Source organism: Passer domesticus, chromosome 1 (genome assembly GCF_036417665.1).
Source record: "Passer domesticus isolate bPasDom1 chromosome 1, bPasDom1.hap1, whole genome shotgun sequence".
Lineage (NCBI taxonomy): Eukaryota > Metazoa > Chordata > Aves > Passeriformes > Passeridae > Passer > Passer domesticus.
Window position 1 is genome coordinate 1,298,475 of NC_087474.1, and position 287,109 is coordinate 1,585,583.

Here is a 287,109-nt window from a genome sequence, read left to right on the forward strand (position 1 = left end):
GTGGTCATATGGAAGGCAGCAGGTGTTTCCTTTCCTAAAAAAGGTCCAAAACTTGGGAACATCTCCAGTGAGCAATGGAATCTTACACTGATACTTAGTTTTGTCCAATTTCCTCATATTATCCATTCTGGCACGACATAGGATATCAGTTTAATCCTTTAAACAACATAGCTGGGATTAAATGTATCTAAATTGAAAACTTCTGCTTTCCAGGAAGATTAGATGTGGAAAGAAGAGGAGAAAGCCACTCATGCAGCAAAGAAGAGATTTAGAGCACAAGCAAAGACCAAAAACTGGGATATCAGATATTACCCACCTTGCTGGTGGAGTTCCCAAATTCTTTATCAACCTCCCAGTCCCTCAAGAGGCAAATCCATTCCACCAGCACCATTCCCACTGGTGGAAGTGACCTCCAGCAGCCTGGGTGGGCTGGAGAGGGGACAGAGACCACAGCAGACCTTGGGATGGATCAGCAGAGCTCGGTGGATGTGGAGAAAATGAACGCAGGAGCTCGTTTTTTAGGGCTTCATGGGAAAAACCACCACTCCACATCCTTGCATGGCAAACGGGAGCCTCAGATGGAATATCTTGGGTGAAATCTCCATCTGGACTAAGAAGGGATAGCTTTGGACATTGTCAGAGCTCTGCTGGTTGACATCAGCCCAGAGCTGGCCCAGGATCCTCTTTGATGTTTATTGTGTTGCTGTGGGGTTTTCTTTCCCTGTACATGTCTTGCTTTGAAAAGACAGATGTCTGCTAAGGAAGGCAGGAGCCTCCTTTGAAATGGAAAATGTAAAACTCCTTCCCTCTAAATTATATTTTTGACATTAATTTTTTTATAATGATAATTTCATTTAATGTAATAATAACTTGGTAATTCATTAAATATTTACAATTTATTATCATTTAATAAATAAATATAATTATAATTTTGAAATTAAGGGTCTCTCAGTCAAAGATAAGGGAGCAGGAATAACAGCTCTTTACTAGGAAAAAAAAAAAAGCAGTATTACAAAACATCACAGCCAGAGTCAGAGGAGGAGCTGACCCCTGTGTGTCAGGGTGGTGGCACAGCCCCATCCCATGGGGGCTCAGCCCTCCTGCAGTGCCAGCTGTGCTGCTGCTGGAGCAGGGATCCTGCACAAGGCTGCAGTTTTCCTCTGCAGCTCCAGGGCTGCTGGAGATGGGCCTGCTCTTCCTCTGGCAATGCAGGGCAGGAGAAAGCTGCTCCTCTGGGAATGCAGTGGGCAAAGGCTGCTGTGCTGTTCCAGGCTCAGATTGTATCCAGGTAGGAATGCTTGGCTCCTGCCCTGGGCGGAGCATCTCCCCATGGAATGCTGGAATTTGATCAGCCCTGCAGGGACACTCAGTGGCCATGGACAGCAGAGATCTCCTGGAGGGAGGATTGGCTGTGGGAGAGATAAAGAAAACTGCCCCATGAACAGAGGAGAACTGCCTCACCTCTGACATGATAAATAGAACATACACACCTCCAGACATATCTTGCATTTCCAACCTAAAAGAGTACAATTTTCCTGGAATCTTTAATTCCAGCTTTTCCCCTTAATGAATCCTCCTCCTGCAGCAGCACAGCACTGGAGAAGGAATCCTGCTTGGGCATTTCTAGGCAGCCAGGTCTTCTTTGAGGCCTGTGGAGAGCTGCGGGTGTTTGGCTGGGGATGAAAGCAGGAACGAACAATGCTGGTTTATTCCTGATATTTTGCTGCAATATTTCAGTGATATCAGAGCCAAACCTTCAGAAAAAAAAAAAAGTAGTACACAGGGTTGGGTCCAGTGGCTGGATTAAAAGAACAGGATTATTTTGATTACCTTGATTTAGAGCACCAGCAGTGCTGAATCATGTTCAGCCAAAGAAACATCACGGAGGCAGAATTTACTCCTCTGTACGGAGAAAAGCAGGAGAGGAGGAAGGCAGGGAGGAAAGAAAAATGACTCTGAATCAAAAGATGAAAATATACACCAGTTCAACATTTTCTTCTTGTAATGATTTTCTTTCTTAAGCAGGCAACCACAAAAGACAGAGATGTTTAATCCATTAAAAGTGCAGCTTTCTGGGCAGAATAATCTGAGTTTTGTCAAGCCACCAGCCTGCTTCTCCCTGGGTGGGCCCAGGCTGGGGCGGGAATGGGCTTTTGTTTGATTCCCTCAGAACAGGTCAGTGTGCACAGGCTTTAGGGATGGTATCAATAACCTTTCCTGGCAGGTTGTCAACAGGAGCACGGGGGAAATGGATTTTCATCCGGGAGTAGCTCAAATCTGAATTTTATCTGGCACCACAGTAGCAACAGGGACTTTGGGGAGAGGGATGAAGTTCTGCTTATCTTTCAGTGGTTTCCTTCACCAGTCATTCCCATTTACTTCAAAGGCTGGAAAGGCAGAAGATTCCCCCACTTTTTGCAACACGTGGATTCATGGAGAGAGGTTTTGACAGCCTGGCTTGAGTCAGAGCAGTGCAAATCATCTCTGGTGAAAGAGGGACTTTCCTTGAAAGTTAGCAGAGGCAGGGACAAGGAATGGGTGGAAATCTCTCCCGTCCCTTGATCCTCTCCTCTGGAATAGGGAGGACAAGACTAGGATCACTGCGTGGCAAAATTTATGTACAGACACTGAGGGCCTGAGTGGAAAATAACAGTTATTGGAAAATAACACTTGTTAGAAAATAACAGTTATTGGAAGACAAAAGTTATTGGAAGATATAAGATGATAAGATAAGATAAGATAAGATAAGATAAGATAAGACGATAATCCAGGTTTTGCTGTCATGGCATGGGCACCACCAACCCAAAACCCTCTCTCCAGCACCAGCCCTGTGTGAGGCTGCAAATCATCTTGGACATTGGAGGTCTAAATTCCAATTTCAGCATATCCTTGGTCACTCTTGGTACCAGTTCTTGGGCTGTTTTCCCATGGGCCTCATGCCTCTGATATTTTTTAACAAGTGCTCAGGGAGCTCAGTTTTGTCTTGAGGTAAGAAAAGTGTGTGAAAGCTCTTTAAAAAGTAGCATATTTACAGCACTTGGGAAAAAATTGTGTTTTCCTACTCACAGTATTTATACTTTCTGCTTTCATTTGCACGCAGGCTCGCACAAATGTAGAATCACAGGATCATTTGGGTTGGAAAAGGCCTTTGAGATCATAAAGTCCAACTGTTAACCTTGACAAAAGCAAAGAGGTTTTGCTGCTCTCTCCTTTGGGAGAAAAAAAACCCCAACAAAACAAAACCTCAAGCAAACATAGAAAACCCAAACCAAATCAAAAAGAAAGCACCAAAAAACCTGAAAACAAAACCCCAATAATGACAAGTTTCATCTCTTCAGTTAAAGAAAATTTCCATATTAAAAATTACTTTTGTTCTCATCCAAATGATAATTTCTATTGCAACAAGCAGAAAAAGCAACCTTGATGTCCCCCAAGCCCCCAACACAGCAGAGGGCTGAAGAAATGTGAGACAAAATAGAAATGCTCCATCTACAGAGGTGAACTCTGGTGATCCTTGTGGTTCCCTTCCAGCTTAGGGTATTCCACAATTCCCAAGTTCCCAAGAGGTCTCCACACTGAATCCAGTGCTGCTGTTTATCCCAGCCTCTGGAGAGAGCAAACAGCAAAGCCCCTGTGATGCTGCACCCCATTCTGGCAAGGGATAAGGGGCCAAGGGGGGAAGCAGGAAGGACTGACAGGCAGAGGTTGAAGGTTGGGATTCCCTGGAAGGAATCTCAAGGAAAATCCCTTCTGGAATCTCACCCTGGTCCCACGAATCTGCCTGTGGGTCCTTCCTCACCAAGGTCATCCTAAGCCTCTCCCTGCATTTCTACCTGATTTTGAGAGGAGCCAGGTTTTTCCTGCCATGGGATTCACACAGAAGAACAACCAACTCCTTATTCCCAAGGATTTGAGGGTCAGCCTTGGCTGCAGAGATTCTCTGAATGAATGGACATATTCCTGGGCTTAGCATTCCTGATGGATACAACACATGGGGGGTTAGGACTGCCATGTACAGGGACAAACCTTGTGATGTGGTCCCAAAACAACACCTGAACACGGGGCTTTGGGGGATGGAGCAGATCTTACAATGTTCACCTGGTCCCATGAGAAAGGCATCCTCATTGCTGAGGATTTTCCCAGAAAGGCTCCAAGTGCCCCCAAAACCTTGTGCATTACCCAGGCATTAAACCACACACAAACTGAGCCCCCGAGGACATGGAATTAATTGCTCATTTCCCAGAAACCTCAGGCAGTTTGTCACAGGCTAATAAAGAGAATAATGGATCATGGGGGAAAATCATAATTAGGTTCACCAAACGTAGCCTAGGCTTCTGTTTTTGTTTCAAATATCAGTTCCACCAAAGTAGGAGTATTTTGTGTTTCTATGATTTCCTGAGTAAAATTGGGAGGAAATCGTAAAATGCTAAAAAACGCCCACAAATTAAAAGTTCTTATCTTGACATGAAAATATTATTCAGAATCTCTGTGGATTGTTTTACTAATTTCCAAAATGGATGATCAAATACTGAGTGATCCCTCCATGGTTGCCAATATTTTTAATAGGCATCTTAGTCAATGTTAGTACAGCTGTCCTTTCAAATCAGCTCTTCTGGTGACTCACACTTGGATTCGGAGATTTCCCGAGGTTTTATCTGCTCTTGGTGGGCCCGTCCTTGGATCCCGTCACATGAGAGAGCAGGAGGTTCCTCCTCATCCAAAACACACAACCCACGGCACAGTGAAAAGGACACACACAATTGAAAGAGGCAGGAAAAGAAGGGAAAAGGGGAAAAAAAAAGACCAGCAGGGTCATTTAATGCTCCAGCAGATCGGCATTTTTATGTAAAACTCTTGGAATGTCATATTTCTGCAGCCACCCTCCAGCCTTACTCATGGCGAGTTCACATCACCTGTTTCCCCTTGGAGTTGACATTTCCAAGGGCTTTGGCTCCCTGACGTGCAGTTGGAAAACTGAAAGACAAGAAAGTCTCCACGTTCTGGAGAAAACACGGTTCCTTGCAAAGCCTCACGGAAAAGTCAACAGCCAATGGAAATGGAGACGAGGAGGCCATGAGACACTCACCCTCCTGCAGAAAACAACTGTTAATGGTCATTTGAGGAATTAGTATTCACTTCAGGGATTTTATTTCTCAGATTGAACATTTCCCAAGTCCATTTGACTGAAGGCTCTGGGAAAAAAATATGCATTGACAGAGGGAGAAAACTTTGTCCTCTAAAATCTCATTTTTCAGGTGGAAAAGTGCTTTTTGACCCCAACTGTGATATGAGAGAGGCTTTGTGTCAATAGCTGGAGTTTTGTTACTGCCCAGATTGCTCTTAGTACTGAAAAAAAAAAAAAAAAAAAAAGAGAAAACTAAGGAGAAGTCTCTGGGCTGAATAATTTTGAAGCCTCCAGTAGCTTGAAATATCTCCAAACCTATTAAACCCTGAAACCAAAATAAACATTTTGTCCTCCCTTCATGGAAGCATAAAGAATGTCTCAAGGCAACCCGTCCACTTGCCTGCCAATCCCAAATTGCCCTCAAGAACATATTCTCCAGGGCTTTGTCAAATCAGCTTCAACATTCCTCAAGCAACAGGGGGTTCTACCACGTTTCTGGAAAGGCTTTTCCACAATCTGGTCCTGTGTCCTTTTCAAAAGGCACCGTGAAGTGCCCGTTACCTGCGAGCGCCGGAGCTGGAGAAGAATCCAACTTTCCATTCTGTGGTAAATCCCATACTTTCAAATATCTTTCCAGTCTGGATGCAAGGGAAAGCAAAATATTTTCAAGATTTCCTACTAAACAGGGCTCAGAGGGAAAAGGACACTTGCAGTTGATATAAATGTCAATAAAGACAAAATTCGGGACTGAGTTGAGGGTTATTGTTTTTATATAAACGATATGCTGCAGCATCTAAAAACATGTAGGAATAAAAACACTTCTGGAAACGGAAAACCAAAACTTATCTTTTTAAAGAAGGCTTGTCAGAATTGCTGTTTACAAACCATATCAATTTTATCAAATTGGCTTTTTCCAACGGGAAAACATTCCTACAGAAAATTTCCCATTGGCTCACAAGTAGGGCTTTGCAATATCAAGGTCACAAAGAGTGGGTTTTGTTTCTGCTCTCCAAGAATTTCAACTGCCCAACTACTGCTTTCCCAGAAGATGCATTTCACAGAAAATTATTGTATTGGAATTGAATCCTTTTAAATTGAAGGAATTTAAATATTTTAATCAGTGCATTCAGGAGCAGTGCAGGACCAATGACTAAATTCAAACAGTGTTTACATTGAGCCAATTCTTTATTTTCTCAGAATTTAAATTCTTATACCCTTGGTTTTCAAAATATGTTGATTCAATTAAGAACCTAAATGTTCCTTAAATTAAAGAAATGTCAATATACAACTTGAGCTACTCCAGAATTTCAAATTAAGTCTGGGCTTGAGGTGGATTCTTGAATCACAGAATGGTTTGGGTTGGAAGGGACCTTTAAAGGTCATTTACTCCAACCTCCCTGACATGAGCAGGGACATCTTCAACTAAATCGAGCTCTGTTCAACTTGTCCTTAAATTTTTCCAGGGATGGGGCTTCCACCACTTCTCTGTGCCAGCATTTTACCACCCTCATTGTAAAAAATGTCCTTTTTTCTATCTAATCTAAACAGCAATACCTGACATAAACACTCACCCCCTCAGCCAAAACCCAATTCAGGCACCCTCCCATCCCAAAGGCTTCTTGAACTCCCTTCCCCACCAAAGCCCTGCACCATTGATTAATAATTATTTGCAGAGGGAAGCTGCCTGCACTCTCAGCCCTTTAATATTGATTAAGAAGCTCTCGGCAAGGAAAGGCTGGGTGGCTCCAGCTCTGGGAAGTGCCAAGGAAAATAAAGCTGGTATTAGTGATCCTCAGCGTCTTTGCTGAGAAAAAGGCAGCATTGTGGGCTGGGAGACTGCTCACCAAAGGCAGATCTTTTCCAGTCATCCAACAACAATAACAGCATTGGATAAATAGGTGGGATACTCACAAGGGGAACCGATGGAGGGAATTGAAAATGAGCAAAAGAAGAAAAAAAAAATAGGGGAAAAAAAGGAAGGTGTTAAGACTTTCCAGCATTCTGAGAGAACAAGGTTTTATCCTCAGTCGGGGGAAAAACAGATTTACTAAACAGGGTGACCTCACTTGTTTGCACAGCATTCAGTAACATGAATTTTATTACCTAGGGTACCTCCATGGGAGCTTGCAAAGCCTTTCCAGCAGCCCTGTGAAAGATGCCGAGTGTATGGAAAAGACATAAACCAGCTTGAGGAAGGAATGGCACAGCTGGGGGAAACAAAAAAAGAGAGCCTAGAAACACCCTGGTTGGGTGCAAGTAAAATTGAGAGGGAAAAACCCTTTACTGTGAAGGTGGTGGTTGCCCAGGGAAGTCATGTATGGCCCTGGAAGTGATCAAGGCCAGGCTGGGTGGGCTTGGAGCAGGGGAAGGTGTCCCTGCCCGTGGCAGGGGTGGAATGAGATGAGTTTTAAGGTCCCTTTAACCAGACAATTACGGGTTTCTATGATGTGGTGAGCATTCTGGCAAAACATTGCTCTGCTCTGCCCAGTGAGAGACTTTTACTTGATGGTGGGGAGGTTTGTCCTTGTTGCCTGGGAGAAAAGACCAACCCCACCTGTCTACAGAAGGGCTCGCATGAGCTGTTGGGTGGGAGAAGTTGTCTCAGTGTCTCCTGGGGTTGAGAGCCTCACATGGATGGGAGAAGAGCAAGGGCAGAGCATTTCCACACCCACTGGCCCAGGGCTGAACTAACCAAGATGCTCAGGAACCCTGCTCCCATCCCCTGAGCAGTCACCAAGGGGTGAGGACAGAAGTTCCACAGGAATAGTTTGAAGCCAGCCTTGTTCCTAGCAAGCTTGGACAGTCCTGAGCCATGAGGTGATCATGGGCAGGAGTGAATGCTGACCAAGCAGCATGAGGTAAACGATGACAGCGCTGTACCCTCTGCTCCTCTGAAGACAGAGAATCACAGAATCCCACAGAGGTTTGGGTTTAGAGTTCCTAAATGTCATCAAGTTCCAACCAGCCATGCAGGACTTCACAGAATTTACAGAATTCACAGAATTCCCAGAATGACCAGGTTGGAAGAGACCTTCAAAACCACCGAGTCCAACCCAGCCCCAACAGCTCAACTCAACCCTGGCACCCAGTGCCACATCCAGGCTTTGTTAAACACACCCAGCGATGGGGACTGCACCACCTCCCCGGGCAGCCATTCCAGAACTTTAGCACTCTTTCTGTGAAAAACTTTTTCCTGATCTCCAGCCTGTATTTCCCTGGGTGCAGCTGGACGCTGTGTGCTTTGGTTGTGTCAGTGCTGCTGGAGACAGAGCCCAGCCCCAGCTGAGCACAGGCACCTTTCAGGAGCTGTGCACAGTGATGAGGGCAGCCCTGAGTCTCCTTTTCTCCAGGCTGAGCACCCCCAGCTCCCTCAGGGCTTCCTCTCAGGGTTTGTGTTCCCAGCCCCTCTCCAGCCTCGTTGTCCCCTCTGGACGTGCTCAGTGTCCCAAGGTCCTTCCCAAACTGAGGGGCCAGTTTATTCATTGCAAATTAAACAGTCTGTGATTTCCCCTTTTTTGCTTTTCATGAGGAAATTTCCCTGTGAGAAAGACAAGAATTTTCTGGGAGAAGCCCTGGAAGCTACCAGAGGAGCAAACAAAAATTCCTCTTTTTGTTTGTGCCTTCATCTTGGGGTGCTGTCAGGCCCCTTCCAAGGAATTCTCTCCCAGCTCCACCTTGTGGCAAAAAGGACATTTGGGCCATTGCTGTGGTCACTGGATTGGGCTCCAAGGGGACAGGGATTGTTTCTCCTGAGTCCCTTGTTCTGGGTGGCACTGATGTGACTCCTCCTGTGGGGTGGGAACAGCCCTTCACTGCACAGGGAAGCAAATTCAATCTCTGTCCCCTGCCCATGGTGAGTGCCACAGGGAAGTCACAGCTAGGAGGAAGGAACTTGGGAAGAAAGCAGAGGGAGCCTGGGGCTGGCAGCTGTTCCCAGTATTTTCCTTGGGGTTGAATTTTTCTTGACTTGAAAGACCATCAAGAAGAGTTTGGACAACACCCTTGGCACAGGGTGTGGTTCTTGGGGATGGTCTGTGCAGGGCCAGGAGCTGGACTTGATCCTGATGGGTTCCTTCCACCTTGGGATAATCTGTGATTCCATGAAGGCTTCTCCAAATGGGACCAGAGCAATGAAATCTCCCAGACTGGCCTTTGGGATGTCCAACACTGAACTCAGCCGATCAGAACTGGGCATCTCATGCCCTCTGGGATAACCTGAAGGGTCTCACCTGTCCTGCTTTGCTTCCCAGCTGAAGGAGTGGAGCTTGCACCTCTGCATCAGGCTGCTGCAGATAACTTCAGCTTTATCAGTGTACTTGACAGGACCGTAGTGATAAGGGGTTGTAAAAAGATAAGATACAGATATAGACACTGTGAGATAACACTGGATCAGTGCAGGACCCTTTAAAGCTCTTTGGATGACTAAAAATATAAATCCTGATTAAAATATCTGCAGGATCAGGTCAGTTCCTGGTCCAAAATACAACTCCCAAATACCAGGCCTTAACACAAATTTCTCCAGACACAGTTAGAACAGTAGCAGCAACATCATTGACTGGTTTTTGCTGTTAGCAACTAAGAGAAGGAAAGAGAGAAAGAATAAAAAAAAAAAGAAGGGGAGAGAAAGAAACCAGAAAGAAAAGGAGAAGATTGCAAAGAAAATCCAGGTAGGTGCAGAAATGCAAAACATTCCCTAAAAGCAGGAATTAATAATGGTGCTTTTTAAAAATGCATATTAGGAATTTGATATTTTAAAATGCATAACAGAATATATTCCTAAAAAACAAACAAGGAGGAGAAAAATGGAATGATAAAAAAGTCCCAACTTTTACTTAAATATCTGACTTTTAAACATCTTAAATTATCAAAAATCGTGAGCTGGCAAAAATTCCTGGGCCTGGCTCAAGGCTAATTGAGATGTCAGAGCCCGAAACATGCAATGCTTTCACTTCTATCATCAAGCTGATTCCAAACACTGTTATTTATGGTTGCTGGAAATGGCGTGGGAATGCTGGGTGCTTCCATTTGGGATCTTCCCTTGGCTTCCACATGCCAGGAGCTGAGGTCACTGGTGTGAAAAACATCAGGGTGTGGGAAGTGGAGCCTTTGTAGGGAGTTATGGGAGCTATAGGGGCTAATTCCAGGTTTGGAAGCAGTGATGAAGCTGTGGAGAGACAATATGGAATCAGGAAGTGTGGGGAAGGGAGGAAAAGCCAGGGCAACACTTCCAACAACCCTGCATCCCATTGAATCCCATTTATTCTGTAAACCACCCCAGTGTGAACTAAGGCCACGTGGGGACCAGCAGAGCAGATGTCCCAATCCAATCCCCACCCATCAGAATCTCCAGGGGTGTTTCCTGCTGTTCCATGTCCTCCACCCGCTCGGGCACATCCCTGTGGGAAGGGAGAGGTGCCCATGCCAGGAAGGAACTTGGAATGCTGTCCTGGGGTGTAAGATATGTGTATGTTCTATTTGCCATCTGTCAGAGTTGGGGCAGTTCTCTGCTGTTCATGGGGCAGTTTTCTTTATCTCTGCCACAGCCAATCCTCCCTCCAGGAGATCTCTGCTGTCCATGGCCACTGAGTGTCCCTGCAGGGCTGATCAAATTCCAGCATCCCATGGGGAGATGCTCCGCCCAGGGCAGGAGCCAAGCATTCCTACCTGGATACAATCTGAGCCTGGAACAGCACAGCAGCCTTTGGCCACTTTGCATTCCCAGAGGAGCAGCTTTCTCCTGCCCTGCATTCCCAGAGGAAGAGCAGGCCCATCTCCAGCAGCCCTGGAGCTGCAGAGGAAAACTGCAGCCTTGTGCAGGATCCCTGCTCCAGCAGAAGCACAGCTGGCACTGCAGGAGGGCTGAGCCCCCATGGGATGGGACTGTGCCACCACCCTGACCCACAGGGCTCAGCTCCTGCTCTGACTCTGGCAGGTTTTTTCTGGTTGTTTGTTGGGTTTTTTGTGGGTTTTTTTGTTTGTTTGTATTATTACATTTGTATTTTTAATCTTCCTATTAAAGAACTGTTCTTCTTATTTCCATATCTTTGCCTGAGAGCCTTTTAATTTCAAAAATTATAATAATTCTGAGGGAGTAAGTTTACATTTTCCATTTCAGGGGAAGCTCCTGCTTTCCTTAGCAGACACCTGTCTGTTCAAACCAAGACAAAAGTGCAGTTGGCTCTTCCCTGGAGCAGGGGAAAGCATGGAGAGAATTTGCACCCTAAAAAAAGGAAGTGTTGGAGCCAAACTTTGTCCCCCAGCTCCAGAATATAAAAAAATGCCTGGGAACAACCACAGGGAAGTCAGGAATCGCTGATTGATTCCCAAGGATATTTGGCAGTTGTCATAATAATTCCCATTCCAGTTGAGGTGGGCATCCAATGGGAGCCAGGCTGGACAGAGAACTGGGGAGGGCATCCAGTAAAAAGGTTTTGAAAAAATAAATAATTTAGATCTTTAGATCCTGCTCCCATTTTATGCTTTTCTTTCCTCAAAATAATCAGGAATAACTCTATCACATTCCTTCTGCTGGTGATGCCTACAGCAAATGTTCCACACAGATACTTTAAATAGGGAATTAAAGCCCTGTGTAAAGCAAGAATATTCCAGAATGATCATTTGTACAAAAAAAATAACAGGAATTTTAAAAATAATTCATTTTAAATGAATAATAATTAAATTTGAATCATATTTTCAGTTCTATGGCTCCTGAATACTTAAATTATCAGGCCTCCCACACAGCTGCTTCTTTTGCATTTTCAGTGTGTTTAACCTGCTAGAACTGGCTCTGGATTTCTCAGAAATTCACAATACAGAATCCAAAAATAAAAATGAAATATGTGTTTACGTAAACAACCTTCCCCCTCTGAGAGTGCTGCAGCACATCTCAGATGTGATTTTGGGTGAGTGACAGGTAAAATTGAGGTGGTTTGGCTGAGTTGGGATGATCTTGGCATCAGGAGACAAAAAATTGGATCAGGAAACTTCAGAATTATCCTGATGATCTCTGAGAATCCTGTTATCTGCAGAAAACCTAAAAATTCCCATAAATTCTTGCAGTGTAGCCATCTTTTATTTTATGAAATATATTCTGATTTTCATGAAAAATACTGCATTTTTTTCATCAGATTTCCTCCCTGCTGTCTTTTCCTTTGTACTTCCATGCACTGAAAGTATTATTTTAATTTTTTTAATGAGAATTAAAACTCAAATATCTCTCCTGTCACTGCTCTGAGACACAGCCCAAACTTCCTGGCCAATTAATGTCTCATGGAGGGGACATTTCATGCATCAGGATAATCTGGTGTGCCCAGGAGACCAATCCACTGGGGAAAGTAGGAATGGAAATAACTGAATTCTGATTTTTGAGGCATCAGAGCCGAATTTTCTGTTTTTTTCAGTTTTTCAACCAAAAAAAATTGCTTTTTGCACAGATAAAAAGGAAACAACCCAAAACCTTATCCAATCCACAGCAGTCACTGTCACCAGGGTTCTGTTTATGCTGAAATATGTTCTGTTTATGCTGAAATATGTTGAAATAACCTGTTCCAGCTCATTTTCAGTCACCAAACCTTGCCAAAACTTCAGAAAAACTCACCTGTGCCTGCTTCTCCCACCTTTGCAGCCTCAAACTGTGACTGAAAGTGGAAACCTTCAGCTCAGCTTCTCCCCAGCAAAGCCCTCCCACTACAGATCCCACTTTCAACTCAAAATCCAATTTATTGCCACAATAAACCAAAGAAGACTCAACCAAATATAGTTTGGGTAAGACCACCACCAGCCCACAGCATCCAAAAAAAGTTAGGAATGGCTTCTTTGTGGTTTTTTTTCCCCAAATAGCAGCTGATAGAAGTAGATTTTTAAGAGGGAAAATTCAAAGTTAATTTGAATTCAAAATTCAAAATTCAAAGTTAATGGTGAATGCAATCCAGAAATAAAACTCAGTTACAAACAAACTCCCCTCCTCACTGTGGCCTTGTAGTTTTGGAGCTGGTTTGGTGTCCCATTGACTGTCACAAGGAATTACAAAGGAAAACAGGCACAAGTGAGGTCATTCCCACCTGAGGAGGGGAAAACTTTGGTTTTATTGAAGTTTCCTTGCCTCAGGAGACAACAAATACAGGAACAAGAGAGAGGTGGCTCATGGAAAACATGATTCCACACCAGCCTTGATGTTTGGGACATTTGGCCAATCATAACCAAGACACCAAATCAGACAAAGTGTCTCAAATGTCTTTTTTATGCCTTTTTTAAAGCTCTGTCCATGATAATTTTAGTGCTACCTTGTTGGAAGTAACAAACTCCATTTTTCCTCCTTAATTCTTACAAAAATAAGTGAAATTTCAGACAGAGGCTTCACCAAGTAGGGTTAAATGATAGAATTTCCCAGCAGGTTTTGGAGGATTTCTTTAGGCTGGAGATCCCTTTAGTCAACACCTCAGTGCCCAACAACTTTATTTTCATTTTATTCCCTCAGCCCTCCCAAAAGGCTGCCCATTTCTCCTGGGACATCACTCAGGGAGAGCCTGAAAAACTTTAAAGTAGAATTTATTTTTAAAAAGTAGAATTCCAGATTGGTTTGGGATGGAAAAGACCTTAAAGATTGTCCCTGTCCCATAGGCAGGGGCACTTCCCACTGGACCAAGTTGCTCCAAGCCCCATCCAACCTGTCCTAATCCTTTGAGAGATTCTTCCCTGCAAGTGAGAGGGAGAAATGAGTGTTAATTTAGTCTGAGTGCCCTTGTAATTAGCACCTTGCAAATTAACACTGCCCTGGGAAGCTGAGAAGGCCAGGAATGAAAGAGAAGCCAGGACAGGAATGCCATTCTGGGGAGTTCATCATCGAAGGAGAGGTGGGAAATTGATTAAAAAGCAGGGTCTGGACTTGAATTCTAATATTTATAATTTATATTCTAGTCTTTATAATTGATATTCTGATATTTATAATTGGTATTCTGGTATTTATAATTGCTATTCTGATATTTATACTTGGTATTCTGATATTTATAATTGATATTCTGGTATTGGTTGTGTGGATCTGGGGTTCTGGTCTGGTCAGGGGCCATCAAAGTCTGTCTACTGACTCAAGAAGATTTTGTACCAGTCCCTGAGTTTGGAATTCTGCAGAAATGCTGCCAGGCTTTAACTTCACAGGATATGGGAATGTAAATCATTAATGGGAATCATTAAGGATGAAAAAACCTTTAAGATCCCGAAGTCCAGCTGACCCCAGCACCCCATATTCGCCATTTAACCACGCCCCAAGTGCCACAGCCACGTATTTTTGACCAATTTCAGGGAATTCAAACAAAAAAGGAAAAAATGAATGCAAGGCCAGATACGCCAACAACCCAAGGCACGAAGAGTGGAGGAAGAGGAGGATGAAAGTCACCACTTTCCTCTAAATCCCACTGGTTCTCCCCCATTAACCCCAGGTGGAGGTTGCACCCCCTGCATTCCTTAGATAGGAGCTCATTTAAATAATTAAGGGAAGCTGTGGCTGTTCAGTCCTTGAGAATGTGGAATAAAGCCATGGAAGGGTTTTAAGGGCCTACAAACACTGGTAATCCCCAGTGATCCCCAAAATGGATCACCCCCACTTTGTCATTTGATATGAGGTTTTTTTCAAGGTCTGGCCATGCTTTGTACAAAAATTTATGAGTTTTGTGAGGTCCAATTATATCTACTCACCATTACTTCAGGGGTAGCTAGAAGCTGATGTGCTGGAGCAGCTCCATGGACTTGTTCCTTGCTTTAATTCCTTAATTTAATTCTTTAAGTCCAGCCAGGAAGGCCAGCCTTCCAGAAATGTGGTTTCTCTGCCAGCAGAATCAAAGAACCAACCCAAAACACTTCAGCCTTGGCTTGTGAGGGTTATTTGCGGAGCACTTGAATTTCTGCACTGATTTTAGCCCATTTAAAGAGTGGCAAGGAGCATTCCTGGGCAGTGGAACTCACTCAAATATATTGCTAAAATATTAGAAAATCCCTGGCGTGCTTCTGGCTCAGGTAAAAGCACGCTCCCAAGTAATTCCTTGGCATGGCTCAGGAGCTGGCACGGGCCAAATTCCCAGGAGACATTTTAGATGGAGCCACCTTGTTGTGGAAGGCCAGGACATTTCATAGGTTGGGTGTGGGCTGGTTTAGGCCAGGTGGCATCAGCAGGAGAGCTGTGTTTAATTAATTAATGGAGCTGTAGCCAAAAAGTCCGATCCACTCCCTGTACCAACAATAACTCCTGGAAGCAGGAGCAGAGATGGCGTGGGAGAGGAGGAGGAAGGTTGGATGGCTCCTCCTCTTTTCCAAGCAGCTTCCCACCACCTGGATATCCCAGATTCTGAGGGAAATTCCCTATTTTGCATTTGGCAGCAGTTACACTCTGGAGCCACCAGCACACGAGTCACACCTTCCCCATCACCTCCAGCTTTGGTTCCCACACAGGACTGGCCACTGGCAGAAGCGGAGGAGACAGCTTGAAGCAAATCCCTTGGGAAGCAAGAAAACCCTGCTGCTCTTCCATCCACATCCCACAGCACAGAGCAGGATGTGAACTGTGAAATGTGGCACGAGTTGGGGCTCTGCCCTGCTCGCCTGTGGTGCCCCCACATCTCAAACAGCTTTGAGGGCACTACCCACTACCTGGCCTCAGCTCTCAGAGGGATTAAGGGATGAGTTTGGCCAAGTCATGTCTCATTTCTTGCCCTCTTTCACCTCTCTGGCTCTGTGTTTGTTATTCTGTTTAGACTAAAAAAGTTCAGGCATTGCTTAAGCAGCTCAGTTAGAACCTCTTAAAGGAGATGTTCAAAACCACTACACAACTTGGAAGTAACAAACTCTATGCTATGTTAATGATGCAGGCTAATGATGATGATGATGAAGAATCAATATCAAGTGTTTAAAGCCAGGCTGGAGCAACCTGATGTAGTGGAAAGTGTCCATGCCCCTGGCAGTGGGTGAAATGAGAGCAACTTTAAGGTCCCTTCCAATACAAACCTTTCTGTGATTTTGAGATCTGACTCTTTCATCTCATCTCTTGGTGATTAATTTTATTTTTGTTAAAATAATAGTCTGATTTTAGTCTTTCATGGCTATTTAAGAGGAAGCTCAGTATAAAATTTGTCCTCTCATTGTTTTTATTCTTTTTCCTCATTCTGTGCTTTTACTCGCATGCTCTTTTCCACTCCTCTCTGCTCCATCACTTGTTCCCCAGCTGGGTTACACACAGTTCCACGCAAAACACATCCCTCAGCATACCTGGAAGCTTGTAAGAGATTCAGGCAAGTCATTATTTCTTTCTAAGCTAAAGGCAACTCAGTTTTTACTGGATTTTACTTCTCATGCTCCCCTTCTGCTCAGCACATCCACAGCTGCAGCCTGAAACCACCTTCAGGACATCTCAGTGACGCTGAGGGAACCAATGGGAGAGAAGGGGGGAAGAAACCTATTTTATTTTTCTGGAGGTGAAATCTCTCATCTGATCCTTGTTTTAATCCCAAATTCTTACAATGCATTCTCGCGTCACCCACTTCCTCTGCGGGAACAGCTGTCCAAACGCCGCCACATCCTCGGCTCCTGCGGCTTTACGACTCCCATTAGCAGCTCTTTAAGGGACTGCCTGTGAGGCTCCAAACCTTCGAGTTCCCATTACCCAACTGCCAGGAAGTGTAAATAGGGGGTCAGCTGGGAAGCTGAAGAAGGCAGGGGGTTGCCCTGCAGGATTTGGTGGGAAGCAAACCCAAAGTAGATCCATCTCCCATCCCATAATCTCCTTTTTGTCTGCTCTTCTGGCATAAAAAACTGGTTTAGTGGAAGGTGCACATGGCAGGGGGATGGGAATTAGGTAATCCTTGAGCTCTCTTCCAACCCAACCCATTCCATGATTGTATGAAAAATACCTGGATCAAAGTGTTTGCCTGGTTCCTCAGAGCTTTGAGCTGATGTTTCTCACCACAAGAACAGACCAAGCAAAGCAAGAGCAGGAGGAGCATTGGCTGAACAGAGTTTTCACTGATTTAGTGAACAATTCCCTGTGCGAATAATAATCTGTGAGGAGAACAGCAGTGGGATACCATCCCAACTCCAGCATTTCTGTCTGAGGATGGCAGCGCTGACTCTGTGTAAAGGAACCAGCTCTGAAGGGGTGGATTAAAAGCCTGGGTGCTTTTCCCACAGCAGGAAATGAAATTGGAAGGTAAAACAAATGAATAAATCTAAGAATTTGTGTGCATGGGAAGGAGAGAATTGGAAAGCTGAAGGGACTTTGAAGACTCTTTGGAGACACAAGTGAGAGTTTTCAAAGTAACAGAATCATACAATGGTCTGGGTTGGAGGGGACCTTAAAGATGGTCTTGTTCCAAGGTTTCGGTTGGATCTAAGGGAAAGTTTCTTCCCCCAGAGGGAGGTGGAGCACTGCCCAGGCTCCCCAGGGAATGGGGATTCCCAAGGCTGACAGAGCTCCGGGAGGGTTTGGACAAGGCTCTCAGGGATGCACATGGTGGGATTGTTGGACTGGATGGTCCTTGTGGGTCCCTCACAACTCTGGGTATTTAAAGCTCAGCTGCAACGAGGAACTGAAGAGCTCCAGAGGTGCATTGTGAAGAAAAGGACATTTGATCGAGCAAGACAATGTGCCAGGCAAGGACACATTGACATCAACGCACCAAGCAAGTCAAAGCCTGGGATAACAACAGGTTTTTTTTTAATTGTTGTCATTCCCCCAGACTAAATTTGGCCACCTCCAACCTATTCTGAGCTCCAGCCAGTTATTTTGGAATCACATCCTCACAGTGACACACTGCCAAGGTATCCTGACTTCTCCAGCAAAGTATGATGACCATGGAATCCCATAGGAAGCCGATGGAGTCCCTCAGCCTCCTGAGCTTGTTTGATGATGTCATTTGCAATGGATGGAGAGGCATTTCTCCAGCTCAGGGTACCACTTTTGGGGCTTAAATTAGCCCCAAGGCCAGGCTTAGGTTCATTAATAAGGCTGAAGGAAGGCTCTCCCACAACCACTGTACAAAGACTTTTCCAACAATTGTGAAGAAAGAGGAGCACACTTCAAGTATAATTTAAAATACATTTATTGTTTCATTTGCTCTTGCTTTTTTTTCTTTTTTTTGTTATACAAAGATGTTAAATAACTTAAATACATTCTCAACAGTCACTCAGAATCAGATTTATACCTACAAGCTGTACATATGAGGTAGAGAAAAATAACTTAGGCTCCCATAAGACATTGGAAAAATAAACAAAACAAAACAAAAGAAAAACAAGAAAAATACTAATCCTTCATGTTAGTATTCCCACCTCCCTTTAAAAGGAAATGCCATCCCAGGTGTGCAAAACAAATCCTAGACTTTACATTCTTGCTTTAAATTATTAAAGGTGGGGTGGTCCAAGGGAAATTCCTGGGCTGGTTTGGTGATTGGTGTTTCAGATGGATCCATGCTCAGGGGGAGCTGCAAGGATTATCACACATCTCCTGATTTTCCTGAATTCAGTCTCACCTCTGCTAACCTGGATGTCTTTATCCCCTTCTACTGTCAGCAGGGAAAACTGGCACCTCCACATGGGCCAAACACCTTCCATTGGTGTTCCTGCTGACTGCAGACCAGGGGCGCTTTCCCAAGGGGAATTATTCCAGATCCATTGCACATCAGTGCCAAACACCGCTCCCAACACTCCTCTGGGAAGTCATCTCCTGGCCTTTTGGGTCATCTTGCCCAGTGCTAAGAAGGGTTTTTCCCATTTCTGAAAACACTCAGCAACAACTGAGAGAAAGGCAAAATTCCGATGTTTTCCCTGACAGGTGAATTCGATGTGTCTGCATAATTTCTGGCCTCACTCCCCACCCCCTCCCTGCACCTGAGGAATTGTAGTTACAGGAAGCCAAAGTAAAACTGTGCTGCCAAATCCATTTTCTTTTCCTCCCCACCCAAAAATCCTCAAGATTCCCTTTTTATTTTATTTGCTCTCTTCAGAAATATTCTGTTTGTGAATAATTTGGTCTAATCCAATGTTAGTTCGTGAAAAATAGACCTAAAAGCTATTCTGTGGTAACACCCATGACCAGGTTTCAAGGGGTTGAGCAGATTCAACCAGGAGGTTGGAATGAGATGGACCTTAAAGACCCCTTCCAACCCCAAACATTCCATGATTCCTATGATTCCTCTGGACCTGATCCTGTGTTATACTGAGCCATGTGGTCCAGAAAGGCCACATCTTGTATTTCTTGTGGGAAAACGTCACTTTCTAAAAGTCATCACCTAATTAGCACCCTAAAAAACTGAAATCCAGGATGAGCTGGCCACGGAAGCCAGACTCAACCCAACAGATGTGTCTGCAGAGCTGGATAAACCGGGAATGAGGAGCTTTACTGCACCTGTTCCACAGGGTACAGAACAGACTGGATTTTACTGCAGCATCAACTGAGGAATTTTTCACAGGCACCATAATCCACCAGAAAATCACCTTAAGCAGCATCTACTCCATGAAAGTACCCTTGAGAAATCTGTCCCTTCATCTGGGGTCTCATCCAAGCCTACCCCAGCCAAAACACCCGACTGTATGTTCCCTAAAACAGGGCAGCTGAAAAACGACGGACAAAGGAATTCCAGACCTGGCCTGAAGGAAGGCAGATGTCAATGAGCTGCCTGACAACAAAATCTCCTCAGAAATTACTTTAGCCACTGCTCAGGTCTTCAAACCAGCAATCCCAAAAGCTCTTAAGAAAACAGGGGGTCCATAAATCACTCCCTGCTTCTCAAGGTGATGGACAAACTTCCTGAATCGCAGCAGAGCGAATCCCCAGCTCCCCAGTTTCATACTGCCCCATTCAAATAGATAAAAGTTGCTTGTGTTGGATCAAGCCTGGAATTTGGTCCTCTTCATTTAACCTTCCAATGTACTCAGATTATGATTTTATTTTCCCCAACTACCTTTTTAAGAGCTGTTCTTCCCCAGCCAACTGAGCTCAATGGCAAATCCCTGATAATTGCAAATAGATTTGGGATTTCCTCCATCCAGACCCATCTCAAAACCAGGATGTTCAGTTAAAAAAGGGTAAACTTGAAAATTTAGGGTAGATTTTTTTTTTCTTTCCATTACAAGCTACTCATTTTTCATAACTCATTTTTAGCATTAATAATGATAATAATTAAAAATCCCCTTTGATTAAACACTGCTTGTTTCACCAACTGGAGTTTTTGATAACTGGAAGATAAAGAGAACATAATGTTTAGGACTTGTTTTGCATTTCTCCACATCCGGCATAAATGAGTCAGTCACACAGAATAGAAGCTTGTTAAAAAACAGATGACGGGTGCAACAATTATTTCTGTGGGTTTTTATTTCTTTTAATAGAAAATTCTAATATAAAACAGCAAACGTTTTCAGTTTGCCTTGTTTACAAAAATATTATATATTTTTTTTATATTTCTGACATAACTAAAATGCACTATTCAATAAAAATATTCTTCCATCAGCTAACTTCTCTTTTTTAAAAAATTAATAAAAAAGTTATATAAATAATGGTTGCACCCCCCCACCCCAAAACTGATCGGGTTGGATCAGCTTAGGAGAACCAACACTTTGACACTTTTGGGGGGACAGGGGATGAAAGGGGGTCAGGAACCAGAGATCTCCCCTCCACCCATCTGTCCTTCTCCAGTTACATCTGAGCAAAATCCTGTTTCTCTGGGGATAAGAAAAAGGGGGAAAGTTGCTTTGCACTTTTTTTTTAATATATATATATATATATATATATATATGAAATGACACCATGAAAAAGTTCAGGGACCCAAATCCACCGTTGAAGTAGTTTTACAAAACTGAGCAATTTCACTGAATTGCACTGGAGATCCAATGGTGTGGTGGCAGAATCAGCCTCTCTGGAAAAATCCAGTTTAATCCAGCTGGGACAAAAAGGTTTTGCAGGACACTCCCCAGTGTTTTATACAGGAGCTCCCAGTCTCTTGTTTAGGGTTTTCCAGACTTGTGGATGGAGTAGCACTCGTACTCCGTGAGTAAATTCAACTCCAACACATCTCTCACCATCAGAAAGCCCAGGCCTAGCACTCCAAAGGGTTTTGAGATGGTTTGACAGATTCTCTCCCAGCTACTTTTTAAGCTCCACTGGATTTTTCCAAAAGGAGGCTTTTGCCCCAGTTCCTTCTTCAACGATAAGGCAAACATTGGAAAACGCTGGAACTAAAGACCCCCTAACCAAAACACACCCACAGCGTGGGGCAGGGGGGAGAAGAAAAATAACCCACGTTTGTTTTACCACCCTAGGTCAAAAGGCCAAGAAGATAAGTTCTCCTGATTTCAGAGTGTTAGTATATTTTATACACTGCCTATACATTTAACACATGTGCCTCGCTACTATTTAGTTATTTATAATTTTTTTTTAACCACAGGAGAATAAACCTTGCTATTTACAATATATAACAGGCAAGTACTATATCCACATGAACATAAATACAATTTGTGGTGGTTTTTTCTTATTATTCTTTTTTTTTGGTTTTTTTTCTTTTGTCTTTTTTTTTTTTCTTTTTTGTCTTTTCTTTTTTTTTAAATACTTACAGAAAGCATCCAGGCTTCAGTGCGTGAGTTACAATACACAGAAGAGCTCTTTCACTCAGTAGTTCATTCACTCTTTGCTGCTTTCTTCTAGACAAGCTTGGACAATCTGCTTTATTTCCTACCCATGTCTCTCTCCCCCACACTGCTGAACACACCAAGATTCCCTATCACATCCCATCCTATCCCAGCATTTTTTTGGCCAGGATATCCATACCAACACTCCCCTCTCTTCTGCTTCTAGGGACTCATTCTCCTCTCACACCAGTGCAATGTGGAGTTACTCCAGCGAGGTCAACGGAGACAGAGACACCAGTGAAAAGGAGGAAAATGAGGCCCATGGTTTAAATATAACAATAATAATAATAATAATTAATAATAATAATAATAATAATAATGCACATAAATTGCGGCCCATCCTTTAATTAAGAACAGATTAAAAAAAAAAAAAAAAAGAAAGAATGGAGCCAGAAATAGTAATTCAGACCCCAAAATTCCTGTTTTGAGCAGGTTTGGATCTGGCTTTACTTTGAAGGGGAAGAGCTATTCTAGAACACACAAAAATGTAACAGTGAGTTTGCACATATGTGTGAGAGAGAGAGACAGAGGGAGAAAGAGAATTTAACATAATACCACATTGAAACCATAAGAAGGTCCTTCTGAAGGGCTTTACAATAAATAAATGTTCAATATTTATATATATATATATATTTATGTGTCAAGGTGTGCATATATATCTATATATACACACTGAATAATAGGCTTCTAGGCGATTTATTTTTTAAACCATTAGATAAACTGCTCGGGGGTGACTTTCCCAAAAGCTGCAAGACCTTCCCGGTGCTTTGCTGGTTTGGAAGGTGGGAATTCCACATGTGGATTCCACCTTCGCTCCTCCAGCATTATCCCAACCTCCAGAATGGTACAGCTAATAAGGAAACACCAAAAAAGAGACATTTTGCTTCACTCTGCAGAACCATGGTGCTATTAAACAGTAACTGTCCCTCCCGCTGCCCCCTCCTCAAGATTTGATGCCAACGAGCCAGGTTAAATTGCAGGTATTTGTTACTAAGAAAACCCCAAATCTATCTTTTCTCTTCCCAGTAGATGCATATGAACAGCTTAAATATTAGTGGCTATAATTAGGGGGGGAAAAATTAAATAAAGAATAAGGGAAAAAAGACTTTGAAAAATAACGGTTCATCTTGGCAAATTGCTCTCATTTTGTTTTACTAATTTCTACTAATGCTTGAGAATCTCCTCTTTTGAACACCAGATCAATGGCTTATAGAAACTTGGTGGAAATTGCTACTACTGGACAGTCAAAAATTGCTACCAAAAATCAAACAAAACACCCTCTGCTCCCCATTTTTTTTCCTTAGAAAGCTTCATTAAAGCCTTCACTAGCTGCCTCCAATCCACTTTTATATGAAGAATATTGGCACGCCAAGTCCTGGACTGTAAATCTCCTCTTCCAAGCAAAAACGAAATGCTGGAGGTTGTCATGTGTTTCACAGCGTTGGAGTGATGAACCCCTGCAGTCAAATTTCTGGCTTCTCTCAGGTTGTCTCTGTGTCGATTGGTTTTTCCAAATCCATGAGTTTGTTAGGATTTAGCACGTGTGTTTTTAAAGTACAGTTCTCGATCTAGTGGTTAAAAAAAAAAAATCATCTTAAGGTCATAGGGTTTACATACAGCTTGTGTCATGTACCACTGCCATGGTTTAGAGTAAATGGAATGATGACCTAGGAAAGAAAAGTCAACTCCTCCAGAGGTCTGATCCAGGCCAAAACGGCTGCTCCACAAGGCAAGACAGCCCCGGGTTCCAAGAGGCACTCGGATTCCTCTTGTCCTACTCAAGAGAAACACGTCCAAATTCAGCTGGCATAAGACTCAACAAGTTCCAGTTGGGATTTCTGAAGCAGTTACCACAGGTTGACCTCCATCAGCAAGAGGTGGGAAGAGGAGAGAAAAATAAATCATGCGCGAAGTGAAAATGAAACAAAAGTATCTAGTGGTTTAAAAAAAAAAATTAAATTTAAGACAGCGATAGTGCTAAAGAGCCTGCATTTGAGTGAATTGTTTTAAATAAAGAATAGGATTGGACTGAAGGGGACAGGCACGTCTGGTGTTCTGCTGTCTTCCCAACCTCTTTCTTGGATCTATTTCTGTCTGCAGCGTGGTGGACCCAACGTTTTCCGAGCTGTGCGTGGTGACGATGCACATGGGTACAGAGCTGTCATTAAAGAGCTGATGCTCCCAGTGGGTCTCTTTGTCAGAGCCTGGTTTGCTCCATGTGCAGAAACTCCACTGGAAGAACCTATCATTCCCTACAAATCCCTCTCCAGTTTTAGGCAAAATAAATGTCCGCTTCCGGCACCACCGCACTCAGAGTGGAAAGATCTTTTTTATCAGCTCTCTAAGCAGATGGGTGAGCTCCAGGAATAAAGAAGTACAGGATATTCATGCCAAAGGGAATCTCTTAGCCCAGGAGTTCATGGAGGATGGCTGAAACAATGTTCCAAGGAGAAATGATCCGTCAAACTATGTAGACAACGAAGGTGAAGGTCAACTGGTGTCTAACCCCAGTGTGACAGGCACTTATTTCCACATGGTTGGACCTCATGAAAATTCAGTCTATAGGATAAACAAAACAAAACAAAAAAACAAAACAAAACAAAAAACCCCAAAACAAAACAGCAACACAGCTGGGTCACCTGTACCCTACAAAGTGCTTATGTCTCAACATAGCTTCCAGATGCCAGAAGGTCAATCAAACCCTGTTTGTCTCCATAGGCAGTTCTCCAAGCTGGCCCATCCCCGGGGGCGGCCGTGCAGCAGAAGCCGCAGGTTGCGTCAGTCCTTGCAGGTGTAAACCTCCTCTCTCTGGGTGCACTGCTTGCACTCCACGTAGCAGCACCAACGCACCTGGCACTGGCACGGGCGCGTCACCACCCGGCTCTGCGTGTTGTGGCCCCGGCCGCAGCAGATGCTGTCGCAGTTCTTGTCCTTGTAACACTTCCGTCCCGAGGTCCCGGGGGAATACCGACTCATCAGGCAGAAACTCGGGGAGTCGTCAATGTAGACGAGATCCGTAGTCCTTGGGATTTGATCGCTGTGGCCGGGGATGGATTTTTTAGGGGGGGAAATGTCGCCTTCCCCCGTGGCCTCGTTGGTGGTACTGCCCACCTTGAGCGAGGTCTCGTACTTCTGCTTCAGCTGCTTCCCGATCTCGTGGAAGGGGGAGAGCTGCCTCCAGCACGTTCGGACGGTGCAGGATCCAGACACGCCGTGGCATTTGCAGGTGGTCTCCACGCCGGCTTTGATGACCTGCAGACACACACACGGCCCCAAAGAGAATCAGTCATGGCGGAGGAAATCAAAACATCAAGTAAAACACGACATTTTCTAGAAGACGCTTCAGGGACACCAAGTTGATGACAATACAAAAAAGTATCTGTTGGCAGCAGACAGAAAACACATCCTACAGGAAATACTTCAAAAGGCTCTTAGTTCCCAGAGTATGATGTTCACTTGCAGAAACTTTGCTTAATTGGCTAATTAAAGATACTGGAAAGGTGCACAGAGATTGTCCAGTGCTGCCACTCATTGTGTAGACAGAGATCTGAAACTGTGACACAACTAAGAGATTAATACATATTTTAATACCTATTTGTCTTTGTCAATAATAAGTAGGTAAGATATAAAAGTGGAAGAAGTGGAAAGAGGTGGGGTGACACATACTCCAGAACAGGAGCGTGGACAATAGGAACCTTCTCCATATGACAGGTCCTCAAAGCCAAGTACAAGAAGAAGCAATCTTAGTTTAGCACCATCAATTGGCTGATGATAAACAAAAGATCCCATCCTTTTCAAATCAAGTGCAATAAAGAAATTTCACGGCACAAAACCACATCCATCTACTTAGAAACAGCATTGGAATGTTCCAGCTCCCTTTCTCCAGAGAGAGATTTACACTTGGTGACCTCCATGAGCAACACAAGAGCAGAGATGTTATCTGGACAGCCACAGATACCCCACATTTTGCCCACAGATTATAAACACAAATTTGTATTTCTAATTCTCCTACCCTGTCCCTTCCCCAAAATTAGGTTCTGTTGGCTTTAAATGGGTAAGGTACAACCACCCCTTAAAACAGCAGGTAAGGACAGAGTTTGTTTGACAGAGCTGGGTCCTGACAAGGCACCAAAGTAGTGTTGGAAGTGCCCTTCATTTGGGCATCTACGGTACCTAAAACAGAAGAAAACAACCTCCCCCCGTGCCCATGATGGCATCTGGCTATGCTGTGGCCTCCTGACAGCAGAGGACTGGCTGCAGTCCATTTCCTGACCATCCGGTTCTTAATTATTTGGCTGCACAAATCCTGCTGAGCCCCATGTGCAACCGTGCAATAGGTCATGGACTCGGAATTGGGGCCTGGCCCAATTGTGATATTCCAGAAACATTTTTAGAAAGACAATATGCATAATGCAGCCTTCAGCAGAGCCTGTCCAATGGTCACACTTCATTCCTGTGACAGCCAAAGACCTTTGCAAGTGCAATCCAATAATACACAGTAGCATTCAAAGCGGTGACGGGTTACAGGGGGAGATGTGTTGCTGGTTATAGCGCTCAGCTGGGATGGCTTGGGTAAGGGCTGTCACGCTTTGTGTGCCAAAGTGTCTCGCCAAGTCCACAAGAAATCCCACAATGTCAGACAAGAGCGTGCAGAACACATTTCAACACCGAGGAGGAGGGGGGAAAACCCCAACCCTCACCCGTCCCCTCCCTCGTGTAAAGTCCCGTTTCACTGCTTGTCCAGAAGTGAGAGCTGAGTTCGTGTGAAACAAAGCTCCTCCACCTGATTTCACGCCCACACCATCAGCAAACCGGGCAGAAATTGCTGGGATACTTGGGAAAGGGCTGCACACTGCAGTCATTCATCAGTTCAGGCTTTCCTCAACCTTTCCTCCTCCCCCAGCGCATTTGCATCTGCTCCACCTGGAAAAGGAGACAACCCCCATTGCACAGGAGTTGGGAACACAAGAAACCAACGGGAACTGGCTCAGCTTGTAGTCGTGCTCCTGGGCTTGGAGCTGATTGAACAAGACAGGGTCATGAAACTCAGGAAGGGAACCTGGAGTCGGGGCTGTTCTTGTCAGGAGCCACCTCTCTGGAGCTCTGTGGGAGTGCTGACGTTGCAGGAGCACTACAGCCAAGGCGTCCACGTGGGGCTGGTGGATACAGCCCAACACGTGTTGGAAAACCTGATCCTGATGGATTGGCAGCTGGCTGATGGCACAGGACCTTCGGTCAGGTGTAAGCATGTAGGTTTAGGCACTTGAATCACATCAGCCAGCCAGGGTTGACCTCACCGAGGCAAGCGCTTGAGTTTAAACACCTCAGTCTGAGAAACACCTCAGAACTCTCATCGCAGTCAGGGCAGCCAAAGCAGGGGAGGACCCTGCAGTGAGGCAAACACCTGCTCCACTGAACAGCTCTCCAGGCTCCCACTGACAGCCGAGCACATCTCTATCACCAACAGGAGCCGGGGGACCCAGCCCACACAGAGGCACCTCAGTTCAGGGGATTCTGCGAGCAGCATCCCACCCTCTGGGCCAAACTCAGGTGTTTAAATATTTCCACCTAGCACTAACTGAGGTGCTTTAAAACATTCTCCTTGCACCAGCTGTCCTGGCAGCAGCATAAAGGTCTCTCAAGGGGTACTAATAAGTGTATTTAGGTAATTTAATTCTGTTCTCCTCATCTGGGCTCCAACAAAGTTCCACATGAACCCCAGTCTGGATTTTCCCGACTCGCTTCTAGCTCCTTGTTAAGCAGTGGCTGGGACAGCCCTGGTGCACCAAAGCATAAAAGGTTTCCATTGTCCCTATCCCCATGAATGCACCAGTTCATGAAACCCAGCGTGTGGATTTTCCTACGGCTGCCGTGCGAGCGCGGTGCATCCCAACCGCCCCGTAAAGCTTCTCCTGGAAGGACCGGGACGGGCTCAAGAATGTTACGAGGCAGCAAGAGTGAAAATCCTAGAAAAATTCCCGGCCCAGGCAGCCTCCCCTGCTGCTGTCAGTCACGCTGCAGCTCCTCGAGGCGCTGCGTGATGGGGAACTGCTGCCTCCGGGCCCCAGCCACCCACGAGCCAAAATGAATCTTGGCAAAGCCCTTCTGGTTCCCGTCCCGCTCCCCAGCTTCCACAACGACCTTTCCTCCTCTTGCTGCAAGCTCCTGTCAGAGACACTTAAATCCACCTCATTTCTTCAGGAAGCAGAGCAAGACTGATCCAAGTCAGCAGGTTGCTTGGAGAAAGCTTTGCTGGCTGGATCCTGGGACAAATGTCTGGATCATGCTTTCAAACCTGAAGGGCTTCTATCCTTCGTCCAGGATAAAAAACACTGGTTTTATTTCCAAAAAACTCTTGATTACATGAGGAAGAATAAGGTTTTAGCATATAAAATCATATTTCAGGAGCTGTAGTAGCTCCTGCTTTCTTTTCAAGGCTCATCACAGTTCAGAGCCTGATTTACCTCCATCCTACACAGACCTGACTGAACTCACCACTGAATAATCACTTCATCCACACCAAGGATGTGGCCACCTCCACCTTTGTCACAGATGTGAAGCAGAATGGCTCAGCTTCCATCCAAGGCACAAAATATTTCATGCTCCCCGTGGCCCCAACTCCACAGCTACCACACAGCAGCGGAGTTGTAGCAACTCAGGAGTAACAACAATAAGGAGCATCCTTTTTGTACTGTGTGCTGTAGAGAGCTCCTACCATGAAAACAAAGCCAAACAAAGACAAGTGGTGGGTCAGGAATGGCATCACACATGGGAATTCTGTCCTCCCACTCTCCTCTGAACAACCACCTGGTCTGGCAGTATTAAACAGAACAGTTTGGGAGGAAAATAAGGATTTTTAGCCTGACTTAGGAACGCAAATTCCCACTGACCTTGCCATGAGAACACCCAATACTGACAAATGCAGAATGAGGAAACACAAAGCAAGACAGAACCATTTTTCCTGGGGTTTTCCTGCTCGGAGGAAATCAGATAGCGCTGCTGGACTGCCTTCCCAACTGGCTTGACGTGGGGAAAAGGGATCACAGCAGAGCATTGCTATGCAACATGTAATCCTTCCTCCCAACAATGGTGCGCCGCGAAGCTCAGACTAAGTGCCCCCGTCATGATCAGTCTCAGACATGCTGCAACACACAATTTCTCAGTGTTTTAGCTGAAACGCCGAGGACAGGATTCCCATTCATTCCCAGCTGGGTCACGAGGCTCTGGCAGTGTTTTTTCATTTTTTTTTTCAGACAACTCTTGTCTGGGCAGCAGCAGCCCAGGGCGGACACCCGGCCGTGGGAATTCCTCGCTCATTGCTCCGCTGTCGTCATGGCTGGGCTGTGGCTCCAAGGCTTCAAACCATTCGCTATGGTTTGGGGGAAGAGGAGGCAGTAAAAACCCTCCTCGCAGGCAGCCCATCCAGGGAAAAGCCTTGCCTGGCTTTGGGAAGGGCTTTGGGATGCTTCCCCACAAACCCAATCCCCTCCATCCCCCTCTTCAATTTAAATAGGCTTAGTCATCCTCTCAGCTCAAGTATTAATGTTTGTTTGGACAGCAGCCACAGTCCCCACACACAACCAGTGGCCAGACTTGTCCCTTCACACTGGCCAATGCCACTGGCTGAACTATAAAAGTTTCACAGATTGTTAGAAGTTGTCCTTTCTTTTTTTCTTCTACCTTGTTAAAAAAACTTTTTTCAGCCTGTTCTCAACCTGCTTTTTCAGAACAGTTTTCCCCTCCCACCACCCTTCCCTCTTTAAAAAATAGGAACATTCATATTTTAGTGACATAGGTATTAAAACACAAACATTTAAGCATAGAACAACATAACCCTACTTAAAACTGAGAACTTCAGAAGTATTTTCCCCATGCTCAGTATTCCTAGCATGCTTCCCATGCTAAAAAAGATCCACATAAACAACCAACTGCAATCACTTATGGGACACAGCAAGCAATTTTTTTTCCAGAGTATTGATTTCCAGGCCTAAGAAAGGCTTTGGCTGAGCCATTCTCAGCCTGAAAGTAGAGGAAAATCCAGAGAGCACGCCTGGGCATTCCTACCTGTCATAACCTGCAGCAATTAATACCAGTGGTGGCCCTGAAAACTGATCTGTACATTAAGAGCTCTTCTCAGGCTGTTATTTGCTGGGTTTGATTTGTACCTTGGTAAACATGTGATGCCCCATTTCTCACTGCAAACACATCCCTAAAAACCTGCCAAAAAGGATGCTTTATGCCTGTTGTTTTTTTGCATGCACCAACTCCAAAATAGCAATTATTACACATCATGAGGGCACAGCAAAACCTGGAGTTGGACTGGAACCGTGTTAATGAGCAGGAACTGTGTGAGACTGGATGGTCAGTGCTTGTAAACACTGTCTCTGCAACAGGAGAGTTGTGCCTCCCTCCGCCTGTGTGTGACCTTTAGTGAGTCACTTAATCTTTCTGGGTCTCAATTTCCCCCCTCTGCCCAACGGAGCTCCAGAAATGAAGAGGGTGGCATGCTCTGATAACGTGTTATGTGATAGCTCATGAAGTTCCTCAGACAGATGATAGCTGGGCAAACATCTCCCTGATATGGAGAGTGCATCTCCAGCCCTGCAGAGAGATCCCTGCCAGCACTGCCTTGGGGGGAAAAGCCATTCCTCAGATGGAATTCCAAAATAAGCAAGTCAACAGCAAGGGAAGGTCCAGGCACCTCCCACTATCCTCTCGAGAGCATCCCAGATGGTTTCAGGTGTAGCTGTCTCAGGATAGGTCTGGACTTGAAGCCTACAAGGGTGACAAGGACCATGACAGGGGTCAGGACAAGGCGACCTTTAAGGTCCCTTCCAACCCAAGCCATTCCAGGAGTCTGTGATCCTTCAGAAACCCTTGCTTTGCACAGACCAAAGCATCTTGTGCAAAAAAACAATGAAGCCTCATGAAAGGAACCAATTTCAAATCAGGAAACTGCTTGAAGAGAGATCTTTTCTTCTTCTCCATCTCTACCGCCCCATAATTTTGTATTAAACACTCTCAGCTCTCAAGACAACTGAGGTTATACACGAACTTCAGGCAAAGATTTGTGTTCCTCCTTCTGGAAGGATGAAGGAAAAAGGCAGTGAGAACATGATAATTTTTTTTCTAGGGTAACAGCAGCCCCTTTTAATTGTGCCCCTTGGATCTGTAAGACATGCTTGACCAGACATACCTCTGGAAGAGGTCAGCACTCCTGGGATTAAGAAACTTAGCAACGCTCCAGAGAGGGAGTTGGAAAGTCATGTTTAATGATACTTGGCTGAGAAACTGGGCAAATTTAATTAAAACATCACTTACTCAAGCCCAGTGGAACTAATTGAGTGCTCTAATATTCCTCCTTTTCATTAATGGGTTACAAAAGAGGGCTGCACTTGTGTGTACAAGGGGGAAAAGGGGGGAGGATGGAGAGAAGATGAGAGCTTTAGCAAGGCTGCCTGGGCTTCATTTAATATAACTCAGAAACTTCATTGCTGGCAACAGAGCTCTAATACAGTTGACTTCTCCCCCATCCCCTCCACACACACATCTCCCCCCAAAACACCCTCTCCACCCAAGACCCCTCGGAAAGAATGGCTGAATGAGGGAGAGTAGATCTGGCATAGGAAGGGAAATTGCTTTTTTAATAAGTGGTCTATTCAGAGCTCCTGCTTTTCAATAAAGAGAAGGCTGGAGAAGTCCTGGTCTAATTACCTCATCCTCACACTAGACAAGCTCACCCTTTCATTAACCACTGAGGTCATATCATATAACTTGGTGAGCCACCACGGGCACAACATGTTCAGTGATTATTTCACTGGTGGCAGCAAAATTACAGGCAGCCCATCAAGGTTGTAAAAAGCAGAAGTAAAAATCATAATTAAATGAGAACGTCTACCAAGAGACACTAAAACTAGGCGGGATAGGATCATGTCACCCTCGCAGAAATACACAGATTGTTTGCTGGTGTGACACCATGGAGAAACTGGTGTGGTGACCAGGAGGGGAGAGGGTTGCTTGCCAAATTAGTCAGTCCAGCACAGGTCCTTTTTTTGCTGGGTCTCAAGGGACTATTTGTATGTTTTGCCATGGTCGGGAGTAATTAGATGGGGAAAATGACACGTAAAGAATTAGTGAGGGACCACCAAGCTTGTGCTGTGTCATTCGTAGAGACTTCTCCACTCCCTCAGTGAACACACACATCCACCACATGCTGCAAGAACTCCAGCTCCAAAATGGCACAAACCAAGGCTGTCTGCACCCCTATACTGCCTTTGATCCACCCCAAATCAAATCCAGATGAGTTATTGTTCCAATAACCACGCTAGGTTAGTCCAAAGTGGTTTCACACTGCTGCAGTCAATGGGTGAGCAAACCCTACTTGATAGTGGCAAAGTCTTTATGGCAGGAGTTGGTTGGTGAGGAGCTTCTTTGAAGACACAGAAAACGTGCTGAGAGTCATCTTTAACTCACTACCTTCCTCAAGGAAAATATCCACAAACTCAGCAAGGAATGCAGTAGTGCTCTCAGCCTCCATCCTCCCAACCCTGCACTTGCAGTGGGAACAGGAGGATGAACGGAGATCAAACCTGATATTAACCCACCCCTGAGAGCAAGCAGTGCCAAAGACAATCCATCCACCACATCAAGAGGGTCAAACTGGTTTCAATATTCTGGAACCTGAAGCAAGTATTGCAAGTTTTGACTTTGTTGTCACAAAGCCAGCATGGGTCCTCACTCTGACCATCATCTTAGTGACACCAAGTTGTGCCAGGGGTTTAGGGCCACATATCCCGACCATACAGATGTGTGTTCTCCTGATCTTCTACCACCACCCTCCTGAAAGCTTCCTCCTCAACATTCCCTCCTTCTCTGCCTGGCTCCATGGTGGTGCTGTGAGCCTGGTGGGGTGCTTGGCTTGGCTTTCAACCACGGCACAGTGAATTATTATATCCAGCAGCACAAACAGAGAAATCATTTCAACTGCCGCTGCAAACAGGCAAAGGAAAGCTGTCACACAGCAATCCCAACTCGACAGACATGTTGTGGGTGGACGAAAATAGGAACACTGGATCACTGACCTGCAGCAGAGGTCTGTGACTTGGACTGCCAGGAGGGCTCTCGGTGTCTGGACAACCGTCACAACTGTTACTCAGCTGTTTAGCTGCAGATATCACACTGTGAAACCACTGCCAGTGGCCAGAGTCCCACTGTGCCAAGGCAGAGGGTTGCTGGAGAGTCCTGCATCTTCCCCTGGGAGCTAACTCGCAAGGATCAGGACACAGAAGGGAAGGTTCAACCTCTCCCGCTCATCCTTGGAGTTTGTTTAGCTCAAATTCATGCAGTGTAGAGCACAGATGATAATTAAGGACACAAATCCTAAATCCAAGAGTGGCCTCAGCCATATGGACATCCTGACTTCAGCTCCTGGGACTGGGAATACTGGGAGTTTGGCCAAACCCATCTGGGTGGTTTTTAGCCCTGCCACTGTTGGTGGATATTCCTGGAGCTGTAAGGACTTGCCAGTGGCAGCCAAAGTCACATCCTTGGAGGTTTTGATGAGACTGTATTGTGTGACTCTGGAATGAAAGGACAGCCAGAACATCTCACAGAAATGTCCTGGAGCTACAAGGACTTGCCAGTGGCAGCCCAAGTCACAGCCTTGGAGGTTTTGATGAGACTGTACTGTGTGACTCTGGAATGAGAGGACAGCCAGGACATCTCACAGAAACATCCAACATGGAATCACAGCCTCCGTGGGCCACCTTCTCCACTGCCATCCCATCTGCTACACACTCAACTCCAAAAGATGGCACAGAGCAACCAACACAAGGGTTGAGACAAGTTCCATCATCCTGCAAAGCCTGTTTCACACGTCAAAGAGCTGCCACGGGAGTTCAGAGACACTGAGCCCTTTAATCCAGAGCAGGAAAGCTGTCAGCCAAAACCAGACACCAGCTAAATCCAGGATATTTCTAATCCTGATCTCAGCACTGTCTAGGAGCATCTGGTAGTGGGGAGAGGGGGAGACACTCTGCTGGCCAGCCCTGGCTGGTGGCATTCCCCGATGCCCCAATTCCGTCGCGAGGAATGACATTTTATACATAGACACAGCAACAACTGAGCTGGGGTGGCCATTCCTAGAATGCACAACTGGCTGGGCTGCATTTGCCTGGGAAACTGGAGACCCAGGTCCCCCATCCCAGCCCCAAGCCTGCATCCAATCACACAGACAATAACAAGGCTCGAGGGCTATTTCTGGCCTTGCAGTATGTCCCCCTTGGAGGTTGGTGCAATGAAACACTGATCCTAAGCACCTGTGCTGGCCAATCTGAGGGATTTTCGTGTTGGAGCAACTCTAGGCTAGGTGCAGCCAAGCATATTATGGGAGAAGGTGGAAAGCCTCTTCCTTTTCCCCTTGCTGGGATGACCCAGCACTTGCAGACACTTTGTCCTTTACATCTGTCATGGAAAATGCTGAGCTGGAAGGGACCCACAGGGATCATCGAGTCCAAATCCTGGCCCTGCACGGGACAAACCCAAAAATCACACCATGTGCCCTAGAGCATTGTCCAAATGCTTCCTGAATTCTGGCAGTCCTGCAGGGAGGCCCCTAGGCAGCCTCAGAGGAGGTGCAAAGAGCAGGAAGAGAGGATAAAGATGGGAAAAGAAAAAAGGGACTCTACAACCAAGCACCATCTCCTGCTCTAGGTGACACAGAAGGTTTCTGTGCTCTAGGTGACACAGATTTCTGCCAGAAGACAAAACTAAAGGGACTGTTAGGTCTGAGGTCAGCCAGAAGTTAGTCTCTCCACCCTGGTTCCCTGCCAGCTGTTTCTGCAGCCAGTTTTAAAGAAACCTGGCCAAGGAGATGCTACACTGTCCATGCTCTACTGAACTGCTGCAAGAGAAGCGTCCCTCAATTATGTTGTGGCAGCATAAAACACTTCCTCTGTGTCCTCCTAAGCCTGAGGAACCTGTATTTATATCCCTTTGTGGTGTGAAACCTTCTCCTCCCTCTGGGAAACCAGCATCTTTGTCTCCACCTCATATTTCCTAAACCTGGCCAGTCCCATTTCTTTCCCTCTGGTCTCTCTCTAATGGTTTTGCACAGTGAAAACCAGGGCACAATCCCACAGCTCAGACTCCTCCCCTCCGGAAGGAGCACCGCTCCATCCATTTCACATCCAACACTCCTATTCCACACCCAAAACCAGCATTATTTCCCCCAAAACAACGTGAACCCCCCACCACCCTGCGGCGCCTTCGACGCACCTTCATGCCCACCAGGTTGTTGTGGAAGTCCACCCTGGCTCGCAGGTCCTTGTTGGGCTTCCTCCCCAGGAACTCCTTGACGAACTTGTTGCTGTACTTGAGGTTGTCCCCACAGCCTCCCCACTGCCAGGCCTCCCTGTTCTCCAGGTCGGGCGCCTCGTCGCAGGTGCAGCGCTCCATGCGCCCCGCGCTGCACGCCTTGGCCATGGCGTGGGTCAGCCCCGCCGAGGAGATGGCGTACAGGAAGGCTGTCTCCTTAAAACCTGCAGGGACAGGAGGGAGAGGCTCTAATTGAAGCTTAAACAAAGGGAAAAAAAACCACAGGAAATGGAGATAAAACCTACAGGGAGAAGAGCGTGAGTTGCGTCACGGAGTAATAGAGTGGTAGGGTTGGAAGGGATCACAGAGGGAATCTGGTGGCACCTCCCTGCTCCAGCAAGGCCATCCCAGAGCACGGGGCTCAGGATTACATCCAGACCACTCTGGAATATCCCCAGTGAGGGAGACTCCACACCAGTGCTCAGTCACTGCCCAGGAAAGAAGTTCTTCCTCAAGTTCAGGTAGAATTTCCTGGGCACCAGCTCCTGCCTGTTCCTCCTGTGGCACTGCTGGGCACCTCTGGGAAAAGCCTGGGCTGTGCTCCTGACACCCTCAAAGCACGGCAAGCTCTGTTTGCATCACTGATGGTGAAGAGGGCACGGGGGAGGGCAAGGAATGATGGACAGAGGTGGCACAAGCCAGGATTCAGGAATGCAAATGGAATCTGGCCAGCTCGGTGGCTGTCACTCTGTGTCACTCACAGTCTCTGCCTGAAAATGGAAAGAGTTGAGCAAGAGTTGCCCCATCCCTGGAAGCATCCAAGGCCAGGCTGGGCAGGGCTTGGAGCACCTGGTCTGCTGGAATGTGTCCCTCCCCATGGCAGGAGGTGGAAAGGGATGAGCTTTAAGGTCCCCTCAAAGCCAAAGCATTGTTTGACTCCATGAAGAGTTGGACAGGACATGGAGGTACCACTGCTGCTACCAAGGGGACACCAAACTGCAGGAACCCAGCACAGACTCCCAATCCACCTCATTCTTCCCTCTCCTCCTGAATCAAATCACTGGGTCCCACTCCAGACTGGCAGAATTGTTGACAGATGACACCTGAGGGCTGGGAAGCAGGAGATGTGTCACCCAACACAGCACCTCACTCAAAAAAAAACCAATTTACACCTCAAACCTCCCATGCACAGCCTTTCTTTACACCCCCACACTCACCTGCAGGGATGTGACAGCACCCACGCCCCCGACAGGCAAATGACACCCAGAGGGACCCACGGTTTCCATCCAAATTATAAAAGCCAGAAATAAAAAGCAAACATGGCAGTATTTATAGCTGCCCATTCTCCAGCTATGGAAGCTGTAAACGACTGCATATTTGAGATGCAATTCCAGAACAGCTTTGGATGGGACTCAAGAAATCCCCCACTCAAAAATAACACAAGTGGATGGTGACAGTAGTGGATATATCTGTGAGCTGGTGTGTCAACCAAGGACATGCAGAGACACTGCCAGGTCATTTTTGGAACTGTTCCTTGGGAGGTTCATGACAGTCCAAGCAAACTCATGTGGTCGTTCCCAGAGTCTGCCTTCCCAAAACACTCCCAGAAGCAGGAAGACTGATGAAAATCCACCCCAGGAGACTGAGGTTTGGTCCTTCCAAGGGTTCTGAAGTTCTGCTTCCTCCCATACTGTGGCAGGAATTACCCAATCATTCTACTGCTCACCTGGAAAAGGAGAACAGGAACCTTTTCCTCACCAGAAACAGCACTAAAATAAAAAGGTTCACTTCTACACTCACTGAGGACTCCACAAAGATTGGTGAGAGTTAAAATAACAAATTTTATTTTCTCCCCAAAGCCAGACCATGTCCTCTGACAGCCCAGAAACACCTTCAGCACTGCAAATACTCCATTGGAAGCGGTGAGAGAACTCTTAATTCACACAACAAAAACTCATGGGTACCCAGATGGCTCCTCTGGGTAGAAAATACCTTCTAAGCATCTCTCATCCTTTGTAAACTGTGTTTTTTTACTAAAATCCTGGGTTTGTTTCTAGGTTACACCCCAGGTCAGACTACCCACAGGCCTGTCCGAGGGATGCCACTACCAAAGACAGATGTTCCCAAACCTCTGTGCTCCTGGGTTGGAGAATTCCTGCCACAGCTACACAGAATGAAGAGGCACCAGTGTAAAACAAGAATCCTCAGTGGGACGGGGCGTGCAAACCCTGCCCTGGAGGTCTGAGCCTGCAATCATGGCATGGTTTGCGCTGGAAGGGACACTGAGATCCATCCTGTCCTGGGCAGGGACGCTCCAAGCCCTACCCAAGCTGGCCTTGCACACTTAGCTCCCAGCCATCAGCCTTAATTGATTAATTAGGCAGCCCAGCTCTGCACCCAGCGCTGAATTCGGAGCGGTTGTGGAATCCCAGCAGAAAGTCAGCGCCGTGCGACCACAACGCATTCCAGAGCTGACAGAAAGCCAGGAGGAACAGCTCATCTGCCAGCTTCTCCCTTTCCACCAGCTTTGTCTCGACTCCTCCCGTTCTCCACCACTGAGAGCTTCCCAAATTCCCCGTGCCCATCAGCACGGGGATCATCTCACAGCTCCCAACGAGCTCCATGTGACATTTGGCTCTGGCCAGATTTTAAAGCCATCTCCACCACGCACTATTTGATTGCACCAAGATATTTTGTAACAAGATAATGAGCTTTAAATCAATGCAGGCATTCTAAGCCCCAGTGCATTGACAGTCTGCCGGGCCTGGCTATCCAGTTTCAGCCATTTCCAAAATTGTGCACGAGTATCCAAAGAGGATAACGAGTCCCTTAAACAATCCCCTGTTATTTTAAGAAACGGGGCTGCATCAGCCCAAGCTGCAAACCAGCAGCCGGGGCTGGTCTGGTGACCAAAGTGTAAAAAAGATTCTCCCGCACCGAGGGAGAAACTTTTAAGTGAAAAAAGTGGGTTTTTTTTTTCCCCTTTTTCCTTTCTCCCTGCAAAGAACTGGAGGAGGAGAAACAAGCTCTCAGCGATGAATTTGGAAAGCTCTGTCCTAGTGGGTGACACATGCCAGCCTTCGCCCTGGGGTACCACTTGCTGCAAGGCTCAACCAGGAACCAGCAGCTCCTGGAGGAGGAGGAGGAGGAGGAGGAGGAAGATTTACAGAGCGCTGTGTTACTGCTCAGGAACACCCCCTGAAGGATTTACAGCCCCGGGGCAGGGCAGAGATGCTGCAGGGATATAAAGCACGGCAGAATGAGACAGCAGCAGAGCCCCGCAGCCCTCAGAGCTCTCATTTATCACCCAGCTCCCTGACAAGGGCTGCCATGGGGGGGTCTCTGTGGGGTTTTAACTCCAGGCTGCCCCGCAGTGCCCCTCGGCCGGGCTGCCCAGGGGACAGGCAGGTCTGAAGGAACGAGCTGTGGCCTCCAGGTGTCAGCATGAGAAAGTGCTTGGCTTCCCCAAGGCACCACTAATCCAGGGACTCCTCTGGCATGCGGGGATATTTTTAAATGTCTTGCAGCTCTGGCCGGACCTCTTGGGTTTCATAAGGACTTTCCTTGTTTCCACCAGTCAGTGACAGTGCATTAGTTAAGCCCCGGTGCTTCTGAATTACTCCTCCTCACTAATTAGCCCTGCAAACCCCTGCTCTTATCTTTAAAGGCTTCACACCCTGGCTTTTCCAGGTCCAGGCCCACTGCTGAGTGTGGGACTTTCTGGGAGTCACTGAAGCCCTGGAGACCCTGCAATGCTGTCTGTAAAATGGTGCTGCAGCCTGGAAATGAGAACGGGATTTTACTGGGAGGGTGGAAGAAACTGGACTATATATGGAGGCACAAAGAAAAGAATTAAAAATATCACCTTCTCCTCCAACACTCCTAACTTCTGGCCATCTCCACCTGAGCTGCTGGGAAGAGGTGTGGGAATTACCCACTGCCCACATCCATGGCAGTAACAGCACACAGCCATTTGCAGATTTTGCCCTATACTATGACAGGGTTCCCCTCTAACAGGACAGCACAGAACAGTCTGGTCTTCCTTATTTCCTTATGTCGTGGCATTTTCTCAACTTCTTTCCTGAGAGACTGGCATAATAAACAGGGTAAATAAATAGGAGAAATAAACAGGAGAAATAATAAAGAGGGGACAGCTTTGGGAGCTTCCCAACCCTCTCCTCCAGCAGCAGCTCAACTTCCAGCAGAAATGGGCAGAAAATGTAGCTCCTGGCTGCAGAGACCTGCACAAACACCTCCAGCCTCCAAGGAGAGCAGCCAGGGCCAGCAGTGGGAAGCAGGCAGGGCAAGCCCATAAATTACCCCCATTAGCACATTCTTTGCCTGCCCTGCACTTCCAGGGATGAGCTCCAGCCTAGCACAGAGCTCTTGTGGAAGCACCACCAGCACAGGATGGCCCAGACTGGCCATCAGGGCAGGAGGAGATGAGCGCAGGGACCCCTGAGACCCCTCAGACTCACCTCCCTTGAGGAGAGCCCTGAGACTCCCCCAGACTCACGGGTCTTGACCCCCAGACTCACCTCTCTTGAGGAGGGCTCTGACACCCCCAGACACACCTCCCTTGAGGAGATACCCAGACCTCCCAGACTTACCTCTCTTGACAAGCCCCCCAGACTCATTTCTCTTGAGGAGACCCCTGAGACCCCCTAGACCCACCTCCCTTGAGGAGCCCCCAGAATCATTTCTCTTGAGGAGACCCCTGTGACCCCCCCAAACCTCTCTTGAGGAGCCCCCTGAGATGCCCCCAGACTCACCTCTCTTAAGAAGCCCCCCAGACCCCCCCAGAATTCACCTCTCTTGAGGAACCCCTGTGACTCCCCCAGACTCCCCTTTTACTCAGGAGACACCAGACTCCTTTCTCTTGAGGAGCCCCCTGTGACCCCCCAAACTAACCTCTCTTGAGGAGCCCCCCAGACTGATTTCTCTTGAGGAAACCCCTGAGACCCCCCAGACTCACCTCCCTTGAGGTGCCCCCCAGACTCATCTCCCTTCAGGAGACCCCTGTGACCCCCCAGGCTCACCTCCCTTGAGGAGCCCCCAGACTCACCTCCCTTGAGGAGCCCCCAGACCCCAGACTCACCTCCCTTGAGGAGCCCCCCAGACTCACCTCCCTTGAGGAGCCCCCAGACTCACCTCTCTTGAGGAGGCTGGCGCGGTAGCGGCCCTCGAGGGTGCAGTTCCAGCGCTCGAAGCGGAATTGGTACTGGCACTCCAGGGCGCTCATGCTGATGGCCTCCATCAGGGTCTCGGCCACGCCGGGGTCGCGCCGGCACATCCGCCGCTGCTTCTTCTCCAGCTTCAGGCGGTCACACACCTTGTAGTGGGCCTTGACGGCCGCCTCCTCCATTTCCGAGGTCAGAGGGAGGATGGTCAGGGGTTCGTTCCCCGTCAGCCTGCCGAGAAACACAGGAGCACCACGGTGAGGGCAGCAAAACAAAAAAATTACTGCAAGAATTCCCAGAATGGTCAGGTTGGAAGAGACCTTCAGGATCATCGAGTCCAACCCAGCCCCAACAGCTCAACTCAGCCCTGGCACCCAGTGCCACATCCAGGCTTTGTTAAACACACCCAGGGATGGGGACTGCACCACCTCCCCGGGCAGCCATTCCAGAGCTTTATCACTCTTTCTGGAAAAAACCTTTTCCTGATATCCAGCCTGTATTTCCCTGCTGGGTGCTCTCGTTGTGTCAGTGGTGGCTGGAGAAAGAGCCCAGCCCCAGCTGAGCACAGGCACCTTTCAGGAGCTGTGCAGACTGATGAGGACAGCCCTGAGTCTCCTTTTCTCCAGGCTGAGCACCCCCAGCTCATAAATTCTCCCCCGAGAGGGTGGTGAGGCCTTGGCACAGGCTGCTTAGAGAGGCTGTGGTTGCACCATCCCTGGCAGTGTCCAAGGCCAGGCTGGACACTGAGCAAACTCATCTAGTGAGAGGCATCCCCACCCAGGGCAGGGGCTTGGATCTAGATGGTCTTTAAGGTCCTTCCAACCCAAACCATTCTGGGATTCTATGAAATACAACCTGTGACAGAAATGGGGTCACTGGTGGGATCAGGATCTCCTGGCTGAGCATCTTGATTTTACAGTCAGGCTCCTCACAGTGTGTGTGCAAGGTGGCAGCAGGAAAAGGTAAGAGGAAATATTTGGATTTATGCCCCCTACCAGCTCTCACAGAGCTTGTTTGGGCATAAACCCTTGGCCACCTCCACCACAGGACTGTGTTTAAAACTGAAAGTGGAAAGAAATAATTTCAGGTGCCTCACTGCAAGAACCTGGGGAAAAATACACGAGCACCACTGTCACTGTCCTGGGCATAAACAAAAAAATCATTATAGCACACCAAGCAGAACCAGAACCCAGCTGGGGAAGGGACAGAGAATGATTTGTCCCAACAAAGCCCAAGAGACACCCTGAGAAGGCACAGAAAGCCACCCTGCCCTCAGCAGAAGAGATCCTGACAAAAAACCCAGCGAGCCACAGCCCGAGGCTGGAGAGCAGGATACACTTTCCAGGAGATGCTGCCAACAGCTTTTACAAGACAGAACAAGCTCAAAACCTAAAAAAAAACCCCATAACCCAAAGAAATTTGTGTCCCTTTGCCTCGTCCCCTCCCTCCCCTGCCTCTCCCAGCAGGTCCTTGACTCCACAGTGGGCAACAAAAGATGCCAGCGGACTGTTCCAGGTGTCAAGTGACGAGCTGCTGGAAAAGGACCAGGCTGGCATGGTCCCCAGGAGCAGAGAGGCTGCAGGAACATCTGCTGGGCTCAGCAGAGCTTTGCTGGCCAGGCTGCTGTGCCCCTGTAGTGTCCTGGCTGTGCCCAGCTCCGGCCAGGTGCCAGGCCCCACAGTCAATGGGAATCGCTGTCCGGGCTCGCACAGCACCTGCAGCCACATTCCCCAGCCAGAAAGGAAGAATGGCTGAGATCCAGAGCTGGGAACACGCTGGAATGGTGCAGTCCTGCACTGGGGAAACTTGGGGGTTTGGACATCTCCAGTGCTGCAGGAGCACTGGGAAAAATGGGGTGATGGGAATGGGAGCTCCCTCACCCCCTTTGCTGAGATGCTGGAAACCCTTTAAAGCCCCTCCTGCCCTGCAGGAGCAGTGATTTGCTGGTTTTAATGAGTGTTTGTCTCTAATTAATGGGATGCACCCTGCCAGCAGCACAGGCACTCAGAGTGCTTTAACTCCCAGACCTTGGTGCACAATGGGCATAAAATCCTGACCTGAGTCCCGGCCAGGGACATCCAGTACAGATCCAGTCATTACTGAGGCACTGATGAGGTGATTTAATATCAGATATCTCAGGGAGGGGGCAAAAAAATGGCTGAGGTGGGACTTTTAGAACAAAGATGGGCAGGAAAATGTTCTCCTCCAGTTACATTCAAAGGTATTGATATCTCCAGAAAAACCCTGCGGTGATAAGAGGGATTTGTGGGAAACATGGAAAAATATCTTCCCTCAAGTTTTCCCCAAAAATAATAATTTTAAAAAATCTGAAAGGCCAAACAACAAGGTCTGTTTGAAGCATATTTTAACCCTTTCATTTCTGGTCTGTCCCAGCTGCTTCCCAAGGAGAGGGGGACATCACCCAGCCCTGGTGCCTCCCAAAACTCCCAAAACTTAGCCAAAGCTCCCAGGAGGCTCATTCAGGAGAGAGCTCAGTCTGAGCAAAGATCTGTAACAAAATACCCAGGACATTCATTCCTGGCTTTCCTGGTACTCTAAAGATTCATTCCTGCAAAGTTTCATGGCTGGCACAAGAGTCCCTCAGCTGGCAAAGGAGAGGGAGGGAGGCATCCAAGAATTTCCTAAGCTCCCTCTCCCCATTTTTTCTTTCCAGCTGAGCAGGGATTGTTGACCTAAATGGTCTCGAAAAAGCTCCAAGGATCCTGTAGCAGATGGCTCTTGGAGTGAGGAGGAAGATGGGAATTGATTCTGCAGCCAAGATTTCTGCAGAGCAATTGGTGATTTCCACCCTCTTCTCACCTTCCCCCTAAGGTGCTTGGCTTTGGGATACTCCAAATTCCATTTTCCCACAGATCAGCCTTCCAAAGCTGGCTGATAGCAATGGTCTGTATCTCCAACAAAAGTCACCTAAACACACAAAAAATAAAGGGACCAGCAGATGGTAGGAAATGGGATTCATGGTGCTTCACAGTGCCACAACTCTCCCACAGCTGGCGGAAGAACAACCCATGTAACACCACCGTGAAAAGAGATCTGCCCATCACTGCCTGAATTATTGCTCAGAAGCACCCCTGGCACAAGCCAAGGAGTAAATTGAGGGGGAAAAGGGGTTTTCCCTCGCCAGCACACAGAAACTCTGCCAGGTGAAGAGCAGAAGCCACACACACAGACCCACACACGCATTTTCCCTGCGGGGGCCCTCGGCTCCGCGCGCACATTCCAGAGGCCCTGGGAGCGGGGCTGAGGTGGCACTTTCCAGAGCGTGGCATCAATAACAAAGCACAGGCAGAGCCAGGGAGAGCTGCCCCACCTGACACGCTGCTGCATGGAACCCTTCTAATCCCATAAAGCCCTTTTATGCAACCTCGGCTGAGCGAGGTCCTGTAAGGCAACGGTGTCAGTCGGACGCTTTCTCAGCTCCTCACAAAGGCCAAGCTGTTCTTTCCAAGGAAATGTTTCAGGGGCTGTGTGTGTGTATGTGTGTGTTTTTGTTTTTTACACTCTCAAGCCACGGCTGTTACGATTGAACTGCCAGCCAGAACCCTGTGCTTGTGTTATTTTGCTCCAAGAAGGGGCCGAGTGGGAGAAGGAGTGGACACCTCTAAGTGGAAAAAGGGTGAAACTGGATCATCCTTAAAGTTCCTTCTAAGCCAAGCTGTTTTAAGGTAGATTCCAAAGGATTGTGTGTGTGTCCACCAGGAACCTAGAGAGAGAGCAAACAGCTCATTGCACACAACCCAGGAAGCTTTACCTCTCTGGAAGTTCACTCTGAGAGCAACATCAACCTCCAGAGTCAAGAGACTGTTCATAGAATTCAGAATTTTTAATTTCTGCTTCAGAATTTTGCACTGTGTAGGCCCCTTCCAACTCAGGATATTCTGTGGGTTTTGACCTAATCTTGCCCAATTTCTGCTCCTAGTGCAACATCCAAACCTCAGGAGGACCTGGCTGCCCTGTGCCACACCTACCACGCTGAGAGGAACCTTTGCAGCATCATTTTTGCTATTCCCGTTCCAGTCCCATCAGTCTGAAGCCAGGAAATCAGAAGGTTTATCATTAATTGACGTAAAAAGCAAGACCCATCTGGTTTGCACACACTCTCTTGGTGTCACTCAGCTTCCTTGGTCATGAACTTCATCTCAAACATTGCTAATTACATTTTTTTCCTGGAGTTCAATCACCCAAGGATTTGGGAGAGATCCCAAGCAGAGCCCTGGCCACTACAGAGGCCAAGTTTTATCTGTGACATCATGGAATTATTGTCCTTCCAAGAGGCAATTCAAGACAGACCCTGCTTCCCACTCATCTCAGGGGTCAAGAGTTTTTACGGCCTCATCAGCTCACACTTCCATCAGTGCCCCTGGATTTTCCCTTGTTGAAGTGGGGACTTTCCTGGTGGGGATTTGAGCAGGATGAGGCAGATTTAAGGCACCTACACAGACCTGTGAGGGCACCCTCCGTTTTGAGGTGCTCCAGAGTTTCCTTTGCAAGTGCCACTGGAGCTGGGATCCAAAGTGAGCTGTCTCCTCTACTGCTCCCATCTGGAATGACAGGGCTGCTGAAATACTGCATTCCTGTCCCACTTCCTCCTGGATTAGGAAATTTCTCTTTGGTCCATCTGTACAATGACTGAATTAATTCTAGATCCACTTTCCACATTAATTTTTTCCTGTGGAGTTGCCACACTTCCAGCCCTTTTTCTTCTCTTTCCACCACTTTTCCTTTAATAATTAAAAAAGCTTCTGGAAAATTGACAACTTGACCACGAGTCTTCACTGCAACACCTAAATTAATGACTGCACAGGTCAAGGAGTCTGAGTTATGCTGGACACCAGGCCTATATTATTTTATTTTGCACCCAATAACCTCCAGTTGCTCTCTCTCTCCCCTATCATCACATTCCCACTCTGTGAATCTTTCCTAAATTGATTTATCACATTCCTCCTCCCACAAAGGCTATTGAATATTTGGAGTATAAAAACCCAAAAGTCCAAGAAAAAAACTCTGATTTTCAGGGCGAATGATGAGGATTTGATATTTGGAAGAAGAGCTGGACATGGAAGGCTCAACCACCTCATTCTGTATTGTCTTGTTTGGGTTTTTAAATGTTTACAGTTCAAAGTGTCCACATGAACTCTAAAATATCCCAGATCTGCTTAGATTACAGAAAAATAAGGTTATGGATTCTCCAAACCTCAGGCTTCCAAAATAAAATCTCAGCAAGCGTTCACAAAGATTGTTCTGTCGGAATTCTCCACTGCTACCTCACCCCTTTCCCGATGCAATTTTCCCAGCGATCTCCTGACAGGATGCTGTGACATTGTGAGGGTCAGGGAAGGTGACAGGAGGAAAAGTGTTTTTCCCAGCCTGAGGGAATCCAACCCACCAGGCCTTTACAAGACAGAGCTGAACCCCAGCTAGAAATCAAACCCAGCTTTGCTCAAACTCATCTTTGCTAGTTCCACCGACCCTCATGGCCGTGCCAGTTCTCTTCCCTCAGGACCATTCCCAGCCAGCTCTGCCCTGGGCTCACCTCTCCCTGTCATTGTCCCTGAACAATGGGGCCTTGCTGTGGGAGACCACAAAACAAAGCAATTGGAAACTCCAGCAAAGAGTCCAGCAATTCCCACCACAATTATATAAGGTTTTGATCCTTATCTTCCTCTCAATAGTGTGGCCAGAGCTTTCTTTAGGTGACAACCTCTCAAATGTCACTTCCTCCTCAGTCAGCAGTGCCCAAATCTCAGCTGCAGCTTCTAGAGGAGTCACAGCACCCAACAGAGGCTACTAGCCACACAGAATTCACAGAATTCACAGAATTCCCAGAATGACCAGGTTGGAAGAGACTTCAAGACCATCGAGTCCAACCCAGCCCCAACAGCTCAACTCAACCCTGGCACCCAGTGCCACATCCAGGCTTTGTTAAACACACCCAGGGATGGGGACTGCACCACCTCCCCGGGCAGCCATTCCAGAACTTTATCACCCTTTCTGTGAAAAACTTTTTCCTGATCTCCAGCCTGTATTTCCCTTGGTGCAGCTGCAGGCTGTGTGCTCTGGTTGTGTCAGTGCTGCTGGAGACAGAGCCCAGCCCCAGCTGAGCACAGGCACCTTTCAGGAGCTGTGCAGAGTGAGGAGGGCAGCCCTGAGTCTCCTTTTCTCCAGGCTGAGCACCCCCAGCTCCCTCAGGGGTTCCTCTCAGGGTTTACTACAACGTTACACACTCCCAAAAACACCAGGTAGGGGTGAGAGGGCCTTCCAAGCTCACAGCATGCAGGTGGGAAGCAGCCAAACCCCACAACCCTGCTCCAAAGGAGACCATGTTCTTGTTGTTTTTTTTCTAGTGGAAGATTCTGGGATTTTAGGATAGAGGGAAATCCTCTAAGGTCCTTGGATCAGCTTCTGAGCAATGGGAAGGAGGAGGAGAGAGGACAAAAGCGACAGCACAAGGGAACATCCAACCCAGCAGGTCCCACTGACCAGGGAAGGAAGCACCAGTCTCCTTATGGAATCTGCTCAGATTTTTGGGGGTTTTTTTTAGGGAAAAAAGGTGCAGATTCTTGTAGGTTTCAATCATTCAAGCTCTCTTCAACCATGCCTGGATAGATCCATACAGTGGCTTCCTGAGCCTCCTCTCTGAGCATCTCAGGATGGACACATGGACGTGGAAGGATCCACAACATCGGGTCCTACCCAGAGTTATTCCAGCATCCAGCAACAAAGGAAAACAACGGCTGCTTCTGGACAAAACAAACCAATGGTGCAAACCTCCAGCTTGCCCCTTTCCAACACAGCCTTCCTGAGTGCCTGCAGCACTCAGCAACCTCTCTGATCCCAAAGTTCTTTTTGGATGCCACCACAGACTTTCCTATTTTAGATGTAGATGAAGCTCACATTGAAGTTGGGAGATTTCTCCAGGCTGCTGAAAACAGAGGAATTTCCTCAGGCCTGCACTGGGGAGAACACTGGACTACAACCACCAGCAGGTTTTTTAGTCAGTTCAGAAGGGATTTCTCTGGGAATGGGACAAAACATGGATGGTTCTCTCCCAGATATGGGATGGTTGCTGCATGTATAAAAAAACTTCCATCCAATTTCCTGCCAAAATGGGCCCTCACCTTCCCCTGGACAAATGACCAAAAAGTTTGGCATGTGACATGTAAAGGAAAAAACCTCTCAGTGGATGAGCAGGGAAGATGTGACTCAGTTCAGCTGTGGAGGGCTGGAGATGCTCCCATTGCTGCAGAGGACTTTATGGGATGGAGGTGCCACGAGGAACAGCTCTTCTGGCACCAGGGCCATCAGGAGCACCACCAGGAACTCCTCCAAGCTGCTCTCTCCAGCAAAGCAGGAGGCCTGCACAGGTTATGAATTACAACTCACTGAAGGAAGGATCTGCCTTCCCTTCCCCGGGGAGGGGGAACAAACTCAGAGAGATCCCACAGCAGAGCAAAGAATCAGATTGGGGTCTTTGGTGGTGCACCTGAACCACAGGGATGAAGAATTTCTCCTCTTTCCCCCCCTCCTCTCCTCACACCAAACCTTATTCAGGAAGTTTCCAGCCCATCAGAGCAAAAGACATTTTGGTTTTAGGTAAATACCTCAGCCCCAAGACCCCATTCCCCTGGAACGACCCACTCTGTCCACAAACAAGCAGAAGCAGAGAAAGAGGGCGGGGAGGGAAAGGTTGTTTCCTCTCCCCTTCATCCTCTCAAGAATGAAACAGCAATCAGGGAGATTTACAAAGGATTTTCAACCCAACGGTGCCAGTGGAATGCACGGGCCAGGCGGCAACAGGGGCTTTCACTGCCGATTTAAGAGGCATTAGCTCTGCCCCTGGCAGCCTGTGCCAGGAATTATCCCCCCACACCTTCCCCTCCTTGGCTGGACAGCTCCTGGACCCCCAGGCCAAACCCCTGCTCCTTGTCCAGCCACTGCTTATTTTTATTTAATTTATTTTTTAGCCGAATATAATTTCTTTTGGCCTGGAGCCTGCTGCAGCACAGGCAGTAAGGAGTTGGGAGTTTTGATGCAGGGAAGCAAGAAAAGGGGGAGCAGTGAGATGGAAGATGAAGAATTAACCCAGAGAAGAAAATAAAAGGTTTGTTTTAACCCATTAACTCCACGTGGTCTAGAGGGCAGAAAAAAAATTCAAAAGCCCAAAAAGAGAGAGATTTTTAAAATATTGGGGCATTTGTTTGGGTTTTTTTTGGGGGGGAGGGGGGAATAATTTGTGGGTTTTGATCATTTTTTTACACTACTGAATAACCTTTCATCCCAGGATCTCAGCTCCATCCCTGACATAGGGTTAGAGAAATTCATGTTCTCAGGCACAGGTGAGATTGTTGAGGTGTCCTGTGCAGGGCCAGGAGCTGGACTCAATCCTTGCAGGTCCCTTCCAGCTCAAGATATTCCATGATTTTTAATCTAAAATTGGGCCTAAAATGACATAGAAAACAAAGGACATTTCTAGATGCCACTTATACAAGATATGCATCATCACCCTGCCTTGTTTTGAGCTGTTTTTGGTGGGATTCAGGACCAGGAAAGGACCACAAATGTCATGGATCACATGACAGAACACAGAAAAATAATTTATACAAGATTTTAAAGACAGGAGACCAAAGGAAGTGGCTCAGGTGCTCAGTGGTCTGAGTTTCTCGTGCCAAACTTGAGCCCCATGGAAACCCATCTGCTCCTACCACAAATCCCAGATTCCTAGAAGCCAAAATGTCATCTATAAACCTGCAAGAAATAGCTTTGATTTTCTGTTCCAAGCAAAGAAAATCCAAGTTCATGATCTTTCTCACCAGCTTCCCTTATCTGGGAAGAGTTGTACAGAATAAACAATATTTGGCATTTGAAATCTAAACAAAGAGGCCCAAAAGCCCCATAAATGCTTGTTCCCTGAGCTTCCTGTACTGATGCTGCTTTTTATTTATTCCAGCAGGTTTACCAAGAAGGAATCAGAAAGCACCACACAGGGGGTAAAGGACATTCCTTCAAAAGGATAATTCCAGCTCCCAGAACACCTCCTGCCCATCCTTCTGGCTCTCTCCAGCTCAAGCTCCTGACACAAGGCCTGAGCAAATCCTGCAGATCCAGCCAGGGCTGGAAGCTCCACAGGGCAGTGAAGGGATCAGACCTTTTGACTCAGACCAGGCACAGCATTAAAAAAAATTTGAAAAAAAAAAATTAATAATAATAATAAATGGCAGACATTGAGAACGGAGCCATTTTTCCAAAGTGCACATCATTAAACGTCAAGGCTCGCTGCCACCGGATGTTGTGAAGCCCAGAATGATGAACAGACTCCAAAAGGGATTAAACAAACTCAGGAAAGGGAGGTTCAGCCAGTTGGGTGATGAAACACGAGGGCTCAGGAAGCCTTTAAACCACAGGCTGCCAGCAGGACACGTCAGGAGCCACATCACTGCTCCCAGCTCTCCCTGGATCCCCCAGAGATCCATGGCTGTCTGGAGAAACCTTGGATTTGACCCCAAACGGCAGCTGTTGTGTTCCCAACCACCTGCAAGATGCTTCTTGCTCCAGCCACAGCATTTGGACATTTAACACTGAACCCATCTGCACTCTGGAACCCTTTGGATGGCAGCAGGAACGGCCCCAGAGGTGTCAAGCACACACCACACCAGTATTTGTGCAACTTGGGCCTTCCAGGGCTTAAAGGAGTCTTATAAAAGAGAGAGAGAGAGACTTTTTACAGATAATAATAAAGGAATAAGTTGAATTTGTCTTCTTTTTTGCCAGGGTCAGGATTAAATGTGTGAGATGGTGTTTCTTGTTGGGATCAGATGTTTATCAGTTCTTATCTCTGTCACACTCTCACAAACCCTGAGTTCTGCAGCACTGCACTCTGACAAACTAAAAATGGAGCCCCATCTCTCTCTCCACAAGGCCTTTGAAGGATCAACTGTCCAATTAAGAAATGACACCTCAATTATTTTCACTTTTAACCCAATAACCAACCACACGTGGCCATAATGTGGACTTTTTTATTCAATTACACAAAACCACTCAAACCCGTGGAGAAAAAGGGGAAGGAGAAGAAGAAGAAGGTGAAGAAGGAGGAGAAGAAGAAGGACCTGCCCCTATGCCAAAACCTCCATCTTGCTTTATATATATTTCTATATTCTAAACCCTTAAACTCTGAGTTTCCCACCCTGTGATATCACACACTTCCATTCAAACTGCACACCCACAATCCCAGTTCTGTCATTCCATTTTGGAAGCTTCTCCACGGCCTCAGGTCAATGCAGTGTTCTCCTGGGGGTCAGTGCCTGGCAGCACAGAAAGTCTGGAATTCTCAGCAGCCAGGGTTCCAACAGGAACAGGACAAGGGGGAATGGTTTTAAACAAAGAGATTTACATGAGGTGCTACAAAAAAGTTCTTGGCTGGTGAAAAACAGGTTTGTCCAGAGCAGCTGTGGCTGCCCCATCCCTGGAAGTGTCCGAGCCCAGGTTGGATGGGGCTGGGAGCCATCCCAGCAGGGCTCCCACCCACGGCAGCCCCGGGCACGCCGGGCTGTGGGCACGGCTCGCACGGCTCCCGGCCATGTGTCAGTGTCAGTCTCCCCCTGCCAGGGAATGCATCTGACTTCCCACTGAATTCCTGCTGGTCTCCCTCACACCTCAGCCAGCCCTTTTGTCCACTCCGGGGGGTGAGGGCTGCCCGGCTCTGCAGCAGCAGGATCTGGCTGGGCCTTTCCCTGCCTTATCCCATCTGTGGGATAAATGGTGCCGTCCATCCCGAACACTGCCCGGTCTGTTCCCAGCCCGTGCTGCAGCCACAGAGCTGCCCTTGCCCAGACCACAGAGCCTGGCAGGCAGGGAAGAAACTCCTCGGAGCCAAGGCAGCAGCTTCCCTGGCTGCCTGGAGATATCCCTGTGCACACACACACGCTCCAGCAGCACAGCAGCTAAAGAGAAAATCAAGTTTACTCTCCAGACAACACAAATGAAATTAAACCTTTGAGGGAAGCACAGCGAGTGCAAAGAGCTCATCGAGTTCATTTGGACAGAAAAACAACTGGAGAATGAGCTTCCTCCTCCTTCCCCAGCCCTGGTTTTACATCCAGGACCTGGAGGTCCCAGCTGGAAGCAGGGACTGGCTCTTGGTCAACTTCTGGATAAATGACAACTTCTAGAAACAAGCATGTGGATTCAGGGAGGAGGGGTGTCAGCTCCCCCTCCCCTCCCAACGTTACCAGCCCCTATTAGATATCCCTGGGAGGTCAGCTCATGGAGGATTGGGATGGTTGGGCGGTTTGACACATCATCTCAGCTATTTTGGGAGCAGTTTACGGGTCTGCAATTCCTCCCCTGCACAGCCCCGATAGCTTTTCCACTCTAATGTCACATTATCCTCGTGGCAGGTTTCAAAACTAAACAGGTGAAAAAACAAACATTCAGGGCACTGCACAGAGCAGGATGCACCAGAGGCATTGGGGTGATGGGGTGGTGGAAGTTTATCCTCCTCCTGAGCCCCAACACAGGTTGTGGGAATCCCTTGTGAGCACAGAGGTTGATTCCTTAAAAAACTGAACAGGAAGGCTCTTGCAGGAAACTCATCCCATGACCAAAGGTGTCTTGTGAATGACTTCCTGGAGGAGCCTTGCAGTCCTGAGGCTTCATCAGCCCCAAATGGGACTTTAATGGTCAAACCTCCAGCTAAACAAAGCATCCCTGGCCAAGGTTTCAAACTCTGGTAAGGAAGAGCCACCAGTGCAGGAGAATTCTTGCTGCTCCCTCCTGGAAGAGGTTCCCAGTAAGTCACCAACACCACAAACCATGTTCTGCTCCAGACTCAAGGTCCTTCCTTCCCCACCACCCCCTGAGTGCTGCTCTTGCCCTGGGGGTCCCCCAGCCCCCAAAGCCCTGCTCCTCCACGCCTCAGCTTGTCCCAGCAAGAGAAAAAGGGAAAGAACAAACAGTGTGAACATCTGCCCTCAGCCTCCTGATGTTCCTCCACCACCTTCCTCCAAGGGCTGCACGCAGGCCCAGTTTTGTGGAAGGGAAGCAGATGCTGGGGCTGGGGTTAACCAGAGAGGACAAACAGATCAATACTGATGTTTTCAACAGACCCCAGCTGCCTTTTGAATGTGACTTGACTACAGAACATTGGCAAGGACCTCAGCCAGACCTACCCTGGCCAGCACTTCAGGTGAACACCCTCAGGATACATGCTGAGTTCAGCACATACCTGTTTTGGGTTTTTTTTTACACTACAAAAAGTCTGTCTGAACAAAGAACCACATTAACCAAAATACCCCAGGCCAGGGAAAGCCACAGTTTTGTTCTGCGGACTGCACAGCATCCATAAAAAATGGAGAAAAGAGAGAGAGCCATTTTTTTAATACAGTGATAGGATAAGTAGAAAGAGTTTTAAACTAAAAGAGGAGATACTTGGATCAGATACAAGGAAGAAATTCTTCCCTGTAAGGCACCACACACCTAGAAGTGTTTAAGGCCAGGCTGGATGAGGCTTGGAGCAACTGGGGCAGCAGGAGGTGTCCCTGCCTGTGGCAGGGGGTGGAATTTTAAAGTCCCTCCCAACCCAACCCAACGCAACCTCTGATTTTCTGATCCACTTCAAAGCAATGCATCTGTGCTCAGTAATTGAAAGGAAAATCCTTTGTGTATTAAAGCAGCACGTGGGGCACACTCCACCAACCAGTATTAAGGAAAGCATTTCCTTCCTGTATTGATCACCCACCCACCCCACAAAGTGGCATTAAAAAGGCAGGGGGGAGGACAACAAGCCAAGTGTTATACATAGCAAATTCTGATTAGATTATGAAACTTTAAGAAGATCTTAACAAGTGGACAGTGTGCATTTTACATAATTAGCTTGTTACTTATAAATGCCTCCCATAGTGCCAATGGCAGATTTTCACCACCTAAAATAGCCCAAAGCTGTCGGATTCAAGAGCTCCTGCCATCCCAATTTAGATCAACTCAAACACACAAACCACGAGGTGGTTTCGTTACACCAAGATTAAGAATTCAATCGGCTCTTGTGTGCCTGGATGGTGGAAGGGGTAAAAGATTACAGAGGGCAAAGACACATTATGTCACTGTGTGCCTCGCTAGCCCAATCCTCACTGAATGTGGCAGCTGTTCCTCACGGGGTTTTGGGAGATTTCGGGTTACTTTTGGGGTGACAGAGCCCGGCTTTAGGGCTGGATGTGAAGCTGTGGGATGCCGCAGCTGCATCCATATTCATGGAGCTGAGAGCTGCTGCCCAGCTCTGTGAGACTCATCCTTCATCAAACTGGGGCTGTTCCACTTCAATTCCAAGAAGCAGCTCGGAGCAAGCCTCGAGTTACAACCGCTGCCTAAAAAAGGTGACCTCAGGAGCAGCAGGGCAGGTAAAGAAACCATTTGATTTGCAAGCTGAGGGTGCTTGAGAAGGAAGTCCCAACAAAAGCAGAGCTACACTGTGTTATTCCTCTGCCCCCCTGCAGTTAAAGGGAAAACCATTTTAAAGTCTAATTTAAAAGTGCAAGAAAAAGTTATTCCTCTGCATCCCTTCAGTTAAAGGCAAAAATATTTAAATTCTAATTAAAAAGTGCAAGAAAACATTATTCCTCTGCCAGTCCTCTGCATCTCTGGTGCTTGTAGTTAAAGGGAAAAACATCTTCAATTCTAATTTAAAAGTGCAAGAAAACATGATGGGAGGTATCTTGAGGAAAATTCTCATGGGAAGAGTGTCCACAGGTTTAGAGTTATCCCAGCAGGTAAACATCATCCAGAACACCTTCAACCAACCTGTGTGAGTTCCCATTTCCTAAAACAGCCATCAAAAGCTCAGCAGAGGAGCAGAGCAGAAAGGCAGTTCCTAAATCATGGGTTACCCAAAAAAATGAGGTTGTATCTTCACCTGCTGAACAGGACTGAGATCAGTAAAGCTGCCTTGGTGTAAGACTGGATCCTTTCAGTATCCCACACTGGGCATTTCCAAGTCCCAAAGAACTTGAGGGAAAAGGGAAATGCTCCTAGTACCCTCCAGGAGAGCTGGAGAGGGACTGGGGACAAGGCATGGAGGGACAGGACACAGGGAATGGCTCCCACTGCCAGAGGGCAGGGATGGATGGGATACTGGGAATTGGGAATTCCTGGCTGGGAGGGTGCCTAAGGCCAGGCTGGACAGGGCTTGGATAATCCTGGGACAGTGGAAGGTGTCCCTGCCCACAGCAGGATAGTGGCATGATGTTGAGTTTTTACCTTTTTCTTGTTTGGGTTGGGATTAAAAGTGTGAGATGGTATTTCTTGTTTGGACTCAGATGTTTATTAGATTTTAGTTATATTACAGTCTCACAACTGTGTTTTACAGTACTAACAAACTACAAAATGGAGTATTTTTTTCTCTATAAGGCTTTTTAAGGACAAACGGTCTAATTAAGAAATTATACTTAAATTGCTTTTAACTGAATAACTAACTAGTTGGTTTCACAATGTGGACTTTTTATCTAATCATATAATACTACTTAAACTCATGAAGAAGAAGGTGAAAAAGAAGGATTAGTTTCTGTTTTAAAACTTCTATTTTGTTTTATATATATTACTACACTCTAAATTTTTAAATTCTAAGTCTTCCACTATGTGATATTATACACCTTAATTCAAACTATACATGCATAATCTTAGTTTTATCATTTAATTTTGGAAACTTTCTCCACAGCCTCAGGTCAATGCAGTGTTTTCCTGGGGGTCAGTGCCTGGCAGCACAGAAAGTCTAAAATTCTCAGTAATCAGGGTTCTAACAGCATGAGATGATTTATCTTTTGCCCTTCTAATCCAAACTATTGAGTGATTCTATGATTTCTCTTTGTCTTCACAGTTTTACTTTCAGACCTCAGAAATGGGGGATTTGGGGGGTCCCCAACCAATCTCCAGAACAGGGTTTGAATTTTTTCTTTGGGAAAGATTGCTGAGTTTCAGCTGAATGGAAGGCGTTGGGTTTCATCTGTGAGAATCTACAGCGAGGCCAGAAGTCCCAGCTGAGATGGATCCCAACAACTGACACATTTGGGAAGAGCCAACTGGTGCAATTTCTGCACTCAGCACAGAGCATTCACCCAGGAGGATGTTCTGCCTCACAACATAAATTGCTTGTGTTGAAAACACAGGATCCATTCCCAACCTAGGCCTGGACAATCAGTTTTCTAAATATTCAGCGCTGACATCTCATTTGAAATAATTATCTACATCCCTAAATTCCTCTGAAACCCTCAGAATGCTACAGAATCCATCTGTGAAAGAGATGAAGAGATTTGAAAGTTTGGGGTCTAAATTATTCCTTGTGAATTCCTTTGGGAACTAGGAGTGGAAGAAGCAAAAGGAACAAAATCATTACAGACAAATTACCTGAATTTGAGCCACTCAAGGGCCAGGAAACATCAGCATAATTCTGTGTATGCAGTAGGAAATCAATTCTACTAAAAATAATAGAAAAATGACCATACTCTGCAAGGCAGCAGAATCCTTTTCCACATTCCCATCTTTTCTTAAATCCCAAAGGACAACTAAAGGGAAAGGAGGCAGTGGGCAATGGGAGGGGCAAACTCATTTTTGAGAATTAAAATTCATTCTCATAGTGTCACAATAAAAGGCAAATTCAGGGAAAGAACATTCACAGTTGTTCCCAAGTCATCAGCATTCCTCATTTTCCAGGCTTTAGGTTTCCCTGGTGTGACAACCAAATACAGGATGACCTATAATAATTCCAAGTACTCCAAAGTAATGAAAAGAAATCTGATTTTCAGCATCAGGAGCAATGCTGGAGTAAGTGGACTCTTGACAGCTTTCTCTGAGCTCTGTGTCTCAGACAGCACCTTAAAAACACCCACGAGGACCCAAATGTGTTTTCCATGGAATACAGAACATGGATAATGTGTTCTAAATCAGCCCTGGGGCCAGGCAGTTAATGAGAACAGTAAAGAAATATTCAGTAATTGCCCATTCACTGCAAGAGGAGAGGAATTGCAGAACAAACCTCGCATGGAATCACGGGATAAAATTCCATGGCAGGGTACAGGCACGGAGGGGATGACTGAGGCGACTCCTACACTTCTCCTCTGGAGCTTCCCAAATTAAACTCTGGGCTCTTAATTAGCAGTAATTGTGCAGTAAAAGGTGTCTCCAGATACCTGAGGTGCTGGCATTGAATCATAAATTACAGCTGGATTCACTTGCAGATGCACTTTGGTGGTTATGCTCAGTTTTTCATGGATTTGCCAGGAATTGTGTCCAGCACAACAAGGGACAAGCAAATTCCAGGGAGTCCAGGCTGTACCTGAGGGTACAGACACACCAGGGAAATCCTGGGGTGTGAATAAATAAAAAGGGAATTTTTTGACAACACAGGTGGAATTTGTCCAATATGGAAGCACAACAACAAGGGAAATAAAAATTAAATAAGGATTTAAACCCCCACACTGGGTATATTCCGTAAGCAAGACAGCTTTGCTGCAAGTCTTCACAAACAACTTGAATCCTCCTTTTCAGTTCAGCTCTTGATATTCCAACACGAGCAGGGACAAAGAACACTGAGAACCCCTCTTGAACTACTCCATCAACAGATGCTCATTAGAGCTAATCACAACCAGAGCAGCCCAGCCTGAAATGGAGTTTCCATCTGTCTCCAAAATGCACGTGGGCTTAGCTGTACAAATCCCACATCCCACCTATTTCTGTGGATCTGGACACTGAGTCATCATTCCCAAGAGGATACAGGGCACAGCTACATGGAGCCTATCAGAATTAGAGTTAACAAGCTAAAAATATTTGAAAAATAAAACCAAAAGATCTCAATTAATTTCCAAGTGTCACAAAGGTGATCAGCTATAGAGTAATATCTCAAAAAAATGTATTAATAATGATACTGGAGCAAGAGTAGACTTATATTCCAAATAAAAAATTAAAATAAAAACTTGTTCATGTATAAATCTCCTCAGAAGGGAGGATAAGAAGAACCAGAGCTGCCCACTCAATACATGAAGACAATTCAGGGCAAAAGAAGTCAAAATCTGTCTAAGCTCTGCTTGCACTTCAATTTAGCCTGAGTCATTATTTTTTTCCTGAATCCTGTAGCAAAACATATTTAAAAGGAAGAGTGTGAATGTAAATTGAAGGGAAATTTGGGAGATTCAAGGAAACTTTGAGTTTAAGCAGACACGGATCTCAGGGTGAGATCTGCCTTTGGTTTCTTGGACAAACCCAACCAGAACTCCCAGCTCTTTCAGCAAATCCTACACAACCATGTTGCTGAAGCAGCAGCTGAAACCCAGGAGCTCTGTGACAAAACTTGGCCACGTCCTTCCCTGGGAGCTGGGATCACACATTCCCCAGCCCCTCTCTCCGTCTGAGCCCGAGACTTTCCCGCTGGCCCCGTGTCAAGAGCCCTGTCCCACTCCCAGCCTTGGTGGCTCCCTGCTGCCAGAGCCTCCTGCCAAACCTCCCCCGAGGCCGGGGAGGTGTCCAGCATCCATCCCCTGACCCTCATATCCCCAGGGACACCAACCTGTGTGTCCCACACCTCACTTTTGTGAAACCCCGCGAGCGATGCCGCGGCCTGAACCGCGGGAACGAGAGCGGCGGGAGCTTTGCGCTCCCCAGGGTGCCATTTGTTTTCCTGGTGGTGGAGAAAGGAATCCCTTCTGTTTACCCCTGTCCAGCCCCAAAACAGCAGTGGTGGAAAGTGCCCTAACAATGTATCACTCACAGGCAGCTGGAGCAATGAGAAATGAAACCAAAATCATGGAGATACAGGGAGGGAACGACAGGGAGATGTTCATTTCGTTGGTACAGGTCTCAGGATGAAGGGAGCAACCCATCCTACCACAAAAATATTGCTGTTAATCATCAAAGTACTCTTTGTATTAATTTCTTCCCCCCTGTGCCACTTTAAGCAAGAACTCAAGACTATTTTCCCAGGATCATGGCTTCCCACCCAACTTTCTGCTGAAGGATATTCACATTGAGGGCTTCGACATTCCAGTAATCCCTAATCCATTCTAGAGCTGTCAAGAAGCAAAGTGAAGTTTAGCAAAGCAAATGGCAGCTTCAAGGAGGAAAGTAATGCCCAAAGAACACAAAGATAAGAGGAAAACCTTTCTAACATAATTTCTTTGTGAATCAAAAGCATTCTTCACCCTGGAATTTTTCTCTGAGGTAAAGAGGGCCATGCCACTAATTTAAAAAAAAAGCCCTCCAAGTTTCCAAAGCATTTCAAGTGATAAAACCCAAGTTAGAGCCTGAAAATAAATCATAACAGTAATATGCACACACTTGAGAGAAGAGGGGAAGAAAAAAAAACAAACCAGATATAAACCTACACTGGAAAAATCTTGCACTTAAGTGTAGCCAAAATGCCAGTTGCTACATGTCACATTTGGGCGCTCCAGGCAACGCTATCACAATGGCTAACAGGGGCAGGCAGAGCTCCAAGACCTAAGTCCAAAGCCCAAGAGGACACGCAGATGCTCCCCGGAGCCTCGGAGAACAGTGATGGCATCTCAGGCTTTTTGCTGAGGCTTTCACACGCGTTCAGCATCCTGAGCAGCGGCGCGAGTCAGAGCAAGGCTACGACCTTTGGGACGCCGTTCCCGGCTAATCCTGCCTGAAGGAGGGCCCCAGAAAACATTTAGATTGAAGGATCTGTGAGATTAAGATGTTTATCCATCCCGTGTCCTGCACAGTTGGGATTTCAGTGTCTCCTGGCTGCACGAGCTTGGGAGGACCAAGGGCCAAGAACAAGAGAGGGGAAGGATAGCAACGCTAACAACTGCTCCGAGTGTTTGCTGGAAACCTGTCCCCAGGCTGCAGATAAAGGAGTAAAACAGGATCAGGGGAGATTTTCCCCACATGGAAACACCTTGGGAGGCTGAGCTGACACAGCTGTTGGGGGGAACAAATGAAGAGCACAGTGTGAGAGACTGTGGGGTGAAATGCTAAAGTTTTACAGATGTTTATATCTGGCTTTGGCCAGGAAAGGTGACATGAACCCCTAAAGGTCACCCCAGGCTATCAACAGCCCAAAAATTACTCAGAACAAATGTTAAGGTAAATTAACTCCTCTTCTGCCTGCAGAAACCAACTGCAGGCAGAGCTGAGGGTCTCCCTCCCATTCCAAACTGGAAGGGCATTTGGCATCAGAGTCCCAATAGGGAAACCTCATGGAGACACTCAAATCACAAAATACCCTGAGTGGGAAGGGACCCACAGGGATCATCAAGTCCAACACCAGCCCTGCAAAGACACCCCAAAAGCCCCAGCCTGTCCCTGAGAGCATTGTCCAAACGCTCCTGGAGCTCTGGAAGCCTCAGGGCCATGCCCCACCATCCTCTGGGGGAAGAAGATATCCAACCTAAACCCCTCAACAGCTTCCTGCTGTTCTGGATCCTATCACTGGTCACTACAATGCCTGAGGTTTTAGCTTTTATATTTTCAGATTCTGTGCTGCTTTAGTCTGTGGGTCTGAGCTTCACATCAGGGCATGGTGAGCTCTCTGCACAGAGCAGGGAGACAAAACAATTCCTGCTCCAGCTGGGCACCAAGGACAAATGATCCAAATCTCAGCCCAGGAGCACAAACCCCGTGGGCTGCAGAGAGAAAAACAAGCAGGATGGGACTGCAGGGGCTGCAGCTGGGATTGGACAATGAACTGCAATGTGCACATGGAGCAGAGCTGATCCCAGGGAGAGACCCTGGCAGCGCTCGTGCATTTTGGGACCATTTGGGTTCATCTTGGGTGCAGCCCTGGCTGGGCTCTGGTGCTGCCCAAGGTGGATCCATGGAGGAGATCCTGTGAATAAATCCCTGCTTTATTCTTTAGCTCTGTCCAGCCTCTGTTCTAGGTCAGCCTTCTCAAGGCATCAACTACAGAGAGATCAGTGCCTGCACCTCCAATTCCCTCACGAGGAAGCTGTTGATTGCTATCCCTGGAGGATAATGCTGACCTCTTCCAAATTTGCAGCAAGGGAATGAAGGTCCCCAAAGCAACTTTGGCCATGTGGCACAGAAAAATACACCTTGGACAAAGTGCGGGAGAGTTTAGGTGGTACAGTGGGAGAGAGGATGAAGACAGCAGCAAGAAAAGAGACTTTCCCAATGCACATGGAATGAGGAGACAGGGATTTATGGAAAAGTGACCAGTAAAAACCTTTCTATCCCACCTTCATCCTGGAATAATTATCATTTGTAGAGTGTCTGTAGCAGTTTGCAAACTCCAGGTTTAGGAACCTCACACAAGACAATTTGGGTCACAGGTGAGGAGACAGCACAACTTGGTTCCAGCACAGAAAATCCACACTGAGCTACAGTTGCACTGCAGTTCCTAGAGAGGTTGTGGATTCCCCATCACTGGAAGTGTCCACGGTCAGTGTGGACAGGGCTGGGAGCAACCTGGGATAGTGGAAGGCTCCCTGTCCATGGCAGGGGGTTGGAATGAGATGGGCTTTGAGGTCCCTTCCAGCCCAAACCATTCTGGAATTCTACAGAGTCATGCCTTTGGATGCTGCATGGCAGGAGATCCATGAAGGAACAGGACAAGGCAACCACTGCTTCCAGAAAATTTCTGGCCCAATACCTACTGTGGCTCATTTAGGATGATGGGAAGTGGGTCCTGGGCAAGGATGGTCCCTGATAATTCTATGTTCTTCCACATTTGGTCATAATAAGTGGATGGGTGGATCGGAGAGAAACCACTGGCTATTCCCCAGCAAGGTTTCACGGCTTCCAAAAAAAAATCCAACCAAAAAATCCCCAAGAAACCCCAACACCAGCTTCACACTAAAGGTCCCAAAGCTTGCGAGGCAGGTTTAATTTTAGAGCACACTCATCGGATTTGCTTACATAATTTTCTTGATTTGGAAAGCTTTTTATTTTCCTTAGTGAGAAAAGCTGTCCAAATTTATCACGTTAAGTAGGGGGCTGCTTGCCCAAAAGGATCTTAAAATACATTGGCTGCGATTTTCCTTTTAAAGTTTGCATATCACAATTAGGGCAACATGGAATTAGAGCAGCTTTAAAGAGTGAGGTGGGAAAGAAACCATTAAAAAGGACAAATCCTTACCAAATTATCCTGGCACCTAAATGCAACAGCCCTCAGGTTGTCCAGAGGCTGCTGAAAACAGGGCAGCAAGAGATCAAGAAGTGTTCCAGTGTGAACCCATTAAGCAGGATGTATATAAATCCCACACCAGAGATTTTGAGTGATTTTAAGAGTTTTCAGTCATTTTGAGATCATCTTTCTCTTTGGAACTACTGGGGAAGATGATGGTTTCATCTAACTGGACAAGAGCTTGGTGGGCAAAGAAATTCCCCCTTTGGATCCTCAAAGGGTCAGGACTTGGCTGTGATTCTACTCCAGATTTAAATCTGCTCAGCTCCTCCACCCAACCACCAGCTGATCAAAGCAAGAACTCATGAAGTACTTAGGCTCTTCCTAGATTTGTTCTTCCCAACATGAAGCCACAAAAAGCCATAAAATTCATACACCAACACCTCACTCAATTCCTTACTCTCAATTTTGATGTGATTAGTTAATTTTTGTAGATGGAAGTTGAGGATCTCCTCAAACAGAGTTTCCATCCCTGTGGAAAAGCTGCAGGAGTAGAAAGAAGGGGCAACTTACACAAAAAATCTCACCAACCCCATAAATGCCATAGGTCAACATCCCTCAGATTGAAAGTTTACAGGAGGAAAAATTCAGTTTAGGTATTGAAAGCCCATTTTTAGGGCCACTCCAGAAGATCCTTTATCCCCCCCACCCACTGGTTGCAGCAACACATGATGGAAGAAGTGCCACAGCAAGGGAAGTAATTTAATTTGGGTCTAAAATGAAAACCTCTCAGGACTAAGCAGGTCTTGCATTTAGGTTTCCAGCACTCCTGACTACTTGCAAGAGCAGCTCTGGGGCTCTACAATCCCCCCAGGAAGACACAAGGGATGGAAAACTACACTGGGCTGCTCTTGGATGTCAGCAACTCCCACCTCAAAGGCAGCTTGTTGGACTCCCTCTTTAGATGATAGTCACAAACCCAAACTTCATGAGCCTGACCTCAAAGAGCCCTTCAAAGAGCTACCCTAGAACAGACAGAGAATCATGGAATGGTTTGGGTTGGAAAAGACCTTAAAGATCATCCAGTTCCACCCCCTGCCATGGCAGGGACACCTCCCACTATCCCAGGGTGCTCCAAGCCCCATCCAACCTGGCCTTGGACACTCCCAGGGATGGGGGTACCCCCAGGTATCCCTAAGAGAGGAGAAGGTTTTGAAGGATGCATTAATGCACCTCCTTTCTAGATCCTGAGGTTTAAAACCAGCATCATTCCCAAATAAAAATGTGTCCTGAGGTGAAAGAGCTCTCAGCAACACCTTGGTGTCTTCTGAGGAGTTTCTCAGCTGGACACTTACACAAAATTGATGTGTTCTAAGTAGTCTTTCAGTATTTCCCAGAGCACCTGCCTCCAGAAGTCTTAAGAGATGATAAAGATAAAGCTAATGGCCTCGTGTATTAAAGAAGAAAAGACCAGCACCTCATGGTGCTAAACTCACCAGGCACTGCCACCAAAACCTAGGGAGAAAGAGCTCTTGGCCCAGGTAATTAAAAACAATGTCATATAACTAAAAATTTTAATTAAAAAGGTATTTCATTTTGAGGGTACTTTTTGAGCAAGAATTAGATTAGGTGTTAGAAAGAAATTGTTCTCTGGGAGGGTGGGCAGGCCCTGGCACAGGGTGCCCAGAGAAGCTGTGGCTGCCCCTGGATCCCTGGCAGTCCCAGGCCAGGATGGATGGGGCTTGGAGAATCTGGGATGGTGGAAGACGTCCCTGCCCATGGCAGAGGGTGGCACTAGGTGATCTTTAAGGTTCCTGCTAACCCAACCCATTCCATGATGAGAATAAAAAAAACCTGCCCAAATCTGGCCATTGATTTCCATCATCGCTCCAGAAAACTTCACTAGAGAAACCCAACTTGGAACAGAACCACAGCAGCCACATTGCCACTGTTTGTGCCAAGCTCCAGCCAGGCATGAAGGCCACCAGGGCCTGAGGAGCAGCTTGGTGTGGAGAAGGAAGGAGGATCTCCTTGGTGGCAAGAAAATGAGATTAAACCAGCTTAGGGTTCAGGCAGAGCTGTAAGAGAGACACAGCCTGTGCAGGGCAGCACAGAGGGGCCTTTGAGGGATCTCTGAGCTGCAGCACAGAGAGGTCTCAGAGCCCCAGCCCATCAGGGCAGCAGCAGCATCCATGTCCTGCCTGTGTGCAGTGTCTGTTCCCCTCTCCAAAGCCTGCAGGGACCCTTCAGAAGAGCCATGAAAAACCCAGCCTAAAGAAACTCAGGGTTTGTTCACCAACCTCCCCCCCCCCCAAAAAAAAAAAAATCCTTGCAGGGCTGGCAGCTGCTGCTGTGGCCACCCAAACTGCTCCCCCAGCTCTGAAGTGATGCTGAACTAAGGAGAGGAGCTGAAATATCCTGAGCAGGAGGGGAGGGTGAAGTTACACAGGGCTATTAGTAAAATAAACCTTGCTCTGGCATGCTGGAGAAGCCTTACCCAGAGCAATGCTGGCACTCATTTCAGTCACTGGGTTTAACCCTTCCTTTCCTTGGAAAGCAGAGGTGGCAAAGCTGTGCCAAGCAGCCATTCCCTCCACAATCTGCTGGAAGCTGCTCCTCCGGGATTAAATCTGGATGCAAAGCAGGGATCTCACAGGAAGGGCAAAGGGTCAGGGTGGTATTAGGTCAGAGAATGGGGTGTAGGGATGAGAACAAGGAGGGGAGAGCCCCATCTGCAGAAGGGTCAGTGCTACGTCTTCTTCCCTTCACAGTCAAAATGTTTAGGATCAGCGTGAAGGAAATAAAAAGTCATTATATTTTTCCCTTCAGGGATCTTCCCTGGCACTGGCAGGATTCCCCTCTTCTCCTCCACACCCACATCATCCAACACTTCACATGCAGAGGAATGTCCCACCCAGCTCCCTCCAGAGCAAGAATCATCCAGGGCACCACATGGAATGACTGTTTTTCACAAAAACTTCAGGAAAACTGAGGCCAAAAAGTCTTTCACAACCACAGCTCACCCTCAACTGGAGAGAAACTCCCCAGCTGAAGGAGGAGTGTGCTGTTGGTCAAATATTCCCAGTTCATCCAGAGACTTCAGGACAGCAGGGAGAAGCTGATGTGTGACTCACTGCCCCGCATTTTTAAGTGAAAAAGCAAAAAGCTTGGGTTGAAGAGTTAAAGGAAAAAAAAAAAAGAAAAAAGAAAACAAAAGTTTAAAAATTTAAGGAGAGTAAACACCTCTAAGACACCAATTTTAAGCAGTGGCTCAGCAGATGCAGGAGGTGGTTCACACATGAGCTGAGGTAAAGCTTGCAGCTCTCTGTGAGAGGCTGCCTGCATTAGTCACTGGTAAGGGGACACTCCAGCAATGCTCAACTGGAACGAATGGAGCCCAGGAATGCAAAGTGGCGTGGTTAAACCACATCACTTTTGGAGTGCCTCCTCCAAACAAGGCTCTAAAGTGCCCTTAATTCAGTTCAGCCTGCTTTGCATTGAAATCAAGTCTGTTAAAGTGAATTAAGGACCTTTAATCCCCAAGGAGAGTGTTTCCACCAGGGCTAGTTAAGAGTAATTGAACTAATCCACTTTAAAAGTCACTTCAGATTAGTTGTGCTAAGTGGCTGTGCAGATGAGGCCTGGGAGCACAGGGACTGTCTCTAGCATGCAATAATCCCATCAATCTGCCCCAGGGAGGACAGCTCGGGTCTGGGAGGGATCCAAACCACTCCAATGAGAGCACTAATAGAAATGTCTCCTTGTGCCTGACAGGTGCCATCTGGTTGCAACCAAAGGCATTTTCCACGTGGAATTTCTGGGCTGGCCATATTTGCTGGGCATGGCCAAGGGGAAGTTGGGTTTTATGGGCAGCACCCCCCACCCGAGCCATGCTCCAGGCTCATGTCCCCTCACTGAAATATCAAATACAGCTCTCATTCCATTCCCCCTGTCCCAAAGGGATCAGAGGATGGATTTAGGGTCTGTGGAGGGGGGAAGGGGCCAACTCCACCCCGCACTGATGGCTGGGGGTGATTGGATCCCCCATTTAGTGCTACCACACCCACCCTGCTCTTCTGCAAGCTCCCAGGGTGTTCCCCACTTCCCACTGGTTTTCATCCCAGCTTCTCCACTGCTTCGAGCAAAAGCAGGTCAGCCCCACACAACTCCCACGGAAACAGCAATCAGAAAGCTAAGAAGGGCAATCAAATCAAACAAAAGGCTACCAACCACCCCAAACCACATCCTGCCTCAATTTTTACTCCAGATCCCCCCTCCCCAGACCCGCCAGCAGCACAGGGCAGGCTCAACCCAGGTTTTGCCTTTCTAGGAAACCACAGAGCCCCTGTTTCATGCAAGCCACTTCTTCCCCAGCTAAGAATAATCCCCCCAGCTGCTGTTTGATGTCCCCATCGCCATGGATGCAGTGTTTTTTCTCGGGGACATCCACAGGGAGAGGCAGGAGGCTGCGTGTGTTCGCTGCCGTTAATGTTTCCTGTGCGGTTCGGGCTGCTTTACCTACAGGTATGTTTATTCCACTACTTTAGCAAACCAGCAGACTTTTTAATGGAACTGTTGATATTTTTCCTGGCTGCTGCTCCTCCCGGAGAGGCGAGGCAGTGTACAAACGGAGTTCATTGCTAGCTCCAGCCTGGAGCTGCTCTGCTCCTCCTGGGACCGCGGGGAATTGAAGGTTTCCATTGCACTGGTCAGGTTTCCTCCTTCTCCCAGCCTTCAAGTTTTAGACACACAAACAGAGGAGCTCGGGCAGCTGACAGGAGCAAGAGCAACGTGTGGCTGCTGCTTGAAGCAAGGGCAGCAGCTGCCCTGGAAATCCAGCCACGCATCTCCCAGCCAGGCTCTGGGAAAGGAGAGCAGGTGCAACGCTGAACCCCCAAAGTGAAGCCTGCACCACTCATCTTGTTTTGCAGCCAGACCTCGTGGGCTGGAGCTTGGTGTTTCCTGCTTTTAAACACTTCAGACCTCACCAATTCAGCAGGAAGATTCCTATAAATCTGTCTCTGGATCCCTTATAAATCTGTCTTTGGATCCCCCTTATTGCTGCAACAGGAGAAGAAACTCCAACCCGGCGGCTTCTGCTTTGTCAGGCACATATTGAAGGCATTTTCAAATACAATTCACAGCCCAACAGCCTTTTGGGGCTTTAAAGGATGTGCACCAAATCCCTGAGTCAGCTCAGAGCTGCTCCCCGTGAGAACAGTCCTGTGCCACACAGACCCTGAGCAACCTTACACCCACAACGGGGTAAAACTGAACATCCAGACAGGCCAGACAGCAGCTTCAGAGCCACTTCAATCCCAAGCACTTGCAAGGAGCCTGCAGAGAGCCCTGGGAGCAGAGTAAACAGCCCCACACAGGCAGGGAGGAGCAGCTGTTTGGCCAAGGCCACTGATGTGGCCAGCAGCAGCAGAGCATCCCTGGGAGCAGCTCACCTCAGTCCTGGCTCTCTGCAAGCTCTGGGAGCAGAGGAGTCACTCCCCACTCCTCCCCATGAGCCTGTGAGGGGGCACATCCAGCCCCTGGCACAAACAGCCCCAGAGCTGTGGTGTCACAGGGTCACCGAGCCCAAACTGAGGCGTTTTTGTCGCTGTGAGTCAGCCCAGGCCAGGCTGTCAGCTCAGCTGCCCCCTCCCAGCGCCAGCTCTCAGATTTTCCATGAGCCTGGAGCAGCCCCAGGGATGCAGGGCTGAGGGAGGATGCCGTTCTCCTCCCCTGGTACCTCCCACCCTGCCGTGGCTGAGACAGCCCTGCTGAACCCAGCCTGTGCTCTGGGAACACAAAATCCCACAGGCACTGGGGATTTTCTGCTTCTAAAGCATCTCCACAACATCAGATTTGTTTCTTTATGGTTGGGGATCCCTCTGCAAGCTCAGCTGATCCTGCAAGTGCAGGATTATGCCTGGTCCCACTGCCCTGCAAGCACCATCCCTTGAGCCCAGCACCCATCCTGCACCTTGCAGAGAGGCAAATCTGCCTGAAAACACATTTCCCTCAGCTCCACAAACCAGTCTGGATGTTACAGCTCGTAACACTGACCACAGGGACTGCTCAAAGCCTTCCTCAGTCCAGCTCACACCCTCCCCAAGGGCAGCTCTTCAGCTCCAGTCCTCTCTCCAAACTCATGCTAAGCCTCTGGATTTCCAGAGTCAACATGGGACAAGCCAGAAGATAGAAATAGTCCCCAGGGATGCAGCACAGCTGTGCTAACGAGCCAGAGGAAGTGTTGGATCTTTGGTCAGACCCTGTAATTCAGCTCAAGTGGCTGCTTCACCTCTGGCCTGTCAGATCAACTTGTTAACCACAGACTGGGAAAGAGCTCCCTGCTTGCTCCCAGCAGGAGACTGATCTTTGGCAGGGGCTGAAAACGCCCCTACCCCCCTCACCTTGGATTGCAGAGAGGCCCAGAGATGCAGAGAGAGAGAGCTGAGCTCGAGGTTTGCCAGGTATTTCAAGATCTCACCTTACACTGGGAGAGGATTAGGGCTAGAAAACAATTTTGTCAAGATTAAGCCAAACAAGTCAGTTCTTTTAAATCAAGTATCAGTGCTGGTGAACTGTCCCCAGAGGGGTTTGGGCTGCAGGATTGGGTTTCTTTTCAGAGGAGATGGGCAGCACTGGAGAGCAGCTGAGTTCCGTGTTCCTGAGCTGGGAAAGGCCCCCTGGAGTCGTGGATTGCCCTGGGAGAGGCTCTGCAGCCAACACCAGTGGATCCAGTCCAAGGTGGACGCTCATCCCCAGTGCAGTCACTGAGCCGGCTCCCAGCTTCCCAATCCAGGATGTCAAAAAGCTGAGAAACACCAAAATCCAGCAGCATTTCCACATTCAACTCAAGTGGAAACACATTTTCTTGGATTATCTGGGTCATTTTCAAAGCCTTGTCTGATGAGCCCTCACCCACCCTTCCCCCCACTGCCTCAGGAGAGGCTGACAGGAATGCTGAGTCTGGGATACAGCATGGAACACCCAATTCCTCCTGATTCCCAACAGGCTGGATGGGACTTGGCAGGAATTTTAGGAGCAGATCCATTTAAAATCTGATTAAAACAGCATTAATTGATCATGGAATTTGGAGCAAACTTGCTCTGATTTCTGTATTTGCCACGCACTGGATGGAGGAATTTCCCAATTGGAGCAACTTGGAAAAACTTATTGGGGTGTTCCAGAGAGTGGAGCAGCAAAATTACCATGGAGCAGAGCAGGAGGTGGCTTTTGTGGTGGGGAGCAACAGATGATTTCCCCTGGATGTGAAAGAAACACTGAAAGAGACCCACAGGGGCATCCGAGCTGAAAACCCTCCCTGCTGGCTGAGGCAGTCCTGGCAGGAGTGGGCAGAAGTTTAACCAGAACCTTGCTGTGCTGTTGAAATTTCTCTGAATTTCTCTGGAGCAGCCTCCCAGCACAAAGAGGGTCAAGCCACTGCTGTTTTCAAGGCCAAAAACTTTTGGGTGCTCCTCTGCACCCACAGGAAGGCACCATGGGCTGAGAAATGGACTGCTGATGTTTCCAGAGAAATCAGCACACACTGAGCCCAAAGCAAAATCTGGGGGAAGCAAAATTGTTTCCCCCTGCAGAAATCTGTTAGAGCTCCTGCAAACAAGACACAGAGCCTTGCTGCAGGCAGTGAGGAGGTCAGCAGGGTAAACCCAGCCCAAAAACCTCACCCCAAGAGCAGCCAGCTGCCAGGGATCCCCCACAGGTCCCAAGAGTGGCACTGCGTGGTGACCAGGGCAAACTGAAGCCACCCCAATGCCAGTTTCAGCTACAGGCAAGGAGAATTAGCCAAACATCCAGAAAATTCAACTTCACACCTTGGACACTCTGGAGAGAGAGGTATTTGCTGGCAGTGGCCCCAAAACAGAGCTGGAAAACCTCACAGGGTCCTCTGGACAGAGCCACCTTCACCTAAAAGCTTCAGCTGCCATCTCTAAAAAAAGGACAGTCACACCACCAGGGCTGCCTGGCTTTGTTTTGTTTGAATACCAAACATCAGGCCACAAGCCTTAAAAAAAAAAAATCATTAATCTGAAGAGATTATAATGAGAAGTTATATTAATTACTTTAATATAGTATATATTTGTTCATTTTTATTATATTTATATTTTATTTAGATTGTATTCTTTTACTGTATTATTAATTATAATTAAATATTTAATTACATTAATGTTTATAGTAATTATATATTATAATTATATTAATATTTGTAGTAAAATAGTCAGGAAAAAATTCACTCAGCTCAGCAGGGGTTGACAACAGGGGTTCCCAGTGAGGTCTACACTGGGAGTAAGCTGTAGGAAAGCCATGAGGAGCAGGGCACAGCAATCCCTATGTGCTGTTCCTTTCAGAATCAGGTGAGGGAAGGCTACAAAAATTCCAGCAGTCATGAGAATAATCTGCCATGGGACACCTTCCACCATCCCAGGCTGCTCCAACCCTATCCAGCCTGGCCTTGGGCACTTCCAGGGATCCAGCGGCTGCCACAGCTTCTCTGGGCACCCTGTGCCAGGGCTCCCCACCATCCCAGCCAGGAATTTCTTCCCAATATCCCATTTTTTCTTGTTCTCTGGCAGTGGGAGCCATTCCCTGTGTCCTGTCCCTCCATGCCTTGTCCCCAGTCCCTCTCCAGCTCTCCTGGAGTCCATTTAAGCACTGGAAGGGCTCTGAGCCCCAAGAAGTTTTCCCAAGTTGCTTCAATTGGGAAATTGCTCCATCCAGCATGTGGCAAATGCAGAAATCAGAGCAAGTTTGCCCCAAACTCCATAACCAATTAATGCCGTTTTAATCAGCTAGGCCAAATGGATCTGCTTGTAAAATTCCTGCCAACTCCCATCCAGCCTGTTGGGAATCAGGAGGAATTGGGTGTTCTGCTGTATCCCAGACTCAGCATTTCTGTCAGACACTGTTGAGTTTGCATGTTCTGTGGTGGATAGAGAGGAAAGAGGTTTTCCTCTGTGTTCCTCCCCCAAAAGAAGTTTAGTTTTTTTTTAACCTGTCATTTCCCTTTCCCCTAAAATCCTTCAGCAACTGAATTAAAATGCTCCTTAAACTTTAGAGAATGGTTTATAATAACAGCCTGGAAAGCTACAGAGCACAATCAGGAGCTGCTGGATTCATTTGAAACAAGAGTTCCTGGTAAAAGCTGAGGGAATAAAAAAAAATTAAAATAAAATCAGGATAGATTTTTCTATCAGCTCCAGCAAATCCTGTAACTGCTGTGTTTATCCATGGAGTCAAAATACTCCCTGTTCCACTTGGGGAAGTGCAAACACACATTACAATAAAATGTAAAGCTTGCTGAGCTGATAAAGTTCATAAGTGTGTTTTATGACAGTATCTGGAGAGATAAGGCTCATTAGCACTTACAGCCACCATCTGAAGGAACCTTAAAAAGCACAGTTACAAACAGAAGAAGAGGAAAAAAATTTGCATCTTGACGTCAAAAAAAAGCTCATAAAGGGTTAACCCTTTCCATAATAAATATCCTAATAATTTCTGGGTCCTCTCAGCTTGACTTGAGCTGGTTCCTGAGCTCTGGAAAAAGCCAGGAAAGGAAATCCTACCTGGCTCATGTTGGTCCAGAACCTGCAGCCACGTTCTGCAGGAGGAGCAGTGGCCCCCCCAAGACCATTTAGGAGTGCAAACACCAAGTCCTGTGCCCGAGGGCTCCTCAGGTCAAGGAACCAACTGTAGGAACACACCACAAGCCACCAGAGAGCTGTTCTGACTGCAGAGAGAAGGGATTGCTCCAGTGTGGAGGGAAGCCAGAGGCTCAGCAGGTTTTAGGTTGGAAAACCAGGTCCAGGAGAGTTCTTGGAATGCTCCAACACAGCCCTGGGAGTTGGGAATTTTGGAAGTTCGTGCCTAACAGAAGGTTTCAGTGTGAACCCAGCACCATCCCACCCCAGAGGGGTCTCTCAGGAGGAGCTGGAACCACGGGGACAGAAATGGAGGGGGAGCAGATCAAGACACTCTGAATGCATCAAATCCTCTCCTCAATCATCAGGGGAAGACTCAACCCCTTTTCTCTTCTACAGAACTTAGGTGGCCACAGAACCCAAGCCCTGAAGGGGCCACATTATTCCATGGCACTGGAGCAGAGAGGATCCACATGGAGCTTCTGGCATCAGGAATCCTCCCACCTCTGGTGGTCCCCACAGTGGGGATATTCTGATTTAACACCTTCAAAATCCCCTTCCAACCTAACTCCCTCTTAGAAGGCATCAAGGCACAGGGATGAAACAGGAGACAGGGAATGCAAATCCAGTCTTGAGCTCTCCTGAGCCAAGATTTCCATGTTCCACCACCCCAGCTCTGGACCACAGATGCCTCACACTGTGGGAACACCAGTGATGTTCACTGGTCCAGCACCTCCTCTGGCTGCCCAGTCACCCCCATGAGAACTTAAACTCAGCAGTTTCTTCTGATTCAGATTTTCCACTTCAAATATTCTTTAAGTTTTTTTAATATCAACATTTATTAGAAATAACACTGTCAGCGTGTCCTTAAATGAAGAGAATGGAGTGGAGCATCCCTGGGCCAGGAATATCCACAAGAGAGTTGGGGAGAACTTTTTACACAGGTAGATAGTGATAGGACAAGTGGGAATGCTTTAAAGTGAAAGAAAACAGGTTTAGGTGAGGTTTTAGGAGGAAATTCCTCCCTGTGAAGGTGGTGAGACCCTGACACAGGTTGCCCAGAGAAGCTGTGGCTGCCCCTGGATCCCTGGAAGTGCCCGAGGCCAGGCTGGATGGGGCTTGGAGCAGCCTGGGATGGTGGAAGGTGCCCCTGCCCATGGCAGGGAGTGGAATTTGAAAGTCTTTTCTAACCCAAATCATTCCACGATTCTCCAAGAGAAAACGACACCAAGTCTCCCAGCACAATGAATTAATCTGACAGAAAAATGAAGAAAGAAGCAAAAACTGACAAAACTTGCTCTAGTCAAAGATTCTGACTAAGCTGCATCACAGAGGCTTCTCCATGCAGTCTTCCAGACTTTCCACTTAACTTGCTTCCCTTTCCCAATCCCACAGCCTAATTCAATTACCTGCCACCAAATAAGCCTTAAGGCCATTCTCATTACTCTGATAAAGCACAAGGCCTTTAATTATTAAACACTCTGGGGCTCTTTGTGTTGGGGTTGTGGGGCTGGACTCCCTTTTATTGTTGTCAGCAGCTTCCAGAAATGAAGTTAATCATTGACCAGGCCTTTCAGCAGGAGACCAGAGTCCTGTGGATTCCTGGTCTCTGGTTCTGCATCACCAGTCAGGCTAAAGGAAGTCACCAGCCTCCTGCTTTGCCAGGTATCCACTCAGTGTTCTCCTAACAACCCATCTTCCCCCTCCAAGGTGTCATTTGCAGAACTGGGAAAAAGAAAAATGCAATATTTGGACATGGAGGCTGAGGCAGTGCTCATCACTAACCTGAGTTCAGAGAGGAACAGCCTCAGGTGAGGGAAACTGAGGCACAAGGCAGTGTTTCCAAAATGTCAAGCAATGTGATCAATCAACTACTTAAGCAAAAAAAAAAAATACTAATTCTTGTCTGAGTTAATGCTGCTCTGTCCTCTGCAGGCAGCAGGAGCTTCCAGGCATTTCCCAGCCCGATCTGGGGCAAATCCTGCTCCCCAGGGATGAAGATGCAAGTCTGGCACAGTTATTTTTCCAAATATACCCGGCTTTGTCACCACCCTTGTGGTGCCTCATCAAATCCAGTGCCACTTCCAGGCACCTCCAAAGCAAATGCTGCTTCTGGGCACGGGGTTCCCTTCCAGAGGAATGGAGGTTAAACACTGCTTTGAGTTGACCCAGAGAGGCCAACTTTGGGAGCCAAGCCAGGCAGGACTCACGGCAGTGACAACTCACCCAGCTCCAAAAAAGCAAGGGAGGGGGAAAAAAAAAAAAAAAAATAAACCACCCACCCAAACCAGGCAAACCCTTCCAGTTTTCCAAGGAAAACCCCAAATCCAGCAGCTGAAACCCCACGGAGCCGTGTGGGAGCGGCAGAACGCGCGGCTCAGGGCGGGATGGCCAAGCCGTCCTTTCCGGGCACTCCAGCTGTGTTTGCCTGCGTGCTGCATTCCTGCCTCGCCAGCCGAGGCCAGGTTTTGTTTTTTTGGGTTGTGCTGGGAAGCAGCTGCTCCATCTCACACACGCCAGAGCCCGGCGGGCGCGCCCGCGAAGCCACCGCGGCCTGCAGGCCGCACATGGCCCCACACCACCCTCCAGTGACAGCCACACACACACAGGGGACCTGCCATCGCCCACCGTGGCCCACGGGCTGGAAAAACAGGCAGAGCCCGTGTGGGATTGCTTCTGCTGAGGTGACATTCCAGCTGACGCTGGAACCCGCGGTGACTTCGCGCCCCGCTCAGGAACCCACCCCAGAGCGCTCACAGCCCCTTCAAGCCCAACATCCCGCTTTTTTTTAAGTCTCTCTTAACAAAATCACACGCTGAACAGCGAGGTTTCTATCCTACAGCGGAGCAGGGCACCTATCCTGCACCTGCCAAAGGGAATAAAAATAAATACACGGCGCTTCCCACACGGCAAACCCCGCAGCGCGGCTCTCGGGAGCGCTGTGGTGGTAAATTAGGGCAAGCTATGCTTCCCCTCCCTCCCTCCCTCTCCCCCGTGAGCATTTGAGGGTTCCTGTTGCCTGCGTGCAGGGGACAGATCAGTTACATTTATGCAGAACATTGCAATCTGTCAATATAAACACTATGTAAGCATGAGCCACTTGTAACATTACTACTGTCTTGACAAGTGTTTGCAGAGGGGGCAGAGCTGCTGGGATCCTTCTGCTCCCGGAGGGAAAGCAGAGCAAATCCCAACCAGCAGGAAAAACACTTCTTCCAGCAAGAACTAAAAAAATAAATAATTTTTTTTTTAAAGGTTCAACAAAACTGATTCAGATTCTAAATCAGAACCTGCAGAAATAGAGGAGAGTTGATTTATGGCCTGGGTCACTTCAGACCCACAGAAAGCAGAAGCTCCTACGGGCTGCTTTCCCTTCCCACCAGCAAAGAACACAGCAGGATTGAAGTTCCTCAGCCACCCTGTCACCCCAGCATGGCTAATCTTGTCACCTGCCACTTCCAAAGCCCAGAAGTGCAAGTCCCAACACAATTCCCAGATGCTGCTCTGGCATTTCCACCACCCCCAGCCACACTGGAGAGAGGAAAGGGAGGGAGGGGAGGTACCCACGCCCAGAGCGTGTCAGGCACCGGGAAAGCAGAGCAGGGAGGAAAATGAAATGCAATGCTTTCTCAGGGATCCCGGCAGCCTGGGGCTGCTCCAAACTCCCCCCAGCAGGCTGCTGGAATATGGTGCAAATTAGTGCTCAGACAGCCCAGCTGCAGAGGCCGTGGCTGGACATAAAAGCAGCCTCGCTTCTGGGGCAGCCAGTGCATCCCAGCAGGCTGACACCGAGCCTGAGGCAATGCCTCCCCCTCTGGTGCAGGCTCAGCCTCTCCTACAAAATTCAGCCACCCCCATCATCATCATCCTCCCGAGGGGCAGCTCTAAACGCACAAAGGGCTGTGTTCAGTTTTGCTTTTTTCTCTCTGTCAAAAAGTTTATCAGCCAAGGTTTTGGAGCTGTAGCATCACCACATCCCTGTAGCCAGGCTCCTCCAGCTGTTTCCCAGGAGTTAGGGCTGAGCCAAACCCCTCAAAACTCCTCCTGAGCAGGTGCCTGCAGGCTCTCAGCTCTGCTCAGCATCACTGCAGGTGCTGCTCCTGGGCAGTAACCCTGGGTCTCGCTGGCACGTGCTCCAGGGAGGAGGGCAGCAACACCCAGCTGCCAGAATTCCCCTCAGAAAAAGGGGAAAGCTGACTCTCCCTCCACAGACACACATCTCTCCCCTCCACCTCCAGCACATTTCCCAGTCAGGCAGCCTGGGCATGGAGCAAAACAGCAGCAAGAGCCCCACCTGCCCCACAGCTTGAACTCACACACACACAAACTCTGCTTCCAGAGGGCATTTATCCTACTCAGCTGCTCGTGCATCCCTCCAAGAACACCAGAGCAGACTTCCAGGGAAGCAGCAGCAGCCTCCAGCCGTGGTGTCCCCAGCCCAGCATCCCTTCCTGCCTCCCCCCAGGGTAGACACAGACATAACTCCATGCTGACACAATCTCATTATCCTGTAACCATGCCCCATTTCTGTCCCTGGGCACTAATTCCCCACCAGGCCACACATTTGGAGACGTGGAATTCTTTCCCTGAAATAAGACATTGGGGCTGGGGGGGAAGGGATCATCCACAGCTGTCTCTATCCCCCTCCAGACTGAGGAAGGGAGCAGCCAAGCTGCAGCCACAGCGTGACATCTGCTTAACACTGCCTCACTCTGTGCCCCACCACCTCCTCCACAGGGATGCCAGCACCCACAGCGGCCAGCAGGCCACCAAAAGGTGACTTTGGGACTCAAAAGAAGCATCCCTTTCCCTGTCTGGAGGATGTGTTTTAGCTCAGGTCACTCAGCCAAGTTGTTAGCAAGGATTTATCAGAATGAACAGATGTGCTGCCTCACCTGCAGCAGCTCCTTCTTGCACGTGGCAGAAATAAAAATCTCAATACCAGCCTTCCCAGGGCACTTGCAGAGAGAACTAGGAAGTTCTGCAGGAACATCCAGCTTTTTCCAGGTGGGATTTCTTTCCTTACCAACAGACGGAAGCCCACAGTGAGGAGGGCTCAGCTCTTCCACACACACTTGTCAGGTCTCACTGTTGATTATCAGGAGCTGGGATCTCAGCACTGACTATTCCCAGTGTCCCCAGCAGCTCCGCAAGTGCAACCTCTGCTCTTGGAAGAACAAAGAGGGGATCAGCTGCTCCTTTGCTGGGGCTTTAACCAGAGACAAGGAGGCTTTGCATGAGCAAACTCCACTGCACACCACAGCAGCCCTGAGTGCACATCTGGCTGGGTGCACATCTGGCAGCATCTCCTCTCCCCTCCTCACTGCCAGGGAGGGAGTCTCAAACCAGAAACAGCAGCTGCACCAAGACTGAGAAAACCCAAAGCAGTCAGGACACACAGCAGACACTTCCCTTGGCTCAGAATGTCCCTTCTAAAGTCAAAACCTCCCCAAGCCAAGAGAGAACTCCCAGAAGGAACTGCAATGAGTTACCTGCTGCTCTAGAGCAGATAGCAGCACAGCAGGGATTAATAGGAGAGTTACAGCCAAGCTCCTTGCAAAGCCTGTCAGTCCCCAAGGCACAATTGAGCTGCGCAGTGCCGGTGGTCCTCGGCAGACACATGAGCCAACGGGCTGGGAACAGCCCTCTGCACACTGCCGAGGGAGAAAAGGGCTTTTCCTAAAAACCTGCACACACAGGACAGGCTGTTTCCTTAGAAAACCAGCCCCAGCAGCAGGAAGTGAAACGGTTCTGGAGTTGGAAACAGAAGATGTAAGTAGCACTGTTTGGAGAACTTTGCCAGACCACAAGCAATGGACAAGCCTCAACACCAGGATTTGTTTTACTGGAAAGAAGGGGGGAAAACCTCAAGTCTGCTAAAACATTCTCCAGGGCTGGTCCAGTGGCTCCTACCAGTGGTCACAACACAACATCCCCGAAAAAAAAGGAAAAAAAAACGAAAAAGAAGCAAGAATCCCCACTGTTGTATAAACTTACACAAAACCTCTTACACAGGTGCTCGCGTCAAACTCCTCTCTCAAACCGACAACATTTTACCACAAACGGTTTAAAATTAAGGATAAGAGGCAGCGACACCCCAAAAAGCACACAGAGAGAAAACCCCGCACGGAGCTGAGGCTCCGCAACGCGGCTGCGGGGGGCGATGAAGGGGACCGGGTTGAATTGGCTGGTCCAGCTCACCGCGCAGAGCCGGGACAGCGGGATCGGGGGGATGAAAATAGGAGGGTAAAACGCCAGGATAAGGGGGGATAAACCCCCGGGATAGGGGGGGATAAACCCCCGGGATAAGAGGTCGGGAAGGGAGCGGGATCCACCTGCGCGGTGCGCGCCGGGCCGGGAGCGCCCCCTGCCGGCCGCGCCGCGCCCCGCGCACAGGTGAGCGCCGGGGATGCGCCCGCGGCCGCGGATCCCCCCAAAAAACAACCGGCAGCACCACCGCATGGTGCTGAAACCCGAGCTTTGATTGCGGGGGAAAAGGAGTTTTCTCCGCGCTATCCCGTGCTGGCGGGGTACAGCCCGCGGCTGGTGCGCTGCGGGTCCGCTCCGTGCGCGTCGCCCCCGCGGGGAACGGGGGAACGAAGCGCTCGCTCGGCCCCGGCAGCTCCAGCCCGCCGCACCGGGACACAGCCCGGCAGCTCCCGCGGGGCTGCGGCTCGCCGAGAGCCCGGTCCCGAGTGGCAGATCCAAGGGGATTCCGGGAGCTGCGGGCGCTGGGACACGGGACAGCCGCGGGCACGGCGCTGCCGCTGTCCCGGGCCGGCTGTCAGCGCCCGCGGGAGGGGATGCCCGCACCCCCGAGGGACGGAGGGTGCCCGCAGCATCCCCACCTCGGGCAAGACGCAAAACCCCATCAGCATCATTAAAAATAAACTCGGGCAAAAGTTACGGAGCAGGAGCGGGGGGCACCTACCCGAAGTAGGCGGCGGAGGGCCGCGGGGCGCAGGCGAGCAGCCCTAGGAGCGCGCAGGAGGAGAGCCATCCCAGCAGGACGTGTCCATCCAGCATCTTGCAGCGGCGCCGGCGCTGCTCATCTCGTTCCCCCGCCGCGCCCGCTGCGGCCCCGCCGCCCGCCCCGCTTCTTATAGCGCGGCCGGCGGCGAGAGCCCGAGCGGCGGCGGGGCGGGCCGGGGAGGGGCCGCAGGGGGGGCGGGACACGGAGGAGAGGCGGGGGGGGACGTGGGGACACGCCCCGGGAGGAGGGACGGAGCGGCGGGGCGGGGAGAGCGCGGGGGAACGGGAGCCGGGGGTGGTGGGACGCGGTGGGGAAGGGGCGAGAGTGCAGGGGGTGAGCGAGAAGGGCAGGCGGGAGAGGGATGAGTGTGCCAGGGGTGGGTGTGCAAGGGATGGAGGGGCATCTGGGCATGGCGTGGGCAGCAGGGCCAGGTGTGCAAGGCGTGGGTGTTGTAGGGGCAGCCAGGGCTGGGTGGTCGTGAAAGGATCGGGGAAATTGTGCAAGGGGCAGGTGTGGCACATCTGGGCAGATGTGCAAGAATCCAGCAGTCGTGAAGGGGCTGGATGTGCCAGGGGTGGGCAGCTGGGCAAGGATGGGGGTGTGCCAGGGCTGGGTGGTGGTGCGAGGATCAGGGAAGTTGTGGAAGGGGCAGCTGTGGCACATCTGGGCAGCTGTGGCACATCTGGGCAGCTGTGCAAGAATCCAGCAGTCGTGAAAGGGCTGGGTGTGCCGGGCGTGGGCAGCTGGGCAAGCATGGGGGTGTGCCAGGGCTGGGTGGTGGTGCGAGGATCAGGGAAGTTGTGGAAGGGGCAGCTGTGGCACATCTGGGCAGCTGTGGCACATCTGGGCAGCTGTGCAAGAATCCAGCAGTCGTGAAAGGGCTGGATGTGCCAGGGGTGGGCAGCTGGGCAAGGGGGAGGTTTGGCACATCTGGGCAGTCGTGCAGAGGTTGGATGTGGGAAGGCACAGGCGTTGCACGCTCGTGTGCACACCCACGCCGCCGTGAGCAGTGCAGGGACACCGAGCAGCCCGGGGGGGAAGCAGTTAATGCCCTAAATGTCACCCTTTTGGCCGGCAGCGTTTTTCCAGGTCTGTCGATGTCACTGTCATCGTCATCCTGGAGGTAATTCCAGCACCCGAGGACAGGAAGGTTCCCCTCCTGGGCATGTGTGTGTCACACTGCTGAGCCAGCCCGTGTCCCCGTGGGGACAGAGGCAGGAGGACACTTGGCACCGGGCTCTCATCTCAAAAGCCACTGTCCCTGGGGGTTTGAGCTCAGCCCCACAGAGCTGACTCCAAAGGGTGACATTTGGGGCATGATGAGCAGCAAGACCCTCGGGTGCTCAGATTGGGGTCACTGCTGTTTCTGACCCCCAGAATCTGTGGACACACAAGCTCAGGAGCCACACAGGGGGAAAGTTAATGGGGATGAACCCTTTGTCCTGGAATAGCTCCTGGAGTGACACTGGGAGCTCAGTAAATTTATTCTCACCTCTGACCGTACCCTTGAGCATTTTGTCTTTCCAGCACTGTACAAACTGTGTGGATTCTGTTATTTAGGGGGTGAAAAAGAGGAAGATTTTTTTTTAATGTTTAAAACATCTCAGCCCAGTCCCTGACCACATTTTTGCCAAAACAAAAAGGGCCTTGTGGAAAAGCACTGTTCAAATCTTCCCACATCCACCCGTGCATGGGATGTGGGGCTCCCACTGTGGCTCTGCAACAGCCCCCTTGGGGTGGGGGTTGAAACCTGCTTGGGGTGGGTGTCACATCCATTCCAGCTTCCTCAAATCCGTATGATTCACCATTATCTGGGAATATCTCAGCTCCCTTCTCCCAGTGAAGTGGCACCGAGTCAGCCCCCTGTGGGTGCTGGGGGTCAGAAGCCCCATGGGCCACCACGGCCTGGCAGGGGCCAGAGCAATATTTCATTAAAGCCCCATCTAGAGGCCTTTCCTGGAGGAGAATTTGGGAGATAGGACCAGTGCCAGGGTCATGCTGAGTGTCCTTATCCTGCCACCCGAGCTCTTCCAGCTTGGGAAAAGGCAGTGCAGTGTTGTAGGTGGAGGCCAGGACAAGCAGTGTTATCACTGGAAGGCTTTTCCTGAGCGTTTCTCTGGTGGAAAAAGCAGTTGAGGACTCATTTTCCACGCACATCCCAAGAAGCTGGTGATCCCAGCACGTGGAAGGAAACTCCAGTTCCTCCAGGCAGCCCCTGGCTGAGCTGTGGGTCATGGAAAGGCAGTGGGACCCTTGCTGTTACTCATTTTCTCTGCCCACAGCGAGGTGCCAGACCTGGGGTGATGCCCTGGGTGCGTGTGACTCTTTCCAAAGCACCAAAAATAGTCCCCACTTCTGCTTCCAGCCAGGGAAAAAGGGAAGCCCAAGCAGGCAGTGGCTCCTCCAGGGTTTTGCTGCTTGTCCTGCCTGGGGACCGTGCGTGCAGCATCCTCCTGGGACAGCTTTGTGGCTTCCAGGTCCTTCAGGTGACATAAACCTCGGTGTTTCTACTCGGAGCAGTGGCCTCGGGCGCTGTCCCCGCAGCCACCGACAGCAGAGGGCAGTGCCACATCGGCGCAGTGCCACGGCTCTGGAAGTGGGAATTTTTCTGTGCGGGAGGGAAGGGACACAGCAGAGCCGGGGGGAAGCAGCCAAGCACCCAAGGAGTTTGGTGGTGTAAGGGGCAGTTCCAAAGGGTCATCATTGTTTTCTCCGGGATCAAAAGATGCCAGGTGTAAGGATAATGCTGGACAAGGAGCCCCAGAGTTGTTGTCACCTGTGGTGTGGCAGCAGCATAAACCCCGTGTCCTCCCCCTAACCCCAACCCTGTAGGAAATGGATCTGTAGAGAATTTTTAAAAAGACCACGACCCCACCGTTGTGCTTCTGGAATGTTCTCCTGCAGGCAAAGCAGTTGTGGGAGTGACCTGTGAGGATCCAAGCCTGGCATCCTGCAAAGGGTCCCGACATCCCATTCCCGGTGCCAGGGTGAGCCCTGTGTCCCTGTCCTGTGGGTGACACCATCCCATGGCAGCTCAGGTGCCAGGATCTCTGCTATGTCCACCCCAGCAGGCTCTTCCCAGGAGGATCTGGAGGGTGACTTCAAGTTTTCCTGCCCCATGACTCAGCTCTGCAGCAGAGCCTGCCTGAGGCTTCCCCATCCTAGAGGAGCCCTCACCCCATCCGTGTGTTTTTTGCAGGAATCCCAGCTCATCATTGCTCCAGGGCTTCCCTTCCCTCCTTAAAGCTTTGCTCCAGGTGCTTTTCTCTGCAGTGCACCGCCAGCTTCCACCCCCCATCCAACACTCCCTTTGGAGAGCTGGGGGTTTTGGAGGTCTCTCCAAAGGGAACCCACCCTCTCCAGGGCAGCAGCTCCAGCTCAGCGGGGAGACTGACTCACACGAGGGTTGAGAGGCAGGGAAAATACCTGTGAGCTCATCTCGCTCATCCCTCACTGCCAGTCCCGATGGATTCCCCATGAGATATTTGGCAGCGACTCCCAGGTTGGAGTAACCCAAGCACGGCAGGAGAGGCGGGGACCTCACCGGGCTGGGGCTGGGCCGGGTGGCCGAGGCCATTCCCGGGATAGCTGAGAAGCCTTTGGTGGCGTTTCCTCCCGGCACATCGCCTCCGAGAGCAGCCACTCACATTTCCCTTCCTCAGTTCCCTGAATTAGAAGTGGGCCTGGCATTTCTGTGCCCTCTGGAGGGAGGCTGAAATAACAGACAGGAGCTGGGAATGCTGCCTGCCCACGGGACAGTGTTTGTCCCACCGGCCCTGCACCACCTCCTTTAATTTATGTACATTAATTATTGTAGGGACAGTGTCTGTGACAGTCAATGACTGTGACATGTCACAGTCATATTTTCTGAAAAATCCATTCACCCAGGATTTTGCTCCTGGGAGGCTGAGAAGCCTCAGAGAAAAAGGAAAACCATATTATCTCATTTGCTTCTCCTGTGTTTTGCTGCTTTGGAATGTGGTTGGAGATTGTTTACCCACAGGTGATTGTTTCATTGGTTTCATGGGAATTGTTTTGACTCTTTGGCCAATCAGGGCCAAGCTGTGTCGAGGCCCTGGAAGGAGCCACGAGTTTTCATTATTATCTTTTTAGCCTTCTGTAAGTATCCTTTCTGTATTCTTTAGTATAGTATAGTATTCTTTAATATAATATACTATCATAAAGTAATAAATTAGCCTTCTGAGAACATGGAGTCAGATTCATCATTCCTCCCTGCCACAAGGGCACCCCACAAATACAATAACAGCACCTCGGGTACTTCACTGTGCACAACAACCAGTAAACAAAGCCATCAAAGAAGTATTTTCCGTTCAAGAGAGAGGGAGAAATGAGTTTATAGGGAATTCTCAAAGCTTGACAGAAAGCTCACACAGTGTGTGCATCTGTGTGCAAACCTTGAGGTGAGAAATGCTGACTTGGAAATGCCATGGAATGGACAGACATTGCTGAGAGAGAAATGGAACCAGGGACAAGCTTCAAAGGATGGCCTTGCATATAATACTGGATACTTGGGAGAAATAGAACTAGGAAAGATGCATTGCCCTAGGACCCACGAGGGGTAATTTTAGATGGTTGGCTTTAGGGCATTTTCAGCATGGTGTGGCTAAAGCTGACAGGCCAAGAAATATTTATAGCTTGTAATTAGGAAATAGCTGGCTTCTGATTGTGGTGGTGTGAAGGATAACATCTGCATTGTCTCACCCTTCTCATGAGATTGAAAATGGAAGTGTAAAAAGGTTGGAAGGGGCTTAAAGCTCATCCAGCCCCACTCCTGCCATGGCAGGGACACCTCCCACTGTCCCAGGCTGCTCCAGCCTGGCCTTGGGCACTGCCAGGGATCCAGGGGCAGCCACAGCTGCTCTGGGAATTCCATCCCAGCCCCTCCCAGACAGGAATTCCCAATTCCCAATCTGCCATCCATCCCTGCCCTCTGGCAGTGGGAGCCATTCCCTGTGTCCTGTCCCTCCATGCCTTGTCCCCAGTCCCTCTCCAGCTCTCCTGGAGCCCCTTCAGGCCCTGCCAGGGGCTCTGAGCTCTCCCTGGAACCTTCTCCTCTCCAGGTGAGCATTCCCAGCCCTCCCAGCCTGGCTCCAGAGCAGAGGGGCTCCAGCCCCTCATATCCCTCTTTTTCCTCTCTTCTTGCTTCTGTTAAAATCCAATCCTTTTGTTCTGGCAACAAAACACATTTCCTTTCACTGATGTTTCCAAAAGCTGGCAAATTACTTTTTAAGGTATCTGAAATGGGATTTTTTTTGCCTCCTGCTTCCATGCACATCCTTCCTGAGCTGTGCTCTGCTCTTGCAAAGCTTTTTCTTCGTTACTTCCATACCATCAAAACAGCAAACCCAGGCAGGAATTCCTCACATGGAAATCACCTTTTGCTGGTAATTTCATGGAGAATGATGGACTTTATAGTCTGGACCAGGATGCTTTTTAGTACAATTAATCCCAGTGCAAAATCAGGTCCGATTTGTGTTTATGGCAACCAGACACATCAGGAATGAAGGAATTTTGTGAGGCAGAGCTGCAGGAGGGATTTTTTAGCTCTGAAGGAGCAGTGCCAAGGAAGCAGAGACTCTTCCCACCTTCATCCTATGCTGTAAAACACATGCATTAACCAGCAATTATTTGAGGGATTACGAGGAAAATTGGAAAATTGTCATTTCCTTATGAAAATCAGATGTAAAAGACAGACCTGGATTTGTGCCCAGGGAGGGAGAAACCCTGTGTGAGCTCAGCACCTCCTCTGGGCTGATTAATTCTGTTACAGAATAGAATTAATATTGAAACCCTGAGTTATTCCCCAGCTGTGACACTCACTGGGGACATACTGGAAGGTGGAAATGACAAAATTGAGGTTGTGGGGGCAGGAATTGGGGGAGAAGAGGGAGAATCAAGGGTTACAGGGAGGGTAAATATCCCAGTGTAGATCTACAGGGGACCTCAGCAGCTCTGCTCCTCCAGGACCTCTTGTTTACCTCACCCTGAGGGTGACAGGTGCCCTGGTGACCTGTCCCTCTGTCTTTGAGGTCACCCACCTCTGTCCCTCAGGGGCTGATGGCAGTGGCCAGGGAGATGCCCCAGTCAGGGCTCTTTGACCTTGAACATACATTGAACCATTTAACAGCAGGGTCCCTGAGAGGGGAGAGGGGAAATGAGATAATGTGAGAAAAAAAGGGAAAAAAGAGTGAAAAAAAGGGAGAAAAAATGGGAAAAATAAAAAAAAATAAAAAAGGAAAAAGAGAAAGAAAAGGGGAAAAAATAAGGAAAAAAGAGGAAAAAAAAAAAGTAGAAACTGAGGAGCAGAAGCTATTTTTCTGGAGTTCAGCTGTCCCTAGCTGTGGTCACTGCTGTCACCTTGGAGAGAGGTAACACAAATCTCTTTAAATCTCTACAAATTCATGTCTGGTTGAAGTTTTGTAACAGTTTCCAACCATCTCCATTGTCTGTGTGTGCTTCATTCTACCATGGTGTTTTGGGTTTTTTTTTGGTTTTTTTTTTTGGAAATTCCTCTAATTGATTACTGCTCTGATGAAATAATTCCAGTTTAAAAGTCCTCTCTCCATTGGATCCACTGGGAAGGGACATGGGATGTTTGATCAGTTTTTAACACAGCAAAGAACAAAAAATGATGAAAATAGAGGATGAGGAGCAGGTCTGAGCATGCTTTTTCTCTCTCTTTTTCTTTTATTTTTTTGGTTTGGTTTGTTTGGTTGGTTTTTGTTTTTATTTTGGTTTTTTAATAATGAATTTTCTGGGAATGGAGATTGTCAGGGAAGATATCCCAAAAATCCACATTGAAATTGTGTGGGTGGCACAAAAGGTGGGAGAAAATTTCTATGGGGAAAAAAATGAAAGTATTCCCAAGGCAGGTCCAAAACATCAACAGATTTCCTTGGATATTTCAAAATACGACATTTTTGCCTGCAAGTTACATGCTGGCTTAAAAAAAAAAAAAATCCCAGTGTGCAAAGGAAAGGAACAAAACTGAGCTCCATGGATGTCCTGGGCTGAGCTAAAGGGACATTTGCTGTTCTCTGTTTTCATTTTTTACTGGAAAGCCTTGGGGGAAAAAAAAAAAAAAAAGACCAAACTCCTTTGTGTTTCCCAACTGCCTGAACTTCCTCCTGAACCCAGCCTGGTTTTGGGTTCTGGGAGACCAAAGTGTCCAAAGCCACTCCCCAGCAGCTGTTGGGTGGCAGGAGTGTCCCCAGGGACGTTTCCTCCTGTGCTTCTCCATCCTGTGAGCAGCCACACTTCCTCAACAAAAAATGGGAAAACTGCTGCTGCTCAGTCCTGCTATTCCCAGCCTGGAATTCTGGAGAAAAATTGCATTTTTTGGAGTTTTTTAAAGGAATTTCTCTGAAGTTGTTGACAGTTGCTGTGGCTCAAAACGTTGGGATATTTCTAGGACATTTGGGGAGTTATTCCCTGAGCCCACCATCCCTCCAAGCCTTTTTGGGATGAGCAATCCCATCTTATGGAATGCTGAAGGAAAAGGGATCCAGCCAAGAGATCTGGCAACCCTTCAGCTGCGGAACAGCCAGAAACAAACTGAGCAGAAATATTTTTGTAGCCACAACATCAAGCCCAACCATTGAAAGCGTGTCAGGGATTTTCCAGCCCTGCTGAAAATTCCTTCTCTTTGCTTTTATTTTTGGAGGACGGGTGATGCTGGTCGTGTTGTTTCACTTTTTTTGGACGTTCAGTGCTAATAAAAGTGTTTTATTTCACAGTGTTTTGCTTTCTTTGAAACTGGGCTTGTGATTTCCTTGCTGGAACTGAAATGTCATTGTCTTGAAGGCTGTCATCTGTCTGGGCCCCAGCCAGAGTGTCTGGGAGCTGGGTGTTGTCACCTGGCCTGGCTTGTGAGCTCTGCCAGGTTTTGGCCAAGTCAGAAGAAGGTTCCTGTGAGTGATCCCTGCTCCTGTGAGTAAAATGAGCCTTTTGAAAGAAAACTCGAGTTCAAAAGTCCTTTTAACAAGGGCCTGGAGTGACAAGACAAGGGGGAATGGGTCCAAACTGAGAGAGGGAAGGTTTAGATGGGATATTGGGAAGGAATTCCTCCCTGGCTCAGGTTCCCAGAGCAGCTGTGGCTGCCCCTGGATCCCTGGAAGTGTCCAAGGCCAGCCTGGATGGGGCTTGGAGCACCCTGGGACAGTGGGAGATGTCCCTGGGTAGAACTGGATGATCTTTAAGGTCCCTTTCAACCCAAACTGTTCTGTAATTCTGGAGTTTCTGAGCACAGAGTATTTTTCTTGCTGCTCTACTTGTCTGCTGCCACTGTTTTGGCCTCCCTGCACAGCCAAAATACAGAAATAATAAATTTACAAGTTCCAGTGCCTGCAAACCTCATCCCAGCCTGCTGCATCCCTAAAATCCTTTCTCAGGATTGTTTCCAGCTAAGCAGCAGAGCAAAAATTCCAGCTCTCAACAGGTAACTCCCAGCTGGGGAAAAGTTGAATATCACTGGGGCCTTCTGCTTTTGCTGTTACTGTCCAAATCTTTGACCAAAGCCAGTTTGGGAGACAACCTGAAGCCCTGGAATCTTGGAGCATCCCAATTTCTGTGCCCACAGGGCTGGGTGAGCTCAGAGTCCAAGGCTGAGTTGTCTGCTGGGTGTTTGGGAGGTGCCATCACCACGTGGGGGCTGTGGATATTTGGGAAGCAGAGCAATGGGAAGCAGGGCCCATTCCCAGTGGAAAGCTGGGATGGATGTGCAGACTCCAGGGCAGGATACTCATCCTAAAGGTACTGGGTCACTCCAGATCTGGCCCAAAATCTGGTTTCTGTTATGTGTTTGGTTAATCTGACAAGGAATTTTTCAAGGAATTTGTGTGGGGAAGCAGAGATGAAGCTTGATATGTAGGAAAGTTCATCCTTATTTGTTTCAAATAAATGGTTTTTTTTCAAAATTTCAATTTGGGAAATCACAGAGTCATCAAGGCTGGAAGAGACCTTCAAGATCATCACTCTAATGGTGAACCTAACATCGATATAATCACCCCAAAACTGGATCTCCAAGTGCCACAAAAGCAGGATTTTCACCCATTTTTCACTCTTCTTCCCAGCCCCAAAAGAAACCTTTTGTGTTCTGTTTTCATATTCACTGGATTTTCATTCATTTTCATTTCACATTCACTGGATTTTTTTTCATATTCAGCAGGATTTTCACCCATTTTTCACTCTTCTTCCCAACCCCAAAAGAAATCTTTTCATATTCCCTGTACTAAAAAACCTTGGAAATCTGAGTCAAATGCAACTCCAAGGATCTCTGCCTTTGGGGGACTTCCTGTTTCAGTATTCCTGGGAAGCCTGAGGTGCATTAAGGAATATTCCATGTACCAAATGTACACATTGCAGAACAGCCCCCCAGGCTGTATCCATGTACTAACCTGGGCAGGGGCAAAAAAGTGGGAATCTTCCCATCACAGTATCCAGGTTTTGTGTCACATCCTGATTTTGATGACATCCAGATAGAAGAGTTCCCTCCTTTGTTTTATCACATCACCACTTCTCCTTCTCTATTGAAATCAGCAAGGTGAGAAATTCTTTTCCCTGATTTTCCAGTGGCACCCACCAAGTGTAATGTCAGGGGGTAAGTATGGGACATCTGAGCAGGAACAGAGACAAAATAAATCATGGAACTGGAAGGTCTTTAAAATGCAGGAATGATGGAGTTGGTCATTAAAACACATTAGATGCTCTTCAAAACACAAAAATAGGAATTTTAAAACACACATCCAGATGGAGCTGGGTGGATTTTGAAACACAGGAGTGATGGAACTGGGTGATGTTTAAGGTCCCTTCCAACCCAAGCCCTTCAGTGATTCTGTGATGGTTTGATTGAAGATGAGTCTGACAGAGACACCCAGGATGGGATGGAGCACCATAATTCCCAAAAAAAAAATTTAATTAGTAATTATTAGCTAGAGAGAAATGATTGATTGTCTCATATGTTCAGCCAATGTCTCCAGATGAGTAAATCTGTCTTTGTGATGCCTCAGGTTTTTGCTTTTATATTTTTCAGATTCTGTGCTGCTTTAGTGTGTGGGTCTGAGCTTCACATCAGGGCATGGTGAGCTCTCTGCACAGAGCAGGGAGACAAAACAATTCCTGCTCCAGCTGGGCACCAAGGACAAATGATCCAAATCTCAGCCCAGGAGCACAAACCCCGTGGGCTGCAGAGAGAAAAACAAGCAGGATGGGACTGCAGGGGCTGCAGCTGGGGTTGGACACTGAACTGCAATGTGCACATGGAGCAGAGCTGAGCCCAGGGAGAGACCCCGGCAGCGCTCGTGCATTTTGGGACCATTTGGGTTCATCTTGGGTGCAGCCCTGGCTGGGCTCTGGTGCTGCCCAAGGTGGATCCATGGAGGAGATCCTTTGAATAAATCCCTGCTTTATTCTTTAGCTCTGTCCAGCCTCTGTTCCAGGTCAGCTTCTCAAGGCACCATTAGGAGCTCCTCAATTCCCACACAGCATTCCTGCAGCGTGCAAAAGGGAGGCTGGAAAAGGAGCGGCAGCTCCTAAACCTCCCAAGGTTTGATCCAAAGCCTGGATTTGGGCAAGATCAGCTTCCAAGGTCAGCACAGGGCAGATGGAAAGGTGGGGAGCATGGGTTGGGTGTGTGAGAGCCCAAATTGAGCCATTCCAAGGCAAAATCCGCCTGACTCTGCCAGAGAGGCACTTCCAGGATGGACAGGCAGGGCTGGTTTCTGTATGGAACCCATTGTTCAGCCAAGCACAGGCCTTCCTCTCTGGTTAATGGCTCAGCAAAGTGTGTTGCTTTAATGGTTAATCATCTACTTGCATTGTTCAGCGAGGAAAGGCAGGCAGATAATGCCCCTGCTGTTCATGTGACAGGCTGACTTCCCTGGCAGCCGGGAAAGGATTTCACTCTGGGGCAAGGAGGGAGAGGGAAAAAGCTAGGCTGGGAGGCTCTGGTGGCTACAAAATGAGCAAAAACACTCATAAATCCATATGTGGCTGTAGATACACACATTGTGTGCACAAACAGAAATGTGTGTAGAGCAGAAACACACACAGATCCACAAAATGAAATTATGAAATGATTATTTCTACCTTTCATTTGCAAGGTTGGATATTTTTCTCAGGGCAGTGAGATTACCTTGATGACTGATGATTATGATATGATGACGATGATGATGATGACAATTTTATGTTTTATTACTATCTATAGTTGTAGTTATTGGTATGACTATTATGGTTATGTATTTTATTATAAATTATCCTTGTTATTAGTGTGATTATAATTGATGATTGATGATGATGATGATGATACCAGTTTATCATCACCATCTGCAGTAGCCCCATAAGCTCCTCCAGGAATGCAGAAACCTCTGACACAAGGGCACATGGAGGAGTTCCTGTCTGGACATTAAATTATTATTTCCACTCCAAATTATTTTCCAACAGTTCAATGAGCTGATTTTCAGATATCACAGAATCATACAGTGGTTTGGGTTGGAAGGGACCCTACAAATCATCTGTCCATGGGCAGGACACCTTCCCCTAGAGCAGGCAGAATTTCACACAAATGGTTGTGAGCTCACAGGCAAAACTCACTCCACATTCTTTTAGCAGCAAGTCAGACTGAGAGCCATCACCATTTCAGGGTCTCAGGAGTGTCTCTTCTTACTCTGAATGCAAGTTTGCACATCCCACCCTGCACCCTTTGCTGTCCATCAGAGATGCTGTGGAGAAGTCAGGGGGCTCAGTTCTACTCTCTGGTATCATTTTGGAAGTGTCTCTTGTTTGGACGTCTCACACAGGGAATTCACCACTATTTCAATTCCTGGGAGACCTTGGAATCACTGAGGCTGGAAAGCCAAGATCATTATCATTAGCCTGGAGAAAAGGAGACTCAGGGCTGCCCTCCTCACTCTGCACAGCTCCTGAAAGGTGCCTGTGCTCAGCTGGGGCTGGGCTCTTTCTCCAGCAGCACTGACACAACCAGAGCACACAGCCTCCAGCTGCACCCAGGGAAATACAGGTTGGATATCAGGAAAAAGTTTTCCACAGAAAGAGAGATAAAGTTCTGGAATGGCTGCCTGGGGAGGTGGTGCAGTCCCCATCCCTGGGTGTGTTTAACAAAGCCTGGATGGGGCACTGGGTGCCAGGGTTGAGCTGAGCTGTTGGGGCTGGGTTGGACTCGATGGTCTTGAAGGTCTCTTCCAGCCTGGCCATTCTGGGAATTCTGTGAATCAAGTCCAATCACTCATCCAGCACTGCCAAATCCCCCTGAGCCGTGTCCCCAAGAACCACATCTGCTGTGGCCCTGGGGACATCTGCCTGATGCCTGGACTCATCCATGAGAGAAATCAGAGTTTGTTAGTGTCAAGGAAGGAGCCTTTGGGTCAAATTTTCTCCCTTAGTGTATTCAGCAAATATCAAACTTCATTATTGCATCCTGACCTAAACATCTCTGTGTGACAGTGACAAACGTGCATTTTCACCCCAAGTGGAAGGGCAGGCACTGAGTTTTTCCCTCTGTGACTTGACAGGACCCAGGGAATGGCTTGAAGCTGTGCCAGGGGAAGGTCAGGCTGGATATCAGGGAAAGTTTCCTCCCCCAGAAGGTGCTGGCACTGCCCAGACTCCCCAGGGAATGGGCACAGCTCTGAGGCTGCCAGAGCTCCAGGAGGGTTTGGTCACTGCTCCCAGGGATGCCCAGGGTGGGATTGTTGAGGTGTCTGCAGTGTTAGGAGTGGAACTGGATGATCCTTGTGGATCTCTTCCCACTCAGGATATTCCATGATTCTGTGATTCACCTTAATTTGACAGGAGTTTGATTCCACACATAATCGAAATTAAGCATCCAACTCCACTCCCCTGAGCTGGATGCACTCCCAGAGCACCCATCTCTTCCCACAAGGAATTCATAGGAGGAAGCACCACCCCCATACACTGGGAACATGTCCTTTATTTATTTACTGGTTTTTATTTATTTATTAATTTGTTATTTATGTCCTTCCTGTTTTGAACTTAATGACTAATCACTCATGTCTTGTAATGTGGATTTTTTTTGTCTAATTACAAAATACTACTTAAACCCTTGAAGAAGAAGGTGAAGAAGAACTAATTACCATTCTAAAACCTTTATCTTAGCTTTATCTATATTTCTATATTCTAAACCATTAAACTCTGAGTTTCCCACCCTGTGATATCACACACTTCTATTCAAACTCCACACCCACAATCCCAGTTCTGTCATTCCATTTTGGAAGCTTCTCCATGGCTTTAGGTCAATGCAGTGTTCTCTTGGGGGTCAGTGCCTGGCAGCACAGAAAGCCCAAAATTTTCAGTATTCAGGGTTCCAACACTTAATAACTCCCTTGATCCTTTCCCATCACCCTGAGCAGGATATAACCATTTTCCTATCTCCTAAAACACACAGCCTAGACCCCCCCAACACCAGGAAACAACACCCAGGAGGGGAAAAAAGAGACATCTGAGCCACTCGGGGCTGACAGAGCAGACACAGGACTACCTCAGCAGCCTCGAGACCCGTGTGACTCTGCAAGGTCAACACACTTCAAGTCCACTCCAGGAACAACAGCGTTGACTTTTTGTCATCATCCTGGGAGGAAAGAGGCAAGAGGAGAATGGTCTGCAAACACTTGGAGTGTTTGTTCCTCCCCGGAGGACACTTGGCACTTGGGAAGTACTTGCAGCCTTCCAGGGCAGGGATGAGTAACCTTTGAAGTGCAGGTTCCCTTCCCACCTGGAGAGGCTCCAGCAGCCCCACAGCCTGGCTGGATTCCCCTGTCATGGAGCTGATTTTGTTGTTGTTAAGCTCTGATGTCACCCAGGGTGATGGGGAGGGGTTGTGGCTACCAGGCTGGAGAAGAGGATCAGCAGTAGGAATTAGTCCCTGTCTCCAGGGGGAAAATGTGCTGAGGGTTCTAAAATCAGGGGGAATGGGACTGGCTTCTCCTCGAGGGAATTTAGAGTGAGGCAAACACAGCCAGGCTGAGCTGGCAGGGATCTTTTTGGCTAGGTCAAGACAGGAACTCCTCCATGTGCCCTTGTGCCAGAGGTTTCTGCATTCCTGGAGGAGCTTATGGGGCAGTGCCCACAGCACAGGGACTGCAGATGGTGATGATAAACTGGTATCATCATCATCATCATCATCAATAATCATCAATCATAATCACACCAATAACAAGAATAATATATGTGGCATTCACATTCTCTGAAAAGTCCCTTTGCTCAGGATTTTTCTCCTGGGAAGCTGGGAAGCCTCAGAGAAAAAAGAAAACAATAAGAAAACTATTTTAAAAAACCCAAAAGAAAAAAAAGAAAGAAAACAAAAAGAAAATAATTATTTAATTTGCTTCTCCTGTGTTTTACTCCTTTGGAGATTGTTTACCCACAGGTGATTGTTTCATTGGTTTCTAGTGTGAGATATTTTGACTCATTGGCCAATCAGTGCCAAGCTGTGTCAGGGCTCTGGAAAGAGCCACAAGTTTTCATTATTATTATTATCTTTTTAGCCTTCTGTAAGTATCCTTTCTCTATTCTATAGTATAGATTAGTTTAGTATTCTTTGGTATAATATAGTATTTTAAAATAATAAATTAACCTTGTGAGAATATGGAGTCAGATTCATCATTCCTTCCTTCATCTGGGAACCCCAAAAATACAATAATTATCATAATTATTATTATAATTTTATTATAAATATATAATAAAACCATAACCATAATAGTCATCCTAATAACTACAACTATAGTTAATAATAAAACATAAAATCATCATCCTCATAGTCATCATATCATAACCATCAATCATAATCTCACTGCCCTGACCAAATATCCAACCTTGCAAGTGAAAGATAAGGAAGAAAATCTGACATCAAAGGATACCAGAGATGTTTTTTTTCTGCTCAGGAACAATAAGTCAGAGCCCTCTCACCCCATAGTCCTGAATCTGACCTGTCTCAGGACCCCATCCTCACCCCAGCACAGGAATCCACCTGTTCTTCCCAACAAAAATCCTTTCTGCTGCTCCAGGGAAGGATGTGGCCCCCCTGGAGAGGGTCAGAGCTGAAGAGCTGAGATGAAAAGAGCTCTCAGAAGATGCCCTGTGAAGGGCAGTGCAGGGACAGCCAGCCTTGTTTGGCGTAGGGGACACCGAGAGGTGAGGGGGTCACTGCATCCACTGGGAATAAACTTGTCCAGAGGGGAGGGAAAACAGGCTCTGAATGCAGTGACACAGGCTGGAGTTAAACATTAGTGTGACCTGTCTGCAGGCCTGGCTGGCAGCAGCAGGGACAGGGCTCGGGGGTGGAGGGGTCACTCGGAAATCACCAGCTTGGCTTCCAGCCCCAGGAACCGCAGGACACCCAGAAAATCCACTCAGGAGCCAAAATTCAGCAAGGCAAACGGTAGAATAACAAAGAGTGTTTTACTCAAAGGAGCAAAGAGAAAATATCTCCTCTTCCTCAAGACAGAAATGCAAAGTAACACACAGAAAAACCTCCCCTGCACAGAAAATGAACCTATTTAAAATAAACACAGCTCACACCTGCCTGTTTGTCGCCTGTTTTAGCTCAGCTCCTCTCCATCCAATTCCAACAAACCCTCCAGCCTTTGGGATCTCATCCCTCTGGAAGACAGCTGTGCCCTGATTGCTTTGATTTCAAACCTTTGCCACCAGGCTCAATTTTTTTTCCTGAGAATCCAGAAAAAACCTGTCTAAGGAAGACCTTAAATGCACTTTCATGCCTGGTACAAAATCCCAGGATGGTCTGGGTTGGAAGAAGTCTTGTAGGTCATCCAGTTCCAGCTCCCTGCCATGGAGGGACATCTTCCACTATCCCAGATTGCTCCAGCCTGGCCTTGGACACTTCCAGGGATGGGGCAGCAGATGAAAATCACAGGTACTTTCTCCAGTTTGACCAGCTACATCTTTTTGAGGACACTTCCCTTTCCCAAGGAACTAACCCATAAAATTCAGTTTCAATTCAGATCCCAACTAATTTTCCACAGATGGCATGTACCAACTATAGAAAATCAATGATTCAGCAATCCATCAATCATTTCTATATCATTCCTCCCTACAGATCACTCTGCTGCTTTCTGTAGCCACTCTCCAGTTTCCCCATTTCACTCTTTTAAAGCTTTTTTTTTTTTTTTTTTTAGTCTTCTTTTGCCCTGTCTTCAAAAAGAAACTGAAATTCCTGGCTGGGAAGAGAAAGGTTGATGATCTCCAAAAAAATGCCCAACACAGATCATTGCAAACCAATAAAAGCTCTGTCCCCAGCCAGGTTTCTCTCTCCAGCAGGTCGAAATTGTTTGCCATGCTCATTTTCTGCTAAATAAAAACTTCAGGGTTTAAATTTCCAGTCCTTGACGAAGCCATTGCTCTTGGCCACGTGATCCCTGCAAAAACAGCTTCGGTAAAACTCTTGACATTGATCCTCGGGGATTCCCCTTCTGAATGTTCCTGCAGCAAATGGTTTTATTTTATCACTGCCCAATAAAACTCTGAGCTCTGGGGCTCTCAGGTCTATGGCCAAAGGAAAATCTGGCAGCAGCCCAGGGCAACTCGTGACTATTTAGGAGACTCTTGGTGCCAGAGTTCATGCCCAAGAAAAGGATGCAGAGGGTGGGAAAGCACCCCCAGGCCCCAGTGACCAGAAATTCACCAGTTTGGCTGCTTTCTTCTCCTCCACCACTGCCCTCAAAGCTCTGCTGGCCACAGCAAGCCTTTGGATTAACCTGCAGACCTTAAAGAAGTGGGATTTGGATGCACGTTGAAGCATCTAAATCTTGGTGTCTGCACCTCAATGGGGTTTGACCACAGGGAATTCCTGCCATCTAAAATCCCCCGTGGGCTGCCCCACCTGCATGCGGACACCCAAAAGGTTTGATGCCCTGCAGGTGGAGGTCCTAGATGCCCCACAGTGTCTCAGACAACATGAAACGCCTACACTGAGGTGGCTGATTTGAGATTTGGGGGCTCCATGTGAGGGGGAATCTGAGGTTTCGTTGTGACCCGTGGGGATCTGATCCCATCACCAAACGTGGGCAATCCCTGGAATGATCTTGGACTGCTTTTCCCCTGCTCATGTCTGGGCCTTCTCTAGCCACATGGAGTGACTCAAATGCAAGGAAAACTGCCCTGGATTTGCTGGATTCAGCAAAGCCTTGTTCTGTGAGCTTTCTGGCTCCCAGTGGCCCATAAGTGGATGGATAATTTGCACATCTTTGCCTGATGCCCTCAGCTTGGACATGGAATGAGAATTCGACCTTGGAAGGAGCCACAAACCAGATCAAATATGGTTCTGTATTTGCATCTTTCCTTCCCCAGCTGTCAGGGAGGTTTAGGAGACCTCTGATCACTAATTTCCACTTTATCTCCATGTTACTTTTACTGTCCCTCATCTTCTGGCTTTTTGGGATCATTTTCTGAGACCAATAACAGGAAAATGTTCTGCCGTGTACATTGGAGCTGCTGGGCACTCAGGTTTCTTTATGTCCCTCCAAAACAGTCACATCACATCACTGGGCCATGGCCAGGAGTCCCAGGTCAGGTGGGTGGCTTGGGAATATTTTTCCAAGCTTTTTGTTGTTGCCTGAAACTTGTGCACACGTGGAGCAAGGGATAGATCATGTTTGTATGTAAATGCGTATCAAGACATCTTTTTTTGGATGGAATCTCTTATTTTGCAGAGATTTTTTAGGTAAAATGCAATTTCCCAGGAGCCAGTTTGGGGCAGCCACCCTGTCTGGAGTGGAGACACCACAGAGGGGCCTGGATGAGCTTTGTCCACGCTCCATCTTGGTTTATTTAGTGCCACAGGATCCTGGCTCAGACTTCTGGTTTTTGGGCAAGCATGGGCAGTGTTGTGGTCAGCCTGGCACACCTGAGCTCTGAATGCAATGAGATATTCTCAAATTGATGCAGGTTTGATGCCCTGATTGATGGGCAGGGTTCACTCCAGGTTCCTCCCACAGCCAAGTCCCCATCACCCACCTGCCCTTGATGCCTTGTGCAGGCTGACCTAGAACAGAGGCTGGACAGAGCTAAAGAATAAAGCAGGGATTCATTCAAAGGATCTCCTCCATGGATCCACCTTGGGCAGCACCAGAGCCCAGCCAGGGCTGCACCCAAGATGAACCCAAATGGTCCCAAAATGCACGAGCGCTGCCGGGGTCTCTCCCTGGGCTCAGCTCTGCTCCATGTGCACATTGCAGTTCAGTGTCCAATCCCAGCTGCAGCCCCTGCAGTCCCATCCTGCTTGTTTTTCTCTCTGCAGCCCACAGGGTTTGTGCTCTTGGGCTGAGATTTGGATCATTTGTCCTTGGTGCCCAGCTGGAGCAGGAATTGTTTTGTCTCCCTGCTCTGTGCAGAGAGCTCACCATGCCCTGATGTGAAGCTCAGACCCACACACTAAAGCAGCACAGAATCTGAAAAATATAAAAGCTAAACCTGAGGCATCACCCTTCCCTTCTCTCTCTTGTTTTTGCTCCTCCACGAGGAGCACGAGGGAAGCAATCTGCTCTCCTCTCACCTGCTGGCACTGGGCTGAGAAGCAGAATCCATCCCCTGCCCTATTCCCAGGGGATGGAGTGCAGGGTGTAGCTGCAATTTTCAAGGGCATTTTGGCCCCTGGGAGTGTGTGTGGGCATGCAGAGCTCTCCTGCGCTGTAAATCATTGTCAGCGCTCACACACAGCAGGCCACAGGTCAGGGGCTGAGCACTGAAGCATCCCCTGCCACTGTGCCCTGATTTACGAGCAGTCCCAGCCCTCCTGAGATCGTTCCTCACCCAAGTGCAGTGAGGTCCCAGGCTCTGGGGAGCTCAGGACATTTTCAGGGGGTTCTGTGGGTGCAGGAGGTGCAGCTTTGTCACGTTGAGATGCCTCACACATGGAAAGTGCTGGGTTCAGTGGGAAAGAAGCAATGGAGAGGACACAAATCTCCTGCAGAGAGGCCTCTGGACCACTCAGCTGCTGCAGGACCACCCCTCAATCCTGTGATTGGTGTGGGTGAGACATGGCCAAGGCACAGGACACCCAGAGCATGAGCTGGGGTCTCCTTTGGGTGATCTGCTGAGAGATTTTGTCCTTCTTCAGCACAAGTGTGAGCCTGAGCCAGGCAAAAGCAGTGAGAGTGGAAAACAAAAATCATCATGATCACCTTGCAGCTCTTAATCCCCTTTTAAACCTTCTTATCAGCCCAGAGCTTTTCTTTCCCCCATTCCCACATTCTTTCTGCATCCACCTCCAGGCCAAACGAGTGTCTCACATCCACCCCCCCAAAACCAGACCCCTCCTGAGGTCCCCACCAACCTGAATCGTTCAGCTACAGCTTCCCCCCAAGGGGAAGGGGAGAGCAGGTATGGATCTCTTCTCTCTGTGACTGTGGCAGGACTCAGGGAAGGGCTGGAGCTGTGCCAGGGGAGCTTTAGGGTGGAAATCATAGAAAAGGTTCTTCCCCCAGAGGGTGCTGCGCACTGCCCAGGTGTGGCATTCACATTCTCTGAAAAAATCCCCTTGCCAAGATTTTTCTCCTGGGAAGCTGAGAAGCCTCAAAAAAAAAAAAAAATAGGGAAACAATTCTTACCTCATTTGCTTCTCCTGTGTTTTGGTTGTCCAGAACGTGTTTGGAGATTGTTTCATTTGATTCTGGTGTGAGTTGTTTTCACTCTTTGGCCAATCAGTGCCAAGCTGTGCCGGGACTCTGGAGAGAGTAATGAGTTTTCATTATTATCTTTTTAGCATTGAGTAAGTATCCTTTCTGTATTCTTTAGTAAGTATAATATTCTTTAATATAATACAGTATCATAAAATAATAAATTAGCCTTCTAAGAACATGGAGTCAGATTCATCATTCCTGCCTTCGTTGGGACGTTTCCCAGCAAACACAATACCCAGGCTTAGGGTGGAAATCAGGGAAAGGTTCTTCCCCAGAGGGTACCGGGCACTGCCCAGGCTCCCCATGGAATGGGCACAGCCTTGAGGCTGCCAGAGCTCCAGGAGAGTTTGTACAACACTCCCAGGGATGCCCAGGGTGGGATTGTTGTGCAAGGATAGGATCTGGATCAATGACCCTACGTGTCCCTTCCCACTCAGGATATTCCATGATTACGGAATTAATTAACACAGATTTCAGCCCCAGCCCATCCTAGCTAGCCCAGGGCTAGGCAGGGTCTCCAAGCACCACTGGAGGTGGCAGGAGGGGCCACCCTGGGTGTCCCCAGCTCTGTGTGGTCCCACGTGGAGGAGAGGCAGCAGCTCTGGGTTTGCTGCAGGGAGGATCCCCTGTGCCCTGGGCTGCTCCACTGGGGCACCTTCAAAAGCCAAAAGCAGCTTCCAAGAGCGTGTTCCTGCTGGCCTGGGCTGCTGGGCAGATAAAAGCAATTCCCATCCCATTTAAGCACTCGCTTTAAATCCTCCCAAGTATGTGCGAGGCAGCCAAGCCTTGTTGGCACTTTCAGCACAGGCTGGACCTCGTCCATCCTTCCTTCAGGTCCTGTCTTGAAGCAAAGCCACACTGGAGGTTTAAGGGCTCCTGCAAGTTGCAGCAAAGCCTGGGACTGGCAGGCCAAGCTGGAAAAGGCTGGGATAAATCTCCAGTAGCAGCTTTTATGGTGAGTGAAGGTTTAGGTGCTGAAGGTGGCCTTGCTACTGGACATCAGTGCCTTTAGTCTTGGCCTGAAGCAATAGGAGGAGCCTAAAATTTGGGAAGAGGGTTTTAGGTGGCCTTGCTACTAGAATTCAGTGCCCTTGGTCTTGGCCTGAAGGGATAGGAGGAGCCTAAAATTTGGGAAGGGGATTTTGGTTGGCCTCGGGAGGAGGTGAGGGAGATGGGCACTGGGGTAACACAGCCTTCCCTCAGGTGCAAAGTTGAGGTTTGCATTTTCTCCCTTGTGGTCCCTTATTAAACCACAGTGTGAATTTTGGGCAGGGCCAGGATTTGGACCTGTTGATCCTCGTGGATCCCCCTCGGCTCAGGATATTCCATGAATCCAAGTGTGATTGGCAGGAGCCTTGTAAAGCTCCAGGACTAGCACTTACCTGTGCTGCTGGATTATGGCTGGGTGACTCAGCCTTGTCCTGGGCTCAAACTGCACCTTGCTGGGCTTTCCTTTGATGTTTGGGGTTTTTCTCTTTGGTTTGGGGGCTTTCTTTCCTTCCCACAGGTCGTGAGTAAGAACTCAGTGGTTCAGGCAATTAAACCCACACACAGGATGGAAGCTGGCAGGCCAAAGCAAGTCCCAGCACTGCTCTCTTCCACTTGGCAGTTGAATAATATTTCTATTTATGTATTTATTCTTTATTATAATCTTATGTATTATTTATATTTTATTTATTATTATTTCTATTCTTAATCAGCAGGAAGATTCCTGCTATAAAAAGTTGGATGCCTTTATTCTGCTTTTTACATGTTGAGGTCTTAAAGCACAAGGGATTAAAAGTGTTGAAAATGGAATAAAAGAGGGGCTCTTATTTGCTTCTGCAGCAAGTGTTTCCCTACTTTTCCAGATGTGGGGCAGGAAAAAAAATAGTTTTTTCTGCCTTTTTGATGGATTATTTTCTGGTCTCTGACCCCCAGTCTGGGAATCCTGTGATTCCCTGGTGTGTATCTGACCTCCTCAAAGTGCCATGGCTCACTAAATTATGAATAACTGGATTTTTCCCAGGGCAGAGGGAAATCCTGCATCCCTACAAGTGGAAAGTTCAGGAACAGAGATGATGCTCCTGGTGGCTGTGGAAAAGGCTGGGAAAATCTGTGCTGTTCTCCAGGCTGGCAAAACCCTGCTGCTCCTCTGAGGAACCACCACTGCCCTCGGGGGCTTTTTCCAGGTTTTATTGGCAGAACCGCCAGGTTTTACCACGGGAAAGAAGTAGAGGAACAGGATTTGTTGGAGACTTGCTCCTGCCTGCCTGCTGGTCTTTTCCAAGACCTTTTCCATTGAGCTGAAAGCTTTTCCTCAGCACATGCCATGGAAGCTTCATCCCGGGGACTCTGGAGCCACCTTGCTGTGGGCTCTGGGAGAAGCTGCTCTCAGGGCTCTGCAGGTGGAGGGTGTGGAAATGGCCCCATCTGTTGGCCACAAACCTGGCCCGAAGCACAGGGAGCTCCAAAGCACCTTAAAATCACAATTATTCATCTAAGTCAGAATAAAAACCCTCTGTTTCCCACTTCTGTGATTTCCCTGGGCTTCTGGGAGCTGGAATGGGCAGATGGATATCTCCAGGGTAGAGATAACGAGTAGTTAAATAAAATAATCCTTGCCAAGCTGAAGACATTTATTTCAGTGCTTTTTCTCTTTAGGAAACAAGGCTTTGAGTCGAGGGAGTGAAATGCTGCAGGAAAAAAAAAAAAATAGATTTTCTGTGCATTTATCAGTGAGGAATCCACTCTGCCTGGTCTGTGCTCCTTGTGTAGGAAGAGCTGTGAATTCCAGGATATCCTGGGTGCAGATAAAGCTGCCCTGGTGCTCCTGATAAACCCAAAATCTGCGGGATCCCTGAGCAGGGCTTCAAGGCAAGCAGAGAGCAGAAGCAGCTGGGATGGGTTGGGATGCACCTGCTCCACAGACGGCTCCATGGAGAACCAGTGCCATCTTCTGGCAAACGAGACCTGGCCCAGCACAGCTCCAGGTTTTAGGGTCTTTTTGGAAAGGGAGCTCTCCAGAGGATGCCCCGACATTGTGCTGCCTCACACTCAGCCCTGCGTTGTGTTTTCCTAGGCTGTGTGCAAGTGGAGGATAAGATATTGTCCCTGGGAGAGCTGGAAATCCACCTCTTCTCCACATCCCTGCAAGATTAGGTGATTGTAAAACGTTCTGCCAGCTCAGTTTGGGTTTCTCAGAGGGTGGTGGAGCTCAGTGACATCGGCTCACTTCAACTCCCACCAGGAATGGCACCACACAAACCCATGAAGAAGAAGAAGAGGAAGGTGAAGAAGAAGAACTAGTTACCATTCTAAAACCTTTATCTTAGCTTTATCTATATTACTGTATTCTAAACCCTTAAACTCTGAGTTTCCCACCCTGTGATATCACACACTTCTATTCAAACTCCACACCCACAATCCCAGTTCTGTCATTCCATTTTGGAAGCTTCTCCACGGCCTCAGGTCAATGCAATGTTCTCTTGGGGGTCAGTGCGTGGCAGCACAGAAAGTCTGGAATTTTCAGCAGCCAGAACTCCAGGACTATTCCTAATTCCAGTCCCAATTCTAATTCCAGTCCATTTTCCTAATCCACTGAGAGCAAGGCTAAAATCTGGGATCTGAGATGTGGCTGGGGGCCATTCTGAAGTTAGCTCATGGGAAGGTGAGGATGAATAGCTGGGAAGCAGAGTCTTGAAATTACCGTCCTTTGAGCTGTGGGATCCTCCCAGATGGCAATCTTTAATTTAATCACTTTAATCACTTAATTTAATCACTTTAATCACTTAATTTAATCAATTTAATCAATTAATTAATGCTCTGATAACCGAAACTGTTGCAGCTGGGTGGTTCAGCTCTGGCTGGAGCCACAGGGAGGACCAGAGCAGCTGAAACAGGTAGAGATGGATAAATCCCATCCCTCAGACCACCTTTTCATGGATAGGACAGCTTTTCCTGGCAATATGGGCAGGTAGTTGCAGTGACCAGAGTCAGGAGCTATTCAGGTCTTATTTTCCCCTGTACTCATCCCTGGTGTGGCTACACTTCAAATCCCAGGGTCATTTTGGGTTCATCATGGCCAGAGGGACACTGAGGGGCTGGAGCGTGTCCAGGAAAGGGAACAGAGCTGGGAAGGGGCTGGAGAACTCCTGACGGAGCTGGAAAGGGGCTCAGCCTGGAGAAAAGGAGGCTCAGGGGGGCCCTTGTGGCTCTGCACAGCTCCTGACAGGAGGGGACAGCCGGGGGGGTTGGGCTGTGCTCCAGGGAACAGGGACAGGAGGAGAGGGAACGGCCTCAGGGTGTGCCTGAGGGTGTTTAGATTTGATATCAGGGAAAATTCTTCACAGAAAGAGTGGTCAGGCATTGGAAGAGGCTGCCCAGGGGAGTGGTGGAGTCCCCATCCCTGGAAGTGTTCCAAGCCATGGGCTGGTGGTGAACACAGTGGGTTACTGCCTGGGTTTTATGAGTGTAGTGGTATTGGTTTGTTAATTTTAGATTTTTAGGTTAATGCATTAATGAGTGTGGTGGGTTTAGTGTTGATCAATTACCAGAATGTTCTAGTATTTACTAGAATGTGCCCATGGACAGGGCCTGGCCTAGCTGAAATGGGGGCCGGGCCAGCCTTGTTACCCACTTCCAGACCAGAAAGAAAAGATGAAGTTTCTAAGTTTCTTTCATCTTTAACATGTGTTTTTCACAAAAGTATATACAACTTTCTCATAGTTAGAAGCTCTACATTACTTCTGTAAATAGCTCCCATTCAAAACTAAGACAATGATCTTAGAAAGTTTCTCCAACCCTAAAAATCCAAGGGATGGTTTGGTGAAGTTCATCTTCCCTTCCCACCTGCTCAAGGAATGTCAAACCTATGGACAATAAAATGACTCCACATAATCTGAAGTCCTTCACCTAGGGCCAAGTCTTATGGGGATTTTGGAAGGAATTTTGAATGAGTTAGAGAAGGACCTCTGAGGTTTTAGATGATGTGGTTTATTTTCTACATAGGTAGGAAGAGTGAGTTTGGCTCATGTCATTATAGCATGGTTCAGAAGGTCACAAGATCCTTAGTTACAAGACCATTTAAGGATTTATTAACCAATAAAACACTGCCAACAAGGATATTTATGTTTTTGACCCAATCTTTAAATATTTTGTCTTATGGACCCATGCTACAGGCTAAGCTTTCTCAGCCAATCATGACACACAAACCTGCAGTGCTGCAATCTAAACTCCTTTACATCTGCAGCTACTTTCATTTTTTCTGTATCTTAAACTCTAAAGCTCTAAACTTTCCCCTTCTCAGCTTAACATGTCTCTGCTTTAAACTCTAAATCCACATTGTCACTTCTAGCACCTCAGTTTGGGATCCCTTTCCAAGGTCTCAGATCAAATCCTGGGTTTAATTCTAAGCTTTGGCTTACAGCCCCAAAGTTCTGAGAGTTCCTTGCGTTTCGGATTCCAGCAATCTCCTTTCTCAAGTCCCTCGGGACTCCCCTGGAGGAGCCAGAAAATGAATTTTCGGGAGCTGAGAGCTGCTCCATGGTCACTAGATGGCAGTGGCTGTTCACACTTGGCAGCTCTTGGCAGGTGAGGAGCAGCCCAGGTGAGAAGGACGAGTTTGGGAACCACTAAAAGGTTCCAGTGCTGTTCCCGACCCTACATGTGAGATGTTCCTACACAAGTACCCCACACGTTGTTTATCATGCAGCAAGAGGGGGAAAAAAACCCAGCCAATAATTTATTTCAATAAACTGATTTACACATTTATCCTCCTTGCAAAAGTAGAGGAGAGATAATGCAGTGATGCGACAAGGGGAATGGCTTTAAGCTGAAAGAGCAGAGATTTAGATGGGATTTTGGGGAGGAATTCTTCCCTCTGAGGGTAGTGAGGGGCTGGAATGGAATTCCCAGAGAAGCTGTGGCTGCCCCTGGATCCCTGGAAGTGTCCAAGGCCAGGTTGGACATTGGGAATTGGAGAAACCTGGGACAGTGGAAGGTGTCCCTGCCATGGCAGGGGTGGCACTGGATGAGCTTTAAGGCTCAACCCATTCCAACCCAAACCATTCCAACCCAAACTACCCTGGGATTCTATGACAACAACAACCAGCAAAATAAAAAATTAGCATTGAGACTTGATGAGAAAAATTCACCTTGCAGGACAGAAAGAGAACCATTGCTGCTGTGTGTGAGTGGTCCCCCAGGAGATCATTCCCAAGGAGAAGCCTTAATTGGGCTTAATTTGTGACACCAATTAAGGCAGGTAATCAACTACTCCAGTCAATTTTGCTGACCCAGTGTTTGCACTCTCTCCACGTGTATTGATCTCCTGAGGGAGAAAAGCCTCAGGTGCTGTGGGGACACCCGTGGGAATCTGGGAACACCTGTGGGAATCTGGGACACCTGCAGGGACACCTGTGGGAATCTGGGCCTCAGGACATGGAGGAACCTGTCATTCCCTGGATGTCCACACCTGGACACCTTTGGAGAGCTGGTCCGAGGTGCTGAAGGCACATTGACACTCAACATGGATGGATTTAATCATGGAGCCCAGGCAGGTCTTCTCCTGGATTTGTCCTCCGTGTCTGGCACTGGTTTTCCCAGCTGTACAAGTGGAGTTTCTCTGGGATCTCCAGCGGACATCCCTGGGGAGCAGAGAGGATGTTGTCCACTGTGTTGGCTGAAGCATCCTGAGGGATGGAGAGGAGGTGGGGGAAGGAAGGGATCCACTCCTCATCTCTGCAAGCCCACAGTGGTGGTCACTGCCCTGCAGACAGCCCTGGAAAAGCAAAAAACATCTTAAAAATAGGCTTTTTCCACAGTTATGGACTATCCCTCCCATTCTCCATTTTTTTTCTGGAAAAGCCTGATATAAAGTTTTAAAAATTAGTCAGACTCCAAAGATTAGTTAGAAAAAACTCCAACAGAGCAAGGCTGTCATGGTGGTTGGGACTGTAAGGGCCTACTCCAATAACAATGAGTAAATTAATTTTTTTCCCAAAATTCTGTGGCTAATATATTATTATATTAATGTGATTTTCAATTGTTGCATTTTCCTGCCCAAATCTCACCAAGTAGAAAAATTCTTTAAAAAAAAAAAAATATATATATATATATATATATAAAGGATTGGCTGCTTTGGTTTTGTTGGTTTTCTAATTATTAATTTTTGTGGTGGCTGGAGGAATTTTGTTGCACTTTTTTGGGATGGTCTGATCCACAAAATTTTAACAGAAGCTGAGGCTGGACCTCTCTGAAGTTGAGCAGAGGACAGCAGGTGCTCATCTGGGAGGTGGATTTTTAATTTTGACTGTATATCCAATAATAGTCTATATTATCCCTGGAAGTCAATTAATGTTTATGTATTCAGTGTGGGGGAAAGAAAAATATCTTTATTTGCAGGCTTACCTCTATTTAATCTGTGATTTTGTGACCAAGTGCCATCCCTTTGGGGTCCCTGAGCAGCCTCAGAGCTGGCAGAGACCAGATCTGAGGCTGGACATCCTCGAGGGTGAAAAGCCCAACCCAGAGACTCCAAGCCATGCTGGAGCTGTTGTTAAACTTTTCCAAAACATAATCTGGAATTATTTGATTTATCAAAGCATAAAAGTGCTTTTTCCCTGCTCCTGGGGTTTCTGTTATTATTAGAACCCCGTGCTGTCTTGTGGCAGTGAGTTGCTGGGTTTAATCATCAGCCATCTGTAGAGAAGTGGCTGCTTTGACCAATTTTAATTTCAGTGCTTTCAATTCCATTGGGCTGGATCATGAGTCAGAACAAATTACAGCTTCTTGACTGATTCCTCTGCTGATCGTTTTGTCTGCAGCTCTTACTCACCACCTCTCAGCAATGAACCCCTGATATTTTTAACCTGCTCCTCTCTTCTGTCTCTATTTCTCTTCCTTTCCTATTTTGACAGAGGCTGAGTGGAGCTGAACAGTTTCATACTTAGCCAATCTCACGAGGTACCCCCAGCATTGTTCCCATTTTCCTCCCAGATGGATTCTGACTCCATTTCTCTATTTTTGGGGATCACCCCTGCACAGGGAGCTGTCCATCAAGGACACAGCTTTTTTTGGAGCAGAAGCCCTGTGTGGTGCCCACCAATCTGGGTTCTTCAAAGGCAGCATCACCTGCTACCTGTGCTTGGTGACATCAGCCAGCCTCATTTACATAATATCATTAATGTGATAATTAAACCCCAATTAGCCTAAACCATCACCAGGTTTTTACCACTTTGCTCCCACAACTATCATCTATTTTTAACCAAATTTGACCTGGATGATTCCTTCTTCCTCCACTTCAACACAAACTGGCATTTTCCCTCTTGTCCACCTTTTTCCTGCTCTTCCTATCACTTCATCTTTCCATTTCTCTCAGCAGAATTCAGGGATTTCTTGCTGGTTTTGCTATTTTTTTTAAATTCTGGACAGCTGCTGGTTTCTCCATGAGCCACGATCACCCTGAAGCCTGGGAAATCCATCCCATATTCATAGTCCATGGGAACACTTCAATCTGAATGAGATGAGAAGCCTCTTGTACACCCAAGCTGACACAGAAACCTTGGAAATGCTTGAAAAACTTTTTTTTTGCACTTTGTTGGATGTTTCCATGCTCCCATGGAGATGTGGTTTGTGCCTTTTTAGGGTGTTAAAGCTGAGAAAATTGGGATTGTTCAGCCTGGAGAAGAAAAGCTTTGGGGTGACCTCACCGTGGCCTTCCAGCACCTAAAGGGAGGTGACAGGAAAGATGGAGAGGGAATATTTCCAAGGGTCTGGAGTGACAGGACAAGGGAAGGGGAATGGCTTCAAAATGGAAGAGAGTAGATTTAGATGGGACATTAGGTGGGATATCAGGAAGAAATTCTTTACTCTGAGGGTGCTGAGGCTCTGGCACAGGGTGCCCAGAGCAGCTGTGGCTGCCCCTGGATCCCTGGAAGCGTCCAAGGCCAGGCTGGATAGGGTTGGAGCAGCCTGGAATTGGGGAAATTGTCCCAAGGAGCCCCAGGATGGACAAGAGCCCTGAGAAGGGTTCTCAGGTAAACCCTAAAAACATGAGCTCCAAAGTTCTGCCATGGTGGTTGAGGTGCAAAGGTCCCGAGAGTTCATTTCCTCCACCCATCCTAAAAATTCCCAGAGTTCCAGGGTTTGCCAAGTCCAAAACTGCAGGAAGTGGCCCTGGGGAGATTGTGGTGAGCACAGCAGTGCTGGGTTGAGGTTTGGACTTTGTGATCTCAGAGGTTCTCCCCAACTCCTGTGATTCTGGGAGGTGCCAGGCAGCCCCTGGGTGGGGACAGGTGACAAAAAGGCAGTGGGACAAGGTGGCTTCTTGTCCTCATCAACAGCTCCCTCACACCTTCCCTTAACTAGGCTGGACTTGTCCCAGTGACCTCATTCTCCAGCTCTTCAGAAGAGCTTCATGGAGTCTTTAAAATTGCTGGTTTCTTCCAAAAAATAAAAATATTTCAGAAAATTTGCATTATTTATGCCCAAGCTTGCCAACCCCACCTGAAAACACCTGTCAGTCTCTCCATTTTTATGCACTGCTCCCTCAAATATCTATATCTCCTAATTTAGGAAATACCTCAATATTTGATGGGATTTTGGGGTTTATTCACAACACAACAGCTTCTGGGTTGTGCTGTTTTGTGCAAATGTTACTTCAATCACCATGGTGGGCAGAACATTTCAGAAACACTTTCCCCACCTATTTTTAAAATTTAGAAACTGAAAAGTAACTTGTGACTCCACATATATTTGATTCTTGCAAATCTTACGAGTTCTGGGAGAAGGAGGCAGAGGAGAAAGAGCAGATTACTGATGTCTGGGGTGCAAATTTCTTGGTGTCTTCCAAATTGTCAGGGTCAGACTTGTGCAGCTCCAGCTGCCAGGAGCCCACTGAGAGGGAAAGAAGGTGAGGACAGGATGAGGAGAGGACCAAACATCTCAGGGAGATGAACTCCACCCATGAACCACCTGCTGGGCTTTCCTACCAGCTGGATGAAGATCCAACCCCAGTTCAGGCAGTGTTGCCACCATCCTCAGGGATGGGAGCACAGCAAAAATCCCTTTTTTGGGAAAAGCAGGGTTGGGAAAGGATGGGTCAAGTCCTCCCAGGCGAGCCAGGACTTCTGAGCTCACCCAAATATCCCCAACACCCTGCAGTCCCTTCCTGCCACAAAGATCCTTTCTCCTCCTGTCCACTGATTCCTGGGAAGTTCTGCAGGAGAACCTGAAAGGAGAAATAACCTTTTTAGTGGGTGCCACTGCAGCTCCAGGATTTAAGCCTTGCTTTGGTAAATAAAGGCATTTTTCAGACTCTGGACCAGCTCATCCCTGGTGTGACACCAGCAGGGCAATGGCACATGGGTGACCCAGTGCCCTGTGAAGACCCAAACACTTTTTCTACCTGCAGAGAAAGAGTACAATCCTTTTTTTTTTCTTAAAAAAAAAAGGTAAAAAAATAAATTCACAGCTTCCAATGGGGCCAAGCCCTGCAGATTTTACTCCACAGAGCCAAGAGGATTTCTGGGCAGGATCAAAGCCAAGTAGGGCTGTTAAGAAGCAAAGTTCATCAAGCCCTGTGATTTCCTTGCCATTCCCATGAAAAAAACCAACTCCAGCAGAGCCCAGCTCTGCTCCTTTGCAGGCTGCAGCCAAATCCAACCCACATTAAGGGAGTTGCTCCACATTCATATTGAAAAGCGGGCGCTTGCCAACCTCGCCGTGCCTTAAACTCCTCGTTTTCAACTCCTGAGCCCTGGCCTGGGGAAAGGATTGTGTGCAGGAATATGTTGGTGCAGTGCCTGGCACTGGGGGTTCTGGCTCATGACTGGGATTTGTAAGCAGCTCCTGCAAGACTTGTGAAGCATTTGAAGTCTGGTTTCCTTGGGAAACTTGGTGGAGCTGATTATGTCGAGCGTCTCCATCCGCTTGTTTCCTCCCCTCCAACTTCTGCACCCCTCGGCCAATCCCAGCCCACGCTGGCAGGAAGATAAAAGTTTCAGTGAGATTAAGTTGTATGAAAATAAGGGCACAGGTAGGGAAAAAAAAAAAACAACAAACCTTATTACTGCATTTGCCTCCTTTCCCCCGGGAGAAAAGGGAGCTCAGCCCTTATCAGAGCCCGCAGAGGAAGGGGGAAGGTGCACCAAGCATCATTAGCTCTGTTTCCCACTGAATTTCTTGCTGCTAAAGCCACGTTGCTTCATGCCCAGGGCTTGGAAACAGCTTTTTTAAGAGTGGGAAGAATGGGAGGATGTGGGCTTGATTTTGGTCCTGTAAACACGATGTTGAGAGCAAACCAGAGAGGTGCAGCCCCAGACTTTGCTTCCAAAATGTTCCAAATTCCATTGCAAAATTCCTTCAATGGAATCAGAGGGTCAGAGGATGGTTTGGGTTGGAAAAGACCTTAAAGATGATCTGGTTTCAACCCTCCTGCCATGGGCAGGGACACCTCCCACTGTTCCAGGGTGCTCCAAGCCCTGTCCAAGCTGGCCTTGGACACTGCCAGGGGCAGCCACAGCTGCTCTGGGCACCCTGTGCCAGGGCCTCTCCACCATCACAGCCAGAAAATTCTCCCTAATACCCAATCTACACCTTCTTTCAGCTTGAATTCATTCCCCCATAGGAATTAACAGCATCAAATCCATCAACATCCCTGCCTGGGCACTCATCCCATCCCCAAATCATGCCATGGACATCGCAGCTCCAGGCACTGCCCTCCCCCACTCCTCACAGCCGAGCAAAGAATCCAATTCGTGGCTTTTTGCCCCATTTTAACCCATGGGTTTGGATGCTGGGCCAGAAACCATCTGCAGGTGTCACCCCTGCACACGGAGTCGAGGCAGCAGAAGGGAGCTGGGGACAGGTGGCCACCCGGCAACTGCATGAAGACATCATAACTTCGACTAATTTGTAAACAGGCTGAAAGAACATCCACCCTCCCTGGAAGGGGGAGAAGTGGCTCTTTAAACCCTGGGGATATGACCTCTTGTCCTCTCTGTTTATAAGAGGGAGGGGAAGAGGGGGGGAAAGAGGAAAAAAAAAAAAAAAGAGGGAGAAAGGGAGAGAAAGTCAGACTTGTTGCCGTGTTAAAACCTGCCCCCCACCATCAGCTTTTGTGATGAAAATGGTGAGGGACACTCTCCAGCTCCTGGTTCTCGCTCTTTGTCATTCAGGCTTTGCAAGGGAGAGCTCCTTTCTGTTTATTTATCAACTGGGATCCCTTGTCAACACCTCACTTGACTGAGGTTTTAGCACCTTGGTGGGGTTTTGTGGGTTTTTTTTAAATGCCTCAGCCAAATCATTCAGGTCTCGTCCTCCCCTGGGTGCAGGCAGATCTTTTCTTCCACGAATTTTGCAAGAACTTTTCTCCCCTTGGCGCGAGATTCTCCTGCAGCAAAGCACCAGGCAATTCCCAGCCAGCCCTTGACACGGGATTTTGGGGTGCACGGGAGATATTCCATTATTCATGATTTATTTCATGATTCATTATTTCATTCTTCATTATCTCACCATTTTTCACCTCGTGCCAGAGCTCTGGCCCCTTCCAAGCTCCTCTTTCCCATCTTGTAGCTGCACCACAACTTTGCCACTGTGATATTTCCCACTAAGCTGTTTTAAAACAAACCCAATGCCAAAAAAAGAAAAAATTAATCTAAAAAAATAAATTCTATTCTGCACTTTTAAACCACATTTAAAGGTTTGGACACCTTGACCAAACACTAGTGCAATATCAGACAGTAACTCTAGATGCTCCTGTGCTCCCGAATTGTACCCTAGGCTCCTATTAGTGATTTTAATGTATCTTAATTAACTTGCTCTGTGGCTGAAGAGAAGACACTCCAGTCTGGGCAGTTTTTCAGTCCAGTGCTTGTCAGCAGCCCAGAGTAATCCCTGTTTAAAATGCATATTGATTTGCAAACACGAGGCTGAATCCCAACATTCATCTCAGCGATGCTATCACTTGAGTTTCAAAGAGGGGGGTTAGGAGCGAGTTCACAAAGGGATCAAATTCTGGTTTAAATTTTAAATTTGTTTTTTCCTTTGTTTGCACCTGCAGCAGGAGTGTGGCCAGCCCTTTGAAAAGGAGTGATTTGAATTGGGTGTTAGAAAGGGATTAGAAAATTTCAACATCAGTGCATCCATGATTTAATAAATAACTGTTCATCTTATTGTTCTTTCTGTCTCACAAACACTTGGCTTTCCTCTCTTTTTCCTTCCCTTAATCCAATGTATATCTCCACCCTCAAAATAAATAAAGAGAAATCAGATGGAGCAGAGTAAAAGAAACTGCAATTTCAAAGACAGTCCTTACTCTAAGTGTGAATTTGGAGAAAATCTTTGTAAAATTGCAGAATATTTTTGGTTGGGAGGGACATTAAAAATTTAAGTGTGAATTTGGAGAAAATTTTAATAAAATCATAGGATATTTTTGGTTGGAAGGGACGATAAAAATCATCTCATTCCAATTAATGCTGGACTTCAGCTTTCTTGATTTTGGGCATTTAGGTGAAGGTAGTTAACAAAGTAGTTAATGAAAGAGGGGTAGAAAACAAGGCCCCCCAAATGAGTTTTATTCCACTCACCAAAATCTCTTCACTCCCAAGGAACTGAACCCCTTTGGAGGTGCATCTTCACCAAGCTGCCATCCCTTCAGAGCCTGAGACTGGGCAGTAGGGATGTGTCCAGAAAGGGGTGCAGGATTTGCCCCATGAGCCAAAATACCTGACCCCAAAATGCTTCTCTCAATGTAAGCAGGCTATTTTCTTTTTTTTTTTTTTAATTTTAATTATTATTTTTTTTAATTATCTTGGAAAGTTTTCATTTCCTCAGTTAGTGGCACCAAGCCTCCTATGAATGGCTGTTTCTACACTTCACAGCAGGTTTGGGGCCCTAGAGATTATCAGCTTCCACTGCTGATTAATGGGTTTTTAATCTGAATCTGGCCTGGAGAAGTTTCACATGAGCAAACACACACGACACACGCAGGGCTCAGGTCGTGTCTGCATTTACTGGATTTCCTTAGGGCACAACTGCTACTGATCAGGGTCCTCAGTTCAAATTTTGGGTTATTTTCTCTATGATTCTGGAGTTCTCAGTGTGCCAGAAAAGCAGGGCTGGACTCAGATTTGCCTTCAAGTGGTCGCTTTGCCTTCAAAATAAATCGGTTTTCGACAAACCTCATCCTCTAAGGAAGACCCCAAATTATCCTCTACACAGTCACTTTTCAGAGGATGATCTCCACAGTGACTTTGCTGGTGGAGACCACTTGGAAGAGTCTCCCTCACCACCAGCCAAGCTCTGATTCCCCTTGCCACCACCCCAGGAGTTTGTGGAAAGTTCTGGAGAAGATCACAGAGTGGTAGAATTGCAGAAGGAGTGGAAAGAACCTTAAAAATCACCTTGTCCCATGCCCTGCCGTGGGCAGGGACACCTTCCACCATCCCAGGCTGCTCCAAGGCCTGTCCAGCCCGGCCTTGGACACTGATGGGTGACAGTGACAGCTCAGTGGGTTTGGGAGGCAGGACAAGGACAGGGAATGTTCATCTGGACAAGGTCTGGCACTGACATCTTGGCTTTTTAGCTCTCCTGTGCCCTGGCAGGGCTGGACACCCGTGCTGGGCTCCCTGCTGCTGTCACTTTTCAGGGGACACCTGTGTGGAGGAGGCCCTGCTGTGCCCAGTGGCCAACCCAAGATGTCTTCTAGCCCAGAAACCTGCCCTGCCCGAGGGCACAGGGTCAGGGCTGGCTGATGTCCCCACGGCTGGTGGGCAGGTGACAGGAGAGCTGCCTGGTGACGCCAGCCCCGAGCACAGGCCATGCACAGAGGAGGCCAGAGAGCAGCACCCGCCATCCCTCTCCCACCTTCCAGGGCACGTCCCCACAATCCACCAGCGCTCTGTGTCTCCACCAGGGACAAGGACACATCCCAGGGGCTGCAGATCCCCGCGCTCCGGGTGTGTTTTCCAGCCCTTTTCCCTCTGTTCTCCTGCTGCACCACTAGGTGGGCCAAAGCCACGCGGGTGACAGTGCCACCCCTCCCGCAGGGGACACAGGGCAGGTGGCCCTGCCTCACCCCGGGGCCCAGGGGACACGAGGTGGAGGGAAGGGGCAGGAAGAGGTGGCAGAGAGCCCCGGGTTCCTCCTTGAGTCTCGCTGTCTCCATCAGGAGAGGTGCCCTGCCCTAAAGCAGTGACCATCCCAGGAGAGGGACGCAGCTGGGACAAAGCCACATCAGAGTGGTGGCAAAGGCAGGAGCAGAGCCACCAGCACCCCTTCAACCCCGTCTTTGTCACCTACTGCCCTCCCAAAGCAGCTCCTGGGTGGCCAGGACGTTTGTCAGAGCCTGGATGGAAGGAAGGTCAGCACTGGTGCCTGTGGGGAAGCTGGAGGCACACCAAACACGAGAGGGAACCCTCCTCAAACTAAGATTTTTGTCACCCGAGGTTGGGTAGCAGAAATAGAAAAGTCTGTGTCTCGAATTCCAAAGGCAAGGATCACCAGCCATAGCAGACCTGCTCTGCTCTGCCACAGGTCTGGGACAGCCCTTTGGCTGCTCTGCCTCCATCCAGCTGAGCTCCAATCCCTCCTGGGCTCGCTCCACCACTGGGTTTTACACTTCCAGCCATCCCCCATTTCCCTTCGGAGCCCTGAGATCAGAAGATAACACAATTACACAGAAATGTTTAAAATGGGAATCCAGGAGTGGCCAAAATTCCAATTACACACGGAATAACCTAGGCACATCCCAGCCCCAGACAGGGGTGTTTCAATGTCAAATGTTTGCCGTTCCCTTTCATGTCTGCTGAGGACATCTCTTTGAAGGCTGAAGAGCTGAGAAACACACCCCAATTTGCCCTGATTCGATCAGTGCTATCAGTGCCTCCTCCTGTGGGCATCTCAGGCAGCTCCAGCTCTCAGGAGATGGGACCAGAGCAGATCCCAAAGGCAGGAATGCAGCTCCAGGAGGAGCTCACCCCACTTCTACGGGCTGGCATGAGCTGCTCAGGTCACCCCTGAGCCCGGGGACAGCCAAGGAGGAGGAAGGTGGAAGCATTTTAGGAAAAAATTCCTCTCCAGCATGGGAGCAACCTTCTCTTGTGGCAGAGCCACAGCCAGACCAGCTGGGCATGCCTTGGTGAGGGGACATGAATCCATCTCCTGCCTCCTGCCCCACTCTGATGAGCTGGATATTGATCAAATTGTCACTTTTTGTGCTGCTGTGGCTCCTGGGTGTGGGGATGACACGGCTGAAATGGATCTCAGTCTTTAGGGATATTAAAAGTGAGAGATTGAAAATACAATCAACAGGCCCATGACAAACCCTGGCCTCCTTCACCCCAGTTCCCAGGAATCTGGAATCCCAGTATTTGGATAATCTCATTTAAATAAGAAAAAGAAGTTTTGTTAAATAAATAAATAAATAAATAAAATAGTATATATTTTATACATAATATATAAATATATGTATCCCATATATATCCCATTTTTATTTTATTTTATTTTATTTTATTTTATTTTATTTTACGTTATTTTACTTTACGTTATTTTATTTTATTTTAATCTGGTTCTCCCTTGTGCTCTGGAGGTTCCACAGCACTGGCTTTAGGGAGGAAAGATTGCAGAGCTGCCTGGTGGGCATTTCCTGGCTCTCCCAGTGCTCCCCATGATCCAGTTTGGGGCTCTGGGCACAGCAGGAAAACCAGGCTGTGGCATTCTCCCTCTGCCAGGGTGGCTGCACCATCCCTGGAGAGCAGAGGGTGATGTGTGGGGCACAGAGGGAGTAAATTTTGAGGGGGGAAGATGAACCACAGCCCAGCCAGAAAACTGAAATTTTTTAAATTTCAGCCAAGCTGAAATTTGCAGAAGCAGCAAAATTACCAGTGGGAATTCAGGTGGGAAGGGGTGAATCACTGGTGTCCTCCACTAAAATGAAACAAAACCTTCTTCCCCACAAGGAGTTTGCTCTTCCCTGGTTCTGGCTGGCTCTCCACGAGGGTGATCTTCCCATCCTGCAGCCTCTTCCATGGAGGGCACAGGGGCAAGGGGAGCAGGAGAAGTGACTCAGGGAGTATTTGGGAAGTGTGACCAAGTCTGGATCCCTCCAGAGCTCCCTCATCTCTTCCCACAGGCTCCTCTGGGATGGGAGCAGCCTGTTCTGGGAGCAGCTGCTCTGGGGATCACTCATGTTCCTAAATCCAGCTCTGGACACGCTCAAGTGGCCCCTGGAGCTGCCAGCTGGGCCACCAGGGTGAGCAAGCAGGACAGAAGCAGCGATGCCTCCACGAGACATTCCAGCCCCGTGACAGGAGCCCAAGGGGTCCTCCCATCCCCTTTTCCCAGCTGGAATTGTCCAGCTCCTGCTCCTGCAGCAGGGTTCTTGTGGGGTTACAGAATCCTGGAATGGGTTGGGTTGGAAGGGACCTTCAATCCCATTCCACCATCCCAGGGTGCTCCAAGCCCTGTCCAACCTGGCCTTGGACACTTCCAGGGGCAGTCAGAGCTTCTCTGGGCAATTTCTCCCCTCAAAACTCCCTGGATATTGACGAGCAGAAGAAGCCAAAGCCAGGTCCTGCCCATCCCAATGTATGTCTGATATATTCCCAAATATTTGGAAAAAAAATGGACCATCCTGGCCCTAAATCATCCCTTGGGAGAAAACCCTGCAGCTTTTTGGGCTCTTTGCCACCTCCCTGAGGCTGCCCTGCATCCCTGAGGCCGGTTTTGTCTTTTTTACCCATTCTATGCCCTACAACACCCAGCCCTTGGAGGCTGAGAAGTAAAGCTGCTCACAGATATCCAGTGCCAGGAGCATTCCCAGGGCTGGGAATAACCATCAGCCAGCCCAGAACCTTTGGATCAGTGGCATTAAAAGCCGCAGGCATCAGAGCAAGCAGTGGTGCTTGCAATTTCCCGGCTTCTCTGGGCAACTTCTCCCCTTAAAAATTCCCTCAAAACCCCCCGGATGTTCATGAGCAGACCCAGGAGAGAAGAAGCCAAAGCCAGGTCCTGCCCATCCCAACGTGTGTCTGAACAATGTGCAAATATTTGGGACAAATGGACCAACCTGGCCCTAAATCAGTGCAAGCAGTGGTGCTCACAATTTCCTAGCTTTTCTGGGTAACTTCTCCCCTCCAAAATTCCCTCAAAACTCCCTGGATATTGACGAGCAGGTCCAGGAGAGAAGAAGCCAAAGCCAGGTCCTGCCCATCCCAACGTGTGTCTGAACGATATTTGTCTTTTTTACTCATTCTAAATGGGTAAAACCCATTCTCTGCCCTACAAAACCCGGCCCTTGGAGGTTCAGCAGTAACGCTGCTCACAGATATCCAGTGCCAGGAGCATTCCCGGGGCCGGGAATAACCATGAGCCAGCCCAGAACCTTTGGATCAGCCTCATTAAAAGCTGCTGGCGTCAGAGAGAGGGAAGGCAGCCCATGCCGGGCTGTGTCTGTGTGTCTGTCCGCCCTGACAAAGTGGATTATCTCCATCCTCCTCCTCCTCCCCGAGCCGGCGGCAGCTGCAGAGCAAAGAGGGGGGGAAAAAGGGAGAGTGGCTGAATTTGTACCTCCAGGTAAAGCTGCCTGCTGCTTCCTGCAGGGAGGGGCAGAGGCTTTGGGAGCTGTTTGAGCTCTCCCCAGGAACAAAGGGAGGGGAGATTAGCTGGAAGGGATGTGTGTCCTGCCCCGTCCGTCCTCCCCTCTGGCTGTGAGTGTGTGTGAGTGTGTGTGTGAGTGTGTGTGTTCCAGTCTGCAGCGTGAGCAATTCCACTTGAAAAGACAGAGAAATCCCCTCCTTTGAAAGTCGCGGTGTTTGGTTCTTTCCAGTAATGCTATAATTGGATGGGATTTTCTCTAATACACAGGGAAAGTCCTTAAGATGATTTTTCACACACCACCACCCCTCCTCCTTTTCCCTCATCCCACCTTATGCAATAAAATTCCCTCCTCCAGCCCCTTCGGCTGCTCCGGGGAGGAGCAGGGGGGATGGATTTAATACCCTGGCTATAATTGCGGCATCAACACGGCGGGGATTTGCTGGGAGAGCCGCGCGGAGCATCCGTTCCCCCTCTGGAAGCCGCTGGGATCGGCTCCGCGCAGCGATTAAATCTCGGAGCACTTGCCAGAGCTCACATTTGCAATCGCTTGTCATCCAAGCCGAAAGAAAATAATCAGGGCCCGACCCCTGCCAAATTCCCGGTGATTTAAATATCCCCGAATGAACTGCATTTCTAGTATAATTTCACTAGAATGAATATATCTCTCCATCTAGCTCCACACAAACATATCTTTATATATATGCATGTAAAGCCCTGTGTGTGTAAATAGAAATATTCCCTACTAAGGGAAAATATAAATGCGGCTCTTAATGAGGATGAAAGCGCATTTTGATTTGAGCTAATGCGGGGTTGCAAGGCTTCCCCCAACAAAGTCATTAAAAACTGTACCTCTCTTTGTTCCCTGCGAGCCACAGAAATTTTCTGATTCACAGATAAAATAAAAGCAAGTCAGAGAAATAAATAAAACCTCCCGCAGCCCGCTGAATCCTTAAAAAAAATAACAAACAAAAAAAAAGTGACAAAACGCAGAAAAAAAAAAAACCAAAAACAGGCAGCAAGCAGCTACAACCACAAAAAAAAATAAATATATATATATATATATGTATATATATATATGTATATATATATATATATATATATATATATATATATATAAAACCGTGGAAAGGGGGAATGTTGTTGTTATTGCGGGGAGAAAATATCTCCAGGCTCAGGCGATGCCTCCATCCCCTCTTTTCGCCTCTCCAGCCCCTTTCAAATGAGCCAGGGAAGGGGACGCCTGTCAGCTGTGGGTGACACTTGCTCCCAGCCCCAGCCAGCTTTAACCAATATGTTCCAGAGGAGCAGCAAATCCCACCACAGACCGGGATTCGAGGAGCTACATCTTCATAATAATATTAATAATGATGATCCCCCCCTCCCTTTTTTTTTTTTTTTTTTTTTTCCTTTCTGCCCCACGGAAAAAAAAAAAAAAAATCCGAATTTTTGGGACGGCAGAAATCACCCCCCACCACCGGCGCTGAAAAGAGAGAAATTGAGACAATGTGTCGAGAGAGAAATTAAAAAAGAGCTCAATTACTGGTGCCCTGTGGGGTGGATCTGGTGGATGAAGTCGTTGCAGCGGCGCCTTCCCAATGTCCGGGGCTGGGATTCCTGGAAATTGGGATGAGCTGAAGGAGCCCTTTGGAGATTTGCATGGAAGAAGTCGGTTTTTTAGCAGATGTCTTCAGTGGAGCTCTTGGATCTGCGGCTGCTTGGACTGCTGGGGAAGGGGGTCTGCGTGCCTGGGTGGAAATCCTCTTTTTTTTTTTTTTTTCAATGAAAAAAGCCCCCAAAAAGAGACCAACCGAAAGTTTCTAGAAAGTTGCTTGAAATGCATCCCAACCGTCCCCGTGAGGAAATGAGGCTTTGAGAAGAAGACAGAATGGCAAGAAGGAGAAAGTTGAGAAAATAACAATTTTTAAAAGAAGGAAAAAGAAAAAACCTTTCACACTTTTTTTTTTTTTTTTTTTTTTTTTTTTGCATTTTAGTAGCTTCGACCCAGGGAGTGAAATCCGGGCAGGTTGTTATAGCTACCCAAATCCACAGGGGTCCCCCCTGTCTATTTAAACCCCCTAAATCTTCCTTCCCCTTTTTAAAACTACATTTTATCCCTTGGCTTGTGGGCCAACGTGCCCCCTAATGAGTATTAAAACACTATCTCCTTGCAATTAGCTCATTCCTGACTTCACGCTCCTGATTGACAGAACAAGCCAAAGCATCAGAATTCTCCCTTTGGCAATAAGTGCTGATTGGGTCCTTTTTAAGAGAGCTACTTCAAACTTTTTTTTTTCTCTTTTTTTTTTTTTTTTTTTTTTTTTATATTTGCCTTCAGTGTCTTGGCTGAGAGAAGAGTTTTTTACCTCTCTGAGATTTTTTTTTTCCTTGAGAGTAGTAGAGGAAGCAAGAGAGGATTTACCTGTGTCGGGTTGAGTTCACTTCATTTGACTTTTTTTTTTCTTTTAAATTATTGTTATTATTATTATTATTAAAATAATCATCCTGCCTCAGAAGAAAGGAAGGTTTTTGGCAACTCTGGTTAAAAAAAAAAAAAAAAAGAAAGACAACTTTTCATCAATGGCCTCTTTTGGATATTTCCTGTTTCTTTGTGGGTTGAGTCAGGCTCTGTCAAGTTACCCAATCTGGTGGTAAGTTTTATTCTTCTTTTTTTTTTTCGCTCATTTTCATTTATTTTTCCCCTCCTCTGCTTTCTCTGCAACCCCTGCGCTTAAGATGACTTGAAATTCTCCTTTCGTTGCCACTCAGCTAAAGAGGTGGGATTGTTCCAGCGCCAGCAAGTTCTTAGAACCTGCATTTCACCTCTTTTATTTATGCATTCACTTTGTTTATTTTGACTGGGTTATACCTGATCTCTCCTTCTCCTACTGTAAAAGAGAGAGAGCGAGAGGGAGCGATCGGAAAGTTATTTTTTTTTTCCCTCTGAGCGCTTTGATCCTCTCCTGTGAAGAACAAAAGGCGCTGCCTGAATTAAAGAGATAATGATACTAGTTGACATGAGCATTTCAAGGTGATTTCGAGCTAGTCAGGTGGAAGCAAGGGGGGAAAAAGAACAAAACTTTTGGGTGGCTTTTATTTCCCCCCCTCCTTTCGCTTTAAGAAATATTGACGGGTGAATTAAAAATAATAATAAAATAGGGGTGGGAATGGGAAGAGACAGGAGGTGAAGCTGCACCAGCTGGGCTGTGGGGAGGCAGAGCAGAGCCGGGGATGGGCGAGAGATTCCCGGCGCAAACCCCGCGCCTCCTGCGCGCTCCTTGCGCGGGGATGCAGCACTTTTTTGGGGGGGTTTCGCCGCTTTTTCCTCCTTTTCCGCGCTTGGCACCCTACGCCTTTAAGAGCCTTTTTCTCTCCGCTCCCCCACGAAAAGCAAATGGTGCTGGGCAAGGCATGTAAGTGCACGATCTGCTCTAATTACCCCGCGGAGCTAATTGGGCTCGGGGAAGCCCTGGCGCAGGGAGGCTCCGCGGGCTGAGCCGGGGGGCTCCGCGCTGCCGACAGCTCCCAAACGCCCCCCTTTAAAAAAAAATAATAATAACCATCGGGGGCCCTTCAAAAAACGCCCCCGATCATCGCCGTGCTGCTAATTAATTTTGAAATTAATGCTCGCTGCCCCCTCCCCGCGCCGCGGGTGCGGGATGCGCGGTCCCCCCTGTCCGGCGGTGCAGAGGTGAGGGTGTTGAAGGCAGCAGCCTCTCCAACTATTTCAGGTATGTCTGAAAGCAGGGAATTCGTTGGGATGGGAGGGAGAAGGAAAAAAAAAAAAAAAAAGGAAAAAAAAGGAAAGAAGTTAAAAAAAAAAAAAAGCCATAAAATGCAAATGTGTTCTTGGGAAGACAGGCAGCGAGAGCACCTGGACGGGAGTCATTAAAAAGCAATCTTTTATTCCCAGCCACCATCTAACTTATAATTAGAAACTCTGCTCGCATTCCTGATTGGAGAAGGAAACGCATTCCTCTAATACCGACATAAATATTCGCTTGTCACCCGGCGAGGGGAGCGCGGTCCCGGCCCCCCTGCCTGTCCCCCCTGTCCCCTCTGTCCCCCCTGTCCCCGGAGCTGCGGAAAACTGGGAAAAGCTGGGGAAAAGGGCGCTGGGAAGGGGGGCAGGGGGTCCCTTCCCGAGCGGGGCATCCTCAGGTGTGCGCGGGGGGCGACACCGGGACACTGCGGCTTTGGGGTGGCTTTTCCCCCGTCCCCAAGCAGCGGTTCCAGACGCTCCTCTGGCCAGGAGAAACCCCCCCTTAGGCCATGGAAATGCAAAGGAGGCTTGGATTGGGCTGGGGGAGTCGCGGCAGAGGCCAGGAGCTGTTGCATTGGCTGCCCAAATTTCCCCCCTCGCCCTCCCGTCCCTTTCCCTCTTCATTTCTCCTCAACCTTTCCCCTCTTTATTTATTTATTTATTTATTTATTTTCCATTTATTTTTTTATTCCCCCGGCGAGATATGAGCCCACGCCCGTGGCTGGGGATGGGGGGCAGCCCCGGGGATGTGGGAATTGGGGTCTGCCAGGTGGCCCTGGGCTCCCCGGGATGCACATCCCGAGTTCCTTTTCTCCTAGGCCAGCCCAGCTGGTCCCAAAATCCAGCAAAATCCACCCCGCTGCTTGATTTGATTTTCATTTCGTTTTGTTCCGCTCTTCCTTTTGTTTTGTTGTTGTTGTTTTTCTCTTTTTTTTTTTGGAAGAGAGAACCAGGATTTTTTTTTTTAGTCTGGTCACGCAAGCAGCAAAGATCCCATCCCCAGCATCTCCCCTCTATCAGCTCACGGTGATTTGGGTGTTTAGAGTAGAAAATCTGTCATTCGCCAGCCCCAAATTGTGCCCCCTCCTCTCTAATCGTCTCTAATTAAAGCATCAGCTCATCCTAAAGCACGCAGGGCTGTGGGTATTTACACTCGGAGAAAATCCCCGCGAAAAGCAGGGACTGAGAAATGATATTTTCCTGTGAGTTTTGCTTAATTGTTGTCCCAAAATCGAGGGAAATGTAAATTTCTGAGGGGATCAGGTGTTGTAAGTTCTGCCTCCCTCTCGCAGCTCCTTTTCAGGCTGAGCTGTTCCAATTGCTGCTCCCACCGTGGCACCTGTTTGAACCAGATTCCCACATTCCTGGGAGCTTTGGGAAAAGTTCAGTGGAGGGAAAAGGAAAAAATCCCTCTGTGATGATGCTGGGGGTGGGAGGGCAGACTCTGTGAGTTCCTTAAAACCTTAAAAATAAAAATTAAAAAAAACCCTCCAAATAATTAATTTATAAACTGGGATGAAAGAGGTTTTGGAAATAATGGTTTAAAAATAATCCAGGATTGCTGCTCGGATTGATGAGCTGGGTTTTGGGATGCACTGGAGGGGTTTCTTTGGCCTCAGGAGCCCCACGGGACCTTCTCCAGAGCAGTGCAGCACTGAGCCCTTCAACCTAGAGCAGCTCTGGGAGCAGCAACAGGCTCTTCCACACCCAGGGGGCCAGATTAACTGCAAAAAATCACATAGTTTTCGGGTTTTGCTGCTTTTTTTAATGTTGGTGCTGTTCATTTTTTGGTTTGTTCAAAAAAAAAAAAAAATAAAAAAAGAGGTTGGAATGAGTGAAGGAAGGCTGAGGGAATTCTGAAGCAAAATTCATGGGTAAGGGAGGATTAAATGTAACCTTTTCCCTGTCCTGGGCGAGTCTGGGGTCTGTGGGGAGTCACAGGGGCAGCATAAAGAGAATTTAAACTTTTTCTAGCTGGCTTGCACTGCCTTGACTGACTCCACATGGAATTGGGAGGACAAAAAACCCTTTAATTTTATTTATTTTATTTTTCAACCCGTGCTAAGTGGCCTGACTTGGTCTGAACAGTGGGCAGAAATTATTCAGAAGGGGGGGAAAAAAAGTCAATCAAAATTAACACAGAGCTTCCATGCTGGGAATCTTATCCTCCTACAGCCCAGGATGCTGCTCCTGAGGGAGGTGATCCCAGGAGAGGCTCTCTGGGCTGAACTGGAAGTACAGGGAGACCCCTTTGCTGTAGGAAGAAGTAACTGGCATCATTTCTCCTGGGTGTGAGGCAGCTTGGGAATATGTGTGGTTAAACTCTGTGCCTGGACAGGGATGGGAAGAGGAGTTCTAGTGGAACAAGAGGCTGGGGTTTGGTGTGGTGGCAGCAGGGACTGTCCCCTCCTCTGCCCTCCTGGGGCTCCTGACCCTCTGTGTCACACCCAGAGTGGGGTGGGATGGGACCAGGCCCGTGAAAAGCTGGGAAATACCAGGGTGAGGAGTGTTCCTGGAGGTGCCAGGCCGTGGGAAGGGGCTGTGGAGTTTGGGGGATGTGTGTGCAGACGTTTCCCTGCTGTGGCCTGGCTTTGCTCTGTTCCCCAGCAGCTCCATGGATTTTCTCACCCCTGCAGGATGTGATGTCCTGCAGGATCCTCTTTCTGTGAGGGCTGGGGAGAGAGATCCAGCAGCTCTTTCCTCTGTGCTTTTTGCAATTCAGGAAATGTGAGCTCGAGGGAGCCCTGCCAACAGCAGGGACATCCTCCAGCAGTGCCCAGGTGCCACACAGAGCCTGTCCCTGCTCTGTGGTGTGGAAGCCTGGAGCACTGGGAATATTTCTGTGTCTGCTCTGGGGTGCCCTGACCCCCAGGGCAGCACTGACTCTGACCCTCATCCATGGACAAAGTTTCCTGGACTTCAAGATAGACCAGAATCCACAAAAGTGTGAAATAGATTACAGAGAGCAGTGTAGGTGTGTCACCTGGTGATAAAATTTAGGGTTTGGGATTTTTAGTATGTTGTGGATGGAAGCAGGATGAAGGGCACAGGGTGCTGTCCTGGGTTTCTTCATGCTGCTTCTTCCTTCTTCTTCATGGGTTTGGGTGGCATTTTGTAACTGGGCAGAAAAGTCCACACTGGGGGCTCTTTGGGATCAGTTATTGGGTTAAAAGGGAAAATAATCTAGGTGTCAGTTCTTAATTGGATAGTTTAGTCTCAAAGACCTTGGAACAAGAGATTGTAGCCATTTTTTGCCTTCTGATGAAAAGCTGAACTCATGGCTGTGAGACTGTTTTACTGATAAGAAATAATAAACACCTGAGTGTGAACATGAAATACTGCCTCAAGTGCCTTCAGTCCAGACCCAGAGAAACCAACAACTGGAACCACCACACTGTGGCATCCCCACAGCAGGAGCAGGGCAGGGATGAGCTCCTGCCTGGTGCTCTCTGTCCTTTCCTGGGATCTGAGCCCCTCAACAGCCCCCATTTTACAGCGAGAGGAACCCAGGCCAGGCTCTGGCTGCTGGGAGAAACCCAAACCCTGCAGAACCAACCCAGCCTGGCAGGCTGCAAGCAAAGCTTGCCTCGGGGTGATCATCCCCGGGTGCCAGGAGGGAGGCAGAGCCCTGAGGTCACCCGAGGGCCAGCCCAGCCAGGTGCTGGCACCAGGGCAGCAATCTCTAGAGCTCCGAGGTATGAATTGCATCTCCCCACTTCTCTGCTCGATTGGCCGGGCTGAGGAGCTGGAATTCATCTGTGTCTCCTCCCCTCCTGCAGCAGGTTGTGTGAGATGTTCAAATCCATCAGGGTACGTGGGAATTCTGGATGAGTTAGGGACAGGACCTCTCAGTTGTTTGTGATGATGGGATTTATTTTTCTTAGCTTCTACATAGGCAGGAAGGGTGTGCTCAGCTCACATCTTCACCTCATGGCTCAGAAGGGCACAAGACCCTTAGTCACAAGGCCTTTTAAGGATTTATTGACCAATAAAACACTGCCAACAAGGATATTTATGATTTTGACCCAATCCTTAAATATTTAATCTATGGACCTGTGCTACTGTGTAAGCTCTCTTAGCCAATCATGTTATGGCACACAAACCTGCAAAAACTTCTCAGTACCTTTGTAACTACATTTACTTTTTCTCTATCTTAAACTCTAAAAGTCTAAACTTTCTTTTACTTAGCTTAACATGTCTCTGCTTTAAACTCTAAATCCACATTCTTGTTTCTAGCACCTCAGTCTGGGAGCCTTTTCCAAGGTCTCAGATCAAATCCTGGGTTTAATTCTAAGTTTTGGCTTACAGCCCCAAAGTTCTGAGAGTTCCCTGCATTTTGGATCCCAGCAAGTGGAGCAGTGCAATTGGCCTGCACCCATCCCTGTCCCACCCTTGTCCCAAGCCTTGGAATTGCCTTTTTGTACCTGTACCTACAAGACAGCAGTGTCTGACCCAGCCCTGTTTTTCCAGGCAGAGAATAATCACAGAATGATGGTTTAGGCCCCTCTCAGCTACCAGCTCTCCCCCAGTTTGGATTTGGGATGGGTGCTTTGCACCCAAGCAGCAATAGGGTACAGGGAAAAGGGTCCAGGAGATTTTTCTGTACAGATCTAAGTGGTAAAATCCTGTGTTTTAATGCTGAGCAGAGGATGCTGTGTGCAAAGGGGAAGGGAAATCATTTCCCATCTCCCTCTTTTTGGTGGGACTGAAGAAACAAACTCTGAAGCTGTCTATTTGTCTAGTGGTAGTGAGATTAGTAACTGGACCAGGATTACACCAGGAGGTTTTTTCTCAGCAGGAACTGAAAATTTTGCAAGGTTTTAGCAAGAAGTCCCTGTTTGTAACATGGGGAGGGCTGGGACTTCCCCAGAGAGCCCGGTGTGTGCTAAAGAAAATCCCAAACCCCTCATCTGCTCAGCTTTCAGACTCATTTTATCAAATTGTGTTGTTCTGCTACGTATTAATTGATTTTTCCTTTCCATTTTAAGAAGACTTTATTAGAGAAATTAACCTGAAAACCAGCAACTCAGTATTCAAAGCATTGGCTGAAGGAAGCACATCCAGTAAAAAGCTTTTCCTAACTCAGATAAAGTGAATCCTTTTGCTCCCCAGGTATTTCCAGGTAACCCTGAAGGTCAAACCTGTCCTTTGCAGATCTTTACCTCTGGGAATTCTCACTGGAAAAGTTTTGAGCACTTGGAATAGTTTGGGTTGGAAGGAACCTGTTAAAGGTCATCTGGGCCTGCAGTGAGCAGGGACATCCTCAACCAGGGTAGCTGGAACTGAGGGATGGGAATCACTTTGCTTTCTGTTGGCCAAAAAAGACTTTTTGACCTTTCCTTCTAAAAGGTTCAGGCTGGAGGAGCCTTGATTTTTACTGTGGTGTCTGCTAGAGAAGGAAATCAAGGATTGCTGATTGCAGCAGGGGAAATCAGGCTGACTCCATCCCAAACCTGCGGGATCCCTCTCCTGCTTGCATCCCAATTCCCTCCCACCCTGCTCCAGCCATGCAGCAATGCTGCAGCCCCTGCAGCAATCCCTGCACCACTGGTGCTCAGCATGAGCACAGGAGGAGGGGATTACTCCACGTTAGACCTCACGAGGAGCAGATCTTTTCCCTTTGGGAGCGCAGGAAAATCCCACCGGGACACGCTGGGGTTGTCCCTGGGCTGTGCCCGTGCTCAGAATTCCTGGAGCGCTGATTCAAAGCGCCCGGCCGCATTTCAAAAGGCTTTGTTGGGATAATGACAGCACCCTGCACAAGGGGAATCCTGCGGGCATCGAGTCGGGATGAGCCCCCGGGAGCTGTTCCCGGCATGGGCAGCGCACCTGGGGGTGACAGCCTCGTGAACCACCCCATCCACGGGGAGATTCCCTTCCCAGAGCAGGACTGGAGTCATGCTGCTTCCCAAAGACCTTGTGGGGATGAGCAGTGTGGCTGGGAAGAGGATGAGGGAGGTCTGGAGGTCGTGGCTGGGAAGGAGAAGGTTCGGAAGGGGCACCCACAGAGTTCTGGTGGTGTGGAGCTCGGTGATTTCTGCCCAGACAGGAGGTGGCTGGCACTGGGGTTAAACCCACTGGAATATGGGGGAAACACAGCCTCCAGCTGAGCCAAGGGAATAGAGGCTGGATATCAGGAAGAAGTATTTTACAGAAAGGTGATAAAGTTCTGGAATGGCTGCCCGGGGAGGTGGTGCAGTCCCCCTCCCTGGGTGTGTTTAACAAAGCCTGGATGTGGCACTGAGTGCCAGGGTTGAGTTGAGCTGTTGGGGCTGGGTTGGACTCGATGGTCTTGAAGGTCTCTTCCAACCTGGTCATTATGGGAATTCTGTGAAAGGAAGGAGAAATGGCAGGGGAGAAGCACACAGCTCTTGTCCAAGTGCCCAGCCAAGGCTGCAGCAGGAGTGTCCCCAGCCCAGAAGGTCTCTCCAAACCCATCTCTGCTTTGCTGTCACCCCCCAGAGACACAGCCCAGAGCCAGGATGGTTCAGTGGGGTTTAACACTGGAACTGGAGGCAGCAGCCTTCCTATAGAGTGTCGATTAGAGCTTTGCTGGATCAGGTCTGGGCTTGGTCTTGCAGAAAAGCCACTTATAAAACTGTCCATGCCAGCTGTTTACATCCATCCTATACCATTCCTGATGCTCTTTCCCCCTTTTGTCCCTTTAAAAGTGGCAGGATTTAAGTCCTTTTGTCATCTTAGCACAACCTCTAAAAATCCAGCAGTTCATAAGCTCACTCCAAATTCTCCTGGAACTCTCAAAAACCAAGGGGAGGGAAGGAGAGCTGATACATTAACTCCCTTGTGCTGAACTCCTAACATAGGGCACGGCTTTCAAAGCAGCCTGGGAGCCAGGGGAGAGCGCTCTGCATCACAAAGGTGTTGTTTGTCCCTCTTCCTGCCTTGTCACCTGCATATTCACAGCACATCTGGGTGCTGCTGCTGCCCAGAGAGAGCTTTGCATTTGTAGAGGCTGGGCCATCAAAGGAGTCCCAGGTGCCTTTGGTCTCCTCCTCACCTCGGTTTCTGTCCTGGTGTCACACCAGCCAGTTACTCTCCCATGGATTCAGGGATAATTATTAGCAGGGATGCTGTTGCTCTTTCCCAAGGTGGATATTCCTTCATGCTGTGAAATTCTTTTCTCCTGCTGCACCTTTGCACTCTCAGGCTTTGCCAGCAAAGTCACATCAGAGCACGGGGCTGGTTCCCTTCTCCATCACCTGCCCTGCAAGGGGCTCCAGGTGTCTGGGACGGTCATTTCTCCTCTCCCATGGGGTCCTGTGGGCTCAAAGTGTGTTGGAGAAGGCTCAGGGAGTGCCTGGGCATGGCAGACCCTCACATTTCCAGCCTGGCCTGGGGTTCATCACAGGTTTGGGAGCTTTCCTGGTCTCCAGGCACCATTCCCAGTGTTCCCAGTTTAAACACGCCTCCCTGGAACAGCATCCAGCCCACAAATGGAGATGGCCAGGTTCCCACCAGGAGCCCATGCCAGGTTAAGGGGCTGGGTGACATCCTGGTCATCCTCAGAGGCCTGGCAGGGATTGCACACAACCCACTGGTGACCTGCTCCTTCCTTGGCAGCAGCTGGAGACCAGTTGGGGAAATCCCAGAGCACCAGAGTGCTCCATGTCCATCTGCAGGCAAAGCCTCGGGGTGGAGCTCACTGCACCCATCCCATGGCTGCAATTCCCATGTCTCCATCCCAGCCAGGGGCTCCTGGCTCCTTTCTTTGAGGAGAACTGGGCACTTTCTGAGCAATTCCTGTCTCAGGTGTTTGATGGAGCTTGGCTGGTGAAATCCTCTGTGCCAGTTGGATTGAGGAGACCAGCTCAGAGGTACCTCCACCAACACCAGCCAGGTTTGGTCAGAACATACCCAAAAGAGAAGTCTTTGCACACTTGCCCATTTCCTGGTTGTTAAAATCCATCATTCCCATTGCCAGGCGTAAGTTCACATGGGTTAAATCAAGCCATGGACTTTTTATCCATCATTTTCCTGTATTTTATCAACTCTTTAGTGCTCATTGGTGTATTGGAACATTCATGACATCCAGGCTGGTCCTAAAAGCCTCTGGACCACCCCTCCCCTCTGGAAATTCATCTTTGGTCCTGTCTCAGCCCAGCTGCTGAAAGCCTCAGCAGTCTGAGTGTTTTCAGCTTCCTCTGTAAATATTTAATCCTGCCTTTAATCCAGGACACTTCAGAGAACAAACGCATCCTCCTTGTGCTCTTGGACACATCCAGAGTGTCCCACCATCCCCCAGTCACACCCACAAGTCATTACCTCAAGATTGTGATAGAACTTTATCTCAGAACTTCTTAAGGAGAGATTTGAAGTGATTTCCCTGTGGCCCTGTCCTGACAGTTATCTTGGCAGGGGGACACAGCCACAGATGTTTCTGCATTTCAAGAATTCCTCTGACTTTGCTTTGCTCTCAGTTCTCTGAAATCAAGCCCTTTCCCCTTTTCCCAGTCCATGCCTCTTGGTTTCACTTTCCAGGTTTGTATTTCCTCTGCATTTCTGCTGGAAGATGCAGTTTTACAGCAAAAATTGTGCACACCCCTCTTTCCAGGGCAGCCAGCTTTATCCAACAGGATTCCCACCGTGGGGTGGAGCAGGGAGAAAAGGCAGAGCCCATCCCTGCTGCAGCTGAGCCTGTGAGACAAATCCAAATTTCTCTGAGCAGAGCAGGAGCTCCTCGTGCTTCCAGAGGGGTGCACCTTGTCTGATAGAGATATTCCTGAGGAGTGGGAAGCAGGAATGGAGCTCCTTGAACACTTGCCAAGCCTTCCATTCAGTGTGTCCCTCTGTCCCCACGAGAACAACAATGGGCCTGTTGCTAGACAGGGCTCTGCGGTGTGACAGAAAACAAAATCCTCAGCAGGCTGAGGGACACAAGGGAGAATTCCCTTTTTTTCCCTGAGCCTCCTGTAGCTGGGAAGAAATGGGACAGTCTGGGCAGGTAGGAGTCCATGCAAAACCCCCTGAATGTCAGGGGAATTCCACTGGGCATCAGATAAGATTTGTAGAATTTACTGGGAGAACCACAGCTCCTCCAGAGGTACAAAAATCTGGTTAATGGGGTTTTTTGGGAGATCCATGATTGGTTTCTGTCCCTCCTGGAGGGAGAATCTTTCTGAATATTTTACAGTGAAGTTTCCTTCAGAGTTAGTGGTGAGAGATGAGATACAGCTCACCTGACATCTGTCAGACATTTACTTTGGGATGAGTCCCATCCTGTCCCAGATTCCCAACCATTTCCTGGAAGAGGGTCCTGGATGACTGGGACAAAGATCTCTCCCTTTAGACAGGTCAGGTTTGGCTTTGAAACACTCCTAAAAGTGAGGAGCATCTGGGCACTTTATGTTCTACATAGACACGTGGAGTGCTGAAAAGGGATGTTTCCATTGGGGGACCCTTCAGTGTGAATCTTTAGTGACCAAATCACCTTTAAAAAACTCTTCACTTGAAGTCCTGGTGTTGCTGTCCACAGGTGTAGAGGAACTGAGCAAAAATCCCATCTCTTAGAGGGGCTTTTGAAGGGAATTCTTGTAAAACTTTCAGTTTCTTGCACGTTCTGGGAGCAGCCATGGAGATGAATTTGATGTGGAATAAGCTGCATTAGTGATCCAGACCAGGAGGGCTGGGTGCCACCCTGATCCCGTGGATTTGGGATGGTGCAGAGCTGTCCTGAAGGCTCTGAGGGCAGGGCCCTTCTGTGGCTCCTAGAATCCCAGAGTGGTTTGGGTTGGAAGGGGCTTTGGAGCCCATCCAGTTCCACTCCATGCCATGGGCAGGGACACCTCCCACCATCCACCCTTTTGATATATTCTGATATTATCCCACAGTGAAGGATTCAGGGATTGGGAAGCTCAGTCCAGCCCATGCCCTTTCCCAGCTGGCTGGAGCAAACTGTGCTGAATTTAATCTATAAAGAAAGGACCTGGCAGCCCAATCTCCAGGCCCTGAGAGCTGCTGTGCTGCAGCATTAGCAGGGCTGTGCTTGGGTCATCCCCTGGGAAGATTTGCTGCTGGAAGGGCTCAGAGAAAACAAGAGGCTGGACGGGAAGGACAGGAGGGAAGTGTGGGGCTACCTGGACATGTAACTTGTGCTTTATGCCTCAGATTTGTTGATGGCATTGCTGCAGTGTGATCAATTACTGGGTTTTATGGAGCTGCCCCTTGTCAGTGGGTTGCAGTGACTGGCCCATGAATACCCTCAGCTCATCCTGAGCGTGAGGAAAAGTGGATTAGCTCTGTTGCTTTTTTTGAAGTGCTTATTTCCTCTGACAGAACAGGCTTTAAGCAGCACAGATTTAGCTGTCTAACTCTCAAACACCTTGGGTTAGCTGAGATCCATCCCACTGTGGGCTTGCAAAAATAGGTGTAGCAGCTTCTACCACCATTAAATCCAGAAATCACCTCATCCATCCTCACGTGCTCCAGGCTGGATTAAATCTGCCTAAATCAGAGCTGTGAAGAAGTCATGGATGTAAGCACTCAGCTAGCTCTGAGTCACTGCTAGCAGGAATATCATCTGGAGAAGGAAGGAGCTTACTGGATCACTGCTCCTTCCTAGCAGGATGGCTCATGGATATTAGTGGATTGATTGCAAAACCTCAAAGTCACTTGCAACAGAAGACCGAGGGCACAGTGGGAACTGGGTTTTGCCTGGGAGAGTACATGGCCCAGACAGATGGGGCAAAGAGTTGAAAGAGAATAGATAAGACACATTAGCAGAAGATCGGGGCTCAGACAGGGAAATGCTAATTCAGTGGCCACTGAAACCCTCGGTGTAAGTTGCCCACAGGCATATGGGAAGTCTGTGATCCCGAGGAGCTTTGAGCTTGTCCTGCTGACTCATGTGTAGTCTCGGTCTCCTGGTGAATGAAAGGGTCAAGCTCAGCCTGACACGAGGCAGGCACAGCTTCCTAACAGAGCCGCTGAAACTGCAGCTGGCCAGAAGAGTCTCCAAATCCTAACAGAGAAACGAATTCAGTGTTTGTGTAGGCTGTATAGGCTTTATTGTATATATTATTGTATTGTATATATTGTATTTGTGTAGGATTTAAATTTACAGCCAGGGGTACCCTGGGGGTGTCTGCCAGCAGCAGTGAGAGTGGTGGTGGCTCCTGCTGCCCCAACACTGGCACTCAGAATAAACTGAGGAATTCTGTCCTGCAGACAGGCTGCAGAAATTGGGAAAACCAAGCTCTTGTTGAATTCTGGTGTGGAAGAGCAAGCTCTGGTACCAGAAGGGCAGGGAAGCATGCAAAACCTTGACTATCTAATGGACTGCAGGCTTTGTGATTAACCAGGGGACGAGGCAATTCAGGAGCTAAAACACATCCTTGGGAGCTCTGGCCATATTTCTTCTCTGCCCTTCAGAAGCCTCAACAAATAGCTGGGTGTCCTGGTCAGAGGAGAATCAGAAAGGTGGAAAATGAGAGTTTCTTACAGGGGACAGCTGCTCACATCCCATTCTGAGGGACACTGTGGGGTCACTGAGCAGAGCCAGGAGGAGAAACTGGGCCAGACTTCTCTTTGACTCACTGTTAAAAAAAAAAAAAAAAAAAAAAAAAAAAAAAAAAAAAAACCAACAATTTTTGGGTGAGGATAAGAGCCAGGGCAGCTGGACACGTGTGAGTCAGACCACGAGGAGTTGAGGGCTGTCCTCTGTTGCAGGGCTGTGCACCCTGCAGTGTCTCAGAGCTGCACATCCCATCTCAGGGAGTCATCCCAGCTCCCTTTGCAGCCCACCACGGAGGGCTAGCAATTCCTGGCTGTGACTCAGCAGCCCTGCCAGTGTCAGTCTCAGGAGGAAAGGATCTCTCTCTGCTGGGGATCAGCAGAACCAGTTGGGAACCTGACTCGGTTAGGTCAGATGATTTAATTCCATCGTGCCCAAATCCTTAAGTTCATCCTGCCCTTGGTTCCCATGGACAAGGAATTTGTATTCCTGTAATTTGTCAAAGATTTGGTCTTTTGGACTGAATTTCTGTAGCCAGTAGTGAGCTGCCCAGTGGAGGCACCTTGACAGAGAGCACCCTCCAAACCAATCACAGTTCTGATCCCAAAATCCCTGCAGCTGGACTCACCAGCTCCTGCTGCCTTCTGAGCTTCACGTTTTCATGGTTCTGCTGACCTTGCTGATAAGATCTGTGCAAATTTATTCATACGCTTGTGCTGTCTGGTCCTCGAATTCCCAGACTGTTTCTGTAACTGTGAATGAGGAAGAGTTGGGTTTATCTCAAATTTCCTTGATCTTAGAGATGCCAGGAGAGGTGCCTGGGATTTTCTTTGATGCCAGAAGAACACAGTGGCATCAATATGATGGGAGAGTGAGGGAAGTGATGTGAACTCTGAACTGACTAAACTTCAGGTCTCCACACAGGTTTTAAATCTGTCTGGGTGCTAAGTTAGGCATGAGCTTAGCCCTGGGCATTACTGTGCTGAGTTAGACTTCATTATTAATCTTAGGAAAGAATAGACAGAGACATCTCAGGTGTACTTTGTGTAATTTTCAGCCACGTTGACCCTTTTTCTGTGAAATTCAGGCCTTTGCAAAGTGTTTTTATGCAGTAAAAGCTGTAATTGTTTGTGCAAAGGGCTCCTTCAGGCCCTGGAGAGGGACCCAGGCTGGGAGCAAGGAGGGGCTCCTGGAAGGGCTCTCAGATCCACTGCTCTCTAATCCATCTCTCAGAACTGGTTTCTACATGATCCAAGGCTTAAGCAATCCTGCTGCCTCTTTGTCCCCATAATGACATTTAAACCTCTTGGCCCCAAGTGAGCTCCATTTGGCAGAGGTTCTGAAAAATGCTAGATATCCACAAATCTCACCAAAAAGGGCAGTTAAATGGAGTAAAAACGTGACCAGTGTCCTGCCAGGGGCTGAAGGGTGTGAGGATGTGTGTGTGTTCATCCATGTTCCCTGGACATCCTAAATCCAGACAGAAGAGTCAGTGCTCACCCATTTCAGTGCTCCCAGAATAACTTCTTATTCTGTTTGTTTGTTTGTTTGGTTTTTGTTTGTTTGTTTGTTTGTTTTTGTTTTCTTCAATTCGCCTTCTTTCACAGAATTACAGAGCACAGAATGGTTTGGGTTGGGAAGGACCTTTGAGGTCATCCAGTTCCAACCCCCTGTGATGGGCAGGGATGTCATTCACTGCTTCAGGTGTCTCAGGGCTCCATCCAACCTGGCCTTGGACACTTCCAGGGATGGGGCATCCACAAGCTGATCCAGTATTTCACCACCCTCTGAGTAAAGAACTTCCTCCTAACATCTCATTTAAATCTCTTCTCATATAGTTAAACTGGTTTTGTTGTCCAATCCCTATCTGCCCATGTAAAAAATCCCTCTCTCTCTTTTTTTATAAGCTCCCTTTAATTACTGTAAGGCCACAATGAGATCTTCCCATCTCTCCAGGCTGAACAATCCCAGCTCTCTCAGCCTGTCTTTGTAGGATGGTTGCTCCAGCCCTCTGACCATCAGAGGGTTTCTTCCCATTTTCTTCCTTCATTTTCAGTTTGAGATGTGATTTCTGAGAGGAGTGGGCCGTGCCAGGAATCTCCTCATTGCTTTGTGTGGCTGAGGAAGGGATGAAGAGGAGGAACCTCCTCGTTGGGTTGAAGGAGAAGGAAGGACTCCCATGCTTTGGAGGCCTGTGGTTCCCCGTCACAGCTGTGTGTCACTCACTTCTCCCCTGCTGGATTGGTGCTGGCAGCTCCCAGTGATGTGTCCTAGAAAAGTCCAGAAGGTTGAGTCCCTTCTGTGAGAGTTCTGTGGGGAGAAAAAAACATTTATTGTGAAGGAATGTAGTTAAATATATAAATATGATCATATGTGTGTGCATAGATAGGTGGATCACATATCCCTCTTAGCTTTGGCTTCTGCTCCAAAGACAGTTTTAGCCATAGAAAATCTTCCTTTGACTGTAACAAACTTTGGGACAACCTATTTGTCTTGTGTCTTGGACTCCGAGATCCTTCAGGATCCTACAAGTTGCTTCATACCTTGATTCTGGGCCAGGAAAGTTCTGCTTTGGAGCAATTCCTTTGTCTCGTGTCTTAAGACTCCGAGCTCCTTTAGGTCTTGATCCTTCCAGTTTCTTCAACTTTTGATTCTGGGCCAGGAAAGTGCTATGTTTGCTCTGTGTTTATCCTTAAATACCGGGGCAGTTCTGTTCATTTTCTGTGCTTGGGCTCTGGGCTGGGTTGCAGGGGTTGAGGTGAAGCCTGGGAGCAGGGAGAGTTTTCCTGTGCTGGGCTGATCCACAGCACGTTATTATCCCTGCTATCAGGGACACACAGTAATAATGTATGGAAATTACAGGCATATCTCAGTCCCATCTCCCCTATCCCAGTGCAGGGCAGAGAAGGAGCCTGGTTAAGGCTTGTACATATCTGACAAGGTGCAGCAAAACTTGGCTTGGAGCTGGATGGGGTTTTGGGGCATGCAAAGGCAGAATTGCAGAACTTTGGTATCCTTCAGAGCTCACAAAATCCATCCATGCACGCTGCTCTCAGCTGAGATGGGTGCTGAGAGCTCTGAGCTCCACAGGCTCCTGGCTGAATCCCCAGTGCTGGCCAAGCCTCAATCAATGTGAATAATTGATTTGGTGGTTCTGGGGAACGGCATAATCCATTGGTGAGGGTGTGCTGCTGAGATTTGGGAGGCTTGGGCTCAAAACCCTGCTCGGGATGGAGCAGAGGAAACTGGTGAAGCTCATTTTCCCATCCCATGGGTAGGAGCCATAACCACGGAGTTGCTGACTCTGAGTGTAAAGGGGACATTGCGTCCTCCACCTTCACTTTGGGAATGGCACCTTAGGGGATGGGCACCTGAACAAATTACCACGAGGTAAGTTAGGGTGTGAACTCATCGGATGCCAGTTTTTCTGTGGTAACTGCCCGTGTGAATGCTCTTTCCCTGCAATAAACACGAGATGGTTCATATTTACCAGGGGGTAAGAACGTTCACATGGGTGTTCACATGGCTCACACCCTGGTTTGACTCCCGGTAACTTGGGCCTGTGCCTCTAACCTCAGTACCCTTGAAAAGCCATCCCAAAAAAGAAATATCAAACTCCTCTGCTTTACATAAACCACAATTTTGCCATTTCTTCATTTCAAATTACAATTATTTCGGCTTGCCAGAAAGGATTTGCTGGGATTGACTCCACTGCTCCTGTTTTGGCTGGGAACTTGAGGTCATGGAGGTCCTGGTGGCCAGGGTCAGCCAGCAAGGGCAGATAATCCACAGACACCACACCAGCTTTTCTTGCCTCATAGTCAGAGACCTTCTGGGCACTGACAGAATATTAATATTCCTGTTTCTCACAGCCAGCTCCCGAGCCCTGAAGAGATTTAAACATGTGGAGATATGAAGTCAGGCATATAAAAATCCCTTTAGCCCGTGGAGAAGGGCGGTGTGGCTGTGGATGAGAGATGCTCCCAGGTTGCCTTCAGGTCACCAAGTGTTTTCCAAGTGCTTTCCATAGATCTGGGAAATGGTCACAAAGTGTTCTAAGGGAAAGACTTGGATTTTTGGAAGGAAAGGCCTTGGAATAACGGTCTGTGAGTCTTCCAGTGCTGCACAGATAGAAACCTTGCCTAGGAGCAGGCACAGCATAACCATGCATGAGCCCGGGGACAGAATGAGGGAAAATGTCTTTAAAATATTCCGAGAACTGGACTGAATGTTCCAGTCAAATCAAAATACCCACCAGACTAACAACCCGCTTGCTTATGGGCTGGGACTTTGTCTCGTGATGATCCCAAGGGATGACTCAAGTTATCTGAGGCATCTCCTTTCAGGTGAGGTGGGGAAGATTCAATTCATCCTCGAGGAAGCTTTCCCCCAACTGGGGACAACTCTGCTGTGAAAGCAGGGTTTGCTCAGAATGTCCAAGCACACCTTCAGTCTCCAAGCACACCAGGAGTGGTATCTCTGCTCTGTTGGGTGACAGAACCTTCCCTAAGAGACCTCTGGACCAAATTCACTTAATTTTAGCCATGTAATGCTCAACTATCTGAGCCAACCATCTTAGAAAGTTGGGCACCCTCTGAGGGCGATTCATCCTTCCTGAGATTGGGATCTCTCTAGTGGATGTGATGAATCACTGTCTGGAGTTGCCTATCTTTCTCCATCCACTCCAGAAGCAGCCTAAACACCTCCCTTTTAGACAGGTAAAGTTGGGAGGGATGACTGGGTGACTGAACACCCCACAAATATCATTGATGTGATGCCAGTTGGTGTCTGGGAGGTTTTCATCCCTATTTTAAGAGAGGCTGATGAGAAACCTGAGGTGTTTGTCAGGTCCTTGACCTTCCTTGTTGATTTTGCCTGCAGAAAAGAGGTAAAAGACCCAAATCATCTTCAAACTCTTCTGAATTTAAACACAATGTTTTTCAATACATTTTTTCCTAGGAAATATTTGCAGTTATTGCAAAAAATCCTGGACTGTCGTACTTAATAACAAAGAGTATTTTGTGACTTTAATTTCTGGGCTTAAAGTGACATCTGGCTAATGAAGACCAGAATAAGATTTTTGCAAGGAAATTATGTTCCACGGAAATCCTGTGCAGGACACTTAATTTTATTTTTTTTTTTTTTCTGAAGCAGCTGGCTCTAGGGAAGGGTTGCTGACCTCAGGTGTGCAAATTCACATTTTTCTTTAGGACTGGAGCATAGTTGCCAGCTCAGTATAACCATTTGTGGCCGTGATGGGTGCAGCCAAGACCTTGTAGAGAAAACAGAGGCAATTTTTCATCACTGCACCCTTCAGAGGGCAGCTCTTGGTTTGTGACTGGCCAATGGCTGGGTAGAGTTTTGACAGTGCCTTGGAGAAATATTGAGTTGCCAACAGTGTCTGCTAACTGCAGAACCACAGAAATAATAGAAACATAGAAGGGGGTTAATTGGAAGAAAGGGTTTAATTGGAAAGGACCTTGAAAGTTGTCTTATTTCCACCCCCTGCCATTGCAGGACACCTTCCACTATCCCAGGGTGCTCCAAGCCCTGGTGTCCAGCCTGGCTTTGGACACTTCCAGGGATCCAGGGGCAGCCACAGCTTCTCTGGGCACCCTGTGCCAGGGCCTCAGCACCCTCACAGCCAAGAATTTCTTCCTAATGTCTCATCTAAATATCTTCTCTTTTAGTTTAAAACCAAGCTGAGAGTTGATTTAGAAACCTCTCCCCCTGAACTCGCTGTTGGGTAGTTTTTGAGTGTGTCTGTGGCTCAGGAGGATGAGATTAATTGTGGCAAGCTTTTGTCACCCCAAATGAAACCTCTGGTTCATCATTTCCATGTAGAACCCTTTTTTAGGGACTAACTCCCCCAGAGGGCAATTCAACCCCACCTATTCTAGCCATCTATCTTAGGACACAGCAAATTGCTCTTCTGTGTCCCTGATGATTCTATTACAAGGTCAGAGAGGTTTTGGGTGAAACCATTAACTGAATTCCTAACTTAAAGGAGTTCCATAGAGATTAGATGAACTCCATTGAACATTGGTTTCTGCCATGAGCACGTGTGAAATTCCAGTCCTGGTGAATCCAGAGGGGTTTTTTGTTCATATCTATTGAAGTTCTGCAGACTTGAGAACCTGTTTAAAGCTGGAATGGTGTGAACTGGCACAGCTCCATAGCCTGGAGGATGGGGACAGAAGGTGACAAAGGTCACACTGACGATATTACAGCTCAAAGATGAACCCTCAGCTCCTGAGGAAGCTGCAGGAGCTGCTGCTTGCACAGAGCCATGGCTTGAGAAGCTTGCTAGTACCTACACGTCCTCCCAAAATCTAATTTTGCTAATCCTCCAGCAACCCTGACTCCAGGGAACTTTCTAACCATGTGCTGGAAGCTTCCTTCTTGCTCTGCTCTGCTGCTAACCTCTCCAGTGAGAAAGCCTCTGTCTGCAGACTGATTTCATAAGAGCAAGCCTGGCTGTTTCATTAGATTTTGTGGATGTGTGCTTGGAGGAGGTGACCTGGAAAAGGGAAGGTTTCCCCAGAACATCCTAAGCAATTGGGGGATGTCATCACATCTGGTCTCCAGTGACCTCCAGAGTTCATGGCAACTTGGTTTTCATGATGATTTTCCCATTCTTACCTTTATGCCAAAATTGATTACAACTGAGTTTCTAAGTTAGTAAAAGTTTCAGCTCTGCAAAATTTAAACAGAATTTACCTCATTTTTCTCCAGTTCAAACATCCATCTACTTTCCTGTAACTCCACAATGTATGAACACCTTTCCCTTTGCTTTCCTGTTCCTTGCATCCTGTTTCCCCTAGGATTTAAGAAACTCTTTCATTTGTTGGTGCAGTGCAAGCCATGCCGTGTTTAGAAAGTCAGAGGGAAAGGTGGGAGCAGCAAGCTCAGCTCTTTAGCATAAAACAGGTCCATATTTCCAGGGCTTTCTTATAAATACTGAGAGCCTGATCCCACAGGTGACTGGGTCCCCTGCAGCCCTGGATGGATAAGGTTTAATCACCAAATATTCTGTGTATAGTGAATTTAGTAAAGGCGGAATTAGCCCTGCTGGATATTTTTGTATCCATCCATCCATCCATCCATCCATCCATCCATCCATCCATCCATCCATCCATCCATCCCTGTGTTTGTCTCAGTCTGTGAACTGAGTCCCATCCCAGGAAATTCCAGCATTAGTCATTGATAGTTTGACCCATCTCAAAGTGGATCTGGGATGTAAAAATCTGTGGGCTCATTTTTAAGGATTGCAGTGAGGATTCCACCACATTTTCCCCCTATTTGCTCAAACAAGTCAGGCTGAAATGCATTTTTTGGGAAGAGCTTTAGGTTGAGATCTTGAAGATGTCAGCAGGTTGGGAGAATCCATCCTTTCTGTTGGGGGATTTGGCAAATTGGGGATTCATCAACTTCACCACACTTCAGGTCTGCTTCTGAGCTGAGTCTGGTTTCAGTGAACCATCACTGGTTCCCCATTTCACTTCCAAATTGGAAAAAATGCTTTGTATAATCCAAGTATCTGGTTGGGAGTTTGTCATTTTGAAGAGTCCTTGGAGCAGATAATTCCAGGAGTGTCCTATGGACCCTCTGGATCACTGGAGGTCTTGAATAAAGAATTCCTGTGCTCTGTCCTAGGCTGGTGAGGTGAGCAGGACCCTGCTCATGATGAGCTGCTGATCACGTCTGTCTTGGGATGGGAGAGTAAAACTCTCGGAATCTGCCTTGGAAGTTATCTCTTCTAACAATAAAGAGGTTGAGTTTGTGACTTAGACCTGGCTTAGACCTGACTGGACTATCATGGCACCCCTGACTAAGGATCTTTGGCGATATTAATTTGTTGTTTCCTGCCTCAGAAGCAAAAGTCCTATCAACCTACCTAAAAACTGATTTATTTGTGAGAAATAAATGCCTTTTATTGTTTTTTACTCTGCATGGCCCTATTGTAAGGGACGCTGGCTGCCTCTGGTGAAACAGATCTGCTGCTCTTTCATACAAGCAGCTCTTAATGCTTTTAGCTGGAAAAAAATAAGGAATTTAAGGTGGTTTTTTTTATTGTTACCACTGTTAGATTTGTACAAAGTGGAGGGGTTTGGTTCAGTACTGAAGTCCACCTTCTTGTGGCACCTCCCAGCACGGTGGGGCATCTCTGTGACCTCTCCCTCTCCTCAATACAACTTTTAGTCAGTTTTGTACTGCCCGAGGCCTTGGGAGAAATTAGAATCCAGGTCTAAGGGTTTGCCTGCGTGTGGAAGTCCTAGCAAATTAAAGTCCTGATCGAGTTTCTGCGGTGCAACAAGTTACCACACATCAGCTGACCCTTGGTACCTGTCTGTGTGCTCACGGCTCGCCTGCAGCTAGTCGGGTAATTAGACTTTGCTTACCCACAATAAAAAAGGGTTAATTTAAATCACATTCGCCAGCATTTGCTGTAGGCTAGGGATTCACATGTGTAGGATTGCTGTGGGTCAACTAGCACCAGGGAGTAATTTGAGCTCCTCTTGCTTGACCATGAGATTGAGCCCTAAGTGGGATTTGTTGTGGTGTCTGAGCAGTGATTCCTTCAGGATGTGCTCCAGGACATCCACACTCAGACTTCTGAAGCAGAGACATCTTTTCCTGTCTCTTCTGTGGTGGATAAGGTGGAGAAATGGGTGGTTGTAGTGAGACATGATTCTTACCCTAAAGATCTTTTTTAAAAAATGGAGTGAAAACACCTTGAACTGTGCCCTCAAATGGTGTTTCTTAATTCTCCTAATTGCTGAGAGGGAAATCTGGATGGCTGTCTCAGATGGAGACCACTCCATGCCTTCTGGAGATCATCAGCTGGATGACAAATGGCTCTCACCTCCCATTACAGTTTTATCAATCAGTTTTGTCAGAGATCATGAGGATCTTGTGCCATCCAAGGAGCCTCCACCTGCCTCTCCAAAGGCCTCAGCTCTCCCAGCGATCCCAGGTCAGACATGCTGATATCTGAATCTACAGCCTAAATATGGAGCACCTTTCAAAGAATGAGTTATTTTGAGGCATTCTGTTGCAGTTTATTCAATTGCTGCTGTTTGTGTTTCAGGGTTTGTGAAACAGGTAGGAATGCATTTCCATTTCCACTGCTGGTTGCTCAGTGATGCTGTCCCATGTAGGTAAATCATTAGTGATTTCTATACATTTTATAGGTGTTCATGATGACTCAGAGAGCTGGGAATTCTCTGCAGGGTGCAATTCCTGCCTTCATGTCAGCCAAAATCATAGAACTGGTCAAGTTCCAAGGTACTGAGTGCACAGGAGATGAATGAAGAGGCTTTGAGCTTAGAAATAATGACCCAAGCACTTATTTACTCTTTCAAATCAGTATCTTTCAATAGCCTGTACAATGCTGCAAGTTTCCTTTCTCTAACATAGATAACCTTTTCCAAGTTTCCTTCCTTAATACAGATAGCCCTTTCCATAATCTCAGTTTTGGGATTCCTAATTTCTTGTACAATGCTAAGTAGGGAAAAGGACTAAAAGACTTCAGTCCTGTGGAAATAGTGAATTTCCAAAGAGAACAGTCATAACCCTCCCTGAAAATTTGATACATTTGGCTGAATGTAGGTGATTAAAACCATTTGAGATTTCCCTGGAGTCCATGTGCAGCTTTCTCACAGGTCCCTCATGATCTTGTCTTGTGTAAGTATCTCACAGAGGGGTTTTCACATGGAAATATTTAGGAAATAATTGATTCCTGAGCTTCAGATCCAGATATTTTTATTTGGCTTTCTACCAGTGCCTAGTGAGTGATCCAGGCCAGTGGAGGTTTAAGGCTCCCTGTAGCTGTGGAGGCAGGAGTGTGCAGTGCCACCAAAGGGGTGCTTTGTGTTCCCCCAGGAATCCAGATGATTCAGGGAGGCAGGCTGGAGCCAGGTGGGTGCTGGAAAGCACCTCAAATGGTACTCAACACACCTGTGCTCAAGCAGTTGAATTCCAGGCTGAGAATTCAACATGTGATAAACTATGGGGGAAAAAAAATATCCAGAGAATTTCAAGCAGGCGCGTACATTTTCTCCCAAAAGGCAGCTCTTGGGAGGCTTGCTTTGGAATGTCTGCTTCCTGACTGAAAATGGTGTTGTGTAAAGGAAGGCCAGCTAACTTCTGTGCAGCAATGAAGATTTATCCTGGGAATAATGGGAATGATGGCTGAGAGCTCTGCTAGCCTGGCCATGGAGTTCTTGGCCATCACAGGGAGCTGTTGATCATGGAGACAGGGGGATGAAAAACAGAATTAGGGAATTCTAGAATGTTAAGGGGGTGGGATGGATCTGGAGGATTATCCTCCAGTCCCAATTTCCCCCACCACAGGCAGGGACACCAGGACCTCCCACCAGGCCAGGCTCAAGGCCTTTCCAACCCAGCCTCGAGAACTTCCAGGGCTGGGGCATCAGCAACTTCCCAGGGCAACCTGAAAATATGAAAGAAAAGAATGACCAACCCCCTGTGTTTTGGTTCAGCTGATTTGGATCAGGTTGAGCCAATGTTGAGGGAAGTGGAAGTTGACTTTGATGTGTGGAGGTGAAGGAATCCCACAGTTTCCTGACACTGGTAGCCTACTACCTGCCACTGACCCTAAATTGACTTTAAGTAGTTCTCACTTTCAAGAGTAATCGAGTAGCACTGATTTAGATCTGGGTCTGATTATTGTTGGAGAGGAAAATTAAGGTGTTTGTCTTACCTAGAAGGATAAGTCATGGCGTTACACGGGATAATCTTCAATTTACCACCAGCAGCAGCTGCACTAAAGACAGGCAGGTTATCAAAGCATTGAGCTTCCTTTGCAACGAAAAAATGCATCACCCTCAGATGACTGATTGCAGCAGAGCTGCTGTGGCTTGACACGTTCGCAGCCCTCAGCAGCCCTGCAACACCTGTGCATGACCTCAACTTAATCCAAAGTCAAGGGCAAAGGAAGAGATTTAAGCCTCGCTGTCTTGGTGGAGGCTCGGAGCACACGCATGGACAGTTGCAGCAGCTCTGCTGGCAGGCAGCAACTTGTGAATTACTTGATCTCATTCATTGTGTGCCAATACCTTGCTTCTCGTCACCTTGGTGAGTAAACAGAGGCAGGCAGAGCCCCGGCCTCCGCGTTTATGAAAAGCGTTGTCATGCCGACGCGCACAACCGCGCGCGGACCCGCGGCGGGGAACGGGCTCTGCACGGGCACGCACCCTCAGCTGAGTGTGAAATGAGAGGTGACAGGCCAGCAGAACCCACAGGAGACACTGCTCCCAGCCCAGCATGGAGCTGGAGGGGTGATAGGGCACACCTGGACTGCCGGGCTCCATCCCCTGCCCGTGCCAGAAAGGTGTTGACAAACTGGAGTCGAAGAGCCAGAGGGCTGGAAGGACTGATGCTGATGAGCAAGACTGGCTCTAGGTACTGATCTGGGCCAAAGGATGAGAGGATAATAGCTCTCAAACATTTGTCAGATGTATGTTTGGGAAATGGATTTATAGAAAACTCTTAAAGCTTGATGGAAGGTTTACATGTGTGTAGTAGAGGAAAACAAGGAGGGATGGTTCTGCAGGGTACCAGGAGCACAACTTGAAGGAAAGGAAAGAGGATGCCAGGTAATATCAGAGAAAACAGCTTGCCTGGATGCTCTAGAATGTAGAATGACAGTGTAGAGGATTGATGTTAAAGTGATGGAAGTATCATAATTTCAGCATGATCCCAGGCAAGGTCATGGGAATGTGTCATGGAGGTTTCTATTTTATGGCTGGGTGGTACCAAATGAGTGATAGCTTACTGGAATTCAGTCAGGGTTTATCTTCAGCTGGTGAGAATCTCCAGAGGTGCCCTGACTTCAGTGAAGCTGCTGCAGAATCCAAAGAAATGGGAGAGGAGATGGAACGGGTGGGATTCAGGATATGACTGGATGGACTCTCCAGGCATTTATCTGTGCCTCAGCCTTAGGACTTGGACCTTCACTTGTTTAGATACAAAATGGTGAAATTGCCAATTTGTGACTTTGTGTACCAGGGATAACAAACTGTACAATTATAACTTCCCACTGACTGTGATAATTACCTGTGATCAGGTTTGAGTGCCTTCAAGTTAATTATGAAATTTATCTTCTAACCTGATCAGTCACTGTGCCCACACATCCTTCCCTCTAAATTGGAGAGGCGTGGATTGGCTGGGAGGACTGCTCAGTGTCAGGAATTGGTTGGATGGTCACATCCAGAGGGTGGTGGTCAGTGGCTCAATGCCCACAGGGAGATCAGTGACCCCTGGGGTCCCTCAGGAGTGTGTGGTGCCCAGTGCTGTGTAATTCCTTTACCAGGGACATGGATCAGTGGGATTGAGGGCACCCTCTGCAGCCAACCCCAAGCTGAGGGGTGCAGGTGGCATGGTGCAGGGAAAGAATGACATCCACAGGGACCTGGACAAGCTCCAGAGGTTCAACAAGGCCAGGACAAGTTCCTAGACCTGGGCAAACCCTGGGATCAGTCCAGGATGGGGATGAAGGGATTGAGAGCAGCCCAGGGGAGTTGAGTTTGGGGGTGCTGGTGGGTGAGAGGTTGGACATTCCCTGGCCATGTGCATTGGGACCAGAAATCCAGGGCTGCATCCCCACAGGTGAGGGAGGGGATGCTTCCTCTCTGCTCCCAGGAGCCCCCACCTGGAATTCTGCATCCAGCTCTGGAATCCTCAGCACAGGAGCAGGGCCAGAGGAGGCCACAGAGATGCTGAGAGGGTTGGGATTGCTCAGCCTGGAGCAGAGGTGGTCTAAGGAGACCTTAGAGCCCCTTCCAGTGCCTGAAGGGTTTGCAGGAAAGATGGGCACAGACATTTTACCAGGAGCAGCTGAGATAGGACAAGGCTCAGTGTTTTTAAACTAGGGAAGGATTGGTTCAGATTAGATGTAAGGAATGCATTTTTTATGATGGAAGTGGTGAGGCACTGGCACAGGTTGCCCAGAGGTGTGGATAACCCATCCCTGGGAGCATTCAAGGCCAGGTTGGCCTGGGCTCTGAACAGCCCCACATGCTTGAAGATGTCCCTGGTCGTGGCAAGGGGGGTTGGACACAGGAACTTATCCCTTCCAACCCAAACTGTTCTGTGATTCCACAGAATTTTGAGAAGCTCCTGAGTGCATGGAAACAGAGAATTCTTTGTCAGAGCCCCTCAGCTCAGGTCAGTGCTCTCCTTTAGGTTTTCCTGAGTGGGGATGAAGTGAAGAATTGACCTCAGAGGAGTAGGACACAGATACTGCCCTTCTTTGGACACACCCTCAGTGTGTGAAGTGGCCATTTCTCAACTCCCCATTGTTAAAGGGTGTGAAAGGGCTGTACCTACAACACAAGTACAAAGACTCTCAGGATCAACATTGTTTAAGGCCTGTGCTACTTCTCTCTTTAGCACCCTGCTGATAAGCAACCAGCATGTTCCTTAATCAAAGATCTGGTGTTTAAGAAGAGGCTCCTCACAGAAAATGGCCAAAACTGCACATGTAAAATTTGCTACATTTGCAAAATGTAGCAAACAGGGTTTATTGAGTGACCTGACAAGATACTGGCAGGAGAAGGGCATATGGAACTTGCAAACTAATTTTTGGGGTCTCCATGAATGTGATGGAATCCCAGTGTGCTCTTGGCTGTGGAGTTACACCAGATCCCTGTGTAGATGAACTGGAAGGAAGGAGGAAGGGTTTTGTCATCACAGCCAAGGTGGGGCCGGTATCCTTAGGGACACACTAAATGCTGTTAAGGACCTGAGTCCTGGCTTTCTGAAAGTCCAGGAGTGCTGTTTGTCCCCACCTGATGGCCTGCCATCCCAGGGAACTGGTAGAGATCCCTGGATTCCAGCAGCCTTGCCATGGTACATCCTGTGCTGCTCCAAAACGCCTTGGGATGAGATTTGTACAGAAAGGACAGAGCAGGGATGAATTATGTCTGTGCTGAGTTCCTTCCAGCTGAGACAAGCTCGGGAGCAGGATCTCACACTTCCCATCCAGCTGGCAGCCAAATCCACCCAGAGATCTCTCCGCTCCTTCTCCCAGCCCTGGCTGGACCTCGTGGCTCATTGGACAGGGACCCTCGTGGTCCTTGGGCAGGAGCTCCATTAGGTGAGTCAAAAAATGGAGCCTCCACCCCGTTGGCCGAGCTGTGCTGAACTTGTCTCAGCTGGAAGTCACTGTTTGCATGTTTTCCCATAGCTACTGGAATCTGTTTGATTCCAGGCTGAGGTGTGACACGCAGCTCCCCAGCTCCTGGATGTGAGCTGGCCTGGTGGATTTGGATTGTCTCCCAGGTGCTGAATTATCCAAGAGGGACGTGCATTTTTCTTCGCCTTCATGGTGTGGTATTCCCAGGGTTGGGGGTGTGTGAGGAGTTAAGATCTCAGGCATGCAACATTTGGGGCTGAAGTAATCCTTTTGCTCAGTATTGACCCAATACCTGCTCTCACAGCCCCAGGTAGGAACTGTGTCAGGCACATGGCAGGAGCTCTGCCATGCAGCAGCATTCCCCAGATTCCTGGGTCATTAAACAGCTCTGAGAAGCTCCAAGGTTATTATCAATTATGCTGGTATCTTGATTAGTCCCCCGCTCTGCCACCTTATCAGTAACAAAGCCATAAAGCTGGCCTTTGGGATTCTTATCTCCTCACTTGGATGAAATCCCCAATCTTGGTTGCCCACTAACTTGATCTCATCTGCACGGGGTATCCAAAAGCTGCCAGCAGCTCTGCAAAGGGCTCAGGCTGTAAAAACATGACCAGAATCCTGATTTATTTTATGCAAAGCCCTCTGAAGCCAGCTCTTTCCAGGAAATACTGATTTCACTCAAAGCTCATTGAAGTGATGTGCTTCCAGTGAAGGGAACTGGCAAAATGCCTTCTGATTTCCAATCTTCAGGAGCTGAGCTCCAGGTGGGGACAGCCTGACCACAACTCCTTATCTGGGTGAAAAAGAGGAGAAATAGCAAAAAAAACAACCTGAAGAATTATATTATCCAAAATTAGAGGTTTGACTTGGCTGCCCCAGTGGCTTTTTTCCACCTATCCTGAAAAAACCCACAAACAGAAGCTCCCAGGTGGTTTTAAAGGGGAGCTGATGAAAGTAGACATTAATAATGTACACACCACATGCAACAGTGGATGAATTCAAAAGTTTAAAGTGAGTATGAGGCTCAGGGATCTGATCTGGGACAGGTTTGTGTCATTCTCTTATGACAAATCTGCTCAAGACTTTTGTGAGCACCAAATCTTAGACAATTGTTGTCTGAGTCTTCCCCGGGTTCATCTGAGCTTCCTACCTGTGCTTGCTCCTGATTATTTTTCTGTCTGCCATGCAGAAATAGAAAGAATAGGTGAAAATATGTTAAATACACACATTGTGGAAAGACACAACTGTGTCACCTCCCTGCTCTCATTTCCTATCTCAGTTTATTGTTTTGTGCTCCTGTTTGGGCTCCCCTTGGAGTCAGCTCCATCCAGCTGGAGAGGCAGAGGCTTCCTGGAGGTCTTTTTATTGGAAATCTCTTACTCTGGAATAAATTTTGGATCAGGCTGTGGATCAAGCCTTCCTCCTGCATGCCCAATTTTGTCTACTGCTGCTAAAGCATCCCTACAGATCTTTGTCAATTTAGCTACTGATATGAATAAATAATACTCTTATAAACAAGTTTTTAGTTAAACCCCTCAGTGGATAATTTTGGTTGGTAAAGTAGAGCTGAACACAGATTTATTGAAAGTTTGACCTAAGAGGGGTTTTGTTGGTTTTGGTTCTGGTTTACTTATTTATTTATTAAAATTCTTGGACATTTTCATGCTTTTAAATTATGGAAGTCTTTAAACACTTGGAGCAGCCGTTTCTTCAGAGCAGGGTCCAATGTGAAGCATCTAACACAGGGAAACCTGGGTCATGCGTGGGATTACTCATTTTCCTTGCATTAAATCTAATCCTTATGAAAACTTTCCTTGAGCCAAACACTTAACCACATGTTTAAGCACGTGGGACATCCTGTCCTTACATTCTTGCTTCTGTCTCATTGATCCATCTCTCAGCTGGGGCACCAGGTAAATCAGGAACAAACGGAATTGATCCAGGAGGGGGAAAAGGAAATTTCCAGCCCCTCACCACCTGCTCTACTTAGTAGAGTGAGTTGAAAGGTTGAAAACCTAAAAAAAAACCTCAGTGATCTGACAAGACTTGAGTGGAAATGCAGAAAACAACAGCGTTTGGTGTTGTTCCAAAGATTAAAAGGATAAAATTTATTGATGAAGTGGGGAGATTCCTAAGTAGAAGTAGAAGTGAAGCCTCCCTCATCCAAAATTGTGTTTATAGGTTTACCAGAGTGGAAGTGAGGTTTTCATAACCACTGACAAATATCTGGTTATAGGCAGAGACAGGATGTGCACCTCTGCAGCTCTTCCAAAAAAATCCACCCAGTGATCCATCAGCAGTTCACCACTGAAATACAGCTCATTCATTAATAATCCATCATCTACGTGTCAACAGCTTTGTCCTTAATTCCCTAATGGAATGGCTGTTTCCATGGATGTGGATGGTGACATTATTCCCACTTCACAGGTAGGAAATTGAGGCAAACCAAAATGCCCCCAGTCCACAGTCCCATGCTCACACCTTAATAACTGCATCACCTTCTCTTCTAATTAAGGTAATTTACTGATAGAATTGATCCATGTGCACACTGGGGTGATTATTATCTCAAATCCAGTGTTGGGACAATTTCATAACCCACCCAATCTCTCAGTGCTGAAGGTTCTCCATCTCCAGCAAGAGGGCTGAGAGTTTTTGTTACTCAGAGCTCAGGAGGTTCCTATGTGTGCTTAATCCAGAGTTGGGAGCCTGAAATTGAAATTATCATTCTTAAGGTAAAACACACACACACACACAAAAAAAAAAAAAATCTGGGGAAAATCTGCTGCAGTTCTGATTGGCAGTGTTTGATGATTAAAAACATGATTCATCCAAAAACAACCCACGCCTTGCAGTCTGTTCCCAGAGCTCTGGCGCCAACCAAATTCTGGGTACCCAAGAGACATTTCTGTCCTGTCACAGCAAGCAGCATGGGGATTGCAGCAAGGCAATCCCTTCCCCTGTGCTGGCACAGGGTGTCTTTCACAACGGGGACCCAGCGTCCAGTCTCACTTACGGGAAAGCCTTGGGTGCAAAAGCCTTTGTTGAGCAGGATGCTGCTGGACAATGAATGAAAGGGCCACGGCTGAGGTGTTCCCAAATGGTTTTTAGTTGAAGACCCTTGCTGATAAGTGATTAGATGCTCTCAACAAAAGGTGGTGCTAAAAGGATCAAGGAGGAAAGTCGGTGCTGAGTGGGAGCAATTTGCTGGTGAGAATCAACATCCTTATTCCTGTAAGGCTGCAGAAGCCTGCTAATTCCAAGGCATAAATCCCTTTGAGGCTTGCCACATCCCGGTTTCAGCCGACACTGGGATGGGTTAAAAGCAGGAGGGGCAGCATTGTAAAGCCATGATCTTATCCAAGTCTCATCCAGCTCGCTATTTATATGGTTGTAGATATATTGCATCCCATTGTCTAAGGCAGAACGTGGTACTCAGCCCTTTGAGGGCTCGTGGGGAATGCTCCTCTGATCAGGGAATTTTACAGCACTCGGTGATAGGGGACTTTGTGGCCTGGAGCCGTGGATCATCTCGGGCCTGATCGTGTCAGATTCCTTCCCGAAAACAATGAGGAGCTTGAGTCACTACTTGGGTGGGAAACCTCCAAGGAAATCTCCATATGACTCTCTATCTTCAGGACCATTAGGACCATGAGGGCTACACCTGATGGCTCCTTTGTCAGGCTGAACAACCCCTGTTTGAGTTAGAGCATTCAAAGAGATGCCCCGGGTGGTATTTCCTAAAATTCCCGTAGCTCACATTCAGACCTCTGCTCCTAAACCTCAGAGGAATTTACTGGAACCTACTGTAATGTCAAAGATCAAGAAAGGAATGAATAATTCAGGTGAAAACTCTGGTTCTGAGCACCAGAGAGAAGTTTGGTGATATTCAAGTATCTCAGTGTGAGACTTGCTTCAGTCCCATGTCCAATGTCATCCTCTGAAGGGAAGGATGATGTAGCAGATGGTATGAATCAGTCATTCCTCTCAGGTTTGGATGTCCTTCTGCTTTTCCAGGCCTTCTGCAGCTTTTCAGTACATCTGGATGTGGCAGTTTGGGTTCTGTCCTGATGCCTTGTGCAGGCTGACCTAGAAGAGAGACTGGACAGAGCTAAAGAATAAAGCAGGGATTGATTCAAAGGATCTCCTCCATGGATCCACCTTGGGCAGCACCAGAGCCCAGCCAGGGCTGCACCCAAGATGAACCCAAATGGTCCCAAAATGCACGAGCGCTGCCGGGGTCTCTCCCTGGGCTCAGCTCTGCTCCATGTGCACATTGCAGTTCAGTGTCCAATCCCAGCTGCAGCCCCTGCAGTCCCATCCTGCTTGTTTTTCTCTCTGCAGCCCACGGGGTTTGTGCTCTTGGGCTGAGATTTGGATCATTTGTCCTTGGTGCCCAGCTGGAGCAGGAATTGTTTTGTCTCCCTGCTCTGTGCAGAGAGCTCACCATGCCCTGATGTGAAGCTCAGACCCACACACTAAGGCAGCACAGAATCTGAAAATATGAAAGCTAAAACCTGAGGCATCAGTGCTCCCCTGGGCTGGGCTCTGGGTTATTCCCTCCTTCTTTGGGCTCACTCTCCAGCCCTGCTGTGCTCAGCATTCTCATCCTGGGGGTCAGTCCCCAAATCCCCACATCCTCCTGGAGATGTGCCATGGCTCCTGTCACTCCCACAAGCCTGGCTTGGCACCTGGGGCATGGAGGTGGCTTTGGGTGGTGACATCCTGACCCCTCTCTATGCTGCTGCCCTGCCCGTGTCCTTCACTCTCACCCCTCTGATGCTTCCACATCCTTCAGGCTCTCTCAGTGATGATGTGGTGGAGGTTTTTGGGCTGTTGGTAAGAAAGTTCAATAGCACTGAGATGATCTCAAGGAGTTCCAGTTAGAACAGATTTGTTTGATGGCATTGCTTGGCAGAGTGACACTGGAGAGTTGTCAACTCCCCATGTATTTCTTTTGTACTATGCTGATTCTAAATATGGCCATTTTGAATTCCTTATTCCCTCTTTTTCTTTATATTCTGACTAAAAATGCTGTACCAACATCACTTTTATCACCTCCGTTTAACAATCTCATTTAAAAATTGCAGAAAATTAGTTTTCCATAGAACTGTGGTTACTACCACTAATTATGTTACAATTTTTCCATCCTCTGTGGGTTCAGTCTTGTATCATCCAATTCCCTTTTGGGCCAGATAACAGATTTACAGTTATCCATTTGCTCTTTAACAACACAGTGGATTCCTAACCTATTTGGCATTCTCTTGTTTTCCATCATCACTTGGAGATTTATTACAAATGTTAACAGTAGTTATCCAGAAATATCCGAGATTCCCTTCCTTTTTTATCTCCTTGTTCATCTACAGGAGGTTAATACATTATTAGGGACTACAAATGTGTGTTTGAATATCTCTGTATGTTTTCTAACAACACATTAAACAATTATTTATTGATCATCCTTATGTTCTTAGCACCACTGACCATGGATTATCCACTATGGGCTTTCCTTATCACTTATCTGCCTTTTGATGTCCTAATTTATATTCACAATTTCCCACTCTTCTCACCTGGTCCTTGAGTGCGCAGAGGGATGGGGTGAGTGAGATTCATGAGCAGTGCTGGGAGCTGATGGATGGCTTTTAAACACCCCATGGGATTCCACCTACATTTATTTTCTTGGGTTTTTTGTAAGAGCAAAGGTGAATTAGGAAATTACATTCACTTTTCTTAAACTTATGCTCTACTTAGACAGATTTTTCTTTTACCCTCCCCCTGTAGTTCAGTGCTGCTGCATCACACTCCCAGCAGAATCATTGATTTCATAGAACCAGCAAATATGTCCTTTTGTTTTTAATCATTTACCAAACCAAAAAAAAAAGCTTTCAAAACTTTTTCAGAGCCCTCCCAGCCCCTCTCAGCCAGCCTGTTGTCATTTTGCCTTTCAAGACCTTCCCTGTTATTTATGATTCTGCCTTAGCAGTTGCCAGTTCCAAGGAAGTGGAAAGGTTCCTTGTCCTGAGCACCGTGTGTGCACATAGCGAGAGACAGTCCCTGCCCTGCAGCACTTCAAATCTAATCTAAAGAGACAGAAAAAAAGGTGGGTGAAATGAAGAATTATTAGTATGGCACGATGTTAGCAACTCCTTACCCCGGATCCCTGGCAGCTTTCCAGCCCCCAAAAGGACAGGAGTGCAGGTATTTCTTTCCAAGGTAAGAGCAGAGCAGGGGGTTTTTGTGGAGGAAAGTTCTCCACCCTGAATTTGCCACAGAGGAAGGGGTTTTTATTCTGGGAACTTGACACTTTTGAAGCAGGGGTCTACCAGAGAAGAGGCAATGGCTGTGAGCAGCTGCTGAAGGCTCTCCTGCTGCTCTGTCAAAAAAAAAAAAAAATTAAAATCCACATTTCTGCAGCTGGGAAACTGAAGGGAGCATTCCCCTTCTCCCTGTCGAGATTTGACATGTGTGGACACAGACAAGGAGCGGGGTTTGCTTAGGCAATGCACCAGTGCTGACTCCTGCTATTCTGCTAACTGCTCTTCATTTTCTACTTACTGCTGCCTCCCATCCTACCTCATTCCTGGCCCCTTCTCTCTTTCTTTCACCCCTTCATGTCCTGCCTGAGTGCAGAAAATGAGCTTTTTACAGCAGGAATCATCTCCCTGACACTTCTCCACCGAGCTCTTAACACAATGGGAGCCCTAATCTCAGACTCGGGTTCAAGGCATAATAATAATAATTATTGTTGTTATCGTTGTAATAACAATGATGGAAAGATTTAGAGAAAGCAGGGGGAAAAAATGTTGCTAACAGCAAGGGAAGATTACCCTGATCCTGGAAAGAGGTGTGTATCAGCAACTTTTAATCACCAGATAGGCTTCCTCTTCCAGGGTGGGGTGGTGCAGGAGTCTGGGAGCTCTGGTTGTGTTCCCTGATGGAGCATGTGCTGGGAGCCGTGTGAGTGGGTCAGTCAGGGTGCAAAAAGGGGTTTTCCTAAATTCAGGTGCCCAGAAAGATGGGGAATGGACTGCAGGCATCTGTCCAGGTCCATCAGCAGACAGTGGCCAAGACCTCACGGCCAGAGAGGTCAGTGCTTGGCCGTTTATGGGGTTTGGAGCTTGGGGTTAACAGCCAACGTGGGCATGTGGGGCTTTCTCCCCCTCTCCTTTCTTTGGAGCACAGCAGATAAATAGCTCCAGGTGAAGGCCTGCACATTCTTTATGAAGCAAAACGTGCTGTCGGTGTAAGGAGGCGAATGTGTGGCCCGGGGCACCATGTGCAATGTAATGTGTCTCGAGTCCCTTGCACGGGCTTGTTTGAAATATGTGTCAATAACAGCAGCAGCAGCAGCAGCAGCAGCAGCAGTTTGCTGCTCAGAAAGGAAAAGGTGGTGGGGAGAGAGGGGAAAGCAGCATGGGGTGGAGGGCAGGTAGGTCCCCATCCTCCCCCACCAGCCTCCTTAAAAACCCCAAAGCTTCCCCTCCTCCCCACCACCCACTTGGTGAGATCACCCTCATTGCAGTGAATACCCAGCACAAGCACCTCCAGGAGAGAGCCAGTGTTCACCTACAAACTCATTTTTACAGCAGAAGCAATAAATGATCTCTTGCAGGGAGAGGGGGAAGCCTCTAATTATTATTTTTAAGGGCGTAAACCAAAGCCAGGTTAAAAATTATGGGGGACTGACTGTCTTCCTCTTCTTGCTTCCTGTTCTATACAGGATTCAGGTCTCAGTGATTTCAGCAGAGTCAAAATTAGCACCTGCAAGTCCCATATGTGGAAAGCCACAGTCCTTCTGCACCACTTCCACGAGAGAGTGGCTGCAGCAGCACCAGCAGCTCCAACAGGGAGGATGGGTCAGCACATCCCTGGGGAACTGGTAGATTCCCTGTCTCTGGATATCTCTGGATCAAGAGTGGGCACCTTTCTGGAGGAGGTGATTCAGGCCAGTGGTGTAGAGGAGATGAGTTAATGGGTGGTCTAACTTGGTAATTATAGACGTTGATGAATCCATTAGATTACGGTGTTGTTGGAAGGGAGCTCGGCAGAATTCCTAAGCTTTTGTGACTGCCTCTCAGCAGTTCCCCTGCCCCAGCTGGGGAAAAACCATCTCACAGGGAGGCAAGTGGAACAGTGATGAATCTTCAGTCCAGAGTTTTGTGTCCTAGTGAGGATCTCCCTGGCTTGGTCTGCAGTGGGAACTGCTGAGCTTGGGTCTTTGCTCCTGAATGTGCTACAATTCCCATGGAGGGGGTTTCTACCCCACTGCAGCCCCCTTCTCCTCTCAGCAAGTCTCAGTGGAGCTCAGAGCCAGACCTTTGGCCAAAGGGTTTGGTACAGATGAATACGAACCTCTTGTTCATCACCTGACTAAATAATCCTGAGGTTAAGGTGGGATTCATCCTGTTGGACACCTGCACTGCAGTAACTCACAGCTGAGGTATCAGGGAATCATGGAATGGTTTGGGTTGGGAGGGACATTAAAGATCATCCCGTCCCACCCCTGCCATGGACAGGGACACCTTCCACTGTCCCAGGGTGCTCCAAGCCCCATCCAACCTGGCTTTGGACACAGGGTGCACAGGTAATGTTACATTTTCATGGCCGGTGGAGTCCAGCACTAAACTGGACTCAACTCCATGACTTAAATTCTTATTGAGACTGGTATTTCACTAGGCCAGATTGCTTGTCTCCTAATTGTGTCCAGTTCTTCCCACTGGACACAGGGGACCTGTGGGATGGCTGGCTCAGGTCTGTGTTGTGGCCATCCACCAAAGCTGAGGGGGCCACATGGAGGCTCCCAGTCCTGGTGTAGATTCCCAGTGGTGCCTGAGACACCCAAGCAGGGCTGGAAGCCACTGCACAGGTCCTACAGAAAACCTGTGGCACTTGGGAGCCAGGTTTGACCCCCAGGAGATGTCCTTGTGCACTCAACCAAACTGACCCTGGCATGTCCTGAGATATCTCACCAGCTTTTGGAGACTTCACCCACCTTGTCCTGAGCTTCTGATTTCCAAACGTTGTTAGTCAGTATTAGTAGGAAAAGGAGGTGTAAGAAACAGTTCCTTGAGGGCACCCTCGATGTTTCTGGTCGATGCTTGGGTGCACCAGAGCGGAGAAACGTTCAATCAAGCCTCCAGACACAGGGATGTGTCAGCAGGTGTGTCCGTGCGTGGGTACACGCGGGAAGGGAAGGGAACAGGAGGCAGAGAACATCTGATGGTGGCATCGGGGGTAAACACGTCCTCGTGCTCATGGTTTTGCTTCCACTGCCATTTCCAGCCCTGCAGCTGAGCAATCCCTTCCAAAGGAAGCGTCCTCTCTGCCCTCCTGGTTGGTGATAAATGGGGTGATGTCCTGTAGGTGAAGGGCTTAGAGACCTTTAAACTCCTGGTGTCTTTGTGCTGTCAAACCTCCAGGTGTTCCTGCTTTGAGTAAAACAACTGAGCACTTCTTATTGCTGCTAAATCCCCTGCTGTTCCTCTGAACTTTGGTGATAATCTGTGGAACTGAGTTCCATTAATTAATTAATTAGTTCAGCATTGTAATAAACCCCAGAGCTGTGCTCTAAGACAGTAGTTATAGAGGCTCTACACCATTTAGGATGTTATTCCTGTAAAATTCCTTTAAAACTGAACTTTCTATTGTCCAGGTAGTATTGGCAGTTGAAAATTCCTATATTACTTAATCAAAAAAAAAAAAAAAGAAAAAGTTGCTAAAATCTTGAATTATTTGTTCAGTTAAATATTTCTGGCCAGTCAAAATATCTCCTTTTCCACATTCTGGTGCATTTTCACTGGCACAGGTTGCCCAAAGAGGTGGTGGGTCCCATCCCTGCAAACATCCATGGTCAGGCTGGATGGGGCTCTGAGCAACCTGATCATGACAAGGGGGTTGGAGTGGGTGACCCTTGAAGTCCCCAGACCAACCATTCTTACACAAGCCATTCCTGATTCTCTAATTGTGTATTTAGGGTCTAGGAGCATGGGAAAGCTGAAAACCAGGGAGTGAGCAGCTCTTTGGTGAGGCAGAGCTGCTTCTGCAGGGGCTGCGTGGTCCCTGTGGCCACTCAGACCCCACGTGAGATCCATGGATGGCTTTGCTTTGTCTCCAGTGGAGCTCCCTTCCCACAGTATGGTTTTGTCACCATTCAGATCTCCTGTGAAACCCAATTACGAGCATTGCATAATCCCCCAGATCCAGCAGTGCTTCAGTTCTGCAGAGAAATCCAAGCTGGAAGGAATCCATCTGCTAAGCTGAGTGACCCTGAAGCTTTATTATTATTATTATGCTGAGGAGGGTTCGTCTCTGGTTTCTAAAGTAAACACAGGAGGTATCTTGGCAGAGGAGCTTGCAGCAGAAAGCTGGGATTGCTTTCCCAAATTCTTGGCCGCTTCCCTTGCTGCATGTCAAAGCTGGTATCTTTGCCTAGCAGAGATCACCCCTCCACGAGCTGATCACGATCTGGCAGCCTGTCTGCAGCTCCCCAGCCACTGTCAGACAGAAATCATTAAGGCTGGGATGCTGCTCAGGTGTGCAGGTGCTGCTGCTGCCACTGGAGAGATTCCCAAATCCTTCCACGGAGGCTCCGTGCCCCCAGCACTGAGGGCTCCTTGGCTCTTCACCCAAAATCTTTTTCCATCCCCCAAGTCAGAGATTTGGGGTAGTTTATGCTGCTGCAAGGACAACTCCTGACCCACTTTCTTTCCTCATAACCTTTCCCCTCCTGCCTGCAATGGGGAAGGCTCAGCCTGGACAAGCGAAGGGTTCAGGGTGACCTAATTGTGGCCAGGACCTGAAGGGAGCTACAAGAAAGATGGAGAGAAACTATTTACAAGGGCTGGAGTGGCAGGAGAATGGGGAATGGCTGCACACTGAAATAGGGCTGGATTTCTTCCCTATGAGGGTGCTGAGGGCCTGGCACAGGCTCCCAGAGAAGTTGTGGCTGCCCCTGGATCCCTGGAAGTGCCCAAGGCCAGGTTGGACAGGGCTTGGAGCAGCCTGGGATGGTGGAAGGTGTGCCTGCCATGGCAGAGGTCTGGAAGTAGATTTAAGGTCCCTTTAAGGCCCCTCCCAACCCAGGCCATTCCGTGATTCCATGATTCTTCCTCCTTCCCCAGTTTCTTTGCCATTCATCACCCTGACCCTTTCCAGATGTTTTCCATCCAGGCACTGCCTCACCAGTCAAGAAGTTTCCACCCTGGAGAACAATTCTGTTCCTCTGAGGGACATCAAGGCACCACATCTGCCAAGCCACTTGGAGAAGAAATCTTTGAGCCACAGCTCCTGGTGTGAGAGCACCAGACCCCAGCAGGTCCAGGGAGAGGAGCCTGGAGAGGAAAGCTTGGTCCTTGCCTGTGCTCTCTGGTGCTGCACACGTGGTGCCATAATGCTCTGGCTCTGGTTTTGGAATTTAGACCAGGTCTGGAAGAACCATGCATGTAAATCAGCTTTTTCCACCCAAGAGATTTAGAGAGTGGGTGGCCTCTTACTTGAGAATCATAAAATCACGGAATGGTTTGGCTTGGAAGGGATCTTAAAGCTCATCCCATTCTACCCCTGCCATGGCAGGGACACCTTCCACCATCCCAGGCTGCTCCAAGCCCCTTCCAGCCTGGCCTTGGACTCTTCCAGGGATCCAGGGGCAGCCACAGCTTCTTTGGGAATTCCATGCAGGGCCTCAGCACCCTCACAGTGAAGAATTCCTTTGGACACCTAGTCTAAATGTATATAAATACATATATTTATATGCCTTCCTTTCTCCAAAACAGATTGTAAAACCTTGACTTAACTTTAGGTCGTTGTCACTGTTGAGGGGTTGCCAAATGGAGGATTTTGCTTAGCAACCTCAGAAAATTAAGCTGCCTTGTGGCTGAAACCTCCCTGCCTGTTCCCTTCACAGCAGAATGAATTTTGGGCTGAAGGAGATCCAGCACATCCATTTCAGTAAGCAGGAGGTATCTGCAATGGTAAAAGTCAGTGCTGTAAAGCAAATTAAACCTTTCCCTTCTTTCTCTACACCAGGTTTTACTGTGGTTGTTATTCTTTCTGTTGTGAGAGATGATCTCTCAGAGAGAATTTTTCTCTCTCTCAAGGTGTATACAAATGCCAGGACATCCACTGGCATTTTTCCTGTACCTCTGAGCGACTCATCAGTCTGTACCTCTTTAATTTTACTGAGATCTAGCTGAAACATGTCAAGGAGCCATGAGGATTTTTTCCCATGCAAAGCAGTTTCTTTGCAAAAAAAAAAAAAAATCCAGTTGTTCTGTTGCAGAAGAAATTGCACTTTCATTTGAGGAAAAAATCGTTTTATAAGCAGTAAAAAAAGTTTGAGCTTTGTCCTCATGGCAGTCTTGTTGCTGTTTTAGTGCTAAATAAGAGTTGTTTTCTCTTTGGGCTCTGGTGTTGTTCATGTCCTTCCTCCACGTTGATTTTTTATTGTCTAACACCAGGTCATCTTTTGCTGCAGCTCTTCCCAAAGAGAGGGAAGGAGAGGATGAGGAGCTCTCTGCCTTCTGCTGCTTTCCACATTTTTCTAAAAGCTGGAATACAGATCTGAAATGTATTTCTGGAGGAAAGTTTGTCCTTCTTGATCTGCTCTCATGTTCCTTTCCCATATGGCAGGACCAGGATCCAGACAAATATTCCCCTTATTCCACTCTGGGACAGAAACAGTCCTCAGAGAAGGTGTAAGATGTGTTTTTGTCTATTTATGACTCTGGAACAGCTGATTCCCTATTGATCAGTCCTTGAGTCGTTCAGAGGCATTGAATGAGAGAATTGTGACATTTCAGGCCAAAGGAGGAGCAGATTCCATGATGAATGAATGATATGAAAGGAAGCACAACCATAATTTATTGCCAAGTACTTCGAAGGTATTTTGATGGATAGTGCAAGTAGATGAAAAGCTCTTTTGGGTTTGGGATTTTTTTTTTTTTCAGTTCATTAGTTCAAAGTGAAGCAGCTTTTTCATGGTAGCAAAATCAGGCATGTGATCAGAAATACTTTTTTTTTCCAAAAAAATCAAAACATTTCACTTAGCTTTTGAGGTTCTGAGTATTTTAAGATAAACATAAAAGATTTTTACACAAAATACAATTGCTTGCAAATCCGCCCTCTATAAAACTGCTATTTTTACATTGGTCAGAAAAATTAAGCTTATTGTGAGTGCTTGGCAAATATGCCAAACTCAGAAGATTTCAGGGTGGGTTTTTTTGTAATGCAAAAAAATTGTGTCCACTCCTAGGTGGCAGTTTCGGTAGAGTTGATAAAGTAATGTAGGAGTTTGCCCTTCCTCAGATGTTTAAGATTTGGACACAGTGACACTGAGAAATGGCAAAATTCCCGATGAAACTGGAGCTGTGCTGTGGGTCTGCAAAGGAAACAATCCCTGAGGTTGCCCAATCCAAACTTCTAATTTGGTATCGATAATTACATTAAAAAAAAAAAAAAGCACATAACAGTGTGACAAGTTCCTTATTGAGTGACTGGGTGCAATAAAAGTCCTTAAACACATGCTCAGCTTTAAATATGTGCTCAAGCCCCACTGTTAACATGAGGCACTGGCTGAAGAGCTTCCCTAAATCAAGGCTTCCTGCATTTTCTTTAGGAGTATTTTATGACCAGAACAAAAAGTAGTTGTAGGATTCATTAGAGGGAAAAGAAAAAGAAAAAAAAAAAGAAAAAAAAAAGAGAGAGAGTGCAAAAGGAAGGAAAAACAAAGAGGAGGAAACTTTATGGCTCCGTAAACAGCTGTAAGCAATGTCTCTGGTCGGGTCAGACCGGTCTGAGTTGACAAGGCAGTGTCTCCAATTATACAGCATGCTGTAGCCTGTAAAAATGAAATCAATTTGTTATTTTTCTGGGAGAACATTATAGCGTGAGTTCACACATTTGGTGAGCCTGATGACTCAGTGAAAGCCAGAGCAGGAACTCGCAGCCCTGTGTGTGTGTGTGTGTGTGTGTGAGGGTCTGTGTGTGTTCAGCACAACCCAATGCATATTCACAGCACCTTCCCCAAGGAGAGGGTGAGAAACGTGAGTAATTTGCTTTATCAGAGCAGTGGACAGTGAAAATCCTGCTGTTCTTACCTAAAACCTCAAAATGACGGCGCTCTCCATCCGCGGTTCTCATTTCAAAATTGGCTTCATGGCGGAGGAGTTTCAGGATAAAATTCCCCCAAGCACTTAAGCACTTAAGCAATTTAGAAGTCCAAATCCAATCTTTGCAGGGATCTGAGGTCTTTGAGCCCAGTCCTCCAAGGTATTTAGCACTGACATAGCCCAGGCCAGACCTCAGCGCAGGGGGATGAGCCTTAATGAGAGGTTTGAAACCACAATATGTACTTTATATTGCTGAGCATTTAAAAAAGGTTCAAGCTGGGATGCTTTAGGGGTGGGGGAGAGCTGGGAGCATTAGGACTAGCCACAGTCCTAATTATTATTGAAATTCAGAGTAGGAGTCTAAATATCTTTACATTGTGTAGGCATTTTTCATTGCCTAATATGTTGCTTTATCCCTTCCCTCCATTCCCCTAATTTAGCACACCTGACCCAGAAAATTAGAGCTATTTTCACCTAAAACTTCATTCCAGTGCCCAAGTTATATAAGCATTGTGCTGGGGAGAAGGAGGCAGGTTCTTTTCCAGGCCAGCCAGTGGTTGCCTCACAAACACACATTCTTTCCATTTGTCATGAAACCCTGAGAGGGGTTAGGCTGGGAGAAGTCAGAAGTAAGGCAGCAAAGGTGTTTACATGAAACTTTAAATTACTCCCCTTTCATTTGCAAGTAACTGTTGTTCCTCGGCCCAGGTAAATTTATCCATCAGCAATATCATTAGATGAGTTCATTATAACCACGAGATTTACAGCGCTCATAAACTGCAGTGTAGGTGGCAGATTAAAATGTTAAGGCTTATACATCTCTAAAACCCTGCACTGCCATGCTGGCACATTTTAGGAGGTAAATGGAGCTGCATGGAGGCAGATCTCAAGAGGGGGGACCTCCAGGGAGCAGCCCCAGATGCAGGATGTGGAATGGAAGCATCACCAGGGTCACTGGGACTTGGATCCAGGCTTGAAAACATGGTTTGAGGGGCCATTATTCAGCTGCCGGGGTTGTTTTTCAGATGACATGTGTAGCAAAGGAGTTAATTGCCTTGGGTAATTAAAGAGTTCCAAAGACTTTTTTCCAAGGAACTGGGTTGTTAATACTTGTATTCTCTCTCCTCCTCTGTTCTGTAGATCCTAAGGGAAGACAAAGTCAAAGCAACATCTCTTGCACTCAGAGTGGAAGGTGCTGAGTGTTGTGGTGTGCCTTAGTTCCTGTGGGAATTCGCTGTCCCGGCCAAACCTCAGCTCAGGGAATTTTGCTTTCTTAGCACCCACTTGAAGCTGCCACTGAGCTTATTATTTTTCAAATCCAGCCTCAAACCGCTCTAAATAATCTGTCGTGCTCCACATTAGAGATAGCAAAGACCTTCCTTGGCCTCCTCTTCCAGCTCTCCAAGGATTTCTGAGATTCTGCCAAAAAAAAAAAGCCTGAAATTCCCAATTCCTAGTTTTAGCTTGGAAACAAAAGGCGTCCAGTTTATGCTCCTCATTTTTCCACGGCCAGTGCTGCCTCCTGGGCATCTCCAGTGATTCAGCCCACCTATCTGAGGCATCTCTCCCAGGATGGGCCGAGCTGCCCTCTGGAGATGCTGATCTTGCTCCACGGACTCGAGCTTGGCCGAGATTCCAAACTTTTAAATGGTCAAAGTCGGGTGAGGTGAGTCCCACGCTCGGAGAGCCTCTGATGAAAGGTGCTGCAGAAACACAATGCTGCTGCATCATCACCATCGCCGTGGCTGTTATTAATACAGGGCAAGGGCGAGGGAATTATTATGGGAGAGAAGTCACCTCCAAACCTCTGTGTGTTTGCAGGGTTGGACTCGGCCACAAAATTATGTGCATATTTTCGGGGTTAGAGGAGAAAAAAAAAGGATTTAAATATAGCCCTTGTGCTGTTCTTGGAGGTGAATGAAGAATTATCCAGCAAGAACAGTTAACCCATTAGGTTGCAGCCTTTTTCTTTTCCAGGCTGGAAGAAAAAAAATCTGGAAGGACAGACACCTGTACAGTGAATTTGTGCTGTTTAACAGGTTTAGATTTCTTTTTGCGAACCTCTGTGAAATGTCTTAGTCTTCATAGCGAGATGCCCAGAGCCAAATGTTGAAGACCCCACTGCAATCAATGTTGCAGAGACTCATAATTTCTGAAATAAAGTAGGACACTTCAGTAATTAGACTGCTTAGGCCTGAGCTTGATTGTTACTGGTCCATGCAAAACAAAAAACAACCCCCAAACTGAAAAAATATCTTTCATCAGAATCAGTTATTTGATTCATGTCTTCTAGAGCCAAACCTATCATTTTGCTGATCTGTGTTAAGGTGGTTTCCAAGTTTTCAACTAAAACAACAATTAAAATTTTTGTTATTGTCCACATTTTGTAGTTGCTTGGGTTTGAGATAGTTTTAATGTCACAGAAGGAAATCACTTTGATGCAGGAAGGACATTAGTGACCAGAATAATTTCCTTTTCCATTAAAAATAACGGGGTGTGACAAGTTCCTCTTCTTTTCTTTTAATTCTAAAATTTCTTGAGGTTTTGCTTTCATAGTAAAACAGGAAAAAAAATCAAAGCCTATGCTGGAATATTGTTGTTTTCTGTAAAAATTAAGGCCTTTCAGTGAATGCAGAATTACAAGTTTTCCTGCCTGTCCACCCATCTGGCCTCTGGGCTGGTGGTTCAAACTATAGAATCATAAAACCATCGAATGGTCTTAGCTGGAGGAATCTTAAAGCCCATCCAGTGCCACCCCTGCCATGGCAGGGACACCTTCCACTGTCCCAGGCTGCTCCAAGCCCCATCCAACCTGGCCTTGGGCACTGCCAGGGATCCAGGGGCAGCCACAGCTGCTCTGGGCACCCTGTGCCAGGGCCTCAGCACCCTCCCAGGGAACAATTGCTTCCCAATATCCCATCTATCCCTGCCCTCTCTCAGTTTGAAGCCATCCCCCCTTGTCCTCCCACTCTTGTATATTGTCTCTCTCCATCCTTCTTGTGGGTCCAGGAAGGCCCCAGTGAAGATAATCTGAAAGTCTTCTCTTTTCCAAGCTGAACAAATGCAATTCTATCAGCCTTTCCTTGTAGGAACCGTGCTGCATCCCTCAAATCAACTTTGCAGCTGTTCTTTGGGCTGGCACCAGCAGGTCCATGTGCTCCCCATGTGTCTACCCAAGAGTCTCATGAACATTTGTGTGTCCAGAGTGGAAAAGACACAGAAAAATCTCCATCTCCTGTTCCTGGTCTCAACCTCTGGGATATCCTTCCCAACTCCCAATTGTCTGTGTTAGATGGACTCCACATTCCATCTGTCTTGTGGCAGCCCTGTGTTGTGTGGGGTTTTTGGGAATTGATTTACAGACCCTGCCCCAGGAGCCTCTTGACATTAGCCGTGCATGGCAGCCCCCATTTTTGGAACCTTCACAGCCTTCCACCTGCTCATTTCTCAAAAAAAACCCCAAAAAAACAAAAAAAAAACCCAAAAATGGTTTTAGGCAGCATTAGATACATGGATTTCATGCTTGAAGGTCAACTTGAAGGGTTATGGTGAGAGATGAGGGAGGGTCTATTTGGGATGTTATAGGATGGAGTGGGGGCTGCCCATCACCTGCTTCCCTTGAGCCCGTCTGGTGCCAGGAGATGTGAGACAGCCCTTCACTGGTTTAGGATCACAATACCACAGATGTATTGTGAAAAAACATCTTTTTAGAGAATCCACTTTTCACAATTTGTCTAAATTTCATCATGTGGCTGAGATTCTTCTAAGGGATGTGGCACCTCAGAGAGGCAGCCAAAGTGAGTTAGAAAGGAACAGGGGCTGAGCTGAACCTCTGGAAACCTGGATGAATTATAAGAAAGGATTTGGAGGAGGATTTTGGAAAGGATTTGGTGGCACCTTGCTGTTAGGGGGTTCCCTGCAAAGGGAGAAGCACTTAAGGCATCTACAAGAGAACATAAATCCCCTCTGTTATGAGCAGATGGACATCCTTTAATTTGACTTCTTCACCAAGACTAGCTAGACAAAAGGGGCAAAGTTACTCCTGGTGCTCAGTTTTTAATATTTGGTGGGATTTAAGTGCCCTCAGGGCATTACCCTGGGTCATTTGGCAAGTTGCAGCCTTGCTGTTCAGCATTAATAAATGAAGTTATTTTCCCTGTGTCGGGGACCCTGGAAGGACATCTCTGGAGGAAGCTCTCAAAAAGCCTCTCCAGGATGAATAGCAAAACAAAGCTCAGGAATGACAGAATCCAGGGAGAAGCAAGCAGCTGTAGGAGTCTCCACACACTGCTCCTGATGTGTCAAGGACTTCTGACACGCTGAGAAGGTGGTGACCTTGAAAAGTCAGCAGAGTGGTGCTGTACAGTGAGGTCATCCAGAGCTGAAACCTTCTCTTTTTCTGAAAAAACCTCTAAGCAGGTATTTCCTGCATATTTCTCCCTCCTAACCTGGCTGGGGTGTCCATTCCAAGAGGGAGGGTACATGTAATTTATTAAGAAGGTGGCCAGGTACTTATTTACAACGGCTCTGCTGAAGGAGCAGATAGATTGAGATAAGGGAAATGAAGAGCTCTCTAGGTGTGTTGGCAAAGAAAAATGCTCACTGGAGGTTGAATTAAACACTTCAGGGCATGCAAGGCTTAAAGATAAGCTAAGAACTTTGGCTGTGGACATACAGAGCAGTGTTTTCATGGCTCCTCCTGTGCTAATGGGAAGAAAAGCCTGATTGGTTTGAAAGGAAGAACTCTTTGACCCTTTCCTTTGGTTCAGACTTGAGCAGAGCCTGTTCTGGGCATGAGTGTGTTTGTAAAATTGAGAGCTTCAGGAATTCTCCACGGAAAAGGAGAGGTTGGGGTCAGTGCATCCAGGAAATGATGGTGCTTAGGGAATTTGAAGGTGATGCCTGGTTAGACCTCAGTAGATGACACTGAGCCCATTTCTCGGCACCATAATTTCAAAATTACCCAGAAGAAGGAGATTGTTTAGGAGAAGAACTCAAGAGAGTGGAAAAATGCAAATGCCAGGTTTGATCATTGGAAACAGTGAGAAAAAAAATGAATGATGGGAGCTACGAGAGAGTTGAGCAACACTGAAATGAGATTCTGATCTTTATAGACTTTCCCAATCTTTTCTAAAGGTTTGGTTGTTGGGTTGTTGTTGGGTTTTTTCTGGGTGGAGGAGAAGGTTGGAAGGTTCATAAGGTTCCCACCTGATGATCAATAATAATGACAGGGAGCTGAAAGAACTGGGTTCTCCTAAAGATAAATTGACTTTAGAGAGGGAGAAAGTGTTTACACCTGGAAGCAAAGTAGAAACCAAAAGAGGGTGCTCGGGGAGATGTTATCACACTCCAGGAGCTGCGAGTGAGCCAGGAGCAGCAGGAGCAGGAGAAGGAGGAGGAGGAGGAGGAGAGGAAGGTGCTCAGCTCTGCTCAACAGCAGAGCCGCTGCTCAAAACATCTCCCACATCACTGAGGGAGATGTTTTGAGATTCCACCCTGCACCTCCAGCTGAGAGTCAGTGACTGCACAGTGCCCCATGAAACGCTGAATTTGCGTTGCACCGTCTCGGGTTCTGATGACACCTTGAGAACAAGGCTCTTGCTGGAGATTGTCTTTTGCAGATTAAACTTTCCAGACTGTAACGCAGATCAAAGTGAGGTGTGACTGTTTCCCTGCTGTACTGAACAGGGAGCAGTGTGAAAAAGCAATTAGAGATATTTCTATATGTTTTGGTTTTTTTTTTTTTAGATAATCTTCCCAGCAACGGAAACGAATAGTTGAGGGCACCAACCTATAAACTCCTCTTCCTTTGACTGGTATTTTCATTTTACCACTTAGTAACCACCAAAAAAACCAACCCAGAGATAGGCTTGAGTTTGGCTGTTCATATTATTAAAGTTTATGAGGTTGGAATCCTAAACTTCATCGGGTCCTACTGATATAGCTCAGAAAATCCTTCTGGCTTCACAACATTGTGGATGGAGCCTGCAGTGGGTTGATGGTAACTCAGTGGATGCTTTATCTTTGTTGGGAACTGGGTAAGGGACTTTGGAAAGCTTTGGGAAGGATGTTGGTGACTGCAGTTGATGTGGAAACAAACTCTACAGATGTTCCCACAAAGTTAACCTCAGACACCAGAAAACATCCACATTTTGGACTCCCTGTAGTCAGTGGCTGGAGGATGAATAGGAACAAGTAAATAATGTTGTTCCCTGGAGACTTCAATGAAGGAATCTCTCCAGATTGTTTGCAGAGACAGGACCACTTACCTCCCAATCCTAAAGCTGGGAATACCCCTTAAGTCCCAGTCTTGTGGGAGTTCAAAGGATTAAAATTTGGGTATGTGGCATTGTAAAACTCAACAAGGTGACAGAGGCAACTCAACAAGTCCTCTGAAGCCTGAAATAATGTTTTAGAAGGTGTCTTTAGTCCAGAAATTTTGGTCTAGTGCTTTGTATAATATTTAACAGTGAAACAAAAATGTACACTTGGCACGGGCTCCATTTCACAGATGGCATTCTGCCAGCTGTGTACCCTGAATTAATCTAAAGCTCAAAAAAACCCCTATCTAGCCACTGAGATAAGGAAAATGAGTTTAATGGGTCCTTTCCTCAGTTTTCTCCTGTGGGTTCCTGCAGGAACTTGTCTCCTTCCTCCAGCTGAGCTCTCTGCGTGGTCTTCAACCCAGGGCTGAACTTTCCTGGGTGGGATAGTTTCAAGGAACTTATCCATCCTCGTTGTCAGGGATCATGGTGTGATTCACCTGGAGACTTCCAGGGTGCAGACATGCCCCAGCCACCCGGGGGGGTTTGAGTCTCGCCAGCACAGCCTCTGGGGGCAAGGCCATGATTCACCCCAGCCCAAAGCACACACCTCAACTGGGCAGGGGAAGCGTGGCATGGAGATGTCTGCTTCTCTCTGATTGCAAAAGCAGCCTGGGGTCAGCAGATCAGCTGGAGACACCCCAGCAAGCGTTGGAGTGTGGGTGACAGGGACACAATTTCGTGTCAGGGTGAGCTGCCTTCCCTCTTTTAATGTGATGGAAAAAAGGGGCACTTCTGGAGGGCAGTTCATGCCATTCATCTCAGCCTTCCTCCCTGGGGTAGGATGAATTGTCCTCTAATGTTGAGATTAATCATCTCCCAGAAGTCCAGCAGAGCTGGAAAGAGGCATCTAAGTTCAGGGAATCAGCTGGAAATCCTTTGCTTTTCCACACACCTTCCACCTTGTCCATCTAAAGTTCATTTACTGGAGGGCACCTTCTTGGCTGAGCTGATTATCCAGGTTCTAAACTCCTAGCTGGAGCCATTTGGGATCCAGAAATGTATGTCCTTATTTGCTTGGAAAGGATGGATGTGTAAGGCTTAGTCTGCAGTTAGCAAAGTCCTTGAGATGTGGCTCCTGCCCATGTGAATGTCACTTTCTTCTCACTTCTGTCCCCTCTTGACCAGGTCCTCTCCAGGAAAGGCTGCAAGGACCCTTCTCTTTAAAACAAAATAATTTTAAAATAATTTTTATCCTAGCTAGAGAACTGCTGAAGTCAAGGTAATTTTCTTCTGGACTTTGGCAACGATTGAATTCTTGTGTTATTTTTTAAGTCAGAGCAAAAGAGAGTGAAGGCTTTATTCCCTGACAGCCCTGTTGATAATTCAAACACACCAGGCTGTTCCCTAATGAAAACCACACAGCAAAAAATGAATGTAAACAGAAATACACACTGCCCAGGCAGGTTCCTCTTTGTCATTAATTCAGGGCAGAAAAGACAATCAAGAGATTTAATTAGAAGAAAAGGAAATTATACTCTAAAAATCCCTTCAGTTTTAGTAATCAAGGTTATTATTAGAAGCATCAGTAAAAAACACTTTAAAAATCTATCTAATTAGCTGCATATCTGCTGATCTCCCTGCAGAGCTGACTTGTTTGTCTCCAAGGCTTCACCAGTATAAAGGTTCATGGACACTCCTTTCATGACTTCCACTGGGCTGAGCACTGAGTTTACACTCAAGTTTAATTGGGTTTGGTTTTTGGTTGTTGGTTTTGGCTTTAATTTCACTCCCCTCACTTTAACCAAAGCCCCACAGAATGATGCTGCTGCCCTTCCCAAATTCTTGGTGCTGCCTTTCCAAAGACTCAGAGCTTGATGGCTTCATCTGCTGGAGTTATTCCTTTGGGGAGCTCTGAAAGTGCTTGTGACTCAGCTGCCAAAATTTCCAATAAAACATCTTGTACAGGTGTGCTTGTGGGAAGGAAGGAAGGAAGGAAGGAAGGAAGGAAGGAAGGAAGGAAGGAAGGAAGGAAGGAAGGAAGGAAGGAAGGAAGGAAGGAAGGAAGGAAGGAAGGAAGGAAGGAAGGAAGGAAGGAAGGAAGGAAGGAAGGAAGGAAGGAAGGAAGGAAGGAAGGAAGGAAGGAAGGAAGGAAGGAAGGAAGGAAGGAAGGAAGGAAGGAAGGAAGGAAGGAAGGAAGGAAGGAAGGAAGGAAGGAAGGAAGGAAGGAAGGAAGGAAGGAAGGAAGGAAGGAAGGAAGGAAGGAAGGAAGGAAGGAAGGAAGGAAGGAAGGAAGGAAGGAAGGAAGGAAGGAAGGAAGGAAGGAAGGAAGGAAGGAAGGAAATATTTCACAGCACAATGAAGAATTAAAGCTTTGGGAAGATAAAGAAAATGGAAGGAAGATATTAAAAGCAGAGTTTTTTGCCTTGTGGGCCTATATGGAACTGATATTTTGGGGAAGGATAACAATTAAAATGGTGTTTTCTGGTGAGGAGGAATGCAGAGGAACTAAAGATGTTGATATTTTCTATCCGCATTCTTCTTAACCAAGCACAAAGGTGAAACCCAGCTTGACAGCATCTCTTTTCCCCTGTTTTTCTTGCCCAGGTCGCTGGCCATTGGTCACCAGTACTCGTCCCTGGGGACTCAGCCCATCCTCTGCGGGAGCATCCCGGGCCTGGTGCCCAAGCAGCTGCGCTTCTGTCGGAACTACGTGGAGATCATGCCCAGCGTGGCAGAAGGTGTAAAGATTGGCATCCAGGAATGCCAACACCAGTTTCGAGGCAGAAGGTGGAACTGCACCACTGTCAACGACAGCTTGGCCATCTTTGGGCCCGTGCTGGATAAAGGTGAGTGAGGAGCTGTGGGTTTGGGAGGATGAATGCCCGTGGTGGAGTGGCAGCAGAGATCTTGAGAAACCTCCTGTGAACTCGTTCCCTTCTGAAAAAATCCTGTAAAATGTCCTGCAATAGACAGGGCTTGAGCTGGATAAAGGAGTGGGGTTATCTCAGTTCCAGCTGGGAGCAGGAGGTTGGACTAGAGACCTCCCTGAATCTCTTTCAGCATGAGTTATCCCATGATCCTGCACCCCTGGGAATGAGCACAGGGGGTTGCTGTGTTTGGAGTGCTCAGGCTGGACCTGGCTCCTTTTCTGAGCCCGTGCTGTGATTTCAGCTCTCTAGAGGATGGCAGAGGGGAAATGATGGGCTGTTGGGGATGGTTCCCAGGGACTGGACTTCTCACATAACAGCAGTTTTTATACTATATGAAATACAATGAAGATCAAAGGCCTGGGGAAATCACCATCAATTAATGCTTCTGCTTTCCTTGGTTGTGAACACAGTAAATTAGGACAGGGTGCAAATTCAAGCACCTGTTTCTGCACCCCCTTGATAGAAGTGGGAACTCTTAGAATTTTTTTGCCCTAGGTTGTTGAATCCTGTGAGATTTAAGCCCTAAGCTAAGCTTAAGTATCTGGTCTTTTCCCTTATAAGTTGGTAGGAGCCTGTGAGAACTCCATTATCATTCTTTGAATTTGTTGGGTGTCTTTTAAAATCCAGCCTGCTCCTGCTGGTCTCATTAAGTGTGGGATAAGTTTTACCTTTCCTTTAGCACAAAATGCCTTTCCTTTCCTTTCCTTTCCTTTCCTTTCCTTTCCTTTCCTTTCCTTTCCTTTCCTTTCCTTTCCTTTCCTTTCCTTTCCTTTCCTTTCCTTTCCTTTCCCTTTCCCTTTCCCTTTCCCTTTCCCTTTCCCTTTCCCTTTCCCTTTCCCTTTCCCTTTCCCTTTCCCTTTCCCTTTCCCTTTCCCTTTCCCTTTCCCTTTCCCTTTCCCTTTCCCTTTCCCTTTCCCTTTCCCTTTCCCTTTCCCTTTCCCTTTCCCTTCCCTCCCTCATATGAAAGAGGAAGCGTCTGGAATATTTTCATATTGTATGTAATTGATCTTTTCCCACCTTGGGGTGTGTTCTGCAGTGCTTCCCATCTGGTTTATTTTTTTAGTTTCCCCCTGCTGCATTACTCAGAACAGATTTGGGCATTTTCTTCCTCCAGACCAGGTTGCTCCAAGCCCCATCCAACCCGGCCTTGAGGACTCCCAGGGATGGGGAGTCCATGACCTCTCTGGGCAATGTTATTCCAGACAGTCTGGGATTAGACACCCTACATGTTCTGTAGCAATTATCCTCGTGGATAAACTGCTCCTCACCTCCCTGCTGACCGGAGGAACCCCAATCCCACAATCTGCCAAATTCCCTTATCTCCCACAGTGCCGGCACCAAGGGTCTGTCCCTGCTCCACACTGGAGGCTCTCCGTAGCCAGGCTCGGGGAGGGAGAGGAGACTGGGACGATTTCATAACTGAAGAATGTTGTTCCTTGAGGGAGAATCAAACCACCCTTCAGTTTTGCTTCACCTACAGCAGGAGGGGGAGAGAAAAAAAAACAGCTCAGTCGCATTCTTGTGCGGCAGATCCCCTAGGGTAGGAACATACTTGAGCTCCTACCCAGAAAGAGAGAAGGGGAAAAGGAGAGAGAGAAAGCAAGGAAGCAAAAATCTGTTTTGCAGCTTGGATTTTAAGTCACCCAGGATGTGAGTGCAGCTCTTGCAGGAGTCAGTGCACCCCATCCTCCCTCAGCAGCTCCTAAAGCATCTCTCCTTTGCTTCACAGACTATCTGCACTCCTTTCACTGAAAAGGATCGATTTTAATGCCTTCAGGAAATCCTTTCCAGGCCCAAATCTCGCTGAGGCTGCCTCACAGTCTGGCTGCCCTTGCTGCCGTGGTAGCTCATTGCTCATTCAGGACTAGGCTTGAGCTGTGATTCAGCAGTGCCAAACTGTCACCAGACTCTGGTCCTGTTAAGAGCCATGTTCTGATATCTCATCTAAAACCAGACTCTTTTTCCCCATCAGCCTTTTTATGGAAAAGATCCCACATGTTTTAGCTAAGACTATATTTATGTATAATATTTTTTAGCCAGGCCTGATCTCCAAAGGTCCCTTCCAACCCTAACAACTCTGGGATTTTGGAGTGAATCACACATTAAACAGGAATGGCATTGATGAGCTCAGCTTCCAGGGAATGGTGATGTCCAGGGGATCCTGACCTCCTGCTGTTGAAGACAACACTTGACCCTAAATCCCTCTTGTTCTTTGTATGTCACCCAGGGCAGAGGAAGGGCAGAAATCCCCCATCCCACCCTATTTGAGTACTTCCCTATTCAATTACCCAGAGAGGTGTGGACTCTCTATCCCTGGCAGTGTCCAAGGCCAGGTTGGATGGGCTTGGAGCAACCTGGGAAGGTGGAAGGTGTCCCTGCCTGTGGAATGTGTCCCTGCCCATGGCAGGGGTGTAACAAGATGAGCTTTAGGGTCAGGGCTGTGGGACGGGGTTTTTCTCCTCCTCTGTGGTCTTGGGAGTGTATGGGCAGGAGTGCAGCTTCATGGAGAAACATTCAGACAGGTGCCACTCTTGGGTCTTCCTTGCAAATCCCCAGGAAATGGGAGTTTTGGTCAGTTTGGACTACTTGGAATGCAAAAACCAGGATTCCTGTATGGGGAAAGAACTGAGTCTGATCTCTTTCTCTCTACCTGAACTTAATCTGCTTATCATTCCTCATATAAAGACACTCAACTTCTGGACAGTAGAAAGAACCTCCCACTTGAATTTTTGCAACAAAATAATCAAAAGGAAAAATCCTGTAATATTGAAAGGGAAAATACTGTTATTTGTTTCTCCACCTGTATTTTATGAAGTGGAGAAAACCAAGGCAATGGCCACATGACCTGAAGTGACCACTGAGCCACAGCTCATGCTCAGCCACTTCTCTGAGAGGCCTGGCAGTTTTTAAAGCAGTTGTTGCACCTTTCAGTTCACCACGGAGAAGGGAAGATTTTTGAGTTGCCTCTAAAAAGACACAGGATAAAGCTTTAGAGAATGTAGGAAAAGGAAACCCCATAACTGACAGCAGAAAGTGAGCAGTGCAACCTGACAGGCATTTTCCATCTCCAGCTGAAGTGTCATGCATTGGGAATTGTGCCTTTTGCCTTTATTTTAGCTTTTGTTGCCTGAAGAGGCTGTTCATGCTTAAGCTGAGAGTTTAGAGTCTCTCGGTGCCGCGTGAGCTCTCTTTGAAACTCCTCTGGGCAGAAATATGAACCAATCTCCAGAGAAGTAATACAATTAAAGCTTATCATGGCCCTGTCTCTTTAAAGGACCTCGGCACATAATTAAGTCAAAATAAAAGTTTCCTCTCTCTCCTCTCCCCCATTCAATAAAAGTAAATTACCTCCAACTATTTAAGCCCGCTGTTAGTTTAAATTTAAAAAGGGAGCCCTTGTCCATCTATTTCTTTCACTCACTCCCACCTCCTTCTGCTAAAGACTGGCCAGGGCTTTAAACCTGCCAGCTGGGCTGAGAAATGGTTAATAGTTATTGTGGAGGAGCAGCTTTTAATGAACTATTGAAGAATGATACATTGATGGAGTAATGGGAGTTTAAGTCTCTCTGTAATGAAACAGGTTCTCAGCGCCGACCCATTGTGGTGTAAATACGGCACGTCTCTCCCACTGTTTGGTCAGGACTAAATAGCAGAGGCCAGAGGGGGGTCTGCTTATGGGGTCTCCGCTTTAGTTAATCAATCTGATTGGATTAGGGTCACTGCGATCCCTAATAATGTCAAAGGTTACGCCAAACTGGATTAAATGCTTTGTTGGAGAGGGCTCGGATTCTTTCAGCCCCGGCCGGCAGGGCTTGTTTATTAGACTTTAACACTCGTGTGCAGCCTTGGGAAGCCCTTTCTGTGTGCACTGGGAGCACGAGGGGGTGGGAAGGAGCCGGGGCAGGGGTGTCCCGTGGCTCTGCACCCATGGGATGTGCCCTGTGAGGATGTACATCAAATCCCCCAGCGGACAAATGAGAGCCTAATGGTGACCAAGGCCCGTGGGGCAAAAATTCATTCCGGAAATAATGGCTGGCCACTGACCCCGCTCCGAGGCAAATGTCGGGAGTCACAGCAGTGGTGGAGTGACCCTCTGCTCGTGTCCCTCGGGGTTAATCCTGTCTGTGTCCCGCAAAGCCCTGTCCTTTCACTGAATTCACAGAATTCCCAGAATTCCCAGAATGACCAGGCTGGAAGAGACCTTCAAGACCATCAAGTCCAACCCAGCCCCAACAGCTCAACTCAACCCTGGCACCCAGTGCCACATCCAGGCTTTGTTAAACACACCCAGGGATGGGGACTGCACCACCTCCCCGGGCAGCCATTCCAGAACTTTATCACTCTTTCTGTGAAAAACTTTTTCCTGATATCCAGCCTGTATTTCCCTTGGTGCAGCTTGAGGCTGTGTGCTCTGGTTGTGTCAGTGCTGCTGGAGAAAGAGCCCAGCCCCAGCTGAGCACAGGCACCTTTCAGGAGCTGTGCAGAGTGCTGAGGGCAGCCCTGAGTCTCCTTTTCTCCTGAGTCTCCTTTCTGATGCAGCTCCTCTTTGGGCACCCACCAGGCTGAGCATGGGATGAAATATGGAGTATTTCAGACCACTGCATTGCTTTGCTGTTAAATTGGGGGGGGGGGGTGTTACCTTCCAGCACTTCCATTTCAAATCAAGGTGGGATGGGATCTCCCTGTCATCTTACCCAGAATGACCATAAAGCCTAAATATTTTCTATTGTCCTCCCTCATCACATTCCTGCAGATGACAGTGTCCTGCAGTGTCCTTCAGGATGTGACACCAAGTAACCCCTTTGAAGGTCCCTGGCAGTGGAGAGGGGCAGCACTAGCAGCGTGTAACCAGCAGGGATCTGAAATCCCTGGATCTCCAGAGCCTCATTCCTTCCCACAGCAGAGCACACAATGCCTGTTCATGGCCTGACGTGACTGTCATTATCCAAGCAGGCTTCTTGCGTGATCCAGACTGGAGAATTTCCCCTCAAGACTTCTGGAATGAACCCAAAATCTGAATTTGACTGCAACATCTCTTCCCAAAGGACATTTTGCCTTGACATATCACCAAGAGACAGACAGCCTCCTCTTTACAAATCTCCTCCACTACTCTGGTGGTGACAACCAGCCCCTCTATCTTCTCTTCTAGGACTGACCATTTTCTTTGCTACTCAGACTTCCTAAAAAGTTAAAACAGGGGCCTGCAGAAGAGCAGTGGGTCAGCAAAACTTTGAGTTCTTGATGCCAGACAGTGAGACAGGTCGAGGTAGTTCCAGTTGTTGCTGGGGTCCTCCAGGGCATGATTCATCTGATGTATTCCAGACAGTTCGGATTAAATTATTCACACCCTGACGTTTCTACACATCTCCATCAATCACTGAGGGAATCCAGGGAGACTGGCTCTGGGTGAGAAGACTCTTGCTCCCAGGGACTACATGAAGGGCAGAGCAGGCATCTGTCTAGCTCCTGAGAGAGGTGGGATTCAAATCACATCCAGTTTCTTGTGGAATGCTGGGCACTGTCACCTTTGCTGCCAGGCTGATTTTGGGCTCGGCTCATTTGTGAAGTTTGGTTTATTTTGGACTCTAGATATTTTGGGGATAAGCCCCATGTGTTCTTTCTCTCAGGAAAGCCCAAGCAAAGCTGTGTTCAAGGGTTGACTCTTCACCATTGTGGATGAGGAAGCTCATCTCATGTCTGGTGAAATCCATGTGAGTTTTTCCCCCAGATCAGGCAAGAATGCAACAAGACTTTTAAATTCAGTTATAATCCCTTGGAGTCACAAGTCTCCTCCATATTTTCTTCTTGCTGTGTCATAACAGCATCGCTCCCCAGGCTCCCTGATGGGCCTGATCTCATCTCCCAGAGTTAGCTGTCAAAGTCTGAGCGAGTCACCCCAGGCTCCCTTTGCAGTCAGTGGAGAGCAGTCGGCATCTCCGGGGAGCAATTCATCTGACCTATCTCAGACACCTATCTCAGGATAACATGAATCATAGCAAGATGTTTATTTCTCTCCATTGACTATAGAGGGAGCCTAGGGCTACAGCCTCAGACTTCCATGGGTGCTTCTTAGAGGCCCATTTTGGGGGCAGATTGTTCCCACCCCTCACATTTCTCCTGTTAGAAAGCAGTCCTGACATCCAGCCCCACCTGGAGAGGCCATTTTAGTGATGGAACCCCATGGCACATGGAAAGGATCTCCTGGACCACTGAATGCAGCCAGTCCCTTGCTATTCAAGGCATAACAACATCTCATAATGATTTAAAATTAATCCATTTAGCAGATCTCATCATATTTTCCTGATGGCATTCTGGCATCTCAGTTGTCTCCGAGCCAAACAGAGTTTGGAGACTCCCCCCTCCTTTTCCCTGCTCTGGATCAGCCTTCTCCACTTCTGCAATAAAGTAAGGCATGAGCAGAAAGCCACAAGATACTGATCCATCCAGGAGGTTTGTTACATGTAGGAGGTACTCTCTGCTCTCTCATGAAACTCTTCCCAAGAGGATCTGATTTCCAGCCACACCCCGTCTACCTCCCCGCTAATGGCAATTTGGGCAGCTGCCCTGGTATCAACAACGGAGATCTACAAACTCTGCCCTGTAACTATGGGGAAGGAAACTGGAAGGATCAGGATTGGAAATGTGACTGTGCAAGCTCTGCTCAGGATGCACAAATCCCGCGGGCCAGAGGTCTGCCAGCGCTGCTGGGGGAAAGGCAGGCCTCGAGACAGGAGCTCCACTTGGGTCTAGTGGCCGTGGAAATTGAGCTTGGGGTGGGGATTGCTGCATGAGGTGAGGGGATGAGCCCATTCCAGCCCAAATTCCCGGCTGCAGCATTCCTCACCTGGGTTTTGGGGAGCTAACTCAGTGCAGGCAGCTTGTTGGAGCTGCAGCACACCGGACAAGCACTTTGGGGAGGTCTGGAGGAGCTGTGGCTGCAGCCCACAGAGTCCTGGGGGATTTTCAGCTCCCCCTGAGCCTTGGCAAGAGCTGCAGGTTGCAAAGGCAGCAAACAGAGATGCTGAGGAAAGGTGCCAAGGTGTTATCCCTCAGCTTTTGGGAGCAGGAGTGCACTGAGGTGGTGGGGAGCTCCTTCTCTTGCTGCTGGAGCCAGGTAGGACCATCAGAGGGGCCACTTCATCCTCTGGTGACTTCTGAGGTGTCCAAGGACAAGGCCTGGGCAGGGATGGCACCCAGGAGACTGTGAATAACATCACCCCTGGCTGCATCTGCCTCTCCATGCCCAGTGCCCTCGGCTCCGTGGGCTCAAGCATTTTTGGGGTTCCTTAGAGCATTGACCTCATCAGCTCCCTACTGCACAGTGAGCCTGAGATAAAGATCTGGCTCCCGTGCATCTGGAGAGGAGACAGCCCATGTAAACAGCTGGAAACAGCTGGAAACAAACAGCCAACACCCGGCGCAGGCTGCAAACCCTGAGAGGAGTGATGGGGAAAAGGAAATGGCAGCAATTCCAGGAGCTGATCCCGTTTGCTCCCTGCGCTCCCTCCACCTCCCACTCATCTGTCAACCCTGACGTGCAGGGGCTTTCTGGTTTGGTTTGGTTTTTTGTTTTTGTTTTTTTTGTTTGTTTGGGGTTTTGTGGGGGTTTCTTTTTTTTGTTTCTGATGGGGTTTTTTGGGGTTTTGAGGGTTTTTTTGATAGGGGATTTTGGGGGTTTTGGTGTTTTTTTTTCTTTTTTTTTGTTGTTTTGTATTTAATTATTTTTGGTGGGGTTTGGGGAGTTTTTGTTTGGGTTTTTTTGTGGTTTTTTGCTTAGTTTTTGGGTTTGTTTATTTTTTTTGTATTTTTTTGGTTTTTGGGTTTTTTTTTTAGTTTCGTTTAGTTTTGTGGGGATTGTATTTTTGGTTTTATTTGGGGTTTTGTTTGGTTGGTTGGTTTTTGGGTTGTTTTTTTTTTTGTTGTTGTTGTTGTTGTTTTTGGTTTTTTTGGGGGGTTTTTCTTGTGGGTTTTTTTTTTTTTTTTTTTTCCTGGCTACTTAACCATTAGACAGGGGATCAGGGAAGGGACAAGCAACAAGACAGCCCGTGGCTACAAAACCGGTGGCGTCTCTCCGGGCGGCGGGAGGCACTGGAAGAGGCACTGGAACCTTCTGCCTCGGGCTGCGCTCACAATGCGCCGCGCTGGCAGGGAGCGCTGCGCGGAATTACGGATTTATTTCCTTCCCCCCCTTCCCCTCTCCCTGCTGGGTACATTCCCCAAAGCGGGCTCAGGTTGGTGGCAACAAGGAGCTCCCTCTGCCGCATCCCGAGAGTGCCAAGTCCAAGCGTGGGAGCTAGCCCTAGACAAAAGGGAACAGCAGAGGGAGCTGAATTAGCATCCCTTTGTCCCGGGAGAATCCCGGCCCCAAACGGGCCCTTGGCGCGCCACGGGAGGCACAAACACACACACACGCATGGACGGGAGCCAAGCAGGGAAACAGCGACAGAAGAGGCTTGGTCGCCTTCACCCGGATGCTGGGGGGGAAGGGGGATGAGCTGGGGGCTGATTTGGGATGGCTCCGGAACCACAGAGCGCCGTGCCTGGGTGGGTTTGGGTGGTTTAGGAGATAAATGTGTTTGCTGCATCTCAAAGGGCCAAAAAGAGTGAAAAATGTGTCTTCTATTCCCTCCTGACAAAGAGGGATGCAAGTCTGGGAATGTGGCTTTTCTTCCCTGGGAGATGCGTTCGGAGCTGGCAGTGCTGAATAGAGGAGGGGATTTTAAGGCCAGAAGGGGCTGTGGGATCATCTGGTTGTGTACAGGCTAACCTAGAACAGAGGCTGGACAGAGCTAAAGAGTAAAGCAGGGATTTATTCAAAGGATCTCCTCCATGGATCCACCTTGGGCAGCACAAGAGCCCAGCCAGGGCTGCACCCAAGATGAACCCAAATGGTCCCAAAATGCACGAGCGCTGCCGGGGTCTCTCCCTGGGCTCAGCTCTGCTCCATGTGCACATTGCAGTTCAGTGTCCAATCCCAGCTGCAGCCCCTGCAGTCCCATCCTGCTTGTTTTTCTCTCTGCAGCCCACGGGGTTTGTGCTCTTGGGCTGGGATTTGGATCATTTGTCCTTGGTGCCCAGCTGGAGCAGGAATTGTTTTGTCTCCCTGCTCTGTGCAGAGAGTTCACCATCCCCTGGTGTGAAGCCCAGACCCACACACTAAAGCAGCACAGAATCTGGAGATATAAAAGCTAAAACCTGAGACATCAGCTGGATTCTTGTTTAACCAGCAGAGATTTCCCTCCTCTCCATCCTCGAGCAGATAAAGGAAAACCAGGGTGGATAAAGGTGCCCTGCCTGGTGTTTCCTGTGATGGGCTTGCATGGCAGGGGAATGGCAGTGTCTCCTGCAGAGCACGAGTTTTCCAGCAGGATATTGCTTAACACAATCCCTGCTGAGCTCTGGTGCAGGAGGAATCCTGTGCTTGGATGGTTCAGCCTCTCTCACTCCTTGTTTGCTCAGCCTAACCTTTCTGGGAGCATCTCCTTCAACGCGAGGGCTTGCCCATCTGAGAAGATCCACAGGATTAAGAGAGAGGAAGGGATCAGTCACACCAGGAGAGGGAATGGCTCAAGAGGGTTGGTGTGATTCTGGATTTCTGTTGTGCAGGTGAACGAGGTGCTCCTAGGAATGATGAGGGACTCGAGTCTGAGCAGTGAGGACAAAGGAGGAAAGAAGGTTTTGGGGGTCTCCAAAATCTTGGGAGATGCAAAGGGGTCAGAGAGCTCCACCTGATGTAGGTGGGGAGTTTTCCTGTGCAAAGGAGCTGCACAGAAGTGGCATTTTTTGGAAAACAGCATGAGATGGGTGAAGGAGTGAGGGTTATGTGAGGCTGACCCCAAGACTCGAAGCCCTGCAGTGTGTGGTGCTCTGTCTCCTGCCCACCTCCTGTGCTCCCAGGGGTCACAGAGATGCTCCTGGAGAGGCCACTGCCAGGTGGGCCCACAAAAGAGGGATGTGGATGTCCCACAGTGTGGAAATGCTCCAGGGAAGGGCTTGAAGGAAACTGTTGTGGGCTGGTTTTGGTCTGGGCAGGCTTTTTAAGGAGGTGGAAGGTGGCGTGGTGAGCCTCAGGGAAGCTCTGGAGCTTTGGCTGGAGGTGACCCTAAAATCTGATGGCGAAGCCATCTATGGAATGTGAATTCTATAGGTGTTAGGAGGTTCTTTACTCAGAGGGTGGAGAGGCACTGGGACAGATTTTCCATGGAAGCTGTGGCTGCCCCTGGATCCCTGGAAGTGCCCAAGGCCAGGTTGGATGGGGCTTGGAGCACCCTGGGATAATGGAAGGTGTCCCTGATCATGGTTAGGGTAACACTGGATGATCTTTGAGGTCCCTTCCAACCAAATGTTTGTATGCTGCTGTGAAAACACAAAGAGAAATGCATAAAGCCACCAGATCCTGGGAAATGCAGAGCTGTCCTCAAGCCCTGGGAGCAGGTCCTGACTGGAGAAACAGAAAGTGTCTTTCACTTTTTGTTTCAATTTTACTCATCTCACCCTTCCCAGAGAAGAAAAGCAGTTCAGGAGCAGTGGTGGGGAACAGGGCAGAGAGGAGAGGTCCTGGTTCTGGTTCTGGATCCAGCAGAGCAGATCCTCCTTCCCCTCCTCTCCATTTCCCATGGAGCCACCACAGAACCACCTGGATATTCCAAAGCAGGTCACAAGCAGGGCCCTGCAGGTTCTGAAACACAGTTTAGGAACTTTAATTGGCCTCCATGAGCGTTTCTGTGCAGTTTGATGGACAGGGCAGCAACGCTTCCCTGGTAAGGCTGCAGTTTGCTGACTCAGCACCTGGCACAATTTCCTCCCCATTATTTCCAGGTGCTAAATCACATTCAATGATAGCTAATAATTATGGTTTATCCTTCCCTAATCACGCTGCTTTCCCAGGGAAGCTGTTGCCACAGGGGTGTTGTGGGAGTGTGAATGGGTGGGGAGGGCACCAGGAGATGTTTCTGCTCACCCGGAGCCACAGAAAAGTTGGAGACCCCTTAGGCTAAGCACACCAGATTCAGCCTAGGAGATACCGTATCTTGTCAAAAATGTGTTTATTTACTCTTCTGAGCCAGTTTGCCATCAGAAAAAAGAAGCTGTACCAAACTGGAGATGTTTTGCAAGTTCCCCTTAATTTCCAAGGGAAAAAAACCCCACAACTTTGGTTTTTTCCTGACGTTTCTTTGATTTCTTTTTTTTATTTTTGCACATTTCAGATAGTTTAATTTGAATTATTGAAAATGAGGCATTTTATTTCTTTAATTTAAATGTGATCTTATGCTAAAATAGAAAATCATTAAACCATCTTAGACTCACACCTTTAGCATTTTATAGAATATAAAAATGTTTTTTATATGATTGAGGCTGAATGATTCTTATCTTCTCAAAAAAAAAAAAGTCTGACATTAACAAGATAAAACACTTAATCAGCCCAAAAATTCAGACTCTTACATGATCCATCAGATTTTCAACTCTTAAAAAAAAAGCAAAACAGAATTTCCCAGATTATGTTAAATTAATTTTGGCCCTTGTTACTAACCTTAGCCATGGTATGAACTCCAAACTCCTTCATTCTGCCTAAATCCTGAATTAAAATTGAGCAGTGGTCACCTAAATACCTCTCTAAATTCATAAAACCACCTCACAGCTCTATGATGTGTAGCTGTAGGAGATAAGACCCAAATCTGTGGTTTATTCTCAAGTTACAACTGCTGAGTCCTGACACGAAGATGTTCCCCCAGGAAATTGCACAGATTTTTCTTAGGGAAAAATTAAGGGTGAAAATTTATTTGAGTGCAGTTGGGTTTGGTGGAGAAATTTGGTTTTTTTCATGTAAGATCTCAAATCTGCTTTTCTGATTGGATTTAAGATACAGATTCCTTGAGAGATGAATTTGAATATGTAAATGAATCCTGAGGGGGTAGATGGGAGCCCTGTGGAGCCCAGTTTTAATGGGAAACATTCTGTGGTACTCTGGTGAAATTTATATTCGAGTTATAATCCTTGCCCAGTGCCTAAAATTAAGAATATTCTTTGCATTTTGCTCCCCTGAGCAAGGGGTCTTCTCCTTCAAGATCCATCACTTGCACCTGAACACTTCAGACATGATTTGGTGACTCTGAAGGCAAATATTAAGTTCTGTTTATGGCTTTATTAATTCTAACTCTGGCCCAAACACACCCTGATACCATTGGTCTCCGTGGATCAGGAAAGACTGAGGAGGATACAAACTTTTTATCATCAAATTCTCTATCCCATCGTTTTTCCATTGGGAAAGACAATGGATTTTGTCTGCTGCTGTTGGCTCTCAAGAGGACTGAACTCCTGAAATTGCCAACCAGCAGAAAATCACCACCTCAGTTCTCAGGTCTGTGTTTCCAGTGTTCTCAGTGACTAAATCAAATAATCAATAACCAATATGTGAGAAGAATCAAGTCAGAGAACCACAGAATGGTTTGGGTTGGAAGGGGCCTTAAAGAGCATCCATTTCCAGCTGCAACACATTTAAAGTTAAAAACTCTCCCTAAAATCTTCTCACTTCAGTCAATGCCAACCACTGACCTCCAGAACATTCCTGCCCTATCAGTCATCAACACTTTTGTTCATTTATAGGATAGCTTGGGAAAACCATAGGATAGGATGGGAAAAAAAGGAGGAAAATTGAGGCGATGTTGGTGGTTTTTTAGCAGGAGCAATTTCATGACCTTTCCTCTTTCCTGCCCTTCCCTTTTCCTACTCTTTCCTTTTCCTGCTTTTCTCTTTTCCCAGCTTTTCCCTCGTCCTGCTTCTGAGCCAGCTGGGCCAGCTGAAAAGGGGTCAAGAAGGATTGGGATGAAAAATAATAAGTTTGGGAAAAAAAGAGGAAAATGGAGATGATGTCAGTGATTTTTTCATGGGAATAATTTCCTCATCTTTCCTCTTTCCTGTCCTTCCTCTTTCCTGCTCTTCCCTTTTCCTGCTTTTCCCTCTTCTCAGCTTTTCCCTCTTCCCACTCCAGAGCCAGCTGGGCTGGCTGGAAAAAGGTTGGGATCTGAAGGAAAATACTGGGGAAAAAAGGAGGAAGATGGAGGTGATTTTTGGAAGGGATCTTTAAAGGTCACCTAGTCCAAGCCCTGCCATGAGCAGGGACACCTTGGACTGGGTCAGATTGCTCAGATCCCCATCCAGCCTCTCCTTGGATGTTTCCAGTACACATTATAGTTACTGTGACATCCCTGAAATCCTCACACCAACCTGACATAAAGCCATAAAGTCATTTTTTAAAAGAAACAGTAAAGTGCAAAAGGTGTTTGTGGGTTGATTTTTTTTTTTTTTTTAAGATTCCAAACATAGTTCCATATTTAACCTGATTTTTTGCATATACTTTGCTCCAACACCCACCAGTATAGCACAAGCCTCTTACACTGGTGCTGGCTACAAAATACCAATTATTCCAAGTGTGGAGAGTGGGGTAGATGCAATTTAAAACCATATGGATCAGCATTCCAGCTGGAAAAGAGCCTGTAATCACTGGTGCTGCAACTCAGTGAGGTCACTGCGTCAAGCACCCTGGAAAATTCACTACATGTATTTACCCATTTTATGGGGCTGACCACTAATGTGGTTGGCTAAAAGCTGGAAGTATATTGGGCTTTTCTTGGTAGGGATGGGTCTTCTGATATTTAAGAGGCTTGGAGCTCACTGCTGGTTTGTAAATGCAGGGCTGCGCCTTCCTTTGTGAGGTTTGTGACTCGTGGTGCTTTAGGCTTTTATTTGGTTCCATCGATGCTGCCAGAACAAGGAGGGTGCTCTTAGCTCAGACTGGGCACGTGGGGAAGTTAGCCTGGCTTAAAATGACAGAGGAGCTAAGCTTGGTGCTGATTGGGATCAGGCAGCTTGGGATGAACCCCAGTGTGGGATGGTGGCTCCTCTTCCCGTTATCACCACGGGTGATGCACATCAGCAGGTCCAGGCTGGTGGTGTACCAGGACTCCCTCAGAGCGTGGTGGTGGCTCCTCTGGAACTGATCTGAGCAGGAAAACCACATCCCAGAGTGACCCAGCCTGGGCTCCAGCACCTACTGGGCACAGCCCTGCTGCTCACAGGCCACAGCCAGGCCAGAAACCATCAACAAAATACTGGAGAGCAAGCCACAAGTGATCCAGGAGCTGCTGGGGAGTCATTCCAGCCCTCACAGCTTGAATTCAGCTCCTCACCCAAGATAAAACCCAAACCTGCCTTGAACCTCACCCAGGCAAGTGCACAAACTGCCCTGCCATAAAAACTGATTTAACTCAACTGAGGTTAACCAGCTTGGGTGAAAGATTTGCCTTCCTTGTGTAAAGCTCACCATCTGGGAGCTCTTCATCTCAGTGCTTGGCCTCTAAACAGCTCTGTGAGACTGTGGGGATCTGCAGATAGTGGGAATTTTATGTCCTGGGTTAAAAATGCATTTATTCAAGAGGACTCTGAGCATGTTGCACTCAACATTAAAATAAGAGCAAACACAGGCTCTGAAATTCAAAGAATCCCTGCAATTCCTCCCCAAAACCTCTCTCTGCTTTGTTTAGCTGAGCTCTCAGTTCCTGAACTCTGTGTAGGCTTCTACCAATCCCCAAAATTAGCACCAAGCTTGGTGGTGATGCCCAAAACACTATTATCCACAACAGAACAAACATGGAGATTGGAAGGAAAACATCCCAAAATTCCCACTGTAGCAAGAAACAGCACAAAAGATTGTGCATATTCAAGAAAGTCAAGAGGATAGTGAGACCCAGGAATGATTTATGGGCAGGATATAACATTTATAAGATTTCTTACCAGCATTGGCATTGTTCTACTGCAGGGCAGGATTGGGCAGCGTGTGGGTGACCCAACCTCTGCCTCCTCCACACCAGGAGGCCCAGCAGAGCCATGGCTGAACATCTGAGCAGTGATTCTCATCTCCAGAGCAGCAGTGTGGCCTCCAGGAAAAAGCCAGGAGCCACCCCTGATTCCCTACACCCACGGACAGCTTTCCACCCTCCCCAGCTCAGATCCATTGTCAGCACAGGCAAAGGCCCCACATCCCATTGCCAGCTGCTTAATCCATTCCTTCCCGCCCCACAGCCCTTACAATAACACCCCACTGAGGGGATCCACCTCCCAGGAAATCCTCCTTTAACACCCTCCAAAGGAGCAGCCAGATTTATCTCTGCTGTTGTTCTGGAGAGCTAAGTGAGGACTCATCTGTTCTAATCCCCTCTTTAAGATTTCCAGTTGAGGCCTGCACTCCCATATTGGCATTCCTGACAGCTCCTACGTGTGCCCTGCGAGGCTCCATGGAGGGGAATCACCTACCAGCAGCTGCCCCAGGTGCCCCACTATCTCTGTCTGAAGGCACAGATGGAGGAGCTTTTGGAATCACCTCATAAAAATTCCTGAAATCAAGAATTGGGTTAGATGGGCCCAGAGATCTTTTTCAGAATGAATCTCATGACTCGGCCTTTGCTGGAGAATTTGGGGACTGCTCCTTCCACGTGGCACATGGCATTTCCATTAGGTTTGTTTTTGGCGTAGCAGATTTTGAGATTTCCCAGAATCAAACTCCTGGAATGGTTTGGGTTGGAAGACACCTCAAAGATCATCCCATTCCAACTTCCTGCCATGGGCAGGGGCACCTTCCACTATCCCAAGTTGTTCCAAGCCCTGTTCAACCTGGCCTTGGATTCTTCCAGGAATGGGCCGCTGCCCCAAATTCTCCTGGGCAATTGTGCCAGGGCCTTACCTCCCTCTGGGTAAAGAACTTCTTCCTCACATTGGCAGAATTCACATCCTGTAGGTGGCTTTGCCATCTGTTCTAGGGTCACCTACAGGGGGTGGGACACTCACAGGTTAAACAACAATGACTTTAAGCTGAAGGGTAAGAGGGTTAGATGGGATCTTGGGGGAAAAATTCTTCCCTGTGAGGGTGCTGATCTGGCACAGGGTGCCCAGAGCAGCTGTGGCTGCTCTTGGATCCCTGGCAGTGATCAAGGCCAGGCTGGACAGGGCTTGGAGCAACCTGGGACAGTAGAAGGTGTCCCTGCCATGGCAGGGGTGGGACTGGGTGATCTTCCAGTTCCTCTCCAGCCCAAACCACTCCATCATTCTGGGAGTCCATTAAATCCAGTACATCCACTGAGCTCCTGAATTATATTGCCCACTGACCAGACTGTTTGGAACATGTGATTCACAAGCTCCAGAATTTCCACTCCTCCCAGCTGACCAGGGAGAAGCATCTGCTTGTTGGGATGCATTTTCCAGCCTGGAACCATCAGCAGCTTTGTTGTGCCAGGCCAAATCCCAATTTCAGTCCTGCAAACCTTTAGCTGGCAAGTCTGGAGCTGCACAGAAGACGTGAGCCATTTGCATGATTAAAGGTTGCTGGACCAAACTGATCAGAAAGATTCAGCAAGTTCCCCAAGCCCAGCATGAGCACAGATCCACTTGGGAATGGGCTCTGGGCACGGAACTGGCTTCTCCTCAGAGTGGCTTCCACGAGAGCTGGATGTTCCCAGCTTCTCTCAGGACTGATCTCTGCACCTGCAGAGTGAATTCCTCTAAATGTTTTTGTGGTTTTGGTGGCTTTTCCTTTATAATATCAAAACCTGATGCTTTGATTAGAGATGGGGAGGTGGTGGTGGTGGTGGGGGTGAATCTGACAGTGCTTTCTGGTATTTAATCCCTAATTGAAATATTACCTTGAGGTATTTATAAAAAAATATTAAATTGGCCCAGATATTTTTGTATGAATAAGGCTTTAATTAACTTTTTACATATTAAATGTACATCAGTGGAAATAGTTAGACAAATAGCAGGGGTGTTAGTCATGCAGAAGCAAGGGGATGATTCAGTCAGGGACTGCGTGTGTTGCAGCAGCCTCTCCCTCCGAGGGCACATGTGAGAGATGCTGAGAGGGAAGAGAAATTAGCATAAGAGATGGAAGCGAGCGTGGAGAGGGAACAAATTCAAAAAAGGCCAGGAGAAAGGCGAGGCTCCCAGCGGAATTAGAAATTAAGGGCTCCCTTGCTTACGCAGGAATAACTCGCAGAGCCCAGGGAGCTGAGCTCTGTTACACAACCCCACAGCTCCATCCTCCCCTTCCCTTCGCTCCCACCCCCTCCTTGGCCCAAAGGTTAATTTGACAAGTTCTCCTCCACGTCCAGCCCGGTGGCAGGGGCAGAGTTTGGGAAGAGCAGAGTAACGGTGAGGGCAGCGAAGCGCGAGCAGGGATCGCCCCGGGACGGGGTGGGAGCCCCGACCTGGGAGGTTTTGGAGAACAAGTTAGACAAACATCTGTCAGGATGGCTCAGGCAGAGTGGATCCTGCCTTTGGGCAGGAGGCTGCGAGGTCCAAGTCTGAGATCTGTGATTTTAAGTGCTTCTGGAGCGCGGGCTGAGCCTGCCAGTCTATCCAGATATTAGTCCAAAGTCAAAAGTGTATCATAAACAAAGTTTTTCTAGGAAAAAAGAGTATCTTAATACCAAGATGCACCCCTAATTACACTGGCTTAGCTTTTCTGCCACTTCCACTGAATTAGATATAAATTACACCAGGCCAAGAGGAGAATCAGGCCACGTGTTTTTCTGCTGATGGCCAAAATATATATTTTTACTTGATTTATTCACTAACTGATTTGCATAGACATTTCCGAAGGCTGCTCGGTTGTTCCTCTTTTCTTCTTTTTTCAGTTTTTTTGCACTTCACATGTCATCTACCCCCCACTCATTACACAGGGCAGCATCAGTGTTGCCACCAAGGGAGCTCACATTTAACAGCAAGAGAGAAATCTTCAGCAGTTCCCATCCCAAGGGACCGCAGGATGCGGAGCTTTGATTTTGTTGCTCTAAGATAGGCAGGGATGAAAGCAATGTGCACTGGCAGGAAATCCTTAAGGTGCTGGGTTCCTCCAGCAGCTTGAAAAGTGCCTTTTCCTCCCACGAAAGTCACCAAAATCAGGGTGAGCAGAACAGGTCATCACCTCCCCTCCAAGTTAATATCATGGATAAGGAGCCATGAGTTGCTCCCACCAACTCTGGAGAGCACACACCCAGAACTGGGGGGTGTGGATGCCCTTCAAGAACCTGAAACAGAACATCAGATGTCAAATCAGGAATAAAATCAGTCAAAACAGGAATAAAATCATGTCCAGTCCTCAAATATGAAGGCAGGGAATTGACAGCAGCAGAATGAGAAGCCAAAGATGGAAATGTGAGTTTTCTTGCAGTCAGGTTGGCAAAGCTCTGAAAAACCCTCAGAATGTGAATGAAAATAAGAAAATACACTGAAATTACACACAGGCTGAGCAAGGGAAGGGTTCATCAAAGGATCTGTTATCACTTAGCTTAAAATGGGTGAGCCCAGAGACAGAGATTGAACCTGAACCAAACCCCAGAGCACATCCCTGCTCTTCCCATTCTCCCACAGCCCTGGTCCCTTCAGAAAGACCCCAATCCCAACCCAGAGGTTATTCCCAGTGCTTTCCTTGCCTGGGAAGGCAAAATCCATGTTCAGGCTGGAAGAGATCATCTCCAGAGGAGGGAGGATTTCTGTATGTGAGGGCTGACCAGTGTGTGGCACAGGGCATCTCTAATTAGAGGTGGTTGTTATTTGAGCTTAAGAAACTCAGGTAAAACAAGGGGAGCATCAGATGGATGAAATTGGTTTGTCTTGTGAGTACAAATGATGACTGATTAAGAAAATTATCTGGAGGTGTTTGGTATCCTCTGCTTCTACAGCAGGTTATTTGATTTTTGGGGTTTTTTTGAGGTCAAGTAGCTCACTCACATTGGTGAGGGCGAGGTGAGAGCTTCACTTGTGCTTTAAATCACAAACAGATACAAGTTCCGGCTATTTTAGTGCTGTTGTTATTATTGTTGTTATTATTTAACATCTGTCTATGATTTAACAGTGAAGCCAATGGAGAGCAACCACAAATCACATTTCTGTGGTCTTATATTCACCAGGAGCACAAGGCCTTATGAATATGTCTTACTCAGGGTGTGACAGATTCCCAGGAGGTCCCCATGCCATGTATTCACTTTCTGTGTTTTGCTCAGCTTCCCAAACCCAAACAGTGACATTTTCAGCCCAACACGATGGCAGGCTGGCTCCTCATGGTGGCTGAAATTAAACATTATTAGGACATGATGCTGTAGAGGGTGAAGTCTTCTTTGAAGCTGTGGTCAGGATAATTTCCTTCCATTTTTAACCCCTAGGAGTCATTTCTCCATATCTGGGACCAGCACCAGGCTGATCACCAGCTCGTAGACTTTTCTCAGCCATGCTGGCAATGCACAACAATGTAAGGAGGAAATTTGGTTTTTTCCACTTTTTCTGTTCTGACTATTTTGATTGTGTCTTCTTAGGATTGAAAGATTTAAGGGAATGTCTCAGAACATGGCTGTTGGGCAGGGTGAAAGAGCAAGTTGTGATAGGACAAGTGGGATGGTTTTAAGGTGGAGAGGGAATGGTTAGGTGGGATTTTGGGAAGGAGTTCTTGGCTGAGAGGGTGCTGAGGCCCTGGGACAGGTTTCCCAGAGAAGCTGTGGCTGCCCCTGGATCCCTGGCAGTGCCCAAGGCTGGGTTGGATGGAGCTTGGAGCAACCTGGGACAGTGGAAGGAGTCCCTGCCATGGCAGAGGGGTTGAAACCAGACCTTTGGTGTCCCTTCCAACCCAAACCCCTCTGTGATTCCATGGTTCTATGATAAATGTTCCTACTGAGTGCCATAAAAATCTATGCATGATAAAGTTCTTTATCCACCTGGCCAGCAGATGTGTTCATGGCAGGTGGAGCTGTTCCCTTCTGGAAAGGAGAGCTGTAGCTCAGTGTTTGAGGTTCCTGTTTTGGTTAGGTGAGGCAGGGGATATTTTGGTTTTTCCATCTTTAGGAGCTGAGCTCCTTCAGCAGTGTCCTCACATGCACTCCTCCAGTGATGGAGAAATTTCAGACAAGTGTTCCATATATTTAGCTCCCTTTTCTGCTTGAGATTTATACAAGAGCTCCAACTATAATCAGAATATCTGTCATCCCTAGCTTATCTGCTGACTTAAAATTGCTTGTAAATCATCCAGCCTGCATCTGGGGCTTTGCAATTTCCTTATTCCTCGGTGTCTAAAATCTGAAATTCCCTAGCATTTTCCTCGAGTGTTTGGGATTAGAAAGTGGGAAGATAATGATGGCTCTCCATCTCACAGGTGGGCAGCTGGGGCAGAGGAACTGTTTGAAAGTCGTGTTTTGTAGGACTGAGCCCCTTCTCCCTTAGGGACCACAATCCAGCCTCCAAACCATGCTTCCTCTCACGAGCTATTTATAAAAAGTGGCTTTTATGCTGTGGGAGCTACATCAAATTTTTCTGCTTCCCCAACTGGGTGAAACTGAAACCCACAGAAAAAAAAAAGCCCAAAAAAACCTCAAAAACAAAACAAAACAAAACAAACCCCAAAAAACCAGATTGCTCAAGCCTGCTGCAGGGAGATGAGCAGCTCCTCCAGCACCCAGACCCCCTCCCTTCTCCAAATGGAGCCTGTAAAGCAAAAATTTCTGCAAGCCGAAAAATTGCTTAATTGCCTCAAATTGATTCCATGGTTTTATTAAGATATTTTCCCAGCTCTATTATGGTTAATTATTTGTATTACAGTAGACTCTGAGGCCCCAAGCAGAGATCAGGGCCCCATTGTGCTAAATAGTGTACAAGCACTTAATAACAGAACCATTCCTTGCCCCAGATAGCTTGCAATTATGTGGGGAGCTGCAGTGGAAACACACCACAGCTCATGTGAACACCTTTTAGGAGAGGTTAAAGTGGATTTTGGAAGCCAAGAGGGTCCCTCAGGAGAGCCTGTGCAGCCCCACTCTTCCTGCTGAGCTCCAGTGGGAAAACCTCGAAGGAGAATCTTGATGTTCAAGCAGGAGATGAACGCCCCACCTGGCTTAAGGCTTTGTGAGGGGAATCAAGAGGAGAGAAGAGTGGGGAAAACTGAACAGGTTCCTGTGCTGCTTTCCCCTTCCCCTTTGGTTTGTGCTCAGGGACTGGGCTGCGGGAGGTTCATGAGGGAGCTTGTTATCCTGGGGATTTCCAGCCCCGTCTTGCAGAGGCAAAGCTTTCCTCTGCTTAGGTAAATGCTAAGATCCAGCCTTGCAGGGACCCTGCTTCCTCCCAGCCCCAGTGGGGAAGTGGAGCACAAATGCAGAAGGGGAACCCTGTGTGTCTCCTTCTCCCTCCTCCCACCCCACTCCACTCCAAACCTCTGTGGCTGCATCTCACCCGTCATGGGAGATCTCATCTATCAAAGGATCAGCACTGGGGGAGCTTCTCCACACCTTCAAGTGAGTGGGGAGAGTTTTAAGATCTCAAAGCCTCGCTGGAGGTGATGTTTGGGGCAAGGAGTGTGACAAGTTTGGGGTGAATGGGCAGCTGGTGATTCAAGCCAGGGCGTTTTTTGTACCCCAGGTGCTGCTGAGCTCCGGGCAACCCTCAGGGGCTGCACATCTCTGCATTGCCCACCTCTCCCCAGGGCTGAGAGGATGTGAAAAGCAGCAAACTGTAGCCCCCAAACCAGGGGAAAATCCAATTGTTTCCAAGCACTAAGCTCAGGTCTCAAGCAGAGCAGGAACCTCTGGAGATAACGCCGTGTCTGTGTGTGTGTGTGTGTGTGTGTGTAAAACGGCCTCGCCGAATCCCCCAGCTTTAGCAGGGCTTTGAAAAAGATCTGGGTGGTGATTCAAAATCCAGGTTATGACCTGTGACCTTTGGATGAGAAATTGTTGCCATTTAGGATGTGTTAGGAGGTCCATCCTTTTCATCAAATGCGTGTTTCTTCTTGCTGCGGGAGGCAATCACACCGGTATATCATTAACTCGCAGAAAAGGAGGCTGTAAAAGAAGTTGATGGGGGACCTTAGCCCACACCCTGCTGGGGTCTGCTCGGAGCACAATATCCCAGCGACCATGAGATTAAGCTAAAGAGAAAAGTGAAAATGCTTTTCACGATTCACACGCCCTTTAGATTGTTTTATTAAACCATTTGAATAGGGATTTCCCTTTCGGCCGACAACGGGGCCCGGCCAATGCATAGTTCTAGGTTGCTATGACTTAGTTGGTGCTGGCTAATCACAAGTGAGGGCAAATTTCATATAAAATATCTCGGGCCATTGTCAACCTAATGCGGCGTGACAGTGCCAGCACAAAGGGGGATTCATTCACCCCAGCAGGTAATAAGGACGATTTGCCATACCAACCAGGCAGTCTCGAGGGGGGCTGTCAAATACGATCAGAGCAGCGAAATGGAGCCTCGCATTCCATTCTCAGGTGGGCGAAGGAGATCCTTTTGTTCAACCATGTTGCTTCTGATAACAGAATACAATTATATTCTTTTTTTTTTTTGCTTCCCTGTATCCTACTGACTGTTTTGCGTAGCGGTTTTTGGGGCTTGCCTTCTTTTTCTTGCCTTATTTTTTTTTTTTTTTTCTGAAAGCCAGGAGGGACCCCAATGATTCTTTAACGTGGAAGGCGCCCTGGAGAATTTCACCCCAGTCCTTCCCCGCTCCTTTTCTTCCTTCCCCTTTCATTAAGGACCCTGTCCTGCCACAATGAGCGCCCTGTATCTCTGCTAATCACCCCAGATTGGCACACAGCTTCCTTTTGTCCGGAGCCTCCCAGGGATGTTGGGGAGACCAGGGGTAACCGAGAGGACCGTGCCGCTCCAGGAGGATGGAATATTCAGGAGAGGGCATTCATGGGGTGGCGGGAGGGGGCGATCAGAGCGTTTCACACATGACCAAGCCAACAGAAAGACAGATAAAGCATTAAGCGGGGTAGGTAGGGAGACATACACGGTAATGATTAGATCAGCAGAGAGATAGGGCGATAGGGAGGGAGATAAGGGGGTGTTTGCTTTGCAGCTATCAGACTCGGGTCACTGATACCAGACCGTCCTGCTGATTTGCCTATCTCGGGGGGGGTCTGGTTACCTGCGAGATCACCTGGGGTTGTTTTGGCAGTCGCTAATTAACGAGAGCACTCCAGCCTCCCAGCCACCCTGGGCTCGGGCTCACAGGGCAGCAGGGAGCACTGGCCCTGCTCCCAGGGCACAAGGCTTGCAGGCTGCCCTGGCACCAGCCAAGCTGGCTCTCCCTGCTCCAGGTACAGCCTGAAAGGTTTGGAAGTGCAAGAAAGGTTTGGAAGTGCGAGAAAGGTTTGGAGGTTTGAGCACCACGCTCTGCTGTGCAACAAGAGCCATGAGCAACCAACAGGGAGAAAGTGAAAAGGAAAAGAATGAGAAAAGACCCCCGTCATTCATGTTTTGGGGAAAGTTGGCCTTCAGGATTTTACAAGCTGCACTAATCCAAGCTCCTTCAATCCACCATTCCCTCTTATCTGTATCGCCTTCATGTTCCCTGGCAGGAATTGCCCATTTAATAATTTCCCTCCAATGAGCTGAATCACAGCTAATCTGATCAAATGTCTTTTTAGGGCCTTTCATCTTCCCAGGGATGTGTTGACACTAGCACAGCTGGTTCAGAGGAAACAAGAACTCAATCAGAACTCCGTTCAAAACACAGATGGGACCCAAACCTAACCTTTCCTTTAAGATATGCAAAAGTGTGGTTAACTTCTTGTTATTATGCATTTGCATAAGTCTTTGCATTTAGGGGCCTGATTTTTAAGTGGTTAAAAAAGCCAGGCAAACCCTGGAGCTGGATTTTGATGAGAAACTCTGCAGAATCAGCTGGGCACGGAGCTGCCAGGGCTCTCTGTGAAGAAGGGGACAGGCTGTGGTGTCACACAGAGCTGTGGGACAGCTCCTGGTTGGCATCACCTGCTGTGCTGTGGGTGCTGCAGTTCTCCCAGAGCTTCAGCAGCTCTTGGAGCATCCCTCATCCCATTCCAGGGAAAGCCTCAGTTACCTGCAGCCCCCAAGGACTGCTGTTCTGGGCTTCCCTAGGTTTGGAGATAAATCCATCTGGGAATGCTGCTGAAGAGGAGGGGATGTGACACAAGGCAATGGCAGCAGGAGCTTGGGTGTCACTGGGGAATGACTCCAGATCATTCAGGCCAGTCTGTAGAGCTGCATGGAGACTGGAGCTGTGGATTCGCATCCCTAGAAATGGTCAGGGCTGGGCTGGATGGGGCTCTGAGTACCTGGGCTGGTGGAAGGTGTCCACTAGAGGGTTGGAAAGAAACAATCTTAAGGTCCCTTCCCATCCAAACCATTCTGTGATTCTATAATTCTCTGATTGCAGTCTCACAAAGAGGTCTTTGAGGAATGCAATTAGTGATCCTTCTGCATCCATTTAGGCTCTGCTCCTGTTCAAAGGCTCCCAGGTAATCAGGATCCTCAGGATAAGATTGATGGGGATTTATGTAACTCTGGGCACATCTTAGTGCAATACAGAGCTGCTCTGGAACATCCTGGAGCTGCTGCCAAGACCTGTAACCAGGTGAGGTGCTGGTTAGAAACTCTCCATGTCACAGAATCGTGGAGTAGTTTGGTGTGGAAGGGACATTTTCAGGTCCCCTAGTCCCACCCCTTTGCAATGAGGTGACCACAGCTCAGCCCAGAGGCAGCTGAAGGTGCTGAGGTTCTTCTGGAAGGCCCCGTGGATAAACAGTGATCCCAGCACCAGATCACTCGTGGGGTAATAAGGCATCCTGCAGCACTGGCTGAGGAGAACACTCCCGTCCTTTGCCCCTCCCCTGTGGAATGCTGCAGGCTGAAAAGGTGCCCAAAGCTCAGGCTGGAGAGGGTAAGATGAGCTTTCTGCCCATTGCTTTGCAGATGGGGAAACTGAGGCAGGGTTTTGGAGTCACCTGTGTCCAGAGAGGCCCTTGGTGCAGTCTCCAGGCTCTGATCTTCCCAAAGCCTCTGGAGGCTCCTCAGGGCAGCCACAAGGGCTCCCTGGTTGGTGCTGCTGTGGTCAAGCACAAAATCGGGGTCAGGGCACTTGGTGGTTTAGACTTGGGAGTGACCCCAAGGAAAGAAACAAAAGCTTTAAAGATCTCAGAATCTCTTCCTTCAGCTTCCACTTAGGGAAGTCTTTTCCAGCACAGCCAGGATGAGCGCTGCTCACGCTGCAGAATTTGGGAATGTGCTCTGTGGAATGACTCTCCCTCCCACCAGGAATCCTGACTCCTTTTGGAGTCCTCGTGCTGAGCACATCCAAGGCCTCAGCTTCCATCCTGTTTGGTGGAAAGCAAACAGCACGTGTGGGACAAGGAGCCCTTTTTTAAGGAGTAAAGGGATAATTGAGGAGGTGCCAGGTCTGAGGGGCTGCAGATGGTGAGGATGGGTCAAGGGACATGGGAACTCTGGAAACAGGGACCTCTCCAGAGGGAAGCTGGAGGCTGAGCCAGACTTAGTTAAAACATTTCAGTTGCTTTATCTGAGATGGGATCCTCTCTTGCTACAATCCAGAGGAATGTGGGGTAGCTGAAGCTCAGCTGCCTCCGAGGCTGCAGAGCCAATATTTGGTTTCCAACGTTCCCAGTGTTTTCCCCTTGAGCACTGTCAGGGTCCCAGCAGCCGTGACATCCCTGTGATCCTCCTTCTCCTCCTCTTCCTCCTCCTCCCCTGCAATGGGAACAGAGCTTGTTGCCCTCCAGCACTTGGGCACAGCCTGTGGATGGATTTGTCAGCCAGCCTGTGCCAAGGAGTTCCCTGTTCTCTGCCTTCCCCTGGTGCTGAGCCAATATTTAATAGTTCTGATTGGCAAATGATTTCCTGCTTGGTGATCATTCAAAAAAAAAAAAAAAAGGCTTTTAACATTTTTTTTTCTTTTTCGCCACCTTCACTTCTTTCCCTGAGGAGAAATATGTCCTGTGAAAATGTGAACCTTCATTTCTTAGTATGGTTTAGGTTGGAAGAGACTTTTAAAGTTCATCTAGTCCAACTCCCCTGCAGTGGGCAGGGACACCTTTCCAACAGATCAGCCTGCTCAAAGCCCCACCTAATTTCACCTTGGCTGCTTCCAGGGATGGGGCATCCACCACCTCTTTGGACAGCCTGTTCCAGTCCTTCACCACTCTCACCATAAAAAATTACTTCCTTATATCTGGATCCACATCTTTTTAGTTTAAAACCATTGCCCCTGTTTTAGTTCAGCAGGCTCTACTGAGAAGTCTCTCCCCAGCTTTCTTCCAAGCTCCCAAAGAGCACTGTGAGGTGGGGGACACCATCCCCATATCCTGAACTCTCAGTTTTTGGCTTTCAGGGAGCTGCTGGTCAGGGATCTGCTGATCTGCTGCAGGTTTGGCAGAGCCCAGCTGTGCTGAGGCACTGGAGTACCCTCTGCTGGAATCTGGGACAGGCTGGGCTGCCCTGCTCCTCCTGCACGTGGATTTCGGGGCCAGCAGGCAATGCCATTGGTGTTGGTATGAGCCAGCAGTGATGCCTCCATGTGCTTTTGCAAATCCTGGGAGCTCTGACTCACCAGTCCCTTTGGATTTCACTCCTGTTGTTCAGAAAGCAGCTGTGCCTGCAAGGCTGTCAGAGCCTAAAGAAACTCCTTTTCCCAGGGGCCACCAGCTCCTCAACAACTGAGCAGGCTCATTAATCTCTTCTGGGATTCTTCTTTTTCATCCAAAGTGATGCAGTGTGAGCTTTCATTCAAAGCCTTCTGGTTTATCTTCATGGAGATGTTTCTGGGTGGATTCAAAGGGAGCACAGCGTGCTCAGAGCAGCTGGGAGGTGATCTTTGTACTGCAGTCAAAACCCAAATTCACAGAATTCACAGAATGACCAGGTTAGAAGAGACCTTCAAGACCATCGAGTCCAACCCAGCCCCAACAGCTCAACTCAACCCTGGCACCCAGTGCCACATCCAGGCTTTGTTAAACACACCCAGGGATGGGGACTGCACCACCTCCCCAGGCAGCCATTCCAGAGCTTTATCACTCTTTCTGTGAAAAACTTTTTCCTGATCTCCAGCCTGTATTTCCCTGGGTGCAGCTGGAGGCTGTGTGCTCTGGTTGTGTCAGTGCTGCTGGAGAAAGAGCCCAGCCCCAGCTGAGCACAGGCACCTTTCAGGAGCTGTGCAGAGTGAGGAGGGCAGCCCTGAGTCTCCTTTTCTCCAGGCTGAGCACCCCCAGCTCCCTCAGGGCTTCCTCTCAGGGTTTGTGCTTCACCCCACCTCAGTCTAAGGCTGGGCTTCCAAAGCTCTTCACAAATTCCTCACCACCTTTTTCCATAGGGCAACACCTTCCAATTCCCAGGATGCCAAAGGTGCAGAAGAACCACAGGAACCAGGGAAAACTGAGCTAGGACGAGCCCCCTGTGTGAAAGGCTGGGTTGTGCTGCTCCAAATACCAGAAACACCAGGTTGTTCCCAGCTTTATTTCCAGTTTCTTAGTTCTTAGGGTTTATTTAGTTTATTTGGTCAGGTTTTTTTCCATTTTAATCCAGAGTCAGTGTAGTGTCAACTGTTGTGCAAATCTTAACTGACAGCTGTGGGTTTATATCCCCTGGAGCCAAGGAGGGAATTGAAACCCTTTCTCACACTCCCTCCTGTACCAAGGGAGTCTGCCCTACCAGAAAGATTTTGGAAAGCCTTGGCACCTTCCACCCCTCAAAGATGGGTGTCTCAAGAAGCTGGATCTAGAGGTACCTTTTTGTAGACTTTAAGCTTTGAAAAATGAAACTCCGAGAGCCAGAATGACTCCTCCCCACGGTCCTGCTAAATAGATAAACCATTTCCTTTATTCCACTCAATTTTTAGCAAAATGCCTCTCCCAAGGGCACTCCGGAGGTCTGTGGTGTCAGAAATTCAGGGCTCACAGCCACACGTTTCCAATGTCTTTCCAGTCATGGAACAGGAGCAGGATCCTCTCCTCAAGAGCAGACATTATTTTTCTTCATTGTCTGGGACATTTCTGTTCTTTTCCCTGTTGTTTATACATTATCCAGCCCAAAAAGGCACTAAGTCAGTGCTTCAGCACTAAGTCAGTGCTTCACTCCAAGGACTCTCTTTCAAAAAGGGCAGATTTAGGGTTTCAGGAATGGGGATGGCAGGGCTCAATGTTACAATATAGATGTGGTAAAAAGGGATTTTCAGAGCAAAATAAACCATTATATTCACCCTCCTGCATTGCCACAGTCCATCTTGCCACATATCTGAGATACCTACCTGACCTGGGGTTAATAATTTAATTTTTCAGGGAAAATAAGTCACTGTCTGGGCAGAAGAACACATGAGAGCAGTTCCCACATATGGGACAGCTGAGATATTTATGCAGTTCTTCATTTGCCTTCCTCATCCCACAATCTGAGAACCCTGTGCTGGGCTCCAATCCCTTCTGCCTACAATTCTGAAGCCGTCACTGAATTTAGCATTGCAGGCTCCTGGGGAGATAAGCAGGATTGTCCTCGGGTGTACAGATAAGGAGGCAGAAGCACAGAGTGACTAAAGGATTTGCCCAAAGTCACATTAAAAAGCCCTGTCACAGCAGGAAAGCAAATCTTGGGTCACATCATCCTCAGGCCTCTGGATTATCAAAATTAACCTGCTCAGCCAAGTGTTTTTGCATCTCAGGATGGGTTTGGTGCTGGGACAAGTGGTCAGAGAGGTTCTGCACAGGATATTCAGGGATATTCATTTTCTCAGATTTCAGTCTGGGCTTCTTAGGAAACCCTTTCCAGTGGTTTGGAGACCTCTGCTTTAGGGGACACCCCTGAAGGCCCTCTGTAAGTCACTTTTTCACTGCTGTTCAGTCCCCCAGAATGGAGAGGGAATTGTGGAGAAGCACCAGGGGAAATTCAGGAGCAGGCAGGAATTAAAGGAGCTGAAGCCAGAGCTTTGGTGACCAAAAGTAGGTGCTTAAAATGCTCTGAAGTCAACATCCCCGTGAGATACTGGTCCCTGCAAACCTCCTCCTGCCAGGTGACTTTCCAGAAGCTCTCCTCAAGCCCCAGCCAGCTGCTGCCTCCTGCCACCAGAGCCACCCAGAGAGGAACGAGGCGACCCGACAAACACGCGGCACTTTCCTGCTATCTTGGCCAAATCTCTTGCATTTTTATATGGCACCTTAATAACCCCTCATTTCCATTACAAGTGCATGCTTTCCTTCTGCTTATCTCCATCTCCATGCGCTCCTTCTCCATTCCTGCAGCCGCACCGCCTCCGGCCACGACCCGGGGAGGTTTTTGGGAGCCCGGTTTTTGGGGATGCTCGGTGGAGGCAGCACATGTCCCATGGCTTGGGAGGTGGCAGGACGTGACTCACACGATGGCACGGCTCCATCTGCGTCAATCTTGAACCCGCTGCCTTAACTTAGGGGGCAGGAGATGTTAAACCCAGTGCCCTAATTTCGTGCAGTCATTAAGAGACCGGCTGCGACTTTCTCAAGAGACAAACTCCTCACCTCAGTGCCCCGGGGCCAGATCGGAGCTCCTTTGCCCTGCCTGCCTGCATTCCCCAGGTAGTTACGATCAGATACAAGGCGATTTGCTTCCTGTTGTGTGCTCTTAAGTGGTGGCTGCATTTCAAAAGCAGGGGAGTGATTGAGTCCTATCCAGGCTGTAAAAGGCACCGAGCCTTTCTGGGAAAAGCAGAGCTCGCTGTAATTGGTGCTTCTTAAGGTAAATCCCATCAATACCCTCCTGGCTTTCAACAAGGGCTAAAAACTGCCGAGAGTTTAGGTGATGGACCTGAGATTTAGGGTTTGGTCTCTACAGCCAAAGAGCTGCTGGAACGGCTTGTTCGGCTGTGGCCAAGTTCTGGCAAACACGGGGATTCTCCAGACTGTGCTGCCTGAAGCTCCGTGGGGTTTGAGCTCTGCTCCTGGACAGAATCATTGGATTGTAGAATCCTTAAGGCTGGAAAAGACCAACAAGGTCACTGAGCCCAAACATGAACCCAGCACTGCCAGATCCACTGGTAACCCATGTTCCCAAGAGCCATATCCTCTTAAATCCCTCCAGGTGACTCCACCACTGCCCTGGGCAGTGCCTGACAGCCCTTTCAGTGAAGAAATTTTCCCTAATATCGATCCCAAATATCGAAATTTCTCTAATATCCAATCCTTGACACAGCCTGAGGGCGTTCCCTCTCCTCCTGTCCCTGTTCCCTGGAGCACAGCCCGACCCCCCCCGGCTGTCCCCTCCTGTCAGGAGTTGTGCAGAGCCACAAGGTCCCCCCCGAGCCTCCTTTTCTCCAGGCTGAGCCCCTTTCCCATTTCCCTCAGCTGTTCATGGTGCTCCAGCCCCTTCCCAGCTCCATTCCCTTCCCTGGACATGCTCCAGCCCCTCCATGTCTTTGCCATGAGGGGAATGCACAGGGAAGCACCACTGAGCTGGTGATTCCTGCTCAATCCAAGCTGGGATCCACAAGCCATGGACTCCCCAGCTGAGGCCACCCCTCTCATACCCACACAGGAGAAGTTTTCCTGAACAAACACCACGGCTGTAGACATTTTCTTCTTGGGCCAAGCTTGGCAAGGCACAGGGGGTCTCCCCGAGCTTTGCAAACACCAGTTCAGCAGCTACAGCTCCTTCCCAATAAGCCAAAGGCCTGGATCAGATCTCTCCTGGGCAGAGGAAAGGGTGATTCCCAAGAGATGAGAGCTGACCTGACCAAGGAACGTGCTTTAGGGAAGCACATCATCCTAGTCTCTGGATTGGAGATGCCTGGATTTGATGGGTGGGCCACCTGGTGGGTCAGGAATTATCTGTGTGGTGGCACTCCAGGAGGTGCAGTGCTGTTCCCTGGGGGTTGGGGCTGGCACTGTTTGTTGGTGACAAGCACAGTGGGATCCAGGGCACCCTCAGGAGGTTTGCTGGTGACACCAGGCTGAGTGGTGCAGGCACATGCTGGAGGGAAGGGATGGAGATGTGGGTCTGTGCAAACCTCATGGAGCTCAGCAAGGCCAAGTGCAAGGTCCTGTGTTGGACAATCCCAGCTCTACAGAGACAGGGCAACTGAGAGTCCTTTTAAAAGATTTTATTCCATCATCAGTCTCGATGAAAGGTGAGACACAAGAGATGTAAAACTCAACGCCATTCCATCAGGAGCCAATCTATTTCCTGGTTACAATATCCTATAAATGTTTTTCAGCCTATCAGCTTTTGCCACACAATGCTGCTAATACTTCTAAGACCTCTTTTTTTAATCACCTATAATCACCTATTATTCTACCCCAAGTGATCTTGCTACAATGCATCTTTCACAGTTCCAGTTCTCCAAAATACCTGGTCTTTTTGCAAGGCCATCTTTTGAAATTCGTTCCTAGCTCAGTCTCTCTCTCAGCAGTGCCATCTCCATTCCATGGCCTTCCTAAGCCAGCACACTTTATCTCAGAGTTTGCATAGAGGTGTGCAAGGCTGTGTGAGCTTTCAGTGAGTTTTGAGAATCCTTTACAAATCCAGTTCTCACAGTCCTGCACAAGGGTCAGGCCAGTCCCAGTCCCAAACACAGGCTGGGTGGAGAATGGGGTGAAAGCAGCCCTGAGTAGGAAAACTGGGAATGCTGGAACCACATGACCTTTGAGGACCTTCCAATCCAACCATTCTATGATTTTATAGAAAGGTTTTAAGATCAGTTTTAAGATCACTGGGAGGATGTGGGAGGTGTGCCAGCCTTTCTCTGGCCAGACACTGCACCTTCCACCTCCCTACCAGATTATGATGGCACCCACCCCACCACCTCACCTCACTGGCTTTTCTGAGAAGCCTTTCATTCTTCAGGGACTCCAGGCCTGGTCAGAAATGTTCTTGGAGACCTCATAGAAGTGCTCTACCCCTAAAATTTGGTTTCTGGATCCCACCTGGATGGGACTTAGGCAAGTGCAAGATGCAGAGTGGCCAGTCCTGTGTGAACGGGACTCTCCTGTTCATGCTCTAAGCTGAGCTTTCACAATCAAGAGCTGCATGGTCATCATTTGCAGGATGCTGGGATCCTGCAGGCTGGCCAGATGCTGAACAAGGGTTTTTCAAAATCACACTGGGGACCTGAGGGTTCCTGCTTTTTTTTTTTTTTTTGGTTGTAGCCCTCGGTGACTTAATAACCTCCCCAAGTGCCCTGACAAACATGTTCCAGGACATTGCTCATCCCTTCAGCCTGTAAGTTCATGCACGTTATGGGATTTGCATATTGTTGTATTTGGTAGCCTTCCCAAAGAAAAGTTTGAGTTCTTGCTTAAGCCTAAAATCCAGCCAGGACTGCTCTGCAGTTGTGATTGCTCCCTGAAAACATGTTGGCTTTTTGGCTTGGTGCATTCAACTCTCTTCACATTCGTAAAGCCTGGAAGCACCTGGAAGGCAAAGGTTAAGCCAGAATGCCCAGGGAAAGCTCAGATCAGCAAAATATGGTGCAGGGAAGGTTTGAGTGGTTTTTGAGTAGTCAGGTGATACAAAGCTCAGAAGAAGCTTTGGTGAAGTTGCATCAACTGAGAATGTGACCTTGTGACTTTATGGATCCATTAATTTTTCAATGTCCCAGTGGAATCATTGGGAAAGTGTCAGGGACAACACAATTTCTAGGATAACTGCTCTATAAACACAAGGTGAGTGGGAATAATACGTGAGGTTAAGGGAGGCCTGTTATCAGAATCATTGTGCCTGCTTAGAATTGCCCCAAGGGTTTGAGAACAGCCCTCTTCATGGTAAAAATCCCATTTTACTGCAGTCAAAAAGCACTGGTGTTTTCTGAGGTGTGCTCTTGAACTGCAGGGTCATTTCTTGTGAGTGGAGAAATCAAAACTGCGAGGAGAAAGTGAAACAAAAATTGATATCTTGGGGTACTCCCCACTTGCAAAGCAGTTTGAAAAGTTTGGTTTTCATTTTGGCACAGTGTGGAAAAAACTCTGGCATCCAGGAAAACCTTCCCTGCCCAGCTCTCCCTGGAATGGAAGGCTGTGGGAGAAATTCTCCACAAAGACTAAAACTCCTCAGTCCTTAGCCATGACATCTTCTGGCTGATCCCACCCTCCAGCCCGAGGCAGTGGGCACAAAAGGAAAGCTCATTCCCAGTCCCCTTGGCAGGGACCTTGATTAGGCAAGTGAGGAAAACTGGGGGCAGGTGCAAGGTGCAGCTGCTGTCACCCAGTGAGAGGCACAGCCTAGGGGAAAAAGGGATGGAGGGAGGGGACAATGTTTGGTTCACATCCTGAGGATTGAGGATGTGACCATCCTGGCATTTTCCTACCTTCCAGCCACCATCACCTCTCCCTGTCAAGGAAGAGGAGCTTTACCTGGCCCCACCACCAGGTAAAGCATGAGGCTGTTGTTAGGTATGAACATGTATTTTTAATTTTTTTGGGAACAAACCCAAATTCTGAAGCAAAGCCCACAGCTCAGGGTCTGGCTATGTGGTGCATTGGCTGCACAGTACCACACAGAATATTCCATGTGCCCCCTGAAATTCAGGTTTGCACAGCTGTCTGTGGTGCCATGGCCCTATCCAAAGACCTGAGGATGACCCCAGTCAGAACTTTTTGTCTGACTTCAGTGGCCTTGAATCAAGCCTGGTCCTGTCTGCACAGGAGCTCATTTCCTAGCAAAAGAAAACGTCTTTGGAGTAGGTCCAAGCCAGACCACAGGGAAGAGGAGGATTCCCTGGCCTTCTGCCATGCCCTCCAGAGAAAATGCTCACAGGACTGACCAAATCCATCCTTCACTGGCCCTTCCTCACTGACTTCTCTCTCTCTCACAGCCACCAGGGAGTCGGCCTTCGTCCACGCCATCGCCTCCGCCGGGGTGGCTTTCGCCGTGACCAGATCCTGCGCCGAGGGCTCGGCCACCATCTGCGGGTGTGACACGCGCCACAAGGGCTCTCCTGGCGAGGGCTGGAAGTGGGGAGGCTGCAGCGAGGACGTGGAGTTCGGGAGCATGGTGTCGCGGGAGTTCGCGGACGCGCGGGAGAACAGGCCCGACGCCCGCTCCGCCATGAACAGGCACAACAACGAAGCTGGAAGGACCGTAAGGACATTTCAGTTTCTCCTTTCCTGTTGTTATTTTGTTACCTGATAGGGTGAATGGTGGGAGGGGATTAAGGGGGGGGCTCGAAACACCTAAATCTGGGCAAATTTATGTCACAAAATGGTAATACCTGTCCTATAATAGTTCTAGATCGACGTGCCTGGTCTGTGAAAGCTCCACATAAATTCACCCACACAGATGTAAATGCCTGCCTTGGTGTCAGCTGTCCAGATCTCTTTTATAGAGGATGGATCAAGGCAGGTTGAGGATGGGATTTCATCCCATTTTATAAGGATATCTGCCCCCAGAAATTTTGGATGCCCCACTCCTGGAAGTGTCCAAGGCCAGGTTGGACAGGGCTAGCAGAAAGTGTCCCTGTCCATCTCAGTGTAGTTGGAACTGAGCGATTTTTAAGGTCCCTTCCAATTCAAATCATTCTGTGATTCCATGATTAGAGTTATTAACTCAGTTAATAATGTCCTAATTGTACCCGTTCCCTTCCATTGACTGTGGGGCACCTGAAGTTTGAGTGCAATTGTCCATTCCCCTTCTCTGCCACCTTGAGGGAGGAGAAGAGCAGGAGAGCTTTTCCCACAACCCATCTTCTCAACCCCGTTCTATATCCCAGGAATTACTCAAACAAAATTAGAGGCAGTATAACTCTGGTGCCTCCTGATTAAACTTGGATCATGCCCTGAAGCTGTTTTTACTTCAAACAATCCTGGAACAAAATGTGCAGGGGAAAAGAAAGCACAAAATCTGCCTTATACACAATCTTTTCCCTAGGTGGAATAATCCCAAAAGGGGGATATTCCTTTTTTTTATAATCTCAAGAATAGCCCATAAATCCAGAAGAATGCAGTTTGTGGGAAACAATTTGTAGAACTGAACCACAAAGCCCTTTCTAACAGAGATTATGCCACAGCTTCGCTGGGATAAGAGAGAACAGGTTAATGTGGTCCTGTCCCCACAGCAGAAGGTCTTGCACATATCCAGGAGGACACTTGTGCAGTGAGCTGTACCAAAGCCACCACAGTTGCTGTGCTGGGACACATCCTCAGGCAGGCTGGGGTTTCTTGAGAGCTCCTGAAGTGAATACTGTGAATTTCCAGTGGTGTTATCCCACCTCACACCACAGCCGAGCTGCTGGAATACAACTTCTGAAAGGGAAATACCACCAGAAACCAAAATTGTCTGCAATGGAGACGACCACAAGCAATAATGTGGTTTCCTCCAGCTCTGGCCTAAATTAGCCCAGGCACCCCCAGGGATGGGGCAGTGCTGGTGGCAGATACTGGGATACATGGTGGGAAAAAGAGAGCTGAGGAGAAGCTGTGTGGAGTGGAAAGGAGGGCTTTCCTTTTAAGTGAGAATTTATTTTAAAGTGAGAATCCTTGTTAAAAAACAAACATCCCTGTGATCACAGGTCTGCAGAGGTCTTTTTACTCTAAGTCTTGTTCCTTAACTCTTGAGTTCTTCTAGGACATTTTACAGGTGTCAGAGGTCAGAGGGCAGATGTCACACAACTACCTGTTTTAGAAAGCACTGGTGTTTTCCATTCTCTCCATGCCAGCACCCATGGGACAGCTCTTCCAGGCCTCCTTACTCGAGTGTTCCCAGCTAAACCTGAGCCATGGGCAATGTTTCAGATTAGTTCCCATAGGAACTCCAACCCTACCGCTCTGCCAGGAGTTTTGATTAAGTTCAGTGTGATTATACGGACCAAACCTTCTGCGGTTCTCTCTCCTCGCTAATTGCAACCTGCTTTGTGGCGGGTGATACTCCGTAAATAACACAGGAAAACACCTGGTGAGCACCAAGGTGCTGATTCATGGCAAATCTCTTGGGCTCAGGCTGGCACTCGCCTGTTCACGTACCCAGAAATTTGCTGATCGCTCTGAAAATGCAGATTATCAAGCTGTTGCATAAGGTTGTCTCCCACCTCAGAGTACTGGAGGGCAACACCTCTATTTATTTAAACTCGTTATATAAGAGGTAAAAAACAAGTAGCAGGCTTCTGGGATCAATAATCACCACCCTATTTATCCCAGGAAAGTTCTTTGTGTTGAAGCCTGAGCCTTTAAAATCAAAAGTAGGGCTCTTACTTTGTTTTCCTTTGAAGTGATTTTAGAAAAATCATAACCCTGGCTTTAAAATAAAAACAAATCCCTTTTCAGTTTCTGAAAGTAGCCATAGCAAGGCTTGAACCTTGTTTGCTTAAGTAAACACGAAACATATATAAAGGATGGAGTTCTGTTCTAGATAGTTAGGACATTTCATCTTCCTTTTATTTCCAACAGAAAAGCTGCTATTTTCATTTATGAAGGCATTGTTTGAGTAGCTTCGCTTCTCTGCCCAGATGTGTTTGAATTCTTTTCCTGTGTGACAGCACTGTAATATTCCCACATAAGCATTGATAAGGCAGAAGTTAATAAATCTCCTTGGTGAAAGATTTTGGTAAATGCTTAACTCTGAGCTGGGAATCGGAACCAGTCACTGAAAACCATGAAGTACGGAAGTTTTATGGCTTAGACCCAGCAGTGAGAGGGGGTTAAGGGGATTTTTGTGCACAACAGTAAAAATATATCTATAAAAACATCCATAATTCCTTGGAAAATCATGGCCAAGTGGCAGAACGTCATAAGAGTTTTAATTACAGGTTAATTATGTGTTCCTTCTCCTTTGCCTTTCTTCTCTTTTGCAGTCTATCATTGAGCTCATGCACCTCAAGTGCAAGTGCCACGGGCTCTCGGGCAGCTGTGAAGTGAAGACCTGCTGGTGGTCCCAGCCAGACTTCAGGGTCATCGGCGACTACCTCAAGGACAAGTACGACAGCGCGTCCGAAATGGTGGTGGAAAAACACCGGGAATCCCGCGGCTGGGTGGAGACCCTCCGGCCCAAATACAACTTCTTCAAGACCCCCACTGAGAAGGACCTGGTTTACTACGAGAACTCACCGAACTTTTGCGAGCCCAACCCTGAGACAGGCTCCTTTGGGACCCGCGACAGGATCTGCAACGTCACTTCCCACGGGATTGACGGTTGCGACCTTTTGTGCTGCGGCCGCGGGCACAACACGAGGACTGAGAAACGGAAAGAGAAGTGTCACTGTATCTTCCACTGGTGCTGCTACGTCCGCTGCCAGGAGTGCATACGAGTCTACGACGTCCACACGTGCAAATAAATCAGGCACAAAACCCTTGGCCCGGGCTCCGAGTGGAGAAATGGATTTTGAGCCTACTTCCTCTGAGGTTGCAGACGTGAGAGAAGTCTACTTTTTTTGATATTAAAAGAATAAAAACTGGACAAAAAAAAAATAAAACAAAAAGGCTAAAACTGGTTGGATAGAATAGGTCTAATGACTTGTGGGCTATCCAGAGGTACATCTGGCAGTCACACAAGTTCTGCCCTGATGCTGATGCCTCCGGAAGGAGAGCAGCTTTTTCCACCAGCCCACAACACCGAGCTGGAAAGAAGAGCAATAGCAAAAGCATGGATTTGCTCTGCTCCCACCCACCTGAAGTGACTCGTGTGATTAAGTGTCCTTTGAAAGACTTGCATCTTCCCAAGCATCTCCTTTTCCCTCAGCCAGGCAGAAGCTGTGCTGAACAGCAGCACTGAGCTTTCTGAGAGATCTCTCTGCAAACTTAAATGGCCAGACTGTGTAATATGAGCAACAGCAGTAAAAGAAATAAAAGCAGATAAATTTAGGATTTTTTTTTTTATAAAGAACATGACTACTTTGCTTTTGCCTTGGAACCAGAGAAGTCTACAAATATTTAACAGAGATGGAGAGTGGGCAAGCTCTTGATGTGAACTTCTTAGCATAGTAGCTTCTGCCAGATTTGACACAGGATCCTGTGACATCTGTAGAAAGAGAAGGAGGGAGAAGAGGAGGGAGAGAAAGAGAGAAAACTGCTGATGACTTCCTGTAAGCACCCTGTTGGCACACAGGTGATGTGCACAGTACGGAAAAGTTCAGTGTCTTGTGTGTGAAGTGAAGAGGACTCTGTGTGTGCATTGAGAAGGACACAGTCCCACAACTGGGAATGCTGCTCCAGCTCTCCAGCCTGGGACATGGCTCAGCCAGTGAGTCTTCCTTGGAAACATGCGGTGCAGTGAGTCTCTGGGGCTGGGCACTCACTCCTGAGCACAGGACATCCATCTCCTCAGCACCCCAGGGAAAGGATGGGAAGGGAAAATGTTCACCCTTCCTGCCTGGTCGAGGAGGTGTGGCACCAGCAGTGGAAAGTGCACTTAGTTCTTCCACTCTCTGCACCTGATGCAGGCTTCCCGGGCACTTGGCAGCAGCCTGAGCCCACAGGTCTGTCGGGAACATGGATCTGAAGGACCCATTGTCACCCATTGATTGACATGAGGGTGACCCAACACGCCGTCACCAGCACACCCCACAAGCCAGAGCAGCCTCAGACTCAAGCCAAACCTTGTTCCACAGCTAATTCCTACAGCCATTCCCACCTGTAAAAGGGGCAAAGATTAAAATGGACAAAACCCAGAGTCTGAACCAGCCCAGAATTTGGGTAAATTTGGACACAGAGCCAAATCCCATCTCTGCTGCTCACCCCTGACTCCCCATCTTTGCATGTTGCTCTGCTTCCAATTCCAGATCAGGATCACAGTTTACAGAAACAAGTCTCACCTCCTTCGTGGACATCAGGACTTCCTTCAGGGTATCAGGCATGAGCTCAGCCCACCACCTTGGTATTTACAGCACTGTAACCCTGCTTGGGTTATCCCTGGTCAATACTGGGATAAATGAGGGGTGAACCAAGCATGGAGTTGCAGCCTGTTTTAGCCCCAGATGCACTTGCCCTGTGTCCTCTTTGCGTTACCCCTGCTTTTGGGTTCCTATCCTGGAAAAAGGACAACAAATGGGTGTTTATTCTGTCTCTTCAGCACAGGAAGGGAAACAGGGCATGAGTTAATTCCTATTTCATGGCAATGTAATCACAGCTATTGGCTGGTTCACTCCTGGAAATCTCTGTGGAGAAATCAGAGTGCTCCTCTCTGCGTGCCAGCCTTTTCCCAGGAACCAAAGGAGGGAGTACGCAGAAGAAGAAGGGAACAAACAGAGCTTAATCCCATCAGAGAGAAAACAGGAGGAAATGATGCCTCCGAGGGCTGGCTCTGAGTCACGGCGTCTCCTGGGACTACTCCTAGGCTGGTGCAGTTTATGCATCACCCATTTGTCTCAGGGCTGTGCCCACGGGCACAAGCAAGATTTGCTTATTGATGGAGGCACTTCTATCAGTGCTTTGCAAAAAAAAAAAAAAAAAAAGCTGCAGTGAAATGAGAGCAGAAGAGAGAGAAGGAGAGAGGAGATCAAGAGAAGCAAAGAAAATATGGGGAGAAAATGAATCTGTGACATTTGTCCATGTAAACACTGCACCCCATCGATGGCCACACACCATGTGGGGAAGGCAACAGGTCACTGAAAACTTAAATAGAGATCAATTAATGGATGCATGACTGATTTTCATAGTGCAGTCTTGGAGAAAAGGAAAACTTAATCATGGGAAACAGAGAAGGAAGCCACTGCAGGGGGAGATTGGACCTATAATCAACATTCAAACACAATCTGTCAAGAAAGGAAATGCTCCAGAAAGCCACATAAGGGGTGGAAGACATTGATAAATTGGAGAAGATGGGATAAGGGAAGATACATCTGATTTACTTAATATGATGCAGTGCAAGCAGCCACAGTGAGAGATGTCAGACATGTCCTACCAGGAACTTCTGTCAATAAATGGTGACACAACAGTGAAAATTCAAATCATTGCAGGCCACAGCCCCTTCAATCCATTGACTTCAGCGGGGTCACACCCACAACTGGTTTTACCCTTAGATTTTTAAGCCAAGTGGTTTCAAACTCCTTCTTTTATACCACCCTAGTGAAGAAATGGGTTGGAGGATTTGGCTTCCATGCACGGGAGCTGGAATCTGGCCCCAGCCCACCCACAGCATGTTCACATCCACCACTTCTGCTTTTGCACCAGAACAAGCCCAGCATCACCAGCAGGTGAAACTTTTTGGGAAGCAAGGGGAAAAAAAATTGAAACTGGGCATTTGCTGAGCAATTGCCTCTAGAGGTGAACAAATTTTGACTGCAACAGTGGGATTTATTTCATCCGGTCTAAGCTATTTATCTAATTTTCTGCTGGGATCAATGGCAAGAAACAAATCCAGGAGCTGATTCATTGTACTTAGGATGGTACCTAGGTTATGTTTGGTTAAGTGCCCTCTGGGTGTATCTCTGACTTCAGCTGCTGAGCTCAGAGCAGACAATGAGCTCTTCCATGGGTCCAGACTGATGATGTGAAATCCACCATGAGTCAAGGAGGTGAAGCTACAACCTGATCATCATCTGAGATGGGCTGGAAGTCGTGCTCCTTCTCTCCAAAATGGGGTCAGGCTTGAACCAGCTCAGTGTCTGGGGACTCCTCCCCCCCATTCAAGGGGATTTTGACGAAGCCTGTGGGTGCTTGTTTGGGTTTGTTATGTAATTAATCACCTCTGTGATGATACAATGTAAGGGGTTGAGCAGCTGCTACTAAAGTCAATGAAAAATGCCTGCGTGAATTCTGTTCATCACCCCAAGGGCACCCGGGGGGTTCCAGTCCTGGGTCTGACTCTGCCCATCCCTGAGGGGGGAAAAGAGCCTGTCAGGGGTCTGGGAGCTGGGCCTGGGAGTGGCTGACCCCAGGGTTTTGGAGAGGGGGTTTGGGCTATTGCTCACTGCTATACATGAATTTGGGAGGTGTCTTTGGAAAACTGAAATCCCTCTCCGCTGCCTACACCAGGTGTCTTGAGTCAGGGCTTCCATTGAACCAGTGAGAAAAATTCAGTCAGTGATGAGTGAGATGCCATCCTTCCCTAAAGGAGATGGTCTGAACACCACCCAGAGCTGCCTTCTATGGGAAAACCATAGGACCTTACTTATGGAAGGGTCTTGGCATTTCACTCAATAATATAAACATCTGGTGACATATTACAGGTGCCCTACAATGTCCTATTGGCGTTCACATGTTGTTTCAATGGCCTAAGACCCACACAGATCATAAATCCCACAGATTTATGATCCACAGATCTCACTGACCCACAAGATCTGGGCAGTCAGAGACCGCTGGTTGTCCAAAATGATCTGAGATGTCTTTGTGTAGGCAATTGAATTGGGCACTTCTCTGGACGTGGTTTTCTGTCAAACCTGTTCCCCCACCTTGGTGGAATGCTCCAGTTTATAATCAAAAGGAAAACATCATTAATTTCCCACAAATGGGAGCTGGCCATCCTCACCTCCGTGCTCCCTGATGTCCTTCACTTCAGTGTCCACTGGTGAGGTTTGTCCTCAGGCAGATGGTTTGTACCAGGGGTGTGTCTGGCAGGACAGGGGAAAAGGGACAAGATGTCACCCAACAAAGTAACAGATGTAAAAAATAAAAGTGAAAAAGGACCTTAATTCCATCCTCTCACATGCTGCTATCCAGCCTCTCCTTTAGCTGAACAGATGGGTCAGATGGGCCCCATCAGTTCCACATCCAGCTTGTTAAAGACAGTGGCGTTACCTGCGAGGGGTGAATTTGGCCTCATCTCTTTTCTTTCTATGAAAGAAATAGAAAGTTTAGGCGTTTCATTGTTTTTTTGGTTTTTTGGGTTTTTTTTTTCCCCCTTGGTTTGGTTTAGTTTTAGAATCTGGGGTCTTCTCTTTCTCTGAGCAAATGAAAATATGGGGAGGGAAGAACATTTTTGTTGCTTGACCCCAGTGTATCTCTCTCAGCTGAGTGTCATACCCAGCACTGCCTGTCTTCTCCAAAGCATTTTGAAATCTCCAAAATTGCTTCCACTCCTTATGGGAAGCTTCACGCGCAGAACTAAAGCAGTTGGGATTTAATTTTTGGAGGGGATTGCAGAGACAACCACACCACAAAATGCAACATGGCACAGCAATCCCTGAGTCAGCACCGACCACGTCAGCCCTGCACTTCTGTCGTCTAAGCTGAGCACTGCAGATTTTCTGTATTAACAAACCTCAGAAAACAATTTCTTCTGCCGCTCAGTCTCAAACATTTTTGATGTTTTCATTGCATTTGGATGTATTGCCACAGAAAAGTCCCTGGATTATGTTACATTTGTCATGTGTGTTCATATTCTTATCACGCCCCCATCCTTAAATTCATATACAGGAGAAACACTCTGAGCTTTGGGTCCCTTTTTTGTTTAGCTTCAAAGATTGGTTTCAGTGCTGAAAATCTGGTGTTTGATGTTTTTGGGGATATTCAGGGTTGCAGCATGAGCACTCTGCAGGAGCTGGGAGTTGTGAATCCGGTCCCAGGATCTGCACTATGGAAATTACTCCAGACTTCCCTTGATGCTTTAACAAAATCCATTTGGGAAGATGAAAACAGGGCCATGAAAGGCACCAAACCCAACTGCCCTGCAGATATCAGCCATTGCTCCATGGGCTGCCCACAGGGAAACAACCCCTGGCTCTTCCAGAGTCCTGCTCCAGGGCTGAGGGGAAGGGATCACGCTGCTGGCAGTGGCAGTGAGGGAGATGTTTGCTCAGATCTGTCATTCCTGAGCTCCAGCAGCTGTTGGGATGAGATGTCAGAGGGTGTTGGATGATGGGAGAGAAGGTGGGCTGGGCAGGACAACACCTCATCTCTTCTTCATACCTATAATTTCCAATTTTCTACCTCCCTCCAAGCTAAATCTTTGCTGCTTTAGTTGTGACTTCTCATTGTGGGAGTATCTCTCTTTTCTAGATTTCCCTGGAAGCAGTGGTGGCATCTGGCTGAATTATTTTATCCATGGGCTTAACCCTTCCATCCTGCTGTTTCCTTCCCTCCTGCTCTACAGCTCCTCACCCCCCAGCTCAGGTCTCCATAAACATCTGTGGGGTGCAGACTCCTCAGTTTGGTGGGAAATGAAGGCTCCTCTGGCCTCCATTTCAAAGAAGGGGTGTTTAGTCCTCATCCCTGCCCCTCCCAGTGTCTTTGTGGGCTTGGGCAACTTCTCTACTCCCACTTTGCTGCATTTTCCAGAGGGGTCTTTGGAATCCTCCACTTTAGAGGAGATTTTTTCTCAAGAACAAGAGGCCAGGAGTTGATTCCCAGGCAGTGGTACCTACAGTGGGATTTGGAATACCAAGTGAGATGCTTAAAGGCAGGTGTCTACCCGTGTGCTAGGTGCCTAAACCCCCATACAAGCCAAATTATGGACTCTATTTGCCTAAACTCAACGTTTAGGGCAGAACTAAATTATTGAAATAGGTGTCTAGAGCCTTCTGGCATGCTCCGGGGTACCCCTCTGGCTCCTAAAAGCCACTCTGGAAGAATGTGGGCTTCCCTTGAATCTCAGGGCATATCTGGCAGACCCATGCAGATGTTTCTCCATCAGAGATAGTGTTTGGATGTCTGACTCCCATGCAGACACAGGCTTGTGTGTGTCTTCATGAGCAGGATCCCTCTCCAGATTCCAAACTCTCTTTAGATTCTCTGAGGTGGAAAACTGGTCATGGTCTCAATTCTCTCCTCACTTAAACCAACAAAAATCAGTTCAAGTGTCTCAAGGGGAGCAGAAGGTGGACCTATTCTGTAAAAATAATTATTTTAATCCACTTCACTGCCCGGCTTGTCATGGCTTTGACCCCAAGGGAGCATCTCTGCTCTTCCTGTTGAGGAGCACATAATGGGAATGGACAGGTCCCACCAGTCATCCATGGGCAAAATGCTGCTCTTAGGTGGACACCACCCAGACAGAGAAAGTTCCTGAAGCCATGAGGGTCTGTTCCACATGATCTCCTCCTCTGTCTCTGTGGACCTTTTCTTACACATGTTCTGCACACCACGGGAGGTCTTGGACAGCCCTGCATGGAAGCAGGGAAAACGTAAGGAGAAGCTTTCCCTGTTTCCCTTTCTTTTCCGAGTTTCTTCTTATTATTTATTAGTATTTATTTATTTCTCTGCATTCATTCCACTCCACCAAAAATCCTGAAGGCAGGCCTGCTACAGACACGGGCTGAGCAAGCAGCTGAGTGTCAACCCATGGTTTTGAGGGATGGCACCGTGGTGTCAGAGCTCCTTCCCAACACTTGCCACCTGCTGCTGCCCCTTGGAAAGCACAAGAGGTCTGAGTCTTTCCAAGTCAGCCTCCCAAAAACTCCAAAAGATTTCTGTATGGGTAAAATCCTCCTGAGTCTCTGGTGTAGTCCTGGTTGTCCCCCTGCCCCTGTCCCCAGCTGGTGGCAGCTCAGCCTTCACCTCCTCATCCCAGTGGGGCTCCACTCCATCAATCCCTTGTGGCATCACTTTTGTCACTCCCAGGACCAAACCTGCCCGAACAAGACCTGTTGTAGCTTTGGACTCTCTGACAAGCCCACCAGCAGTGTGGAAGACATAAAACACAAACCTGTAGCACCCCAGGGGATTCCCCCACGGTACAAAACATGCTTGTCCAGCAGTCAGGGACAAGTATCTTCTTGTGAGTGGGTTTTTTCGCTGTTGCTTTCCCTTCCCACAGACTGTCTGCCTGATTACATCGCCTCCTTCAAAGCTCCATCACTGTCTGTAACCCCTGCCCTCACCCCTGTGTACAGATTGCATGTATGATACAACCTGAAATTCCAAAGCTATTGTACAAAGTAGAGTTGTCACCTTTTTCTTTTTTTTTCTCCTCTCAGTATTTTGTTAAGTCTGATGATTTTTTTATGATTATTTATTTTATGAATAAATGTATATATTAGTAAGAGTATATATTTGCGGAAATAACTCATCGGGACAGTGTTGTTGCTTTGCTGTTGTGCTTGTGACCTCATTGGCTTTTACCCCATTTTCTACTGACAGCACATTAGCAATGTCTTGTAACTGTTTTTTGTTACCAGTTAAGTTTGATAGATGTGTTAACTTTATAATGAAAATTAAAAAAAAAAAAAAAAAAAGCGCATTAATTTTAACCTGCGTTTGGGTGCTTTTTCCCACTGTTCCGTAGTTTTGACTGGATGGAATTTCATATCACGGGCTGAAATTCAGCTGGGGGGAAATTAGAAATAAATATGCTTTCCTCTTGTAGGGCAGGAGTTGTGTGCTTTGGAAGAAGAGATGTCACCTGTGCTGTCACCATTTAACCCATGCACAGCCTCTGTGGGAGGTGACAACACAAATATGAATAAAACAAATCCACTTAAACTGCCACGAGTCCATTTCTCAGCTGAGCAGCACCAGGACAGGGACCCAGCTTCTTCCTCCAGAGCAGTAAAAACCCAACATGGCAAAGGGATGAGTTTTCACAATGTCTCTGGAAGGCCATAAGAAATTTCATGTTGGTTTTGCCAATTCCAATCACTCCTTCCTTCCTTTGTTATTACTTTAGGTTGGGAGCCTCGAACCTCCTCTAAAACCAAGCTTGATGACTTCTTTATAACTGGCAGAGGGATTTAAGCACATCCAGAGTTTTATCCCAATTATTTAAATTCCTGAGCTGGTATAAATCACCTTCTGGAGAAATCCATTTTCTTACAGAAGCTCTAAATGAACACATCTATAAATGCAAAACAGCTTTTCCCTGGGAAGGGAGGTGGGCAGCACACTGGGACACCCCAGACAAAATATCCCCCTCCCAAAAACACCCTCCATGCCTGGCTTTGAACGACACAGGTCAAACACCACAGAGAGCTTTCAGCATTCCGGGCTCAGCATATTTTCCAGAAATAAATGATAAACATTCTTATTAAAGAGCCCTTGAGATAAGCCTATTTGTTAAGCTGTGTTGCCTGCTTCGCCAGGTTTGAGCAAGAGTCTTTTTTTCCCTCCTTTTTTTTTTTTTTAAACCTAAATAGGTAAAACTAAGACACGGGTGGACATCTCAGTTACTGTCAGCTTGCTCATGCTTTTAGCCCCTCCAGACCCTTTTAGGAATGAAAGAAAACAAGGTATTTTTAACTTATTGCTGCCTCATGACCTGGACTTTTCATTATTAGGGAAACTCTTGAAGTTTCCTTTTGTTTTTGTAGAAGAGTTGTTGCCCCACGGGAAGGCAGCACAAACTATGGCCACATTTAGCCATGGCAGTGGACTTTGCTCAAGACAACCTAGGTCACAGAAGTCACCTAAAACTGCTCCACAGCCAAGTGGGAGATATTTGACACCAGAGCCAAGAGTCAAACCTCATCCCCAGGCATCATTTAAGGACTGGTGTGCTGCAGAGAGGTACCAGGTATTGACAAGAGTTGAGAGCTCCATGTTCCTTTGAGAAACACTGCTCTGAACTTAGTGAAACTTGGCCACCAGCAAAAAAAAATAAAAATCATATTAGAATTAGAATTAGAATTAGACTGGTTTGGGTTGGAGGGGACCTTGAAGTTCATCTCATTCCAACCCCTTGCCATGGCAGGGACACCTTCCACCATCCCAGGCTGCTCCAAGCCCCATCCAGCCTGGTGTTGGACACTTCCAGGGATCCAGGGGCAGCCACAGCTTCTCTGGGCACCCTGTGCCAGGGCCTCACCACCCTCACAGGAGAGAATTTCTGCTGTATCTCACTTAAACTCCCCCACCTCAAGTGTGAAGACGCTTTCCATTCTCCTGTCACTACAGTTCCTGAGGAAGAGTCCAAGAGTTTCTTGCAGCTGCTTCAGATCCTGGAAGGTGCTGTGACCTTCTCCCCTCCAGGCTGAACAGCCTCAAATTTCTCAGTCTTTCACCTCAGCACTGACTGAGCTACTCCTCAGCAAACCATGGCCAGGTTCACATTTGTGGTAGCATTTCATCTCCTCTCCTGACTGTTTTTCTGGCACAGGCTTCCCAATCCTGTACAAACAGGGCCTCAAACCAGCCTGGGATGTTCCAGTTGCATAAGAACCATGCAGATTGTTCTGTACCTGAGGTTTTTTGCATCAGTCTGGTAGAAACCCACCACCCCCAATGTGAGTGGTGCCTCCTCAGGTTTAGCTTTTATATTTTTCAGATTCTGTGCTGCTTTAGTGTGTGGGTCTGGGCTTCACATCAGGGCATGGTGAGCTCTCTGCACAGAGCAGGGAGACAAAACAATTCCTGCTCCAGCTGGGCACCAAGGACAAATGATCCAAATCTCAGCCCAAGAGCACAAACCCCGTGGGCTGCAGAGAGAAAAACAAGCAGGATGGGACGGCAGGGGCTGCAGCTGGGATTGGACAATGAACTGCAATGTGCACATGGAGCAGAGCTGAGCCCAGGGAGAGACCCCGGCAGCGCTCGTGCATTTTGGGACCATTTGGGTTCATCTTGGGTGCAGCCCTGGCTGGGCTCTGGTGCTGCCCAAGGTGGATCCATGGAGGAGATCCTTTGAATAAATCCCTGCTTTATTCTTTAGCTCTATCTGATCTCTGTCCTAGGTCAGCCTTCAAAAGGTATCATGAGCAAGGCACCCAAAGCCTCCATGAAGTCACAGCCTTGCCCCACAGGCTTCATGGACTGCAGGGAGTGGGGCTCAGCTCGTGGATTCACTCACCCCAGTGAAGGTGCCCACAGAACCACACACAGGCACGGGGGGCCCTCCAGGCTCTGCCTGTCCTCTGGGAGCTGTTCCAGGAGAACCACGGGTCTGTGTCATGTCTGGGAGCTCCAGGGAGATGTCTCAGATCCCTCAGGATATGTCACCAGGCATTGGACACTTCAGCCAAGTGACTGAGCCCAATTTGCCTGAACTTGAGGTCTGACTTTCAAGTTCCTGTTATTGTTCACAATGAGTTGAGGGATTAATTTCACCATAAGGGCTGAGTGCTGCCTGTACCCCTTTGGAAATCTGGATGTCACATGGATTTGGCACATACAGACCCTCTGGGAGGTCCGTGTCCTTCTGGATTGGCAGGGGGATACCCAGAGGAATTACTGAGATACCACAGATGGGCCAGGACACCTGTGTTCAGTCAGGCACGTGGAAAATCCCATCCCCACTGGCTGTAACAGGAGCTCAGAGCCTTTGAGCACATGCAGGCATCACTTTGCATCCTGCCACCCAAATTAGGATGTCTTAATCTGCAAGTTGAATCCCGCTTGAGCAATCAGTCCAATCCACCATCCTTTGAAGCTGCGAAATCCAGCTGAAAGCAGCTCCTGACCAGCAGCTCACCAGGCCATAAAGAAACACACTGTGACCCAATAAAATCTGAGAGCTTTGCCATCTCACTGCTACCCAGCCTGGCTTTGGAATTTGCTTACTGATGTCTTTTATTTGCAGGTGTGGAAGGGTTTTTTCCCCCCACCATGCAGTCATTTGGAGGCACGCAGCCAGATTTGCATTCCACAGGGCTACAATCCGGTCTGGGATTTGCCTGCGAGTGTCAACAGGTGAAGTGTTCACTAATGAACTTGGTGGTGGTGTTAAGGTGAGGTCAGCTCAGTTCCTCTTCAAGTTGGTTTCGTGCAAGGGCAGCAAGGTTAAGTCACTTTAATGGTGATTTAAAACAGATCAGTGGTCTGGACCTGACCCTCTGAATCCTTGTGCTATTCTTCCTGGTTCAGGAGCATCCCAACACCCTAAATTTCATCCATGCTTTTGTCAGACAGGAGGCACAGCAAGGCTGTGTTGACCACATCTCACTAAGCTCTTGAGCTCTCAGAAATCCACTTGCTCTGTATTTTTTTTTTTCCTGGAATATGTGAGATAATTCTCAATTCTGTGTGTGGGAAAGAGTGGTGGTAGTGAAGAAGTGCCAGCCTGACTACAGTGAGAATTTCTTTCATGCAGGAATCCGGGGAGAGCTTTGAACCTGTTTGTTCTGTCCTAATCAATGCAGCTGGTTTGTGCAGGAAGTGTCTTTCATCCTGGGAATGTCAAGGTCTTTATGGCAGCATATGGAAATCCAGGTCCAAGCCTCCCCTCCCTGTCAGACAAAGACTTGAAGCCCTGGCTGAGTCACCAGGGACTGATAACTCCAGCCTGGTCTTGAGCAACCCGGCTGGAATTCCAGTTTCAACAAACTGCTGCTTTCCAGAGGACAAATGCTTCCTCTGGAATTTCTGTTCCTCAAGCTGCTCCTTCACAGGAAACACACCCAGATTCCAGGGGCTATCAAAAATAAAGAAGCAACTTGGGTCCTACTTATTTTTCAGACCCAGTGTCACAGAAGGGACCACGTGGGAGACTTTGTTTAATCAGGATGACAATGGGGGAGTTTTTCGACAAAGAATTGTCACTGTGAGTGCAGAATGTGATGAGACACAGCCCCTTCAAGGACCTACAGATGGTTTCACCTTCCACATTGCTGTGCCAGGTCTTTGCAGGGGATTTCTCTCTGCTGTGCCAGGTCTTTGCAGAGGATTTCTCTCTGTTGTGCTTTCCTCAGTGTCCATTGGGACAACGCGGTGTCTCGATGAAGTGGAGAGGGCAGGACAAGTAAATAGTCCTGAAGTGGGTCAGGGAAGGACTTTGGCTGATATTGAACAGCTAAATCAATAAGGAAACTTGTTCCTGGTCCAGCCATGGAGTGGGAACACCACCCTCCAAGCACCACAGTCACACAGGAGGAGTTTGGCACGCTGAGGGCTGGCAAGGAGCTAACCTTTAGGCTTGTTAATGAATGATAATTGAGTGGTCCTCAAGAGCTCTAAATAAGTTCCCCAGCTCCCAGCTGTTGTTTCAGGCTGGCAGGGGCTGCTGGGCACACCTTGCCTTAGCAGCAGATGTTGTTCCTGCTGGGGGAAGGTTACTCATTAAAAGGCAGCAGACACTCCAAACACAGAATAAAATGTGACCAAAGGACTGGCTGTGCAACTCGGATGGATTAGTTTCCCTCCCCTTTAATTAGGACGTTTTGATAGCTGGGGAGCACAATGAGATCCAGGTGTCATTGTTTCTATCATGGCCTCAATCACAATGATAATCCTTGTTTTGTGGTGGTGCCTCTGGGCTCATCACCATCCCAAGACCATCCCTTGTGTGCTGGGTGATGCCCAAACACAGCACAGGGAGGTGGACCCTGTCCTAAAGATCTTCCAGGCCCAGAGATCTGGTTTTGGCTATCTCTGTTTCCATCCACAGTGATGCTGATAAATAAAACCAGCTCTCAACCATTGCCGTGGGCTGCCTGAGCCATTTGTCTGTAAAAACAGCTGTACCCAAGGAGGTCACACAGCTCTGCTTGTCAAGCAGATGCCTTGCAAATCATCTACATGCAGAAAAACATCATATTATTAACAGCACAATGGTTAACTAGAGAAAAGGCAGGTCCACCTTTCACCATCATTTATCAAACCTGTAATGTCAAGGAAATTACTTTTTTTCCCTTGTGGCTTGCAATTAGTACAAGCCAATAAAAAACTTAACGTTCTGCTAGCTCATCAAGCAGGTGGTTAGAGCTTGCTGGCATGAAGAAGGTGGGAACTGCTCTGTAAGCACAGGTTACGTGGTGCAAGCTGGCATAATCCACCAAAGAAATCCTTGGGGCAGCCAGGCTTTGGGACACAATAGTGCTGAGAGGTGAGTGTGGATCAAATACCCACAATTTCTCATAATATTACACCCAGGAGACATCCACTGTAATTAGGGTGAGAACAACAGAGAGGAGGTTTTCTGCTCATGAGGTTTGATGGTAGAAATCTCTGCCACAGGGAGCTGTAGGTATTTAAATTTGTGTGGATTTAAGAAGCAACTGGGCAGAGTTCACCAAAGAAAGACACGTGAGGAGTTTTTATACTGAAAGACTCAAGTCTTCCATGGGAAATCCCAGCTGGGGGTTGCTGGGAGTTGAGTGGAATTGTCACCCTGGGTTTGTCCTCTTCTCCTGCTCTTCCCCTACACTTGGCATGTGTCAGAAACAGGAGATGAGACCTACACAGCCTGATCCATGATCATAAATCCATGGACATAAATGTCCATGAAACAGATCCATGAGAGACTACTGTTCCTTCAACTCTTCAGGGTGGAATGACTTTTAGAAAAAAGGTGATTTCTTCTCCCAGTCTGACTGAAAAAAATTAAGACAGTGGTCATTCCACCTGACTTTAAAAATATTAAAAACCTGAAAATCTGTACAGCCAAGGAGAGAGCGGGATATGTCCAGCTCCAAGTGATTTGCATGACCAACCCTGGGTGTCTGTTTTAAGAGATGAATCTTCCCCTCGGGGTGACTCTCCTCTCCCTTGACCACAAAACAAGCCTGGGCTGACTAACTTGGACCTGGGCATCTCACTTTTAGAGGTGTAAATTAGGGCTGATGAAACCTTCCCAAAATTGCATGCCTCACCTCAGATTTGCAGGATTCTCAATTGTGAAGTGGAACTTGGAAAAAGTATCCAAAAAAAGGGATAAAACACCAAAGAAAATGTACATATGTTTCAGAAGTGTTTTATGTGGGTTAAATAAATTTTGGTATCAAAATTTCCCTTGAACATGTCAGCTCCTGACCCAAAAACAGCTCTTCCTGAGAAGTCTACAAACCTTTCCATAAGAATGAAAACCTTTTGATAATCACAGGACCTGAAGAGTAAAGGCCACTTCTAACTAGGGAGAAACTTGTAGCTGAAGACACCAAAACAAATCCCATTCTTGACCAAAAAATGCCCTCAATGTTTGCCCAGACCATGAAATAATAAATCCTTAATGGCATTAATCTGAACAGCTGCTGAAGAAGCACAAAAGCTTTGAGTTGAGTCAGCAGGATTTCAACTCTGTGGCTGCAAGGAAGATTCAGACCTTGGAGGTGTTCAAACCCAGCCTCACCTTGCTAAATCTTTCCCAGTGTGCCAGTGGTGGAGGGTGGGCTCCTCCTCCAGATCCAAAGTCATCAGAGCTGTCATCTTTCACTTGCACAAGGATTTCTGTTGGATTTTTCTGTTGGATTCAGGAGCTGGCTGTAAATCCAAGCTGGGGGTGATTTTGAAGAGTAAATTTAAGGGTCTGTAAGTCCACAAGCTCTACAAACTCAGTTCATACTGCTGTTTTTAAAGAAAAATATGGATTTTCCATGGGAAAGGCGAGGAAATTTGGGACATTTCATTCCTAACCTGCTGCAGACTGACCACCAAGCAGAATTAAATGATCATTCCCACTGGGAAATTATTTGTGAGGACAGAGGAACTTGCACTTATTCCAGGTCCATGACCTCTTAGTTTCAGGAATGTGCAATTCTGTATGAAACTCCCCATTTGTTGGGAATGTTCTGAAGTGTCCAGATCACACAGTGGTCTTTAAACTTCTCAATACAAATAGAAAGTAAAAGTTGCCTCAGACTTTGGATAGTTTGAATCTTGGATATCTGAAGGGTGAAAAGCTTGGAAGTCAGCAGTTTGGAGAAACAGTGGAGACTGGAACTGAATCTTCTCTTGGTGTGTTCTCCATCCTCTAAATTCATGGTTGGATATTCTTTGGGGACTCCACTCCATCTGGGACACTCCTCACTTTGAAATCCCTTCATTAAAGGACATCTCTTCCTTAATTCTCCTCTGCCTTCCAAATTGACCTCATTAGCACCAATCTTTCAGCAGTGCCGCCATGGGCCAAAAGAGCTCCAGAGACAATTTATTCCAGCCTCCTCAACCCATGGAGATGCCTCAAAACCCACCCTTGGAGCAGAGTACCCACCGAGGCGGTGAAAAACCAATTCCAAGCATCTGGTTTAGCGAAGACAAGAGTGCAAAGCTATAAATAAGCATTTTTTCCATATGACTTGACTTCCATTTTTGCCCTCCTTGTTCACCAGGGCAGCACGGAGAGACATCTGGTGGCTGAATGATTTCCTGCAAGCAAATTGCAGGAAATGTGTGTTTGGGGAGGTGTTTTTGGAAGGGGGATGTCTCAAGATGTCCCTTAAGAGATGTGACACCACTGAGTTCACCTGAAGCACCATCATGTGCTGCCACATCTCCCTCTTCCATAGCAAACCTTCCATCTGTTCTTTGGGGCAAAAAATGTACCAAAATGTGTCTGTTGAGACAATGGATCTCTTCTTGTTGCCTCAAATGTTGGATTGTACTGTCAACAGCCTGTTATGTCTCATCCCAGTCCTCTCTCATTTCAGCTCAGAGGACATCCAAAGGGTGATGGTCAATCCCATCTTGATTTGGCCTTTTCTAAATAAAATATTGGGAAAAAAGGAAGGTTTTTCACCCACTAGGCATCAAAAGAAGCCCTTCTGCACTTGGCAGCAGAGGTCCAAGTGGGGCAGAGGGTTGGTTCATCCCTGCAGTCCTCCAAGACAAAATCTGGCTGAGGAGAAGAGCAGCACTAAAACCAGGATCTGGAATTTAATCCTGCAGAGGCACTCTCAATAATTCCTCCAAATTCACCACTTTCATGACATGAAACCTTCTCAAGAACTTCAGGTGTTAGAGCCAGGGCATTGATGTCTCCACCCAGACACATCTTTGCTGGTTGTAAATCCCTCCAGACTCTAAACCCAAAGAGTCACCAGCACAGGGACTTGACCTGGAATTTTCCTCTGAGAGGATGAAAAAATAGGGAAGAAAAAGTGACCCAAATGAGCTTTGTTCTGCACTGTTGCCCCACATTGTGTTGTTTTCCCATTGTTTCTGGCACACCAAGATCTGAAGTGCAGTTCCATTATCCCTATTTTTTTTTTTTCTGGGATTTGCTGAGATACCTGGATTTTCAGTGGCTGTTGTAGGCTGTAAAGTGCCCATCACCAAAGGTGCTTCCATAGAGACAGAGGCTCTTTGCTCCTTTATGTTGGACAAGGTTTTTAGATCAACATTTCCGCGGTCAATTTTGGCATCAACCACCCACCAGTGACAACAAACCTCCATTCCTTCCCACCACTATTCCTTTTGATAACAAATCATGGTCAGGGACAGTTTCCACTAACCCAGGTTGCTCCAGGCCCTGTCCAGCCTGCTCTGGGGCACTTCCAGGGATGGACAGCCACAGCCTCAGCTGTGTGACCACAGCACTCACCTCAGGTTCTTTAACATATGTCTATCCACATCTTCTCTGTGATGGAGCAGAGGCTGCTCACCTTTATTTTACAAGTGAGGAGCAGAAGCACAAAGAAATGAGGATATTATATGTTTCACTTGGTTTTGGTCTCCTAAAGTTGAGGATTTTAGTCTCTTTCTGCCTTCTGGAGAGGCAGCTGGAGATGTCTCATTCTGCAAAAGCTGCTGAAGTGAGGCTGAGGTGCCACACCAGGAATTACAGTCTTGCTCTACCCCCAACATGGATGGGGTAAATCCCTTTCCAGACAATCAGACCTCTCTAATTAATTGCAGAAAGTGAAATACTACCTTGGATTACACATAAAATTTTGGTAAACAGTGTGAAATGAGTCCCACAGCAAATAATTCACCCAGTGTTGCACTTGCACCACAGGGATTGAATCCCCCCATTCCAAGGGCCAGCCCAACCCTTGTAAAATGCTTTTTGCCAATATTTGATCAACATATTGGGTCTTGCAACACACTGGACTTGCAGCCCGTGCTCTCCAGAGCCATCCATCCATATCCTTAGGGATTGTACAAATGATTGCAGCAGGAAAAGGCCCCTGAGGTTCATTCTGAGCATAACTTGATGAGATAAGACTCAGCCTACGTCACAGATGGGAGGCTGCAAACCCTTCACCACCACAGGGCACAATCTAATCTAACGACTTCGTTTGTCTGATCTCTCCTAATTTTTGCTAATCTAGATGAGAAGAAGATCTTGTGTAGCCAGAAGCACATTTCTCTGTTCTGGTCATATCAGATGACCCAATAAAAGATATTTCCCCTCTCCACAAATTCTTGAGTGGCCTTAATCCATTGCAGGTTTGATTTTTTTCCCCTGCATTTTTGGAGCATCTTTCAGTACAAGATCAGGGGCTGGACCAATTTCCCTAATAATACTTGACTGGAGGGAACATCCTCACACTTTCCCCCCCCAAAAAAAGCTAAGATTATTTATTTTCCATGAACCCATGCAGACATCTCTCCTCTGGGGCAGTAGATATGGAGACCCTGTGGCTCAGAGGTGCTGCCTGAACATGTGCTGTTTGTTTTTATCATTCCCCATGGGCCATACACAGTTAAAAATCCAAAATCAGCACCTCCACCATGGACAGGATGGATATTTCTGCAGGCAGGTCAGTGCCAAGCAGTGGGGGCCAGTTTCCCTGTAGATCCAAAAGGCTTAAAAGCATTTTAAATCCAGGGCAGAACATGCTCATGGAGGGAACCGAGCCACACAAAAGACAATGCTTGGCAAGAGGCAACGGTGTGGGGGAACTCATGAGAAGGTGGCAATTTCTGAGAAGCCCAGGTACACCACTGAACTCAGGTGCACAGATTTTGTCCACAGGTGACCCTCTGGCATCTTAAATGTTTATCTCAGGGACTGCAACAGCTTTTGTCTGAGGGGTTCTCACCCTGAGAACTCAACCTGTACCTGATCTGAGCTGGCAGGGTGAGTCCCACCTCCCGTCTGAGAAGAGAGGTCACCTGCAGGAGGATTTGTTTCATCACCACTCTCGCAGTTCTAGATTAAGCTCTGAATTTTGGCTCCCTTTCTAATCAAAGAGGGGTAAAACTTATTATACAAGGCAATTCTTCCACCCAAAGATACCTGAAACAGCTAAGATCCTTGTGGAGGAGCCTCTCACCCCATTATCTGGTGAGAGAGACAAGGTGGGCAGCCCCTGCTGGACAAGGTATTTTAGTAAAATACATTTTAAGGAAGAATACTCTATTTTTCGCACATGATGCTGCAGGAAAGACCATGACCTGACCACAGTATTAATGTGGCCTTATCACATCTGACCCTCTTTGTGTCAGATATCTCTGCACGTTGCCCTGTGCTGTTCTACCCATGACGTGTTTTAGTTGCAAAACAGCAAGCGCTTTCCTCAGAGGGGTAATTCATCTGGAATAAAATCTCTTTCCTCTGGAATAGTGACACCACAGAAAGCTAATTCCAAAATAGCTATTCTGGTCACATTTGCCATGAAGACAAGTCCTAAGGAGATGTAAAACTGGCACCACAGACCTCGGCGTCGTGTCCCCTGTAGAGAATTTCTCAAAGAATCCCTATTGTCCTGCTTGCCTCTGACTGAGAGGTGACAAAACCAAGGAGCTGAGGGGAGCACAGAAAGGAAAAGCTCTGCTGCCTCGAGTATTCCATGTTGCATGGGAAATCTGGGCTCTTTTCTGGCAAATGTATTTTAATTACCTCCTTTTGTTTACAGCGCCGTTTCGTGTAGCGCTGCCCTTGCCAAGCAGCCCAACAACTTCTCCAGGCATTTCTCTGCCAAAATCACCAGCTCTGTTTAAACATCGTGACACCTTAGAAATAATTCATGCTGGATCCATTCAACTTCTTTTCTGAGTTTTGATTCCTCACGGGGATGTTTCTCCAACCTGGTTCTGAGTGCTAAAAATCCAGGGAAGAGGTTCCATTTCCTTTCAGCTCATTTATCACATGGCTGAGAATGTAAACTCAAGAAAAAGTCCAGATATATAAAAGGTCTGCAGTTGAATCAGAAAGTGCCATAAGCAAGAAAAAAATCAGGCAAAAAGTAGGAATAATTCAACAGGCAAACAAAGTTATGCACAAAAATAAATGAAAATCGGATTTGTTCATCCTGATGCCGATATAGGTAGGGGAGACACCTTTAATAATTCTTGTCCAGTGAACAATTCTTGTCCAGTGAGTCTTGGAATGAAGCTATTAAACTTTTCTAAGGTTACTTAAAGCCTTTTTTACATTTCAAAGAGATTTAAAAATGCTATCAGTTTTAATGATAGCATTTAATGACTATCCTTTAATGACTGTCTAATAATGGTGACATTAAGACTTGTAGCCAAAGAAAAAAATCATCTGGCAAATTCTCTTTGCCAAATTGTCATCTTTAGCCAGAGTCTACATCAGCAGGGGAAGCAGTCAGAGGCTCAGTGCAAGGGGAACACCCTGGGGTATAATTGATTCCAGGGAAATTCAGGAGCCATCCGAAACAAGAACCATATTTTTGTGAATGAACAGATTAATAATTTCTTATTATTTACTTATTTACTCATGAGCTACCCACAAATGAAAAAGAAAGAGGAAGATTTGTGACTGCCAAGGGTTTATTACTGTCCTTGTTACTATATTCTGTTTATCCAGGATGGTCCTTGTGCCTGAGTAGCTCTGCTGGGTTTAGTAGGAACCTTGCATGAGCAAGGTTCACCTGTGGCAAGGCAGCCCAAAAAACCTCTGATCCTCCAGCTCTCTCCAGGCAGGCACCTTTCATTTTTAAATTGTTAATAAAGGGACGTGTGCACCACCGACAGCCACCACCCACCTGTTTAACAAACTGAGCTGTGAAATTGGATCCTTCCCATTTAGCCTGGCTGTGCCTTTGATGCAGTTCCAGAGCTTAGGTTGCCTTATTTGCCTTTAATTTCTAATCCAGGCTTATAGCCAAGTTTAGGACACACTGTCTCTTGTGTTACAGCATCTTCAGCATGGGCTGTGGCAGGTCCGTGAGATCCTACAGCTCCAGAAGAACTCTCATGGATCAACCAAAATCCCCCTGAACTGCAAAATTCATCTCCAAGAGCAGACCAAAGAGGACAGTTAGACATGACCACAGAGACAGGGCACCTTGAGGAGGATTCCTGTGATTCTCCTTGTCTGATCTCCAAGCTTGTGATGAGGAAAGCTGAGTGTCACCAGGATGAGAAATGTCCTTGAGAAGGTTTTTCTCTGTGGCATTCACATTCTTTGGAAAAATCCCATTGCTCAGGATTTTCCTCCTGGGAAGCTGAGAAGCCTCAGAGAAAAAGGAAAACAATTTTTATCTCATTTGCTTCTCCTGTGTTTTGCTCCTTTGGAATGTGGTTGGAGATTGTTTACCCACAGGTGACTGTTTCACTGGTTTTTGCTGCGAGTTGTTTTCACTCTTTGGCCAACAAGTGCCAAGCTGTGTTAGGACTCCAGAGTCATGAGATTCATTATTATCTTTTTAGCCTTCTGTAAGTATCCAGTCTGTATCCTTTAGTATAGTTTAGTTTAGTATTCTTTAATATAATATAGTATCATAAAATAATGAATTAGCCTTCAAGAACATGGAGTCAGGTTCATCATTCCTTCCTGCCACAGGGCACCCTGCAAATACAATATTTCTCCAACAAACACCCCCAGTCAACCCTGCTTAGCCCCTTCCAGGTGTCCAGCAAAGGGTGCTGGGGAGTGGCTGTGGGGTCAGGTGTGGGAATCACAGCATTAAAGTCATGGAGGGCCCAATGGATAATGCTGAGCTTTCTCTCCTCAGGATGTGGTGTTGTGTTCAGTGAGGGATAGGTGACATTCCTGAATGGGTGGAGAAGGATCCAGGACAGCAGAGTAAGGTGGTGAGGTTTGACTAACGAGGAAAAGGCGTGTGAGGCCATGAGCTAATGTCTGAGGGATCTCTAGGGTAGGATTTCTTAGAAGAAGATCTTCTTATCACCTGCTCTGAAAGATCCGAGGATGTTTTTACACTTGAAAAGGGCCAGGAGCAACATTACACAAAGGTGGTTCAAGTGTTTTTCTGGGACATTCCCCCATGACCTCAGACAGAAAGCACGATGATGCTCTCTCCTTCCTCGGAGCAGACTGAAGAGGAAACATCCTGAGGTGGGATGGGGAGCAAACACCTTGTCCAGAGGAAGATAATCACCATCTTCTCTGTGTCTGGCTCATCACAGACATGTCAGTGTCTTGGGCTGCAGTGTAACACCACCTACACTGGGCTGACTCACTGCTGAGATCCCTCAGCACCAGCAGGGTGCTGCAGCTCATCCTTCCTTCATCTCCCTCCACTGTAGGTGATTCAAGCAAGCAGGGGTGGACTTGTCCTCTCAACAAGTGCCAGGAGAACCACAAAAAGTCCCCTCCCAAGCCAGCATTATGCCAGGGGTACGGAGACAGCTCTATCCCTAGGAGCGCACACAGAAGAGACTCAGCTCCAGAAAATGCAACGCCTCCCTCCACCCAGCTGGCACCTCCCTGGGTCCCTGAGCCTTTCCCCCAGTTTAGAACATCTCAGGCTTCCTTACTGAACTTGGCTGAGCTCTAAAAACATGAATAAGCTTCCCCTGTCTGAAAGCCAACTGGCGAGGCTGGCTTGGATGGGACCCTCCATTTGTGACAGGGAAAACACAGGAGCTGTCCCCCTTGTTCAGCTGCTGGGGACAGAAGGACAGAAGGTCTGTTTGCAACAGTTTGTGACTGTCCAGTTTTTGACATGGGTTTGTGACATTGTCCAGTTTGTGACATTGTCCAGTTTGTGACATGGATTTGTGACGTTGTCCAGTTTGTGACACAGGTTTGTGATGCTGTCCAATTTGTGACACTGTCCAGTTTGTGACGCTCTCCAGTTTGTGACACGGGTTTGTGACACTGTCCAGTCTGTGACCTGAGTTTGTGACATGGGTTTGTGACACTGTCCAGTTTGTGACACAGGTTTGTGACACTGTCCAATTTGTGACGCTCTCCAGTTTGTGACACGGGTTTGTAACACTGTCCAGTCTGTGACACTGTCCAGTTTGTGATGCTGTCCAATCTGTGACACTGTCCCGTTTGTGATGCTGTCCAGTCTGTGACACAGGACACCCAATCCCTCCCAGCCCCAAACACACAGCAGTGGCCCCAAACCTCCCCCACTCACCGAGGTGACCTAGGTCTGTTGTCAGGAGGTTAGAGCAGAGCAAAGCTGAGGGAGAATATCCTGATTAGAAGGATGTCCCACAATGGAACAGGAATACCCTTCTGTCCCTTAATTTTCACCCCAGCCCCTGATACTGGGCTTTCTATCAATGCCATAACTCAGAGGGTCATGGGCTCATCCAGTTTAAGTCCAGCTTAACTCTGATGCCATCAGCTTTACACCAGGAGAAGATCTGGCATCATGCTTTGTCACCCCAACCCTGGTGCTGAATTCTCGGAATGGAGAGGTTTTGTTTTGATAATTTAATCTTTTCCCTCTTTTCCTGGTTCTGCTCCATTCCTGAGAAAGCCTGGAAAGGTGGCAGCACTTTGTTGCCCAAAAAAAGGAGCTGTGACCATGGGCTTCTATCCCCCAGGAGAGCTGGGCTGCTCCACACACCCCACACCCAGTTCCTCTGGAAGCTGAGTTCCATAGCCATGCTGTGTCCAGCAGCTTTTCCTCCCATCCCCGAGACAATGCCACTCCTCAGTGCATTCAGGATTGGTGTGTGCAGTGGAAAAATAGCCCAGAAAAGGGATGGATCACACAGGAAAAGCTACTTAGTCCCTAAATAAAAGAGGAGAGTGATTAAACTGCTTGTCTGTATCTTCCCTGATGGGTTGAGGATGGACAGACAGACAGGCAGACATTTCCTTGCAGATCTTTAATGCCATTGCAATATGCTAATTAAATACTTCTCTAAATTTAAAATGTATTGACATTTAAAAACATGACGCATTTTACAACCAGCCCTCTGAACGACACACTAATGATTTATTAACTGCTTCTAAATGTTGAAAATAGAAGCTTGAAAGAAAACGTTTCCCTTTCCTCTTCCCTTTTCTGGTGGCAACTGTTAATAAAGGATTTAATCACCCTTTTACATCCTGTTTAAAAAAGAAGGGGCTTTCCTGATAACAGATGCCCCTCTGGCCAACTGGCAAGGAAAAGGGGAATGTATGAGGGATATAAATGTATTTCAGAGGACAGCCAACAAAAAGAGGGAGAGGGGGAGAGAGAAAGAGAGGGAGGAAGAGGAGGAGGAGAAGGGGGGAAGGAATAAAAAAAAAAAAAAAAAAGAACCTGAAAGGATTAGAAATTAAAAAGAAGGTATTTTGTGCTGAGCTAAATATTATTTTGTTTCCATTGAAAGGGTTAAGAAAACAAAGACAGAGTTGACAATTTCTCCCGACTGGAAGCTGGGAATGGCCCACGGTGGCACAATGCTATTATTCTTGCATGGGCCCATTCTCACTGGATTTTCCACAAAATCTTTAATAATTTGATTCTTTTCAGCCTCAGCAGCCAGCTGAGCTCTTTAAGAAACAGTAACAAAAACCCAGAGAAAAACCCACTACTGAGAGGGGAGCTTTGGCGGAGAGCTGAGCTGAAGCCGATTAGTTTGGCCTGAATAGAGCCAGCCGGGTCCTCCAGCTCCTGCTCAGCCTGGAGCCCTCTGTCTCATTCATTGCAGTACAATATCACCACCAGAGCCCGGGCCTAGACACTAAATTACACTATTATAAAACTAGATTGATACACAAACTTTCCCTCCCAGGCTGAGTAGGGCACTTTTTTTTTTTTATTATTCCAACAATTTTTTTCTTTTTGGGTTTTTTTTTGGATTTTTTTTTTTTTAATTTTTTTGTGATGGGGGGCAAGCTCGGGGTCTATTCAGGGGTTTTGAAGTATGGCCATTCATATCGAGCATATCAATTCTTAATGGTGCCACACACACAAGCTGCAAGCACGGGGGCACGGCCGGGGGGAGGGCGGCTGCAGCCCGGCCGAGCCTGGCGGGGGTTTTGTCGGGGTTATCTCCCCCAAGACCCAGCAGGGCAGGAGCCTTTCATCGGCCTCAGGCAGCTCGCATTGTCTCCTGGAATTCACATGGGGACAGGGATGGCGCTGAGTGGGAAAAGCAGAGGTTGGAGCCCGGCCTGAGCATCCCTGGGTGTCACCTGTCCCCACCTTGGGTGGGTGATGTTTCTAAGTGAGCATTTTTGGGGGGTGAAGAGAGAGAAATAAACATCCCCATGTCGCCTTTAGGGAACCCTTCTTTCATTTTGAAACGGGTTTGGCCGCATGATCCCCAAAATCAGAGATTTTGCAAGGTTGGCTCCGGGTCCTTAAACCACAGCAAACCTCAGCAGCTCAGGGTGGTTAAAATCTGATTAGATTACACAGCATGTTCCTACAGCTACAAACCTTCCCACAGCTGGATTTGGGGTGTTTTTAAACCCTCGAGAAGTACTAAATCCTTCTCCAGGAGAGGCAAGGGTCCTCAGCATTGCCACCTCCTTCAGCCTGCAGGGAAACTCCTCTTTGTAACAAGTTGCTCATTTCGGGCTCTAAAACACTAAATTGGGAATTCCACTTTGGGAAGGAGCAAGCTGGAAGTGGGGAGGGGAGGGAAAAGAAGGGATTTTTATACATTTTATGGAAAACATCCTACATCTGTACATCCCCATCCCACACACCCTCATCCTCATGAGCAGGATGCAAAACACCATCTGAACATACAAGGCATAAGGATGTCCATGGAAAGCTCTCCATAATCCTCTTTTTTTTAAATTTTCCAGTGTGTTTTTGGGTGAGGGCTGCATGTCTCCATGAATCCTTCTGATTAATCTTTCCCTGGAATTTATCTACCTTAATCCCTGCCTAGTTGTTTGGTTGTTTTTTTCTTTTTCCCTTGCCCTTGCTGCAATTATTTCTATTAAAGAAGGTACTATTAAAAAAGGAGGAAATACAGGGTTTTGCTTATTTTTCCTAGGAAAAATGCATGGAAAAAAATTAATCCTCTATTTCCTTGCCTGTGCTGGCACTCGTGGAATTTATTTTCCCCAATTTTTCGCTTTCTTTTCTCAAAGCCACATCCATCAATGAAAACAATCTCCCCCTCCTCTGCCTCCAAACCTCAGGCTCCCCAAATGCTCTGAATATATTAAAAGCAACACAAAAAGAGCAGCAACCCAACATGCAAATTAAAGTAAAACTTACTCTCCACAAGGGGGAAATAAACAAATAAACAAAACCCCCACAGCTTATATCTCCACAAAGAGGAGAAATTAAAGGAGATTTAACAGTTGGAGGAATTTGGACTCTTGTCAATAGTTTTTCTGAATGGGATCTGCTCCATGACATCAGCACCAATTCCTATATTGTCTGGAGGAGAGAGAGAGTTTTTCCCAAATCATTCATTAACTGGAAAGTGTTCGGAGTACTTCCCACTTTGAATATTCTGGATATTGTGGGTAAAAAAAATCAAGAAAATGAATTTTGGCTATCATCAATGCCATCTTCATCATTCCAAAATGTTGATGGGGCACACTGGGCACACGGCTGCAGCAGGTTTGGAACCCCCTAATTAAGACAGCACAATTAAGAAATGACACAGCTCATGGTTTGCTCCCCACTGTCTTTTTTTATTGTGTGTGTTGTCCTGAGTGTGGCTGTGGGGAGGGTTTCTCATGTGAATTGGGTGTGCTGCATGGCCCGGGTGCCTGGGAGTGATATGGAAAACCCAATTAGGGCAGGAGAAATAATTAGCATTGCAGCACATGGAGGAATGACCCTAAAACATCTGAAAGCTGCGGCTGCTTGCAGAGAGAAACAAAAGAGCCCGAGAAGAGAAGAAAGCAGCAATTAGAAAGGAGAGAATGAGCTGGGGTGTTGAACCACAGATCTGTAAATGGACACAAATTGTGCTGATTTTCCCTTTTTTTTCCCCCCTGCTTTCCTCTCAGGGACGGTAGCTTCAGGAAAAGTCATTTAGGCAGGATTATATCAGAAGTAAAATCCAACTGCCAGGATCCAATCTCTGCATTTTAAGGCTGCTGAATGTTCTTGGATTTTCATAAATTAATTCTAATATTCGCCAAGATCAATGGAATAGATGTCTGGGAAGCAGCCAGGTATTTTTCCTTCTGTGCCATATTTATCGGGCACAGCACGACTGCAAATTTCTTCTCAAAATCCTTCTCGACATTTCAACAACTCCACAGCTTCAGGACTAAAATGATTCCTGGCAAAAAGAGGCAGAGGAAGTGGTGGCTGAGAAGTGGCTCAGCAGCTGTTTGGCAGCAGCACCAGCTCCCAACAGCATCAATCAACAGGGCTGGCTCCAGGTCAGGGGCACGAGGCAGCTCCCTGCTCCCAGATTTTGTTGATCAAAAATCTCACCCTGACTCCAAAACCAGCTGTGTCATCCTCTGGCAGTGGAGCCAACAGCAGCAGACTGGTGGTTTGCTGAATAGGTAGGGTAGGTATGCCAAAAGACTCCAAAACAGGACGAAAACACCTAAATCTTGTTATTTATGGACATCCCTGCCATAATCTGGTGCCCATGGGGAAATTAATGACAAAATTCTGTGAAAACCCAGAGCACTGGGAATATTTCTGTGTCTGCTCTGGAATGCCCTGACCCCCAGGGCAGCACTGACTCTGACCCTCATGCAGGGAGAAAGTTTTCTGGACTTCAAGATAGACCAGAATCCACAAAAGTGTGAAATAGATTATAGAGAGCAGTGTAGGTGTGTCACTTGGGGAGAAATTTAGGGTTTTGGGATTTTTAGTATGTTGTGGATGGAGGGCACAGGGAGCTGTCCTGGGTTTCTTCTTCATGCTGCTTCTTCCTTCTTCTTCATGGGTTTGGGTGGCATTTTGTAACTGGGCAGAAAAGTTCACAGTGGGGGCTCTTTGGGATCAGTTATTGGGTTAAAAGGGAAAATAATCTAGGTGTCAGTTCTTAATTGGATAGTTTAGTCTTAAAAGACCTTGGAACAAGAGATTGTAGCCATTTTGTGCCTTGTTGGTGAAATACTGCAGAACTCATGGCTGTGAGACTGTTTTATTGATAAGAAATTAAATAAACACCTGAGTGTGAACAGGAAATACTGCCTCAAGTGCCTTCAGTCCAGACCCAGAGAAACCAACAACTGGGACCACCACAAAACTCTTCTTCTGCTGCCAAAATATCCGTGGGCCAGCAGGTCCCAAACCGACTCCAGGCTCACCTGGGGAGAGCCATGGTGGGAATCAATGAGGAGCACAAACTGGGAATGACAGAAACCAAAGGGTTTCACGCTCCAAGGAAAATGGGATTTTCCATTCCAGCAATGGGGGACCATGGACAGCCAGGCTGGCAGGCAGGAATGTGTCCTGCTGCCCAGTGCCCCACCCTGGGACACCCAATTCCCCTGGCAGGGCACGGTGGTGGCCACTTGGGCAAGTGCCCTGCCAGGGAATGAGGGGTCATTGTGGCTCAGGCCTGGACTGTGTGTCTGTGTCATTCCAAATGGCTCAGCCACCTCAGGTCCCCTCCCCAGGCACTGCCATCCCTCTGGAATATCCCACAGCAGCAAGGAAATCCAGGAGTTTGGAGATGCTGCCATGCCAAGCCGGCTGTTTGCGTTTATCCTTGATGCGCAAAATTAGGGGGACTTGTAAAAAACTCTTGCTTCACTTTTTCCCTGGAACATGAGCACTTGTGAGCTTCCAGAGGTCCAAGCACTCCTTGAGACACTTTAACTCCTGTAAATCACCTTATTTCTCCTTTTTTTCCTCCCCCTTTCTCTTTTTATGATGGCCCAGCAAGGAGCTCCCCAGATGGGGACATAACACCACAGCTGTTCACGGCCTGAGCTGGCTTTGCATCCCTGATTTCCACTCTGACAGGAGCCCAGGTGATCCATCCTCTTCAGGAATGCCTTTCATTCCACAGCCCTGCCTCTCCTTCCAGAGCAGACGGATTTTTTTTCCTCCCAGCTCCTTTTATGGAGCTGCAGCACCACAGCAAGACAGGTCGTGCCCTGCACAAAATCCCCCAAAAGCTTCGGTCTCCCAGAGGCTGGGAGTTGGGCAAGGATAGATCCAGGCCCTGGGGTTCTGGGTGACTTCATCCAGCAGGGAAAATCCTCTCCTGTGACCCCCAGACTGAGCCAGAACGGGGTCCCAAACCACTTCCTCACACCACCAACCCCCACACCCCCACATTTTATTTTTTCTCTGCATTTTTCTGACATTTCCCAACGTGTTTTTTCTTGCGTTACATTTCTGGAGAGGCAAATCATTATTAATTCCTCAGGTATTTGTCCTGATACAATTAACCCCCAACACCCCAGGCTGCACTTCCCAAAGAGCCCCCTGGTCCACATCCATCCCCACCACTTCCAGAGTCACGTCTAAAACAAAATGCATGAACAAAAAATGATGAGAGAATGATCCAACCCTTCATCCCCTCTGGATATGGAAATTTAGAGGCACTGTAGGAGCCCATCTGAATTTTCCCAAGGTTTTCAAGTGACATGTCCCAGGCTTCATGCCCTCAAATCTTGCACTGCCCTGCACAAAAGGCATGGAAGCCACGTGGAGGATTTTCCAGCACAAAAATTTAAGGGAAGCCAACAGCAAAATCCCTGTTTCTCTTCTGGGAAAGCCAGTGCAGGTGGAGAAGGAATGACACAGATAAATTTTGGGGGAGCCCAGACAGCTCCTGCTGCCTTACCCAGGTCACAAAGACACTCCTTTCAATTTCCCTGATAACAGGAATTTTTTACTGCTTTTGCACTCCCTCTTTTCTACAAAACCTGAGGCTTTCCCCAGGAAATAGGGGTGGCATTCCTGCCCCTGGTGGGGAGGTTGGAGCAGATGAATTTTAGGCCTCTTCCAACCCAAACCATCCTGTGGTTCCGTCATTCTGTGGAATATCTGCCCGTGTCCCTCAGGAGAACATTTTGCAGGGACTTTTCTGAGCAGCACACGGGGAATTTTCCCCCCTTGGGAGGGGATTTGGTGTTTCCAATTTGGTGTTTCAGCCGTGGCTGCAGCAGGGCAAGGAGGTGGATGGTGCTGTCAGGGCTGAGAAGGAGGCACAGCCCTGCACTGGTGGTGGGAGATCCCTCTGGATGTCACCTCAGCCTCAGAAACTGCACGTAGAAGGGCTCAGAGCCAACTTTGCCATGAAAAAACCCCACTGGAATAGGAAATTATTGAAGTCTGATTTTTCTCCTGCAGTGGGGTGATGCAGGAAGGGAGAGAACTTGAAGCCCTTTCAGACCAAGCCACATTGCAGCTCCCAGAGTCAGAGCTGTGCCTCACCATCCTTCTTCTCCAGGGAGAAACTCAGGCAGGGAGACTCGCTCAGACAGCAGGAGAACACCCCTGACAGCTCACATTCACTCTTCTGACATCACCCTGCTCCCTGCCACTGAGGAAATGCTCATAAATATCATTTTTTTCACTGTGGTGGCTGGAGAAACCAAGGTGATTCTTCCTCTATGATTTTCCTGCAACTACTTTTGCCACTTTTCCAGCAGCCACAGCTTTAAAATCTGGTTTTTAAAGAGCAGAGCCAAATCCACGTCCTCTGAAGGAGAAGATCTTTGCAAAGTTGGTTGGCAAATTAGGAATTTTTCTCAACACCATCCAGCAATTCCTAAAGGGAAAATGTAACAGCAAAGGATATTCACTCCAATGTTACACTGAGAGGGGAGAAAACCCCGTTTCAGACCTGGGATGTTGGAATTCAAAGGAAGTGTTGGGGATTTGGGTTAAACCCAATGAAACAGCCTCAGATTTGGGGCTGATCCCTCCTTGCTCGTGCTGCACTGGGAGCACAGCTCACAGCACTTTTATCCCAGTGGGAATAAAGCAGGATCAGCCCCTTGCCAGGCTCCAAATGCTCTGGGTTTGCTGCTCTGGGATCCTGGTTGGAGCTAAAAGGCAAAGTGGGATTTCTCCAGCTCAAAAATCACCCAGGGCAGGAGGGAAAACCCAGCCTCCATCCCCTGCCAGGTTGTCTTCAGCTCACCATAAAATCATTACATTTGGAAAGCACCTCTCAGATTACCGAGTCCTGCAGCATTTCTTGAGCTGCACCACTGCAAACTGAAGGAAAATGAGAATTTCCAGCCCTTTTTGGCTGCAGCTTCCCCACCAAGAGCCCTGCCCCAAGCCTGGGTACTTCCATCCACAGCCAAGCCGGGGAAAGCCCCTGTGAGGACCTGGAAAATCCTAAAGGATGTGGGACTGCCACCTCCTCAGCAATGTGGATTTTGCTCCAGCATCCCCCAGAAGGAGCCAGCCCCGAGATAAAGGAACTTGTTGGCTTTTAACACCACCTGGGAGCGGGGAGGAGGGGAAGGAAGCAGAGCAACAAACCCAGAGAAGAAGGAGGAGGAGGAGGAGGAGGAGGAGGAGGAAAACAAGAGGTTTACAGCCTGCCTTGAAAAGCCCTATTAAAAAAAAAAAAAAAGGGGGAAAAAAAAAAAAAAGGAGTGACATTCCTGGCTCCCCTCACACCTATTAGCTTAGGAAATGGTGCCCTGGGAGCTGGCTGAGACCAAAGGCAGGGGACCTGTTAGCAGGTACTTGAGAGAGGGGCTGGAGCCCGGAGGGGTGAGAAGCCCCCGCACCGCTGGCTCTGCTCCCCCATGACCATATAAAAGGCTCGGGGGCAATCAGCTCCCCCAGCCCCACAAACCCCGGAGGGACGGCGTTCCTGCATATCCATCCCTGCCGAGCTGTTTTCCCCGGGAAAGCCGGGATGTGTCACTCTCCAGGTCCGGGAATTCGGCCTTTGATGTCTGCGAGCATCTTTGGGCAGCGGCTGCTTCTGCATCCCAGATGTGAATCCCGGGATAAAGACAACTCAATCCCACACGTTTTGTAACAAAATTGCTCTTGTTTTCCTTCAGAATCACAGAATGGTTTGAGTTAGAAGACTTAAATAATTTTCTATTCCAGTGGGGTTTTTTTTTCATGGCAAACTTGCTTATTTCCCAACCAACTTTGCAAAGATCTTCTCCTTCAGAGGACATGGACTGGGCTCTGCTCTCTAAAGACCCAATTTTAAAGCTGTGGCTGCTGGAAAAGTGGCAAAAGTAGTTGCAGAAAACTCATAGAGGAAGAATCACCTTGGTTTCTCCAACCACCACAGTGAAAAAATGATATTTATGAGCATTTCCTCAGTGGCAGGGAGCAGGGTGATGTCAGAAATGTGAGCTGTCAGGGGTGTTCTCCTGCTGTCTGAGCGAGTCTCCCTGCCTGAGTTTCTCCCTGGAGAAGAAGGATGGTGAGGCACAGCTCTGACTCTGGGAGCTGCAATGTGGCTTGGACTGAAAGGGCTTTAAGTTCTCTCCCCTCCTGCACCACCCCACTGCAGTACAAGAATCAGACTTCAATAATTTTCTATTCCAGTGGGGTTTTTTCATGGCAAAGTTGACTCTGAGCCCTTCCACGTGCAGTTTCTGAGGCTGAGGTGACATCCAGAGGGATCTCCCACCACCAGTGCAGGGCTGTGCCTCCTTCTCAGCCCTGACAGCACCATCCACCTCCTTGCCCTGCTGCAGCCACGGCTGAAACACCAAATTGGAAACACCAAATCCCCTCCCAAGGGGAGAAAATTCCCCGTGTGCTGCTCAGAAAACTCCCTGCAAAATGTTCTCCTGAGGGAGACGGGCAGATATTCCACAGAATGACGGAACCACAGGATGGTTTGGGTTGGAAGAGGCCTTAAATTCATCTGCTCCAACCTCCCCACCAGGGGCAGGGATGCCACCCCTATTTCCTGGGGAAAGCCTCAGGTTTTGTAGAAAAGAGGGAGTGCAAAAGCAGTAAAAAATTCCTGTTATCAGGGAAATTGAAAGGATTGTCTTTGTGACCTGGGTAAGGCAGCAAGAGCTGTCTGGGCTCCCCCAAAATTTGGCTGTGTCATTCCTTCTCCACCTGCACTGGCTTTCTCCAGACAGGAATTGGGAGTTCCTTGGTGAAAACAAGAGCCTGGCAAAGTTACTTTTCTTCATCCATCATCCTTTTTTTTGTCCCCATATCCCTGGTCCTGCAATGCATTTTGAGTTTGTGGCAGTCTAACTGCTGGTTTTCCTTCATTTGCCTTGTAAGGGATGAAAAATACCTGTCTGAGGAAAATGGAACTGTTTTATTTCAGTGTTTCCAAAGGAAGATGTGCATTTTCCAATCTTCAGTTGGAAGAAGATTGGAAAAATCTTCTCAATGCCATTTTTGTTATCAAAAATATTTTTCATTGATTTAAGCAATTTATTTTCAAATGGATATTTGAAATGCCAAGAAAAGAGAAAAATTCAACTGGCTTTGTCTCTGTCACTTCTGAGCCATTTTCCCCCACTCATTCAGTTTATTAAGAATGTATTGTGAGGCTCCAGAGCCCTTCCACCCTCCCTGTCCCAGCCTCACCAGGGCATGGGGGAACCTTTATGGGCTGACAGAGTTTTGGATTAAGCCCTTTACTGATGCAGAGCTGGGGCAATTGAGAGGCATTTAAAAAACTTTTATTCCATTTTCAGTCTCATGTGAAGGGTGAGACAGTACAGATGTTGTAATTCACACAAACCTGATGCCTCAGGTTTAGCTTTTATATTTTCAGGTTCTGTGCTGCTTTAGTGTGTGGGTCTGGGCTTCACATCAGGGCATGGTGAGCTCTCTGCACAGAGCAGGGAGACAAAACAATTCCTGCTCCAGCTGGGCACCAAGGACAAATGATCCAAATCTCAGCCCAGGAGCACAAACCCCGTGGGCTGCAGAGAGAAAAACAAGCAGGATGGGACTGCAGGGGCTGCAGCTGGGATTGGACACTGAACTGCAATGTGCACATGGAGCAGAGCTGAGCCCAGGGAGAGACCCCGGCAGCGCTCGTGCATTTTGGGACCATTTGGGTTCATCTTGGGTGCAGCCCTGGCTGGGCTCTGGTGCTGCCCAAGGTGGATCCATGGAGGAGATCCTTTGAATGAATCCCTGCTTTATTCTTTAACTCTGTCCAGTCTCTGTTCTAGGTCAGCCTGCACAAAGCATCACCATTACTATTAGCAGCCAACTATTTCCTAATTACAATACATTATAAAGTGTTTCTTGGCCTATCAGCTTTAGCCACACCATGCTGAAAATGCCTCAAAGCCAATCATATAAAATCACCCCTCATGGGTCTCACCACAATGCATCTTCCACAGTTCTATTTCTCCAAAGCATCCAGTCTTATTTGCAAGGCCATCCTTTGAAGCTTCTCCCTGGTTCCATTTCTCTCTCAGCAATGTCTGTCCATTCCATGGCATTTCTAAGTCAGCATTTCCTATCTCAAGGTTTGCACACAGATGCACACACTATATCAACCTTCTATCAAACTTTGAGAATTCTCTACCAATCCATTTCCCACAGGGCAGCAATGCCAGATCCTGTTTTTATAACCACGTCACCATTTGAGGGTCACTCGCCCAAGAAATCCGTGCCATGTAATTAATTGATTGCTGTCTGGTAGTTTGAAACATGATTGTTCCAAATTTTGGCAGGACCTGGAAAAGGAACTCAGCACATGACTGAGGGGCAATCAGTACAGAGATGTTGTGGGTCCTTGAAGAACAGCAATGGATTGAAAAAGATCTTTAAACAAGCTTTAAAGAGGCCAGTCAGTCACAGAAAAGAGGGAATTCTCCTGAATTCCCAGGAGAAGCCACACTTTCACACCCCTCAGTCCCTCCCCGCAGTCTCTTAGAGGCAATCCAGGAGAAGAACAGAGCCCTGAGCTGCTCAGGTACATGAATGGCCTTGGCAGAATTGTCTTTGATGTTTCTTCTCTTCACAAGAACAGCTGGAAGTTCAAAGCATTTATCAAAAAGCCAAAGGAATTCCATCACTGTGTAGATCTATGTTAAAAAAAACACCAAAAAACAAATAAAAACCACACGAATTTTAATAGGAGTTCCTGGGAAGGCTTAATCTAATTTTTCTTTCCCACTTGAAATCCCAGGTATGAACTGTATCCTGCTGGTAAAATGGCAAAATGTAATGCTGAGTTTGGAAAGAGCTTCCCTTGGAAATCTCTGCTGGGCAGGAACAGGGATTAGATGCTGTTTTGCAGGAGATTTCCTGTCCTCCAAAAAGCTGCTACAGAAAAAACCCTCTCAGATGTGTCCACATGAGTGTTGGCAAAACCATTCCAGCTCTGGTCACCTTCTCCCTCTGGAGGGGTTTAAGCCCTTGAGCTGAATTTCACATACCTAAATACCAAGTTTTGAGTTCCCACTGCCTGGAAAAACCATTTCAGCCAATCTGGAAGAAGGAATAATCCCAATAATTTTGCTGAGATGAAGACCTGCATCTCCCCTTCCAAAGGTGCAGAAGTCAGTGCTAAGCCTGAAACACCAGCTCTGGTTTTATTCCTGTTTCAGTGGTCCTGATCCCCCTGTCCAAGATCAGATCTTGGGCAAGTGTCAAGCCTTGTTTTGCATGGATTTATTTTGCTGTTGGTGCAGAGGAAGGCTCAGTTTATGATCCCAGGCTTTGCCTCAGCCTCTTCTCCCTGCCTCTTTAATGGCATCCCAAACATCGCCTGTTTAAAGTTTGGACGTTTATCCTGGCCAAGAAGATTGTCCCAAATCTTTAATTTTGCCAGAGGCAATCAGCTGGGCTGGTTTTCCCTCCTGGGGGACCTCTGCCTTATTTTTGTTGTGAATTAACCCACATTTTCTTCCCCCACTGCCTGTTTTTGGAAGAGCCTCAGAGCAGGCAGTGCTCGTTCCCCAAGGCACCTTTTACACCAAACTTTGAAAAATCCACAAGTGCTTCCCAAAGATGGTGGTGGGAGGCTCTGAAGCAGAAAAGGGTGGGAGAGAGGAGGTGGTTTGGGGAATGGAGCCACCACCCCCAAGGACAATGACAGTGTCACCATTGCTTGGCTTTGCAGGACACGGGGTCCAAGGCTCTGCTGGAGCGTCCCAGTTGAGTGTTCTCCTCCCTGCTGAGCCCAGCCAAAGGGAACTGCTCAAACTTTTGCCTCCAGCCCTTGTTTCTGGGCCTGGTGTCTCATTTCTGACCCAAAAAAAACCCCTCCTAATGGGATTCACTGTTTCTTTCCTGTTTTGCAGCTGCTGTTTGCTGCTCCTCAGGCAGATCTACAATCGGTCGGAGCAAAAGTCACTTGGTGGGCCTTGCACAAGGACAGGGGAAAAAAATCCCCAGCCCATAAATAAATAAAAAAGGAAGTATAAAAGGCAAGACTTTCTCGAAGCCATGGCTTGCAGCTAAGCATTTTCAGTCACCTCCACTGACCAGACAGGTTATTCAGAGTAATTCCAGCCCTGGAGATGACATTTGACATGACATGTACATGAGATGTATCATTTAGGTCACTGTGCTAAAGCACCAGACACCCCCCCCTTCCTCCTCCTCCCCTCCTCTGTGCCCCTGGGGGAATCTCAGAGTTCAGGGTCTTTAAAGCTGAATTCCCTGCACAAGAGTTCAGCACCTTTCAACCTTTCCAGACCTATTACAGGAAGGGAACTGAGTGGAAGGAGTGTGGAGGGCAGGAGGGAGGGTCAGGGGCTGTTTCAAGGCAGGTTATTTACAGGCAGGTTTGGAAGCTGAAGAGAAAAGAGGCTTTTTTGCATTGGTTGGAAGGGAGATAAAAGTCCCTGGAATGGTTAATTTCCATGGCCTGTGGCAGAGCACAGGCTCCTCCTAAAAACCTTATAATTCTGCAATAATCCCTGCATAATTGGGAGATAAAGGCAACAGAGTGGGATGTCACCATGGGACGCTGGTTTAAAATCAAGAATAAAGACATCAGGGGGAATAAAGAAGCACAACCTATCCAGCCATGATCAACTGGTTCACGTTTGGGGTGAGTTTGGGCCATTTGGTCTGGCACTGAACTGCCAGACAAAGCCATGTGCACAACCAGATCAGCTGCTCCCACCAGAGCCTGCCACAGGAGGATCAGCAACCATGAAAATCCATTGGGATTCATATTTTACTTCATTCTCTTTCCCTGCACATGTCCATGTAGTTCTCTAAACCTCCCAGCTCAGAGGAAGGTATAAAACTGTTGGCATATGAAGGATACGGCCCTGAGTGGATCAATTCAAGGACCACGCTTCCCACACTGGGAAATGGTGGAATTGCCATCCCTGGAGATGTTCAAAAATGGTGTGGGTGTGGCACTTGTGGACATGGTTTAGTGGCGGCCTTGGCAGTACTGGATTAACAATTGGATTTGATGACTTTAGAGGTCTTTTCCAACCTCAGCAATTCCATGAAATAGGAACGGTTCAGAAGCTGCATGGAGACAGATGGGACATTGTGATGGACAAACATTCCCTTGTCCCACCAGGAAAATCTTTCTAGGCCCATCTGTAGTCACATTTTCAGGGAGCACAGGCACAGGGAGGTGCAGCTGGAAGGGAAATGAAGGTGTTCCTCAGGTGTCACCTCCAAAGCATGGAATGTCTGCCTGGCACTGGCTGGGAGCCACCAGAGGTGACAGTGAAGGACTGGCCAGGAGCAGGGACCAGGATGGACCTTCTGGGAAGTGTGCCCACCTGTCCTGTGGGGGCAAAACAAGCCAGGGCCTTCCAAAAGCAGTTCCAAGTATGGCTCCATCCAAGGATTCTGGGGATGGAGCCAGCAGGGGTTTCACAGTGGCTGTGCTGCACCACGGGTGCAGCCTCTCAACAGTGCTATGGGATCCACCTTCTGGCCATGAATGACTCCTGAAGCTCTCCTGAAGCTCTGGGAGCAGAAAGAAACAGTCATTGCAGGCACACAATGAATTTTTGGAAAGTTGGATCATCTTGATACAACTATTCCAGAGCAACCTTTGTGAGAGGTCCCTTCACCTTGTCAGAGACCAGCGAGGTCTGGGCAGGTGGTGGTGGCAGAGATGACCCAGACAAGGGTCCACTGCACCTTGGAGAGGTTCCCACACAAGAGACAAGTGTCTCCATCCGTGTCTTTTTTCCCAGGATTTGTCCAGCTCCATAAACCAGGAAACATTCTCATGTTTTCCTCGTGGTTGACTCATCCTGCAGGCTTCCCTCCCCCCACAGAGCCAGCTGTGGGATGCAGCCCTCTGGTAACTGTGCCCCAAGTTCTCCAAAAGCAGAACATTCCCTGCTCCATGGTATTACCCGTCCTAATTTTGGCCACACAAGCTGTTCTCACACTTGTGTTCAGGGTCACAAATATCCTGACCAATATCCAGGGCTCGTTCTTTAAAACTTCAGCTCTTGCTTGGGTCTCAAGCTCCCTATTCTCACCAGGCTGCTGTTTTTATTGCTCCATGTGGATGAGTTATTCCACATTGATTGTGATCAGCTTTGAGCCTGGAGAGAGACTCAAATCCTGGATGCTGAATTTCGTGGACTGACAGTGGAGACCAAAGCACCATCCATGGAGAGTTTGCATCTTGGAAGGTTAACCAAGACCAGCAAAACCTCTGCCAAGTGGACCACATGTTTTGGAAGGGAACATCTTTGAGTTTGCCAAAGGTTGGAAATTAATTAAAACAATCTGTGGTTGTTCAGCTGCAGTTTGGGATTTAATAGTGACAATTGGCAATATTGGCCTTGTTCGATTAAGGAAAATTAATCCAAGAATTTAATCCCATCTGAAGGGCAGAGAAGCACCCTTAGAGCTGCCAGCTTCAAGCAATTGGATATAAAAGGAGAGTGAGGAGCCCTGTTTGGAATTAAATGCTTTGACAGCTAAAGACAGGTAAAGTTATTCTGTGGCAAAGTTTCTGGAGCAGCAGGTTTCTTCTGCAAGACATTTGATGTTTTGTGGCTTTAACCTAAATTTTCCTTGCTCTGTCCTAAATGTATCCTCAGTCAGTATTTTTCTGTCCCTGCTCTTTCCAATGCCCGTAGGAGAAAAGCACACACTGCTTCCCCTTCTCATTTCCAGAAAACCTTGGAAAAAAGGGGGTTCTCTAGGTTAGGTGGATAAAAAAATATGTAAACAAAAGCCTGAAACTCATTAAATGCTCTATGCTAGAAATAGGCGCAGTTTCCTTTGGATGTAATTCCTTGGGTACCAAAAATTTGTGTTTTCCCATAATCATTTCACCTACACCTTCTGCTTAAAGGAGAAAAGTCTAATTTTGGTCACGTTACCTTCACATCTTACATTTCATTTCTTTCTGCTTCATTTGAGACTGTGGACAACTTTTCTTCATGTCCTCCTGCAGCAGTGCTGGCTCCAGTCGTGTTTTCCAAAGCCCACCCAGACCCTTTGGAGGCCTCTTGCTGACCACTGGGCTTGGAGGCAGGTGGGGAGCACCTGTGTTGCATCAAAAAATAGCAGTGTGGAACCAAAGAAAAACAATAATGAAGCATTTCACTCCCAGCCCCCCACCCCACCTTGTCCCAACCCATCTGCCAGATATAAAAGAGCATCCATAATCTAATTAATCTGAGCATTGCCTGTCACGGCTGGAAGGCAATTTTGAAAGACTATCGCCCTGTGTTTTACTCCTAAAGTTAATCTCCTCAAAGCACGGGGACTTCCCATTCCCCCCCAGCCCCACAAGCCTTCATCTTTCTCCTGAGCCAGTGGCTGGGTGGCTGGATGGAGGAATGTGGAGGAGGGAGGTGTCCCCTCCTCCTCTCCTGCCTTACAAAAGACGATTTGTGAGAGGAGCTGCTGCTCACCCCACGCTTCTCCCACCCCAGGAGGAGCCACAGCTGCCCAGCCTCGCTCTGTGCCCAACCAATTACCCTATCTCTTCCATCATCCACCTCTTTGCTCCTTCTTCCCTCTCCCTCTCCCCCTTTTTGGGTGAAGATTAAAAGATCTCACATGCTTGGAGAGAAGAAAGAGCCTCCAGTCCATCTCCACCTTGTCAATTAGAAGCAAGGGGCTGGGGAGGGTTGCACACTGTTATTGACTCGGGCACTTTGGAAAGGTCATCTTCAAGGTCTGAACCTTCCCTTTGCCACCCCAAGCTCACCTGGGCCCATTAGGGAGGAATTTCTGGTCCGTCCTCTATTTCATTTTGGGCCCACTGGCACTTCTGAGGGCTAATAGACAAGGTGGAGAGGGAGGAGGTGGGATGGGGGCACCGAGGGGAAAATGAAGACAGGTGAGGGGAAAGAGAAGTCATTGAGAGACTTCAAAGTGGAACAAAGACCCATCCAGATGTGAATAATTGCTAGGTCAGCACGTTAATCACAGGCAAGGGCTCCACTGCAAGACATCCCTGGTCGCTTCACGGGGCAAGGAGGGGAGGGGGGGACAGACAAAGAGGCAGAGATATAGAAACAAAGCTTTGATACAGCAAAGAGCAAGCCTGAGAAAAGCATTTTCCAGGTGATTATGTGAATAATGAGGCAGCCTGTGTTTTATGAAGGGCACGGGCAGGCTGTAATTGCAAAGGAGCTGAGCTCGGGGGGCAGCGATGGGCACACGAGGCTCTCCCAGAGCCCAACAAAATCCCCATCTCCCCACCTGACAGAGCATTTCCTGCCCTGACCAACACAATCCCTGGGCTTTCAGATCTCAGCGTGGTGGGACGGAACGATTAGGGTTTTGTTCTTGTGCCTTTGAGTGAATTATGACTCCAACAGCCTCTAACCAAAGGTTGAGAAGATGCTGGCTCGTCATCTTAGCTTTTTTTTTTTTCCTTCCTTTTCCCCAATCCCGTGTTCCCGTGCCACAACACCAGCTGTGTTTATCTTGGAAAGGTCTTTCTTCTAAATCAAGCCACAAGGTTTCACTCACTGCAGACAAAACACCTTCCCACGTGGCTCTTTGCTGTGTAAATAAACATCCAGCATCTAAACAGCTCCAGGAGATGCCACACTGCTGACGTTTGCATGTTCTCTTATTATAAAAGGAGTTTCTTATTGCAATTGCAATATTATTTCAGGGCAGCAGCTGGTATCTCTCCTTGCCTGTGCCCATTTTTCAATTGGTGGGTTTTATTAAAAAAAAAATAAATCTTATTTTTATCCAATATTCTTATCATAATATCTGACCCTTTTCCTAAATTAAATGATGTGGGATCTGTGCAGACCTCTGATCCACAAAACCTAGGAAGTCCCTGTATTTGTAAGGAATTTAAATTTGTAAAGGAAAGGCAGACTCCTCTTGAAGTGATTCTCTTTTAATGTAATTTGGGAGGTACTATGAGATATTCATTGGGAAGCAGACATGAGGGAGCTACAAAATCTGGAATAAGAATGACCAGAAAAGAGAGACATTCCTGACTTCAAATCTATTTCTTGATTAAGCAATGTGTAAGTGAACAGAGTTAATGGTTTTGTTTTGGACACAAAATTTAAAGTAAGATGTAGACAAGCTGGAAAAGGGTAAAGAAAGGAAAATTATAACTTACTTAGGAAAAAAAATAACTATAAGGAAGCTTAGAAAAGATTTTGGTGTGGAAAAGAGGAGGCTGAAAATGAGAAGCAGAGGCCCTCACTCAGAAGAGGGTTTAAGGACAAGTGTCTGCCCCAAACACCTCGACTTTTGATGGAAGGTAACTATTAATAAAAAAATGTTTCTCCCACAAAGTCCTTGACAGTTCTCAGTCTCCTTTCCATGACCAAGAGCTTTGTAGGATCTCCACAGGACAATGAAGAACGTGATGTCTGCAGAGATAAATAAACCCAAATCATGCCGTACTTAAAAATAAATGTTGGAAGCACAGGAGGCCTCAAACTACAGGAGGAGAAGAGCTCCTGGGGGGAAGGCCTGAAATATTGCAGTTCCTATAAGGACAGTGAAAAAGCTGGAATTTCAGGCTGTTCAGAATGGTGAGGAAAGGACACTGTGGACCCTGATTATCCGTGGAGATCAGTACCACACTCTTCTTCTCACACCAGCTTTTCTGCCCTCTTTGCAAGGAGTTTCTTGCTCAGCTGCCAGAACCTGGGCAGGGTTCAGCTCTCGCCCATCCATCCCACCGCTGGGTTAATTGTGAAGAGTTCCTCATCAGAATTCCCAGAGAATGCAATAATCTCCCTCTGTGGCTGAGCCTGGAGAGATGGGGCTGTGCCAGTCAGGGCTCAGAGCTGCTGTTTGGCTTTGGCACCACCACTGCCTCATAAACACCTCTTTGGCCTCCGCCTCATCAACATCTCATAAACAACTCCTTGGCTTGCTGTGGGTCTCCAAATTAGTGTTTATAGCCATGCAGAGAGCAAGCTGTTTGCATAAGTAATCCTGAAGCAAATCTTGCCTTCTCAGCCAAAAAAAGAAAAGGAAAAAAAAAAGGAAAATTGCTCAGCTGCATCTCCTGATTCGCTGCACGTGCACAGGGGACATCAGTGCCACCAACTCAAGGGACAGTGCTCCTGCAAACCAGGCTCTGATTCCTCGAGTTAAGGAACATATTTCATTTCCCAGGTTGATCTGTGCATTCCAGGAGCCTGGGAATAATGGAATGGTACAGAGCTGAACAAGCCTGGTGTTCAAGCTGGCAGAAGCCAGCAGGGTGCAGGCAGAGGGATGGGATTCACTGCAGCTCGCCTCAGATGTGAGCTGCTCACACAAGAGCCCTCCCAGGGTCAACAGGGAGCAATAAGAGCTAGAGAATAATTTATCTGGTTTATCTCAGCTGGTTGTGCTTGGGCAGATAAACCCTACACAGCACTGGAGAAAAAGGAGCACAAATCCAGAAATGTAGAAGCAGAGATTGCGCCACTCAGGGGACAAAGTTTGGGATCTGTTTCACTGCAGCAGAGCTGTTTGACTGTGTGGATATTTTCCTTGAGTAGGTCTCAGCTCCCTGAGTTCCTGTGATGATGAAAACTTTATTAAAAATAGTCCAGCTGCTGCCAGGAGTTGGTTGAAGTGTCATTCTTGGAGCTGCAATTCTCTCAAAACATGTTCTGATATAATTTTCATTATTTCCACTGCTTGGTGGGGTCAGTGTTGCCATTTGTGGGTCTGAAAACAATTCCCTGACAATTCCTGGGATATCTGTGCCCTGCCCAGCTGTACTCAGGGCACTGCTGTGTCCTTCCTCCCCCTCTCCATCACCTTCATCACAAGCTCTATAAGAACTGCCCTTCCTCAGCTGCACAAAAAAGGCATGGATTTGAGGATTATTCATGTGTGATTGAATTTTTAGCCTGGCCCCTGGCATTGCTTGGCCCTGTCCAGTGGCTGGCTCAGTTTGGGAGCCTGAGGAAGGCACTTTGGATGCAGCTAGATGCACTATTTTCAGGGAAAAGTGACTTTTAATGCCAGCCAGGTGGTTCCTGTTGCCTGCCTGACTGGAGACCAGCCCTTTGCCCATGCACAAGTGCATAATTTAAGCTCCTGCACAAAACCAAGCACAGTGGAGACTTCATTGAGAACTGAGATGCTCCTATAAAACAAATGTTTTAAAATGGCAACATAAATCAGCTTCCAGTCACCTGGGGCTCATGGACCTCTTAGCCAGGGGTGGTATCTTTGTCCACCACCTGCCTGCCAGTTGTGTTCCAACACCAACACAATATTTCTCAGGAATATTTATCAGTTTGGGGTTTCAGAAGCAGGAGAAACCGTGGCTAAAGGGAGAGGGAGTTCATCTGTAAAGATCAGTCAAAGTAAGGGGGTAGCTCAAATCAGCCTGTGTTTAATTGTTCTTGTTCTGGAGGAAAGTCAAGGGAAAGCTCAGGAAGGCTGAAGTGAGATAATGTTGTGTATGAGTGTCTCAGTTTGGGGGGATTCATGACAAAATAGAAATGCTGCTCTTTCCCAACTCGGTTTTGATGCTGTTCCAGCTTTTACTGCAGCATTCACTGTTTCATCAAGCCACCAAGTCAAATTAACAATGTGTATTTTTTAAAATTTAAAATTTTCAATCCCAACAAAACGCTCAGGGCTGCAGTGTCACAGAATCACAGAATGCCCTGAGCTGGATGAGACCCACAAGGACCATTGAATCCAGCTCCTGGCCCTGCATAAAACAACTCCAAAACTCTCACCATGTGCCTGATGCTCCTGGAATTGATGCCATGATCATTCCCCTGGGAAATCTGTTCCAGCCTGGGCAGCACTGACACAGCAGCTTTGTCCTCAGCAAGGAAATAAAATCCTGTATGTAAAATATGAGAACCTATCAAATATATTGTAACTCCTGGCCTAAATAATCCACAGCATAGGGTCATTTTTTGTGTTCTGCTTGGAGCTCTGAACATTTCTACAGCCACAGATAATCCTGCTTGGAGGACCTTGGAGAAATATGCTCTGTTTCTCTGCTCTAAGCAAAATTAACTCTATTTTAAATATAAAATCCCCTCAAGGATGTCCCTAATTGGCTTGTTCTTATCACAGTCACTCAATTTCTGCAATACAGCATGAAAAGGGTTGGTTTTTCTTTTTTCTTTTTGCTGTCAGAGAGGAAATATGACTCATTATGATGAATTATAGATTTGTGCAATTAATTGTCCTCTCAGAAATTCCAGTTTCTGTGACATCACTTTGTCTACTCATCACATCCTTCCTTGGAGAAGAGCGTGCTGCATCCCAATCTCTAAAACCTTCAACTAAGGTCATAAATGGGATGAAGGAAATTACAGAAGGATATCAGGGTTTTTCTTCCATCCCAACTGGGATGAAATGAAGATTTTGTGGTTACAACTGCCCTGCTGTCCTGGAGCAGTTCTAGTTTGAAAGTCCACCAGGCCACAAATGTTCTTTACAAACGCCAGTAATTCTGGTATTCAGTTTAGGTATTTTGAGTTAGAATAAATTTTAATTTTAATCCCCCTCTCTGCTCATGGGTCAGGCAGAAATCTGTATCCAATTTGGAGGCACTCTTGAGGTGTGGGAGAGAAAGATCTCACCCTTGCTGGGCCATGAGATAGAAAGGGCCCCAGGTCCTGCAGAAACCCACCTCAGACCCCTTCCCCCTCTGGGAGTGCCCAGGGTTCACTTCCATCACTTTCAGTGCCCCTTCTTAGTGTTTTTCACCATTCACTACTTTCAAACAAATCCGACCATCTCAAAGCCTTTCAAGCAAATTTCCCTTTTCATTGCTTGAGTCCCTCCTTCCTAAGCTTGAGTATTTATCACAATAAACAATATTTCCCTGTTTACTATAAAGTCTAAGTGCTGGTTCCACAATGCCAGGATCAGTTTTGATCAGGCAATATTCAAAAATTTCCTGTCTTGAACCACAAATTCATAGAAAAACTGAGTCAGAAGAGACAGAGCTGGCCCTGAGCAGAGGTTTCATCAGCATTTGAGAGAAAAAGCAGGGATCATCATTCCCTCTGTACAGAAGAAAAGAAGATGCCAAGGGGCTGCTGATTGTCTCTGAACAGAAACTGGAGCTTGTGTGAGCAATTTCAGCAATTTTTGATTAACAAGGCCCCCACTCTCCTCACACCATGTTCTACCTGCACCTCGTGGAAAGGTGCCATTGCCCCTGAGGGAAATGCTCTTAGGATTGGGAACTGGGTTAGGGATTCTCCTCCTCTTCTGGGATGTTCACTCCTGATTGGTCACCCAGGGCTCTGCTCAGTGGAGACATCTTTGGATCCCTCCAGATCCATCACTTTGGAGTCTCTGGTGCATGTGCCAAGGCTGTCACCTTTCCTGCCCATTGTAGGTCCTCCAAGGCATCTGTAAAAATCCCATTTTGGACAAATCCATGTGGTGCCAGACTCTGTGGTCAGCGGGAAAATCGTTCTACCTACAGAGGATGCAGTGAATATCAGATTGATCCCAGAATGGTTTGGGTTGGAACAGAATTAATAGAATAGAATGAATGGAATCATCAGATTGATCCCAGAATGGTTTGGGTTCGAATAGAATGAATAGAATAGAATTAATAGAATCATGAGATTGATCCCAGAATGGTTTGGGTTGGAATATAATTAATAGAATAGAATGAATGGAATAATCAGATTGATCCCAGAATGGTTTGGGTTCGAATAGAATGAATAGAGTAGAATGAATAGAATCATCAGATTGATCCCAGGATGGTTTGGGTTGGAATAGAATTAATGGAATAGAATGAACATTCAGAATCATCAGATTGATCCCAGAATGGTTTGGGTTGGAATAGAATGAACAGAATAGAATGAATAGAATCATCAGATTGATGCCAGAATGGTTTGGGTTGGAATAGAATGAACAGAATAGAATGAATAGAATCATCAGACTGATCCCAGAATGGTTTGGGTTGAAATAGAATGAATACAATCATCAGATTGATCCCAGAATGGTTTGGGTTGGAAGGGACCTTTGGAACTCATCTTACCCAACCCCTGCCATGGACACCTCTAAGGGATCAGCTTGCTCATGGCCTTCTGCAAACTACTCTGGAATATTTCCAGGAATGGGACATCCACCACCTCTCTGGACAACCTGCTGCAGTGTTCCACAACACTCACAATCAAAACCTTCCGTGTTAACCCTAAAATCACCCTTTCCAGGGGCTGACCTGTCTCCATTGCCCACGGAGAACAGCTGGAACGAGCAGCTCAGGTGAAAAACTTAATTTTCAGGGTGCTGAGCTGACTTCTACCTCCCTGATACCACCTTCAGGAGAGGCAGCTGGCTCGGTTAGGGCTGCAACCACAAGCGTCTGATTCCTGCCTGTGCTGCAAACTCGCCCTGGGGTATTTGCGTGTCCTTTCTCGCCCCCTGCCCCGGGGGCAGCAACATTTCCTTTGTTGTCTCCTGTGTCTTATTTAGACTCGGAGCTCTCTCTCCGGGGCAGGGACTCTCCTTTGGAGCACCTCACCCCGCAGGACTCGGATCATGGCTGAGCCTCTCGCTGCAGGAGTAAATAATAATAACATGCATTAGCTGCTAAGTAGGGGAATTAGGGGTTAGCTTATGTGTAAGCACCGTGCATGCTGTAATGATATCCTCGTGCTTAATGCAACTGGATCCTGCCATTATTAAAGCAGCAGGAGAACTGATGTTTGATCTACAGGGCTAATTCTAGTTTTTGGAGACATCAAACAGCTGCTTTTCTTTTCTTTCTTTCTTTCTTTTTTTTTTTTTTTTTTTTTTTTTTCCCTTGGCAAATGCGCATGTTATAAGCAAATCTGAAATTACCAGGTTCACAAGTTGAGTTTCATGCAGAGAAATGTTTACTTTGATGCCAGAGGACCTGGCTCATTTCCATTTACAGTAAATGAGGAAGAAAATTGATTTGCAGCAGCAGGAGGGGTGTCAAACCTTTATTGCTGCTCAGGACATGTATGCACTGCTAACCAGGAAGATAATTAACCTAAATTAACCTTCTGCCTTGAGATGAGTCATAGTTTGGGGAGGGGGGAGGTGGGAAGCGGGGGTGGAGAGGGTGTAGGGAGGGGAACAGTGCTGCAGAGCTGTATGGACATGTCCTGTGCATTTCCAAGCAAAAACGATGGGCCCATGCAGCAACTGATTAGATTTAAATGGAAATTCTCGATGGGCATGAAGGAATTAAAAAAACCCTCAATGTTTAAATTAGGGCTGGACTGTGAATTGCATAAGTTGTGGCTGCAAAGTGGGGCAGAAAAGTGCATTTCCAGGTGCTGCTGAGCCAGGAAATAGCAAGTTCATGTCTTGGACCTGCCATTATTTGCCGGCCTCATCTGAAGATCTGCAGCTCTTACCCAAGGGTGGAGGAGCTGCCAGGGGTGGCAGCCTCTGCTCCAGAGTGCTTGGATGAGCTGGATGTCAAGGCAAGACCCATGTTGCTGTTATTCACCTGCCCAATTAATGAAATATTTCGTTATTAATTCAAAATAAATAACCATGTAACCATTCCAGGCAGTCATCAGGCAGTTATGGAGGTGGAAAACTGGCTCTGTTTCAGTTTTGTTTGAAGGAAGAGCCTAAAATCTGGGCCCTTCATTTAGTGGTGTTTGAACATCCTAGATCCAGAAAGACCCAGCAGCCAAGTGCTCCATTTCCTAGGAAATCAATCACCAAAGCTGATCTCTTATGATGGAATCATGAATGTTGGAAAAGACCTCCAGGGTGCCCAAAAGCTGGTCCATGGTCACTCCAGCCTCCTCCAGGATGAGCAGCAGTGGGGCTGAAATCTTTATGTGGATCCAGGCCCTGGACATTATTTGGGTCAGGGAACAGCTGAGTTCCTGCTTCCCACTTCCTTCACCACAGAATCACCAACACCTCCAAAATCATCGAGTCCCAGCATCAACCCAGCACCACCAAAACCAGCACTAACCCTGTCCCCAAGTGCCACATGTCTTTAAAACCCCTCCATGCATGGTGACTCAACCACTTCCCTAGAAAACCAGGCAAATTCAGACAAAACCAAAGATGGATTTCTTTCATTTAGGGTTTTTTGGAGGTTTGGGGTTTTTTTTTTTTAATGGAGCCTAAGGATTTCAGACGCCCAAATGCCTTTGACATAAAAATAGTCCTTTACAAACGCCAGTAATTCTTGTATTCATTTTAGGTATTTTGAGATACTAAATTTTAATTTTAATTCCACCTCTCTCTCGCTCATGGGTCAGACAGAAATCTGTAAGAATCTTTCTTGGAGGCACTCTTGAGGCATGGGAGAGAAAGATCTCATCCTTGGTGGGCCATGAGATGGAAAGGGCTCCAGTTCCTGCAGCTCTGTAGGAAATCAGAATCCTGGGATGGAGGCAGAAATCCCTGCAGAGTCACTCGTCCAGAGGGAGCTTGTCCTGACTCCCTAAGGATGGATGTCCTGCTGAGGATCTGTGGGAACAGCTCTGGATCTGTGCCCACAGCTCTGCACACCCCACACACCTTCAAATCACCCCACACACCTCCAAATCATCCTACCAACCTCCAAATCCCCCCACACACCTCCAAATCACCCCACATTCACCATCTCCACTCCCCACCTCCCGGGAGAACCTCCATTCCAGTGAGGCTGTGCAGAGCTCATCCCACATTAATCCTCATTCCTACCGCTCATTTCACAATTCCTCCCCTTCAGAGGCAGAATCCAGGATATTGGGCACAAAACTCCTTTTTCAGGGAAACAAATCCCAGGCCAGAGACATCCAGGCTGAGCAAGGGACAGGCAGAGCTGAGCCAGGAGCTCAAGGGAAGTCCCAGCTCCCACCTGAGGTGACCTGTGTGGATCCTGTTTATCCATCCTCCCCCTGGAGTGGTGGAGATAATCCAGGTGTGAGGATGCAGACACTGCACGGTGATGAGGAGTGGGTCAATACCTCAATATCATGACCAGTCAAGCCTCCACTTCTTCCTTCTCTGAAGGGCAGAAGTTATCAGTGACCCAACACAGTTTTGACTCATCCCAGGTCATTTTGTGGGAGAATTTATGACGATTTAAACGAAATGCTCTTGGGGAGGTGGGGGAACATCTCAGAAAGCCAAACCTTGATTTCGTCTTCACTGGGTGTTTCTTGCCTTTAAACAAAATCAAATATTAAGTAATTAAAATCATCCAAAGCCTAGAAGCAACACAAAATGGGCCATTCTGGAGCCAAGCACAGCATTCCACTCATCTCCAGGCAAAACGGTTTTGACGTTTTTTGGTTCTCTGAGCAATTTGGGAACCCAGTGAACCAAAAAAGCAGCAGTTGTGTGCACCACCCTCCACCTGGCCAGCACAAACACCAATAGCTGAGAAACCTGATGTGGGAGCAAATGCGTCCTGCACCTCTGGGGGATTGCATCCAAACGTGTTGGCTCTCAGCAGGGATTTTGGGATTTTTAACCACATAGGCCACCCCTCATTTCCCACATTAACTTTTTAAGCTCAGTTTTGGCTAAATCCAGCCACAATTTAGCAGTCCTGTTGGCGGAAGTCCCTCCACATCCTGGTGGATCCATGCAAGAAAAGTGCTGCATCCACTTCCCGAGCCCAAACCAGGGTCTCCCCTCCTCCAGAGACAAACAGCATTTCTTTTGAAGTCTGAACGTCTGTTCCTGGGCCAATAAAGTGCCTCATTTTCCCAGCAAGAAGGTAAAGGTGGCGAAAGGTGTTACAAGCACCTCCCTGTGAAGTGCAATTAGCAGCTGGGTGAAGGGGGGAAGTGTTGGCACAACAGGGGGAGGCGATGGCTGTGTCACCTCGCTTGGGATGGGCCAGATGGGCCAGGCAGGAGCCCAAACACCAGCCCTGGAGACAGTCTGGAGGCCTCCAGGGAGGCTGTGGGGTTTCCTTGCTCCATATCTCATCCTGCTGGTGACACTTGGAGAGGGTTGGATGGGCAGAAGGGAACTGGAGTTGCTCGAGGAGCTCAGCAAAGCAGATATTTGGTCTGACTCAGAAAATTCTGACTGACCATAGTAATCCTCTGAAGCTCTGTTGGATAAAAAATTGGCCATACAAGCAGCCCCAAACCCATCTACAGCAAAATACATCCTTCACAGACAGTAAGACCTGTTGGTTTAGGTCTCTCTTGGCTCCTCTATTCTCTCCAAAGGATGTGGCTGTGGAGGGAAACAGCTCAGAGTCAGAAACGGGGAGGATTCAGAACAGAGGGGGAAAGTGTGGCTGCTGTTAGAAAAAGGATGTGGAAATGCAACTCTGTTAAAGAAATTCCAGGCAATTTTCCAAGGTAGCAATGCTTCTCTGCAAAAAAAAACCAAAAAACCAGGGAGTGAGAGGAAAATGGAAGAGTAGTGAAACTCCATAATGTAGTTTTTGGTGTCCAATGCTCCAAAAATGATCCACACCAGGTTCTCACTGGAGATGGTGGCAGTTTTGGTGTAGACTTGGTGACAGACCCCAAGTAACACAATCTGCTGGCACTGCTGCTGTTGCCTCCATCAGATCCCAGCATTAAATGAAATCAGTCCCCAGCAAACAGGAGAACACAAGGACACCCCCAGGGTCAAACCATAATCACACCTTTAAACCTAAACCCAGCTCAGTGCCCCCAACACCACCTCATCTACACAGCAACCCTTACACCAGGCTGCCAGCTGGGGAGAAAATGTCTGGTTTTGGGGCTCAGGTGGATCAAACATTCAAGAAATCTGGGGTTTGCACATCTGCTTTTATCAGCAGACAGTTCACTTGTACAAACACATCCAGTCCAAGGGCAAGGCGAGCCCTCTCCAATATTAAGCCACTAAAAGACAGGGGAATAGGTTAAGGACTGGCTAGCAGCCAATGAGGTTTGCAAAACAGTGGAATCTAATAAAAATAATTGAAATATTTAAAGGCAGTTGCTTCACTTTATAAAGAAGCACCTGCAATGATTACCCAAAACATTTGCAGGTGGAAAAAGGGCTGAGCACGTCATTGGTGTTAATATCATTTATGCTCAGAGGGCAAATTAGGCATTGTAATTGTCAGGAACCATTGGAGCTATTTCAATAGTGGGATGAGTCTGATAATGAGGGATGATTCCTTTAGATCACCTTCAGTGTGTAACAGTGCAAAGCCAAGGCTTGGGTCTCTTAGAGCCTGACATCAAGGTGAAAGGTGTTCTCTGCAGTGTGTCCCAGGATCATTTTGTGCAAGAGGTTTTACAGCAACTTCTGTGAGCAAGAGGGAAGTTTGATAAGAGGATCCACGTTCACCCCTGAAAGAATTTCCTGCCAAGGTGGTTGACATAGAAACCAAGAAAGAAAGAAGGATAAATAAGAGAAACCTGCAACTGCCTGTTCCAATGAGCACTTTGTTTGTCTCTCGTGACCAATGAGTAAAGTGAAAACTTCTGAGCTCTGTAAGAATGTATAAAAAGCATGCATGCTGTAATAAAAACAGTTTGAAGCCTTCTGAAAACAGAGTGTGTTGCTTTGCATTGTCTCCATCTCAACTATAACATTTACCTGCTTCAGCCTGTCCCTGTCTGGAGAAAACAGAGGAAAATTCACCTCAAAGCCCTTCAGCCAATCCAGCTGATACAGCTCAGTGCACCTCCACTGGCTTCTGTAGGAAGCTGCCATTCCATCCCAGCATTTGGGCCTTTGGATTTTGGTTTGGGTGCTGATCCAATACTTATCCAATGCCTGGATCCTGGAGCTCAAAGGTGTCACTTCAAGGAGCAAACAAAGGGTAGCCATGCACAGGGAAGGGAGTTTTTATCTTTTTATCCAAATGGAGCCACACAAGCAGCCAGGCCCCAGCCATGGCATCAGCCTGACACCAAACATTTTGGAAGCAGAATCACCTGCTCTTTTTTAAAATAAGTGTATTTTAGCACACTCCTCACCTCACTCTCCTGAGTTCCCAGCAGGATATAGTCACCCCTCTAGACTTGGTAGGAAATCCACTAATTTCTATGGAAAGACACTTTATTTCCCATAAAATTTATAGCAAGCACTATTAAAATTCATTGGGAAGTAGGAGGGGTGACCCTCTGCCTGTGCCACCAGGCAGCTTCTTGGCATCAAAAAACAAATGCACTGAAGAGCCTGGGGCACAGAAAACTGCGAGCCCAGTTTGTGCCATCCCAGAGCCAAATCACTTAGGAAGTAAAATATGGAAGAGGACAGTCAGATGCTGTTTGATGCCTTGCTACCATTTTTAAAAATCCTGTTCTACAGATGGTGCCTTGGGTGTTTTCCATCCCAGGAGAAACATGACTAGAGGGGAATATTCCTTCACCTGAGGAGCACTTCAGCCTTTTTAGAGGATTCACAAATTTAGAAGAGACTTTTCACACAGAAGCTGGAGAAGGCACTGTACAGACACCATCTGGCCAAGTACAAACACAAAATAAAACCCTCTGGCTTTTTTTTCTGGCCCTCGTGGACTCTTTGAGGGACCATGGAGATCTGGGTAGTACCATCAGTACAACTCACCTCACCCTAAAGCAGGAAAGCTGAACCTCATCCTTAATTCTGGCTCTGAGGGTCTGAAAATCTTCAGAGGGGAAAATTGTCCTGCAGGAAGCACAACAAAAATGAATTCCAGAGTATTTTCACAATGTTGGCCCCAAACCTTAGAGACTTGTCCCAGCTCTGGCAGTGGCTGACCAATCAGCTCTGCTGAAGAAGCTGATCCCATCATCACAGCTCATCACCATCATCACTTTCTTTCCAAGGAGGTGTCCAAGTCCTTCAGGTCCTTAAAGACTTTGTGCTGTTGCTCATCACTTTAACAAATTAGTCAGGAAGGGCTTCAAAGGTAGCTTAACCTGAATTTAAGGGACTAAAAGCATTGCCAGGCAGTTTCCCAGAGTAGTGGGGTGAGTGGAAAAGTTGGATCCACATTTTCCTGTGAGGATTTGAGCCTTGGTGCCCACAGGTGATGGACAACTAAGCCAGGTATTTAGCCAGATTTTGTGTGTAGGCATCAACCTTTCCCAGAGATCTGTAAGTTCTTTCCTAAAGCAAATATCTAAAATTAAACAGATGACTCAGTAGATCAGCTGGGGCTAGAAAGAAAGAATCAGCTTTCAACTTGGACTGGAATTAATCTACTACTTAATGGGATAAACTCATTAAAGCATAGAATCACAGCATGGTTGGGGTTGGAAGGGACTTTAAAGATCATTTCATTCCAGCCCCCTGCCATGGCAAGGACACCTTCCACTCTCCCAAGGTGCTCCAAGCCCTGTCCAGCCTGGAACTGGACACTTCCAGGGATCCAGAGATATCCACAGCTTCTCTGGGCACTGTGCCAGGGCCTCAGCACCTTCCCAGCCAAGAATTTTCCCCCAATATCCCATCTAAACCTGGTCTCTATCAGCTTGAAGCCATTCCCCTTAATTGTATCACTTCACACCCTTATAAAACCAATGCTGCCATTTTTTTCTCAGACAGATTTCAGATTGGTATTTAAAACTTGCCCCTGAAATAACCAGGTGGTCTTGTGTAATGCCAGGGATCACATGATCCTTTGTGTTGTTACCCACCAGTTTTAGGAGTCTAAGAGTTTAAATTTTTATTATTGAACCTCACAGCTCAGAGTCTGTAATTGCCCCAAAAAATGCCTTTGTGTGAGGTTGGATTTGCAAAGATCAGCAGGAGAGGAGAGGAGAGGAGAGGAGAGGAGAGGAGAGGAGAGGAGAGGAGAGGAGAGGAGAGGAGAGGAGAGGAGAGGAGAGGAGAGGAGAGGAGAGGAGAGGAGAGGAGAGGAGAGGAGAGGAGAGGAGAGGAGAGGAGAGGAGAGGAGAGGAGAGGAGAGGAGAGGAGAGGAGAGGAGAGGAGAGGAGAGGAGAGGAGAGGAGAGGAGAGGAGAGGAGAGGAGAGGAGAGGAGAGGAGACAGATGGGTCCAGCTGCTGCAGGAAATTTTGCATCTGAACATTTTCCCTCGTGGCAGGACACAGCACGAGAGAAGCCTGCTTGTTCCCAGGAGACACTTGCCTAATTGCACAGAGTCAGCAAGTTGAGGCCTTTGGAATAGTTTTGGATAACATCCCATGCCTCTCACCTTGCACAACCATGCCCAGTGCCCTCCAAAGCCTACTGAAGCCTTCTGCAGCACCAAGGGCTGTTGGACCAGGTTCACAAACCTGAGCACCATTAAGAGAAAATCCTACCAATATCAGCACTCTCCGCTCACTTACACCTACTTTGCATTTTAAATGCCAGTAAATGACTGCCCAAGGGAACACAGAATCAGACCCATCAATGTGGGTATATTTCAGCAAGCCAGACCCCAGGAATTTTGGAAGTGTACCAGCATTAAGCATTATTAATGCCTATTGAAAAATAGCTGGAAATCTCCCCAGCATTGTTAAAGAATCATTTAATTATTATTAACTGAGTCACGGAGGGCAGGCGGGCGAGTTTATGAAACCCATACACTGAGTAACTGTGGACTCTGGAGGATGAGCTGGTTCCAGTGCCAAGGTTTGTAATTAAACTGCGGCCCAGGGCCGGGCGCTGATGCATTCAGCAAGTGCCCTCTGCTGGACTCCCAATCCAGCTAGAATCTTCCACATCCATCCCTCACCCTTCCCCTCTGCAAGGCTGGGTGCACCAGGCATCCTCCCAGCGTGACTTCCAGCCCACTGCCCTTCTGCCAGCAGCCACCTCCCATTAGTTTTCTCAGCAAGAGCAATTATTCAGGGGGAAAAAAAAAAAAAACAAACCCAAAACCCAAACCAACAATATGAAGTTACACCCCGTGCCACCGCAGCTTGGTTGGGCTTGAAATGTGGGTGCAGCTCTGGGGAGTTCATTGCCCTTTCCTACCCCTTTCCTACCCCATTCCCACCAGGGACTGGGAAATGTCCATCTTCACTGGTTTGTTCTCGATGACTAAAACAGGTGGGGCTCACTCGGTGAGCAGATATGATGTGAGAGTGCAATTAAACAACAGAGCTTTCAACACCCAGCTCCCAGGGCCTTATTTAGCTAATTAAGAAAGCCGTGCTTTCATTCCCCTGAGGTGTTTCCACCACCCTCAAGAGCACTGCCAAGGTCAGATTTGCTGCTGACCATTCACAATGGCCCGTGCTGACCATTCACAATTCCCAATGCCAAGCCACAAGAGCTTGATTAAAGAGGGTTAGGCTTCCCTAACTGGGGCACATAACAGTCCTAGGCCTCAAACTGGTCAGCAGGAGTCCAGCTCTCCACTGGGCACTGCCAAGTGAGCCCGTGCCTTCTGCCCCATTCACATTTTCCATCCCCATCGCCAGGTCTGGCTGCCAGGTACTCAAGGCAGGAACGGTCTCTCCATGGAGGACCCAGCACAGCAAGGCCTCTAGGCATGCTTATAATGCAAACAGAGAGATTAGATCAAGTCTGGCCTCTCTCTCAACGCTGTAGGCAGCAGAAGAGTGGAGTGTTTGCCTCTTATCTGGAGTCTTGGGGGATTGGCCCAACATATTGACATAAACTCCTGCCAATGTCAGTTTACACTAAGGAAAACGGATTATAAAATGTGTTGGCTTGGGAACAAGATCAGAGTCCTGGTAAGGCATCCCCTCTGCAGAGCCCAGAACCTCCCACGGAGAGGAAGGGACCATCCAAGCCTTTGGGACCATCCAAGCCACTCATCTTTGGACCCCCAAACGTACGGGGGGCTGTAACTCAGCAAGGCTCCAAGGCCAAGAGTGTGGGACATGTCCTCAGCTCCTCCAGAGCTGTTCAGAGACATGCAGAAAGCAATTCCTGGCAGTCTTGTGGGAAATTCAACAGTTAGAGGAGAAAAAGGCAAATTTCAAAGTGATCTCAAGTGAAAAAATGCATTTTCACATCAAAAATTTTCGTAAGAAAGTCAAAGTGCAAGAAAGACTTCAGTGAGTCAGACCAGCAGTAAGGGTAGCTCAGGAGCCTGTCTGAGACCCCAGAAACCAGAGATGCTCTCCAGGGAGGTCACTTTCTATAGTCATTGCTCTCATGTTGTCCCAGCAGCACCTCCATCACACAGGGATGCTGGAGAGTGTCCCTCTGCTGCTGCTCCATCCATGGCTGAGCCTGGTATCCATGATTTTTTGACCCTCATGATGTCATGTGCCTCAACAACCTTCTGTAGCAACAGATTCCAGGAGTCCACCAATGGCTTTTTTCATGCTCAAGAATTAAAATTCATGGAATCAATAAAGTTGGAAAAGACCTCTGAGGCCATCATGTCCAACTGACCAAGCACCTCCATGTCCAGGAAAACAAGAGCCTGATTCCCAGACCCACACCCACGTGCTGGGTGTTTCCAGGGGTTTGGGTGTCAGGGCTCCCACTGCAGCCCCTGGTGCCTCAGGCTGTCACAGAATCATGGAACGCTCTCAGTGGGAAGGGATCCACAAGGATTGTCAAGTGCAGCTCCACACAGGACCCCCCAACAATCCCACCCTGTGCATCCCTGGGAGCATTCTCCAAATGCTCCTGGAGCTCTGGCAGCCTTGGGAATGTGGCCATTCCCTGGGGAGCCTGGGCAGTGCCCACCACCCTCAGGGGGAGGAATCTTCTCCCGACCATGGCTTCAAAGGGAACAGGAGTCCCCCAAGCCCTGTGGGCAACTCAGCTGAGCCTCTCAGGAGGAGACCCCAGAGATCCCAGTGCTCACACCCCCTTTTTTATCTCTGTCATCATCATTTATCTCTGCCATCTCAGACACAAGCTTAGAAGCTGAGGCCATGTAAACGTGGGTGCCCAAGTCTGGTGCTTAAACCTACCTGGAAACATATTTAAATTAGAAGAGGGATTTTGGAAATTTAGCCAAATTTGAACATTTTGGTTTTCAGATGCTGTTTTTTGTTTTAAAACAGGGAAGATTAACCAAGGAATAGATTTAGAGCATAATTCAGTTTGGAGGGGACTCCATGTCTCCTCTAACCACCTGCTCCAGCTGTGAGGTCAGACCAGGCTGCTTTAAGGAGCAAACCACAAAATCTGGAAGTAGAAAATTCCAAACCAAGGTCCAGAGCTAAGAAGCAACGTGGTTTTGAAGCATGGTTTGATTGCCAAGGTCCCTGGCAAGAATTTCATCCAGATGTGAGGGAAAGCTGTGGATGAACACACAACAGCAACACCAGTTAACTGTGCACAACCACAATGACAATGGTCCAGAGGGGAGGCATGGGAAGGAAGGGAGCAGCAAATCTTCATAACCACACAAGAAGGAAGAGCAGGTCGGGGGTTAATGTGAATTAATGACAACCAGGTTTCAGTGAAGAGCAAGACAACCTTGTCCTCCTTTTTTCTCCGTGAGGGACACTGGAAACACACAGGTGGGAGCTGAGTGGTGTAAACTGGGCCACACACCAGAAAAAGACCTTTAACATTTCAACAAATTAAGGATGGTAAGGATTCATCCATCACAGGTATTGTCCCGGGGAGAGGAATTCCCTGTAACCCTCGTCTTACACAAAGGAGGAACAGATCCAAGTGGTCAAACAGCAGCAGCTTCAACAGGAGAGACTTTACATGAGTCAATATGTGAACTATTCAAGAGCGTTTCTGCTTGCTGATTTAAAATCTACAGCCCTTATCAACAAGGAGAGGTACCATAGTGGCTTTTTTTCAAGGCAGATTAAGAAGGAAAGTAAAAGTAGGTATTTAAGATAAGAAATAAAACAAGCGAGTTGTTGTATTAGAATAAAACCAGCATAATGTATGGAGTAAAAAAGACATTTTTGTCCTAGCTAGAGCTCAGGAGTGGGGAAAATCAATAAGGGAAATAAAGGACTTGAAGAAATATTTATAGTCAGCAGAGTCAAGGTTGAAGAGAAGGCACTTTCCTTGTGCAAGCAACAAAGAAACCCTGACGAGAGCATTAATTTGTTACTCCGGGGGAACGGTGGAACCATGGATAATAACCAAGAAAAGCCCTGGGTATTCAATAAAGACCTCAGTTCTGCATTTTGAGAAAAAGCTGCACAAGCTACTTCTACCACACACTGCTGATGATCACACTTAGGGCTCTAACCATAAGCAAGGAGATGGTAATCAGCATCTCCCACAGCTAGCCATTAATAAATCTGCAGATTCAGATCATTTACATCCAGGAGGTTTTAAAGAGCTGGCCAAGAAGGCATTGGAGCCTGTTCAAAAGTCTTTGAACCCCAGGGAAGTTCTAGAGGACCAGGAGAAAATGAGTGTTTTGTCGGTGTTTTAAAAGAGGACAGCACGGGTTCTAGAGTGCCAGCCTGCCATTAATCCCAGCAAAAAACAATAATAGAATAGCTCATATGAGATTTGTTTATTATGGAATCAAAGGAAGGTAATATAATTGCTGCCAATCAACTTGGGTTTATGAAAAATAGATCTTGTCAAATTAATTTGATGTATTTTGTGATAACAGCACAAGCGTGGTTAATAAGGGGAAGAGTGCTGATGTAATTTTACTTGGATTTTCCTCAAGGCAACTGCCTGGGTACTGCATGATATTTTGATTAAGAAGCTGGAGTCCCAAACATGGCACACATTAAAGGGATTAAAAACCAGCTAACGTAGGTCTCGGAGCGTTCCTCTAAACAAGGGATCTCTGCCAGATGGGTGTGTTCCGAGCCAGGTCCCACAGGGAACCGTTCCTCAACGCGCATTTTAACATTTTCTCCACGTCCTGGGAAAAAAAAAAATTAAAAATTGCTGATGACACCACAAGGTTTACTGGATCAGCAGGTAAGGAAGAGGCTGAGGTCAATGGGGTGGAGGAAAAGGACTCCCTTGTTCAGGGGGGTGAAGGCAGGTGAGGGCCAGATGTAAAGGCAGATGTGCTGAAGAGAAGAACGTGGCCGTGTTCCCCCTCCTGGGAAGGGGCAATGCAGGAGAGATTTGCACATCACAGCAGGCAGCAACAGGAGGAGAGGCTGAGGGCACTTGGTTTGTTCAGCTGGAGCAGGGGACACTGAGGTCAGGCCTCACTGGGAGCTGCAGCTCCTCCAGAGGGGCAATGGAGGCAACGAGGCTGGAGAGGGGCTGGGAACACAAACCCTGAGAGGAAGCCCTGAGGGAGCTGGGGGTGCTCAGCCTGGAGAAAAGGAGACTCAGGGCTGCCCTCCTCACTCTGCACAGCTCCTGAAAGGTGCCTGTGCTCAGCTGGGGCTGGGCTCTTTCTGCAGCAGCACTGACACAGCCAGAGCACACAGCCTGCAGCTGCACCCAGGGAAATACAGGCTGGATATCAGGAAAAAGTTTTTCACGGAAAGGGTGATAAAGTTCTGGAATGGCTGCCCAGGGAGGTGGTGCAGTCCCCATCCCTGGGTGTGTTGAACAAAGCCTGGATGTGGCACTGGGTGCCAGGGCTGAGTTGAGCTGTTGGGGCTGGGTTGGACTCGATGACCTTGAAGGTCTCTTCCAACCTGGTCATTCTGGGAATTCTGGGAATGGATGGGCAGCTCTGATCTCTGCTCCCTGTGACTGGGGACAGGACCCAAGGGAAAGGCTGGAACTGTGTCAGAGTTTTACTGATTTAGTGAACAATTCCCTGTGTGAATAACAATCTGTGAGGAGAACAGCAGTGGGATACCATCCCAACTCCAGCATTTCTGTCTGAGGATGGCAGCGCTGACTCTGTGTAAAGGAACCAGCTCTGAAGGGGTGGATTAAAAGCCTGGGTGCTTTTCCCACAGCAGGAAATGAAATTGGAAGGTAAAACAAATGAATAAATCTAAGAATTTGTGTGCATGGGAAGGAGAGAATTGGAAAGCCAAAGGGACTTTGGAAACCCTTTGGAGACACAAGTGAGGGTTTTCAAAGTAACAGAATCATACAATGGTCTGGGTTGGAGGGGACCTTTAAGATGGTCTTGTTCCAAGCTTTAGTTTGGATATCAAGGAAATTTTCTTCCCCCAGAGGGTGCTGGGGCACTGCCCAGGCTCCCCAGGGAATGGTCAAGGCTGCCTGAGCTCCAGGAGCTTTTGGACAACTCTCTCAGGGACAGGCTGGGATTGTTTGGGTTGGACTTGTGATCCTTGTGGGCCCCTTCCAAATCAGAATATTCCATGATTCCATGATTCAGCCCAGTCTGCCTGCAGCTGGACTTTATTGATGAAATCTCCAGTGCTCTTGGGTGCTGGAAAGGAGGAAATATTGAATTTTTGGGATGTGCTCATGACCCCACACTCCTGTGAGAGCCTCAGATTCCCCTGGGTTGCTCCAGCAGGCAGTGGAGGGAGATGTTCCTGCTGGGCAGGATCCAAAGCAGGATATCAGGGGTGGTGCAGGAGGTGCTGAGGGGTCCTGCTAAATCCTCCCACTGCCAAGCCAGTCCTCCCAGGCTGCAAACTGGGCACAGCTGAAATACCAGCAGGGAGAGCCATGGAAAGGTGCTGTCAAATCAAAGAGGAGTTGGAGGAGATTCCCAGGAATGGAGGCAAGTTTGGAAATCATTAGAGCAGTTCAGTCCACCAGCTCCATGGACAGGAGGATGGTAGTTTGTGAGCCCATGAATCATCCACTGAATGATCTTCAGAAATAAGGAGCTCTTCAGTCTGTCACACACAAAGGTGTGAGGAGATTTAAACACAAATAAACAAAGTTAGCTATAATCAAACACCAGACACAGCACCTGAACTTGATTGTGTGGTGGGAAAATTCAGCAGAGGGGATGACAATTCACAACACACAGGTTTTAGAAGAGACAAATGTTTTATCTAAACCTATATTTTAGTTCAAGCAGGATTTTTTCCTTCTCTGGCTTTTATTTACAAAGGAAGTCTGGGAGAGTAATCCCAGCACTTCTCTGGCTATTTAAATTCCTTCCCTGAACTGAGGCAGAGGATGAGGAGGAGAACCATGGAAGAATCATCACATGAGTCACTCCCAGCACAATTAGGCTTCCACACAGACACCATCAGATGGGAATTTGTCATGAATTGCCTGGAGAAAGAATTACACCTGTGAAGACCACGATTCTCAGAAATGCTCTCATCCTTCCTGTCAAGGGAAGGCTTTCTTTGCATTCCTCCCATTTTTTTGGACTCCTGCTCTCCATTTGTGTGTTCACACAAACTCATTCCACTGAACCTCTCCTATGAGGGAAGGCTGAGAGTGTTGGGATTGCTGAGCCTGGGGAAGAGACGGCTCCAGGGAAAAACGGTTTAAAATGGAAAAAGGGGAGATTTAGATGAGATATTATGAAAAAATCCTTCCCTGTGAGGGTGGGCAGGCCCTGGCACAGGTGCCCAGAGCAGCTGTGGCTGCCCCTGGATCCCTGGAAGTGTCCAAGGCCAGGTTGGACAGGGCTTGGAGCAGCCTGGGATGGTGGAAGGTGTCCCTGCCCATGCCAGGGGTGGGATGGGATGGATTTAAAGTCCCTTCCAACCCAAACCATTCTGGGATTCTGTGTCTATGGAAAAGCAGCATCTTCTTAGAGCAGCACTGCCAATGGCAGCTTCGGTGCCTCTGTTGAGAATGAGCCCCCCCCAATTTGTCTTCCCATTTCATCTCCTACCTTTGCTCAGCCTAATTTTGGGACTCTTATATTGATTAAAGCAGCCTCAATCCAAACCCCTCAATGGAAACTGATTGAGGAGTATTTAATTTTATCATTGTCTTAGTTAGGAACCGTATTGTAATTCTAAATATAAAAATATAAATACAAATACTATAAATATAAATAGAGTAAAATATAAATAAAATTATAATATAATATAATATATAATATGTAATATTAAATATATCATATATAATGTGTAATATACTATATAGTGTATATTTTAAACTATATATTATATATTACATACTATATCTTATACATTACATACTATATATACTTTATATTATATATTACATATTACATATTATAGATTATACATATTATACATATTATACATTATACTTATATACTATACTATATTATATTATATTATATTATTACATTATAGTATTATGTTATCATATTCTATATTCAATATCATATATAGTATGCAATATGTAATATGTAACATGTAATATATACAATGTAAAAATATAGTAATATACAATATATAATATATAATATGTAATATACAATATATAATATATAATATATAATGTATAATATATAATATAGTATATATTATATATTATTATATACTATATATTAAATATTATATATTGTATATTACATATTATATATTATATACTATGTATCATATGTCATATATCATATATTATATATTGTATATTATATATTATATATTATATACTACATATCATATATTATATATCATATATTATGTATTATGTATTATGTATTATATATTATGTATTATGTATTATGTATTATTATTATTATATTTTATATGTTATACTTTATACTTTACATTTTATATTTTATGTTTTTACATATTCTAATAAATACTTCTATTTATAAATATCCAGAAGCTCCACAGGAATTCAGCACTGGGACCAAATCTATCAGAAGGATAACCCCACCAAAATCAGATAAGCCTACAAGAGGGGAGGCCTCTGGACAGGGAATGTTGTCCCCACTGCCACTTCCCATCTCCTGCCCAAGGAGCTTGCCTTCTTCATGGCTCCCTTGTAGAGGACCTACCACAGACAGGCCTTTCCCTGGTCAGGACCTGGACTCCCATGATAACCACGGTGTGGGAGGATGCCATTCCCATAATCCATCCCCTCCCAAGGACAGCAGAGGGAAGGGGAATGGCTGTGCTGAGCCCGGGGTGCTTTGTGCTGGGCTCTGGGAACAGCAGTGGGATCACACCCTTCAACCACAGCACAGGATGGCTCCGGGGTCAGGGAACAGCATCATCCCATGGCACCCCTCATCCCACGGCCCCACACACCAGGAACAACCTGTCCAGAGGCTGACGGGGCCCCCAGGGCAGCTCCCGGGACAAGAGGCTGCTCCTTCTGATGCCTTGTGAAGGCTGCCCTAGAACAGAGACTGGACAGAGCTAAAGAATAAAGCAGGGATTTATTCAAAGGATCTCCTCCATGGATCCACCTTGGGCAGCACCAGAGCCCAGCCAGGGCTGCACCCAAGATGAACCCAAATGGTCCCAAAATGCACGAGTGCTGCCGGGGTCTCTCCCTGGGCTCAGCTCTGCTCCATGTGCACATTGCAGTTCAGTGTCCAACCCCAGCTGCAGCCCCTGCAGTCCCATCCTGCTTGTTTTTCTCTCTCCAGCCCACGGGGTTTGTGCTCCTGGGCTGAGATTTGGATCATTTGTCCTTGGTGCCCAGCTGGAGCAGGAATTGTTTTGTCTCCCTGCTCTGTGCAGAGAGCTCACCATGCCCTGATGTGAAGCTCAGACCCACACACTAAAGCAGCACAGAACCTGAAAATATAAAAGCTAAAACCTGAGGCATCACTTCCACAGGTCCTGGTGCTCTTTGAGGAATGCCCAATGAAATCTGCCCAGAAAAGTTTTTTATAAATATATTTATCATGCAGGTATCACTCAGGCTAATTAGATCCTAAGCCAACAGCACAATCCTGCCACAGGTCAGAGCAATGGATTGTTCTGGGGGGAGGTCAGGGAAGGGGAACTCAGAGCCAGAGTCCTGCTCCCACCACCCGCGCTGCCAGGAATGGGATTCCACTCGTTGGTTTTGCACTTTTGGGGATGCAGGGAGTGGCCACTGCCCCTCTGGAGTCAGGAATGAGAGTCACTGTAGATCTCTTTACCCTGTGCTTCCCTCCACGCTGACTTCACATCATTTAACTGGGCTTAAAAGTGGTGTAAACCCTTTGCATAAAAACTCCATTTGTCCCTGATATTTTTTATGTATCTACATATATATATATATGTGTGTGTGTGTTTATATATATATTTATATCTATATCTATATTCATATTCATATTCATATTCATATTCATATTCATATATTTATAGTTATCGCCATATTCCATTTTTATTTTTATATACATATATATATACATATACATATACATATACATATACATATACATATACATATACTTATACATATACATATACACATATTTATTTATAAATATATAGAATTATAGATATTCTTTATTTATATATGTTTCTTTGCTATTCTTTCTCTTTAAAGATGTCTATGTACACAGACCTTAGAAACACATACACCACATACATATATATATATAAAAAAATTTTGATGTCATGTGTGTACCCCCATGGCTCCCTATTCCTGGGGAGAAATACTTCAGAATAAACTGTTCTTTGTCCCAAATGTTTTAATCATTTTCCCACCCAGGAAACTGTACATTATCCTCAGCCTTGGATCTAAAGGGATGCATTTATACCGAGAGTTTTTATATGAGAGGTCAAACCCCTCACAAGACATTAAATATGAGTGTTAAACATGGAGATGTTTTCAAAAGAAACAGCAGGGGTTTGAGTTTTTTACAGCTGGCAGCTGAGCCTTGTGGTACAATTTTGGGACTTGCTGAGCCAAGGGCAAGGTGTTGATTGCAGGAGCCAGTGCTCAGTGCCAGAGAAGGCAGGTGATGGCTGGGAAGGTGCCTTTCCTTAGGGAATCACCACGCTTGGCAAGGGATTGCAAACACCACTGAGCTGGGACGGACCTGCACGGCCTCACCACAGCAAAACCCTCACCACCCTGCCAAGGAGGAATGCCACACCCTCACTGCAAGCAGCTGTGTCCCTTCAGACCCAAACCAGCCACGAGGGAGGGCTCGGGGTGTTCCTCAGCACCTGCAGCCTGGCTGTGCTCAAGGCACAGCTGTTTTCCTCCAGCTGTTTTCCTCCAGCTGCTCCCTGGTGGCACCATTCCACTGGGACACTCCAGGCCAGCATCCCTGCTCCCCTTTGAAGGGGATGAGCCCTGGGTTTATCTCCAGGATTTTTCTAATGAGCTCTTAAACCTTCTGTCAATGACACATTCCATCAGTGGATCAAGGCACCTAAATAAAAATTGACATAAGGCAAGGCCTTTTAATTATCCAATTATTTTGTTTCAAGCAACAGCTGGTAAAAAATAAAAAGACTTAGTGTTCTTCTCTCGTCTCTGTTGACATAAAATCAAGGATCAAAGCGCCTTAATTTTTGGCCTCTGATTTTTCTCTGCTTGATTTAAACACGCCTGTTATGAGTTCAGTGGCCTTCCTGCCCCTTTGCTTATTTAGCAGTGATTAGTGAGTGCTGAAGCTGCAAAGCCTCGGAGTTTGTTGTCATGGGATGAAGCCCCCGTGGCACTGGGGGCTGATGCTGTGCAGAATGGGCCCTCACCCCATCACCAAAACCAATCCCAAGAGTGAGATTGGAATGATTTAACCATGGGGAACTAACATAGGAAAGATGAAGGGCTGCGTGGGAAGTGTTAGGGAGACAAAAGCACCCAGTGCAGGTCACACCACTGCTCAGGGACCTGCTGGAGCTGCTGGCTTGAAATTCCATCATTGTTTGGACCCCCGGTGTCAGACCAGACTGGAGATTTTAAATCTTGCTTGATTTTTTCCCCACCTTTGCAGCACACCCTGTAGATCCAGCTTGGACATCCCCATGGCTTCCTAAAGAACAGACACGCTGTGGATGCCCATGGTCAGATGGATTTTGCACCAGGCTTCATCTGCAGGATGGAGTTTCTGAGGAAACCTCAGCCCAATGAGCAATTTGGACCAGCCCAGATCAGAGTGCCCTGGAGAGGTCTGTCCCTCCCCAAGGGAATGCTGATTCCAGGTTCCAGGAAAGTGGGAAAAATCAGGGCGTGAGTTTTACCCGAGTGTAGCACAAAAGGAAATACCACTCAGTTTCCTGATTTCTCCTTGCAGAACCTGGACCTGCAGATGTGGTGGGCTGTGAGTCTCTAACATGGGATTCAGAGTCCATCTGTCCATGTGGATTCATTTGTTGGAACCCTGGCTGCTGAGAATTCCAGACTTTCTGTGCTGCCAGGCACTGACCCCCAGGAGAACACTGCATTGACCTGAGGCTGTGGAGAAGCTTCCAAAATGGAATGACAGAAGTGGGATTGTGGGTGTGGAGTTTGAATAGAAGTGTGTGATACCACAGGGTGGAAAACTTATAGTTTAAGGGTTTAGAATACAGTAATAGACATAAAGCAAGATGGAGGTTTTAGGGTGGAGGCTGGTCCTCCTTCTCCTTCTCCTTCTCCTTCTCCTTCTCCTTCTCCTTCTCCTTCTCCTTCTCCTTCTCCTTCTCCTTCTCCTTCTCCTTCTCCTTCTCCTCCTCCTTCTTCTTCTTCTTCTTCTTCTTCTTCTTCTTCTTCTTCTTCTTCTTCTTCTTCTTCTTCACCTTCTTCACCTTCTTCACCTTCTTCCCCTTCTTCTCCTTGAGTGGTTTTATGTAATTGGATAAAAAAGTCCCCTTTGGTGGGCATGGGTGGTTGGTTATTGGGTTAAAAGTAAAAATAATTGAGGTCTCATTTGTTAATTGGACAGTTGATCCTTCAAAGGCCTTGCAGAGAGAGAGATGGGGCTCCATTTTTAGTTTGTCAGAGTGCAGTGCTGCAGAACTCAGGGTTTGTGAGACTGTGATAGAGATAAGAACTGATAAACAAGAGTTTTATCAGTTTCTGAGTCCCAACAAGAAATACCATCCTGAGCATTTAAGGACTCAGGATTCACAGACAGCAATATTCATGCACGGATGGACAGCTGTGAGGGGGAAGCAAAAGCCCAGGAGAGGGTTCCCCAGAGTCTGACCGGACAGCAGAGGCTCTGCAGGAGTTTCTGTGGAGCAGGGAGGTGGTGGCTGGGCCCTGTGCAGGAGGACACCCCTGGCAGGGCACAGCAGAGCGTGGGATCCCGCGCGCTCCGGCACCGCCTGGGGCTGCACCCTGGGAAGCACGGGCACAGCCCCGTCTTTATGCAGGTGTCTCTGTGGATGGGATCCAGCAGACACCAGCACTGTGCAGGAGGAGGGCTCTGCAGAGAGCTCTTCCAACTAAACAAGGGAGGTACCACCCAAACCAGCAAATTTTGGATGGTATTGGGTACTCCCAGCTCCTCCAATGTCTCTGGATGTCCTTGAATAAAATCTTTTTAAGCCTCTCTTGCAAGGCTGGCACTGAAAAGCTTCCACAGCCCTGCCCAGGCTCTTAAGCTGCATAGTTTTAGGAAAGCTCCAGGGCAGACTTGGTCTGGAATTCTTCTTGTCACTCAGGTCAGCCATGCTGGAGGACCTGCTTCTAATTCATGCATCTTCCTCTCATCCAGTGCTCCCAAATCCACAGGAAAAAAATCTCTTTTGCTGTGGGACATTGCAAACTCCAGGCTTCCCATCACCAGGAGAAGCTTGCTGAACTATCCTTCACCTCCCCTCCCTCAGCTGCAGCTGTGAAAAACAAAAATTAAACGGATTAGGGATTCCAGTGCCAAACCAACCTTTTTCCACCAGCACAGGGTAGGAGGTGAGTGGCACACTGGCCTTCCCAATGAATCCCTGCAACAGAATGGTGACTCCGTGAGTTTTGGAACACAGAATATGTTCAAAATCACCACCACTGCCTGGACTCTCTCCTGGTGTGAATCTCTGGATGATCTCAGGTTGCTTTTATGAGGGGACTTGGCTGAGGATGTTGGCTAACTGCAGGGCTCCTGTTCATAAAGCCAAGGAAGCCAGGGCCATTCCCTCAGCTGGGAAATGTGATGGCTAGAGGAGCTGGGCAGTAAATATGAACCCCGTCAGCACCCACACATTGTGCTGCTGATGTCTCCAGGCTGGAAATATTGTCCTCACCAGCTCTTCTCCTTCAATTCTGTCCTGTCATGGGTTTGGCTCCTTCTGTGACCTTGGCCAAGCTCTTTTGCCTTGGGTTTTGCTGCTCAGGAAGGTTTATTTATTTTATTGTCAGGAATGGTGTGGCAGCAGGAGCAGGGAGGTCACTCTGCCCCCGTGCTCAGCTCTGCTGGGGTCACACCTGCAGTGCTGTGCCCAGCTCTGGCCCCTCAGCTTGGGAAGGACCTTGGGACACTGAGCACATCCAGAGGGGACAGAGAGGCTGGAGAGGGGCTGGGAACAGAAACCCTGAGAGGAAACCCTGAGGGAGCTGGGGGTGCTCAGCCTGGAGAAAAGGAGACTCAGGGCTGCCCTCCTCACTCTGCACAGCTCCTGAAAGGTGCCTGTGCTCAGCTGGGGCTGGGCTCTTTCTCCAGCAGCACTGACACAACCAGAGCACACAGCCTCCAGCTGCACCAAGGGAAATACAGGTTGGAGATCAGGAAAAAGTTTTTCACAGAAAGAGTGCTAAAGTTCTGGAATGGCTGCCCAGGGAGGTGGTGCAGTCCCCATCCCTGGGTGTGTTTAACAAAGCCTGGATGTGGCACTGGGTGCCAGGGTTGAGTTGAGCTGTTGGGGCTGGGTTGGACTTGATGGTCTTGAAGGTCTCTTCCAACCTGGCCATTCTGGGAATTCTGTGAATTTGAGTCCCAAAGGTGCAGCTGACAATGTCCAATTTACTCTGATGAATGTCCATGTGTACAATGCACACCACATTCAGCCACTCCATCACTTTGGCTACACCAAGGGTTGGACTCACTGATCCTTGTGCTCCCTTCAAACCCAGGGTGTTCCATGATTCTAGGAACACAAACAGAACCCAGCTGCTGTGTTCACTGTCAAAGCCAAGCCCACATGGAGACAAAGACCTTGGGAATGGTCCAACCCTCCTAACTTTGAACATCCAGAGAAGGTGGCAGCTTCTCTCATGTCTCTTCAGGCTGAACCTTTCCTCAAAGCTTTCCTGTTTGTTTTTATGGGCAGCAAAGGGCAGGTGGCCACCCCAGACTGCCAAACCAGCCCTGTGGCCACCTAAAGGCAGGTGAGGTGAGCACCATCCTCACTAAACCTGCTGCACTTCAGTCCAAGCCAAGGGGCTGAGATTTCTCTGAGTTGGTGCCACGGGTGGCTTCAGGTGTCCCAAAATCCTGTGATATCCAGGGAATTTAGCAGGGGAATGGCCACAGAAGAGTTGGGACAGCAGAAAGTCAGGGTTTAAATCTGAAAAACCCCAGATGTGGCATCACCTGAGGACTTGGGGAAGCAGAAAATTCATTTCTCAAGGAGTCCATCTCTGAGGATGCAGCTTCATCTGGGGTTAACAGGAGCAACATTTGGGAAAAGGAGCCCAGAGTTGGGGTTGGAGCACTCCCATAAAGCAGAGTTTGAGCTCTGGCAGCCTGCAGACACAGGCTAGCTCAGGCTGAAGCTGTTTGGGAAGCTCAGACAGAACTGGGGGTTCCAGAACTTACTCATATCAGCACTCCCAGCTTATTACTTTCAAAATTAAAGAATAATTAAAGAAGAAAGCCAAGGCAGAGCTCGGCACTGAGTCTTGCTCAGAGGAACACGAATTTCACACAGCAGACACAGGAATGACAAACCATAATTAACATCTGGGAGCAAGCAGTGAGGACCTGGAGAGGCAACGACTCCTATTGTAAATTAAATATCACTTTGGTCAGAGGGTCAATAAAAATGGGCTTTCACCTGCTCCTAATTATTTCCCCCACTACAATAGCTGCTTGTTCCCACTCAGGGGAGGACAGGGCTGTGAGACAGAGTGTGCAGAGGGTGGAATTCACCTCTCTGAGGCAGCTCTGACCTGCTCACACTCAGGGCTTCACGAGGCCAGAAGCCCTTTGCATAAAGGTGCTTTTTTACCCCCGGTGTGAAGCTCAGAGCACCTGACAAATTGCATATTTTAATCTGCTGAGCCCGTGGCTGCTGCTGGCTGGGCTCTGGCAGCAATGGAAGTGGCTGGAATCCAGCTGCAGAACCAGCCCTGCCCGTGTGCTCGTGTGCAGGCAGTGTGTGTTCATGCAGCTATGCAAATGCACCAGCAGCGTGTTTTTAATGCGTTCAAATGTCATCACAAATTGAATTTTGAAACAAAAAAAAACCAAAAACCAAACCAGACCAAAACAAAAAATTGAAAGAAAAAAAAAAAGAAGAAAAGAAAAAAAAAAAAAGAAAGAAAAAGGGAAAAAAAGAAAGAAAAAAAAAAAGAAAAAAGCCCCACATTTTTTAAGCCTTCAAAACAAACGCCCTTTTCAACCCACTGGCAATTATGGAGAGGTCCTGATCCTTTCTGCATGTTACTGTCAAGCAAGTTTTCAGTAGGATTCAATAAAGTGATCTGACATTTCTTTGGAGATCTTTACACACAGTAGCTCAAGCCACGAAAGAACTTTACTTCTGGCAGCTATGTGAATATTTTATTTTGCCCAAAGCTAGACAGGTGTGATCAAGAAGAACAGGGGGGAAAAATATATTAGCAAAAGGCCTTTCAGTGGCAATACAGGTGTTTGCTGGAGTGCAGTCAGTTTGGGTTTTGTGTGTTTTTTTAAGGAGAAAATCTTGGTGGGGTTAAGATTAAAGGCACAGCACATTTATTTCTTATAGACTGAAAGTCAGGGAAGCATTTTCTGAAAGAGAGGGTAGGGTTTGCCCCTGGAAAGGGCATCTTGAACCAGATCTGAAATAAGGATTAAGCTCCTCATTCCCATAAACTCAAAGAGATTTTGGCACATCAGGTATTCCCTGGATCCCAGCCCTTCTCGCCAAGCACTGGGGAGTCACTAAAGAGTTAAACGAGTTTATAATTCACAGAACAAGTCAATACATTCATTCAAACAGTTACAGAAAGGTCACAGGCTGGGATGCCTGAAACCTGCTTAAGCAACAATTTTTTGCTCCTCAGGTAAGGCGAAAGGCAGGGCACATTTCCTGGAGCAGAAATCAGGGAAATCAGGCTGGAGACCCTGCTAAAGGGGCAAGAAGCTGCACTGGGTTTTTTGGGATCTGGGAAGCCTCCTCCCGAGTCAGAGGCTCGGGGAATTTGTTGGAAATGAGAGGTGGGTTGAGAAAAATGGAGTTTGTGTGGGAGGGTCTGTAATTCACAAAGCGTGACAGAGGAGCTGGGGCCAGCCTGGGCGAGGCCCAGCAGGAGGGACACCCCAAAATCCCACTGCAGACCTGTCCCTGGGGATGCTGGACGTTCTGGGAATGTGTCTGGAGCTGGATCCAGGCCAAGGAGAAAGGAGAGGGACAGGGGGCCTGGGGCAGATGGGCACTGGGTCATGGAGGAGGCAAAACCCATCGTCTGAGCAGCTCCAGCTGGGATGGTCTCCAGAGATCCTACAGGGTGTCAGCTCAACCCTAAACATTACAGAACAAGGCCCTCAGTGCCTGAGCTCACAGCATTTCGTGTGAAAATCCCTCTTTCTGGTTTATAACCTCTGTGGGCTGGTTTATCTTAAAAAAAGATATTTGTACACAGCTTTTCTTTCACTCTGCCAGAGGGATGGACAAGAAATCAGCCTCCTGACCCTCCCTGCAGGGGTCTCAAAAGTGAAGGAGAGCAGCCATGGTAAGGAGTAAAGAAGAAAGAAAAATGAAGATAAAATTTTAAAAAAGTAAAAGAAAGAAAAAGAAAAAAAAAAAGAAATAGAAAAGAAAGAGAAAAAAAATTAAAAAGAGTAAAAGATAGAAGAAAAATAATAAAGAAGAGTAAAAGAAGGAAAAAAAGGAAAAATAAAAAGAAAAAAGAAAGAAAAATAAAAACAGTAAAAGATAGAAAAAATGGAAATGGAGAAGAAAAAATATAGAGGAAAAAGAAAGAAGAAAGAGTAAAAGAAGAAAAAAGGGAAAAGAAAAAGAAAAAAGAAAAAGAAAAAGAAAAAGAAAAAGAAAAAGAAAAAGAAAAAGAAAAAGAAAAAGAAAAAGAAAAAGAAAAAGAAAAAGAAAAAGAAAAAGAAAAAGAAAAAGAAAAAGAAAAAGAAAAAAGTCACTGGAGGGAAGTGATGCATTTTTCTTTAGGCTAAGTCTCACTTTGCATTGATCACAGGCACAGTGAGGCACGAAGGATCCCAGCTGCCATAACCAGAGAAGAAATATATTTAAGAACCTTCAGAAGAATTGAAAAATGATCAGGAAAAATCAGGTGCCTCTGGGAGCTGAGTCAGGGCAAAACTCCATCTTTGGAGTTCCAAACATCCTTCTGGAGAGAGTTCTTCCCTGAACCCAGAGGCAGATGAGCTGCACCCAGGGAAATACAGGTTGGATATCAGGAAAAAGTTTTTCCAGAAAGAGTAATAAAGCTCTGGAATGGCTGCCCGGGGAGGTGGTGCAGTCCCCATCCCTGGGTGTGTTTAACAGAGCCTGGATGTGGCACTGGGTGCCAGGGTTGAGTTGAGCTGTTGGGGCTGGGTTGGACTGGATGGTCTTGAAGGTCTCTTCCAACCTGGCCATTCTGGGAATTCTGGGAATTCTGTGAGTTCAATCACCTCACTGAGATGCCCTCACCTGACCAGTGTTTGCTCTGTGACATCTTTAGGGGGTTGGCCCATGACATGTCCTCACTTCTTCAGCAGGAGAAGGAAGATTTGGAGCTGATGAGCACAGATGGGACAGCAGAGGATAAAGAGAAAGAGAGACAAAAGGTTGTTACTCAAACACAGCAAGCTCTGGAGGTATCTGGCTGGGCTCTGCCATCTTTTGGGGCTGTAAAGGGTGTCAGGAACCAGCAGCCCTGTTGTGACTTGCTGCAAGCATTGCCTGGATGGCGCTCCCAGACAGCCCTGCCTTCCTGCAAGGTGAATTTCAGAGTGCCCACAGCAGTGCCCTCCCTCAGCCACGGGCAGAGCGTGACCCACGAACGCATAAATCACACCTGGAGGTCAGCCCCAGGTGAGCTGCAGCCAAAGGGGAGGAGAAGGGGAATCATGGCAACAGGGCAGAGCAAACACCGCCCTGCTCTGGGGAGAGACAGCAACAGCCCAGGAGAAGCCACGCGGCTCTGGGAACACAGGGACACTGCTGTGAAACCCACCAAAGGTCACTTCTCTGGTGGCACCAGAGCACTTGTGGCACCCCAGGCCCCAGATAAATACCACCCATGTGCCAGGAGAAGTGGCAGCAGGACACATGGCATGTTTTCCATCTGGGATAGGGAGGAAGGAGGCTTTGCCTGTGCTGCCAGCCGGGCAGAAAATAAAAAGGAAAAGAGGAACAGGAAAAGGAAAAGAGGAAAAAAAAGAAAAAGGAGAAAAAAATAAAAATAAGAACAAGAAAAAAAGAAGAAAAAGAAAAAGAAAAAGAAAAAGAAAAAGAAAAAGAAAAAGAAAAAGAAAAAGAAAAAGAAAAAGAAAAAGAAAAAGAAAGGAAAAAAAGAGGAAAAATAAAAAGAGAAAAAGAAAAGGAAAAAAGAAAAAGAAAAAGAAAAAGAAAAAGAAAGAAAAAGAAAAAGAAAAAGAAAAAGAAAAAGAAAAGGAAAAAGAAAAAGAAAAAGAGGAAAAAATAAAAAGAGAAAAATGAAAAAGAAAAAGAAAAAGAAAAAGAAAAAGAAAAAGAAAAAGAAAAAAAAGAAAGGAAAAAAGAGGAAAAAATAAAAAGAGAAAAAGAAAAGGAAAAAAGAAAAAGAAAAAGAAAAAGAAAAAGAAAAAGAAAAAGAAAAAGAAAAAAGAAAAAGAGTCACAGGAGGGAAGTGATACATTTTTGTTTAGGTGAAGTCTCACTTTGCATTGATCACAGGCACAGTGAGGCTCGGAGGATCCCAGCTGCCATAACCAGAGAAGAAATATATGACTGAGCCACCTCCACAGCAGGCCCAGGTTCCTCACCTGCAAACCCACCCTCCTCATTTCCACAGAGGATTAATGATTCTAAAAATGAGGGCTTTTATCCTCTTTTTTTTTCCTTTTTTTTTTTTTTCCATTGCTGCTGTCTTATGCTTGTGGTTGGGAAGTTGCCCAGTGCCTCCCTGAATTACTGAAAACATGTGGCTCTGTTTTGGGGAGGAAAAGCCACTTTTCTTGCTGTTTGTGCAGCACAGCCCCACACGAAAGGAGGGCTCAGGATCTTCGGAGCCTCTCAAAAGCCTTTTAATTACCTCTGAAATAGGACAGGTCTCGCTCTTTGGGGAACATCACGAGACCTGGGAGCAGAAAAAAGCTGAGAGAGCTGGTCCCACCGACTCCCAGCTCCAAGCCAAACAGGTTTGGCCAGCCCTAATTAAGGTAATTAATATCCCCAAGCCTGTTATTAAGCAAGAAGCAGTAAAAGGGAGTCTCCCCTTTACCTCGGGGTCCTGCTGAGCACCTCAGCCCAACAAGCAGCCCATTGTCAGCCCCCGGGGCTGGATCCTGCTGCTCAGGGGACCTCAGGAAGTCACCAGATGAGCCCCCAAACCTTTCTTAGCACCATTTCAGGCCGTGTTCCAGCACGTGCTTGGGACACAACTGTGGAAACCCAGGGCACTGGGAATATTTCTCTGTCTGCTCTGGGGTGCCCTGACCCTCAGGGGAGCACTGACTCTGACCCTCATTCATGGACAAAGTTTCCTGGACTTCAAGATAGACCAGAATCCACAAAAGTGTGAAATAGATTATAGAGAGCAGTGTGGGTGTGTCACCTGGTGAGAAATTTAGGTTTTGGGATTTTTAGTGTGTTGTGGATGGAAGCAGGATGGAGGGCACAGGGTGCTGTCCTGGGTTTCTTCTTCATGCTGCTTCTTCCTTCTTCTTCATGGGTTTGGGTGGCATTTTGTAATTGGGCAGAAAAGTCCACACTGGGGGCTCTTTGGGATCAGTTATTGGGTTAAAAGGGAAAATAATCTAGGTGTCAGTTCTTAATTGGACAGTTTAGTCTTAAAAGACCTTGGAACAAGAGATTGTGGCCATTTTGTGCCTTCTGATGAAAAGCTGAGCTCACAGTAGTGAGACTGTTTTACTGATAAGAAATAATAAACACCTGAGTGTGAACAGGAAATACTGCCTCAAGTGCCTTCAGTCCAGACCCAGAGAAACCAACAACTGGGACCAGCACACACAACAATGCCTGGTGGGGTGTTTGGGCAGGGGGAGGTGGGGTGAGAGGTGTTGGAAAGGTGGCCCAGGTTATTCCCTGCTCCCCATGAAATGGGGTGGGTGAGGTGGGACCATCCCGAGGGCAGAGTCAGGTCTGCACGTCACCCCCAAGAGCTGGAGTCTGAATTTGGAACTGAATTTGGGCCTTCATGGACATGAAGCACCACTGGAAAGGGAACTCGTTTCAAACATCCTGGTGAGCCTTCAAAATAAAATAATTAATATAAATTGAGAGAGATAATTAAGAAATGCCATTTAAATGTAAGAAGCAGCTTTTTCACTATGAGGGTGATCAAAGAGGGCTGCCCAGAGAGGCTGTGGAGCCTCCATTCTTGGAGAAAGGCAAAATCCAATGGGAAATGGTCCTGGACAAGCTGTTCTAGGTTGCCCTGCTTGATCAGAATGATCTCCAGAGATCCCTGCCAGCCTCAATTGTCCATGATTCTATGAAATTAAATATACATTAAATAATGATGTGCAGCAAATCCATAGGGTCACAGGATCTCAGAATGGGTTGGGTTGGAAGGAACATCAAAACTCATCCAGTTCCACCTCCTGCCATGGACAGGGACTCCTTTCACTATCCCAGGCTGTTCCAGCCTGGCCTTGGGCACTGCCAGGGATCCAGGGGCAGCCACAGCTGCTCTGGGAATTCCATCCCAGCCTCTCCCCACTCTCCCAGACAGGAATTCCTTCCCAATCTCCCATCCATCCCTGCCCTCTGGCAGTGGGAGCCATTCCCTGTGTCCTGTCCCTCCATGCCTTGTCCCCACTCCCTCTCCAGCTCTCCTGGAGCCCCTTCAGGCCCTGCCAGGGGCTCTGAGCTCTCCCTGGAGCTTCTCCTCTCCAGGTGAGCATTCCCAGCTCTCCCAGCTCTCACCCTTTTCCTCATAGGAGGATGCTTGGAGCACCTTCATGGCCCTGAATACCCATAAATATACAATAATCTGTGTATCTGGATGTGTCATGCACACCATGGTGGATCTCAGAGCATCCCAGGCCTTTCTCTCCTGCTGGAGCTCATCCCTCCATCTTCTCCAGGAAAACACCACGAGGCATCCAAGGAAACAACCCCTGGTGCAGAGCAGATGCAGGAGAGATGCTCTGCCACCAACCTCCCCTTTTGCTTGTGCAAAACAAAAAGGGCCTGACCATTTTTTTAACCTCATACCTGTCTGTTCAAGTCCTTTTTCCCCCCCTCAGCGCCCCCAGGTAGGAAAATTCCTCCCAGAGGAAAGCACTGTTGCAATCTATTTTGTTTCTCAGTCAAGTACAAGAGTTTGGTATTTTTCCACTGGAAATTCTTCTCTGATGCCTCCTTTCAAACATGCCTAGGAGGAAAATTTGCTTTTCCACTGCTGGCCTGTGAGAGCCCAAGGTGTCAGGCTGCCCTGCAGGAATGTGGGGTTGGATACCGTGGGCGAGGGAGCTCTAGGGAGATGAGCAGCCCCTGGAGCAGCACTCCCAGGGAATGGCTGCTGCATCCCAGAAAACCTCCAAGAGGGAAGGAAAGAGCATGAGGGCTTGGAAAAGCAGCAGCAAGGTGGTTCTGGATGGTTTTCCATAGAGGGATGGCATATCCCAGTGTGTGCTGGGATACCTGCACACAAACAGCTGGATCTGTTCAGCCAAAAAAAATCCACTTTCAGTCAAAAATGGCACAACTGAAGGACATTTTCTATAGCAGCTGATATTCTGAGCTTGAGAAGTCCCATCCCCATCATTCCACTTCCCTGGAAGTGTCCAAGGCCAGGCTGGAAGGGTCTTGGGCCATCCTGATCTAGAGGAAGGTGTCCCTGCCCATGGCAGGGTTGGAATGACGTGGTCTTTAAAGTCTCTTCCAACCAAAACTGTTCTGTGATTCTGTGATATTCTTCAGGGTCTGGGTTCCCTGTTCTTGAAGATTTATATCTCCATGGGGTTTGTCAAGCCTTGCTACCCTCAGGGGCTTCCTCGAGCCACGGGTTACAGCCACTGAAAAGGAAAATCATTGAAATGGAATGTAGCATTCACATTTTCTGGAAAAATCCCTTCACCCAGGACTTTTCTCCTGGGAAGCTGAGAAGCCTCAGAGAAAAAGGAAAACAATTCTTATCTCATTTGCTTCTCCTGTGTTTTGCTCATCTGGAATGTGGTTGGAGATTGTTTACCCACAGGTGATTGTTTCATTGGTTTCATGTGAATTGTTTTGACTCTTTGGCCAACCAGTGCCAAGCTGTGTTGGGACTCTGGAGAGAGCCACGAGTTTTCATTATTATCTTTTTAGCCTTCTGTAAGTATCCTTTCTGTATTCTTTAGTATAGTATAGTATTCTTTAGTATAATGCAGTATCATAAAGTAATGAATTAGCTTTCTGAGAACATGGAGTCAGATTCATCATTCCTCCCTGCCACGAGGGCACCCCACAAATACAATAATGGAGATTTTCAAACTCTGACCAGCACCAGGACTGGCCTTGGCAATGGCTCTGTGCTTGGAGGGTCACCCATGGGGATGGGATGTGGCAGCGTTTGCCCTTTGCTCTTTAACTAGTTTCTCCTGGTCATGTGCAAACAAGAGTTTTCCTCCCTGAGGACAAAATCCTCACTAAACTCCACTGCAAACTGGGGTAGGAGGTCTTGCCCCAAAAATGTGTGAGTTCACACCACCAAAGCCAGCAGCTGCTGCTCAGAGGATCAAACCACCGAGGTCTCTGCTCTAGCAGCAGCAAACAGACAGATGTGGGCCTGGGAAATCTCATCCCAAATACTGAAAGCAAAGTTGGAAGACCAATTTCTGGTTGGAAGTGTCAGACCAAATTCCATCAGAGCTGGACAGAGCCCAGGAGGCAGGGCAAGCTTCAGCCCTCTGCTCTCCACCACCCTCTGTGCCAGGACCTCCTCGCCCTGGCCAGGCACCTTCACTGCACCAGCTCCATACCCTACAGGGCTGGAGAAGAACTTTAATTACTCCAAACAAAGCCTTCCAAAGCTTTATAGGAACAGGCAAAACATCCATGTACCTGTGGAAAAGATAATAAAGGATTATATTTTTTTAAAAAAATCAGGCTTTGTCTGAGGTGTGGGGTTGCCCTGGGGAACAGAGAACAAGATTCCAGCAGGTTTCAGAAGAAAACTGGGCACTGATGCAGATGGAGATTCAGAAGGTGCCCAGCAGAGAGAGGATCTCTAGTTCCTGACATTCCAGGGGGGATTTTGGAGACAAGTTCTTTCTTCATTTGGCGATATCTGCTATCTATTGTTTTGCTGCTCTGGTTTGTGGGCTCAGAGCCTGATCCAGCGAGCAGTAACTCTGCACTGACTTCAGGAAGCTGTGGATCAGGCACAGAATGAACTCAAAACCAACATCTTCGAGCTTCCTAAAGAGAAATTCCCTCTCTTCACATTTCTGAGGCCAAGCAAACACTTTAGCACAGTGGCTGCTTTCAGGGCTGGGCTCAGGTACACGGCCTCAAGTACATTTGCCACAGCCAAGGAGGAAGCTCTCCACATGAGTGGGGGCTTTTCTGGTTGGTGGAGGAGAAATCTCTTCAACAGAAAGTGTCTGACTGGACAAACATCCTCCCTCAACATCGTCCAGCCCTGATAAGGTCCCAGCACTAGACAGGGCAGAATCTCTGCAGAAAGGTTCTCTAATAAATCTTTCCCCTCTTGGGCAGGTGCCAGTTGCTCAAGCTGGGTAATAATTTGCTTTGTGAGTAAGAACACCCAAATCTCTTGTGCTTAACCTCTGTCCTGCCTGGAAAATTCAGAAGAGTGACCAAGGAGCCACGCTGGTGTCAGTGTTGAGACAGTTGTAACAAACCCTGTATTTGAGAAGGCTTCTCTCTTTCATTTTACCAGCATGCTGTCTTTTATAACTTCTCACAAAGTTTATACTTATTCATTGGCCACAACAAATCAACATAATGTTCATTGGTGCAGAGTGGTCTCCACCACTGTTTTCCACCAAAATCTGACTGCAGACTCCTCGTTTATATCTTCTTCTCCTCTGTTTCCACACCAATGGCCTTGGTACAGCTCCTTTCAGGGCAAAGGCGACTCTTGTCATCTTCTCCTCTTCAGCTAACTCTTCCTGACTCACAGAAAGCCCCTTCCACATTGAGATTGTGTTCCCAGCCCCTCTCCAGCCTTGCTGTCCCCTCTGGATGTGCTCAGTGTCCCAAGGTCCTTCCCAAGCTGAGGGGCCAGAGCTGGGCACAGCACTGGGGGTGTGACCCCAGCAGAGCTGAGCACAGGGGCAGAGTGACCTCCCTGCTCCTGCTGCCACACCATTCCTGACCCAGGAGCCATCGGCCTTCTTGGCCACCAGGACCCATGCTGGTGTTGTTGTTGAGGTGGTTGTAACCAACAGAAGAACACCCTGTATTTGAGAAGGCTTCTCTCTTTCATTTTACCAGCATGCTGTCTTTTATACCTTCTCACAAAGTTTATACTTATTCATTGGCCACAACAAATCAACATAATGTTCATTGGTGCAGAGTGGTCTCCACCACTGTTTTCCACCAAAATCTGACTGCAGACTCCTCGTTTATATCTTCTTCTCCTCTGTTTCCACACCAATGGCCTTGGTACAGCTCCTTTCAGGGCAAAGGCGACTCTTGTCATCTTCTCTTCAGCTAACTCTTTCACAGACCAGCTGTGAGCCCCCTCCACATGCTGGCTGTTGGACAGAGTCCTGCTCCCATGGGAATGTCCAGGTCTGTCACCGTCATATTTTCTGGAAAAATCCCCTTGCCCAGGATTCTTCTCCTGGGAAGCTGAGAAGCCTCAGAGGAAAAGGAAAACAATATTATCTCATTTGCTTCTCCTGTGTTTTGCTACTTTGGAATGTGGTTAGAGGTTGTTTATCCAACATGTGATTGTTTCATTGGTTTCACATGAATTGTTTTTGACTCATTGGCCAATTGGGGCCAAGCTGTGTCAGAATCTGGAGAGAGTCATGAGTTTTTCATTATTATCTTTTAGCCTTCTCCCTTTATCCTTTCTGTAATCTTTAGTATAGTTTAGTATAGTTTAGTTTATATTCTTTAATATAGTATCATAAAATAATAAATTAGCCTGCTAAGAACATGGAGTCAGATTCACCATTCCTTCCTTTGCCTGGGAACCTCACAAGTACAAGTCACGTTGGCTCATCCATCCTCTCCTGGCGGGCTGGGATGGAGGCTTCCAGCACACCCAGGATGCTGATACACCCCTGGTGTGCAAAGCCAGGAAATCAGTGCTGTCCCCATGGGAACAACGCTGGGGAAAGCTGGGTTATATCATAAATTCCTGGCGGGGTAAAACGGGAGGCAGCCGCGCCAGCACCGGAGCTCCCAATCCCGCCGGAGCGCGGAGCCAACAATCTGTCCAGGGAGACAGAGGGGAAATGTACCAACAGCAGATCTATATTTCTTAAAGGGATTAATTAAATCAAACCAATTCACACAGTCAGCAGCTCATCACCAAGCAAAACAAAGGAGGGAGGGAGGGAAAGGAGGAGGACGAGACAGGCCAGCGCCGCTCCCTCCGACTGAGCCGCGGCAAATTGTGCAGGAGGCTGCCAGCCTCCCCTCCGTGCCCTCCCGAGGGATGCCCGGCACTGGGGAAGCACATCCAGATGCCTGCAGGGAGAGACAAGTGGCTAATTAGAGTCCTGGCCATGAAGGGCAGCTCTCTGAGGATGAGCTGCCAAAGGGAAAACACGCCAGGCGCAAGCTGGGAGCTTCAGTCACACCATTTTTTTCCCCTATTTTTTTCCTCTTCCTGGTGGTGTGATAATTTTTTACTAATTATCAGCTTGTGTTGTTTGACCATCTCAGCAGCACGGGGCTGGAAACTCAAATATCCATCAGCTGTTGAGCAGTGGAGGTCCAAGAGGGATGAGAAGGTTGGGATCAGTGAGGATTCCAAACATGAATAATCGTTTTAGCCACCTAGACTTTGAGCACAGCCCCTTTTTCTTTCTGAATTCTGAATCTATAACTTTTCCAAGATGTGTTGTGCTTCTCCATGAGCTAAAAACTGCTGGTTCCTCAAGAGGAATGTCATGACTTCTCTGAAATTTCAGGAGCTCAGAAGCTGGAACAGCAGAAGGAGAAACATCAGGAACCCCAAGAATCACACAGAGGATGGTAATGCTGAAATATTCCATATTCCCAAAGGATAAAAAATATCTGGAAATAATTAGTAGGGAGAAAAGCATACTGAGGTTTTCTCTAAACCAGTGGTATTTATTTTGCAGTTCAGATTAGCTGAGGAGCTTTGGAACTGCTCCTGGCATTTTTAGTGAGTGGGAAGCTGGGGCTCAGAGTGATCAAATCATGTTTCTGAGCACAGCCATGGGTTTTTCCTCCCTCTTTTCTCCCTCTGGCTGCTCTCATTTGGACTTGCCTTGGGGGAGGTCACAAAATGCAGCTTTGGCTATGCCCCTAAAACCAGCATCTATTTTTCAACTGCAGAATTTCATTCAAATGAAGTAATTTACCAGCAATTATTAGAACAACCTGAATTTCTCACCCTTGGCTTGACCACATATCAGAGAGGGCAACCAAATTTTCCACAGGTGATGCTTCACTCGTTCTTCTCTCACATTTTAAAATTTCTTTAGGAAGAAGTTCTTATCCCCATTTTACTTTTTGTCCTCAATTGTCCCCCTGAAGTCTCCAGCAGAGGTCACAAATGAATCATTTCTGCCATGGGCTGAAGCAAACCTTTACTTGCAGAAGTCCAGAAGTGAAAAAGGCTTTTTCAATATTTTTGTGCTGTTTTGCTAGTTTGTTCCACTTGAGTTTAAAGTGAGGATAAAATTATCACC

The 287,109-nt window shown here is 47.5% G+C and overlaps 2 protein-coding genes and 1 long non-coding RNA gene across 3 annotated transcripts; 2 read left to right on the top strand and 1 right to left on the bottom strand.

Moving 5' to 3' along the window:
* Positions 1 to 20,875: 20,875 nt before the first annotated feature.
* Positions 20,876 to 78,163, bottom strand: WNT9A (Wnt family member 9A). The gene is made up of 4 exons (XM_064414920.1): positions 77,966 to 78,163; positions 40,250 to 40,509; positions 35,060 to 35,322; positions 20,876 to 25,036 (listed from the first exon to the last, which is right to left on the bottom strand). Exons 1-4 carry the CDS (start codon positions 78,058 to 78,060, stop codon positions 24,563 to 24,565), a joined length of 1,092 nt encoding a protein of 363 aa, XP_064270990.1. The 5' UTR covers positions 78,061 to 78,163; the 3' UTR covers positions 20,876 to 24,562.
* Positions 78,164 to 119,653: 41,490 nt separating this feature from the next.
* On the top strand, positions 119,654 to 209,453 carry WNT3A (Wnt family member 3A). The gene is made up of 4 exons (XM_064415032.1): positions 119,654 to 120,005; positions 168,638 to 168,879; positions 202,598 to 202,863; positions 205,568 to 209,453. The coding sequence occupies exons 2-4, from the start codon at positions 168,753 to 168,755 to the stop codon at positions 206,045 to 206,047; spliced, it is 873 nt and encodes a 290-aa protein (XP_064271102.1). The 5' UTR covers positions 119,654 to 120,005; positions 168,638 to 168,752; the 3' UTR covers positions 206,048 to 209,453.
* An 18,867-nt stretch (positions 209,454 to 228,320) lies between these two features.
* LOC135286800 (uncharacterized) lies at positions 228,321 to 229,104 on the top strand. Its single transcript, XR_010350845.1, has 2 exons — positions 228,321 to 228,758; positions 228,888 to 229,104. It is a non-coding gene; the product is annotated as an uncharacterized LOC135286800 (long non-coding RNA).
* Positions 229,105 to 287,109: the final 58,005 nt, after the last annotated feature.

What these genes read in the sequence shown, in the direction of transcription:
- WNT9A (XM_064414920.1), bottom strand. Translation starts at nt 78,060, where the DNA reads ATGCTGGATGGACACGTCCTGCTGGGATGGCTCTCCTCCTGCGCGCTC. An exon ending in CCCTCCGCCGCCTACTTCGG is followed by an intron (nt 40,510 to 77,965) that starts GTAGGTGCCCCC and finishes GTTTCTCGGCAG; the next exon opens with GCTGACGGGGAACGAACCCC. An exon ending in ACAACCTGGTGGGCATGAAG is followed by an intron (nt 25,037 to 35,059) that starts GTGCGTCGAAGG and finishes GTGTGTCTGCAG; the next exon opens with GTCATCAAAGCCGGCGTGGA.
- WNT3A (XM_064415032.1), top strand. Translation starts at nt 168,753, where the DNA reads ATGCCCAGCGTGGCAGAAGGTGTAAAGATTGGCATCCAGGAATGCCAA. An exon ending in TGGGCCCGTGCTGGATAAAG is followed by an intron (nt 168,880 to 202,597) that starts GTGAGTGAGGAG and finishes TCTCTCTCACAG; the next exon opens with CCACCAGGGAGTCGGCCTTC. An exon ending in ACAACGAAGCTGGAAGGACC is followed by an intron (nt 202,864 to 205,567) that starts GTAAGGACATTT and finishes TCTCTTTTGCAG; the next exon opens with TCTATCATTGAGCTCATGCA.